The sequence below is a fragment of the Phacochoerus africanus genome, chromosome 8, assembly GCF_016906955.1.
Source record: "Phacochoerus africanus isolate WHEZ1 chromosome 8, ROS_Pafr_v1, whole genome shotgun sequence".
Taxonomy (NCBI): domain Eukaryota; kingdom Metazoa; phylum Chordata; class Mammalia; order Artiodactyla; family Suidae; genus Phacochoerus; species Phacochoerus africanus.
This window is the reverse complement of record NC_062551.1, coordinates 99,922,057-100,210,414: the sequence shown is the minus strand read 5'-3', so window position 1 is coordinate 100,210,414 and position 288,358 is coordinate 99,922,057. Positions and strand designations below refer to the sequence as shown.

The following is a 288,358-nucleotide window of genomic DNA, read 5'->3' as shown; positions in this document are numbered from 1 at the left end:
TAATCTTCTAACTTTCTATTTTATCTCCCCTCTGGTCTTATAGTTTTTTGTTCATCATCTTTAGTTATTACTCTGGAGTTTATTTACCGTATGCCACTTTATCTTATCTTGTCCCACTTTCAAATAATATTGGATTGCTTCATGTATAATGTAAGAACTTCAGGACTTTTTGCTTTCATTTTCTTCTTCCTGTCCTTTGTGATTTTGTTGTCGTACATTGTATTTATTACATATGGCAAAAACCTCACAATACTTGTTATTATTTTTGTTTTACAGAGTCAGTTTCATTTTAAAGAAATGAAAATATAAGGAAATAGCTTATTTTATATGTACCCACATATTTGCAAATTCCCACACTTTCAGTTCTTTCATGTACATCCAGGTTTCCTATCTTGTATTTTTTTTCTTCATGAAAAATATGCTCAAACATTTTTTGTAGTGCAGTTCTGCTGGCTGTGGAGTCTCTGTGCTTTTGTTTGTCTAAGAGTATTTATGTAGTCTTATTTTTTGAAGGATATTTTTACTGGATATAGAATTCTAGGTTAACCTTTCCTTTTTTTCTGTCTGGACTTAAAGAGGTCATTCTATTGCTTTTCTCATGTTTCTAAAGAGAAGTTTACAGTCATTCTTCTCATTGTTCTTCTATACACAGTGTGTCCGTTTTTTCCACTCTGCAACTTTGGATTTTTTTTTTTTAATCTCTTGTTTTCAGCAATTGCATTGTGATATGTCTGGTTCTGGTTTTCTTGTTACTATCTTTGTTGAGGTCCATTCAGTTTCCTGGATTTTTAGTTTGTAGTTTTCATCAAGTTTGGAAAATTTTCAGTCATCATTTCTTTTTATCATTTTTATCCCCAAACCCACATCCCAAGACTCTAATAACAAATGTGTTAGACTACTTTATTGTTCCGTAGGTCACTAAGGCTCTGTTCTTTTTTTCAAGCTTATTTTCCTGTTTGTATTTCCATTTGAGTATTTTCTACATTGTTTTGTCTTTGAGTTTACTGGTGTCTTTTGCAGTTGATTAATGTCCTGATAATCCCATCTAGTATATTTTTTTATTTCAATTTTTTTTCATTTCCACATCTGATTTTTTGTTAATTTTCCCTTTATATCCTCTTAACTTTGTTTTAAATCCTTAAGTGTATTAATCATATTTATAAGTTAGCTGTGCTGATTCCTCAGCTATGTCATTTCCCCATCTCTTTCTCTCCTTTTCCTGCATCTTTGCATGTATAGTACATTTTTTGTATAGAGTTAGATTTGGGGGAGGGGAGGTTGGTGGGTTTTTGTATTATTTTGATTCAGTGCAAAGTTTTGTTGTCTTTCTCTTAAAAGGTTTTTTAGGCCAGGTCTTTAGTAATTTTTACTGTAGGCCTGATTTAGCAATACTACTAAACAGGTTCTTGAGAGTATCTGACTACTAAAGAATCTTCTGAGGAGGTGACTTAAAGCCCCAGGTGCTCAACAGAGACTTTCTCTTCTAGCTGGTAAAACCTCAAATGTCTCCAGCCCTTCGCCAGATCTGAGAATGGTTTATCTCATAGATCCTCATTTGCTTTTGCCCAGTGTTATGAGGTTGACCTGGCATGTGTGCACCTTAATACTGAGCAACAAACTCAAGCAAAGCTCGTATGGCTTTCTTGAGCTCTTGTACAGATCCTTCGTGCCTGGTACTTTTCTTATAAAATTCCATCTGCCTCTGCCTCCATGGACTCTGTTCTTTGTCCCCTTTACTCAGTAAGACCCAGAGTTCTGGGGTTTCCTTTCACTGCACTGCCATCTGGAACAGGCAACCAGGCTATTGCCTGGGTTAACCATAGGACTCGCTTCAGTTGTTCCCCGTCTCAGGGATCTCACATCTCCTGCTTCCTTTAGTCTAGAATCTGTAAATAGTTTTCCACATATTTTAGCCAGCGCCCAGTTGTTTAGGCTGGAAAGATGGATCCAGTCCCATGTAATGCATCCTGACCAGAAACAAAATTTTCTGTTTTTGTGGATATTCTGGTTGTTTTCTTCTAGACTACAAAGATAGTCTATGAGACCATCCCTGTTCTGAGAGAGGAGCATTTGCGGGGGGTGGGGGAAGGTGGAGGAGAGAAGAGGCTGGATGGGTCGGCTGAGGTTGAGCACAGAACCGTGAGTGGGCATCCCTGGAAAGAGGAGGGCATGGTGTCTGGGAGATAAGGGGGCTGTGGCCCTTTTCTTTCCAAGTCGTTTTCCCCAGTCATCTTTCACACTGAAGGAATCTAAGTCAAGGACAGCCTGTACATTCAGACTATTTCGAGACAGCAGTTTCCTGGCTGCAAAATCCTCTATCTCTTATTTTATCCATGGATGGAATTTTCTTTTTCCTTTGAATGTCTTGGGCAATTTAAGTATTTCTTTTAATTATTTTTTTCTGCACCAGTGCTATTTATTGATAACTTCCAGAAGCCAGTCATTCTGTTAAGGGCATTCATAAATTCATTTAATTTTCATCAGGACCCTAGGAGGCAGGTACTAGTATGATCTCTATGTTATCCAAGAGGAAAGCAAGGCTTGGAGGGCTTAAGAAGTTTCTGGAAGATCGCACAGCTTGGAAGTGGCAAAGCCAGGGACCTTGTATGCTTCTCACTTCATGCCCTGTGCTCTTGACCTTAGGTTATTCTTTCTCTACTACACACTACCTGTACTTAGATATTTCTGTACCTGTCTTGCCAGGTCATGAACTGACTGAGGATAGGGACTCTGCACTTATATATTTTATGTCTTCCAAGTATTTAGCAGAGCCCTTGCCCACAGCCAGTTGAGGGGGAGGAAAGGAGGGAGAAATAGTATCTTCTTTGTTTCTCATTTTGGGGAAGAAATATCCCTAACCTTTTAGAATTAACTTGCCATAAAAATATATCCTTATCAACAAGATTAATCTTTCCATGTAACTTTGTTTTGCTTATTTGAATCAGCTGACAGGAAATCTGCTGTTCTATAAAACAACAGATGGCAAAAAGGAAATATTCATTATGGGTCTAGTGTCCAGTATACATACCTAGTCGTGATATACTTTGGGATAATGTGTTCTATGATGTTTGCTCCTTTTAGTCATACTGATGAATTATTTTCCCTTACAGGATTGATTTTTATGTTTTCTGCAGCATTAGGTAAATGTTTATGATACACAATATATAATCTCAAATAATGATAGAAATAGCATAACAGGACCCAGTAATCAGTAAGTTGAAGTTATTCTTATATTATTAACCAAATACATAGTGATGTCCTAGTGTTAGGAACTAGGGCCCTATAATGGTTCTACAGGAAATAGCTAGTGGGGTACATTAGCATCTGCAGGGGAGGATGTCAGAGCTTCTTGAGGAACTCTCCTAAAAGAGTCTTTCTTCATTAGCCGAAGAAGAAGCTCGACTACTGGATGGCAGTTTGCACAATTCATCCCCTTTTCGGGGGTCAAATGTGTATGTTCCAGGAGGTGTTTAAGCCACAGCTGATAACCCTCCAGTCCAACTCACAAGCTCCATGTAGGTGGATATTTGTCAGGAGGGAGGCTACAGGTAAGGTGAGAAAGCCTTGCTATTGGAAGCTGTCAAAAATCAAGTTGGAGACTTCTTTAAAATCTTTAATTAAAACTGCCTCTAGCACTGGGGGGTGGGGTGGGGGGCTATGTGAGAAAAGGAGGAAGAGGGGTACGACGAATAGTATCTTCAGTGCCTGAAACTCTGAGCTTAGAAACACAGAACAGATACCTGTTAAAGGCAATACATTCTGTTTTTATCTGACCATCACCCTCTGTTTCTCACAGATTCTTTTTTGTTGGCCAAAAGCTGTAGAACTTTCAGGTCCAGTGATTATGAGATGCTTCCTCATCGTTTGGAACTAAAATGACTTCATTCAATGCAAACGACTTTAAATTGTTATCATCCACCTTTAATGCTTGCAAAAAGATCTGTAATAGAATAGCTCTTACTGTATCTGTACAGCAGGAGCTGAGAGAGGGCAGAAAAGAAAGGAATGAGATGTGGAAGGAAAGTCTTATTTCTCAAGCAAAACAGGAGAAATCCTTAGAAGAGGGAATTATGTTTCCCATGATCTTTTTAAGATGCAGGATCTTTCCTCTCATGGTAATTTTATAAAATGAACGAATATCCACTAAAGTCGATTTCTCCTATACACAATAAGAGATTAATGAGCAGCCATCAAAGAATTGATTTTTAGTCTCTAGTGGACTGAACTGGCCTGAACTGGATTCAGGCAATAATGTGAAGGCTCAAAACTAAATCTATTGTTTTAGATCCCTGAGCTCCTCCTGTCTCCCAGCACATTGTTACGTTGTATTAAACATTAGTAGTCGGATCATAAGAGCCACAGGGGACCACCACTCGAAATGCTCTTTAAAAAAATCTATGAATCCTTATCAAATCCCGTTGCCCCCCAGCTAGGACTTAAAGGGTAACAGAGGAAAGAGAGTTTCCACTTTGAATAGAAGCAGTCCGGAGGTTGGAGTTTAGGTACCTTCTAAACTAGGCTAAACTTTTTCAGTGAATTAATTCATATTGGACATTGTACCTCATGCCAAGATGTAAGAATACATCTTGTACCATGACGTAAGAAGTTTGTACATTCACCATCTTCATAATATATTTGAACAAGGTGATCTAACAAAACATGGACATGTTTATCTCAGATATTTTTAAGAGCTCCCACTTGTCTTAAAATTCTATTACATTGCATTTTTCCTGGGATGTTTCTCCATAGAAAAAAGTTGCAGTACATATACTAATATAATAAGTATTTGTTACAGGCTTCCTGTGGGTAGAGCACTGGGCTTGATTTTGTCTGAAAGTATGCATTTCATTTATTTAATGGATATTTATTGCATGGTGATGTATGCCATGTGTTGTTCTTGATCCTGGGAGTATTGTTAAATCAGTATTACCAATGAGGTCTTTGGCCCTCTTGCAACCTCAGTGGGAAAGGCAGACAATGCACAAGCAAACAAATGCATACATAATATAATTTTGGGGAGAGGAGAGAAGATGTATTTGCTTTTTATCCAGCTTCTAAGTAGCAGCTACTGGAAAATTGTATACCATGGTGTAACAACAGCATGCTCTGACTTTTCTACAGAGCAAAGTATGGGGTCTTTTCCAGTCGTCCTGAGCAGTTTCACACATAGACATGTAAAATATGTGTTTTCAGTCCCGCTTATTCAGTCAAAGAAACCGAGGCCTAGAGAGAGCTTGGGTGCCTTTCTTTAGTTAAAGCTAGTAAATGGCATAAGGCTTTTTGAATCAGACCCTTGCTTTCTGACCATAAGTTGCATGGTTTTCTCTGCATTATTGCTTGATATATATATTGGATTAATCATCAAAAATTCTTTCCTTTTTAGATTTCAGGTTAAAAAATCTTTCAGGAGTTGAAAAACTTATATCAAGTCATGACAGATACAGTTTTTGCTTTTGACTTTAAAAGTACTTTTAATAAAGCCCATATCTACTTAATGGAGAGAAGAAGGAACAGGGGAAAACAGTTTCTAAAAATTGCCCTTGGACACTGCATGGGTTTTCATAAATCTTAGCCTTCTCAGGGCTGATTACACTTTGCAGTCTTCCTTAGGAAATGGATGAAAATTGGAGCTGGGACACAAACAGGAAGGCTCTGAGGCAGCATTTGTCCCCTCAGGCACCACCTCTTTAAATAGCTACTGTGCACTGGGAATTAGTTCTCAGTTTAGGCAAGAAGCTCTGTTGCCCTTTGTTTCTCTGGCCCCTCAGGGCTGGAGGCAGCCCGCAGGTCCTGCTCCGAGGTGAGGCTGAGCTCTGCATGTGGTGGGGTGCCTGTGGGCTGCGGGGCGGCCTCTCCGCCTCTGGGCCCTGAGGACTCAGGGCCAAAGGGATGTTTGGTGCTTCTCTCTTAAGAATATCAACTGTGAGACTTCTAACCTGTTCAGAGGTGAGTTTCAGAGCACTTCCTAAATCAATAACATGGGCTACAGCCTTCTTTCTGCAGTCTGGTTCTTCTACTTAGAAGCAGAGAGAAGGAAGCAAATCGTTGCTCCAGCTTTTTTGGGTGTTTTAAATCTATGTTTACGTGAATATATAGGTGGGGCTTATAGCTTTATTAGTAGTACATAATGTTAGGTGAGAGTAAACTGTAATTTTTTAACCTTTCAAACATTTTTGTTATGGCATGAATATGTTTCTGAAGCTCAAATACAGAAGGAAAGTAGATAAGCTTTGTTACTAATTTGGGAAAAACTAGTTAACATAAATACATAAAAATGAATGGCTTAGAGGTCTTGGGCTTCCAATTTCTGTTTTTGAGCAGGAGCCTTTAAACTATCTAATCTTTCCAGATGATTATCTAATTTTAGAAACATCTACGGAGGTGGACTCCATTACCCAAGGAAGGTCTTCCACTTCTCAATAGAATTAAAATATTTCGTCGGCAGGGCTACCAACCTTCCCCTTGTTTTTAGTTCTGGGACAAAGGGCGCCAACCAGAAATGGCTGTGTTCCTTGTCCTGGTCCCAGAGAAGACGTGTGAGTGAGACAGGAATCCTCCTTATGAGCCTGCAGAAAAGGCCTCTGCTTGGGCTGTGTAAGACATGCCTCTGTCCATTGCTTCTGACCCTTTCCTAGTCTCCGCCTGCTCTGCTTTTACGTGTACTTTCTTAGAGAAATTGGTGCCTGAGATACAGTGCACGCTGGAGCCGAAGGTCATCTGATGAATAATAGCAAGCAGAGGGTCTACTTCAAGCAACACATCCTTTTCCCAGGAAGGGTTCCATAGTATCTGTCCACCTCCTTTCACGTTTACTAGAGCCTTGTCATCCATCCAGCCACTTTGTCAAGGCTCTATATCTGTCTTTTATTTTCTTTTTATTCCTTTTCTTGTCCTTTGTCTTTTGGAGGGAAGGGGAAGTATCAGGAAGGGTGGTTTTGTTGTTTATTTGAATTTCATTTCCTTTAAATTAGATCAGAATCATTTGCTTCAGGGTATTCTGGGTTCTTTTTAGGTAAGTAGCATCATCTTTCTATTTTGAAGGTATGTTTGTAGTTTCTTTGTTGTTTTTAAGTTGTTTTACTAGTGTATTTTGTAATCAAAGGTGAAGTCTACTTTAGCGTCATTGAGCCGCTTTTTTAGATTAGAGTGTGATAAGAAAGCCTGCTTAGATGGAATTATTATTTATTCATTTTTTGGTATTAGGGGGATAGGGAAATTTTTTTAGTCTTATCTCAGATTTCAGGGGGTGGCAGTAAGCAAAATTAAGTTTTCATGGTAAGGGATAAAATTTCCAGCATGATGTCTAGGATTGTGGCAAGAGCTTGATGTGCTCATTTATTTGTGAAAATAATTTAGCACTTTTGTGCTTTGATGATTATTACTAAATAAAGAGTCTTTAAATCTTGTCATTAATAAGGAATTTGCATCATATTTAGAAACCGTTTTGAGTTTCACATTCTACAGTTTCCTTGTGATAGCCCTTGTGGTTCTGCCTGTAATCCCAGCACGCTGCCCTACCCTCCCACCCCAACCCTGTACGTGCCTTATCTTTTATACATTTAGTAAGGCCCTTGTTCACTCTTAAGCCCAGGGATTGATTGACTAGACCCTGTGCTAATCAAAGACAATTTTAAGATGTGATTTCTGTTTAGATTTGAAAATGTAAACAAAGGACTTGATTTTTATGATTCTAAGGTAAAGGAAAAAAAAATCAGATGGAAAACAGAACAACAACGCCTAGCTTATTACGAAAGCAAGCAGAATCTTTGCAGATAAGGAATTCTGAAGACAATGGGCATAATAATTCAAGGTTCTCATAGCCAGGGATCTGGCAGAAATTTTATGAAAAATAACAAAATAGCTTATGAGGTGAGCCGAAAGGAAATCAGTTGGCCCTCTGTAATAAGTAGAATGACAAAGTGAAGTCACAGATTTACTGGAAGGCCTCCTACTGACCCCAGTTGAGCTGAGTGCAGGAATGTGTTTCCAAGCCTGCTTAAAACCCCAGAGGTGGTGTTTTGAATCAGTCTTGCTGACGTAAACACAGACCCTGCCTGGAAGTTTTCCAAAAGCAGAGAGCAAAGGCAGCTCAGTCGAGATGTGCAGTATTATTGGAGTGAGGACATGGGGAAGCAATTTACCACCACCTTGGGAGGCTGTGCAAGAGCCTTTGCGCTTTCTGAAGGCGTGGCGCGAGCAGGCAGTCATGCCATCACAGAGAGAAGATTCCACCCACAATTGCCTCCAAGTGCTTGTCTAAACAGAAGGAAGGAATTGTTTCTTAGCGATAGAGAAGCCTGTGGAGTTTTTACGGGGAAAATCCTATTGAGTGGAGTGTTTGGACAGTGTGAGGGCTGATGAGATGGACATTCATTGCGCGGCGACTTTAGTGATGAATAAATGATAGGCTGACAAAGCTCAGGTCCCAGACAGACTCAGGCTTTATAAGTGAGCAGAGCAAACAGGTCTTGTCTCTGTTAGCTATGGACGTCTGTGTAAGTAACTCTCCATTTGTTAGATGTAGTTCATTAAAGGAACATGAAGACAATATTTTCTTTCTCTTATGAAAATACATAATAAAATTGGGGTCAGCTATGTAAAGGATACCTTGGGTGAAATGCAGAGTTCTGTTTTTAGACTTTCCAAGAATCCAGGTTGGTCCTTCACCGAAAGAGAAAAAAAAAAAAAAATCACTATTTGTTTGGGACCTGAAAGGTTCATTATGTTGCATAAAAAGACAGAAGGCGCAGTATTTCTGATAATAGCAGAGAGGTTTTCACCCTGTCTTTCTTCCTGTTCCACAAGTTGCAATGCTAATTCCAAATAGTGCTTCTGTAAACTTCGCCAAGAATGCTGGAGATAGGGACACAGGAACGCACGACAGTCTTGCCTGCTGACGCCAGTGAAGAGAGTCTGCTGGTTGACCAGCTACCTTCAATGCTGGTGGAGGGCATCCACAGGCACGGCAGGAATAGTCCAGGCAGGGTGCTTTGTAGCAATGTAATTATAATGCGGCCAACAGAGCATATACTTACTTCAAAAGTTCTTTTTATATAACAGTGTAGTATACACCCGTTGTCTTTCATTTCATTCTTTGACAACCTCAAGCTATTCAGTTGGTGGGAATATTTTAGTGTATTTTAGGTAAAACATTAGAGATTTTTATCACTTGACCATCTCAGGCTGCTGGTAACACCTCTGCTGCTCCTCCTCCTCCTGACAAAAACCCTAAAGCAGAGTCTCCTTTTGAATTAGGCAAGTCTGTGGAGAGGCCTCACTAATAAAAGGGTGCAATTTTTTTCAAGAACTGCTTTCTCATCTGTGAGATAAAAGAAGGCAGGCATCAGCGGTACACAAGTCCATCTGAAACATTTTCAAGAAATAGTATAAATTCCCAAGTATCAGAAGGGCCTGAACTATGAGAACGTCTACCACTAGAATCTGAGGTTTTGATGATCGTGGTGGGAGTGGGGTTATGGAGTGCGGGCAGGCATTTTACAAAGACTGTGTCGCTCATCATCACAAAGACTCCACGCAAAGGCGTTTATCCCCAGTTTACAGATAAGGAGACTGAGGCACAAGGAGGCTGTGTCTTCCCCATGTTTGTACAGATGATAAGAGGTAGGACAAGAATGTGAACCCAAGTTTGTTTAACTGCAAGTCCTAGGCATTTTCTCCCGCACAGTGATGAGTGAAGGACACAGTTTGTTCCCTGTTGTTTTTCAGTCTGGAGGTGGTAGAAAAATTTGTTGAGGTTTTGGTGGAAGAGCTGTAGGATTTGCACAATTCAGGGAGACCATTTCTCCTCATTAACGGGGCTCCCAAGTTCTCTATTCTGACCTCTCTCTTGAAGGAATAGATAGTAGCTACTCCTTTTCCACGGTAATATGTAAATCTTGTTGTCTCTCTGTGTGTGTATGTGTGTGTGTGTATGTGCTGTCATGCAAGAAAATGGGAAAGGAATCACATTACTTCTTATGAATTGCAAACATCTGAGAAAAAATGTGTCATAGAGAATTATTGTGTGTTCTTAAGCCCTAAGAGGACTCACTGAGCATTTTCAGTAATAATTTGTTTACAGTTGTGCTTACTGAAGATTTGGCATTTTGGCAGTTACTTGACCATTTTGGATTTATAAACTGATTCATTTGTCAAAGTCCGGCTCAAATTCCACACCCCCTTTCTCCTTAAAGCACTGCCTCACCACTGCCCTCACACTGTCACCTTCTGCAGATTCCTAAAGACTAGTCTATCAGTATCTTTCCTTTAATATTTATATACCATACTCAGCAAGGTAGGTATTCCTCTAAAAGCATCCTCTTGTCTCTGGCTAGTCTGTGGGCCTCTGTTGGATGCTGATTGCTTCTTCTACCTCAGAACATTCCTCCTTCCCCATTGTTAGTATGGAGCTGACCTTTTGTATTAGTTGATTTCTCGGTTAATTATCCTCCCATTGGTTCTGTTTTTGTATCATGCACCTATTTAGTTTGTTCTCCTCATGCAGTTCTTGAACTATTTGAAGACGGTGGTCACGCGTCCTTGGAGCCTTCTCAGTTTCTCCAGTGCTTCCAACATTTCCACACATGGTGCAGCTTCCCGTGGGCCCTCTTCATCCATCCTGCTCTGAATTCAGCCCTGGCCGTCAACATCCTTCTCTAATGTGGTACCCAGAGTAGAATTCCAGGTCTGCTGCATTTTGAAAGATCATTTCCCCTTTCTGTATGATGAACTTCTCTACATCTGTGCCACTTAAGACCTGATTACGTAGTCTTCTTGGCGCCCCGTAGCACTGTTGCCTTGCACTGCCCTTGCATTTGGTCCCCATCTCTTCATCTTTTTCTCATGAACTGTACTGCTGCCAGGCGGCAATCATCCTAAACATGTACAGCTGAAGTTTCAGAACTTCATTCTCATTCCTGTTGTGTTTCACCCTGTTAGCTTCAGTCCATTAGTCCTCCCAGTGGAGGATTTTTTTAATTTGGGGTTTATTATCCAAAATAGCTTATTAGACTAGTAAGGGAAATGATCTTCTGAGAATAAAATTCCTAAGGTGTCAAGAAGGTTTTAATAAATCTTTCCGAAGAAGGTCACTACCCATGTCACCTTGTTGGGGGAAAGCTTTAGAGGCTTTTCCTAGCCTTGTGGTTAAAGCCCTAAAGCATCTTTCTGTGGTATCTGAAGAGTCTTTCCAGCTATGCCTGCTGTTGCACCACCAGCCAAACCAGACTCCTTGACCTCTCACCCTGTTCCCTGCACCCTGCGCCCCCCCCCCCCCCGCCCCCGCCTCCGCCCCAGGCTGTGTGGCTTTGCTCACCCTGGGGCATAGAATGCAAAGTCCCGCCTCTTCCACGTCTGCCAGTCAGAAGCCTGCACCTCCTCCTCCTTGAGGTCTTCCCTGAACTTTAATAAGGAGTCGTTGCTCCTTCCTTTGAGTTCCCAAGTGTTGTTCAAAGCTCGCAGTGAGTACTGAATTCTGCTTTATGTTAGTTAGCAGCACAGATGGTGGTGAGAGCAGAGGCTCTGGGAATGGACCATCTCTGTGCCCATCCAGGCTGAACACCTTAGTAACGGCGTAACCAGGGGTGTGTGAAGTTTTCTCGCTAACCCTCTGTGGTCGCATCTGTAAAATCAAAGTAGTAGTACCTGCCTTATAGGGTTACCATGAGGCTTGAAACTGTTAGTACGGTTTTAAGCACTTTGAATGGTGCCTGGCACATAGTAACTGCTAAGAATTATTAGCTATATCTAGAGATAATGAATTTTACTGAAGAAGCTTAAAGTAACTTATGCGTGTGCTTTTTGAATTTTTAAAATATGGATATTAGAGGATATAGTTATGAACTTTTAAGCTATGAACTCTAAGTATTGGAGAGGTGCAACCTTTTCCCAAAGAGGTGAGATGATCTCCAGCTAGAGGCTAGAGGCACAAATTTTTCTCTATTTGCAAATACTCAGTCACCATTTTTATAAGTGCTGTGCATGTTTTTTGGGTCTCTAATGTGCAGGCAACCTGGAGAAATACGACCTCCATGTTATGAAGTGTGTTTATCAACATTGCAATTGAGCAACTTAATTGCTCAAAGCCTGAGTTTAGTTAGTGTGCCAGCAGGCGAATGCCTGTTTGCATTTCGCTTTGTATTGCATGACAAAAGAAATTGTAAAATATGTTTTCTTTATTCCCTTGAAAAAATGCATCCTGGTGGCAGAACATCAGAAACTTAGGCATCTAACTTTTGGTATCATTGGGGGCAGCAGTCTTTAGTCTGATAACTCGCTCTGACCTCAGAATTTACTGAAGGACCCCCAAAAATCTTATGTTGGACTAGGTAGTGTTGAGATGTTAAGAATTATAAGATGAACTTTCTGTACTCAGGTTTATCTGGAGATACAACACATAGTAAATAAAATACTAGTATAAAGCATATTATATGGAAATTCTATACTCGGTGAATTACTAAGTTAGTAGTGTAGAAAGTGGGTCTTTTAAGAGCTGCATTTGCTACAAATCTAGTTCAGGTTTTTTTTTTTTTTTCCCAACTGTCGCTTCAGGACTCTCTATAGACTAAAGAATACAAGGCTTGAGGATATCGTCAATTAACTAACAATAATGTATTTGTACAAAGTGTTTCTTCTTTGAAAATGTGCTGTATGTGAAATAGTAGACATGTCTGATGATGAGGACTGTAATAGCTAAAACCTTATCATCCTAATTAATTCTGATGATAACCGTATAATAGTCTCCCATTTTTTGAAATGAGGGGAAGATTGGGTCTCAGAATGGACACATAGGTTATTACATTAGTAAGAGGGAAATAAATCTGTGATTTGATTCACATCAGTCCAAATGAAAAGCCCTCATTCTTCTTTTTTTTTTTTTTTTGTCTTTTTAGGGCTGCACCCACAGCATATGGAGGTTCCCAGCCTACACTATAGCCACAGCAACTTGGGATCCAAGCCACAACTGTGACCTACACCACAGCTCATGGCAATGCTGGATCCTTAACCTACTGAGCAAGGCCACGGATCGGACCTGCACCCTTATGGACGCTAGTCAGATTTGTTTCAGCTGTGCCACGACGGGAACTCTGAAAAGCCCTCATTCCTAACCTCTATATTATCATGTCCCCATTGATGCTTGTTCAGGGGAATCCATAGTTAGATCATTATGGCCAAACTGTAGTGTATATGATTGGAGGAGGGCACAGAGATGAGTTTGAAAACTGAGCTAAGGCAGGTTGTAATGAAACTTTTTAGGGAGTTCCCATCGTGGCTCAGTGGTTAACCTATCTGACTAGGAACCATGAGGTTGCGGGTTTGATCCCTGGCCTTGCTCAGTGGGTTAAAGATCCAGCGTTACCATGAGCTGTGGTGTAAGTCACAGACACGGCTTGGATCTGGCGTTGCTGTGGCTCTGGCATAGGCTGGCGGCTACAGCTTGGATTCGACCCCTAGCCTGGGAACCTCCATATGCTGTGGGCATGGCCCTAGAAAGGGCAAAAAGACAAAAAGAAAAAAAAGAAAAAGAAAAGAAACTTTTTAAAAGCTACCGAGTTTGGAACATCCTGCCAACAGTTGGGGAAACCTCAACAACTGATGACTAACAAGAGAGTGGCCTTATGTGATTTTCATCTTAGCAACATAACTCTTGTAAGAGTAGGGGAAGGGTATTAAAATATAAGGAGACAAGATATTGGGAGACAAGTTAGGTGGTACCATAGCCTAGGCATATCATAAATTTGTCGCCCTGGATCTGCAACAAAATTGGAAAAGATGGATTGAGAGATGTGTCGAGGTGGGCCTGTCCAGGGTGGAGGGCAAAGGAGGAGAGTGGGAAATGGTGGGTGTGCACTGATGCCATTCCTCAGGTTGGGGCAAAGGCGTGATTACAGTTGGTGGGCATGAGGTGGGGGTGGCTGAGTTTTGAACTTCTCCTTTCAGGTGAAGGAGAACATAGTGAAGACAGTTTGACATCCTGAAAGATCAAGTTCAGAACAGTCAGACCAAAGAGTGAGAATCCTCAGCCTGTAAGTGTATCCATGGCAAGGTCATGGATAAGGTCATGGGGAAGGGCTGGGGAAGGTGCTGCAAGTAGAGGGATACTGAACAAGGACGAAGGACAAAACCCGGGAAAGCAGCCAGCATTGAAGGTATGGCCATCCTCAGCCATGTGCCAATCTGACGACTATACCATGGACTCAGATTAGATGTGGAATTTCCCAAGCCTCAGTCAGCATGATTACAAGCATAATTTAGAGTAGCTTCCTTAGCTATTGGCTAAGCCATTAGTCATTGGTCTGTACTAGCATCACTCTCAGAGAATTGACTCTGAACTTGGGAAACAGTTTGCTCTCTGTAAATTGACTAAGGATTGGTATCGTCTGGAGATGTGTGGGACTCACTCATATACTGCTTGTTAGATGTCCTAGCATTTCTTTAGGATTTTTAAAAATAAAATTTGTATGTTACACTTCTCGTTTTAAAATAAATTCATAAAATGATGGAATCCACATGAACCGATCCCTTAATGAACTTAATGAACTCCCTTAATGAACTCCAGGTTTCTTGTGAAATGTCCTGGAAACTTTACTGCTGGCTTCCAAGTCCTAAAAAAATGGAAGAATGCTCGAGTCTAATGTGGTGTGTGGTCTTTCAGTAATGAGCAGAAACCTTCACTAAAAATTGGTCATATTGTCCGTCCATAGCTATTTAGCAATGACCACTGCATGAGAAACAACAACACTGCAAGCGGCCTAAGGGAAAATACCTACGGTACAGGGCAGTGAGGTCCTACTGCCTGAGTTCAAATCTTGAATCTCAGAGCTTCCCTTTTCCTTCTGTGAGTCCTAGGCCAGTGACAAACTCTCTTGAGGCCTTTGGAAAGACATTGTAATAATACCTGTGGGATTTTTATAGGCTTGTTGAGGATGTTCAATAGATATTTTACCCATTTGGGGCACCAGGGAGTGTTGCATATAATTACTGAGTACTAATGCACACTGACTAGAGTCAATTTCTCTCTTTTATTCTGTTTTAATATGTTTGCGAGTGTCGTACTGTCTGGAAATGTTTTACTTGACTTTCCTGAATGTAATGCAGTTCCTAGCTACTGGTACTACGTGTAGGAGATTCTTTGATATTAAGGGATTTTGGATTGTCAAGCAGTTCATTCCGACGGGTGTGGAAGACTATACTTTTTCAGGGTATCCCTCCCTTCCTCTTACAGAACCGCCACTTCACATCTGTAAGCAGAGCGCTGGCCTAACTCTGCAGCTTAAGCAGGGCTCAGAACACCTGAGGCGATCTGCTGACATTCTGGTATGTTCATTTCCTTCCTTCTGCAGGTTAGGTCTCAAAGAATGCCTGCCTGAGTATCATTGTAGAAGTTTCTCCTTTACTGTCCATGACATAGAATCATTTAGACATGAATCCAGCCTTTTCGTGGGCTGTTATAAAAGTCAGATTTTGTTTGGATCCAGGTATTATTGAAGGGCACACTGTATACTGCATGTAAAAACAACCCTGCATCATGTTATCCAGGACATTCCCCCAAATTGCAGTGTTAAGGTAAACAGAGAAGCTCTGCAGAGTACCTAGAAGTGTCCTCCACGGGCTGCTGATCAGGATTGTGGAATTTACGCGATAGAAAATGAATAATAGTGCTGGCAAACTAGGCATTTTCAGGAATCAAAAACATTTATCACATTTCCTGGGGGAGAGCAGGATTGCAGGAGTCTATACCATTGAACTGAGCTGGTTTTCAGAAACTGCATATCAACACTGTGTTTATATTCTGAGCTCTCCATGCTGTTCTTATCAGAATTTCACAAAGTCTCAGCATGCAACTCCCAAGGTGCAGGTATACCGTGATCCCCAGACAGCTATCTTATGAGCCGTATCTGCCCTGGTTCTAAGGCAAAGGTTGCATTCACTTGTTTGCCAGTCCTTGTGGAGAGAAGAAACGTTTTCCTGATCTTGTATAGCACTTTAACCATCATCCTGCTTGTCAGGACAGATGTTTAGTTAATGGTGAAAATCATTTGTTAAGACTCAAACAGACCTCTGACAATTCTTTATTGCTTCACAATTACTCTTGCCAATGTGTGTCTTTGTAAGAACCCTCTGGCAGAAATGCAACCATCCTGCTACAGAAGTAAATCAAAGAGAACCTAAAATGTCACTGTTAGGGGACTCAAGAGTCTCTAGCTTATGGAAAAGAGATCTTGATGAATTATAATAGTTTGGGAAACTGCAGGGGGACTGTGAGGCTGAGGCCAGACATTGGAAAGGAGAGGTGAGCAGAGGTCAGGCCCTTCCAGCCCTGGGACCTGTTTAGCAGGAGCCGGCTGTGCATTTCACCTTGCAGGCAGGAGCAAGGACCTGGAGAGGTGGGGCTTCCAGGTAGGACTGTTCCTCACAGAGCATGGACTGGACCTCTGAGGCCATCCAGAGCTCTACATCAGAGCTCAGGTAAGATCAAGGTGCAGGCCAGATGGCCACCAAGAACCTGCTTCTGCATTGATGGCGCAAGTCAGACAGTGGAGATGCTTTCTCTGGTTGGAATTTACCTTCACTGAATATTCATATACAACATTTAAGCAATGGAGGCTGAGAAAAATCAATCACATGTAATGTGCACAAATTTCAGTTACAAAATATAATTTTCTTTATTTCTGGCAACAAAATTTTTCTTCTATCTCTAATCCTCCATTTCTGACAGATAGCAGAAAAAAATGAATCTAGTCACAGCCACAGCCAGTCTGCCCCATCCAATTTCGGACTACATTGCTTCTGGTTAAGGTTCAGGAATATTCAGTCCCTTTCCCCTCCATCCTCCTCCTCCGCCTCCCTGTTGGTGCTTTAAGGAGTGCCTGGCAGAGGCATCAAGGACCTGTGCTGTGAGCTCAGCCTACCCTCCCCTGATATCCTGGAGCCCAGAGCTGACTCGCTGGTCCCAGTGGAGTTGAATGCATGCTCCTGGGGTGCAGATGTCATCTGTGGGCATGGGCCTGGCTCCCACCTGGTTTCCTGTTATGAACTACCTGCATCAGGACCCTTATCTCAAGCCAGGAGTGTCTGTACACATAGAAATCAGTCTCCTTCTCTCTCTCAGCTAAAACCAGCACCCCTTAGGCAAGGCAGGGAACTGGTCCCCCCACCTGCCTTAGCCCACCAAGCTGTCTGTCCCAACATCTTGCCCTTATCCCATGGGATATCTCTCAGCTGCCTTTCTTCTTAAAGAAGGGGAGCAGGAAGCAAATGTCCTCCCAGAGCCCCCCCAAATCTGTGGGGAAACCTGTGGTGACCCCAATTTCCACCTGACACATCAGGGCTTTGTTCTGGGGATGGGACACTGAATGCATTGCCTCTAATTGCTTATCATGCTCCTTTTCCTCTCTAAATTTTCCCTTCTTCCCAGTTTGGAGTTGGGTGGTTAAAAACAAACAAACAAAAAACAAAAAAGAGGAGTTCCCTTCATGGCTCAATGGAAACGAATCAGACTAGGAATCGTGAGGTTGTGGGTTCAATCCCTGGCCTTGCTTAGTGGGTTAAGGATCCAGCGTTGCGGTGAGCTGTGGTGTAGGTCACAGACACAGCTCGGATCCCATGTTGCTGTGGCTGTGGTGTAGGCTGGCATCTGTAGCTCCAGTTGGACCCCTAGCCTTGGAACCTCCATATGCCACAGGTGCAGCAACATGAGATCCGAGAAAGACAAAAAAAAAAAAAAAAGACAGAAAGACCAAAAAAATCAAAAAAACAAAAAACAAACAAACAAACACAAAAGGAAAACCCCCAAAAACTTGTTCTGCCAGTTCATATCTCTTTTCAAAACTATTTTTGTCTCTCATTTGAACTAGAGCCAAGAATTTGGAATCTTTATTTTCTGGGCTTTCTTTTCTTTCTCTTTTTTTCCTTCTAACACTTCACCCCCCCCGTGGGGGGGCTAGTGGTGAACTGGCCACCTCATCTCTCTTGGCATATGGTCTTAGGGTGGGGAGGTGGTAAAGAGGGAACGCATCATTCAACATTGTATCACATCGTCCTGGCGGAGGCCAACCAACCACATCTGACTCATGAGTGGAGATCCAGACTGAGTTCACTTCCCTGAGATTCTGGCCGTGTTTGGTTGAGCTCCACACTCGGGAAGGACCGCTGAGCTTAGCACTGTCCCCACCATTATTGGCGAGGAGCATGGCACATCCTTCCCTCAGGTGGGGAGATGGCACTTGTCTTTCATGGTGAGAGACGCTGGTGTTTAGCATGTCAAAAATCCAAATATGAGGATGTTGCTTTTTCCATTTTTTAATGTTTTCCTAAGAGCCTTGATTAGAGCTCTAATGAGGAAATGCATGCGTATGTGTGTGTGTGTGTGTGTGTCTGTGTGTGTACATGTATATACACCTACACAGATATGATTATAGTCATATGTCTCTAGCCAGATTCTGGTTGAATGTTTTTTAGGCACTAGCATTTATGATGTGCACTGTTTCTAGTTTTCCTTGGGTCTGCCTTCTTTCCCAGATCTTAGAAGTCCACTAGTGATATTACATCCAGATTGTATTTACTTTTTTTTTTTTTTGGTCTTTTTTAGGCCCACACCCATGGCACATGGAGGTTCCCAGGCTAGGGGTCTAATTGGAGCTACAGCCACCAGCCTACGCCACAGCCACAGCAACGCTAGATCCTAGCAACGCCAGATCCTTAACCCACTGAGTGAGGCCAGGGATCGAACCCGTAACCTCATGGTTCCTAGTCGGATTCGTTTCCACTGCACCACAACGGGAACACCCTAGATTTTATTTACTTTTGCAATTAATTTTTATTTTATGTCAGAGGATAGTTGATCTACAATGTTATGTTAGTTTCAAGTGTACAGCAAAGTGATTCAGTTATACGTATAATCTATTTTTTTCATATTCTTTTCTCATTTAGATTATTACAAAATGTTGAGGAGAGTTCCCAGTGCTATACAGCAGGTCCTTATGATTATCTATTTTATATACAGTAGTATATACATATCTACAAATATATATCCCAAACTCTTTCTTAATTTATCCCTTCCCTCTACCTTTCTTTCCCCTTTGGTAACCAAAGCTGTGTTTACTAAGTCTGTGAGTCTGTTTCCAGTTTGTAAATAAGCTCATTTGTATCATTTTTTAGGTCCTGTGTATCAGTGATATCATATGATGCTTGTTTTTGTCTGAATTACCTCACTTAGCATGATAACCTTTAGGTTCATCCATGTTGCTGCAGATGGCATTATTTCATTCTTTTTATGGCTGATATTCTATTTTGTGTGTGTGTATGTGTGAGTGTATGTGTACATACATTTAGGTTGCTTTTATGTCTTGGGTGTTGTAAACGGTGCTGCTATGAATATTGGGGTAAATGTATCTTTTCACATTATGGTTTTTTCCAGATACATCCTAGGAGTGGGCTTGCTGGATCATATACTTGTGTTTTTAGTTTTTTAAGGAACCTCTATACTACTCTCCACAAGGGTTGTGCCAATTTACATTCCCACCAACAACATAGGGGGTTCTCTTTTCTCCACACTCTGTTCCATTTGCTGTTTGTAGACTTTCTGATGATAGCCATTCTGACCTGTGTAGGGTGTATACCTCATTGTAATTTTGATTGGTTTTTCTCTAATAATTAGAGAAGCTAAGCATCCTTTTTTGTGGTTTTTTGGCCATCTGTATGTCTTTGGAGAAATGTCTATTTAGATCTTCTGCCCAATTTTTGATTGGGTTGTTTGCTTTTTTGATAATAAGCTGCACAAGCTGTTTGTATATTTTGGAGATTAATCCCTTGTTGGTGGTATTGTTTGCAAATATTTTCTCCCAAGCTGAGGGTTGTCTTTTCGTTGCATCTAAATTTTAAGATTGAATTGGAGGGTTTTAAGCGCAGTGCCTCTGAGAGAAAAGTGAAGGCTGCCTGGCTTCCCTGCCTCCAGCCCTCCTTGTCCTGTTTCCCTGAGGTCCTGGGGGCGACTCTGTTAACTTCCTAGGTGGTCTCTTAATGCTTCACCGCACTTCCTTTCTGCCCTTTCTTCAGGCACTCCTCTTGTTTTTCTTTTATCTTTAAAGCTGCCTCTTCTTACCAAGCCTTTTGAGGGTCTTCTCCACCTAAAGATTTCCTAAGGAATCAGCAGAGCCTCATGCAGTCTTTTTTTCTGTAGCCCCATACACTAATGCAGGCTCTTTTTATCTTAAGGGTATTTCCTCTTAACCTCAGGAAATAGTAAGTTGCTAAACTGGTTGAAGTTCCCAGTTGGTGAGCTCCTTGTGTTGCCCAAGGCACTCTCTATCCTTCCCCAGCATTCTGTGCTGGGGGGCACTCATCAACAAGGCCCCCTTGCCTGTGAGTCCAGTTGTGTCTGGCCCATAGGACACAGAGGAGGGATCTGAAGTTGGGAAGGGAGTGAGATGGGGGGGAATTATTCACCCTCCCTCTTCCTAGGAAGTGCCTGTGTTGCTCTGCCCAAGATACCCAGGAACCCAGCTTTTTTCATGACCCTGTCCTACTGTTCCTGTTCCAGCTCCAGAGTTCTTGGTTCTGGTAACTTCTCCCTCCCTTTGCCCCTTTTGGTCTGGGGCTACTAATGGCTTATCCTCCCAGTTGTAAGTTTTAATTAAGGTTCTTCATTTTCTCTTGCAGGCATCCCATAATGCTCCCCACATCTTAGTCAAAGCTCATCAGTTAAGCTGTTTGATGTACTGTCTGCTTCCTCCCAGGACCCCAGTTGAAGCCATGAATCACAGACACTCAGAGCTTAGCCTTCGCTACTTGAGGTGTGTCTACACTGTAGACCAGAAGCATTTGTAACCCCTGTGAGACTTGATAGAAATTGAAATTCTTAGGTTCTGACTCAGATTTTCTGAGCCAGAAGCTTCCTTTTAATTAGATTCTCAGATGATTTATGTGCACCTTGAAGGCTGGGAAGCCTTGCTGTAGAGGTGAGCTTCCTTCTTAGGAAGTAAGTGGCTGGGAGCCCTGCTGGGTACGTACTGGCCTTCATTTCTGGGGACAGCCTACAACTCAGCTTGCTCCTCCTGCCCTGCTTGCAACACCCACCCCCCACCCCACTACAGGCCACCCTGGAGCAAAGCTCACATCCTCTTCCTATCTGTTCATGTGGTGGGTAGTGAACCCATTCTCAACTCCAGGTACTGTCTGGGTGTTAGGAAAACAAAAAGAGGAAGGTGACACATCTCTGCTCTCAGCTGTATTTAGTGAAGGGATGAGGGCTTGCTCATAGTCACTGTCAGGACAGCAAGAGGCACGTGCTGTAACAGAGACAGGGACACGATGAGGTGGAAACAAAGGCCACAGTATCACAATTAAAGTTGCTTAGCTTGCTGGACATGAGAAAGTCGCTCTGTAAAATGCTGGGAAAAGCCTTGTGTTTTCTAACTTTAGTCACATTTGAAAATCTTGAGTGAAGATATCTGATTGTAATCCCCTGTCCTCAAGCTTCATCCTATTGTGACATTTGACAAATAGCAGCGGCTCTCCCAGGAACAGCCAGCAGTCTGTGGAGTCAGGGTTGTTTGTTCTGAGGCAGCTGCTGAGCAGCACATGCCGCCAGGCGCCAGAGCCCTAAAGACATTGAGCTGATTTTGTTCCGAAAGGAAATTCACGGAGGAAAAACCAACTGATTACCTCATAAGCTGTCTTTGGAATTAATTTCAGTGCTTGTTCAAGAGTCTAAATCTCCCTTTTGTAAGATTCTCATAGGCGTTTCTAATTAGGCCCCATCTTTGTCACCTGTAAGCAACTCTCCCATTCAGGACTCAGCATAAATCATGTAAATAATACGTATTCCAAATTATCCAAGCAAAATGGGGGGGGGGGCAATTTTTATACCAAGATGAATTTTTTAAAAGGAAATATTGGCTTAGGACTATGAATATTGATCTAACTGTTCATTCATTCATTCAAGCAGACCAGGTGTGTCACCCAAAGCATATTCATTATCCACAGTTTTGCCCCCTCTTCCTGGAGCTAGCGCTGGGTGAGAGAAAAAAGGCATCTTCATCATCTTGGATTTTTTTTTTTAATTTTTTTTTTAATTTTCCCACTGTACAGCAAGGGGATCAAGTTATCCTTACATGTATACATTACATTTTTTCCCCCACCCTTTGTTCTGTTGCAACATGAGTATCTAGACATAGTTCTCAATGCCACTCAGCAGGATCTCCTTGTAAATCTATTCTAAGTTGTGTCTGATAAGCCCAAGCTCCCGATCCCTCCCACTCCCTCCCCCTCCCATCAGGCAGCCACAAGTCTCTTCTCCAAGTCCATGATTTTCTTTTCTGAGGAGATGTTCATTTGTGCTGGATATTAGATTCCAGTTATAAGTGATATCATATGGTATTTGTCTTTGTCTTTCTGGCTCATTTCACTCAGGATGAGATTCTCTAGTTCCATCCATGTGGCTGCAAATGGCATTATGTCATTCTTTTTTATGGCTGAGTAGTATTCCATTGTGTATATATACCACCTCTTCCGAATCCAATCCTCTGTGGATGGACACTTGGGTTGTTTCCATGTCCTGGCTATTGTGAATAGTGCTGCAATGAACATGCGGGTGCATGTGTCTCTTTTAAGTAGAGTTTTGTCCGGATAGATGCCCAAGAGTGGGATTGCGGGGTCATATGGAACTTCTATGTGTAGATTTCTAAGGTACCTCCATACTGTTCTCCGTACTGGTTGTACCAGTTTACATTCCCACCAGCAGTGCAGGAGGGTTCCCTTTTCTCCACAGCCCCTCCAGCACTTGTTATTTGTGGATTTATGAATGATGGCCATTCTGACTGGTGTGAGGTGATATCTCATGGTAGTTTTGATTTGCATTTCTCTTATAATCAACGATGTTGAGCATTTTTTCATGTGTTTGTTGGCCATCTGTATATCTTCCTTGGAGAAATGTCTATTCAGGTCTTTGGCCCATTTTTCCATTGATTGATTGGCTTTTTTGCTGCTGGGTTGTATAAGTTGTTTATATATTCTAGAGATTAAGCCCTTGTCGGTTGCATCATTTGAAACTCTTTTCTCCCATTCTGTAAGTTGTCTTTTTGTTTTCTTTTGGGTTTCCTTTGCTGTGCAAAAGCTTTTCAGTTTGATGAGGTCCCATGGGTTTATTTTTGCTCTAATTTCTATTGCTTTGGGAGACTGACCTGAGAAAATATTCATGATGTTGATGTCAGAGAGTGTTTTGCCTATGTTTTCTCCTAGGAGTTTGATGGTGTCCTGTCGTGTATTTAAGTCTTTTGAGTTTATTTTTGTGCATGGTATGAGGGTGTGTTCTAGTTTCATTGCTTTGCATGCAGCTGTCCAGGTTTCCCAGCAATACTTGCTGAATAGACTTTCTTTTTCCCATTTTATGTTCTTGCCTCCCTTGTCAAAGATTAATTGACCATAGGTGTCAGGGTTTATTTCTGGGTTCTCTATTCTGTTCCATTGGTCTGTCTGTCTGTTTTGATACCAGTACCACACTGTTTTGATGACTGTGGCTTTGTAGTATTTCTTGAAGTCTGGAAGAGTTATGCCTCCTGCTTGTTTTTTGTTTCTTAGGATTGCTTTGGCGATTCTGGGTCTTTTGTTGTTCCATAAAAATGTTTGGATTGTTTGTTCTAGTTCTGTGAAAAATGTCCTGGGTAATTTGATAGGGATTGCATTGAATCTGTAGATTGCTTTGGGTGTTTTTTTTTTTTTTTTTTTTTAAGGGCTGCACCCACGGCATGTGGAGGTTCCTAGGCTAGGGCTCAAATCGGAGCTACAGCTACCAGCCACAGCCACAGCCACAGCTCACTGCAACACCAGATCCCTAACCCACTGAGTGAGTCCAGGGAATTGAACTTGCAGTGTCATGGTTCCTAGCTGGATTCCCTTCCACTGCGCCATGATGGGAACTCCCATTCTGAATCCTGGAGCCCCAGCTCCTCTTCTTTGGCCCATACAATACCTCAGACCAGCAGATGTGGCTAAAGATTTTCTTCCTGTGGCTTTTGGCTGTATATGAATCTGGTCATTGATCATATACTTTCTGAATGCATGTTGTGTGCTGACCTTGTATCAGGGCTCAGGACAGAGGGATGACTGAGACGCAGTATTTTCCCAGGAAGAAGAACTCCTGTGGTCCTTTCTGTCTTACACCATGAGATAAGCACTGGTAGAGAGGATCCACAACAGTATTTGCAAAGAGGGTGTGAGCGGCTCCTGGCTTCGTCAGCAAAGGCTGTAATGGCATTTGAATGGGTCTTAAAGGATCAATGTGTTATTTGACCTGGCAGCAAAAGGGAAAAAGGACATTCTTGTCAAAGAAAACAGCCTTACAGAAAAATGCCACAGTCCCTGGCTCGTTCGAGCAAATCTTTTTGTGGGTGAGGAATTGCAGGGGATGAGGCTGAAAAAACACACTTGGGGAAGATGTTCTCCAGTCATTTTCTGACACACACATAAGGTTGTGCCTTGTTTTGCCCTGGGAGCCAGCAGAAAGCAAACTCCATGGACGGATGTACACTCTGAGCACATTCATGTCAAAGAAGAATGGAAGAGGGACTGGAGGGAAAAGATACAGGAAGCGAGGAAGGTATTAGAAGGCTGTTACTAGTGATGGAGCTGATACTGGCACTATTGACAAGACTTAAAAAGGACCTAAGTATTTATAGGAGAAACATGAGCATTGTGAAAAAAAATCACTAAGATAACAGAAAAAAACATTAAGAGGAAAATACAAATCATCTCTAATCCTTTCACCAGAGATAACGGCCCCTAATGATTCATTCCAGTCATTTTTCTCCTGCATAATTTATATGGTTAAGATAATTTTAGACGCTGATTTTTCATTCAGCACCGTGAGAAGCATTTCTTATTATAATAGAGACATTCCATTAGCCTGATTTTAATGGCCATGAAATCACGTTTGTGCAGAGGCACAATAAAGATACCAAACCATTCCCGTAGTTAGTCATTTCCAAATTTCATAAATACCCTTATATTTAACATCTTCGTGGGTAAAGTTGTGTAAAATTAATATATTATAGGCTATATAACTTACGTAAAATGAATGAGGGAAACCATGCTTAAGATAAAGACTTTAACGTCACTTACTGTATTTCAGAAAAAGCGCAAGAACTTGTGCTTTAGATTTTAAAAATATTCAAGATATAAAGTTTGGAGTTGGTGAACAGTTACTCTGGGGAAGTCAAAAATGATAAATTCGTCTACAATAATTCCAGTTTTCTAATTTGGCAAATTGTGTCATCACTAACCTGGAAAGACAAGAATATAGGAGGAGGAGCAGCTTTGCGGGAATGATAATGAGCTCTGTTTTGGACTTGCTGCATTTGAGATACCGCACAATAGAAAATCCAAGTAGCACACTGTGGACAAGTGAAAATGTGTGAGATTCAGCAGAAGAGGTGGGAAACTCAGGGTCTAGCTATTTGGCAAATAAGTGGTGTCAAAGTTGTCAGTAAGCAGGAGAGAGAAATCGGTACATGTAGAAAGTTGGGGCTAAAACTGGGGCCCACTGCAGCCTTTATGAGTCAAGTATAAGAGCAGCCAGTAACACAGACTAAGAAAGGGGTTCAGGAAAACCAGGAGATAGCATTGTCCCAGAAGCCGGGAATGAGAGCTCTTTTCCAGAAAAGAAAGATTGGCAGCAGCCCTGGCTTTCAACCATATCAGACACATTCTTCCATTTATCTTCTCAAGATGAAATTTACAGATAACATCCTCTAAGGGTGCGCATAATTTTAAACATCAACATAATGCGTGAACTGTGGTATTTAAAAAAGAGGAGTATGTTTTCTAAGTATTTCAATAGGTAGGCACTGGGACATGAGTGAACCATGTGACACTGAAGGCGTCAGGCAGTTGCTCGGATGTGCAGAACCACCACAGATGGGGACCTTGCACATGGAGACTGGCCTGCATGAGCTCATTGCCGTGTTGCTGCCCAGGACCTGAATTTCCAAAATACCAAATATTCAAACAAAACGAAAGACAGTTTTCCCTCAATTTACACTATAATTGTATTGCTGGAAATTTTTATATATATAAAAATACTTGGGAGTTCCCTTCATGGTGCAGCGGAGACGAATCCAACTAGGAACCATGAAGTTGCAGGTTCGATCCCTGGCCTCACACAGTGGGTTAAGGATCTGGCGTTGCGGTGAGCTGGGGTGTAGGTCGCAGATGTGGCTTAGATCCGGTGTTGCTGTGGCTGTGGTGTAGGCCGGCAGCTACAGGTCTGATTAGACCCCTATCCTGGGAACCTCCGTATGCTGTGGTTGTGGCCCCCCGCCAAAAAAAAATTACTTGGTACTGAATCTGGCTGTAGGTCCCAATGATTACAGACAGGTCTTTCACCTGGGGTGAGTGTCCAGCAGGGCATTTGAATGTCACATGTGACACTGGACGATTCTTTCTTGGTGCAGAATAGTCCACTGCATTGCAGGACTCCTAGCGTTCCTGGCCCTGCTACTGTCCAGTAATTTTGTTTTAGAGTGTGTTTTCATCCTTAACTTGTGATATTAAAATGTCACAGTTTTCACTTTTCTTGTACATTCTTTAGATTCACTTAAAGGACCTCAAGTCTTTATTCTAGATCTTGCTTTTTGTTCACTCAGCAGAAGAATTCAAGCCTCTGAATTCTAAAATCACTGGACCAATTGCATTTTTCAATTATGGGTTTTCCTAGATGTATGAAGGAAGATTAAACAGGTTTAAACAGGCTTTCTGGAGAAATCAAGTGAAGCATTGAAATTTTATTTTCATAAATTGCCATTAGAGTATTTCCCTGCATGTTTGGATTATTAAAAACTAATTTTCTAAATCCAGGAGTGGAACTTGGAACACTTTTCTCTCTAGATGAATGAGCCTTTATAAAAAAATTCAGACTCTGGGTCTGAAAAAAGCATAAGCAAGTTTTAATTCGGCCTCCGGTTCTTCCCAGGGGCCAGCAAGGAGAGCCACATTTTAGGGTTTCTCTGTTGTTCTGGCAGGACACAGCCTGTGCTGCTGGTGGGGGAAGGGGGCAGGTGTTGAACATCCTGGGCTTCTCAGGAAGCAGTCTCTTCTCTTGATCTGGAGGAGGGAAGGGAATCTCTAGAGATAGTCTATAGTGATACATTATATCTCGGAGCATCCCAAGGAAATTTATAAACAGCCAAGTAACAGTAACCATTACATTTCATGTGGAACATTGGAGTCTGAAGTCAAAGTCCAGCATGTGGCACAAGGCAGACTGTCCTATCTAAGGCCAGCAGGCTTTTCCTGTGTTTGGGGACAGTCTGGTAAATGGATGGATAGCAGTGCTTAACAAAATTGATGGAACATGCAAGGGCGATTGTCTCAGTATTTAATAACAGGGTGCCCTCATGGTAGACAGCAAGGATCTACTGGCAAGAACTCACTGAAAAACAGTTCTCCATTAATGGCAACACAGTCTGAACATGTGCACAGGCACACACACACACACATGCGTACCCATATCATGTATACACAGAGATACACACATGTGCATGCATGTTTTCAGGAATATCGAGACCGCATGGGCCTGCCTTTCTCTGTGCAGCTCTTCCTCTTCCCTCCCTCTCTTCCTAGCGGAGGAAAACGGGATCCTGCTAAGCTTGAACTGTGCCTTCCTGCCTCTCGGCAGCCTTGCCCAGTCCCCGCCGGCCCCTCCCTTGTTAGATCAGTCCCTCTTTTTCTAAAAGCTTCCCCGTCCCCCTCCTGCCTTCAATGATGCTCAGATCATCTCCATTCTAAATCAGCAGCCACTTATTTGAATACAACGTTTTCTATCCCACAACGTTGGTCATTTTCTTCAGGAAAGTTAGGTGGTCACGCAGGCTAAGAAATTCAGTAGCAACCAATTCACCAAACTTGTTTTAAAGTTAATCTGTCTCTCTCTCTTTTTCCACTCTGAATTCTGTTCAGTTCAGCTTCGTTGTCGCTTTCCAAAAACACCTCACTGTAACATCCTCTACGTCTCTTACATGAGATTGGTGAGTTAATCTATTTAACAAAGTCCCATCAGACCTTTGAAAAATTAAAGGAGCAAAGTCCTCTATCAATCTAAAAGGACCAATTAGTGCTTCTCCTTTTCATGTATATATTTATGATATATGATATATATATAAACATCCACACACATACTTCTGTGATTTTATTTCATTCAAAATTAATTTAAATGTTTAATTTACCAAATAACAAATGGAAAATGGGAAGCAAATATTAGCCAGGGTGGCTGGTTGGTGTGCAGCTCTGCAGATTGATGATGGCAATAAAATAAGGTTTATCTAGGCAGGCTTCAGAGCTTACCAGAGGGGGGATATTTTATGTGTCCATGTCTGATAAGCATTTATTGAAAGTAGATAGATTTGGGGGATCTATTTGGTCTCTGCCTGTCTGTTTGTCACCTTTCAGGTGTTATGAAGGCTGGCTTTCTGCAGTAGCTCTGTCCACTTTCAGATCTGTTCTGCTTGGTGGAAGGTGGCCTTTATCATTTCCTTTGGCATGGGTGTGCCACACCAGAAAAGCAAGACTTTAGAGATGGAAAAACCTAGATCACTTTGATGCTTTGTGGAGTTTGTTCCCTGTCCCTGTGAGACTGGAAAAGAAAAGATGGATGTCAGCTCACAGATCCCTGCCCTCCAGGGGCTCCTGGAGCTGAGGCATTGCCTTTCTTCAGCAAGTCATCTGAGGCTAGGATCATCCTGGCAGTGGTCTCTGGGACAATGCTTATAGCTCAGAGACTGGATCTCCATGAAAGTTTGTGTGATATTTCTTCCCTTCCCTCTCCCCAGTCTTCTGTTTCCTCTTTGCTTCCATGATAGCATAGCTTTGTTATCTTTTAGGAGCTGGCACTGCCTGGAACCAATTGCTACAACTTGGAGGGCTATGAGAGAAAGGAAATTAGAGAAAGTGATTAACTTCAGATAAAGGTTTTTAAAAACAAGGTTTTTTTTTTTTTTTTTTTTAATGCAACCTTGAGTTTAAAAGAAAAGCCATAAATTTGGAAAGGGGAAAAGATAGGTATTTATTTTCCTTAATAAAATTCAAAATTGTTCTAAAACACATAAAAAAGAAATTATAAAATGGTTAAACGTAATTTTCTGAAGCATGTGTCTTCAATAAAACATCCACTTAATAAAGGATTTCCATGCATACCTACAATTCATCCGTCTTTACGCACTTCAATATTTACGTGAATGAAGCAGACATCGTGCTAGGACCTGTGATAGACTGAGGGATGTCAAAATAAATCTGATATCATTTCTGATTTCAAGTTTAAAATCTAATAGTTGAAGTGAGTCATATCTTCAGGTCAGTGCAGTACAAGAAGGAAAGTGTCATGTGTTGGCAGAAAATTCTCCTCTGATAAGATCAGGGACAATATCAGAGACAGTGGTACTTCAATTTTGGTTTATATAACATCTCTATTTTTTCTGTGTACAGTTTTCTTCTTTGGTAAAGGGTTCAAATCTCTAGCCCATTTAAAAGACTGAGTTAAAAAAATAATGTATTGGGGAAATAAAAATTGCACACACAAAAAAAATAAAAGACTTGAGTTATTATTAGTATGATTGAATTTTGAAAGTTCTTTATTATTTTGATAAGTACCTTATCAGATATGTCATTTGCAAATATTTTCTTGTGTTTGGTTTATCTTTTTATTCTTTTAATAGTCTCTTTGAAGAGCAGGTTTTAAGTCTATTTTATAAATGTTTTATTTTATGAATCATGCTTTTTGTGACCTATCTTTGAAATCTTTACCAACCCAAAGTCACAAAGATTTTTCTTACATTGCCTTCTACAAACATAAAGGTTTCTAAAGGTTTTAAAAGGTTTTAGGTTTTCCATTAAACTCTTAAGACCCATTTTGAGTTAATTTTGTATATAATGTAGAGGTATAGATGAAAGCTGTTTTTATTTTATTTTTTTCTGTTTTGCTTATGGTTACTTGTTCCAGAAATATTTATTGAAAAGATTATTCTTTCCCGACTGAATTCCTCTGCACCTTTGTTGAAAATCAATTGACAACATGCTTGTAGGTGTATTTTTGGATTCCGCTCTGTTTCATTGATCTGTGTGTCTGTTTGCTGGCAATACTTCATTGCTTTCTATTGTAGCTTTATAAGTTGTGGAATTTAGGTATTGTAAGTGTTCTGACTTTCTTTTTTCCCCCCACAGTTGTTTCGGCTTTTCTAGGTTTGCTGTATTTCCATATGAATTTTAGAAAGCTTGTCAATTTCTACAGAGAAATCTGGCTGGAATTTTGATTGAGATTGCAGTAAGTCTATAGATTGATTTGGGGAGGATTGATATCTTTTTTTTTTTTTTTTGTCTTTTTGCTATTTCTTGGGCCGCTCCCGCGGCATATGGAGATTCCCAGGCTAGGGGTCCAATCGGAGCTGTAGCCATTGGCCTACACCAGAGCCACAGCAATGCGGGATCCGAGCCGCGTGTGCAACCTACACCACAGCTCAGGGCAACGCCGGATCCTTAACCCACTGAGTAAGGGCAGGGACCGAACCCGCAACCTCGTGGTTCCTAGTCGGATTCCTTAACCACTGCGCCACGACGGGAACTCCGGGAGGATTGATATCTTAAGGTATTCAATCTTCAAATCCATGTACAAGTCATATCTTTCCCTTTATTTGAGGCTTTAATTTCTCTCAGCAATGTTTGTAGTTTTCACTCTACAAGCACGCCCGTCTTTTCTGATTTATTCTCCTAAGTAGTTCACACTTTTTAATGCTATTATAAATGATATTGTTTTGAAATGTTGATTTCTAATTGCTCATTGTTAGTATGTAAAAAATACAGTTGCTTTTGGCATTTAATCTTGATTTGCTAAACTTATTTCTTAGTTTTAGTAGCTTTTTTCCATATTCTATAGGATTTTCTACGTGGACAATTATGATATCTGCATGTAAATAGAGTTTACCTCTTTCTTTCAAATCTAGATGCCTTTTCTGTCTTTTTCTTAACTGATTGCCCTGGTTGAGTCTCCAGTACAATCTTGAATAAAGATGGTGAGAGCAGTCACAAGCAGAGCTTGTTCTTGGTCTCACAGGGAAGGTATTCACAGTCTTTCACCAGGAAATGATATTAGCTGTTTTTCCTAGGGTAGATCTCTTCCATTCCTAATTGGCTGTTTTTTTGTTTGTTTGTTTGTTTTGTTTTGTTTTTTTTGCAAGAATGGATGCTGGATTTTGTCAGATACTTTTTCTGCATCTGTTACATGAACATATTATTATGTAAATATGGTGAATTAAATGAATTAACAGTTTTTAAGTGGCCATGAAGTATTACCCTTTTTACATATTCTTGGATTCGGTTTGGTAAAATTTTGTTAAGAATGTTTGCATCTGTGTACATGGTGGGTGTGCATTGGTCTGTTTTCTTTTCTTGTAGTGTTTGTCTTGTTTTGGGATTTGGCTCATGCCAGCTGCAAAGAATGAGTTAGTAAATGTTCCTCCTCTTTAATTTTCAGGAAGAGTTTGTGTAGAATTGGTATTGTTTCCTCCTTAAATAGTTAGTGGGATTCCTTGGTGAAGCCATATGAACCTGGAGTTCTCTTTGTGGAAAGATGTTAACTATAAATTCTATTTATTTAATAAATATAGGACCACTCAGGTTAGGTATTTCTTCGTGAATGAGTTTTGGTAGTTTGTATCTTTTCCAATATAGATGTTCAGTGCTATAAATTTCCCTCCAACCACTGCTTTAGCTGTATTCCAAAACTTTTGTGATACTGTGTTTTTAATATTTTCATACTTCCTGATTTCATCTTGCTTTCTGTTTTGACCCATTGATTACTGGGAAATGTGTTATTGAGTTTCAAAAAATTTCAGGGTTTTCCATATATATTTTTGCTATAGGATTTCAGTTTAATTCCATTGTAGTCAAAGCACATGTTTCTATGACTTGAAATCTTTTAAATATTGCATGGACCAAATATTACCCATTATTGATCAATGTTTTGTGTATACTTGAAAAGAATATGTATTTTGCTATTGGTGAGTGAAATCTTCTATAAATGTCAATTAAGTAGGTTGTTTTTTAATCTACTTACTGATTTACTCTCTACTTGTTCTATAAATTTTTGAAGGAGGGATTTTTTTTTTTTTTTTTAATCTCTTGTCCTTTTAGGGCCACATCCACGGCTTATTGGAGGTTCCCAGGCTGGGGGTCCAATCGGAGCTATAGCTGCCAGCCTACGCCAGAGCCACCGCAACATCAGATCCGAGATGCGTCTGCGACCTACACCACAGCTCATGGCAACGCCGGATCCTTTACCCACTGAGCAAGACCAGGGATCGAATCTGCAACCTCATGGTTCCTTGTCGGGTTTGTTTCTGCTGCGCCACGACGGGAACTCCTGAAAGAGGGATTTTGAGATCTCTTACTATAATTGTAATTAAGATTATGTCTTCTTGATTGAGCTTCCTGGAATTAGAAAATTATTCTAGTAATATTTTTGTCTGTAATCAAATTTTCTGATGTTAATACAGCTACCCTGCAGCTTTCATTCAACTTTTTTCTACCCTTTTACTTTTAAGCTATTTGTGTCTTTGCATTTAAAGTAGATTTCTTGACAACACAAGGTTTTTGTGTGTCTGTGTGTCATGTTATTAATCTCATCTGAGAATCTGCATTTAAAGGGAGGCTTTAACTATTTATACTTTCATGTGACATGATTGGGTGTATATCTACTATTTTTATATATTTTTTGTATTTGTCTTTTTTATCCTTTTTTCCTTTGGGGGGCTTCTTTTTTGGATAAATTAAGTTTTTTTACTTAATAGTAATTTGTGTTTTTGTGATTACTTTAATTATATATTTTAATCCTTAAGTTATAATCTACCTTTAATTAAGATATATTATCATTTTAGTATATATTAATATTTAGTTATTAATATGAAATGTTATATTAGTTTTATTTCCAATGATCAATTAGCCCTTAAGGAGAGCGTGATTAACTATGCATTTTAATCCTTAAGTTATAATCTGCTTTTAATTAAGGTATATTATTTTATTATATACTAATATTAATGTTATTAATATGAAATGTTATATTAGTTTTATTTTGATCAATTAGCTCTTAAGGAGACTTAAGTAATAAGAGAAATGGTTTTGTGTTTACCCCTGTAGCTACCATTCCTTATGTTCTTTATTCCTTTTTATAGATCCATATCTTCAGCTGGTATGATTTTCCTCCTGCTTAAATGATTTCTTTTTTGTTTTTTTTTCCCACAGTACAGCAAGGGAATCAAGTTATCCTTACATGTATACATTTTTCCCCCACCCTTTATTCTGTTACAATATGAGTATCTAGACATAGTTCTCAATGCCACTCAGCAGGATCTCCTTGTAAATCTATTCTAAGTTGTGTCTGATAACCCCAAGCTCCCGATCCCTCCCACTCCCTCCCCCTCCCATCAGGCAGCCACAAGTCTTTTTTCCAAGTCTATGATTTTCTTTTCTGAGGAGATGTTCATTTGTGCTGGATATTAGATTCCAGTTATAAGTGATATCATATGGTATTTGTCTTTGTCTTTCTGACTCATTTCACTCAGTATGAGAGTGTCTAGTTCCATCCATGTGGCTGCAAATGGCATGATGTCGTTCTTTTTTATGGCTGAGTAGTATTCCATTGTATATATATACCACATCTTACTAATCCAATCATCTGTTGATGGACATTTGGGTTGTTTCTATGTCCTGGCTATTTAAATGATTTCTTTTTGCATTTCTGGTAGGAAAGTTCTGCTAATGAATCTTTCAACTTTGTTACATCTGAAATAAAAACTTTGTTTCCCTTTCATTTTTGAAAGATTTTTACAGAGTATGTAATTGTAGGGTGATAGCTTTTTCTTCAAGTATTTATAAGATGTTTCTCTGCTGTCGATTGAATTATACTGTTTTTGACATGAAATCCGCTAATATCCTTTTCTTTGTTCTTCTTTACATTGGTATCTTTCAGTGTCTAATCTGTTACTTTTACCCAGTGAATGTTTCATTTCACATATTGTGTTATTACTTATGTACAGAAATTTCATCTTTTGTATCTTCTGTTTCTTTCTGCAGTATCTTCATTTTTAAGTCCCTTAAGTATTTTGAGTATTTTATTATAGCTGCTTTAACAATCTTTCTGCTAATTCCATCTCTGTCTTCCTGCTGACTGATTTTCTTCTGGTTATGAGTCACTTTTTCTTCCTTCTTTATGTATCTATTAGTTTTCATTAGGTACTTGAACTTGTGAATTTTAAGTTGCGTATTGGTATATTTTGTTGCATTTCTTCATTATTGTATTTCTTTAAAAGTTGTATGGTTTATTTTGACAGACACTTATTTGTAGTTTTTAGGAGGGGATGAATGCATGCTAGAGTAGCCTCTAGCCAGGGTAGATTTAATCTTACTAGTAAGACATGAGATGTCTAAGGTTTCTATGTCCGGTGTAGTCTACCATATCTCTTTACTCTGGTTGTTGTGAAGTCTAAAACATGGTTGAAAGCGAAAGTTCATCTGATAAATTTTTAGTATACATCAAGGTATGTACACACATTCCTGGCCTTGTTTGAACTTCGGAAATTTGGGGGGTGGGGTTTATAGCTCCCTGGTTCTCTTTCCAGGAGTTAATTTTTACCTGTTCTTGTGAAGTTGTTTAACCAGAGAGTCAAGGGGACCTCTGTGCTAATTCTTGGAGCAGTTTCACTTTGTAGACTCTGCCATTCTGGTGCTCTGACCATCGAATTCTGGTTTCTCCAAAACATTATTACTATGTTAACATAATAAACATTCATTGAATGAATCATCTTAAAATGAAAGATTCCAAGTATTATTAATAACTAAGCAGATTAGAGAGAAGAAAAAGCTTAGGGAAGAAAGAGGGCCAAGAAGCATCTTTGAACCAGCATTGAATTTACTGATTATCATCCATCCACTTCTCAAAACTGGGAAAGGATATGGCCTCCATTCCTTGGCAATGTCTATTCAGTAAACATTTTCCAAGGGTTGGATACATAGCAGTCTCTTCATATGTATCTGTTAAGTACATCCAAATATACTTCCAAGTACAACAGACCTCACCTGTTTGTGGATATTACCTTCATCAGTGCAGAGGTGTGGGAGAAGTTCAGGAAGCTTTTCATTTACTGTGCTCCTTGGGTCTTTTACACCACACATCTATTTTTTCTCTATTACAATGTATTTTTATACCTTTTCTTGAGAAATACATAGTGCTTCTTTTTCTTTTCTTTTTTTCACATCTAGGAAATAAAACTAACAAATCTTTCGTGAAAAAGCATATTTCTTAAAAGGTTACTCAAGTAACTATAACCAGTATTCACAAACTTTCTTCTAATTATTAATTTTCCCTAATGAATTATGTAAGTCCACATTTACCAAACATATATAATATTTTGTTGAACTTATGATTTTAAAAGTTTGTCTGGAGGAGTTTCAGTGGATTAGCATTTGAAGGAGCCAGTGTGGTCACTGCGGTGATACAGGTTTAATCCCTGGCCTGGGAATTTCTGCATGCTGTGGGTGCAGCCAAGAAAAAGAATTTTTTGACTGGAAACTGGCATTTTCCTAGAAGAATTCTATATTGAAAATAAATGGGAAACTATGATTCATTTAGTAGAATTCAGGGTCAGTAAATAGAGTTGTAGAGATTGTTTATTGAATAAGGATGCCACAGAGTCAATGGGTTGGAAATCCAACCTTGCGTTATTAGGTAAACCACATTTTCCCAGAGAGGAGAGCCTTTGCTGAATGCATACAAAGGTGCCATAATGGAGCCCTAGTAGACTTTCATTTTATAGGTCTACTGAAATACAGATATTCTGCTTATCAAAAACTGGGTAATTTTTGCTTTAAAGGAAGAACTTTTTGCATGGAAAAAATGGAAACAAAAATGACAACACGCTTGCCCACTCAACAAATTTTTAAAAAGCCAAAATATTAAGTGGCAGCTTCTATTTATTTATTTATTTATTTATTTATTTTGCTTTTCAGGGCTGTACCCACTGCATATGAAAGTTCCCAGGCTAAGGATCGAATCAGAGCTGCAGCTGCCAGCCTTTGCCACAGCCACAGCCACAGCAATGTCAGCTCCAAGCCACGTCTGCAACCTACACTACAGCTCATGGCAGTGCCGGATCCCCAACCCACTGAGAGAGGCCGGGGATCAAACCGGCATCCTCATGGATACTGGTCAGGTTCATAACCCGCTGAGCCACAATGGGAACTCCCACAACTTCTTTTTTAAATAAATGAAAGCAAATACTGTGAAATGTGAGACCTAATTCCTTTGTGTCATTTGTATTTTTTAAAAAAATGGTTGAAAGCTCAATAGATTTGCTTATAACAGAGTCTCTTGCTCAACATCACTGATTACTAGAGAAATGCAAATCTATAGTATGAGGTACCGCCTCACACCAGTCAGAATGGCCATCATTAATAAGTCCGCAAATAACAAATGCTGAAGAGAGTGTGGAGAAAAGGGAACCCTCCTGCACTCTTGGTGGGAATGTAAATTGGTACAACCACTATGGAAAACAGTATGGAGGTACCTTAGAAAAGTATACATAGAACTACCATATGACCCAGAAATACCACCCTTGGGCATATATCCAGACAAAGCTTTCCTTGAAAAAGACACATGCACACGCATGTTCATTGCAGCACTATTCACAATAGCCAAGACATGGAAACAACCTAAATGTCTATCAACAGATGATTGGATTAAGAAGAAGTGGTATATATACACAATGGAATACTACTCAGCCATAGAAAAGAAAAAATAATGCCATTTGCAGCAAGATGGATGGAACTAGAGACTCTCATACTAGGTGAGAGTATGGTGAAATAAGTCAGAAAGAGACAGATACCACATGATATCATTTATATTTGGAATCTAATATAGGGCACAAACGAACCCTTCCACAGAAAAGAAAATCATGGACATGGAGAACAGACTTGTGGTTGCCAAGGGGGAGGGGGAGGGAGTGGGATTGACTGGGAATTTGGGGTTGATAGATGCAGACTGTTGCCTTTGGAATAGATAAGCAATGAGATCCTGCTGTATAGCACTGGGAACTATATCTAGTCACTTATGATGGAACATGATAATGTGAGAAAAAAGAATGTATACATATGTGTGACTGGGTCACCTTGGTTACAGTAGAAAATTGACAAAACACTGTAAACCAGCTATAATGGAAAAAATAAAAATCATTATTAAAAAAAAACAGTCTATTCATGGGATTATTGACTATCATAATTAATCCCAGCCTGTGGTAAAGAAAGAAGGTGATTTTATTGGGAAATGAATGGACAGAAGCCTTAAGGAATGAAAACATCCTGGTTGGTTTATTGCTCTTAAGAAAGAAAAGGCTTCACCCAACTAAGATGATGAACAAGAAATCACTCTCCATCCCCTATGGCATAAACTATTGATCATGGGTCACAGCTGCCTGTCTGCTGTCAAGGATTAGATACTGAACTCCTAAAGCCATTCATCCTGAGTGAGATGGGAGCTTCAGAGGTAATGGCAATGAGAGCCCCACCACGTGAAGTGTCAGCAGGTATGAAGGTAGTTAGTGGATTCTCTTTTCATGAAACTTACAGCTCTGTCTTTCCAGAGTTCACACTTAACATGGGCCTTCAGGTTACCAGTCTGTGCTTCTCACAGTCATCCTGTGAGAGGGACTTTAAGGACAGTTGTTTTGTGGCATTTGGAGAGTGTGATATGCTCGGAATATTGACTCTTTGATTTGCTTGAGGAATTTATCTGATGATGAACAGTGTGTTGAGTAAATTGGAGAGGGTGAGGTGGAGAACCAATTTGAAATGCCTTCAGTTGGGTGATGGTGAGGATGATGATGATGACAGCAACAGTAATGAAAATGCAAATTTAGAATTTATTTTATTTTATCTTATTTATTTTATTTTATTTTTCTTGCTCTTCAGGGCCGCATCCATGGCATATGGGAGTTTCCAGGCTAGGGGTTGAATTGGAGCTGCAGTTGCCAGCTTACACAACAGCCACAGCAACATGGGATCCAAGCCGCATTTGTGACCTACACCTCAGCTCATGACAATCCCGATCCCTGACCCACTGAGTGGGGCCAGGGATCAAACCTGCATCCTCATGGATACTAGTCTGATTCTTTTCTGTAGCACCACAACAGGAACTCCTAGAATTAATTTTATTTTTACCTGGCTGTGTTACTTGGGCATTGTCTCTGCATACGACAAGGAAATATGAGTAAAATGGGAGGCTTGGATTCTGTTTCCTTGAATGGTTTTAAAGTAGGATGAATTATTGACACTATTTCAAGAAATTCGGATATATTCTCACATACCAATTAATGGATAAATTTTAAATGTGTTTTTTTTGTTCAGTAGTGCTAATATAGGAGTTCCTGTTGTGGCTCAGTGGTTAATGAATCTGACTAGGAACCATGAGGTTGCGGGTTTGATCCCTTGCCTTGCTCAGGGGGTTGAGGATCTGGCATTGCCGTAAGCTGTGGTGTAGGTCGCAGACACGGCTCGGATCCTGCATTGCTATGGCTCTGGTGTAGGCTGGTGACTACAGCTCCAATTCAACCCCTAGCCTGGGAACCTCCATATGCCGTGGGAGCAGCTCTAGAAAAGACCAAAAAAAAAAAATAGTGCTAATATATTCATTTTATATCAGATATACTGCAGTTGTTTTTAACCCTATATTTTGTATACATCTTTGTGTATTTGCTCAGCTATACTTGCCAGTTTTATTAATTTGTTTTCACTTAAAATTTTTTTGCATTATTTTCTTAAAGTGTAGTTGATTTACAGTGTTGTGCCAATTTCCACTGTACAACAAAGTGACCCAGTCATATATATATATGAATATATATAAGAATGTGTGTGTATATATATAAGAATGTGTGTGTGTGTGTACACTTTCTTTTTCTCATATCATCCCCCATCATGTTCTCTGTCAAGAGATTGGACCCAGTTCCCTGTGTTATACAGCAGGACCTTGTTGCTTATCCATTCTAAATGTAAGAGTTTGCACCTACTAATCCCAAAGTCCCAGTTCACCCCACTCCCTACCCTCTCCCTACCCTCTCCCCCTTGGCAACCACAAGTCTGTTACCCATGTCTCTGAATCTGGTTTTGTTCTGTAGATAGGTTTGTTTGTGCCATATTTTAGATTGCACATATAAGTGATGTCATATGGTATTTGTCTTTCTCTGACTTATGTCACTTAGTATAGGATCTCTAGTTGCATCCATGTTGCTGCAAATGACATTATTTTTTTTTTTTTTTAATGACTGAGTTGTATTCCATTGTGTATATGTACCACATTTAATCCATTCATCTGTCGATGGCCATTTACGTTGTTTCCATGTCTTGGCTATAGTGAATAGTGCTTCAGTGAACATAGGGGTGCATGCATCTTTTTGAATGAAAGTTTTGTCTGGATATATGCCCAGAAGTGGGATTGCTGGATCACATGGTAGTTCTATAATAGTTGTCTGAGGAACTTTCATCCTGTTTTCCATAGTGGTTGTACCAATTTACATTCCCACCAACAGTGAAGAAGTGTTCCCTTTTCTCCACACCCTCTCCAGCATTTGTTGTTTGTAGACTTTAGGATTTCTAGAGATCTTTGTTTATTTTTAAAAAATAATCTTTATTTTGTGGGACACTTTCACGTATAGCTATTGAATGAAAACTTTGACTAGGGACATAATTTCCCCCATATTGTATGGTAAAAGTATGATCTACCTGATTATTTTATCATGTGCCCTTTCAGAAATAGATAAAGGAGGAAAAGAGGATAATCTCTAACGTGAAAGTGTGAAGCATTATTTTTTGGTGAGTGAATAGAGAATAAATATAAGTGAACTAGGAGACTAGTGATCAGGGAGAAAAAGCATGGAATGAAGCCTCAGGAGGCCAGGTTTGTCGTTCTAGTCCTCAGTAATTGGCTGTGGTCTTGGATGAGTTACTTGAACTTGCTGAGCTTCATTTTTCTTATCTATAAAACATGCTGTTTTATTTGGCATTTCTCAAATTCCCTCTCAGCTCTTCAATGCTAAGGATCCTCTGTTGCATTGGAAACCAGAGTTATGACTCCAATGCAAAGCTGTTTATAGGAAAGTAAGGAAGCAGCCATCTTAAAGTTAGACAATGAAAACATGGAACACAAAAGAGCTATTATTCAAACGGACCCTATGGAATAATGCCATCATGGAGTTTGTCTGAGTATGAAAAGGTATAGTGTGAAAGAGAAATAAAGGAATATTGATAATTATCCAAATGGCCAACTCACTCTGGTATCATATAAGCGTGGAATCTAATAAATTGGATTTGTATTCTACTTTGGATTCTGTACCAAATAGTTTAAAACTAAGTTCATTTTAGTGCCCATGAGGAGCATGGTCAGTCCCACTTCAGGGGCAGTCTTGTCAGAATGGACCACAGTGCTCTTTAGTACCCATCCATGTGAGAACGACCATGGGGAACATTCTAACAGAGACTGCCTGATAATCCTGTAGATCTTGTTTGTGACTGTCTTTCTGTTACTGAATTTTTGGAGCTGAAGAGAGACAACAGACAAAAGAACTTGAAGAAATAGTACAAGGATGCAAGAGAAGAACGTTGTCACATTCCATAGCTGAGAGTTAATGGCTAGATAATAAGGACAATAAGTTGAGGCCAGAGATGTGGAGGAAACAGAGGTTGAGTGGTGCATTCCAGCAAATCGTCACAACGTCACAACACCGTAGAGGCATACAGGAAGCTTCTGGAAGACAAAGGCAGATCCTCAGAAGACACCGGGGTGGGGGGGGGGATCTTTTTAATTACTCCGAAAGTCATACATAGCAATAGCAGTGCAACAGGCTTCTCAAAACTACGTATTAAAAATACACGCTACAATTTGGAACTAAAAAGTAGAGGGACTACATAGCTTACTTTTGATTTAGAAGAAGATACCGTTTAAAACTTATTTATCCAGGTTATGTGGAGAAGAGTGCTTTCAGGAGCACAAAACATAGATCATCAAGACTCTTTCAGTGACATCTCACTGAATGTTTAAGAGATAAAATTCTATTAAAGAGCATGGGGAAGGTACTTTTTGCTTACATTCTGTTTTGTGAGTTCTTTCCCGGGTATCTCCTAATTTAATAAAAAATATGAGCCTCTGAGCAATGATTAGGTGTCACTAAACTAGTTTTTCACTCATAATTTACCTTGTCCTTGAGGATAATATGATAAGAGTCACTTGTGGAATTGACTGAGCTTCACCAGAATCAATATATACACCAAGCTCATAAACCGCATATTAGTTTTAAAACAGAGAGAAGCAAAGTGTTCACACTTCGTGATTTCCTTTGCCTGCATAGCAGACATTTGAGCCTGTCATTTGTTTAGATGATTATTAGTTGAGCAGATAAGACTCCTTCCCATCTGTACTGTTATCCTTTGCTCAAAGCAGCCAGTAGCTTTTCATAGAAGTATCTTTTCTTCTTTCAAATCACATAGCCCTTTTTGGAATTTTTTATTCTTTTTTGCCTTTTCCTAGGATTGCTTACACTTTGACATTCCCAAGCATTTTTTTTTAAAAAGACTTAATTTTTTTAGAGTAGTTTTAGGTTTACAGCAGAATTGAGGGGAAAGTCCAGGGATTTCACATACACCTCTTGCTCCCCCACATGCACAGCCTTCCCCATTACCAACATCCTCCACCAGGTGGTACATTTGTTACAATTGATAAACCTGTACTGACACATTATAGTCACCCGAACTCCACAGTTTACATTCTGTGGGTTTGGAGGAATGTATGGTATCATACAGAAGAGTTTCATTGCCCTAAAAATCCTTTCTGTTCCGTGGGTTCATTCCTCCTTTTTCCCTCCCAAGCCTTGCCAGTGATTGATCTTTTTACTGTCTCTATAGTTTTGCCTTTTACAAAATATCATATAGTTGGAATCATGAAGTATGTAGCCTTTTCAGATTGTCTTCTTTCACTCAGTAATATGCATTTAAGATTCACTCATGTTGGAGTTCCCATTGTAGCTCAGTGGTAACGAATGTGACTAGTATCTATGAGGATGCGGGTTACAATCCCTCACCTTGCTTAATGGGTTAAGGGTCTGGTGTTGCCGAGAGCGGTGGTGTAGGTCGCAGATGTGGCTCAGATCTGGCGTTGCTGTGGCTGTGGTGTAGGCTGGCAGCTGCAGCTCTGATTTGACCCCTAGCCTGGAAAATTCCATATGCCACAGGTGCAGTCCTTAAAAGTGTATTAAAAAAAAAAAGTTTTGCCCATGTCTTTACACAGCTTGCTAGCTCAGTTCTTTTTAGCACTGAATAATATTCCGTTCACTGGATATAGTACTGTTTATTAAGTTACTTATTAACTGACATCTTGGTTGCTTCTGAGTTTTGTCAGTTACAAATATAGAGGTGCTATAAATATCCCTGTGCAGGTTTTTGTCTGAATATAGGTTTTCGACTCCTTTGGGTAAATACTGGGGAGCAAGTGATGACTGGATCCTAAGAGTGTGGTTAGTTTTATAAGACACCACCAAACTGTCTTCCAAAGTGGCTGTACCATTGTACATTCCTACCAGCAGTGACTGAGAATTCTTCTTGCTCCACATCCTCACCAGTGTTTGGTACTATCGGTGTCAAAGCACTTTTAAGTAATTATCTGATTTCAAAAAAAAATTAAAGGGAATTTTCTTATATGATTTAAAAAAATAGAGATATAATTTATATAACATAAAAGTCACCCTTGTAAAGTGTACAATTCAGTGGTTTTTAGTATATTCACAAAGTTGTGATACCATCACCAATCAATTCCCAGAACGTGTTCATCATTCCAAAAAGAAGTCCCATACCCATCAGCAATCACTCTCTACTTCCCCCTCCCCTCCGCCAAAGTAGAGGACGTTTAAGAGCCATTGTATTTTGGTTTTGCCATGTCGGTGATGTATTGTAATTATGTGGCAACTGTACAAAGGTTGATTTTATTTAGTGGCCTTTTCTTGGTAGAACAGTATACAGAACATAGCAGATTATGTTCGTTCAGAATCAAGCTTGTGGGGTTGCTTTCCTTTCAATGGAAGACGTACAGAAAACTATGCCATTCTCCCCCCACCTCCACAAAACGGTTTTGTCGTTCTACCTTACAGAAGATCCAGTGGCCCCATTTGAGCCTCCTTCTTTGTAACTGCTGGGGTTCAGTGTTGGAAGACGTTATTTCCTCATCGTCACTTTTCCCATTTCTAGCCCAGTGCCTGCGCTCAGAAGTGATACATAGACTCAGAAGAATTTAATTGCAGTGGTGAACCTCAACTGGTTAAAATAAATTCCAGCTTTCAAAACCATTTCAAATATTCCCTGCTGAGTGACTGAGATTTGTTTGCTGTTTTAAGCCTCCCTCTAATCTACAAACACATTTTTCTGTATCTTTTTCTGCCAGCAGAGAGATTCAAGCAGACCTGTTTACCTTTTGAGGGAATAGCTTCATCAGCTTTCTCCTCGTTCCCCTATGAGGGGTGAGGAAGGCCAAGAAAGGAACAGAAAACTGGGCTGGCAGGATGAGGAGCAAAGGATGCCAGAATGTTAGAGAAAGACAGAGACAGGAGCCTGAGACGGAGCGGGAACCTCCTCTGAAACTATAGCTTCTTTTTATCGCCATTGCCTTTCAAGTGCTTTTTCCAGGACATCCAAGTCGAGCTTGTTTATAAGCATGTTAGAAAGATACTGAGAAGCCAGAGTCTGAAAACAAGGGATTTGTCCTCTTACTCTTGTCGTTCTGAGTGACCTCCCCAGGAAGCTAAGAGGGCAAACAGCTGCATTACTGGGATTGTGTCCAGGGTCTGTCATGGAGAGAGAGGTTTCTCTTGCAAGAACCCTGGTGCACAGGCCACTGCGGGCAGAATCCAGGATGGTTTCTCCGGAGGTCACACTGTGCTGCCTTCGATGTGGTGCAGTGACAGTGACAGCGGGGAGATTCAGTCCTCTTCTTCAGAAAGAGAAGGGGAAATCTTTGATTTTGATACATTCTTCCAAAAAGTCTTGGAACACATTTGATTTGAGGGCAATGTAATATATTCCCTGTGTATTCAGGCAGGGATCTCTTCAGCAGGAATGAAAATTAACTGGATAGTATACAGATCAAGACCAGAGCAGGACATGGTATTAGCTAATTATTTGGCAGCCCTTAAAATGGGAAGTCATTACACTTTCCTTAAGGAGGCAGGTTACTGACTGTCTAATGTCTTTGAATATTCCCCTTAGTGGAGTGGAGATGGTGTCTCATCTCACCCCACCCCAAGTGACTTATTAAAGTATTCCTTCTAGTTTCATCAGTTAGGAATCATTTAGACTGCAAGAATAACAACAATAATGATAACAACAACAAAGATTAGAGTGGCCTTTTTTTGAATAGGAGTTCATTTTTCTCACATTTTTACAAGTCTAGAGAATAGGTAGCATCTGATGTTATTTCTGAGACTCAGTAATATCATAGATGATCACTACAATTTTCCTGACTTTTCTCTTATGGTTGTAAGATGGCTGCCGAGGCACCAGTCATCTTGTCTACATTCCAGTAAGGGAGAAGTAGAAAGAGAAAGGGATGGCATCTGTAGCAGGAAAACCAAAGATAATATTGAAGGTGTGCAGAGGGACTTTTCTTCTGAGACTTGGCCGAATTGTGTTAGATGGCTAGTTCTGGCCCACAGGAGTTAGGGAGACAAGGCCTTGGAATGGGTTAGGTCAGAGATGCTTTCTGCTAAATGCAATTTTTATGTACCTCATTATATTCTTAGTGACATTTTAATGCCCTGGTGATATTTTAGCACCTGTTTTAGCCTGACCCTAAACCTAGCCATAGGCATGCTAACAAATTATTGTAATAACCCAGGGGATTACTAATTACGATGTACCATACAATTCACATATATTAACTCATTTAATCCTCAACATAATACATGGAATGTATATGTTAATATTTCCATTTTACAGATTCGGAAATGAAGGTGCAGTGGTTCAGTAGCTTGCTCAGGGTTGTAGATCTAGGACATGGCAGAGCCCACATTCATACCTGCTAGCTGGCTTCAGAGCTTTTCTCTAAATCACATTATATTCTTTATGTGGTATAAAAATATGTAGTGCTATGCACAGATACACAGATACCTGAGGAGACTTTTGAAATTAAGAAGGATTACTATAGGAAATCATTTGAACAGGATTGAAAAGGTGTGAATTCATATCCTGGCTTCACATTCTTAGCCATTCATTCAGTAAACATTTCTGAGTTCTTGCTATTGGCCAGATACTATATAAATAAGACAGACATGGTTCCTCTAAATTCTAGTGGCAAAAATAGTTCCAAAAAATGAAGCAGGTGAATAGTTGAAATGTGTAGTGCTGCTGAGAATAAGGAAATGCAGAAGGCTGAGATGATGGATAACTGGAGGAGAGCTGTGTTAGGGTGGCCAGGAAAATGTCCCCCGAGGAGGTGACATTAACATTAGGAGCTACATGATGAGAAGCATCTTGCCATGGAAATAGATAGAGGATGTTCCAGGCAGGAAAACAAACAAACAAACAAACAAACAAATTTCATAAGGGAAGGAAGAGCTTTTAGAGAAACAAAGAAAATATTAGTATGCCTGGTGCTACATCAGGGGAGAGTGATACAAGGTGAGACTGGATAAGACTTTTGAGGACAGAACATCCTGGGCCATGAAGTCATAGAAAAGAATTTACATTTTATTGTAATTGTGATGGTAAGTTAATGCATCTTCACTTTCAATAACTGTTTCCCTCATTGAATCATGAGACATATAATACTTGCTTTGGCTACCTCATGAGGTTAATACAAGGATCAAATGATGTAATGTGTGTGACAGTAAATTGTTACATATGAAATTCTTTACTAAATAAGAAATAATAAAGGCCATAAAATAAGTATTTCCTAGCAAGAGGCATGTCCTTTTATAATATTCTGTGGAATATACTCAGAACAATTGAACATTTGCTTAGACAGAGCAGGTGTTTCATTGGTAAATGTAATGTTTTTTAAAAAATTTGATGTGTTTACGGTGTTCTGTGGGAGTTATATTTCCAGTTAGAACATAGACTAGGTTGTGGCTAATTAACCTTCTCACTGTTGCAACTGGAGAAGAGAAGACAAACGTAAAAATCATTTTTTTTAAACTATAATGGAGAGTTCTGTACACAAAAAAGCCTAAAGTAACTAAGTTCCAGAGAGAGAAGAGCTCTTCCGAAGTGAGCTGAACCCAGCAGTGACTTCCTTCCCTGAGTGTATATCTCTCTCTGAATCTGTGCACTTCTGGGCAGAGGATCACACCCACCTTGACAGAGGGGAGTGGAGACAGCCATGGAGCAGTTAGTGTTTGCCTGCACTGGTGCAAAAGATTGGAATCTGTCGAAGCCCCAAATGCTAGTTTTCCACATCTGACAACTCTTCCCTTTGGGAATTTTACTGAGAGTCCAGCAACACAGGAGGCTGGGGGATAGGCTCAAAGGAAAGAGCATTTCCTGTAGTCCCATGGTGTTCATTCCAAAACCCTATTGAGGGAAAGACCTGTAATACACACAAGGCAGATCTCCCACTCAAAACATTTGGAAGCAGAGGTAACCTAAAACTAATTAAAGTTGCAACTCAGTGCACACTCACCTCAGCTTCTGACTGGATTGAAATCATCTGTATATCACTTCAACTACAAGACTACAAGACAGAGGAAAAGGCTTTCCATTCTTGGGGAAATTACTGTTTACTCCAGTTTTCTAAAGTTCTTTTAAAAACAATGTCTGCCATACACCAAAAAGAATTAAAGTGTTCATTAGAGGAACTTTTTAAGGATTAGACACATACAAGAAAGGAAAAGTGAACCTGAAGACAGGGTAGGGGAAATTCTCTAAACTGAAGCCCAAAGGGATGAGAGTTGGGGGGAAGCAAAGCATACATATTGTGAAGAACATTTGGGACAATATCAAATAGTTGCATTATTGGAATTCTAGAAGAAGAAGGGAAAGTGTTGGATAGAAGAAATACTTGAAGAGAAAATGGATAAGATTATCCCAAAATTTATGCAATACATTCACCCACAGATTCAAGAAGCTCAGTAAACTTTAAGCAGAATAAATACAAATAAAACCACAATCTAGGGTTTCATAATTGAACTTCTACAAACAAAAGATAAAGGGAAAAGTCTATTAAAAGCAGTTAGAGAGGAAAAACATTATATTTAGAAAAATGTCAGTAAGAATTATAATAGATTTTTCATCAGAATCAAGAATACAAAAGACAATGGCATATCTTTTAAAGATTATAGGAGTTCCCTTATGGCGCAGTGGGTTAAGGATTCAGCATTGTCACTGCTGTGGTCTGGGTCACTGCTGTGGCATGGGGTCAATCCTTGGCCCAGAACGTCTACATGCAGCAGGAACGACCAAAAAAAAATTAGAAAAACAATAAAAACTTCTGGCCTAGAGTCCTATGCCCAGTAAACACGTTCATCATAAATTAAAGGCATGTTCAGAAAGAAATATGAGGAAATTTGTTCCCAGCATATCCATAGCACAAGAAATGCTAAAGAAAAAGGGAAGGATACCAAAGGAAGTTTTCAAAACTGATTGGAAATGATCTGTTATGGGTATGTGGACATACAGGAAGGATGAAGAACACCAGAAAGGACAAATATAAAAGATTAATTAATTTTTTAAAAAAGTTATTGACTTTTTAAAAAACAAATATGATAACTATTGTGGTGGGTAAACATGTGAAAAAGCAACATAAGGCAATAATAGTAATATAATAAGAAGTGAAGGGAGAATTAAACACTTATAAGTGCATTATTCTGAAGCCGTAAAATACTACTTCGAGGCACACAGTTATATAAGTTATAGATTTCTGGTAATTCTTAAAGTATCATACAAAGAATTTCTAAAAATATAATAGAGGGGAAAGTAGAATAATAAAATCTTTTATTATTAATACTACTTTGAATTAATGGTAATTACCATCCACTTAAAATCTAATTTTAAACCTAATGGTGTTTTCTCAACAAAAGTTGCTGTATAATGCTCTGTAACTGCTGCATTCTGTTTTTCGTGTAATGTTTTCCTAGTATTGTTTTGGGAAGAAGATACAAACAGTTGATGTGGCTTAAGCTCTGTTTATCCTAATATGGTGAGTTATGAAGCTGTGAGGCTTGTCCCAGGATTGGAGCATCATGGTTATGTAATACTTCAAGACTGGAAGGTCATGGTCCCAGCTCCGCCCTGGGATGAAGGGGGAAATATTTGGACCCCTAATGAAAAAAGTGAGAACTCTTCCAAATGTGCTTTTCTCAAAAATGTTGTCTGACCTGATTGCCAAAAAAAATAGTTGACCACTGCAATTAAAGAATTCTTTGGGTGGATTCTCTCAGCAGAAACCAGTGTGTTGCGCAGACGGTCATGACCTGTGTTTCACATCGGATCCCCTTGTCCCAGCCGAGGTTGATGATGTTCTCTTCTCCCAGGTTCCACCAACATGACCTTCGCATGAGTGAGGAACTCAGCCATGACTAAGATAATTCTTATTAGCCCTAAAAATATATGCTCCTCATCTTCTAAGATTCACTTATTATTTCCCAAAGTTCTCACGTCTTAAAACATTTTCAGTGCTTCGTTACATCTGCATTTTTGCTTACTTTCTAAGATAAATTGCTCTGTGCAGCTATTGAGATGATATCTCTATATTGGCATGGAAAAGGTAGCTCTGACCTGTTTTTGAGTGGGGAAAAGCAAAACAGCTCATAGAACGATATCATGTGATACAGATGGGAGAAGACCTTCAGTTGCTGCTTTAAAAATTGTATATTTAAACTTTTATGCTTGTAATATACTATCTTATAATTTTTAAAAACTTACTCCATGTTTTCTGTTAAGACTGAATTGTTTACGAGTCAATCATATTCTTTATTAAGAGTAAACATTAAAAAAACTAGAACTAGAGGAGTTTAAGACATCTGTATGATTTTTCTGAATATGGCACATGGAGGGCAGTGGTAATTGGTTACACTTTTACAGAAGTCGATGTTGAGTTATTGTATTTTGCATCTCTTCTTGTTTAAGTTTTATATCTTGTATCTCTTTGGTCAGTGTTTCCTGTAAATTATCCATCTTTGCCTCCAGTTTATTTCCAATGCCTTACATCTTCTTCAGCATCAACAGTCTAAAGTCTTTTTCCTGGAGGCTGAGAATCTCCTCATGGCTTAGCTGTTTTTCTGGGGTTTTTTCTTTCTCCCTCATCTGAGTTATAGTTCTCTGTCTTTCCATTTTTATAGGTTTTTGGTGTGGTGACCTTCTTACAGATAATGAGTTGTAGCCTCTCTTACTTCTGATGTCTGCCCCCCTGTGGCTGAAGTCAGTATGGGGGCTTGGTGTAGGCTTCCTGATGGGAGGGGCTGATGCTTGCTCCCTGGTAGGAGGAGCTGATTCTAATCCCTCTGGTGGGTGGGGCTTAGTCTCTGGATGGGATTAGAGGCAACTGTGTGCCTCAGGGGTCTTTAGGGAGCCTGTTTACTGAGGGGTGGGGCTGTGATCCCACCTGGGTTGTTGTTTGCCCTGGGGCTTCTCAGAGGCTGGCTGACGGGTGGGGCCAGATTTTCCCAAAATGGCCACCTCCAGAGAAAGGCACTGCTGCTGAATATTCCCAAGAGCTTTGCTTTCAATGTCCTTCCCTCACAACAAGCCACATTCACCCCTGTTTTCCCAGGATGTCCTCCAAGAACTGCGGTCAGGCTTGACCCAGATTCCCTTGGAGACTTTGCTTTGCCCTGGGACTCAGTGCACGTGAAAGTCTGTGTGCGCCTTTTAAGAATGGGGTCTCCGTTTCCCCCAGTCCCATGGAGCTCTTGCCCACAAGCCCCACTGGCCTTCAATGCCAGATGCTCCGGGGCTCCTTCTCCCTGTGCCAGATCCCCACATGTGAGGGTTTGATGTGGGGCTCAGAACTCTCACTCCTGTAGGTGAGTCTCTGTGAACCAGTTAGTTTCCAGTCTGTGGAACTTCCCACCCATGAGATATGGGGTTGTTTATATTGTGAAATTGCCCCTCCTACCTCTTGATGTGGCCTCCTCTTTTTCTTCTGGAGTGGGGTATCTTTTTTAAGGTTTCTGGTCCATTTTGGTGAAGTGTAGTCAGTCTTTAGTTGTGAATTTTGTTGTTTTTAGGAGAGAAGTTGAGGTCCAGTCCTTCTATTCTGCCATCTTAATCCCGTCCTTCCCTTATTCCCAGAAATTGATGTTGATATTCTAGAATTCTATGAATTTTTTTTTTTTTGGTTTTCAGTATTGGGCTTGTTGCAAAAAAAGAAAAGGCTTAAAAGCCTAAAAATAATAAGAGGAGCAGTGACTGTCTTGATAACCTGTGTTGATTTCATATGTCTTGTCAAACTATAAAGAATTCAGGGAAGAACTCTTTATCACCCAGTTATCAAACACAGCTGCCTAAAATTATTTTTGTCACTCAGAAAAGTATAAAAAATAAAAGTAGATATTTCATACTCTCCCAAAATGCTTTTAGGGAGTTTTAAAAATAAATTGGTTATCTCACTGCAGAGCTAGAACTTACACAGTCTGGTCCAGTCTCAGGAGCAATGATCAAATTCCACAAATTTCTACTAAAAGTGATAGAGAAATTTAGGATTCCTAGAGGTGTAGACAATATGAGCACATAGAATTTTTGTTATTTTCCTCTTTTTTTTTTTGTATTTTCATGCACATCAGTGCACTTTACCTATGCCGTAGGACCTGGCTGAATTTGGTAGCAATCACTGGCTGCTCTGAATATCAAAATGTAATTGTCCGAAGCGAGTAAGAATGCCACCATTGGACATGACTGTGCCATTCATTACTCTTTCCATCAGGAGTCCCTCTTTTGGGTGGAACAGCTCTGACCACACATGGATTAAGGGGTTTTTGTTTAATTCCAGTGGATCCAAGGAGAAGAAGGTGAGCTTGGAGGAGTTCTCTGACTGGAGTTACATACGCATTCCAAATGGAAAATTAAAAAGCAAAAAGTCATGGAAGACTATGGACAGAAGCTTGTGCTATGTCAAGTAATTCAGTTGTTCTTCCTGGCTGGGGACTGAAGTGTTCCAGTTAATCAAACAGTCTGTTTCTAAGAAGTGTAGTATTTGTCAATCATGTATCATGGAAGTCAAACAGTTTTTAACTTTTGCAGCTTTATTGAGATGTAATTGATGTATGACAGTGGGTAAATTTAAGGTGTATGACCTGATGATTTGATACATATGTAGATTGCTAAATACATGTGTAATAAGGGTAGTGAACACATCCACCACCTCACATAAAAATATTTTATTTTTATGTAAATCTCCAGAATCTCTCAGAAGTCCAACATTTTGACATCTATCACCCCCACTGTGCCTTTTTTTTTTTTTTTTTTGCTTTTCTTAGGGCCACACCCACAGCATATGGAGGTTCCCAGGCTAGGGGTCTAATCAGAGCTGCAGCTGCCAGCCTACACCACAGCCACAGCAACGCAGGATCTGAGCCGCATCTGTGAACTACACCACAGCTCACGGCAACATTGGATCCTTAACCCACTGAGCAAGGCCAGGGATCAAACCTGAAATCTCATGGTTCCCAGTCAGATTCGTTTCTGCTCGCCACAGTGGGAACTCCTGTGCCTTTTTTTTAAAACTAGCATCCGTTGGATGTCTTTATGTCCTAAATGCTTTACATGTGCTGATTCATTTAGCCCTTGCAGCAACCCCAGAGGAAGTTACCCTTGGAGCTGCACCCTAACTTGTTCAGCTGTTGTCCTCAGGCAATTGTGCTGTTTGGTGATAACTGGAGCCTACACCACCTCCCTCAGCAGTTGGACCCTTCCCTTAGTGGCGATCCATTTCTCCCAGATTGAGTGAAGGTCTCTGGTCTGGGCCAGTGTCCCACCTCCCCATCCAAATATAGAGTTTTCCCATTTAATGTCATGGTTTATTTCCTCTCAGTAGCTCATTAACTTAAAAAAAACTTACCCTTAAATTTTAAAAATAGGAGTTCTTGTGACTCAGTGGTTAACGAACTGGACTAGTATCCATGAGGATGCCGGTTCGATCCCTGACCTCGCTCAGTGGGTTAAGGATCCAGCATTGCTGTGAGCTGTGGAGTAGGTCGCAGATGCGGCTCAGATCCTGAGTTGTTTCGGCTGTGGTGTAGGCCCACAGCTGTAGCTCTGATTCGACCCCTAGCCTGGGAACCTCCATGTGCCATGCGTGTGGCCCTAAAAAGACAAAAAAAGTTTTTAAAATTTATATTTATTTTTAAATTCTGGTAAAATACACAGATAAAATTTACCATATCAACAACTTTAATCTGCATTCTAGTAGTGTTAAGTGCATTCACACCATTGTGTAACCATTGTCACCATTCACCTCCAGAACTCTTTCATCTTGTAAATATGAAACTCTGTACCCATTAAACGGTAACTCTCCATGTCCTCTTCCCCACAGACCCTTAAAAACCAGCATTCTACTTTCTGTCTCTATGAATTTGATGACTTTAGGTACCTCATATAAGTGGATCATACAGCATTTATTTTTCTGTTTCACCTAGCATGATGTCCTCAAGGTTCACCCATGTTGTAGCATGTGTCAAGTTTTCCTTTCTTTTTAAGGCTAAATCATATTTTATTGTATGTATTTGCTACACTTTGGTTATCCATCTGTCTGTTAGTGGATGGACATTTAGGTTTCTGCTACCTTGTGGCTCTTGTGAGTCATAGTGTTATGAACACAAATGTTACATATTATCTCTTCAAGACCTTGCTTCACTTCTTTTGGGTATTTACCCAGAAGTCGGACTGAAGTGGAATTACTAGATTGTACGGTAGTTCTCTGTTCACTTTTTTTGAGGGACTTCCATGCTGTTTTCCACAGAGGCTGTACCATTTCACATTTGCACCAGCAATGAAGAAGGTTCCAGGTTTTCCACATCCTCGCCAATTCTTTGTTCCTTTTTTTTTTTTTTTGGCCAATATTAACTTCCTACTTTATGAGTGTGTGAAAATTATTTTTAAAAAACTATTTTTCTGTGGTAATCCCACATGGCCACAGAGTCATCATGAATTACAGAGAATGAAAAGGATGGGGCCACCACTGACTGGCAATTATTCCCTCAAACCCTTTCTGTCACACTCCATCTCTCCATTGATTTCACACTTGAATTTAATCACGTGATTGCTAACATGAGATAGTGATTGTCACTCACAGATACAATTCTTTCCTCAGAAAGTCCATCCCTCGCTGCCGAAGAATTAACAGGATGCTCTCCAATGAATCCCTACAACCCCCTGCGTTCAGCCGCTCCAATTCGCAGGCCTCTGTAGACAGCACCTCCCTGGAGGATTTCTGGCGGGAAACTGAAAGCATCAAAGAGAATAGCATGGGAGGTCAGGATGAGCATTCGCCGGCCGAGGTCAAGCCCCTGGATGGTAAGGTGCTAGATTTGCTTTCCTTTGTGCCATCTTTCCACGTATGCTCTGTCTTCTTCCATTGGAAAGGGAGAAATCATTCCACTGGTGGTTTACGAAATGAATCAGTAGAATTTGGCATCTAGCTCCTTGCTCCCACTGACTTCTGTCTGCTGGCCTGGCTCCGGGTGGCTCCCATCCAAGGTGACGTGACCTGAAGGAGGGCTGTCAGCACAGTCCAAAATGACTCCTCATCCATCACCACTTAGGGACGCTGGACCTGTTGATTCAGTTCACAGTCACCTGGCAGATTGAGTATTCTGACTGTAATGGCTTTTACATTTGTGCACAAAAGAGAGGGAGAGACAGCAAAAAAAATTGCCAGCATAATTCTGAAGGAAAAAATATTTGACTTTGAAGCATTTACTAGTAGATATTACATATTTAGAGAATGGATAATCTTATCCTTCACAAAATAAAAGCTATCATCAAGTATGTCAATGACTAATTTCCAGTGAAATTAAACAGAAGTTCAAAGACCACCCCCCCCAAAGTATAATTGTCCTTAATTTCAAAAAGAGCAAAATGACTCATCTGGGATTAAAAGCATAGGTTGTCTCCTCCAGGTGCTACCTACCAACAAGTAAATACATAGGAAAGTCTGAAGGGGGGTTAGTAGGTATCTACCTAAGATTGTTTTCTTTAGCCAATGATGAACCTCAGGACATCTATCAAGATAAACTGAAAGTTTAAAAACTTTTTCATTCTTCCTTCCCTTGGCTACAAGTCTATCTTTCTTAGGTTTCTGAAAAACTCTCTATCTTTTAGATCTATCACAATTAGGATTTTTCACTTAGCATTAGAAACAAAAAGTCCTACCACACATTTTATGAGAATCCATTCAAGGGAACCATCCTCTGTCAGTGAAGGGTGTTTTTATTCCTTTTACTTACATCCTTATATTTTGCCTTTTCGGATCTGGAAAGACACATAATGGAAAGTACCTCTTATTCTCCACTTCGTTTTTCTTGCTGTCTAGCCAGCTATCTGCATTCAAATCACGAGTTTGTGATGATAACCTCCAATTCCAATCCAACACCACAGAGTTCCTTGTTGGCATCCCTTTTTCTGTATTTGTAACTCCCTTCTCCAATAATGAGAAACCTAGTTCTTATTTTCCTCAGTATATTTTTTCATTTGCTCAAGCCTGGCGTATATAGACAATATTTTCAGGTTTGCCAACATAAACTTCGACAAAAGCATACCTACTAACTAGAGTTTGAAATTTGTTTTACTGATTTTTTTTTCCCTTGAAGCATATGCCCAGATCTTAACTGTGCAATTCAATGAGTTTTGACAAATGCTAATTTTGTAACCTCGCACTAATCAAGGTAGATAACATTTCAGTTATCAGATAACAACTCAGAAAATTTCCTCATGGTTTTCCCAGTCTCATCATGACTTGCTGTCCCTGGCCAGAGACAACCACAGTTGTGATGTTTTCGCAGCATAGATTACAGTTTGACTTCTTTCATGGAACATATTTTTGAGATTCATCTGGTGTAGTAATAGTGAATTCCTTTTCTTATTGGGTATATCTTGCTTTGTGAAATCTTTTGACTATTTTTAAAAATTATTATTGACCTGTATGAATTTTTCATACATTCTGGATATGTCTTTTGTCAGATATACATTTTGCAAATATTTTCTCACTGTCTGTGGCTTGCCTATTCATTTTCTTAGCGAGGTCTTTTGACTGGGTATCTTTCTCATTCCTTGAACTCTCTCGCGTTGCAGTTGTTTGCAACTGGCACATAGAAGTACAATTGATTTTTATAACTTTACCTTATATTCCATTACCTTTTTAAAATTCACTTACCAGAAGTTGTCTACCACTAGATTTCTTAGGATTCTCTACACAAATAGATCTTTTATGAATATGGACAGTTTTACTTTTTCCTTTCTGACTTTCCTGTTTTTATTTTTATTTTTATCTTTGTCTTGCTCTAGTGTACTGCTAAGGCCTCCAGTATAAGCTGTGTAAAAGTAAGTGGTGACAGTTCACATCCTTGCTATGTTCCTAGTTTTGCCAGGAAAGGGTGAGATGGGCATCGTTAAAAGTGATTGTAACTGTAAATTTTTTATAGATGCTTTTTATCAATGGCCTTCTAGTCCTAGTTTTGTGGGAATATTGTAAATGGATGTTGAACTTTTTCACATGTTTTACTTGCATTTTGATTTCTGTGTTTCCTGCATGTATGACTTTTGTGTCTAATTTGCTTGTTTTTTCTATCTTGTTAAGGTAGAATCCTAGACCGTTAGTTTTATTTTTTTTTTATCATTTTGATTATGAACAGTTCCTTGAAGCCCTGCTTTCCCTCTGTTCCACAAATTTCGCTGTTTTATTTTCATTAGTATTCAGTTTTAAATGTTTTCTCATTTTCTTGTTTATATTTAAAATTCTAAATAGTGGGGAATTTTCTAGACATCCCATCATTATTGGTTTCTAAATTAATTGTATTATGATTAAGTAATATAGTTTGTAAGTTTCAATCATTGAAATTTATTTAAACCTATTTTAAGGCCTATCATATGGTCTGTCTTGATCAAAGTTCCATGTACACTTAAAAAGGACATGCTCTATCTTTATTGAGTGGTATGGTGCTCTAAAAACACCCATTAGATCAAGGTGGTTAGTACATTTGATCAAAGTTAGTGTGATCTTCTTAATGTTTGATTTTTTTCTATCAATTACTGATGAAGGTTATTAAAAATCTCTAATTCTGTGTATTTTTCTACTTTTCTCTTTGATTCTTTCAGTTTTTGCTCCTTATATTTTGAAACTATGTGATTAGATACATATACATTTATGATTGTCATCCCTCCTTATTGAACCAGCCCATTTTATCATTATAAATGACATTTTTCAATATTTCTAGTAATAGTCCTTGTCTTGAAGTCTACTTTGTCTAATACTGATATAGTTACTCTGGGTTTCTTAAGGTCACTCTTTGTGTGGTATATCATTTTTTTTACTCTCTCTTTTTCATATTTTTTGTAATTTCTTTGTATCATTTCAGCTGTACTGCTTCGATTTTTAGTGACAGCTCAGGTATTATAATATTTATCTCTAATTTATTGCAGTATACTTGGAATAAATGTTAAACTTTGTCATACAAAATGCAGGAATTTTACAGCAGTACAATTCCTTCCTTTCCTGTCCAACACTTTATATTATTGTTATATGCATAGCATCTGCATATGTTATGCTACCATCAGTACAGCATTGTATATATAAGTCTCATATATTTTCACTGTGAAATAATTGCACACTTACAGAAGAATATCAAGTATAGTGCAAACAACCTTTTTTTCTGGACCCATTTGACCTTTTGAGAGTAACTTGCCAACCTAATGTCCTAACACTCCCAAGAACTTTAGGTCTTTAAGTATTTAATATGCATATATAAATATACATATTGTGAATACATATAAATGTACACTTTTTGTCTATTCTATCAATTACTGATAGATGACATAAAAATCTTCAACTTTGATAATTGCAGATTTGTCTAATTTTCCCCCTTTTTGGGGGGTCTCTCTTTTATATAAATATAAAGATATACATATATATATAGATATACATAAGCATATATATGGATCCATATAGAGAGAGTGAGCCATTGTCTAAATAGTAATGGTATATATATTAAAATCAAGAACTTATTTTGGAAGTTCCCATTGTGGCTCAGCAGAAACGAATCTGACTGGCATCTATGAGGACACAGGTTCGATCCCTGGCCTCACACAGTGGGTTAAGGATCCAGCATTGCTGGGAGCTGTGGTGTAGGTCATAGACGTGGCTTGAATCTGGCATTGCTGTGGCTGTGGTGTAGGTCAGCAGCTGTAGCTCTGATTTAACCCCTAGCCTGGGAACCTCCATATGCCACAGGTATGGCCCTAAAAAGACCAAAAAAAAAAAAGAAGAACTTATTTTGGATATATTATTATTATCTGGTCCAAATAATGCATTTAAATTCTGCCAGTTTTCCCCATAGTATCTTTTATAAGAAAAGAATCCAGTTCAGAATGGCATATATAATAGCTACATTTATTTTTAAAGATGATGCCTTATATTCATCATTTTCTGACTTAGAATAATTCCTTAAGTATATATTTTAACTGAAAGTTAATTAATTAAGGAATTAAACCAATATGTGTATATATTCTGCAAGTACTATGCAAGATTTTGGTGTTAGAGTTATTAATAAAGGCACATTTTTTTTTCTCTCATGGTATTTATAATCTAGTGGAAGAGAAAGTAATTTTTGAAATAATATAACTATATATTTTTAGGGGGGAATATTATTTGAAGGAGAAAGAAATACAGAAGTGTCGGGACAGACATCAGTAGGACTTGACCTTATCCAGAGTGTTCAGGGGAAAAAAGGAATGAATGTATATGTTGAGATCTGCAGCCCTAAATGGCCAATAATTAGGGGGGTCAAGGATTGGCATATCCAAAGGCCTTATTACAAACTAAAGCATAGTGCTTTTGAGGAACCAGAAGTAGACCAGTGTGGCTAAAGAAGTGAGGATGAGGAGAGCATGGTACAAGGTATGGCCAGAAAGGTGCGGCTACATACCCTGTGGGCCATGTTAAGGGTTTTAGTCTTAATCCTATGAGCAAGGGAAAATTTTGGCACTATTTTAGAAAGGGGTAATCGGTTCATGTCTGCATTGTGAAAGGAGGAATTTAGTTACAATATGGAAAAAGGATTGGAAAGGGAGCCAAGAATGGAAAGAACTGTTGGGAAGCTGTTGTAGCCATTTGGGTGAGAGATGGTGCTTGGACCAGGGTCACAAGCAGAGGAGACAGAGAAAGATGAGCACTTCTGAGACATAATTAGAAGGTAGTATCTAGGGAGTTAGTGATGTATTGATGTACAGAAGAGAAGGAGCTGTCAGTAATGTCTCCTGGGTTCCATGCTTTTGCTAAATTAGATGGATGGTGGAGTTCATGCATTTAGGGATGAGTGTGTGCAGGTTTGAACACGTCGAGGTTGCTATATGACTAGTAGAGCCAAGTAGATATTGAGGAGGCAATTGGACATATGGAGCTGGAAGTCACAGAGGTGTTTCCTGTGAGGTTACACATTTGGCAGCTGGGGTAATGAACACAGGCTTACCTTGTCCACAGTTCAGCAAAAAGGAGTAACACTCATCTCTCTGTAAGGCGTTTCTTTCCTACAGAAAATATACGTTCTAGGTATTCTGCGGTCTGAGTCCAAGGACTGAGACCATTTGCACCTTAGTGGATGTTAGCTGACCTTACAAAGTACTCCTTCTTCCCACTCTTTAATTATTGCTTACAGAGGGAGGGAGTAAATGGGGGAAAAATCCGGTTTTTTAAATTTCAGGATTAAATTACATTTATAAATTGTGTCTTTAAAAAGTGGAAATCTTATCTAATGCTTAAGTAAAGGAAGACTGCCAAGTCATAATTTAAAAGGTTTATTATTTTATTTTTTATTTTTATTTTTACTATCATAGCTGGTTTACAGTGTTCTGTCAATTTTCTACTGTACAGCAAGGTGACCCAGTCACAGAAACATATATACATTCTAAGAGGTTTATTATTTTAGATTCGGGCTACCAAAGCCAAGTTTACCTTTGCATTTTCTTTTAAAGGGACGACTTATAAAGCAAACGAGCAATAAAAACAAGGTAGCAAAAGGAATTGGAACTGTATATATAGACTTCAGAAGGCTTGGTAGCAAAAGGAATTGGAACTGTATATATAGACTTCAGAAGGCTTTTGTCCACCAACCAGTGATAGAATAATGCAGAGTCAAGTACCTCTGGAGTGATGATTTGACAGGTTATTTACAAATCAGTCTAATCTGCTCTTTAAATAAACCTTATTCAGGTAATGCTTGTTTAGTAGAATTCCCAGAAGGTAATATAGTGGATTTTCTGTCATGGGATGTTGTTACTGCCCAAACTTTTTATTGTTTTTGCACATCTGATTTTCAATAGCAATTTGTCATCATCATGATGTGTTTTTTTTTTTTTTTTGCTTTTCAGGGCCGCACTCACAACATTTGGAAAATTCCCAGGCTAGAGGTCGAATCGCAGCTGCAGCTGCTGGCCTACATCACAGCCACAGCAATGCAGGATTTGAGCCATGTCTTCGACCTACACCACAGCTCATGGCAATGCCGGATCCTTAACCCACTGAGCGAGACCAGGGATTGAACCTATATCCTCATGGGTACTAGTCAGATTGATTTCCTCTATGCCACAATGAGAACTCCTTCATCATGGTTAATTTTAAGGCTTTTAACTGCTTTCTGAAAAAAAGAAAGATTACCTAATGTTCAGAATAAGGGGAAAAGCAAGAGAACTCAAACCTATTGAATATATACTATCTTCCAGATTTTGCCATCTGTTATAAATTCCTTGACTAAATAATGCACCTAATATTTTGGTTATTATTGCTTCGATTTGCCAAGAGAACTCAAGACCTATGGATACGTAAGACTTTCCAACATTATTTATCCAGTTAAAACTGTGGTTGGGATTTAAACCTGCATTTGTGTGATTAAAAAATTCTCTGGCGTACCATTAAACTACTCATTTTCTGTTATGGTTTTAGTTTAAATATTCATGTTTTCTCATTGTTTTGAAATGGGCTGTTCAGATATGGCTTATGTGTAACTCTTCAGTAGGAAAAATTACCTTACCAATTCTGCCAAATAATTTTACTCTACTAGAAGATACTTTAATTTTGAATTATTTAAAACATACAATACAGACCTTTCATTCATTCTTAGAGGTCTTTTCCCACAATTACTCTGGAGAAAAAAAAAAGGATGGTCTTTTTAATTTTTTGAGGTTTAATTGACATACAACATTATGTTAGTTTTAGATGTACAACGTAATGACTAGATATTTGAATACATTGTGAAACGTTATCTAAAATGTAGTTAACATCCATTGTCACTCATAGTTACACATTTTTTAAAGTTACTGTTACTCTAAACAGTAGCATATTATTAACTATAGTCACCAAGATTAACTATAGTCCCAAGATGTATGTTACATCTCCATGACATTTATTTTACAACTGGAAGTGTGTATCTTTTAAACTCCTTTACCCATTTCACCCAGCCCCTTACCTGCTGTCTGTGGTAACAACCAATCTGTTTTCTGAATTCATGAGTTCAGACTTTTGTTTTTCTTCTAAATTGCACATATAATGAGATCACATGGTGTATGGTGTGTGTCTTTCTCCGTCTGACTTATTTCATTTGGCATAATGTCCTCAAAGTCCAGGATGGCCTTCCTTTATTATTTATTGATATTTCTTACTGATGTGTCCAAACTTACACACGTCATCCAGCCCAAGACCATGCTAACCTTCTCTTGGTTATGTCATTTTACAGAAGGAGAACTTGAAGCAGAGTGGTTGCAAGATGTAGGTTTATCCACCCTGATCTCAGGTGATGAGGAAGAGGATGGCAAAGCCTTGCTCTCCACTTTGACTCGGACCCAAGCAGCTGCAGTGAAGAAGAGATATAATACTTACACGCAAACCCTGAGAAAAAAGAACAAGCAGTCTGCCAGGGATGTCAGAGACATCTTTGGAGTCAGTGAATCCCCTGTGAGTAACAGACATGGCTCTGAACGTTTGTTCTGGTTGGGGTAGGGGAGGCGAACGTGGAAAAATGTACCAGAAAATGTTGGCTATGTTCTAGCTTTAAGAGGAAACTAAAACAATTTTATAAATTTGAAACATTAGTGATTATCGCTTATTCCCCGTAGAGCAGCCTCCCTCCACACAGAATGCATTCCCTCCTTTCGAAGATGGAGGATAACTTCTTTGGTACGGGAGCAGCTCTTGGTGGATGGGATACACGGAGCCTTTACCTAAATCTAAGCACTGAATGGAAACTTTGTGGACGGGCACAGGAGTCCCAGAGCAGTGGGTCCGAGAGTTATGAGCAAGTCTGGGTATTTGTTTTAATTGGGGGTGGGGATGGGAGCGTGGCCAGGGTAGCCTTTATGTTCAAAGAAATTCAAGTGGTAAAAAGCAAAAAATACGACATTAATTAAGTGGGCCAGAGAAGGATTCAAAAAACCATAAGGAAAGCATCACATGTTTTCTGAGAAATAGCCGTCTAAAATTCCAGCTTATCCCCTGGCAGTTCCCTGGCCACAATTTTACTTCTGGCGCTGCTGAGTCATGTCCTCCTGTTTCTGTGTTTGAGTTAGTGCTAACTCTGCCTTATAGTTCCTTCATTCACCCACTGATTGCAGCATTGCAGTGTTACATTGAAATAATCACATCACTGATGCATGAGATACTTATTGGCAGTTCTTTTTCTTTTCCTTTCTTTTTTTTGGCGTTTTAGGGCCACGTCCTCAGCATTTGAAGTTCCCAGGCTAGGGGTTGCATCCGAGCTGAAGCTGCTGGCCTACACCATAGCCACCACAATAACAACACAGGATCTGAGCCGCTGTCTGTGACCTACACTACAGCTCACAGCAATGCCAGATCCTTTAACTCACTGAGCAAGGCCAGGGATCAAATCTTCATACTCCTGGATACTAGTTGGATTCGTTATTGCTGAGCCACAACAGGAACTCTGGTGCAATTCTTCTGTCAGGGTCTGTGTAGATAGGATTGTTGGAACTTTGGGGTAGTTATTATCTAGGAAGAGGGGAACTTGATATTCTGCTGCACTCTCAGATCAAGTTGCCTGAGGCAAGTTAGTTAATCACTTTGATTTCGATTTCTCATGTTTCATTGTAATATCAATAATGACATAAATCAAAACTTCAAGGATGTTGGGTAGCAAGCGTGACTGAAGACAGTCTGCAGTTTGAGTTACGTTAGGTCATCTCTAAGTCAGCTCTTAGGTACAGTAATCATATGGGCAGCTCGCATGTACAGAGTTAACCTTTGCATTTGTGTTAACAATGTCCTGGAATAGCCCTGTCCTTTAGAACTTTCTACAGTGAAGAGAATGATCTGTTTCTGTGCTGTCCAGTACAGTAGTCCCCAGCCGCATGTGGCATTAGCACTTGAAATGTGGCTAGTAAGGAACTGAGATTTTACTTGTATTTAATCTTAATTGAGTGGAATCTAAAATGTCCCATGTGGCTTATAGCCAATGTATTGAACAACACAGTTCTAGATTCTTCTGTTGTATATAATGGTGTACATGAGGTAAGAGCATTTTGAGTTCTGTGCTGTTTGAATTTTCACCCTCCTGAAACCAGTGTCCTCCTGGAAGGTGAGATTGTCTAGAACTGCACCTGAGGAAAGGTGAGGCCCACAAATTCAGGCCAGGGCTCCAGCCACCTGAGTCCCAGACAAGATGCCTATCAAAGAAAAGGTTTACCCTTCTGGTTTAAATTCCCTGGGTCATTTTGCTGTTATCTTGAGAGAGTCCTGAGAACTTGGTCTATATGCATGCTTTCCCATTTCTGTTTCTCATTACTTCAGACTAAGATTTTTCTTTTTCCCTAGCAAACCTCAAAATACAGAAGGGTTTATAGCTTCTCCTGAATCCTCCAGTTATTCAAGAAAATGCATAACTAGCCTCTCAAGTTTTCCTTAAACTTTGCTCTTTAGTCTCACACACACACACACACACACACACACACACACACACACACCAAACAACAACAAAAAAGTGCTTCTCCCTCTTCTTTCACTTAGATCCCAAAGGAAAACTTCATGTGGGCACTTACTCATCAGGGCTTAAGTATAAAAAAAAATGAAGAATATTTTACTTTTCCGTAACATGCAAGTGGCAAGCGCAATAAAGCGTTGGTTGTCTAACTCCAGCCAAGGCAGAGAGAGGTCTGAGTTCAAGGTGGGCCGGGGGCTGGCCCCGGAGCTCTTCCTGCTGTGCACCTTCCTCTCCTCCCCTCCCAGTTGTGCTGCTGGAGCCCCAGTTCTAGGGAGACTGAGGAATGAGGCAGGGGGGTGGTTGCAGGTGAAAGGAGGATCATGTATCCAGAGAGTTGAGTCCTGTGCTGTCCTGAGAAGTGGGGCATTGGGAAGTCAGGGCAAGCCTGGCATTGCATTATGCTGCTTCCAAGTTCAGGTTGCTCTTTGTCAAAAATGTGAAAAGCCACACAAATCAAGCCTTTTAAAAATATGGTATATTTACAATATGTAAGGCCTAATAAACATCTCCACAGATTTTTTTTCTTTTTCCCAAAACATTCAGCATCTGCAAGTAAATGGACGTGGAAGTTCTTAGGAATATGCCTGAACTTTTACGTTTCCTACTTGAATTTGACAGCATGAACACTAATTCCTCCCCCCCGCCTTCTCTTGCTCCAAGTGTGTGTCTGTCCTGGTGTGTCTTTGAGTGGGGGTACCTCCACTTCCTCCCTACCCCACCCCCGTCATCCCCCACCCCCTTCTATTCTTTCATTCTTTCTTTCTCATTATTCGCCTGCATTAATAGAACAATTACTTACAGTTTCCATTTCACTTTCTTAATGAAGTTTTAACATTACAAGTGCAGAAGGTAATTTTGCATTAATTTTAGGCATGTGAATCCAAACCATTATACTTACCAAATGAAGATATAAGTAATTTAGAGGATAGATAGGTAGATTATACTAGTTCTTTTCTTAATTTTTGCACATAGAATCCCAGGCTCAAAACCATTTTTCTTTGGAATTTTGAGGATATTTGTCCCTTATCTTCTCTTGCGCACCGTTACTATGGGGAGGCACAATAGCAACCTCATTTCTTTACATAGAAATGTGGAAGCTTTTTGAATTTTATTTTTATTGTTGAAACCTTGAAATCTTAGCAGTTTTACCTTTTAAAAAAATCCAGCCTGGTTACTATTAAGTGAGCTTTTTCATCCTTCGGGCTCCACATATGTTCTCCCAACATTTAAAACAAGTATTTGTTCCCTTCTCCTATCTCCTTCTGGATCTTAGATGATAATGTTAGATGATTGTTGCATTGCTTGGATTGAATCTCAGTATCTCTTAAATGTTCTGTTCTATTTTCTAACCTTTGTTTGTACCTTTGTTCTGTGTTTCTGTCTATCCCATCAACTGTATTTAATTTAATTTAATTTTTTTTTTTTAGGGCCACGCTTGGGGCATATGGGTGTTCCCAGGCTAGGGGTCAAATTGGAGCTACAGCTGCTGACCCACACCACAGCCACAGCAATGCAGGATCCGAGCCATCTCTGTGACCTACACCACAGCTCACGGCAACACCAGATCCTTAACCCACAGAGCGAGGCCAGGGGTCAAACCCGCAACCTCATAATTTCCACTTGGATTCATTTCCACTGTGCCACAGTGGGAACTCCCTATCCCTTCAACTTTGTCTTTAAGTCATTAATTTGGCCTTTGTTGTATTAATACTTATGCTTTTCATTAATTTTTAAAAATTTAACAGTCATCTTGTGAATTTACTGAAGACTCTCCTTTCCTCCATATTTCCCTTTATTTTGTGATTTGTTCTGATTTCTTGGCGGCAGTAGCCTCTCAGCATTTTGAAGGTACTAAATTACACCTTAAATTCCAAGGTTCTCTTCTTTTCTTTGTATTATCTCTTGCCTTTAGGGTCATCTGTTTAATTTTTGGCATTATTACATTGCTGTTGTTCACTTGATTTTGATCCTTAGATATTGTGTTGGTTCATATTCATTAATGGAGAACTAGATAGATTGATGGATTGATTAGTAGAAGTAATACTTGTGTATTTGCTATGCAGTTATATAGATCTGTTTTCTTCCTAAAACTCTCCCCCCAAAAACAGGGGTCTGGGCCTGTGTGAGTGGTGAAGTGTGTCAGTGTCAACCGTCACACTTCACTTTAAGGTGTATATGTGTGTGTGTGTATGTATACATATATGGCATCATGACAAAATAACAAGAGTCCTGCAGAATCCTAATTTGTTTTTTTTTCTGGCAAACCTAGCTTTCCTTTTTATATTCCTGTCTGTGTCCTCTCAGAAGGCCCCAATACATTGCAATTCAACATTCTTTCTGTCCAGAACCACCACACCCATATTAGGACAACCACTGCCACTCCCACGGCGGGTGTTCACTCTGTTTCCAAAGGGAATTCCATTTAGCTGCTGCCTGCTGTCCTTCTGCACAGCTGTTGGTTGTCCCCTGAATTGGGCGATGCCTTCCTGCTCTTCATATTTTCATTATGGATGTGTGCTTTTTCTGGTTAGGCATTTACCTTCCACACACTTTTCTCTTACACCTTTTCTTCAGGCTGAGAGATTTCCCTCTACCCTTATGAAAACATCCCTTGATATCTTCCAGGCTTTTTATCTTCCAGGAACATCCAGCAATTTCTGTTCTGCTAATCGAAATGCCTAGTGGTTTCTAGATCTACTCTTTGAAAGAAGTATCTCTTTGACACTTTGAGTGATACACAGGGTTAGGATGTGCACTGCCCTATCTTGATCCAGTTTTTTCTTATGCTGCTTCTTCAATAGTATTTGCTCCCTCCCCAAAATGTGGGTGTTTTTTCCCCCCTGATTTTAAAAGTAATACGTAATGTTTATTGGAAACAGAAAATATGTACAAGCAAAATAAAACATGAGTATTCCTTTGGGCTCAAATAAAATTTTGTGATTTAATTAAATGTCCAACAAATACAATTTTCAGGGAAGTTCTAATCATAAAGGAATAAATTATTTAACCCTTGTTTTAGTGGTATTATACACCAAATCACAAATATTAAATCAGCCTCTGGATATATGTAACCCAAGGTCTATTGTCCATTTTATCATGGGCAGAAGTCGAGTTCCCAAACAGGTTTTCCTAATATCCAGAGGATGTAAGTCAGTTATTCCATTCACTAATACATTTAATTGAGCAAAAAATAGTCAATCTAATGTATTTTCAGTTTCATAATTGATTAACAGTTCAAGGTGGAACTAACTCATAATTAACTGTTTAAATATAGTCATACAGTCATTTTTAAAAACATAATTATATCACCTTTTTATACATTTGACTGCATGGCATGGAAAACCTAAGCAATCATGAGTTTTACAGATGTGGATTTGTTTTTTTCCCTCTCACAGAGGAAACTGAAGGTAGGTGTTCTTTTGCTTTAGCGTAGATCTAGCCTCCTTCTATCTAATTTATCTTTCATAAGTGGCCTTCATTCTTTTGCTTAGCAAGGTGACCAGGCCACTCCTGTCACCATGTCCATGTTCCTGGCAAGTCCTGGACCATGTACCAGCTGACTCTGTATCTCCGACTTTGGTTTCCCAGAAATCTTACTCGGGAGAATTCCAGTTACCTTTCATTGCCCAGAAATGTTATACAATTCTTCTTAGGTCCATGATAGTCTAGGAAATGGATATGTTTTCATTGTACACAAGAGTTCCTAAAAACAACAACAACAACAAAAAAAAAACCAACACTCAGGATCCTTCTAAGGAAGACTGGCAACTGGGTTTGGGGCAGGCAGTTGACACCATCTTCCACAGAGACCCATGTCTGTCATCCTGCCCGGGGTGTAGCGAGCCCTTGGTCGTGGCTGCTAAGTGACCAGGCACAGTGACCAGTGCACAGGCCATCATATCTACGGATGTCTCACCGAAGCTGTGTAAACACACACACTGTATGTGTGACACGTGATTGAATGCACAGCTCCTCCTGGGAGAACATGCCTGAATAAAAATGCACTTTCATTTTTCTCAATAGCCAGATGATTTTTGTTGTATCTCAACTCCTTTTTTGGATGGGACCCTGGATGAAGAAGGGATATCAGCAATTCCCTGCAGAAATGGTCAACTGGTAAGATCAAGCAAGGGGAAGCGAGAGCAAGGAGGTTAGGTGAAGGAATGGTTTCAAGGCAGCCAGGAAAATTTGGAGGAAAAAAAAAAAAAAAAGCCTACTTACTTGGTAACAATGAAGGAAAAAGGCTCAGACCCAGGAATGAATAATTAAGTACTTAAATCCACAAATAACTACGTGGCTTACCTCTACCTACAATAACAAAAACAAGCACAGCTGCAGCGATAGGCACAGCCAGAGCCAGGAGTCAGTACATGGGGGAGGTTGTCAGCTAAACCATTGTTCTCTTCGCTGAGGACATAATGGAAAAATTTAGGTGACCTCTATGTATTGTTCGGTATGAATTTAATTCTCACCATAAGAAGTATTTTGACATTTCAGTTATTTTCTAAATGTAAATATATTGTGGGAGCAGCACTGTAGCATCTTCAATGTGTAACAGTAAGTGGAAAAATATATTCTCTCCCACAGGAGGTAAACACATTTCATCCAAGTCCACTTTCTCCAGTTTAATACACAGTGTCAAAGGGTGCCGATCTGAGTTCAGAATTGCTAGTGAAATCATTTCAGTGAAAGAGATGGATCTCATAGTGTGATCTGTACCTCTTGCCAGGGGGCCCGGGTCCTCTCGTTGAAGTGGTGCACTCTGAGAAGGACAAGGTGTACTGACTTCTGCCTCCACTTGAACTTGTGGCGGGAGAACATTTGCAATGAGAGGCCTTCCTCTCTGTTCTGGGTCTCTTTCTCTTTAGCTCTTATTTCCCTTTTCCTAGCAGAGGAAGAGGGGTCCTTTGTTGTCCTATGAGTAACCCCTGTACCATTCTTCATCTGACGATGACGATGGTGATGATGGTTAGATTCTATACAGTTTACTTTCATCCTGCATCTATTTTCTCTGGGGCCCTCCATCTGCATCTTACAACTGTCAGCTTATACAAGCTCACCCTTGCCCCTTCCAAAATTCTGTTCAGGGCTTTGCATGTGGCCAGTTTGTGTTCTGGTTGCTTTTCTGTTGCTTGAAGAGCAAGGTAGGCCAAGGTCTGGAGGTGGAGGGTGGCCCCCTGGGGCTGTGAGCCATGCTGGTTTTTTTCTAATTTTATTGTATTTCTCATCAGAGTGTGAATTCCAACTAGTCAGAGGTCTTTATGTTTTCTGTTGCGTTGGTAGCAGGTCTCCCCAGGTTTTAGATTATTCCCTCGGTGCAGGGGGTCTTCTCCACCTTCCTTCCAGCCAGGGCACTTGGTTCTTCTCTGCCCGCCCCATCCCCCTTCACTGCAGCCACCGCCGCCTCTCCTCTCTGCCAGAGGAGGGGCAAGTCAGAGTAGACATGACTTGCTTTCAAATAAAGGAGTTTCTACGAGCTTTTTGTCCCTCCTGCCTCTCCACACTGTTTTGATAGCCTCCTCCTCACCCTCGGGCTATAGGGATGGCTCAGCCCATGACCCCAGACATTGGACAGATGGGACAGCAGCCATTCATTCATCACTTATTCGCACAGCCTAGGGGAGGAGGACTCCACAACCACACAGACCCACACATGGGGTACACTTGGGAACACAGTGAACAACCAGGGGTGCAGGAGGTAGGCTCTGTAGTACCGAGAAAGCGGGGTGCCCCCTGGTTCCTATGGGAGGAGGGGTTCAGCTGGTTTGAATGAGGGGACCAGGAATGAGCACTGGACTAAACGAGTAGACAGGGAACTGAAACCCACTGCTCAGGGATAAGCAGGAACTGTGACTGGTCCCCTACATAAGGGGCATTGTCTAGCTGGGGACCTTACCTGAGGTAGTGGGGGACAGCGGGGGGGGGGCACTTTGACTTAGGCCACTCGGCCTCCAGCTCCTATCAGATGTCAGAGCAGAACCTAAGAGTGAGCCTTGTCCTAGATCTTCTCTCTCCTTCACACTCAAACCCAGCCATGCACTCTCGGGATGAGTCTGGACCTCTTTTGTTTCTTTTCTCTTTTATCGCTATCCTTTTCATTTCAGATCTTTGAGGGTCTTGTCATCTTTTAAAGGTTAAAGGCAAATGTGGTGCCAGGCCCATGAAGAAATCTCCCCCTGAGGTGGAAGAGAACAATTACATTTTACTCCAGTCACGCCCCTGACTCACTCACAGGTTTATAAAATGAGAAAGCAGTGTTGCTTTTTATCAAGGAGGCGAATGAGGGCTAGCATGACAGAACAACTGTAGAGAGTAGTAGAAATATTAATTTGCATAATCACATATATTACAAAAATGTTACATCTTCTTAGCAGATTGCATCTTTTATCCTTTGAGCAAATCTGGCAAGAAATATCTCTGGATACTAAATTTTCATATCCAAAAAGCTTAAATCCTAAACTGGTGAGTATCATAGTGTTAGGCTTTAATCATTTTCTTTCAGAAATGTGTAAATATTAACCTGTTTGCTCTTTCATATAGTGTTAATGTTAAGTCTGATGCCTCTCTAAATCATTCTTATTTATATCCTGCTCTCGTTTTTGTATTTCTGGAAGCTTTTTAGGTTTATCTTTGTTGTTGGAGACCTGAACTATCATCAGGATAGAAAACACATTTTTTCATCGTGGTCAGCACTCAGCCTTTTGTTTCTGAAAAATATTTCCTTTTGGTTCTGAACATTCTTTTTCCATTATTCCTTTTATTTCATTACCTCCATTTTCTCTATTCATTTCTTGCATTCAACTCACATATCTCTTAAATTGTCCCATATTTTCCATGTTCTTTTTTCCTGTTTATTCTGTTTGCTAGCAGATTTTTGTCTACATCATTTTGTGGAAACGTAATTTTTGTCATGAGTGGTTATAATCGGGCCCTGTTGATTTCTGAATCCGCAGTCATACTGATAATTCAAAAGATCCTCCTCTTTCACTGATTTACTCTTTATTGTTATAGTTACTCCTAATTTGTGGTTAAAATAGTCTCTCAAATCTCTCTGAAATTATTGTATCATTCTAAGCTTTTTTCTCTTCCCTCAATTATCTCTTTCTTCCCAAATGTTTATCACTGTACTTCTTTTTAAAAATACTGATTTTCTCTATGGCTGACTTCTTTATAATGTTGATTTCCTCCAACGGCTGATGACCCTTGGAGATGGATTGAATTAACTAATGACTTTTAGGATATGTCATTGCTGTGATTTCCCTGCCATTATACAGATATTTGCCCAGAGGACAGCTTATCCAATAAGAGGGTTAGCTTTGGGTCCTGTGTTGTTTGTTTGCTTTTTGGGGCTTTGTCCTTTCTTTGCCAGCAATGTTGTCTTATGTTATTCCTAGGCTGTCTCTCTACAATTAGGAAATAAATTTTTTACTTTTTATTTTCCAGGAATTTCTAATAATTTTCCATGTATTATTAGAACACTTTGTTGGTTCTCAGTGCGCTTTGGGGCTGTTCTTATAGAAATACGGCCTTTCTGTAATTCTGAGGGAGGTGGTTGGGAGTGATGTGTCCTCTGTCCACCATCATGATCTAAGTTTTCTTCTGTTGCCTCTTTGGCATCATTTCCACTTCCAAACAGGTGTGCGTTCTTCTTATTCATGTAATACATACACATTGGGGAAAGTTAGAAAATGCAGAAAAGCAAAATGAAAAATAACAGTTTCTAAGGTCTGATATAAAAGTTAATTTCATTAATATCCAGTATGTTTAAATTTTGCAGAAAGTTGCTTTACTCATGGAATGGAATATTTGCAGCTTATTTTGGGAGAGGCTGTTGTATCACAAATGCTGCTAAAACTCTTAGAGTGTAAGCACAAGGGCTACAAGACAGTATATCACACCACACAATTGTCTCAAATATACTTACTGCATAATGAGAATCAGTTTGTCCAATGCTCAGTGAATGGGAATGAAATATTTGTGTCTGTGAGATAGTCAATCTAATGTATTTCCAGTTTCACAATTGAAAAAAAAAAACCTGACTACTCTTGCTTTTGATTTGTAAATTATCCCAACATACAGTCATAAAGTCTGATTTCTAAGTAGCATAGTTTTCTCAGTAAGCTGCATGGCTTAGACAATTAGAGGTTTATTTTTCTTACAAAAAAAGAAATCTGAGGCTAGTATGAGTGATATTAGTAGCATGGACCTACCAATTTTTTTTATCTTTCCCTTCTGCTCCTCTTACTACACAGGCAAGTATTTAATGCTTGTAGGATATCTGGCGTCACAGGTTCAGTGTCCATGTTCTGGAATATGCATCAGTCAGCTGATTTCATCCACTCCAACAAGAAAACATGAGCCTTCCTGGAAGCTTACCAAATAGGATTTCACTCATATCTCATTGGACACTAACCATCTTATGATCTCACTTAGTCCTTTTAGGTAGACATACAGCATCTTGAAGCAAAATCATGGTATTCATATGTTAAACAAGAAAAGTGGGATTTGGCCAGCAGGTAGAGACGTCTGCTTTTTAGACCTGTTTCTATTACAGTGTATGAATGTGCCAGGATCAGTATACTTACCAAGGATTGGGCAAGGCTCTTACCATGGTATTGTAGTCAGTAACTCAATGGATCGCCACGTGTGTAATGTGTAATTGAATAAACCATCACATTGGGAAGGATAAGCCTGGATAGAAATGACTTTGGTTTCTCTCATTAGCCAGGTGATGCCTGTGACGACCATCCTAGGCAGTTGGATGGCCCCCAGGAGGAAAAGGAGCTGCCAGGAGTTATCAAAACAAGTGGTTCTTTGGTAAGTTATAGATGGAGACCAGGGTGCAGGGATGGACAAAGAAGCCATTCCTTCAAGACAGTCATGCAAAACTTCAAAACAATGCAACCGAACTAAGATGGCTGGACAGCTGCAGCCCTCAACACACCTTTCTCCCTTGCATCAGTTTGGAGGAAGACATTCAGCAGGACATGAACCCAGGTTTAATAAAAGTCACAGATAACTACATAGGCTCTATTAAGACAGATACATACCTGGAAAACCTGTGATGGCAGGCATTTTTGACAGATTTAGTTCCTTTACATTTTTCTTTTATTTTAAAAAAGTTCTCATAAGAGTTTTGGTCCCATTGAGTCCCAGGTCCACCCGGTGTGGACATGGAGTCACAGGACAGCAGTAGGGGTCCCCACATTGTCTGTTGTTTCCCCCACCCAGGGCGAGCACCAGGCCCCTGACTTCTGAGCCCACTCTTCATCTCTTCATTGTGGGACTGCTGTGCCCCTCCCCATCCTCCTGCTTCTCCCCAGGCTTCTACTCCCCACTTACCCAGAGGAGGGCAAAGCCAGGCAAGCCTGGGAGGAAGATCAGGCATCTGTCAATTTACAACTGGAAAAGGTGGCTTTATTTAGAGTTTGGCCTGAGGCTTTTATCACATCTATTTTTACTTGCACATCTAAGTTATCTTTTCTCTGCTTTGTTGGAGCTTCTGTCCTCCATTTTCCCTTTAATTTTTTCATTGTCATGTTCCATCCCCTGCGTTCCTCTCAGGTAGAGAAAAGCAAAATGCATCCCAGTAGGTTCCCTCCTTCCTACTGAGATGGTGCTGGGGAGAGACTTAGTTTGAAGGGCTGTGCACACGAGAAACCCGGATGTGGTTACTCACACCTTTGGGTGTTTTCCCTCGTAATTTGGAGGAGATAGTAGCTGCCTGTTTCAAAAGTTTCTCTATTTGATGAGGGTAATAGATTTTGAGGAAGAATTTATGCTATTCCTAGACTATTTCTCTCTGACCACCACACGCCTGTGAACGCTGCTGTTTTAGTTATATTTTGTTGACCCAGCTTGGTGTTGGAAGAGAGAGGCTTGGTCATTTGACTTAACTCTCCCATTTTATCCCGGAATATAATCCCTATTGTTTACAGAAATAATGCAGAACTCCTTTTTATATTAAAATTTCCACAATCTGTTCCATACTAGTATGCCCAGCCTTTAGTTCCCTCAGTTGAAGGCTGAACCACACAAATCCTCTACTTTTGAAAAGAAATCAACTTTCTCTCTCATTTTTTTTTTGGTCTCTTTGTCTTTTTAGGGTCACACCCATGGCACTTGAAGGTTTCCAGGCTAGGGGTCCAATCAGAGCTGTGGCCTCTGGCCTACGCCACAGCCACAGCAACGCCAGATCTGAGCCACATCTGCTAATCTACACCACACCTCACGGCAATGCCGGATCCTTAACCCACTGAGTGAGGCCAGGGATCAAACCTGCATCTTCATGGATGCTAGTCGGGTTAGTTAATCACTGAGCCACGATGGGAACTCACAAATCAACTTTCTCTTTTAAGAATATACTTTGAGTTTTCTAGTGGTAAAATTCTGTTCAGTCTTTTCTTATCTTTTAAAATGGGCAAAAAAATGTGAATAGACACTTCACCAGGAAGGAGATGGGGATGACAAATCATCTCATGAAAAGCGCTCAGCATCCTTAATGGTTATAGAAATGCGTGTAAAGCCATGATGTCTCTGCATCCCTTGTCAAATGGCCAAAATGAAAAACACTGACCGTCTGGCCCAGGGCTAAGGATACAGAACATCTGGAACTCTCATATGTTGCTGGAAGGAATGTAAGATGGTCCATCCACTTTGGAAAATAGTTTGGTTGCTCCTTAAAATATTAAGCACATGCCTACCATATGGATAGGTAGATACCTACCATCTTGATAAAATATTAAGCATATACCTACCATTCTATCCATAGATAATGTATATTCACACAAAGACTTACCCACAAATGTGTATAACATAAAAGCCCCAAACTGGAAACAGCCCAGTTTTATCTGCAGGTAAATAGATGAACAAATGGTGATAGGTCCATACAGAGGAATAGTTCTCAGGAATAAAAAGTGATAAACTATTGATAATATACAAACATGGATGATCTCAAAATAATTATGCCATGTGAAAGAAGCCAGATAAAAAGGTTCTGTTTCTATGAAATTACAGAAATTGTAAACTAACCTATAGTAAGGGAAACAGCAGTACTTGCCAGGAGGTGGCCAAGGAGGAGAGGGAAGGAGGGACAGCAACTGTGCTGATGGTTTTCAAAACTCATCCAGATGTATAGCTTATAACCTTGAAATGCATATAGTTTACTATATGACAGTTTTACCTCAAGAAACCTTTAAAAACAAGTCCATATAACATATTATGATTTCATTAATATCCAGCATGTTTATTTTACAATACAGCTACTTAGAATAAAGGAATCATCTATTCACATATTATATGTGATTGAGTCTTGACTCTCAATCACAAATGCCACTAAATCTTGGCATTTACAAAAGGCTTACCACCCAATCTACAATCCTGACAAACTCCAAATCACCTAAAAGAAACTCCAAATCAGCTAAAAGAAAACATTTTCCTTATGTGTAGTCTACATAAATGAATTAGTCTTTTGAGTTGCTAGTTGATTCAAAAGGCAAAGTAGTCAATCTAATTTATTTTCAATGTCTTAAGTGAAAATCAAATAGGTATACTTGCTATTGATTCATAATTCACTGTAAAATACAATCATACCATCTGTTAAAATTATCAGTTACATCTGTGTTTGCTTTATAGGAAAGAAGATCTAAGGAACCATGATTTAAATAAGTAGGAGTTTGTTTTAGTCACAAATTAAGCAACTAATGATGGGTAAACCAAGGTTGGTATAGCTACAGTGCAATGCAGTACCAACCTTAGCATGAACTTGTAACTTTCTCCTTTCATGCTGCCACCATAGCATGTAGATTTAATCCTTACACTTACAAGATGGTTAGCAGATGCTGGATCCTATCTCAATATTCCCATTAGAAACATGTTCCAACTGACTATTTGTTATTAACAGAAAATCTGAGCTGTCCTGGAAATCTGTACAGTGGAATTGCTCATATTGTTCATTGACCTAATGTTGCACTCTTATATGACACTATTTGGGTTTCTTTTCTTTTCTTATTTTGGTTGCCTGAAACATTCCTTTACCAATATGCTTTTTGTTGTTGTTTGCCTCTCTGCAATTTTTCTGAATTTTTGCATTTTGAATTTATTGCTGGAGTTGGAAGGGGAATTAATGATTCTCAGTTTGCCATTTTGACTTAAATTTCATGTGCTACGCCTCGCCTTGTGTTTTATTTGTTCCTTTAAAAGAAAAAGAGTCCTCTGTTCATTTTATAAAGTGACCCTTACTGTGTATAGTGAATTTAGAAACTATGGTCAATCAAGATGAGGGACAGTTTTTTAAAAGATCAAAGGTTGCATATTTTTTATAAATATCAAATATATTCAATTTTGCAATGTTTCCTTCAGTAAAGAAGAGAATATTCATGTCTTAAATTTCAGTAGTGCTATTATACACTGAAACAAAAATCTCCTACTTTGTGCTTTATAAATGAAAAAACAATTTGATACTACTGCTAACTGAATTCTAACATTGCAAAAGATAGTCATAGGGTCTGTTAAAAAATGAGATCAGACAGAGTAGCTTTGTGTTTAGCTGCTTGTAATAGAAAAGTAGGAGCTGCTTTGTTCCACATATAGATGCTTCAGAGGTGTGGCCCAAGTCTGACAGGGCAATCGCGTGATGACCCATAGCACAAACCAAACCATTTTGGCCATCCACGTCCTCCTCTTTGGAGCAAGATGCCTGGCAACTCCATGCTGTCAGCCAGGGTGCCGCCATGAGCATGAAACAGTGGATAGACTATTTCTTTTGGTTTAGAAAGCCTTAACTTCTCTGGAGGCACTCTTGGTAAAATTACACTTATACCTCATTGACCATGCTTTTTTAGCTGCAAAGTGATTACTTTTAGCTGCAGAGAAGCCTGGAAATCAAGTTCTTTGGTTTAACCCCTAATTCCCTGGAACCAACCAAGAAATTGTTAAGGAGAAGGGAGTTTGTGGCAGGCAGTAGCAGTGGCTGCCACAGCGGCTAGGGTCTGGCTGAGGGCCAGGCATTTGGGTGGCTCATGGTGATGATCTCTAAAGGGCTGGGGCAGCTGCCCATTCCCCAGCCGTTGTGACTTGATACATTGCCACACATGGCTAAATAAGCACCCAGAGTGGAATGCACAGACACAAACAGGGTAGAGAGTATTTTCCTGAATAAGAATGGTACTTTCATGTCTCCATTTAGCCAGATGATGCTTCTCTCAACAGTACTACCCTGTCAGATGGGTCCCAGGATGAAGAAGGGGGTCTTGCCGTTCCCAGGAGTGGCTCCATGGTAAGTCATAGCATACCAGGATAATTGCATGTCAGGGCAAAATTGTAGGTTCAAGGCAAGAAGAAGCCATTTCTTCAAAACCAATGAGGAAAAACTTGAAGTAACATGGCAAGGAAACCACAGCTGCCAGTAGACCCACCAACCTCGTAACAGTTAGGATGAAGGAAACTTAAAACTGAAGAATGAACAGAGCTGAGTTTAAAAGAGGACTTGATAAATTAATACTGACATGGCCAGAAACCAAGGGCTGTGCTTTAGGAGCATCAGACGTGGAGGAATTTGTTAACTTGTTAACTGGTTAACTTCTCTTGGTGGCGTTCATACAGATGATCTGTCCTAACTCTGCCGTCTTAACTCATAGTCCTTCCTCCTGCAGGATAGGTTAAAGTGTCCTTATCCTGATAAGGAAGACTTTCCACTGTTGCCTCCCTATCCAGCCTTGGATCTCAGGACTCAGCCTTCCGGACCTTCCACTGCACTTGCCCTTGAGTAATAGAACTTCTGCTTTACTTTGCCTGAAACTCCGGTCTTGCCCCTCCCCGCACCTCCCCTGGGAATCCCCATTGGTGTCCCTGTACAGGAGCCCTGGTCGGGGTGATGGAATGGACCAGATAAAAATGAGAGAGAGAGAGAGAGAGACCCTGTTAGGTGAGGTAGTGGTTCTCCACTGGCAAGTTGATGGGAGGCAATAGACAGCAGTTCAGAGGGGCAGAGGGAGGGGGCCTGTTCAGCATTCCCCTGGACAGCAGTTTCTCATCTGTGGTCCAGTCTGATCCACAGGGTGTTTGACATTCACATGCCCAACACACTCCCAGGTACCCCCATTGTTCAGGGGATGATGTTAGCCCCATGTGAATGAGCTAATGTGAGTGCCTTTTGTCAACAGCACTGCAGGTTGTAACACAGATACTCTAAGGTTTACCTACAATTTCTGACCTACTAGCTTGGAATTCAGCTGTTTCTTTCCTATTTAAGGCCACCCATTAGAATGCAAATGAATGAGAACAGCTCCATTTTAGAACTAATCTCTTGTTCACCCCACTTATTGATGAAAACAAAGTAAGTCATTCACAAACTTTGGCACTCCTAGAAACTGACAGTAGACCTTACAGGGTCTCCTAGAAACTGACAGTAGATCTTATAGGGTCGTGTTGTACCTCAGTGACTGGGGCCTCTAGTTTTAAGTAAGGCCTTGCCCAGAATCTTTCATTTTCAGTCTCAGCCAGTGGTACCCAAGCACCAAAGACACAGCCCTATGTGTTAGCCTCAACTTTACCTGTCCTTTCCTGCTACATGATCTTGTACATCGTTCTCGAGTACCTCTACTCTCTTTTCCTGTAACCACATCTTTAGTACAGAAATTCATCATCTTTCAGTGTTACTGAAGCAGTCGCCCAAGTGAGCTCCTGGACTTGAGCTTCTGTCACCATCTCATTGTTCATGCAGATGTAAGTCATCCTCTGAGATGCAGGTCTTGCCTCCTGCCTACAGTGGTCCCCACGCTTTCTGGTTAATGTGAAAGCTGCTGAGGTAGCATGACCCCTCATCTGCTCCTCTCACTGGCTTCACCTTTTCTATAAGCCAACAAGAAAGTATCACAACTACGAGAAGTAAATTTCTTTTATTAAAAAAAAAAAAATTTTGTTAGGACTCCACTAAGCATTTCATGAATTTAAAGATTAAGCCTAGGGAGAGACTTCACATTATTTAAAGTACTGAATTTTCCCACTGGGAAACAGTAATTGTGTCTTCCCATTTATTTGTGTCTTCTATCCTTAATAAAATTTCACAATTTCCTTTCTTACATATTTTTTTCTTACACATTTTTTTTCATTGGTTAATTACTAGGAACTTAATAGTTTTCACTGGTATTTTAAATGATAAGGGTTTTTCATGATGTCTTCTGGTAGGTTTATGTGGCTATATAAGGAAAATATTTTTGTTTCTCACAAAATATCTGTTATACCTTCCTTTCTGAAAATTTCTTTTTTATTTTTGAGAATTTTTCATTTGATTTTATATTTTGTGCAGAAATCATCTGAGATGCTTTAAAATGTAGTTGGCTCTCCTTACCTGCAGGTTCTGCATCCATGGATTCAACCAACTGATTGAAAATACTCTGGAAAAAAAAAGAGTCCAGAAAGTTGCAAAAAGCAAAACTTGAATTTGTTGTGCACTACCAGCTATTTAAGTAACAATTTATATTGTATTAGCTATTTTAAGTAATCTAGAAATGATCTAAAATGTACAGAAGAAGGGGCATAGAGGGAGTTTCCTTCTCGGCTCAGTGGTTAACGAACCTGACTAGGATCCATGAGGATGCGGGTTCACTCCCTGGCCTTGCTCAGTGGGTTAAGGAACCAGCATTACCATGAGCTGTGGTGTAGGTTGCAGATGTGGCTCGGATTCCTTGTTGCTGTGGCTGCAGTGTAGGCCATCAGCTGTAGCCCTGATTCAGTCCCTAGCCTGGACACTTCCATATGCCAAGGGTGAGGCCCTAAAAAGACAAAAAGAAAAAAAAAGAAAAAAGAGAAAGGAAGAAAGTGCACAGGTTATATGCAAATACCACACCCTTTTTATAAGGGGAGCTTGAGCATTCATGGATTCTGGTATCCTTGGGGGTTCTGGAAACAATCCCTCATGAATAGCGAGGAATGACTATAGTTATTCATCTTATATACTTATTTTACTGGACTGACTATAATAACTTGTAACATTGAATAATAATTCTGGGGGGGCCTTTGATACATTTTTTATTTTCTCATGAATTCATCTAAATTCCTTTATTAAGTAGAATATTTGTTCTGGGTTTTTGAGCTTTGTAATTGCTTTTATCAGGAATAGAGGTTGAATTATATCAAATGATTGTTCATCATCTATTAAAATGAATATATTGGATTTCTTCTTTAAAAGGCAATTACTTTAGGAAATTACACTGATAGATTTTTCTAATGTTGAACTATAATTTCATTGCCTAGTTAAACCCTATTTGTGTTATATTATTATTCTTTTCATACACTACTGAATATGATTCAGTACTATTTTAGTATTTTTAACCACTTTTCTAATAAGTGGGGTTAACTTACATATAATTTTTGTTGTTACCAGAATTATGCTAATCTTAGTACAAGCATGTTGAGAATTTTGAATCTTTTTCAGTATTTTGGAGCTATTTATTAAACTTTGGTGTAAATATATAATCTAGAACAGCTGTTATATGTAGTTGATGCCAAGGCCTGGCATGATTGTGGACATAATGCTTTGATTAAATTTTTTTTTTTTTTTTGCCTTTTGTCTTTTCAGGGCCGCACCCGCAGCATATGGAGGTTCCCAGGCTAGGGGTCTAATTGGAGCTGTAGCCGCCAGCCTACGCCAGAGCCACAGCAACGCGGGATCCGAGCCACGTCCGCAGCCTACACCACAGCTCACGGCAACACCAGATCCTTAACCCACTGAGCAAGGTCAGGGATTGAATCCGCAACCTCATGGTTCCTAGTTGGATTTGTTTCCACTGCACCACGACGGGAACTCCCTGATTAATTTTTCAATGGATATAGTTTAAGGTTATATTTCTTTCAATCCCAACTTGTATGGATTTTGGCAATGTGTATTTATTTTAGTAAAACATTCAGTTCATGTAGTGTTTCAATATATGTTGATGGGTGTGTGTGTCTGTGTCCACACACACATACATATAAATAGATATATATATTTATCTCGTGTATAATTTTAAAATTTTCTCTGAAAGTAGTTATTACTCCTTTTTTGTTTTGGGGGCTTTTTATTTTGATTTTTTTTCTTTTTAGGGTGGCACCTGAGGCATATGGAAGTTCCCAGGCTAGGGGTCAAATTGGAGCTGAGGCTGCAGACTTACACCACAACCACAGCAACCCAGGATCTGAGCCACGCCTGAGATCTATGCTGCAGCTTGTAGCAATGTCAGATCCTTAACCCACTGAGCAGCGGATCCAACCTGCATCCTCACAGACACTATTTTGGGTTCTTAACCCACGGATCCACAACAGGAACTCCAAAATTAGTTCTTAACAGTGGATTGTCTTTGAATAATGTCCCATAAATGTTATGCTCGTCTCCTCATTATAAATATCTAAAGTACAAGGATCACAATTTAAATTTCTGCTTCCCCCAGAAAAGTCCCAGAGTAATTTACATTACAAAGAGCAGGCCCTCCTTCTATACTATAGGCTGTCTGGAGGCCAGACAGCAGATGGCACTTCTCCACTTTACAGATTACGAAATTGACATTTAGTTAAATTCAAGCTTCCTAAACCATCAGCTTCAAAGCCTATATGAATGTCTCTCAATTTTTAGGAGTATTCTCCACTATACCTGAGTTATTTCAAAGTTTGATAAAGCACTTAAGGAAACCACTGAGAAGTGTTCCACATTTTTTTAAGGATTTTAGTGTATGAGTAGTCTTTATTCTGTAGTGTTAATGAGGCACCAATTACATAGCTGGGCATCTGTGTTTTAGTAAATGGCTATATAGTCACATTCTGTTTACTCAATAAGATATGTCATCTCCTTTGGAATAAAATAGGAAAAAGCACAAAGCTCAGCACTCAAGATTCCCTTGTGCAATTTGTAGAAATGATAAAGGATCTCTCATGAATCGGGTGTTCAGTTCGTATTGCTAAATAAATATGAGACTAAAAGAAATAATATCAGGCTCTGGGGGAAGAAAAGAACAGACGTGTGAAAAGCATATAAAAGGTTCTGGATGGAATAGCAGATTTTCATCTTCACACATACTCACAGATGAGAACTTCCACATTAAACTTTATATCGGTAGAAATGGTAGGATTTGTGTGTCAAGTTTTCACTAGTACCCATCCAGCCTGAATAGTAACACCGAGCTCTACCAAGACAGACCCTCAGCTTCTGATTTCTGATCAGGCGGGTATAATGCTTTGGCGGGATTTCAGTGAAGAAAGCAGCAAATTAGTTAAGAGAAGGAACTGAACTAGAGAACATCCCTAACTTTTTGATAGTTATTATCACTCCGTATTCTGTAGTGAAGAAATTAGCATATTAGTGTATTCATAGCAGCTAATCTTCATGCGGTACTTCTGTGCACCTGATATTGTTCCATGTGATTTATAGTCATTTCAGATCCATAATAACTCATCAAAATACGTTCTGTTATCATCTTCATTTTACAGATCAAGAAACTAAGCATTAGGGAGTTCTGTAACTTGCTTGAAGTCACAAAGGGGTAGAGCCAGGTTGAGATTCCAGGCAGTCTCACTCCAGCATCCCTATTATTAATCATCCACCTAAGTCATGACCTAGAATTTGTGACCAAAACGTGTGCCCAGCTGCATCAAGAATAACAAATACTGTAATTGTCAAGCTATGTGACATCAAAGATTGTCATTTCTAGGGAGTTCCTACTGTGGCTCAGCAGTAACAAACCGGACTAGTTTTCATGAGGATTCGGGTTCGATCCCCGGACTCACTCAGTGGGTTAAGGATCTGGTGTTGCCGTGAGCTGCAATGTAGATCACAGATGTGACTCAGCTCTGGTGTTGCTGTGGCTGCGATGTAGGCTGGTAATTGCAGCTCCAATTTGGCCTCTAGCCTGAGAACCTCCATATACCTTGGGTGCAGCCCTGAAAAAACAAACAAACAAACAAACAAAACGGTTGTCATTTCTACTTGTTAGGAAATGTGTGACAACAAACACTTAAGAAGATATGGTTATTTTGATTTAATTAACTGTATGAGCTGTACAGGTCTGAACAGAGTGAGAAAACAAAGGAAATCAGATGCAAGCCCTTATGGAATCAAGACTTGCTTTATGTGAGAAGAATTCTAGTAAACTGCAGAAAATGCGTCAGGTCGAAACATAAGGTTGAATGTATCTATGGTAAAATGTTCTGTGCTCACCTTCCCTTGTTTCACAGTCTATCCTTGAGACTATTCCAGATATGCCGGTTCATTCCAATGGGTCAGCGGAACCTGGGCAGTCCGTGCAGAATGCGGTGAGCGGTGAGTGAGACACAGCCTACACGAGCTGTGGCTTCTTGCTTTTGTGCTGGTACTCAACTCAGTGAGCAGCGAATTTCTAAAAGCCAAATGTAAAGATATTTTCTCCTCTTTTTGATTATATTACCCCAGGCCTCTTCTCCCAGCCCTCTCCAGACACCCCATTCTGTCACAGAAGAAATTGATTGAGCCAAATTGGAAGCAGAATCATTCCCAACTTAACCACCGCCCTGTCATTTAGAAACCAGTCCCGTAGGTGGTGTCTTTGATTTGGGGCCTCTTTCACAAGTCAGCTGGGGCTGCTTCCCTGTGGCAGGCAGGCCAAGAAGCAGACCACTGCCAAGAACCTCTAACTGTGCTCAAGTGTGTGCAGCTTGTGATGCCCAAAGTCATCAGTGTTTAACTGGGCCTCTTCCACTTGAAAGTTGGGTGCTCTGCATGGGCTCAGAATGAAATCACAAATTCTCCTTGTAAGAAATAGGCCCCTTTAGGCCACACTTTTTTTTTCTTCGTCTTTTAGGGCCACACCCATGTCATTTGGAGGTTCCCAGGCTAGGGGTCTAATTGGAGCCATAGCTGCCAGCCTACGCCACAGTCACAGCAACGCAGGATCCGAGCCACGTTTGTGACATATGCCTACACCGCAGCTCCCAGCAATGCCAGATCCCTAATGCACTGAGCAAGGCCAGGGATCGAACCCGACTTCTCATGGTTCCCAGTTGGATTCATTAACCACTGAGCCATAACGGGAACTTCCAGGCCACACTTTTGTGATTCCTTGAAGTTTTCTCTAAACATGCACATCTCTCTCATGTACAGCAGAGCCTCATACTTTCAGCATTAGCTTCAAAATTCAAATAAGCTGGGGCGATGAAAATATTCTAAAATTGATTGACGGTTGCACGACTCTTGCAAAAAAGTGAAAAACTGTTGCAAAACGTGCATCATCTGAGATCAGATAATCACTATGAAACCGTAAGGATTAGGGTCAATTTACGTGAACAAACCTAATAGTGAAGTCCAAACTGAATTTGAACCAATCTTAAGAGGCACAGTTCCACAGTTTGGGAAGAAACCCAAGAGAAGTGAAAGTAGGCAGGAATTCATAGTGAGGCCCCTACCCTTTTCCCTCTGCCTTAAGCTGCTGCTCCCCAGTAGGAGCAGCATTGTGTCTGGAGGGCTTATGATGCTTTTAGTATCATAAGAATATATAGACGTATTCCATTTTGGATTCTCATCTGATAATCTTCAGTGCTTTTCATGAGACGCAAACACCAAAAATGAAAACCTTCAGACTAAATAGAAAGTTTGTTTGGATAATGATTATAGAAGTTTGTTCATCCGGAAGTCTGATGACACTACATTAATTGTTCAGCTGAAAGCAGCCTGGAAAAGTCTAATGCTTTTCCTGGGCTGTAAGCATTCTAATGTGCTTATGCATTAACGTCTAAGTATTTTTTGCTTATTTTACAGTAACTGATATTGATTGGTTCAATGGCATATTAACCATTCTACATCCTTCGTTCCTTAGATGATGACTATCTGGAGAAGAACATTCCATCCGAAGCTGAAGAGCTCTCCTTTGAAGTATCTTATTCAGAAATGATTACAGAGTCTCCAAAAAGAAATAAATTTAAGAAGTCAGATTTTAAGAAAGAGGACTATGTTTTACCTGTAAGTAAAACCCTTCATGATTATTCCACTAGCGTCCTCTGACTTCTCGGGGGAACAAACTAGAATTTTTAGAAAAAAAATTTCTCTGTGTGTGCACAGGCATGGGGCGAGGCCAGACATCAGTGCTGCATCACTTTGGGGACACCATTTGTTGTGCAGTGCATAGCCTGCCCAGCTGTACCTGGCAGCCCTGGGTTGAGGAAGCATTGCAAGGGTATATGCTTGAATGCTGTTTTATAGATGAAATAGGATTTCCACTTGGATTGTGTGCTTTCATGCACTTTATTTACAGGTTGATACCAGTTCTAACTATATACCTACTGGTGCCTTCAGAAGCCACCTTTCAGGATGGGGTACTGCAGAAAGTCACAGTCATAACACGAAGTGAGAGCGTTTAGGACAGACACTAAAATTTCCTCACAAATCCAATAATTTGTAATGGTATTATGAAATGGGAAAGTAGACTTGCATACTTCATTATCCTGAGAGCCTCATTCTATGCATCCAGGATATTATATCCTGAAAACCCAATACAATAAATGTGTCACACAGATCTGTTTGCTACTCATGAAGTGTGTTTGCGAAGAGCTTGTGATGTGGAGTCCTGAATATTCTGGGCTGATCAGGGCTGGAAGCATGATGAGCAGGGCTCAGGCAGTTTCGGAACTACAGGAATGAGTCATCTAGAGTCGGGCAGAGTCTTTGTCCCCAGGCATCCTGAACCATTCCTAGACAGACACCCCTGAAGAAGAGGAAGAGGACAGGGCAAGAAGTGTATGACTCACCAAGCCCCTTCCATGGGCCTGACATTGCATTTGCTATTCTAGCTGTCAGTGGCCTATTGATTGCTCCCATTTCACAGCTGAGGAAACTGACTCCCAAACAAGCTAAGTAACTTATCCAAATCCCTACAGCTAGTAGGAGACAGAACCAGTATTTAAACTTCCAGGGGTCTATTTTCAAAGCCCCTCCTGGTCCCTGCTTAGCCTCTATGTTGAAGGGCACAGTGGCATTCTGGGGCAAAAGAGAGAATCCCCTGGGACTCTGGTTTTGGGGGGAGGGGTCCCTCTGAATATTTGGAGGTAATTGCCCAAGAGAGGATGCTGGCCCCCTGTCTCTACATCCAGGCTGTCTGTCTCCTCCTAAGTTTGGGCTCGCCTGGGGCACAGGCAGCCTTCCATCCAAAACTCTCCTTAGGGTTTAGTATGTAGTAATTGCTCAATAGTGATTCCACTTCCTGTTTATATTGTTGCTATTATGTGTTATTGTCATTTGGGGCCTTGGTCTCAGAAAAAGATAAAATAGGAGTTCCCATCGTGGTTCAGTGGAAACGAATCTGACTAGCATCTATGGGGACACAGGTTAGATTTCTGGCCTTGCTCAGTGGGTTAAGGATCCAGCATTGCCATGAGCTGTGGTGTAGGTCACAGATGCAGCTCAGATCTGGCGTTACTGTGGTTGTGGCATTGGCCATCAGCTACAGCTCTGATTCGACCCCTCACCTGGGAACCTCCATATTCCATGGGTGCAGCACTAAAAAAAAAAAAAAAAAAAAAATTTTAAAAGATAAAATAACTAAGTGTTTGATAGCACAAGATATGCCCCAGACCACATCCTGTGTTTTGTTTTGCCTTTAAATACTTGGCATTTCAAAAAAACAGTTGTTGAATGGATGAAAGAATTGGTAGATGGTTAAAAAACCCCAAGGAAGCTCTGATTTAGGGAACTCCTGTGGAGAATGTCTACCTAAAACTTTGTAATTTAAATAACTATGGGATATTTCGACTTTAGCATATTTTTTCTTTTTACGGTTGCACCTGCGGCATATGAAAGTTACTGGGCTAGGGGTTGAATCAGAGCTGCAGCTGCCGGCCTCTGCCATGGCCACAGCAAAGCTGGATCCACGCCACATCTGCAGCCTACACAGCAGCTTGTGGCAATTCTGGATCCTTGACCCAGGGAGCGAGCAAGCAAGGCAAGGGATCGAACCCACATCCTCATGGACACTAGGTTGGGTTCTTAAGCTTCTGAGCCACAGCAGGAACTCCTAGCATATTTTTTCAATACCAGGTTTTCTGAGTGAAGTATTTGTTATATATTTTATATACCTACTTGTATATAAAACTTGTGTTACATTTATTATATAAATATACATTGTACTTATTGTATAGTACATTTTGTGATTATTATTTACATGTAATATTTCTTATTACTTATTTTTTACATAGGAACAATCTCTTGTTCTTCAAGGTCTTACTTCTTAGTGTTCACAATATTTTGGACTGTTGAAGAGTTTTTTGTTATTGTTTGAGTGTATTTTGTTTCCTAGCATGGAAATGGAGATTTTTAACAATATCATCATCTTCAAAATGATAGTAGGATTATTTGGTACTTTATATATTCTTTTTAAGAATATTTTCAATTCTCTCAATTTGATTTTTAAGTTATAATAGCTACTGTCTCAGCAAGCACATGCCATTAGTTTCAACTGGGAAATCACAGTCTTTTAAAGTATAAATGATGATTTAAAGGTTGATGATACAAGAAAAAAGTCAAAATCTCTCTTGGGGATCCTAGACTGGGTGCTCTGTGTGCATGTGTCATGTGCGCCCCGTGGTACACACATTCCATGCGATGCCTGAGATGTGAGCTGTTAACGACACAGGATGTTCCTTAGAAGAAAGTAGTTTTCACAGCTGTGATGGTGATGTTAGGGTATACATCACACCACTGTTTGTTCTAATTAGTGTAGCAGTGATCTGCCAATGTTCTAAAAGTCATATTCCTAATCTTTCTATGTATAGCATGCTCCTTAGAGTTGTTTTTTTTTTTTTTTCCACAAGTAGCACGTCTTGCCGTGCAGATTTAGATGGTCCGGGTGGCATTTGAGCAAAGGTATGATAATTTTCCTTTGCCATAAAAATAAAAATTCTCAATTTGGTTTTTAGAAATTCATTGTTCAGAAAACCAGATTTGGCCTCACTGAAGCAGGAGATCTGTCCGCTGAAGACATGAAGAAAATCCGCCATCTCTCTCTGATTGAATTGACGGCCTTTTTTGATGCCTTTCGAATTCAACTGAAAAGAAACAAAACAGAGAAAGTAAAAGGACGAGGTATTAAGACTTCTTTTGATTTTAGCACTTTGGCACGTTGGAATAAGAGTGCTTTTCTGATTCTTTTTTCTTTCTTGACTATTTTACAATGAAGACAGCGGGATTTTTGGAGTCCCTCTTACAGTCCTACTGGACAATGACCGAAGGAAAGACTCTGGAGTGAAAGTTCCTCTTGTGTTACAAAAAGTGAGTAGATTGTAAATGAAGGGGAGTTTAATAGAGGGCATACTTGCAGTTTGCTAGTTGTAAACCCACTGATGAATTTTCCTTTAGATTTCAAGACACTAAATCCCTATTAGGACTTGGGCCTTGGTGATTTCCAGCTTTCTTCTATGTGTCCACGTGACACCCACAAGTGCTTGGACCAGTTTGCTTTGCTCTGCAGTTCTGGAACCTGTCACTCTGCCCTACCATAAGGCATCAGGTGATAGGCACAGATGCTCTGTCACATGGCTTCCTTCACAGTTCTATTTCTTTGAATACTTTTAAAATGTTATTTGTGTGTGTGTATGTGTTTTGTGTGTGTATTTGATTATTCCATTTGGGATAAAAGATGACCGTTGATTATGGGCAGTCCATTTGCTAATCATACAAGTATTTGCTGAGATACATCACAGGTTGAGTGTTTAGAGATGTGTATGTGGAATTGTTGAAATGAGTTTTCCCAACAAAGCTAAATAAGGTCTAAAAAAATCACCTTATTCTTGTGGTGTTTCACATGACTGGGAGATATGATACATTTAGATAGAGAAGAATTTTGCTTTGGGAAGTTTTTGAAAATGATATTATCTGAACTACCATATGCTATTATCTCTGTGGCCATCATTGGTGAATGGCTCATTTGCTCTTAAATCGTGGGTTGTGTTTTTGTTTTTGCTTTTGTTTTGCCACAGCATGCAGCAGCTTGATATGGGATCTCAGTGCCCAGATCAGGGATCGAACCCAGGCCATGAGTGGTGAGAGCACTGAGTTCTAACCACTAGACCTCTAGACCACCAGGGAACTCCCTAAGCCATTAATTTACACTGGTTTACGTAACTGTGCATCGATTCAACAGTGACATCAGTGGCACAATTAAAATGCCAAGCCTTAGACACAGATCTTGTTGAATTTTAAACTGAGTGTTTTGAGGGTATTTTTGACTGTGCCTGCCATGTACAGAAGTTCCTGGGCCAGGGACCCAAACAGTGCCACAAGCAGTGAACAGAGCTACAGCAGTGACAGTGCTAGGTCCTTAACCCTCCAGGCCGCCAGGGAACTCCTAAACTTAGGGTTTTTCTGTTTTTGTTTTTGTTTTTTTTCCTATGCCACAGCCACGGCAACACTCGATCCGACTCACATCTGTGACCTATGTAGCAGCTCATGGGAACACCTTAACCCACTGAGTGAGGCCAGGAATCAGACCTGCATCCTCACTGATGCTATGTAGGTTCTTAACCTGCTGAGCCACAATGAGAACGCCTCTAAACTGAGTTTTTAAATGATATGTGAAAATACTGAGGAAGCATACTTTATTCACAGTAACATTTTGATATCCCTTTGCTGTCTTCCAAAATTTGCCACCAGTACCTCCAACTGATCTACTCCTCAAGTCAGGTGATGGATTGGCTGCCAGTGGGAGCAGGGGATGCCAGCAACAGTGGGCATGCAGGGCTGGGGGGGTGCCTCCCCTGCCCTGGGCCACGCCGGGACATCTGTCTCTGTCGTGTCTGGTCAGCACTGAGCAGCCCCGGGAGTAGGTGCTGTCATCTCCCCTCTCCTGGTGAGGCAGCTGAGGCATCGTAGGGGAGACACCTTACTCAGGAACACACAGCCAGTGAAAGGTGGATGCAGGAAGGATATGTGGGTCCAAGGCCAAGTCCATGGTGACTCTAAGATTTCCTTCCCTTCCTTGAATTGGAACCAGAATTATGCCCTTTGTCCTCTAGGGAAAGGACAGAGTTTGAAGAAAATGCATCCACAAAACTTAAGACTGAGAAGATTCAACACCTGACATTGTTATGCAGGTGCAGAAACCTAGCACAAGGCAGAGGCACAGTAGATGCCAGTGAGACTGCACCTGGCCTTGTCTCATATTAGTCCCCAGTAGGTGCCCGCTCGCCCCTGCTAAGCCCGAGCTCCTCTTTCAAGGCACCTGGAGCACTGCTCCTCTGGTCCTGCGGCAGAGGCTTCTCTTGTGCACATGCCTCTTCCTCCTGAGCACCTGTTTTCCTTCATCCCTGTAGGAACTGCCTTAGTTCCTGGCAGGGAAAGAGCAGAGACTCTGGATTGTGCCTTTGCTGTGTGAACGGGCAGGTCACTTATCCTTCCTGTGCTTCAGTCTCCTCCGCAGTGGAATGGGTAGCCGACTGGTACCCACCCTGTAGGATTCCTGTGGGTTAGTGTGTGTGAGTGCTGAGGACATCATCTGACACGCAGTCAGTGCACGGTCGATGCTAGTGTTTATTATTATTTAATACAAAACCACCATTGTTACCATGAGAGCACCTGAGAGCTCTGAGCCTTTCCAGTTTCTGATTCCTTGGTCGGATTTCCTAGAATCCCTACAGTTTCTTAGCCAGAGTAGTACAACCAATGGTAGTAGATTTGGGATCTTTTTGTCCTGGTCAACCTGCAGAGATACAGTAGTCAGATCATAAGACAGTTAAGTGGCAGCATACGTTGCTGGTTAATAGCACAAGCTTGAGAGAGCCAGTGCCATTACTTTTGAGGTCGATCCTGAGAAGGTGAAAAACAGCTCTAAGTCTCCATCTCCTTATTTGCAAATTGAGGCTAACTTTGACCTCGCGGGAGTGTGTGAACCTTTAACAAGGCGTTCGAGTCCCAGGCGTGTATATATGTTGGTAATTTATCAGTTGTCTTCATCGCCATTACTGTTTCAGATGTTTCTAATCATACGGAGATATTTATTTGTGTCATGTTTCTTTGCTTTCTAGTTCTTTGAGAAAGTTGAGGAATCGGGTCTGGAATCTGAAGGAATTTTTCGACTTTCAGGATGTACTGCCAAAGTCAAGGTACGGGACATTTTTCTCTCCTAGTGAGAGACCTCAGCAAGTTAGACCCGGTCCACACCAGCACCGGGTGTCTACTTGTTTGTTGTTACTATTGATACTATTGCCTGATCCTGTCAAGCATTCCTCAATGCTTATGATCAAATGTTCCATGATCCTGAGTTGTGTATCTCTTTAAATTAAAACAACAACAATAAAAAAAAACCAACAAAAACAATGAAACCACACATCAATGCACCATCAAAAACTGCTGCTTGTCTTTAATTTGGAAAAGTTGAAAGGTTCCATCTCTGGTTTGGGGGTAAATACTTGCGTTTTTTGCATCCCTCTCAGTCATGGAGTTCACTAAGCCAGTATTAGACGAGCTCTGATTTCCATTATCGATTGCTTAAACTTAGAAACATTCTTTGGCTTTCTTTGTAATGAAAGTCTTTATATAAGTGTTTGTAGGAATGGCTGTAACCACTAAAACACTCGCTCAGCAGTTCTAAAACCCAATTCCATTTAAGGCAATGTCAGTTTCTCCATGTAAAACCACCCGTGCAGTGTGAATTCTTTTCCTTTCTTACTTCTACATGATGGCAGACTCCAGTACAGCTAAGGAAAGGATCATTTGTAAAGAAAAGCTTGCCTCCTAAATTTCCAGTAAGATCCCCCACTTTGTCTGCCGGGGGTGGGTGGCCCACAGCATGAAGAGTCCGCCCCTGCCTGGGTCACTCCCTGCTGGGTGCACGTGGAGACATGAGCAGATTTAAGTAATAAATCCTTGAGAAGAAAACCTCAGGGGGAGGGAAGAGTGGACCTGGCTGTGTTTAGAACTGGGAAGCCATGGTGTAGGGGCCGAAAAGCACCTCTTCACTAATTCCTTTTGACACCTGTTCAGGAAATTCTATTCGTTTCAGAAGTCTCGGAGTTGTTACAGAGAAGTATGTTGAGATTTTTTTCAAAGCGGAATCTGAGAATAAACAGGCTGTGTCTATCGGAAGCTGCAGAAGCAGGTGCTGGGACAGAGTTAGGAGTGGAAAAGACTTACTGGAGGATGGAGGGGAGGAGGCGGGCTTGGGCAGGCTGAGCCTCATGGGGCCAAGTGCTGGCCAGCCCCCCATGCTGCGCTCATGGCCCGGGGGCTGCCTGAGGGGAGGGGCCCAAGGCCATCAGAAGGTGCAGAAGCTGGGGGGAAGGATGGTGAGCCGTCTAGATATTTTGCAGATACTTGGCTGATTCTTATTTGAAGGGAGACCTGACAGGGCCCACACTTGGCCAGTGACAGAGGTCAGCGCATCTGGGGGAGTTGTGACTTCCTGGGAGTAGAGATTGTTCAATTCCAGCACAAGTTCATTTGGAAGCCAGGAAAATTCCAAATTCCTAATGGCTCCGTGAAGTTTCTACTATCTAAATGGGATCTGCTTTTTGTGGCAGGTGCTCACAGGTATGGTTTTTACATATACTTCTAAACAAGTGTGTCCTGAATCCGAGGACGAAAGCTATCACTAGTTTAGGTTAAGTTTTTGGCTTTATCTATAGAGTCAGAGAACCAAAATGAAGTCAGAGAAATGACTTTCCCAAACAATTAGACTCTGTCCCTCTAAACCTCCCTCTGTAATGGGGAAGCTGCATTCATGCATATTCTTACTGACTCTTACTGTGTGGGGGTGTGTGTGTGAGAGAAAGAGAGAGAGACAGAGACAGAGGGGGCAGAAAGCATAGTGGATATGATTTAAAATTGTACTTTTGAAAATACTCAAAAGGAGAAAACATCACACAACATTTCTTGTGGGTATGAAGTTGAACATCATAGCACATGTTGCTTTTCTTTAGCTAATCATTGACTGAAAAATACTTACCAAAGGCCAATAATTCCTTTAACGTGTTCTCATAGGCACTTTCATTCCCGAAGCACATTTAGGTCAGAAGTCCCTCGTGGCCCTTCATCACTCTTATGTAGTTTCAGCCTATTTATTCCATCTCTTGTTTGTCCAAAAAATGTAATCCAGATGTTTTCTTGGTTTGAGCTCCAGGAAAGCTGATGTGAAAGACCTCTGAGCCAGTGAACAGAAACGGGGGAATATTGCAGTTGGAAAGGCACTGTAACTTGATATATTAAAGGGGTCTTTATTTTCCTCCTTTGTTCAGACTTCTAACTTGTAAAAAAAATTTTTTCATCTGTTAGGCTATTTTTTTTCCTAGGAATGTGCTTGGGAAGAGAACGTTAAAACTCCATTGTAATTACCCTCAAATTGTGCCCGATGGATGATGCCCACACTCAGGTGTCAACCTGGGTTGTGCTCTCAAGGCCCGGTTAGACCCCAGGGGAAGCAGCCTTGAGGGCACTGCCCATTTTACCACAGCAGGAACATGGCTGCCCAGCCCATTCCTCTAGTGAGGCTGCCTTGGCTCATTTGGAACCCATTTAATGCTACGGTGTGTCCAGTGATTTTCCTTTCTAAAAATGACAGAAATTTGAGCCAAACACTGGGGAATGTACTTTATGAAGAAGGCAGACTGGTTGGACACACAGGGTTTTCTCTTTCAACTTGTTGCAAGTACTCAGAGGTGGCTCTAAATGTTTACAATGATGCTACCTGGTCTGCTGCTCTCCTTCCCGAACTGGTTTTTAGCTGAAGGCAGGTCATTTGCATTTTTATAAAATTACCTCCAAAGTGGAAGCAGGTTGGATGTTCTCTGAGGCTTAAGGACCAGGTCCTGACCCTTGCCTAGTGTCTCACTGACCGTGGGTGAAGCCTGGCTTCTTTAACCTCTCCACGCTCCCCGGCTCTGGCAGGGAAAACCACCCCGGGTCAGGTGGCTTCATCTCTAGGGCATCTTTAGGGCACCATAGAAACATCAGCTTGCTCCTTCATCTACTGCCCTCCTGTCCAAACCAAGAAGGACACTCTTCCTCTCTGCTTTGTCTCACACTGGTCATCCAGATGGGACAGTGTGATGTCATTATCCAAATAGCCACAGCGCACATGAGAATCTCTCATAGTAATAACGTTGGAGGTGGTAACAGACCCAGAGGAGCGGAAGGTAACAGAGGTGCGGCGTTTACTGAGCTCTCTGTGTGGCAGGACCTGCCCCTGAGCTTCACATTATATTGTCCGATTCAGGCTCTAAAAGGTCCTTTTAATATTCCTATTGTGCAGTGAGAACCTTCCCAGGCCATACAACCCGGCAGATGTGGAACTGGGATAAATACCTGAAGAATCTGGTTGTAGAGCCTGCCCTGGTGCTGTGCTGCGTCTCAGATGACAGGGGAGCCTGGGCAGGTTAGAATGACAATCACCTAGTGTCTCAGAGAGCTTCCTGTGGCACAAGCCTGTGAGAAGTGGATTTGGATTATTCTGCTTCTGCCGGTGCTTCCTGCCCACTTGGAAAACAATTTCCCCTTTGCTTTATGGCAGGCAGGGTATCAGAGAGTAGGTGGAAATCATTTGCTCCTCCCCCTCTATTTCCTGTTAACAGCACCTCCACCTGCCCATTACTCCAGCTAGCAGTGGGATTTTTTGTCTCCCTCAGAGCCTCATATTCAGCCCTTCACTGATCCTTGAGAATTTTCCCTCCCAGGAGTTTCTTAAATGCCACCTCTTCTGTCCATCCCACAACTGCCTCTCCAGGATTAGTCCTCAATTGTCTGACACCAGAAATGGTGCCATAGCCAATAACTACTTTGGGTGCCTTTAGCCTGCTCCCCAACCACAGTTCCACTGGCTGTCAGAAAAGATGCCTTACCTTGTCCTTCTCTAGCTTGGAACTTTCCATGTTGCCTCTGTGCCCACAGTATGCAGTCCTGTCCACTTAGAATGGGCTCTGGTCTGGTCCCTAGGCTCATCTCCCTCTTTGGCCTCCCCCGGCGGTGATGCTGCAGCAACGCAGAACCACATCCTGGAGTTCCCCAGGCCTCCTGGGTCTCCTTGCATTTGTGTCCCTGCTGGAACAGTTTCTCTTTTCTTCCTCTGTACGCTCCTCACCAGTCCTCGAGACTTGGCCCAGTAGAGTTTGATTCTCCTTTCCATGGCTGCGTTGCACCCCATACCTGGCTTTCTCATGGCAGGGAGCACCCCGAGTTAGCGTTCTGAGTGCATGAAATCGCCCCACCCACAAGACACCAAAGGGCAGAGAATGGATCCCACACATCCTCCTCTTCCCTGAGCCCACTCTGGGCTCTTTTATTCTAGGAAGGGCTTTATATATATGTTTCCATGCTTTATAAAGTGTATTTATCAACAAAGGATTGTTTGATGGGCTGTATTATTCCTGTTAGATTGAGAGCTTCTCAAGATAAAAATCTTCTTTTGAGGTCATCAGTAGGGACTGAAGGATGAGCATGGACTCATGTCCCTGTCTCCATTTCTGTAGGAGACATATCCTGCAAGGGTGTGGCCTGTTTTGCAGGCTCTGGAGCCATGGGAGCATTTCTGTCTGGGCTGGTTAGTGAGCTGCTCCTTGGGAGGAAAAGGTCAGAGGTGCATACCAACTGGTTGGACAAGTTCAAGGCTGGGAGACTAGGCTTCCCATGAGAATAAAGCAGAGGACTTCAGGAAACTGAGGGTTTTCAGAGTTCTTTTTCTAAATATCCTTTTTGAAACAGTTATTGTCAGTTGGGGAACTGACTGTAACTGCCCGGTATTATTGGTGAACTCTGTAGTTCAAGAGAGCAATGGAATGGGTGACACTGGCCATCAAAAGAATTCATAATGTAAAATGTATAATCCAAGTAAAACCTAGACGTTTAATGATTTTTTTTCAAAGTATTTACATAGTGTTCCAAACCTTACGAAGGATTGGGCAGGCATGCAGACATTTGGAAGACATGTGTACATCTTGGCATAAGACTTTGCTTAATTGCTCCAGGAAGATGTCACTGGTCTGTGTGTTGCAGTGAGGTCAGAGCTCCTGGGTTGGGATTTCTCATTCCGTATGTGAACTAGCCAAGAGGCATATATTCTTATTCTAATTTAGAAATAAAAGACAAGATGGCAGAGGGAAGTGATCATGGGGAAAAAAAAGGGAATGAAAACTTTCTCAAAATCTAGCAGTGCATTTATGATGTGGGGATAGGCAGTATTCTGCCAAAACCATATAAATGAAACTGTGTTCTAAGTAAAGAAATTTTTGTACTTGTGTAGATGACAAATTACTTCAAGATTAACATTATTCCAAAAGGATTTTAGAAAACTGTTTTTTTAAAAATACATTCAGGAGTAGGTATTTCACTTCTTGAATCATGTCGCAAAAAAGATAAGCTTAGTAGATATTGGTTTTTCAATCTAATTATAAAAGTAATTTATGTAATAACTAAAGGGGAAGAGGGGCATCAAGTGGTAACACTCATCGAATGTTGACTTGTTGTCCTTGATTTTCAGCAATACCGTGAAGAACTGGATGCCAAGTTTAATGCCGATAAATTTAAATGGGACAAAATGTGCCATAGAGAAGCTGCAGTGATGTTGAAAGCATTTTTCAGAGAACTACCCACCTCTCTCTTCCCTGTGGAATATATACCTGCCTTCATCACTCTAATGGAAAGTAGGTGGAAGAAGTTAAGTGTGAATAGACTAAGATATGTCTTATCAATAAAATGACACAGAGCAGAGGAAAGATGCCTAATCATATATGATCTTAAATGTATAGACTTGCTATTTCCTGGTCATTCTTGGTGAAATACCACGTTTGATGGTAAATAATCATGTCTTTATATGTTTATATATCTAAGTCTCGTAGATTTGATTTAGAGGGTTTTATAATCATTAAGTGTCAGAGAGGGTTACAGACAGACCAAGGCTCTTGAAATGCAAATTCCCGCTCAACCATCTGTTACCCATGCAGTCACCCTTTCTGAGCTTCATTGCTGCACCTGTAAATTGCAGATAATAACTGCTTGTCAGGGTCGTTGTGGGTATTGAATGAAGACATCTAGGATACTGTCTGGTATAGAATAGTCCTTCAAAAATTCTGAGATTTCTCCCTTCCTTAAATCCGAGGTCCTGGGTCTGATAATGTAGCATGCAATACATGCTGCACAGAAGGTGTTTTGTCTTTGAAAATTGCAGTATCGAATAGTGTTTCTGAAAGTTACAAAGTCACATAGATGAGGCTTTAGGGGGGTCCTTGAATAAAAGCATAGAAACTGGACAGTGTATGTTGAATTTGGCAGTCAAGGAATAATTTGGCATGGCCTCAGCCTAAGGATTGAATATTGTAGAAGGTGTGACAGGAGAAATTTAGCAAAGTAGAATGGAGTACTCACCTGAGGAATGCAGGCATCACAAGCCTAAATATGTATAAGCACATTAAGTAATGGGTGGTTCTGTATGGACAGAAAAGGGACTGTGGCCAGACTAGGAGGCTGTATCTCGTATGAAGAGGCCGGCCACTGCTCAGCTGTAGGTGATGGTACCATGCAGAACGGGAGCCAAATCCAAGCTTTAGTGCAAAAGCTCTTAATTTGAAAATATCAGCCAGAAGTTCAAATTTGAAAACACTATATGAGCCTAATAGGCATTATCTGTATCTGCCAGTTTGCACTCTTCTGCAGGTTGACCAGAACTATTGAATCTTTAAAACCACAATGAAAGAAAATAATAGTCAGATCCTAAGTTGTATGTCAGAATTGGTCCTAAAAATTAGTAGGTTCTAAGTCTTTGAAATTTTTACTGAACAAGATCCGTAAAATAACCGTATGTGTCTTCAGAGAAGAGAATATGATAAGACAGAGTCCTTGTCTAAGTTTTAACTGACATGCTGTGACCTGTATCTCTTTTCTTTTTAATATGTACTATACCACAGGAGCGGCCCTAGAAAAGGCAAAAAGACAAAAAATAAAATAATAATAATAATAATATGTACTATAATATGTTTAAGAGAAACAATGAATTGTTTTCATTCTTTTTTTTGATTTCAGATATTGTATATTTTCAGTTACAGAATTTCCAGTTGCTACTTTTAAACTATTTTTTATTTACCTGCTGAGATTGCATTATCTTTTCATTTTTTTCATTTTTTTTTTTTTTGCCTGGGCGGAGCACACCTACAGCATATGGAGATTCCCAGGCTAGGGGTCGAATCGGTGCTACAGCTGACGGGCTACGCCACAGCAATGTGGGATCCAAGCCGCATCTGCAACCTACACCACAACTCACAGCAACACCGCATCCTGAAGCCACTGACCAAGGCCAGGGATCGAACCTGTGTCCTCATGCATACTGGTCAGGTTCATTACTGCTGAGCCATAACGGGAACTCCCATCATTCAATATAAGCATATTTTCCCTTCCATCATTGAGCACAGTTATGATAGCTGCTTCAGCATCCTTGTCTGCTAGTTGCAACATTTGAGTCATCTGAGGCTTGGTCTCTATTGATTGTCACTGTTTATGTCAAAGTAAGTTTAAGCTGAATCCAAAACATTGTGAATATTTTGGAGACTCTGCATTCTATGATATTTCTCCAAAGAGTAGGGTTTTTTGCTTGGTTTGTTTGGGTTTTTTTGTATTGAAGCAGATAATTTGCTGTTTAGTCCTTACCTGTGGTACTCCACAGAGGCATAGTTTATGGGGTGGGCCAAGATTTGGGTGGATTTTGTACTAGATTTAGGGCCTTCTATTTCTTGACCTTTCTTTTCCAGGACTCCCCATAAATTCCCAATGACTGTGGTCATCCTGACCCCTATCTGGTAGTTGTTCAGGCAAGAAAAACTAGGGTTTTCTTTCGGAATTTTTGGCACCTCGTGTAGCACCATCTATGGCATGACCACAAATTAAAAGCCAGAAACAGGAGTTCCCGTCATGGCTCAGTGGTTAATGAATCTGACTAGGAACCATGAGGTTGCAGGTTCGATCCCTGGCCTTGCGCAGCGGGTTAAGGATCCAGCGTTGCCGTGAGCTGTGGTGTAGGTCACAGACGAGGCTCGGATCCCACGTTGCTGTAGCTGCGGCGTAGGCCGGCGGCTACAGCTCCGATTCAATCCCTAGCCTGGGAACCTCCATATGCCGCGGGAGCAGCCCAAGAAATGGCAAAAAGACAAAAAAAAAAAAAAAGCGAAACTCTCCCTGTGCCATTCCCTAATTCCAAGTGTCCAATCCTTTCCTAAATCTGCCTGCTTTTGTTCATTCGCCAGTGCTTCAGGTGGTTGTCCTTTGAACTTGTCCAGAGTTTATCGTGGTCTTAAAGAGGATTGACTGGGGAGGAGCTTCCTCAGCCATATTAGAAGAAGAACGTCCTGCCTTTGTTTATAAAGTCAAAAAAACATAGCATCTTCTGTGAAGTTTGCTCTTCTAGAAAATGGGCTGTAGAAATTACCTTGATGTGCTAAACAACTCATCAAAACAGGTTGATGCCATAGAAGATGTTTTTTGTTTTTGTTTTTCTTTTTTCTTTTGATCTTATGGAATTATACAAGGAAAAGTCAAATCTCCCATGAAAGACCTATTCAGAAAATCCTATTCAAGAAGAAGACCATATTTAAATTAGTTTTTCTTAATATCATTATCCAGAGATTGAAGCCAGTACACTTCAATGAGAAGAGAAAATCTGGAATATATCCTGAAAAGGTTCATAGGAGAGTCCACATCCACATTTCTTTCTTTCTTTCTTTTTTTTTTTTTTTTGCCTTTTCTAGGGCCGCTCCTGCAGCATATGGAGGTTCCCAGGCTAGGGGTGTAATTAGAGCTGTAGCCACCAGCCTATACCAGAGCCACAGCAACTCGGGATCCAAGCCACGTTTGCAACCTACACCACAGCTCACAGCAACGCTGGATCCTTAACCCACTGAGCGAGGCCAGGGATTGAACCCGCCACTTCATGGTTCCTAGTCGGATTTGTTAACCACTGTGCCATGACGGTAACTCCCCACATTTCTTTTATGACTTTGAAAGTGAAAAAATACTATATTGCAGTGATTGATTTCATCCCAGCCAACCCCACAGGAAGCCCAAAGTTCTGGGCTCCTACCAGTGGGGAAGATGGCCTTTTTTGCCACCTGGAGTGAGCTCTCCTTGGAACAAGATTTTCTGAAAGGAAGAACCATGCACATGTGTGCATTTAAGCTGCCCCTATTTTTACTCTGAAACAGAGTTCAGGAATGTAGAGTCTTTTCCACTGGTATAATTACTTTCTCTTTTCAAACATGGTCCAAAAATTGCTCATAAAATTAAAAGACTAAGAGTTCATCAATCAAACCTGAGGTACTTTCATGAGAAGTTTAATAACTTTCTGGGAAAATAATGACCTCAGGGGGAATAAAAAAGACTCTTAACTAGGATGCAATAAATGAATTAACTGCAAAACTATTAACCACAAAACAGTGTAAAGCCAGGTTTCCTAAATAAAATGAAAATGGATTATTTGCCAGTTTAGATTTTTTGTCTTAAGGGAAATTTCACAGTTGATCTGAAACTAATGGAAGTACAGAGCCTGCCTCTGCATCTATTGTTCCCCCCAGAGGCTTTTTGGGGGCACCATTGAAAAATTATAGACAGCCCTTAGCCTGCGATTTATGCATTAAAATAATGTCTCATGTCTCCCCACATGCTTTGTACTGAGCTATGCTTCTGATAGCGCCTATTAATCAGGCAAACTCACGTCAGCATGCATTAGCCATTTTCAAAAACATCCTGGACCTGTGTCATTTTTGTTTACAAATTTGACATAAATGTTTAGAAATCCACTTGGGGATTGTGCTGAAAGTATACAATGTGAGCCTATAAATACTCCTCCCAGATGTTCCTTCATTACGTGGTGACATACGCCAGTCCTTTACGCCTCACTTGAGTGCACGTGACCTCCTGTGACCTAGTCACTTGTCACAGGAGTGTTTCCACTACTATAACTAAGGAGCTCTATAGGCAGCTGGCTGCCTTGATCCATTGACTGTAAATTGACAGGTTTTCCGTCAACTTGAGACCTCCCCAGAGATTGTGGAACATAACCCCTCCCTCCAGAAACTCCCCACCCTGAGACCATTTTGAAGAGAACACAGAGACCAGGCAAAGCCCCATGCTCAAATATACCCTACATTTTCAGCACAGCTGGTTGTGGATTATCCAGTTGCGGATGGAATTCCTAAGATCCTCTCCCTAAAAGAGGAAGAGCCACTATCAAGAACACACAGTAGCAGAAGGCCAACCCTCTGGCGCCATCTTCTGTCACTGCCAGGGAATAAACTACTCAAGAATCTCCTTAGCTCTAACTACTACGGTCACTTTCCCTTGATGTTCATTTTAGATCCAAAATAAGCGTCATTGATCATAATAACAAGAGCATACACATAGAGAGGGGACTATGTACAGGCACTTGTGGAAACACTCTAGACATTAACTCAGTCTTCCTAACAGTCCAGTGAGGTGGGTCTGGTGACTATTCCCATTTTACAGATCATAACATAGAAGCAACGAATGGTTAAATAGCCTGCCCCAGGTCACTCAGTGATGAAGTAGTAGACGCAGGATTTGAATCTGGTTCTAGAATCTGTGCTCGTAATAATTATGCTGCTGCTCCTTTGTATGGAAGCAAGATTTATTTTCTCCTGAATTGAACTTCATGCTCGCTGTTTGCAGCATAAAAGTAAAACAAGTACTTTGCAAGGAGAAGTGTTATGCAGATCCAGAGCTATTTTTAGGACCTCCTTGGCCACCAGCCTCTACATTGGCATCCTGAGGAGCTCAGGAGGAGTTGACAGACTGAAGCCCTTGTCCAAGTGAATGGATTTATGATGTTGGACATAAAACTTGAGTCTCTCCCACTGGAAGCTGTCAGAGCCCTCCTGTGCCACCAGATGCCAGCAAGAAGGGCTGTCCGGATGCATCAGCATTGTTCAAAATGTGTGGTTATTTCTGTTTTCTTGTTAGGAGGGCCACACATCAAAGTACAGTTTCAAGCCTTACACCTCATGGTCATGGCGCTGCCTGATGCCAACAGAGACACAGCCCAGGTAAGTGGTCTGGACCTGAGAGTCTGTCATCGACGCTTATGGGTCAGAGGAAGGGGCTCCAATGGCACAGTGACAACTGAGATGACAGCTTATCAACCTGCTGAGAATGCAGCCAACCTGTTGCCTTTCCGTGTTCCCACTGCTGTTCTCCTAGGATGCCAGGAAAGAAGATACAACCTGAATCTTCTTTAAACTTTTCTGTTTCATTCACTCCATCGATTAGAGATTTTGATCATCTACCACATGCCAGGCACAGGCTCGGGTTAAGAGTAGGAGGAAAAAGCAAAGATGGAGGACCTAAGCAGAATAACGTCAGGAGTAAATGAGACCGCTGTGGAAATTATAGAATATAACGTTGTTGGTCCTCAGCTGCCCACTTCAGTCCAGTGGCAAAAGATCTCACAAGTGTCCTTGGGAAGGAAATGTGAAACCCCTGATTTAAATGAAATTTCTAGACTGCTCATGTCTTACCCTTTATGAAGATAATTTAGTTTAAAGAATTATGGCTTCTCAGAATTTGAGATCTCCTCATGGGGTCTTCTTATGTTCCAGATGAAGAAAATTAAGCTCAGAAAAGCTATTTCTCCATGAATATATGATAGGACATTTGATGGAATTAGAGCCCATAGTGCTCCATTCCTCACTCCTTCCTTTTATTTCACATTCATTTCTTTGCTTTATGTTTATAAAAATCAAAGTTTCCATTTGCAGTTTTGATAATGATTCTGTATACAATAGAAAATCTGTTCTAAGGGCAGTGGATGCTTGGAAACTTCCAAATGAAATCAAGGTGAGGATGAGTTGGAAAGAATCCATAATTTTGAGACCCATAAACCTGCCAAAAACAGAGATGCTTCTTAAAGTCACCCCCTTGTGAGACATTTCAGTTTGGTGAGGACCTCTCCTCCCACACACAGAAACCATCTGTGTCAGTCATTATATTCTCTGCCCAAGGATGGAGATTGGCTAAGGGATGAGAATGTCTGTTTCTAATACCATTTAGTAACTTTCAAAAAGCTAGAAATTTATTAGCTTTGTTTCTTTGGCTTTGTCCAAACAATGTCTTTTAATCCACTTAAAAAAAAAAAAGAATTCAGTGTGTCAGGGGTTAAGATGTCATCTCCCCTTTCACATAACTGAGGATGTAGCATTATCAAAAAATTTGGTACCTTGCTAATAGAAGATCTTCCGTCTCTCTCACTCTGTCCCATCCTTAATTGTGACTGGAATGAAAAATCGAACCTAGTGTTCTGTAAAGATCAAGATTTCTGGCTCAAGAGTCAGGCTTTCTTGGATCCGGTTCTGGCTCTGCCACATAACTGGTGCTAGTCAAAGTTACTCAGTCCCTCTCCACTTTGGTTTTCTCATCTATAAAACAATATCAGCAATAGTACCTACCTCATAGGGTTTGTCAGGATGTTAAAATGAGTGCATATATTTATGTAAAGTAGTAAGAATAATGCCTAGCTCACAATAAACCTTGAAATAAATGTGAGGTGTTGCTACTAGTATGTGCTATTTTCTCATTACAGATACTGTAGCAGAATTCAAACTTGGGAAACCAAAGAGCATTGCTTTTTAGGATTTCAGTCCTCTTGGTGAATTTCAGGAAGTTCTGACAAGCCTTTATACTTTAAAGGCCCAGCTAAATTTTATTAAGCTTTTCCAGTTTTTTTAATGCTAAGCACAGCTGCATGTAATCATTTCCCTTTGGTCTGCTGAAGATTCCAGAATTGAAGTGCAGTAGCAAAATAACACCCAGAAAGTAAAAGTTTTCAACTTTTCAATTGAGATTACTTTTGGACTGAGGCATGAGATACTCATATTTTTGTGGCTTTTCTTTCATTTCTTTCTATCCACTTTACTTTAAAACTTTTTCTTGAGATATCATTGACACATAACAAATTAGTTTCAAGTATACAACATAGTGTTTTGATAGTTGTATACATTGCAAAATGATCTCCATAATAAGTCTGATTTCCTTTCATCACCATTACAAAAGTTTTTCTTTGATGAGAATTTTTAAGATTTACTTCAAATATGCAGTAGAATAACATTGCCTGTAGTCCTCATGCTGTGTATTATATCCCCATGACTTATTTGTCTTATAAATTACTTATTTTAAAACTCATGTTTTTTAAAATGGGTTTTCCTTTCCCAAGGAAACAAAAAGTAGATTTTAACAGTAATATCTGAAATTAAGAGTGATTTTTAGAATTACTTTTTTTCCTTCACAACAAAACTGCATTTGAAGTTTATTTGAGCAATAGTGTCTTCTCTTCCTTACTATTTAATTTTAATATGTGTCAAATTTGCTTAAGGTAAAAGAAAATTTTAAAATGTAAACTATTATTGGAGTTCCCATTGTGGCACAGTGGTTAACGAATCCAACTAGGAACCATGAGGTTGCGGGTTCCATCCCTGGCCTTGCTCAGTGGGTTAAGGATCTGTGAGCTGTGGTGTAGGTCGCAGATGCGGCTTGGATCCTGCGTTGCTGTGGCTCTGGCGCAGGTCGGTGGCTACAGCTCCAATTCCACCCCTAGCCTGGGAACCTCCATATGCTGCGGGAGCAGCTCAAGAAAAAAAGGCAAAAAGACACACACACACACAAAATACAAACTATTATTTATGGATATCATAATATAATAAATTACATAAAATGGAGCTGTATTTATGAAGCAGAAAATTAAATAAACCCTTCACATTCCTCACTAGCACTTTTAAGCAATTAAAGGGGAAACATGACAGATTTAACCATTCTGTAGCTCTGACAACTTTCCAGAGGTACCGTAGAATGATAGAAACAAATGATAGTGATCAGTGATACTTTTTCATGATATACAATCACTGGTGCCACACAATGCTGTTTCTTATTAGGCCCTCATGACATTCTTCAATAAAGTCATTGCCAACGAATCCAAAAACCGGATGAGTATATGGAACATATCTACTATAATGGCACCAAATCTTTTCTTCAGTAGAAGCAAACACTCCGACTGTGAGGAGTTACTCTTAGCAAACACTGCAGCCCACATCATCCGCCTGATGCTTAAGTACCAGGAAATCTTGTGGAAGGTGAGTAACAGTGTGGTACCTGCTTCTCCTGTGTCCACTAGCACCCAGGGAGCGTGAAAGCTCGTGAGCAGACCGCGCCCTGTCTGTGGCATCTTTATGTGTTCTTCAGGGCTTTCCATTGGAGTCCTGATAGAGTTTTCTAATCTTTACAAGGTCAGAACCACAGTTCCTGGTCCATGGTTCCAGGGTACTGAGTGGCCAGGAGTTACCACGACTGAAGACAGACTCCACCCCGGACGTGTAACGCAAGTGTTTGCCTTCTAGTCAAGCTCTCTTTCTCCTCCAGGTTCCATCTTTCTTAATCACTCAAGTCAGAAGGATGAATGAAGCGAGCATGCTGTTGAAGAAACAGCTCCCAAGTGTCAAAAAGCTGCTGAGGAGGAAGACCATAGAACGAGGGGTAATAACTAAAACTAAACAAATGCTCAGATATCATGACCACTCAGGCAGGCTCCTGTTTCTCAGGGATGCACAAAATACCTTGTAATGTAGACCCCAAATTGTTATATTTTCACACACTGTGAACATTATGGAAAATCTGTTCATGAGAGTACTGTGGTTGTTCCACCGTATTGAATTAACGTGCTTTTTGGTTGAAGTTTTTGTATTAATTCTAACAAAGTTATTTAATATTCTGTTAAGTACTTAAGGGTAAAATATTTCTTACAGATCCTGAAAGTCAACATTTTAGCCCCTGTGAACTGGATTTACGGGCAATCCAGTAGTCAGTATATCTGACCAGTAGAGGAGATTTCTTCTGTGATTGAATGTTAAAAGGATAGCTAATCCTGGGAGTTCCTGCTAGGCACAGCGGAAACAAATCCAACTAGTAACCATGAGGTTGTGGGTTTGATCCCTGGCCTTGCTCAGTGGCTTAAGGATCTGGTGTTGCCATGAGCTGTGGTGTAGGTCACAGATGTGGCTTGGATCTGGCATTTCTTTGGCTGTGACGTAGGCTGGCAGCTACAGCTCCAATTTGACCCTTAGCCTGGGAACCTCCACATGCCGTGGGTGCAGCCCTAAAAAGAATAGATAAATAAATAAATAAATAAATAGATAGATAGATAGATAGATAGCTAATCCTCAAGTCATTTTGTGTAATTCATTGCATTTCAAAGAATTTTTGCCTTAGCATAGGAAACAGGCATTAGAAGAATGATTTTTATCACTTTAATTTGAGGCTGATCATGAGGGTCAGGCATAGGAGGACACAAAGGTACATGAAACTCACTTTGCCCTTAAAGGAACATGCATCTAGTGTGACAGAGAAGTGTACACAAGAGCCATGGATGTGCCAGACGTATTGTAACAGCAAACAATGTGCCAGGGACCATGCAGAGGAGAAAGAAATTCTTCATCTCAATAGATGAAGAGAAAGTATTTAATGAAATTCCACACCCTTGCAGAATAAAAAGGCCTTAACACACTTAGAAGAGCGTTTTCTCAAACTGAAGAAGGGACTCTGAAAAACCCACAGCTAACATCTTGTAATATCCAGTTGTCTCAGCACCATTTGTTGAAAAGACTACTCTTTCCCCAGTGAATGGTCTTAGCACTGGTGTCAAAAGTTAATTGACCACCAGGTTTCTTTTTTCCTCATCCTCTTAATGCAGTATATATTGATTGGTGTTCATACGTTGAACTAATCCTTTTTTCTTGAGATAAATACTGGCTAGGATGTGCAATCTTTTTCTTGAGATAAATTGGCCAAGGTGTGCAGTCTTTTTAATATGCAGCTGGATAGGTTGCTAGTATTTTGTTGAGGATTTTTGCATCAACATGGTCTGTAGTTTTTCATTTCTTGTCATGTCTTTGTTTGGGTTTGGTATCAGGATAATACTTGCCTTATAGAATGAGTTAGGAAGTATTCTCTCCTCTTCTTTTTTTGGGAGAGTTTGAGAAAGATTAGCATTATTTCTGTAACACAAATGGAGTAGAATTCACCAGTGAAACCATATGGTCCTGGACATCTCTGTAGGATTTTTTTTTCTTTCTTCTTTCCTTCCTTCCTTTCTTTCTTTTATTACTGACTTAAGTTCTTTACTTGTAGCTCTCTTCAGGTTTTCCATTTTTCTTGAGTCAGGATTGATAGTTTGTATATTTCTAGGACTTTTGTCTGTTTCAACTTGGTTATCTGATTTCTTGAAAAAATTGTTCATATTATTATCTTAAAATCCTTTTTATTTGTTAAGTTTTGTAGTAATGTCCCCATTTATATTCCTGATTAATAATTTGAATCTTTTCTTGGTGAGTCTAACCGAAGGTTTGACCATTTCATTGGTGTTTTTGAAAAGCCCACCTTTGTTTCACTGATTTTCTGTATTTTTTGTTGTTGTCGTCGTCGTTATTCTCTAGTCCTCATTAAAACTTGAGTCTTTATTGTTTCTTTCCTTATGCTCGTTTTGAGCTTAGCTGCCCTTTTTCAGTTTCCTAAAGTGGAAGGTTAGGCTCTTAATTTGAGATCTTCCTTTTTAATGTAAGCATTTACATCTATAAATTTTCCTTTGGGCACTACCGTTGCTCCACCCAACAAGTTTTGGTGTGTTGTCGTTCACTTTGGTTCATTTCAAAATATTTTCTACTTCCTTTTGATCCATTGGTCATGTAAGCATATGTTGCTTAATTTCCATATTTGTAAATTTTCTAAATTTCCTTTTATTACCAATCTCAATTTTATTCCCTTGATTACAGAACATACCTTGTATTATTTTTATATTTTAAGCTTCATTTAGACTTGTTCTGTGGCCTAACCTACTATCTGCTCTGAACAATGTTTCATGTGTCCTTAAGAAGGGATTTTGCTAATGTTGGGTGGAGTGTCTGATAGATGTCTGTTCAGGTCTACTTGGTTCTAGTGTTGTTCGAGTCTTCTCTTTTCTTTGTGACCTTCTATCTATTCTGTCCGTTATTGAAAGTGAGCTATTGAAGGTTCCAGTTATTATAGAACTCTATTTCTCCCTTCAATTCTTTCTTTTTTCTTTTCTTTTTTTTTTTTTTTGCTATATGTCTTAATATGTTTTTGTTCCTCAGTTCCTCCATTATGGCCTTCATTTGTATAAGATAGGTATTTTCTTGTGTACCACTTTAATTATTTTGTTTTTGTTTTTTACTATATATCTTAGAATTATCTTTTTAGTAGTTACCCTGGGGATTATAGGTGACATCTTAATTTATAATAAACTAGTTCATAGTAATACAACCCTAAATTTAGTATATAAAAACTTTCTACTTATTTACCTCTGACTCCCCCCCACTTTATGCTGTTATTGGTACAAATCACAGCTTTGTAAATTGTGTGCCCATCAACATAGATTTATAATTATTAGGCACTTGTCTTTTAAGTTAGGGAAAAAGTGGAAGACATAAACAAAAAGTATATTAATATTGCCTTTTATGTTTTCCTAAGTAGTTCCCTTAACTGGTATGCTTTATTTTTTCATGTGGATTCCAGTTACTGTCTAGTGCCCTTTCACTTCAGTTTGAAGGACTCTCTTTAGCACTTTCTGTAGGGTCAGTCTGCTAGCATTGAACTCTCAGCTTTTACTTATCTGAGATTATCTGGGAATGTCTTAATTTCACCTTCATTTTTTAAGGACTGTTTTGCCAGATAAAATCTTGGTTATCAGTTTTGTTTTGTTTTGTTTTCTCTTACAATTTTAATATTATCACCCCACTGTCTTCTGGCTTCCATGGTTTCTGCCCGGAGATCAGCTGTTGTTATGGAGAATCTCTTATGCATGAGTTGATTTTTCTCTTGCTGCTTTTAAGTTTCTCTCTTCATGTCTGTCTTTTGATAGTGTAATTATGATGTTTCTCGGTGTGTATCTCCTCAATTTTATCCTGTTTGGAGTTCATTTTTAGATACATAGGTCAATGTCTTTCAGACATTGTTACTTCACATATCCTTTCTGTCCTTTTCACTCCTCGAATGCTTGTGTATACGTTGGTACCTTGATAATTGTCTCACAGTTTCTCTTATGTTCTGTGTGTTTTTCTTCATTCTTTTTTCCTCCTCTTACACAGCCTGGATAATCTCAATTGACTGCTCTTCAGATTTGCTGATTTTTTTTTCTTCTGGCTCCTTAAATCTGCTGTTGAACCCCTCTAGTGGACTTTTAGCTTCAATTGGACATTTCAGCTCCATAATTTCTTTTTGGCATCTTTTTGTAATTTATATCTTTATTCAATATTCTTTACTTGGTGAGTTATTATTCTCATGGTTTCAAGTTCTTTAGACATGATTTCTATTGGTTCTTTGGGAGAATTTAAAGTAGCTTTTTCTTAGTAAGTCCAACATATAGGCTTCCGTAAGGAATTTCTTTTGAAACTATTGACACTACTTTTTTTTTTTTTTTGGTTTTGTTTGTTTGTTTGTTTTGTTTTGTTTTTGCTGTGTATAGGCCATATTTTTCCTGGTACTTTTTGCCTGTCCCATAATTTTTGTTAGAGAATAGACATTTTGAATATTGTAATATGGCAACTTTGGATTTTCCCCCTGCCAGGATTTGTTGCTGCTTGTTGTAACTGTTGTTCATTTATTAATGACTTTTCTGCTGAACTAATTATGTTAAGTGTAGTCTTTGTTTTGTGTGGCTACTGAAGTCTCTGTTCCATCAGCCTGGTGGTCAGCTGATGTTTGTTCAGAGATTTTCTTAAATACCTGGAACCAAAAAAAATCTCCCCGTCTTTGCAGATGAGCTCTGTGTGCTCATGTGCTTGACACACCTTCAGCATTCAGCCAGGCAGTTTACAACTCTGCCTGAACCTTTGGTTCTTGCCTGGACAGAGCTTAAAGGTCAGCCAGAGGTGAAAGCTTAAATTCTTTTCAGGTCTTTCCTGAATATGTGCACAGCCCTGAGCCTGTACGTGACCTTCTAGAGTCTCAGGAATATGTTGGAGCTTTTCAGAGACCTCATTCCCCAAAGCAGCTCATTCTCTAGGCTTGCTTTCTCAGCTTTTTAGTTAGTTTATTGTTTTTCCCAGCTCTTATCCACTGCATCAGGCAGCAGTGACTAAAACATTTGCCTATAAATGTTTCCAGAGTTACACCACTCTGGCACTGGTCAGGTTCCAAGTCAGGCAAGCTAAAAGCAAGCCCTTGAGCCAGTCTTCCAGGGAACAAATAATTAGAATTCTTTGTGAATGAGGTTCATGAGCTCCTTCTGGTACCTTTAACAAGACTGCAGGCTGTTCTTTTCAAGGTTGTCATGGAGCTGTGGAGCCGAGCTGAGAAAGCGTAAGTTAAAATGCCACAGAGTTCACTGTTCTTATCAAAATTCAGCTGTTTTTCTCAAGCATTCCCCTGGTTGCCACTTTAGGGTTAGTGTCCAGGGTTCTGAAGAAGTTGACACTGACAGTTTTTGCCAGTTTAGTCATTGCTTTTATAAAGGGCCAGACTTTAGAAGTCAGTACTCTGCAATTTCATTCTGGAAAATTTTAATGGCGTAAGTATATGTGTGGAGCTGAAGCTGAGGTCAGGGCAGGCTTTGCAAGCTTGGGAAAATTATAGTCTTTCTCTGAACCTCAGTGTTCTCATATTTTCAATTTGGGAGGAAAAGTAATATATATTCACTGAGTTGTCATGAGCATCAGCTCACATAATGTGGGTGTTAAGCACTGTGTACACTGTATAATGCTATATGAATGTCAGTTACTTTAATGTTTTAATTGTAAGTAGAGTCAAGTAGATTTTAAGACTATGAGTAACGTGGAAGCAAGTACTTCAAGATGAGGAAATAGGGCCTTTCTTTAGTTCTGTTGTACTGTACCATGTTGTTACTTCTTCACTTTGATTAGAACAGATAGTTCCCTGACAGTTTACAAAATTCAAAAGGTTGGAAAAGGAGAAACCATAGAGTAAAAATTGGCCACCTCTGACTGCTCCTGAGCACAAGTAATGTCCCCAGTGATAGCCTCTGTGTGCACTGGAACACACAGGTACTAGTGTTCCAAAGAGGTGCTATGACACACAAGCAAATGCGAGCATACGGTCTTCCCCCTTTTAACATGAATGGTAACATATGTGATACACCATCCTGCATCTTCTCTAATGACTTCGGAAATCACAGTGATTATTCTATAAAGTCCACAAAGCCTTCTTCTTTGCTTCTTTTGCATGATATTCCATAGACACACCATAAGTTATTGAAGTGTCCCCATATGGTTGAACAGTTAGATTATATCCAATATTTTGTTATTGAAATGTATGCATCAGTGAATAAACTTGTACGTATGTCATGTCTCTCAAAGTCTATCTGTTGGATAAAGTTATAGATGTGGAATTGTTGAGTCAGAGGGCACATACATTTTGTAATTTGATAAATATTGCCAAAATGTTTTCCATGAAGATTGTACCAGTGTAAAGTCCCAAGAGCAGGACATACTTGTTCTTCTCAACATTAATCCTAAAGACTAAATGTGTTTTATTTAGGTTACAAGCCCCAAGACTTCAAAGGTACTACAGAAATCACCCTCTACAAGAAGAATGGTAAGAAAACAAATCATTTTCTCTTCCCCATAATTATTAACTCCCTACATAGTGTTCTTTGCCTACATCCACCTTCTCTGTGTATAATTTGAGTCATGATATACCTTCAAACTTGATGTTTTCAATGTAGCCCCTGAAGGGATGGTCTAGGGACGCAACTAACTGTTGACTCAAAATTCGTGCTTAGGCATCTGTTCACAAGTGTGAATAGCAAAGAAAGTTAGAGGGAAATGTGATCGTTATGGTAACAGGCTTAATAACATCAGGAGTGTGGAATTTACCTTAAGAGGCTCCCATGGAGCTGGAAGAAGGGATGAGAGAGAACAAAAGAGTGTTTTAAGTATACTCTTGGCTGCAGTGACCCACTGGCTGCCTGCCGTGCCGCCTGCCAGCCCCAAACTCCTTGTGCCCACTCCCTGACTCACTTTCCTGGTTCTTGCCAGTAACAGTAGAAAAGGACTATAAGAATGGAACCTTTCAAAAAAATTAGTCTCCTAGAGCTGCAGTAACAACGCCACAAACAGGGTGGATTCAAGCAATAGGAATTTACTCTTTCACAGTTCTGGAGACTAAAACTCTGCAATCCAAGTGTGATTTTGCTTGGTTCTTTCTGAAGGTTGTGAAAGAAGGATCTGTTTCGAACATCTTCCTTAGCTTTTGCTGATGCCAGGAAGCCTGAGCCTTCCTTAGCTTACAGATGCATCACTCCAGTCTCTGCCTCCATCTCTATATGGCATTTGCCCTCACCTGGAATTCAGGGCCCACTGTCCTCCAGTTTGGCCTCGTCTTAGCTAATTACATTTGCAATGATTCTCTTTCCTAAGAAATTCATATTCTGAGGTCCTGGCTTAAGAGGTCAACATATGTGGTGAAGGGGACACAGATTTCTTCTAGGGGATGTATTGAGTCACTTCACATAAACCCTTGACATCAACCAAACCAGCCTTTGAGAATGTACAAATTTAAAATCATTGCATGAGCAGTAGTAGCCAGATCCTCAAATGGAAATTTATTTCTGCTCCTCTCTAAATAGAGAACTAATTTTTAAAACACTCACAATTTCAAAACAAAAGAAATTTTCCATTGAATTCTAACACAACAGAATTCTTTTGTTAATGAGACAGCACTGTACTTTGGATGTTCCATTTGGATGAGCGCTCCAAGGTGCCCAGGCTAATCAGAGCACATGAAAGCAGAGACACCCTTTCTCAACAGCTGTCCACACTCTGCTCTTCACAGTCTTCTTATCACACTTGAAGGGGTCAAGTTTGGTGTTCATCTGGAATTCCAGTTGGGGATGGCCATTCATTGCTACTGACTAAAGAAAAAGGATATTTGCAAATCCACATTTTCAAAACCTGAAATGTTTCAGAAGGGTGATCGTCTTAAAATAAATTGAAATATAGAATTCTGCTTCAAGTAGGTTTATTTAGGGCATTGTTCAAGAAAATTCACCAAGAGAAATATTAGACTTTTGTCATAACCCAGTTTTACTTCCCTTATAACTTTAAGGCATTATGATGGGACCTAAGCATATACCAAAAGTATATCCCAGGTTAAGTTTAGTCATTAGTGAATTTCCTGTTTCATTCTGATTAAATCTGAGTCATGGTTCCATGGTTCTCTAGTTCAGAATGCCACTGATTTTCATATTTCTTAAGTGCAGTCATTGTGTGATATTCACCTGAGTTTGATAGAATGTGCTGCATTTTTTCTCATTGGCAGTCTGACGTGCCAGAGGGAGTCATAAGGGTCCACGCACCCCTTCTCTCCAAGGTGTCCATGGCCATTCAGCTCAACAGTCAAACCAAAGCCAAAGACATACTGGCAAAGTTTCAATACGAGAACAGGTGAGTAGAAGTGAATATGGGTCTCTGAACAGAAGGATGAACTTGCATCTGCTGGGCAGCTCCAGGCATGTGAAAACTTGACCTTTCTGAAAAATCAGAACCTGTTACTTTATAGGACTTCACTAGTAAATGAAGAATCAAAAGTAGAGAAAGAAGTTAGGTAGACCATAGAATTATCAGTAACAAATTTTTTTTTTCAAGGAATTTCTACAATTGGGATTCTTAATGGTTATCTTCTATATTGGTGGCTTCATTTACTCAATGCATTTTACTTTTTATTTGCATATAAAATATAGCAATTTACTTTTGTAGATGTCTTGATATATTTCCAGTTACTTCATTAATTTCAGGCTCCACTGGGCTTTAACATGGTTATATCAGGGAGAGTTTATGTAGTTGAATGAACATCATAACTGTTGGGTTTTTTTGCATATCTGCCTTAAGTCACCTTAAAGAGCATACATACATCATGAAAGTTTTTGTTCAGGCATGCAGCACTTAAGGATAAACATATGCCCTGAGATTTTTTTAAAAATCTAGCCATTGTAAAACAGGTATAAATTGGTGGTCTCTAGTAAAACTTATGGTTATCCCTTAAAAGAACCTTTCCTGGAGTTCCCATCATGGCACAGTGGTTAACGAATCCGACTAAGAACCATGAGGTTGCGAGTTTGATCCCTCGCCTTGCTCAGTGGGTTAAGGATCCAGCGTTGCCATGAGCTGTGGTGTAGGTCACAGACGTGGCTCGGATCCCGCGTTGCTCTGGCTCTGGCGTAGGCCGCGAATACAGCTCCAATTCGACCCCTAGCCTGGGAAACTCCATATGCCATGGGAGCGGCCCAAGAAATGGAAAAAAGACAAAAAAATAAAAAAATTAAAAAGATTCTTTCCAATCCTATTAAAAAGAAGTCGTCATGATGGCAAAAAAAGACAATTGCAAAATGTTATCTACTGCAAGCCTCCATTTATATAACAGTTTGGAAATGGAGGATATATGAGTGTTTGCCAGAGGTTGAGAAGGGTGATCCTGGAAATTCGAGTTGCCTTGATACCAAAACTAGACAAAGACAGTACAAAACAGTCAAACAAACAAACACTGTGGAACAATATCTCATGAGTCTAGATACAAAAGTCCTCAGCAAAATGTTAGCAAATGTAATACAATGTATATTAAAGAAATTATACAGCAAGACCAAGTGGGATTTTGTTCAGGTATGCCTTGCGAGATTAGTTCAACCTTCAAAAGTTAGTCACTGTAGTCCACTGTATCAATTGGGAAAAAAAAGCATATTATCATGTTAGTTGCTGCAGAAAAAGCATTTGACAAAATCCAACACTCATTCTTGATAAAATGTCTGAGCAAATTCAGAAAAAGAACTTCCGCAACTTGATGAGATCATCTATGAAAACCTACAGCTAACATCATACTTAATAATGAAAGACTGAATGCTTTCTCTCCAAGATCAGGAACTCCAGTCTGATTCAACATACTAGTGGAAGATTAAGGCACTGCAGTGAAGAGGAAAAAAGAGAAGGCACAGAGATTGTAAAGGAAGAAATAAAACTATTTGTATCTGCATATGACATGATTAGCTACATCAAATTGTTTAATCTTTAAAAAGAAAACACCTCCCAGAACCAACAAGTGAGTTCAGCAAGGTTTCAGGATATAAGATAAACACCCCAAAATCAGTAATATGTAGAAATCAAATTTAAAATCAAAATTATGCTACAGCTGCAGCAAAAAAAAAAAAAAAAAAAGGGGTGAAAGGACAAGCTAAAGACTTGAAGAAAATATTCATTAACTCATATCCAACAGAGGACTGGTATCTAGAATGTACAAAGAACACTCAAAACTCAATACCAAAAAAACCCCCAAACAATCTGGTTTGAAAATGGGCAGGAGACATGAACAGATATTTCATGAAGAAGATATGGAAGAAGATATGCAGATGACAAACATGAGGTAAAAGATGAGATCATCTATGGAAACCTGCAGCTGACATCATACCTAATGATGAAAGATCATCAGAGAAAAACAGTGATCATGGTTAAACATGAGAATGGCTAAAAAATAATGGCAACACCACTTACTAGTGAAGATACAGAGAAACGGGATCCCTCATGCGTTGGCGGTAGGCATGCAAACGAATACAGTCACTCTGGAAAACAGTTTGATCGTTTCTCGTAAAACTGAATATGCAACTACCTTGTGATCCAGCATTCCTGTTCCTGGCCATTTATCCCAAAGAAATGATGATTATGTTTACACAATCACCTGCACACAAATGCTTATAGCAGTTTTATTTATAATAGTTGAAAACTGGGGAAAAAAAAAAAAACCATATGTTCTTCAGCAGGTGAATGGCTGTACAGACCATGGTCCACCCGCACCATGGTATGCTGCTCAGCAGTACAGATCAAACCACCAGCGTGACTCTCCAGAGGCATGGTTTGAAATCATTCATCTTCTCTGCCTCTCTCCTGTGATGGGGGAAAAAAAAAGAAAAAAGAAAAAAAGTCAATACAGAAAAGTTCCATACTTTGTGTGTCCATTTATAGAACATTTCTATAAATGACAAGTTTATAGGATTGTAGACTCCAGGGATGAGGAATGGAGGATGAAGACAAGGAGAGGGCGTGGGTGTGGCTGTAAAAGGGAAACAGCCCTTGTGGGGAAGATTGAATCCATGTGGACCTTCTGGTTGTGCTATCGCAGTATTTATTTATTGCAGTGGTTATGGGGGAAACTAGGTAAAGACTACACAGAATGTGTCTCTATACTTCCCTTTAACCACATGCACATCTACAGTTGTCTCACATACGATGTTTAAACAAGCAAAGAGGGCACACATCCTTCTCCCCACAGTGGAGAGCTGAGGACAGTCTTTCTGAAGTAACCAGTCTGATCGTGCAAGGGGACTAGAGTTCAGCGCCAGTCTTTCCAGACCCTTCTGCCCGGCATCCTCGTTGGCAGTGGAAAATTTAAATGGGGCACTATCTTCCCTGACGTGCTTTCGTTATAGGAACATGTCATGAAGTCAGCTGTAGACAGTGTGCAAAGCACCGAGCAAGCTTAGGAATGTGACATGGGCCAAGGAGAGGCTTCGGTTCAGTGTTTGGCAAGTCCAGAAGTGAAACCTGGCTTCTTTCGAACGGAGAGTGATGGGGCCAGTGACACAGCAGTATTAAACATCCAGCAGCTCCTGGCCAGCCTCGATGTGTCAGTGAAGTTTTCCTCTCTTGAATGGAGCTGGCAGAAGTGGCTCTCGGGCTGGCAGCTTCAATCTTGGTTTGAAGTCATCCATCTTCTCTGCCTCAGATGCTTGTCTGGGTCAAAAAAAAGTTTTTATCATCACTTCAGTCATAATGATGGTTTATGTGCTATATTTCACTCTAGGCAGAATGAATTGTTTGTTGCCATGGTTATTTAATCCACAGATTTACCTCAGATCTTGGAAGAGGATTAAAATTCTATTGCTTTCTTTTTTCAGTCATGGTTCTTCGGGATGCATTAAAATTCAGAACCAAAGATTATATGAAATTGGAGGTAATATAGGTAAGCATTCTTGAATAAAGTTTTACTCAAGTCTCTGATAACTCTAAAAGAAATAAAATGCTATTACTACAAAAGTATATCTTACAAGTTTCTTAGGTATAAAATCAAAATCACTGTGTCTGATTTTTAAAATCTCATATAAGAACAGTATGACTCTCCTAAAATATTTGCAGAATTTACACATAAATATTTGGGTTGATATGGAGCAGACTTTTGAGTCTTTTAAACGTGACTCTGAAAGTTGGAGATTCCCTTTCTGGAGATTCATGCCCAACGAAAGGAGAACATCGTGGAAGGTTCAGGCCCACGAATCCCTTTTTGTTTAACTGCCCTGTTTCACGCGCAGTCCAAGTTCATTCTTGCGACTTCTTGCAGGGAAAACAAAAAGGAACCAAAGAACCTTCCCTCTCCGAGCATCTGTGTCCTTGTCTTCTCCTGGCCCCCCTCATGGTCAGCATGAAATGCACGTGCTCCTGTTTAGGCCAGAGCCTCCCTCCTGCCGGATGCGAGCTCCGGTCATTCTCCCCTTCTGTCCGCTGTCATCATTTCCCTCTGCGAACACATATTTGTAACTTCGCTCATTGGCACAAAACTCCCTCTTGACTCATGTCTACGCCCCTGCGTTTCTTGCACTTCTGGCAAAAGCTCCTTGAGCCGGTCATCTCTACTCCAGTGGCCTCCTCTCCTTCTCTCTTGAGGCCACTCCAGTCAAGCTTCACCCCTCCACACTTCTCCGGAATTGCTCTTTTGTCAAGGTCACTGGAGAACTCTTAGGCTGTGGAATCCAGTGCTTCTTTCTGTCTTTGGGCACTGCCTGAGTTGTTCTTTCCCTTCTTTGAAAAACATTCTCTTTCCTGGTTTCGAGCCCCCCTAAGCAGCTGGCTCCCCGCCCCCCTGCTTCACCAGCTGCTCCTTCTGAGCCTCAGGTGCCTGTTACTCCTCGTCCTCAGGACCTCTGAACACTGGGACACCTCTGCACTGCTCTGCATGCAGCTCGATGCTGCCACTTCTCGAGTTCACTCCCTGCAGACACCGACTCTCATGCCCAGTCACCCACACATTTGGCCCTGGGGCCCCCACACCTGCACTGACTTTGCCCAGATGCTTTCCGTCAAGTGGTTCACTCCTCACTCCCTCGCCTCTGCCAGGTGTTTGCTGCTGTATTAGCTTCTCAGCAAGATCTTCCGGCAGGGCACCCTCTCTCTGTGCCTCCTGGCTCTCCCATTCTCATGTGTTTTTATCACTGTCAGACTTAAGTTCTCCTTGCTTATTTGCTACTTGCCTTTTACCACTTTTAGGACATAAGCACCCAAGGACAAGTATTTTTGACTGTCTGATGCATGGCTGTAGCCTCAGCTAGCATGCAACTCAAGGAATATCTGAGAAATGAATGAATGCATCAGTCAAGCAGTTAAATCTTGACAGTTTTGTTTGAGACTTCAGTACCATTTCAAACACACTCTACATACAGATTTTTAAATATATGTGCAATATATATTCTATATTTTTTTCAAATATATATTCAAATATACTTGCCCCATGGAATGATCTTTCTCTTTTTTTTTTTTTTTTGTGGTTATTATTACCAGATCTCCTGCTTATAGGAAAACCTAAATAACCATTCCTAAAATGAACTTGATGTTACTGTCTAGGCCTGGTCATTCTATAAAGCCTTTAAAGGACATGTATTATATAAATCATCATTAAAGAGTATCATATAAATGAGTTGATAACTGGAACAAAATCTTGCCATATTTTTCTGAGTCTGGGGAACAGTTTGCCAGTGGTTGATATGTCTGTGTTTTGCACAGTGTCATCTGGGATTTATTTGAAGTACTTTACTGTCAGAAAGAAACAGAGAAGGAGGAAAGGCCTGCTCCACTAAGAAATTTTAAACCATGTCTGCTTTTCTCTGAGAGTTCTATATTGGCCTTATTTGAGCCATAAACACACGTGTACACACATGCACACACAGCAGGGTGCGCCCTCGGAAACATTCTCTGACTTTTCTTTCTTTTAGGACAGCACTGCTTGGATCCAGATGCTTATATATTGGATGTGTATCATGTAAATCCTCAAGCAGAATGGGTGATTAAACCCCAAGCGATTGTTTGAAATACCTTCCAAGATGGCAGCCATCGTGTCTACATGCCCAGAAGTCCTTCCTACATTGAGTAGGGAAAAAAACAAGACTGCTTTTGACATGTTAGTTCCTAGAACCCTCTTGGTGTTTCTCAGCCCAACTGGTGTCTCCGGCCCATGTCAACACAAACTGTGCAAGAGGAGCTGGTTGACCACTCAAGCTGAAGCTCTCTTGATGGTTCCTTGATAGCAGTGAAGGAAAGAGGATATGACCTTTCCAGATGAAAGGCCAATAGAGAATATGGAGCTCCAATGATTTCTAACACTCTGACTTCACAGCAGAGATGAACTTGGTCCTATTCCTGGGAATAAGAGACACTTCTCGGGGTAGCAGATGCTACCAAACACAAGAGATGGAAAAGACTTTTTTTATGCTTATGTTTTTTATATATGCATATTGACCTTTTTGAACAAGAATGTCAGAAAACCAAAACTCTCTGCTCTGAAAAATAATTCAGATCTACTTTCCAAAGAGAATCAATTTCCAAAGTCACTCATACAATATTTATGCTCTGAATTGGAGGAGGAGAAACTTCTGTTTCAAGACCCCTGTATTGTTGTGTGTTGTACTGTATAACGGCTGTTGGCATTCTGGTGCGAACGAACATTTTCCTGTCATGGACTCTTGAAAGTTGATATTTTCAAAGTGTATTCTCTTATGAGCACAAGTCCTCATAGTTAAGGTAGGTTGACAAAGGGTGTTCTTGTGCTTTTATAACCTCCGGTGTAGTCAACAGTCACAGAGCCTCTCTTTTCTCATCATCGTCATGGTGCTCCGTGAATAGCTTTTCGTGTGCCAGGCACAGATTTCCTTTCTTAATCAAACATATCATTTTTTTTTTATATTTCACAAGCATGGATAATCACTTCTGCAGCCCCAGTTTTAAAGAGCAGAACTGCCTGTGTCCAACTGTTCTTTATCCAAGAGTGCTGAAAAATCCTGTTATATCCAGATTTTACATGTGGTAAAAGCAGATTTTGTTTCTGTTCATCAATCATAGACTTGGCCAGGCCCTGTGGATTAGCATCCGGCTTTCAAATCAGATGCATGGTTGGTGAGCTGAAAACTGCCTCGCTATCAAGATCCATGGAGCCATTTTCCAGAGCTGCAATTGGTGAGAGAGAAAACACATTTCTCCAGGATTCTAATTGAGAGCGAATCTCAGATGTGCCAAGGGGTTGGACAGCCTTGCCTTTCTCCTGGAGACTGTGATACAGTCCATCTAGGGGTGGCCGGAAGTGGGGACAGAGGTCTCATTTATCCCACCTGTGGATTAGAATCTAAAGGTTGAGATTTTGATCAATTTATATCAGGTTTAATGAAACGTAATGCCCTAATGACTCTCTTGCAATTCAAGTAGACAAAGTTGCTCACAAATGCAGAAAACATTTCATCTGCTTACCAAGTCTCAAAACATAATGTGATAATAATTTAAGGCCATATTATAGAAGAAATCTTTTATATGCTCATTATGCCTTGGTATCTATTAAAAAAAAAAACATTACTTATATTCAACATGTAGATAATTGCATTTCTGGCCGCTAGAATTTTGTTGTATTTTTATAGAAAACTCAAATATCCATTCATTTCATTTATTTGAGAATTTTTATCTCCTTTGCCTGAAAATCCATTAGAAGATAAACATGTGTTCTGTTGGTTTATATTTATTCTTGCATTTCGTCCGTTTTCAGTAGACGGCATATGAGTCTGCATAACAAACTTTGAGGGTCTGAAAAAATAGTGTTGTCATTTTTGCAATTCAAACAACAAAAGTAAACATTATACTTCTGTAGTTGCTAAAGTCCAAAATATAAGATGGCAGTAATTTATGCCCCTATACATGGAGGAAATTCTTCAAATTAGCTGCCTTACACGTCTGTGTGTAAATTAAAACAGCAACTGATTTTTCTCTTTGAATTTCCTATCATTTAGAAAAAAACCCTGTTTTGTTTAGAAAAATTCACGGATCTATCAATTTAATTTTTTATTTGTGAATTTTTATTTATTTTCACTGAGAACACATTAGGACTGATTGCGTAAGTTCTGAATGTTTTAAGATTTACTCCAGTAGTCATTGGTTTTAAATAAATGGCTAATTGATGACAGGTTAAAAACAATTAATTCAAAAATTAATTCTGAATTTTCAGTGTTGTGTGGTTTTAGATGTCAAAGGCTTAGCCCAGTCAGTAACTTTAAATTATTCACTTTAGTGCATTCAAGGATGTGTGACGACTGTGTAAAAATGGGAGGCCATGTCAATGCCCGTATCATTGGACCTAAGTTGTATTCTTTTTGGGGTGGGGGGACGCATTTGCAGCATATGGAGGTTCCCAGGCTAGGGGTCAAATCGAGCTACAGCTGCCAGCCTATGCCACAGCCACAGTAACGCAGGATCCAGGCTTCCATCCGCAACCTACACCGCAGCTCAGAGCAATGCTGGATCCTTAACCCATTGATCGGGGATCGAACCTGCATCCTCATGGATCCTAGTCAGGTTTCTTAACCACTGAGCCACAAAGGGAACTCTCTTAAGTTGTATTTACTCATAAAAGTTACCTAAGGGATTACAGAAGAATTTCCAGTAGACACACAAACTTATCTTTGTGTGGTTAAAGAAGTTCTTTTTACTAATCTTAATCCTTTTTTTTTAATTACTTTTATTCTTAATGAATAAACAAACCACCCCTATGATTAAAGTTAAAAACGCTCATCACTTAAGTGTTGAAAAAACTATCTTTCCCTTAGGAGGAATTGTTTTTAAATAGTTATAGTAATCTGTAAAAATGAATGGTATAAAGGCAAACATGAGTGCTATATCTGCAAACAAAAGAAGAGTCAGATACTGGGCTTCTAAATTCTCTTCTTGATAGCTTCCCCCTCACCTTGTCCCAGGCGCTCTTGGTGTACAGTTAGGGAAATGGTAAAAGCATTAGAGAAAGTTAACGTTTTAGGAACACTTCTTCAGAAAAAAAAAAAAAAAACAGAACAGCTCATTCTTTCCTCCGTTCTGCAAAAGAAGATCCTTTTGCTGAACAGCTCACTTGGGGAAACAATTCTTGGAGTCAGTGATCTTTGAACAAACTGGAATATTAATCTTTTTACAATGTATATACAATATAAACTACCTCACTTGTATGTCTTGGGGAAGAAATTAACGGACGTTAACAATATTTGTTATAAACTGTCCCTGAATCATATTATTTAAGTCACTTCAGCTAGCTTTCAATGTACATTTAATAATATACATTTAATGATGTAAAATATTTTTAGGAAAAGCTTTAAAACCAAAAATACCCTGTAACTGTGATGTGTGCTGTAGACGCTGAGGGAATCTGTGTCCCTCTCTCAATGTCTTGTGTGTCCAGCCATGTGGAGACCAAGTTTGCAAACGTGGGAATTAACTCCTTCTCCTTTCATCCCTTTTCACGTGCTTTCCCCACATTGCAATTGACTAAAAGTACCGTGAGATTAAAGTGCCCCTTCTTTCTATCAGGCCTGTTTACCTGTTTTCCATAAATGTATTACATGTCTGAAAGGAATATAGAGTATGGGCTTGAATAGTTCCTATTTTCCGACAGGCACTCGCAACTGTTTTTTTATAAATATGTCATGTAATAAAAAATAATGTGACATGAGTTAAAATGTTTCTTTCAAACATTCTTAACAGTTTTACACACACATATCTTAATCTAAAAATATCGTCTTTTCTTTCAGGCATTCTCCAACTGTTTGCTAAAACTATGTGATTAGATTGAAAAAACCATATATTGTCACTAGGTCGCCAACTTTTTATGTTGTCTCCAATCTCGAACAGATTGATTCTTTTGTCCCATCAGTTTCATTGTTAAATATAATGTGTATGTTGCATTTTATCCATAAAAATAAAGGTAAAGAAATGCAAGGGTTATCATGAAAGTTATTCTATTCAACGAGTTTGAGGGCACCGTGTGCTGGTGAAGGAAGAGGAGCTTTAAAGTCAGGTTTGTGTCAGCATGGTCTCTGTCACCTGCTAGCCAGATGGTTGTCTTGTGTAAAAGTCACAAGACACTGGAGTAATTAATGGTGGCTGTGGCTGTTTGTGGGTAAGGTTCAGATTGCATAAGCAAAAACTATGTACAACTTGGTTTGAATAGGTCCTTCTTTTTTTTGTCTTTTTTTGTTTGTTTGTTTGGCTACACCCATTGTGGTGTAGCAGAAATGAATCTGACTCTGACTAGGAACCATGAAGATTCAGGTTTGATCCCTGGCCTTGCTCAGTGGGTTAAGGATCCGGTGTTGCCATGAGCTGTGGTGTAGGTCGCAGACATGGCTCAGATCTGGTGTTGCTGTGGCTGTGGCATAGGCCAGAGGCTACAGCTCTGATTCCACCCCTAGCCTGGGAACCTCCATATGCCGTGGGTGTAACCCTAGGAAGATAAAAGACAAAAAACAAAAACTCTTCAATAGATACAGAAAAGAAAGGAATTGGATGAATTAAATGCTCGTTCATGATTTTTTCACACTCAGTATTTTACTGTATATATTGTGTAAAGGGCATAATGATTAGAAAAGAAGAAATAGGGAGTTCCCATCGTGGCTCAGTGGTTAACGAATCTGACTAGGAACCATGAGGTTGTGGGTTCAATCTCTGGCCTCACTCAGTGGGTAAGGATCTGGCATTGCCATGACCTGTGGTGTAGGTCACAGACGTGGCTCGAATCTGGTGGTGTTGTGGCTGTGGCATAGGCCGGCGGCTACAGCTCTGATTAGACCCCTAGCCTGGGAACCTCCAGATGCCGCAGGAGCGGCCCTAGAAAAGATAAGAAAAAAAGGAAAAGAAGAAATAAAAATTTCCATTTGCAAATGACATGTTTATTTAATATGCAAAAGCTTAAGTAGTATCTTTAGCTATTAGCACATAATATGATTTAGCAAGGTCATGGCATACAAGATTATTCTATAAAAATCAACTCTTTTTTATACTAGCAGCAAGCAATTGGAAAATAAATTTTTAAAACTTCCATTGACAATAGCATCAAAAAACAAAAATACTTATGAATGCATTGAACAAAAAATATGTAAAATACGTACTAAATACTACCATACTGAAAACAAAATATTTCTGATAGAAATGAAAGAGTAGCTGCCTAAATATATAGATACATCATGTTTCTAAATGGGAAGAGATGGATGGGAGTGAATTGGCAAGATGCCAGTTCTTCACAAATAGATCTGTAGATTCAATGCAACCCCAGTTATAGCACCAGTCAGCGTTTTAGGCAGAAACTGCAGATTTATATGGAAATGCACAGGATCTGGGACATCTAAAGTGATCTTGCCAAAAAAAATAAATAAAATTGAAGGACTTATAATGAGACTGTCTCATGCAGAGTAAAGATCAACACATACATCAATGAAAACAAAATAGAGGGCACAGTAAAAGTTGCCCATTTATATGGTCCCTTGATTTTCAACACAGATACCAAAGCAACCCAATGGGGAAAGAACAGTTTCCACAGATATCTTTATGGAAAAAAAAGGAAGTTGACCCCTTCGCATAATACACTGAAATTCACCCAAAATCGATCCCGGACTTGATTATAAAAAATGAGACTTTTCAAACACAACAAAGGCAAATAGCTTTGTGACTTGGGAGTAGAGAAAAGTTTCTTCAGAACAGAAAGCAACAGAAACAAATGATTAATTGGACTTTGGCAAATTTTAAAACTGCTGCTTATCCCAAGAGGCCATTAACGAATCAAATAAGCAGACCACACGTTGGGAAAAATACATTCGTAAAGTATATTTTTGACAAAGGACTGATATTCTATTCAGGATAGTTAAAGAACTCATCAATAAAAAGACTACCCAGTTTTTTAAACAGGCAGAAGACGTGAACAGACGCTTCATGAAAGAAGACATGCAAGGAGCCAGTGAGCATGTGTTAAAATGTTCAACATCATACACCATCAGAGAAGTGCAAACTAAAACTACACTGAGATACTGCTTCACACCACCAGGGTGGCTCAAATTCAAAAGACTGGTCATTTGAAGTATGGAAGAATCGGAACTCTCATTTATTTTTGATGAGAATGTAAAATGGTCCAGCCATTGTGGGAAAAGGTTGAGCAGCGCCCTCTCAAACGAATCACAAACTACCCTATACCAGCAGTTCCAGATCTTCATCCCAAAGGAAACATTGTCCCCCAAAACACTTACATAAGGATGCTCATAGCAGCTTTTTTATAATATCCAAAACCTGAGACCGTCCCAGGCACTTTTCAATAGGAATGTAGGTAAACGGTGGTATATTCATACGAGGTCCCATCACTCAGCAATCAGAAGGAATAAATCTAGACAACAATGATATGAATAAATCTCAAACATTTTGCTGAGTGAAAGAAGCCAGGCACAAAAGATTGCATACCTTTCTTCCCAACATAGAGGTTCTCAGCTGGGGGTGCTTTGGTCCCTCAGGGATATTTAGCCATGTCTGGTGACATTTTTGGTGTCACCCTGAGTGATGCAGATGCCACTACACTCTAGTAGCCAAGAAGCCAGGGATACTGATGAACGTGATTTAACTTATAGGACACCCCACGCAACAAAGAACTGTCTTGCTCCAAATTTCTAGAGCCAAGATTGAGAAGCCCTGCCCTCCCGTGACAGACAAGGCAGGGGTGTCTGCTTCTGCCATTTCTGTTCGACACTAGACAGGAGATCCTAACTATTGTAGTAACTCAAGAAAAAAAAAGGAAAATATTTGGAAAGGAAGAAGTCACACTGTTTAATTTGAAGATATCACGACTGGATGATTATGTCAGCAAATGCTCAAAAGTCTATTGTTGAAAGTACTAGAATTAATAAGCATATTTAGCAAGGTCACAGGATTAAGGTTAATCACAAAATCAGTTGTGTTCCACATATCAGCCAAAGACACCAGGGCAATAAAATGATCAAAGCCATACCATTTGTAAGAGCGTCAACAAATATAAAATATCCAAAAGTAATTTTAATGAAAGATGCGCGGGGCCTGATTGCCGTATACCACAAACATTGTTGGGAGAAAGCAAATAAGAACTAAGGAAGACAGCCCATGCTCAGGTGTCAGAGGAGTCAACATTGTTAAGATGTGACTTCTCTCCAGATAGACCAATAGATGCAATGAAATCCCTGTCAAAATGCCGGAAGTATATTTTTTGTAGAAATCGAGCAGCTGATCTTTAAATACATTTGAATTTCAAAGGACTGAGAACAGTCAACTGTCCTGAGAAAGAAGTTACCTTGTTTCAAGAATTATGACTAAGTACAGTAATCCATTCAGTGTAGTATTGGTGAAAAACAAACAGAAAGACCAGTAGTAGGGAGTTCCCATCGTGGCGCAGTGGAAACAAACCTGACTAGTATCCATGAGGATGCAGGTTTGATCCCTGGCTTCGATAAGTGGGTCGGGGATCTGGCATTGCCGTGAGTTGTGGCCTAAGTCCCAGATGCAGCTCAGATCCCAAGTGGATGTGGCTGTGGTATAGGCCAGCCAGGGAACAAGTGTGGCCCTAAAAAGCAAAAAAAAAAAAAAAAAAAAAAAACCAACAGCAGACTAGAGTTCAGAAATAGATGTGCACTTATATAGTCGGTTGATTTGGGTTTTTTTTGTTTTTTTGTTTTTTTGGTTTTTTTTGGGGGGGGGAGTGCCACACCTGCAGCACATGTAATTTCCAGGCTAGGGGTCAAATCAGAGCTACAGCTGCCAGCCTACACCACAGCCACAGCAACATGAGATCTGAACAGCAACTGTGACCTACACCACAGCTCATGCCAGATCCTTAACCCACTGAGAAAGGCCAGGGATAGAACCTACATCCTCATGGATACTATTCAGGTTTGGTACCTCTGAGCCACAGCAGGAACTCTGTATAGTCAGTTGACTTTTGAACAACTGCCTAGCAACCTAGTGGGCAATGGAAAGTGTCTTTCGAGACACTATGCTTTGTTTGTCCCTCCCAGGTCAAAGGCCTGGTGGTCTTGATCACCTTACTCAAGCTAAGAGAACTAGGTGGTCTTTCTCTGGGTCTCACCTGCACCCCACACAAATATAGCCTCATTTCAGGTGGTTCACTGTTCCCTGGATGTAGCTCCTGGCCTTGGCACAGAGAGGGACACTGGTAACCATGCTGACATGCTTCCCCACCCTTTCTATTTCTTGGTGTATCCAGTTAATCCATTTGGGAGAGTAATGGAAATTGTCACCCCTGTACAGTTTCTTGCCCTGGTGCAGTGGGGAGCTTCTTCTGGTCCTTGGCTGGTGAAACTGTCATTCTCAGACCCCCATTTAGTCACTTGGAGGGCACATCTAGGTTAACTGTCCCCAGGCTCTTGACTAGGGAGTCCATGCCCTCCTCTGCCACCCATCTTCCCAGAGGGTTTTTGCCCTGTCTGAACCCAGTTGCAATCTCTTCCCCTTCCTCACTTTGGAATCCTGCTGTCACAGGTGACGAAGTACATTATCTCAGTTCCAAAGATCTCTGCCAAATGGGGTTTGACAGCAAAGCACATGAGCAGATGGAAAAGAATCCGCAGTTCAGGGATGCCGGGAGCTCCTGCAGACCTGCTTCTCTCATCTTCCCAGCAGTAAATGACACCTTGCCTGACAGTCCAGACAGAAGCTGGGAGGGGGTGGGGGGCACTCGTCAAAGGTTCATCTGGGTTTTATCAATTCACAATCACATGCGGACTCTTGCAGATTGTTGTCTTATTTATGAACTTTGATGTTGTAACAATTCATTCTCAGCAGTTGCCCTGCATTTGTGTAGCATTTTTATTACTGCACAGCAGTGGACTTTGCTGCAGTCCTAAGCTCCGTGTCCTTAGATGACCAATTGGAACAAGCTTTTCCAGCATGTAGCCCTCACTACATCACACTACGATGGGGCAGCAGAAACTGAGTCGTTGAAGGAAATAATTGATAAATTGGATCCATGAAACTTTCAGCCATTAGGAAAAAGAAAAGACAAGCCACAGATTGGGAGAGAAGTGTGGTGTCTGCGTACGTGCATGCGTGCATGGTGTGTGTGTATACATGTACATATTACACCCAGGATATGCAAAGAACAACTCAGTAGTAGAAAAAAAAAAAAGACAATTCATGTTTTTAAATGGGCAAAAGACTTGAACTAACATTCTGCCAAAGGATAGAAGTGATCGATAGACATGACATGATGCTCAACATCGTCAGCCCTCAGGGAAATGCCAATCAATAGCACTGCATGACCACAGGAATACTCCAATTTAATGATGGCCAAAAATGAAAAAGTGTTACAGTACCCAGGGTCGGCAAGGATGTGGAGCACCTGGCATTCTCATTGCTGGTGGGAGTGCGGGATGGGAGAACAGTCTGGAACTCTGGCTGAATACTATGATGTTAATCCTCTTCCTGCCCTACGTGGCCACGGACGCCACAAAGTGGTTGCCTCCTACAGCAGGGCTGGCTGAAAATGGGCATGAGGTCATTTTGTTCTCCATGACCAGGTCCAGCCCACTTTGCACTCCTCTGCATTGCTCTCAGTAGGTGACTTAGAGTAGCTATGTCCACGCACTGTCCCCCACCCTATCCCTGATTTCCCCTTATCGCACACTGGGCTTCATTCTACAAGTGCTTCCATTACAGACCCTGCAAAGCTGGTTGGAGCTAGTTTCTTAAAGACTTTCCAGCCCTTGTTTTTATGTTAAAAAAAGGTGTTAAGACCCTTGCTTTGTAAAAATCTTATTGGAATATAGTCAACTTACAAAGTTGTGTTAATTTCAGGCATACAGCAAAGTAAATCAGTAATATGCGTACATATATCCATCCCTTATCAGACTCTCTCCCCACATAGGTTATTACACAGTTTTGAGTAAATGTCCCTGTACTGTAAGTGAGCCTGTTACCTATTTTATATATAGCAGTGTGTATACATAAATCCCAACCCCAGATTTATCCCTCCCCCCCCCCCCCCGCCTACGTTTGCCTTTTGGGAAACATGTTTGATTTCAAAATCTTTTGATTCTGTTTCTGTTTTGTAAGCTCTATTGTATCATTTCTATTAGACTCCACATGAAGGTACACATATGTTTTTTGATCCTAGCAATTTTTTTTTTTTTTGGTCTTTTTGCCATTTCTTGGACCGCTCCCACAGCATATGGAGGTTCCCAGGCTAGGGGTGGAATCGGAGCTGTAGCTGCCGGCCTACAACAGAGCCATAGCAACGCTGGATCTGAGCCTCGTCTGCAACCTACACCACAGCTCACGGCAATGCCAGGTCCTCAACCCACTGAGCAAGGCCAGGGATCGAACCCACAACCTCATGTTTCCTATTCAGATTCGTTAACCACTGAGCCACGACAGGAACTCCTGATCCTAGTAATTTTAATAGAGCGTTTTCTCCATTTACATCTCAACAAACTGTTCAAGTGCTAAGTTAGCACTTGATATTTGCTGATAGATCTTCAACATTTAGTTATCATTCCTAAGTACCATGAATGGTGTTAGATACAGCTGTATAGATTGAGCAAATGGAAAATTAATGCCTTATCATTGAAGCTCTAATTGTTGGGCCAGATCCTCTAGATCAAGCAGCAGCTTTTGTTTTTAGGAGCTTAGACACAAAGGGAAGGGATACCAGGCCCTCCAGTGGTTATTTCACAGGACCCACTCAAGAGATTGATAAGCAATGAAAGGGCCTAAGAAAACGGTCATTGAATCCAACATCCCTCAATCTCCGCTCCTTTTGTTCTGAAATGTGGGTGGTTGCCACCTACTGACATCCTTTCTTCCTCTAGGACACACTTGCCCTCCAGGAGCTTGTAAGAAAACAGCCAACCTGCTTTGTAATGTAGGGTAAAATGAGAGTATCAACCAAAATTACTGCCTCAGGGAAATTGGAAGAAAAACTGGAAAATGAACAAAGATTTAGTGAAAAATGTAACACACAGGAGAATAAGAAAGGGAGTCTGAAGTACAATTGTAATTGATCATAGTTTGTTTTGTTTTCTTTTGTTTTTACAAAATTGGTGAATTCAACTAATTAGTATTTTATTGAGAATTTTCATATCTAGGTCCAAAAATGAAATTGGCCTGTAATTGTCTTACATTTCTCTTACCTTGCTTTGGAGCTAAGTTTATACCAGACTTGTTGAAGAGGTTAGAGCAGCTTTCCTATTTTGTCTTCAACATTGCAACCTTGTGAAGTGTTCCAGGGAAGGTTGGGAGGGAGGGGTTGCAAAGGGGCACCAGGGAGGTTTTGGGGGTGATGGAGACGGTCATTTGCCCTGACGTGAGATGGATGCAGGGATGGATACATACCCTAAAAGTTGTCAACCACAACACTTAAAATGTGATGACAAGTTTATTGCATGTCAGTTACACCTCAGTAAAGCTGTTAAAAAAAACCCAACCTCACACTTAGGCCTGGGCTCTGTGCTTGGGCTCTGAAACATGGGGGCTGTGCCCTGGATTCCCCATGACTGGACCTGGGGATGCGGCCAATGCCATTGCCTGGAGAACAGCACCAGGCAGGGCGACCCTGACACTGTCCAGAAGGACAATCAAGGACATCTCCTCTGCAAAGTGATGATTTCCACTGGAATAGTTTCTGGAGAGAGACTGAATCTTCACGTGCTTCTTCATGGGCTCCTTCCTGGGAGTCCTGAGGGTCTAAGGTTCTACCCACCAATGACTTCAGGGTTGGTTTGAAGGGGGGCGCATTGCCTCCAGGTCTCCTCAGCAGGTTCTGCTGTGGTTGTAGGGACCCCAGCAGCCCCATCACGGCTAACACTGGACAGTAGTGACAGCAGAAATGATGGTGCAATGCTTTCAGGATCCTTGGACACTCAGCCTGTAGGGACATATGGGGAAAGAGAAGAGGTTTTATTTCCTTCAGCTTTCCCTGTGGCTCCAGATGAATGTGCCACTCCAGGACACTTAATGATCTGAAGTCACAACCCTGAACTTCTTTAAGACGGACATCCCAAGCCAGGCTTCAACAATTTAAAGTGGGAATGGAGCAAGAGACAGAAAGAACGCTTCTCTGGTCTGACTGCGATGACAGAGGCATTAGAGATGAAATTTGTATTTGATGCCCAGAGAGGGGTTAGGCTATTGCTACAAGTACAATGCTTGAGATACTGCCTAGGTGGGTAATGTCACTTGACAGGTGTCTTACAACCATCAGAAAATAATAGCAAAAGCACATCCCTGCAGAGTGACTCAATGTTCCACCTGGTCTCCGGAGAAAACTGCTCTCAGTTGGCAGGACAGCAGTCAGGAAAGCAGGTGAGCTTGAGCTGCCGAGAATTTCTCAAAAACATTTCCCTGATAAAAAATCAGCATTCATGCTTTTTAAAATAAGGCCTAAAAATAGGGGAAAAAAAGGAGTCTTCCTGTTTTGTGTTTTCCTCCATCTCAGCTTAGGAAGAGCTGCTGGCCAAGCCCTGGCCTTTAACTGGGAGAGGATGGCATTGCCAAGTCCAGCAAGGCAGGGATGCCTGCGGCCCACCCTGGAACTGGCAGGGATGGTCCTGTGCTCACCTGGTCAGAGCAGATCCCATGGTGGACCTGTGACAGCCGGAACAGCAGGCCACATGCATCCACGTGGCCCACGGTCTTCAAGCTGGACTGTCCCCAAATTCCTCCACTGAGGGGGCGTGGCTGCTGCCTCCTCCGGTGGGGAACGTAGCCTGTCCACCTTCCTTCCGTGAGTCACACGTCCTCAAGATGAAACGACAAAAATCAATCAGCCAAAGGAGACGCATCAAGAGACGCAGTGCCCATGATATTCCCAGAAACCCCGACCCTAGATGACAGAGCACTCCCCACCAGATGCAGGAGTAGTCGTCTGGAGAGGAAATGATGTGCCTGCCTGCAAAAGGGCAGGTTAACTCTTCCACCTGGAGAAATGCCATCCACTCTTACCTTTCCTATAGGAATCCTTTCCAGCCTGTGTCAGCTATGCCAAGCTTATCACCAGTTCCGAAAAAACTGCCAGTGAGGTCACCCAAGGACAGTTACCTGAGGTCAGTCAAACCCACACACAGAGAACTGAAGGTCCCGGTCACCACTTGGACTTGACCTCAGAACAAGGACACGGTCACCCCAGCATGTTGGTCTGTGGATAGAGAAAGGCACCTTGGGAAGAAGGCGGTCCCCAGACTCCAGCCCTCCTGGAAGAGCTCTTGGGTGGATGGGGAACTCTTGAAGGTTCTTGAGGGGCTAATGTGATCATGAAATTCATGAGAGTGACGCTAAGGCCAGCATGAAGCTGGTCCCCCACATCAAGAGCCTTGACAACCAACATATGTCGTGTCCTTCCTTCTTGATTTAAAAGTGAGTGTGGTGCCCTAAGAAATGTTTTTTTCAGCAGAAGGCTCCCCTGAAAATTAAGATTGATGTTAAAAATCTAGTTCTCTTGGAGTTCCCGTAGTGGCTCATGAAACTGACTAGTGTCCATAAAGACTCAGGTTCGATTCCTGGCCTTGCCCAGGGGGTTAAGGATCCCGAGTTGCCATGAGCTGTGGTGTAGGTCACAGACGTGGCTCAGATCCCCCATTTCTGTGGCTGTGGTGTAGGCTGGCGGCTACAGCTCCAATTCAACCCCTGGGCTTGGGAACCTGCATATGCCATGGGTGCAGCCCTAAAAAGAAACACACACAAAAATCTACTCCTCTAAAAGCTTCTGAAGTATGAGTATGAGCATGTATGTTCAAATCAGTAGTTCTACATATCTTTTGAATTTTTTAAAATTGTAGAGTTGACAAATATACTTAATTTACAAAATTGGAAGTTTTCTTGATTTTGGTAAAAACATATAGAACAGGGAAACCCCAAGACCAAAATATCAGGGGTGAGCAATTTCTAGAAATAAATCTACAAAAATATTACCTTAGAAGAAGTTGTAACTAAGTCCTGTTTTCTCAGCCAGAAACTAATGTATTTGGGGCCAGATAGTTCTTTGTCGAGGGGGCTCTTCTCGGCATGGCAGGATGTTAGTGCCACCCTTGACCTCTGCCCCATAGATGCCAGGAGCCCTTCCCCTTCCTCCTTGGCTGTGACAACTAAAAATATTTCCAAACAAATGTCCCCTAGGGGGCAAAACTGTCACTGGATGAGAAGTACTAAATTAGACATATCTTCTCTTTCATGCACATTCTATCTGTGTGGTGCTATAATGCTCCAGTCATGTTCTATTTGTTTCCAGAAAGGGAATAGCCATATAAATTACTTCCCATGCTGTTATTAATTTACATCCTTTTAAAAAAGCTGATAAGCTTTGGGAGGGGAAAAAAAAAAGAAAGGGAAACTTAGGTCTGGCCAACTTCAGAGTCTCTGATACGAGGCTGGGAAATCTAAAGGCAAGTCATTCTACCCTGTTTCTGGAAAGGCTAAAGGGGAAAAAACATTTGCAATGTATTTTTCACAAGAGGATTTGTGAGCAGCTGTAACAATGAAAGCCCCAGATGCTATTAGATGAAGGGCAGGTCTTACAGTTCAATCCTGTGCAACTCAAAGGGAAAGATGCAGCTTCTATTTTAGAAAAATAAAGGGTAACTTTAGTGTCTGGAGACTTCACGGGTTTGATGCCTGGCCCACAGGGCACTCAGGAGCTTGGGGTCCTAAACATGGGCTACAGTTGTGCCCACCTGTCTTTGGTGCCCCACCTTCCTCTGCAGACAGATGTGTGTTTCTGACACGCAGCTGACATGTGACTTGAGATTCTCCTTCCACGTCCCCCGAGTGGGTGCCTGGGCTGGGAGCAGGGGAAGGACACTGCCTCCGAACTGTCAGGGGTCACGTTATCAGCTCTGTAACAGTGACAAGACCTTCCCATTCCATCAGTGAGTGACTGGGAGGTGGCAGGAGGCATTTCTACTGCTTCTCCACTGCTCTGTCTCTGACACTGGGATGGTGCCAGGGGACCCCACTGAGTTTAAGCACCCACCTTGCCATTTACAGTCTCTAAGCCAACAGCATCCACTTTGGGGCTGCTGATCCCCAGGAGGACACTTCTCTCTTAGGAGGTCACACTTGATGGCACCTGGCAGTCTTTTCTGATTGAAAAACACAAGGAGGACCTGCAATGAGGGGGAACAGCTGCATGTTCTTATCTATGTTTTAGGAAAGAGGAAGCACAGGCTTGGAAAATTAAATGGCCAACTCAGAACCTCAAGCAGGGAAACGTCTCATTTCCAAAGCCCCATGCTTTCCACCATCAAGCTCTGTCTTCCTGGCAGATAGTGGCCCAGTGCCAGGAATGGGAGTTCACCATTGTTCTGGCAGCTGCATGCTTACCTTCAATCAGGTCTAAACTGGCCTCCTTGTAGTCTTTTTATTCTCTTGCTTCAGAGAGCACAGTTCCATCTCTTGGGCCTGGCCATGCTCCCTGAAACAAGAGAATAAAAAAGTCAGATGAAAGCCTCTGGTCCAGAAGAGGGCCTGCCCCCCAAACCCCCTGAACCCGCAGGCCAACCCAGGACCCCCACCAGCCTCAACTGCCCTCATTTGAAGATCACAAACAGGGCTTCCCTTTGCTGCTGGCAGCATCTCTCCCCTTCCTGGGTCCAGAGGACCTCAGGTTGGAGGAGACCACCACGGGGCTCCCATCAACTGTCCCAGATGAGCTGGGCCCATTCACTGGCTGCCTCACTAACAGCACACACTCCCTTCCCCTCTTGAGGGGCTTCCGGCCCCAAGTCCACGCTGGATAAACAGAGTAATTTTGTGCTGCTCTCCAATTTACTGAAAGAAACATCATGAAATCAGGATGCCCCGCTTCACTGGGAATACCTGCTGGCTCCTGAGAGAGCCCTTAACCTCTGAGCATCTTTAGGTGACCACTCACAGCTCCCAGCTTCTTCCCCCACCTCTCAGGCCTCGCAGGGCCCTGGGCTCTCAGAGCAGATGCTCCTGGCAGCCTGGGGTGGCCGCGGGATTGTGCTTTCTACAGAGCTGGACAGTCTGGATAGGATTGAACCGCGCCCCCAGCGTCGAGACCACACCACGTGACCAAACCTAACTGCCACACCAACGGCCACCAACCACCCTACCAAAGTCATAAAAAGCCTGACTCTCACCTCTGGGCCCCCTCACAGCTGTCCTTCGCGGCAGGTCGACTCCGCCCACCACCCGCCGCCACGCCCACCGTCTGCCGCCACGCCCACCGCCAGACTGCCCTCAGCCCCGCCCCTCCTTTCAGGATTCTCGGGCCCCGCCCCCTGACGCCCCAGCTAAGCCCCGCCCCCAGCTCAGCTGGGCCCTCAGCCTCTTGCTCTACATCCCTGCAGCGCTGGCAGGCCAGACCCGCCTGTCTTAGGGCATTGCAAGCGCTTCATCACGTTGAACCCAGGACGAGGACGCGGCTCAGACGCACTTAGCCCAGTGTTTTCCCTTCTTGTCAGTTTGAGGGAAGGGACGGGCAGAGAGAACAGGGAAACTGCCCACCTGGCGGGTGCTCAGTGTTCCATCACGAGAAACGGAGGCCCCTGTGATCCCCAGAGGCCCGTGGCCGGTAGCAGCTCGTCCGAGGGGGGCCCTGGTCGGAGGGGAACCTCAGCCCGGCCACGCCGCCCCCGTGCCCACCGCGTTCCTCTTCCCATTTGTTCGCCCACGTCCCCACGTGACAAGGACTGGGAATCATGCAGTGCTGACACCCAGACTGGGCGAGGCTTCAGATGCCAGAGGCAGCCCTGCCCGAGGCAGGAGGCTTTGAGGGGAGATCAGGGAACCAGGCCTGGGTGGAGGGCGCTCCAGGGTTAAAAGCACATGGAAGTACCCAGTGTGAAGGTGGGAGCTGCAGGCTGGGTGTGAACCGGCCAGTGCCCTGGGGGCAGGGGCGTCACCAGAGGCTGTCCTGGGTGGATCCTGATTGCTGCTGAGTGGAGAAAGAGTCCCCAGGAGGTTAGAGTCACATCTTGGCCTTTCCTGGTGACATCACTAGAGACAGTGAACCGGGCAGGGACCCTCGAATGAGGTAAGGAGAAAGGGAGGTGGGCGTGGAGACAGCCCCCAAAGTGCACGTTTCCAGGACCTGCTCCTCCCCTCTCCCATCTCAGAACCTCTGGGCCATCTCTTTCTCCTGCCTGACAGCCTTTAAGAACCGTCCCCCGCCCCAATGCCTCCAGCCTGAATGCCTTTGCTTGCAGCTCACATTACTCTTACTGAAGAATGAAAACACGTTTCTTTGCTATCCTCCCTTCTGAAAGGTTTCCTCATAAAGTTACTTACAGCTGCAAGTAATCCTTTATTGTCTATCCAGGAGCTAAGTTCTCTTATATTTTATTTGCATCCTATAGTAAATGTGATACAAACACATTTTCTAGTTGCTGCTCAATGGCCAGAAAACATTTTGTTTGTGGCTAGGAATCTTTAGGTATAAAATGTGCCATTCTTGACTGTAGTATCTAAAAGCACATGAAACTGGAAGTGTCTTTGCAGAACATAGACTAACACGCACCCGAAAAGACCCATCTAATCAGGCATAAAAATTGCATAGTCTCGTTTACATGATATATGCAGTATCTATATTTTTAACAAGCCACACAGAAAAATCCACTTCATTACTTTATAATCTTCCTGAATCACTATAATCATACTTAGTGTGGTAATTAAGAGCAAGGGAGTGAGGAGAGGTATACGGGTAGAAAAACCTCTATTCACATTTCCCTCTGCTACCCACCAGCTATATAAGTAAGTGCAAATTAGTTCACTTCTGTAAACGTCTCAATCCAAGGCCGGAAAGATGAAGGCTGGCCAGGTGGAAAGTGCTGCTGATGGCCCAGAGGAAAGAGGGGTGGGGGTGTGGGATGGACATCACCTAAGCAAGTTAGGATGGGAGTTTGCTTGTGCTGGTGTAGCGGAGAGTGAACGGGGTAAGGGAAAAGTTGAAAGAAGAGTCGTTTTTGGCCAACCATTCCGTGGGTGGGAGAAACTGGAAGCAATGAGAATGAGACTGAGGCCTGGGTAAAACAGGTGACAATTTTTTGTGTGTGTATCTTTTTTTGCTAATTCTTCGGCCGCTCCCTCGGCCTACGGAGATTCCCAGGCTAGGGGTCTAATCGGAGCTAGAGATGCCGGCCTACACCACAGTCACAGGATCCTAGCCGCATTTGTGACCTACATCACAGCTCACAGCAACGCTGGATCCTTAACCCACCGAACGAGGCCAGGGATCAAATCTGCAACATTATGGTTCCTAGTCAGATTTGTTTCCACTGCACCATGACGGGAACTCCTAATTTGCTTTTAACAAAGCAGTGTTTTGTTTGCATGGCCAGTTATCATTTATATACTTCATAGCCTTATTTTAATATCCCTTTGACAGGTCCTGAGCTTTTGTTGCCCAGGGAATAAGAGCTGCAGCCCTGCAGACTTCCTTCCACAGCCACTCCCGCTGCACCCAAACGTGAAGCAGATGGAAGGACGACTGCAGCACAAATGGAAATGCTAAGTAAGGTCCATCACTCAACGCAGTTCAGGACACTGTCTTTAGAATTCAGTTGAAAAGGGGGAAAATATCTCCTAAAAAGAGCGCCATTTTTCTTTCTCCCTATTTCTAACATTAGTGGTTTTAATCCACATTTTTTGGCGACTTCTGTCAGGGCACGACACATCACAGAAGTGAGTACCACTGAGCATTGTGCAAACAGCTCCTTCGAGCTAAAAGAGACGGACACCAGTGTGGTAGGACAGATGAAGTCAGGAGAGCCTGACTTGGTCTGTTTCATTCACTGTCCTATCCCCAGAATAGTGCCTCTTATATAGTGATTTCTCTGTATTTATTTATTAAATGAATGGAAACAGACATGAACTAGGAGTTTCTGCTGTGGCACAGTGGCCTAAGAATCCCACTGCAGTGGCCCTGGTCCCTGCAGAGGTGCAGGTTCCATAGAATAGAATGGAATATGGTATAAGTATATTTAACTTTTGGGGGGGTTTTTTGCTTTTTTTTTTTTTTTTTTTTTTTAGGGCCACATCTGGGGCATATGGTGGTTCCCAGGCTAGGGGTCGAATCAGAGCTATAGCTGCCAGCCTATGGCACAGCCACAGCAACACAGGATCCAACGCACGTTTGCGACCTACACCACAGCTCACAGCAACACTGGATCCTTAAGCCACTGAGCAGGCCAGGGATCGAACCCGCAACCTCATGGTTCCTAGTCGGATTTATTAACCACTGAGCCACGACGAGAACTCCGATATTTAACTTTTTAAAGAAATCACTGAACTGGTTTCCAGTTGTACCACAGTACCTCCCCACCAGCAGTGTAGAAGAGTTCCAGCTGTGAAACGTCCCTGCCAACACCTCTCTTCATTTTAGATGTTATAGAGTTGGCTCTCATTGTGGTTTTAATTTATTTGCACTTTCTTAATGACTACTGATGGTGAGCATCTTTTATTCTGCGTTTTGGCCATTCATATTTCTTGTGAAATATCAGTTCATCTCTTTTGCTCATTTTAATTGAGTTGTTTGTACTATTTTTGAGTTGAAAGAGCTCTTTATGTGTTCTGGATACAAGAGCAGGACTGCTCTTGATGAATTATCTTTGTTTTCTTTCATCTGAGAATGTCTTCATTTTACTTTTATCCCTGAAAGATATTTTCATATTTTCACTGGATGTAGAATTCTGGGTTGACAAGCTCTTTTCTTTTGTATTTTATTTTATTTTTTGTCTTTTGTCTTTTCAGGGCCCCACCAGTGGCCTATGGAGGTTCCCAAGCTAGGGGTCCCATTGGAGCTACAGCTGCCGGCCTACGCCAGAGCCACAGCAATGCCAGATCCAAGCCGCGTCTGCGACCTTACACCACAGCTCACAGCAACGCCGGATCCTTCACCCACTGAGTGAGGCCAGGGATCAAACCTGCCACCTCATGGTTCCTAGTCGGATTCGTTTCCACTGCACCACGACAGGAACTTCCTCCTTTTGTATTTTAAAGCTGTAGTTCTGCTGTCTTCTGGCCTTCTACGTTTCTCCTGGGAAATTCATGGATATTAGAATCATTGTTTCCCTGTATGTAATTTGTGCTTTTTATCCCCCGGCTGCTTTCAGTGATTCTTTCATTATTTTTGGATTTTAGAGGTTTAATTATTTGTTGAGGCATTCATTGCTGACTTTGAAATTTTTCTATGTGGAGTTTGCTGAGTGACTTGAATCAGTAAATTTATGTCTTTCGCTAAATTTGGGAGGTTTTTTTTGCCACGCTTGCTGAAAAATATATTTTTCCAATTTCTCTCCTTTCCCCATGGGATTCCAGTTTTACTGTGTTAGATATTTAGCAGTTACCTACCTGAAACTCTGGAATTTTTTTTTTTTTTCCTGAATCTTTTATCTCTCTATTTGGTGTGTCACGTAACTTTTATTGTTCTATCTTCAAGTTTACTGACCCCTTCCCTTATTATCTACATTTTGATATTGAGTTGATCTAGTTGATTTTGTTCACTTTAGATATTATATTTTTCAGTTCAGTAATTTTTTTTTGTCTTTTGTGTTTTTTGTTGTTGTTGTTGTTGTTGTTGTTGTTGTTGTTGCTATTTCTTGGGCCGCTCCCGCGGCATATGGAGGTTCCCAGGCCAGGGGTTGAATCGGAGCTGTAGCCACCGGCCTAGGCCAGAGCCACAGCAACACGGGAGCCGAGCCGCGTCTGCAACCTACACCACAGCTCACGGCAACGCCGGATCGTTAACCCACTGAGCAAGGGCAGGGACCGAACCCGAAACCTCATGGTTCCTAGTCGGATTCGTTAACCACTGCACCACGACGGGAACTCCTCAGTAATTTTTAATTGGTTCCTTTTTCTATTTTATATTTTTCTGTTGAGAATTTGTATCATTGCATTCATTTCAAATATGTTTACCCTGACCTTATGTAGCATAGATATAATCAACACTTTAAGGTCCTTCTCTGATAATTCCGTTTTGAGGTTGGCATTTTTCCCCTTGAAAATTGGTCCTATTTTCCTGCTTGTATGTATGTCAAAATATTTTTGCACTGTGTCCTCTTATGTATGGAAGACTCAGGGTCTTATATAAGTCACTGAAGGATTGTTGATGTTTTGTGTTTTAGTAAGAAATCTATTTGGTTATGTTCAGACCATAAATTCTGTCTATTTTCTGTGGGTGATATCAATTAGAAAACATACACACGTGCATACCTTTCACTTGACTTTGAGAATGGCTAGAGGAATCAGCAATAATCCATTGATTTGTCTAGTCACTTCATCAATTTAAGATTCCTCTTCTTTATTCCCCCAACTCTACTCAATTGCAGTATTACAATGAAAGGAGGAAAAAAATGTTCTCTTTTAGGTTAGCCTACTAAGAAATGCTTTCTTCAGTTCATTTCTGATCTCACCTGAAAGATTTAAAGATTTCCAGAGTCTTGAACACTTTTTTTCCAGCCAGGCTTAATGAGTTTATCCTGACAGATGATTTTATTTTTCTTTTGCCCTTCTCACTCATATATTTTTTTTTTTTAAACTCTGTGCTGAATGTAATCAAACCTCAAGGGTACAGAATTACAATCACACAGTATTAGTCAGAATCACTAACTTCCTAGCCACATTTCCATCCTGCTTGCCTTTTTAGTCTAGTTGCAAAGGCCCAAATGTAACCTCTGGCATGTCTGTTCCTTACAAGTGCCCACCTGCTCTCTTGACTGATGGTCTTTCCCTCATTGTTCTCTCCTGACCACCTATGAGGACACAACTCGGTGCTTTTCCAAGTTTATCAAAGCTGTTACTATTTTTAAATTCATAACAGACAAGCACAATTGGATTTTGAACACATTCTAAAAATTAAATTATTGATGAAATGCTTGATGCTTACAAATGGTTCTTGCTAAACCAAACTGCCATAAACTTTACTCTTTCATAGCTATGAAATTCTTCTAATTATGTAAAAAGAGACCACAACTTTTCAATATCCAAGCTTGAGTTTGTGATTTAACACTTTATTACACACTGCGTATACTCTGAGAAGAAAACACTGTATTTAAATTGTGTTACTCAGAGAGAGAAAAATAATTTCCATTGTGTTCTCCCCCAGGTCCCTGTTTCAGACAGCTTCATGGGTCCCATTGCTGGACTCAGAGAGTTTGAAAGGAACATGAGCTATGTCATTGTCACCTTTTGAAAAAAATCTTGATAGTTTTGACATTTCAGAATATACTAAGCTGGAATTTCTTTGCGTATTATGAAAATCGTTAAGCCTATAGAACTTCTCTTGGGAGTATCTGGCAAAAGAGGCTTATCCTAACGTTTGTTTTATGCTTATTAAATGGCTCGGAGGAATTACATTGGCAAAAAAACTTTTAAAATTCATAGAAAGGACTACACTGCTGAAGTATTTTTAGAAAAAAATCATAAACTCAAAAAAATGATAAATTCAACTCAACAATTATCTACTAATAATCTCCCATAGGTTCTAATTATGTTAGCTCTAGGATAAATGCCCAAGCACTAGCCAACACAATATAGACCTTCCAGGATCTAGGAACCAATTAACAGATCATTGAGGAGTACATATGATTTGAGGGGAAAACCGAGCATAAATAAGAGCCATTAAAAAAACCCTACTAATTTGGAAAGATGCATGCATTCCACTGTAGCATTGCAATACAACAATGTAGCAGCATTATTTACAATATCCAAGATATGGAAGCAACATAAGTGTCCATCAACAGACAGATGGATAAAGAAGATGTGAGACACACACACACATTCTCTCTCTCATACACACACACCCTGGAATACTATTTAGTCATTAAAAATAATGCAATTTTGTCATTTTGCAACAATATAAGTGGAAATGGAAAGTAGTATGCTTAGTGAAATAACTGACAAAAGACAAATACTGTTTGATCACACTTATGTGTGGAATCTTAAAAAAATAAAACCAACTAGTGAATATAACAAAAAAGAAACAGTCGCAGATAGAATGAACTAGTGGTTGCCAGTGGGGAGAGGAAAGCAGGAGGGGCAAAATAGAGTTAGCGGAGTAAGAGGTACAAACTCCTAGGTATAAAATAATTAAACTAAAAAGATATATTGCACAGTGCAGGGAGTATAGCTAATATTTTGTAATTACTATAAATGGAGTATAAGCTTTAAAAATTGTGAACCACTATGTTATACACTTGAAGCATATAATATTGTACTTCAACTGTACCTCAATACATTAAAAAAAAGAAAAAGCAATGATAGATCCCTAACCAGAGTAGTCAGTGCTGCACTAGGCTGTCCAGGAAGACATAAATGATATTGCAAGATTAAAATGTAACTGCACACATTACAACAGAGACATAAACTATACAGACTTCCAGTTTATGTGATACTTTTGGCATTTTGGAAATTATGTGAAATTTTAATTTGATAAAGAAATCATTTTAAAAGTATTTTATTGAAGTGTGGTTGATTTATAGTGTTGTGCTAATTTCTGCTATACAGCTAAGAGATTCATTTATACCTGTATATTCATTTTCATATTCTTTTTTATTTTGCTTTATTATAGGATATTGAATATAGTCCCCTTTGCTATACAGTAGAACCTTGTTGTTTATCCTTTCTATATGTAGTAGTTAGCAGCTGCTAATCCCAAACTCCCAATCCATCCCTCCCCAACCCTCCTCCCCATTGGCAACCACAAGTCTGTTCTGATAGAGAAATCTTAAGGCTCCAAAATACATCCAAGAAAAATCAGTTAACACAAGATGCTGGACATACACACATTCACTCTGCTTTTCAACGCAGTCCAAGCTAAGAAAAAGACCTGATACTTTCTACTCAGGCTGTCACTTTCTTTTATTTTTTTATAATGACTTTTATTTTTTCCATTATAGCTGGTTTACAGTGTTCTGTCAATTTTCTATTGTACAGCAAGGTGACCCAGATACACATACATGTATACATTCTTTTCTTTCACATTGTCATGCTTAATCACAAGTGACTAGACAGCAGGATCTCACTGTCAATTTTCTATTGTACAACAAGGTGACCCAGCTACACATACATGTATACATTCTTTTCTTTCGCATTATCATGCTCAATCACAAGTGACTAGACAGCAGGATCTCACTGCTTATCCATTCCAAAGGCAATAGTTTGCATCTATTAACCCCAGATTCCCAGTCCATCCCACTCCCTCACCCTCTCCCTTGGCAACCATGAGTCTGTTCTCCATGTCCATGAGTTTCTTTTCTGTGGAAAGTTTCATTTGTGCTATATATTAGATTCCAGATATAAGTGATATCATATGGTATTTGTCTTTCTCTTTCTGACTTACTTCACTTAGTATGAGAGTCTCTAGTTCCATCCATGTTTCTTTTTTATGGCTAAGTAGTATTCCATTGTGTATCTGTACACCACATCTTCTTAATCCAATCATCTATCAATGGACATTTAGGTTGTTTACATGTCTTGGCTATTGTTTTTTCCTTTTTTTTTTTAAATAATGACTGTCACCTTCTTTTAGACACTTGGAACCCCACTGAAGATACTGTGCTATGAGGAACATGTGATTCTGAGGCTAATGTGCACGTAACCAAGCTTGCAATTGTGAGAAGGGTCACAGGCCAGTCCTTAGTCCAGCTAGCCAGCCAAGATGCCTCCCTTCAAATATTCTCACTATCCTCTCAGATGCAATGCATTCAACGCTTAAGTTCATAATTTTTCTCAGTTTACCTCCTGTCTGTGGAACCACCATTTTCCCTGTCCAAACTCCCTGCTGAGCCTCATCACATTTTACCACGTAAAGCTAACAACATATTGTTGGAGCTTCTAACTTTCCTATACAACTCTTGTGTCCTTTAGCACAGCCCTGGTGTCAGTCACCTCTCAATCAGTCTAGATCAACAGGCTGACTCTCCAGCTAGCATATGATCGTAAATGCACCATTTCATCAGAAGCCTCAGAAAGCCCTGATACTTCATGAGACACAGTATTCTCCCTACCTGCTACCTTCCTACCTGCTTGACTTTTGGACTCTGCATGATGAGGTCCCATCCACTCAGTTATCCCTCCACCTGCCCCCCATTATTCATAGCAGTCCCCTTTCTTTCAGCTGTGTGGCTTAGACCCATGTGTCATGCTCCCACACCCCTTTTTCCAGGCCCAAACACCACCGTGCATAAGAAAGCACTTTGTAAAATTGTTTGCAGCCCACAAATGCTGCTACTGAGTATTCTTTTTTTTTTTTTTTTTTTAAGGGCCATACCCGAGGCATATAGAGGTTCCCGGGCTAGGGGTTGAATCAGAGCTGCAGTTGCCAGCCTAAGGCAACATTGGTTCCTTAGCCCCCTGAACGAGTCTAGGGATGGAACCCATGTCCTCATGGATACTAGTTGGGTTTGTACCACTGAGCCACAACAGGAACTGAGCATTCTGCGAAGCCTAGTTACGGCCACGTCTTTAAACCTTCCCAGACCTGTCTTTCTCATGGCATCACAATTTAGACCTTGATTTATAGTGTTCTAAGGTATACCTTCTGCCCCAGCAATTCTAACAGAGCATTTTATCTATTTTCATCTCAGTTTCTGGTTTGGACACTAAATTGGCATTTAATTCATAAGCCAGTATTGATATATGGTTGTTCCATATTAAGCTATGTGTGCATATCATTCCTAATTATAATGCTTCATTTTAGAGATGATTGTACAGACAGACAATATGGGAAAATCAGTAATCTATTACGTAAATCAGGCCTCATAAAGGTCATATCAGCTGTGCTAGTTTTCTTTTCCTTGTTTCTTTTCTTTCCTTCCTGCTGATATTTAATAAAGCTTGTCTTTAAACCAACTGGTTGGTGGACTTTTTTGCTGTCAGTTGTGACTGAGGATTAAACTTCACACCTCAATGTTATTGACTTATCTGGGTGTTCTCTTTCTTTTTTGAGTCAATTGTAATAATATTTCCTAAATACATACCATTTGCTGGCTTGTATCAGACTTCTACTTTACAGAGGGAAAATTGGGGCTCAACAAAAAGCATGGTGGTTCCTCAAAAAAAAATTAAAAATAACATACCATATCATCCATAATCCTACTTCTGGGTATATACTCCCAAATATTGAAAGTAAGGACTTGAAGAAATGTTAGTATACCCATATTCATAGCAGCATTATTCACAAGAGCTAATAGGCAAAAGCAACCCCAGTGCCCACTGATGGATGAACGGATAAACAAAATTGTTGTATATACACACAACGGAATATTACTCAGCCTTAAAAAAGAAGGAAACTCTCATAAATGCTACATCAAGGATGATCCCACAGGGCATTATGCTGAGTGAAATAAGCCCATCATAGAAGGACAAATACCAAATGATCCCACTTATATGAGGCAACTAGACTAATCAAACTCATACAGACAAAAAGTAGAATGGCGGTTGCCAGGAGCTGGGGAGAGAGGGGAGTTGGGAATTAATGTTTATTGGGAATAGGGTTTGTTTTGCAAGATTAATTGAGTCTTGGAGCTTAATGGCGGTGATGGTTGCATAATAGTGTGAATGCACCTGATACCAGAGAAGTGTACACTTAAAAATGTTAAGTTTTATGTTATCTATTTTACCACAATTAAGAAAACAGTGATGGATTAATAGGCAAACTAAGCAAATGCCTGGGCCACCAAAAATAGGTTTCGAAAAAATCTGATGTTTCCATTAAAGCATCATGGGAAAAAAATAGGATCGTCAATGAATTGTGTTGCATCTCTTTTAAAATGTAGATTTTTGTAATATGTTGAATTATTTGATAGTGACGGAAGGGGTATGAATTTTTTTAGGCCCTTGGGGCTTGAAAAGTGGGGTTACCAGATTTACCAAATAGAAAATACAGGATGCCATGCCATAGTTAAAAACATGCTCATGGTTTACCTGAAATTCAAGTTTAACTTGGTGTCCTGCACTTTATCTGGCGGCCTCACTCTTAAGACCCAAATCCTGCCCTGCTGAGGGAGGTGAAGAAGCCAGCCTGTGGGCCCCCGCCCCCCCCACCCCATCCCCCCCCCCCCCGGTGAGTCACAGCTGGGTGTCTTCACAGGACAGGAGCCAGGCTCATCCCCATCGCGGGCAGACATCTAAATCAGGCTGGCTCTACTTGTACTTGAACGGCCAAAGGGGAGAGAGCTGGATGCTCCCTGGAGGGGATCTTCTAGAGCTGGAGTGGCCTTCCAGTTATAACCATGAAAGGCCCAAACTGTGTTTTAGCTTCATTAATAAGTGGGAAGTGGTAGCGGGAAGAAGGAGGGGGGAGAGGGGCACAAAGCCCGCGGCAGCCCTACAACCTGCTCTCTGTCCTGGTTTGGATCTTCTCCCCCCCAACATGAGGACAAGGGTCTGGAATGCCTGGGCTGTCACCTCCCGCTGCACATCGTGAACAGAAAGGCACAGTGAGGGCGTCCCCATGCATTGTCGCTGCTGAGACGGCAAATGCTACTTTCCGGATCCAGCTGCCCAAGTGAGCTGCCTTCGGATTGCAGCTGTCTGCATTCCTCACACTGCCGTCTGCCACTGCACAACCTGCACGCCACAAGTGGCTGCTGCCTTTTTCTAATATCTTCGTGCAGTTATTTTTTGGGAGGGAATTACAAATTTCAGAGACATCAGCCAGGAGGTACAGATTGTCACAGGGGTTCCGAAACATGAGCAAATCACAGAAGGACAGGGCCCAGGATCCCAACTGTCTTCCCTCTTTATCACATTAAAATCTCTCCCAGAAATGGACATCGAATCTGTCATCTTCCATATGGTAAAAGTAGGTCATTACTAAGAGTGGTGGAGGGAGTTCCCATTCTGGCACAGCGGAAACAAATCTGACTAGTATCTATGAGGATGCGGGTTCGATCCCTGGCTTTGCTCAGTAGGTGAAGGATCTGGCATTACCATGATCTGTGGTACAGGTCACAGACATGTCTCGGATCCCACGTTGCTGTGGCTGTGGTGTAGGCTGGCAGCTACAGCTTCAATTCAACCCCTAGCCTGGGAACTTCCATATGCCACAGGTGCTGCCCTAAAAGAAGAAGAAGAAGAAAAAAAAAAAAAGTGGCGGAGACCTCTCTACAGTTAAGCATCGACAAAGTGACAGCATTCGTCTGAACATGTGGACCCCAGCCAGGGCCCAGAGCAGAACTGAAATGTATTTGGACGGAACGAAATGATTCTTCAGAAAGCTTAGTTTAAAACTGCGAAGTTCATTAAAGGGATATATATTTATGGCTTTTAAATTTTCCTTGTTTTGAATTTCCACACATTCTCCCAGAAAAAATAGCTGATCAAGGAAAATGATCTCATCCCAAGGAGTGAAAATATAATTAACAATAAAAGAAGAGTTAACTATTTATGATGCCCCATTTTTTTTTCTTTTTTTCTTTTCTTTTTCTTTCTTTTTTGGTCTTGCAAAATGCTGTTAGATCAGGTGCCAATAAACAGGGGTATGTCTAGGGGAACTTCTGTCTCCTTCCTATGTCCCCTGTGACAGTTTAAAGTACTTATGTGGCAAACAGCTGGTGCCCTCTGGAATTTAACCAACAGTATTGCTTGTTCACTGTAGAAACTGGAGTTTAAAATCTTGGTAAAGAAATGAAAGTATTCGGGACTTCCCATTGTGGTTCAGAGGGTTAAGAACCCGACTAGTATCCATGAGGAAGTGGGTTGGATCCCTGACCTCACTCAGAGGGATTAGGATCCGGCATTGCTGTGAGCTGGGGTGTAGGTCACAGACATGCCTCGGATCCTGCCTTGCTGTGGCTGAGGCATAGGCTTGCAGCTGTAGCTCCAATTCAGCCCCTAGCCTGGGAACTTCCATATGCCGTGGGTATGGCCCTAAAAGGACAAAAAAGAAAAAAAAAAGGAAATGAAAGTATTCATACTCTGTGCTAATCTATTATAGTCTCTTGTGATTTTTTATTTTTAAAAAACTCAAAATGCAAAGCATGAAATACGGCCAAGTATTCAACAGAATGTTCAACATTTTAAATGTTTCACAAAAGAAAAGCTCTTTTAAAAAAAGGGCCAATGCAGTTCCTGTCGTGGCTCAGCAGTTAACGAATCTGACTAGGAACCATGAGGTTGCAGGTTCAATCCCTGGCCTCGCTTGTTAAGGATCCAGCGTAGCTGTGAGCTGTGGTGTAGGCCAGTGGCTACAGCTCCGGTTAGACCCCTAGCCTGGGGACCTCCATATGCTGCGGGTGTGGCCCTGGAAAAGACAAAAAAATTAAAAAAAAGAGCCAATGGATTCAATTTACATTTTAAACTATTTAATAGAGGTATCTGTTGTACACATGGTTTTAGTTTAACATAAACACAACATTTCTCTCTGGAGACACTTAACCTGAGTTGGCAATGAACTCCGAACTGCAAAGATTTTGATTCACAAAATAATTCTCCTCAAAATAGAGATGACAATTCCCAACTGAGGAGCTCCCCCAAAGTTCAGGACTCAATCCCAGGACAGGAGTGAGGGGAGACTCCTTGGAGATCGAAAGCTGTGCTGAAGTCATAGGATTGCACTTGGGGACCCTTAATCAGAGTGAGCTTCCGCAGACAGCCCCGGAAGGAGGTCTGGCTGCTCAGGCAGTTTTGCTTTACATCAGCTGTTTGGGAAGGAAGAGAAGATAAATCTTGTTTAGTTTCGTTAAATGATATGGCTAGCACAACAAATAAAAACAAGCTCATGTGGTTTCTACATTAAAATGAGAAGAGTGTATTTCTACAGAAGTGGCTCCGGTAAGAGGCGAATGCATAGAAAACTATTAATGTACAATACTTTTAAGGCATAGCCGTGACTTAAAATGGCATAAAGGGGATTTTTATTTTATTATCACTTGTAACAATTCCTTGGAACACCAAACATGCATAATTTGAATCCAAAATCCGTGTGAGAGGATAAGATGCAGGTTTGTCCTCTAAAATGAGTCCTGACCCCCAAGATGATTCCCAGCGCTGGGCATTACTGAGATGATTCACCTCAGTGCAGTCATCCAGCTTAGTGTACATCACATCCAGTGTCCTCAGAGTCTAAACTAATGATCAATTTGTATGTCGATTAGTTTAATTTTCCAAGAATTCCTAGGTATCTGAAACTGACTTTCTAAAATGGTAAAGGGGAGTTCCCGTTGTGGCTCAGTGGTAACGAGCCTGACTAGTATTCACACAGGTGCGGGTTCGATCCCTGGCCTTGCTCAGTGGGTTAAGGATCTGGCCTTGCTATAACCTGTGGTGTAGGTCACAGACATGGCTCAGATCCCGTGTTGCTGTGGCTGTGGCATAGGCCGGCAGCTGTGGCTCCAATTCGACCTCCAGCCTGGGAACTTGCATATGCCATGGGTGTAGCCCTAAAAAAGAAAAAAAAAAAAGGGGACTTCCCGTTGTGGCTCAGTGGTTGCAAATCCAACTAGGAACCATGAGGTTGCAGGTTCGATCCCTGGCCTCTCTCAGTGGATTATGGATCCAGTGTTGCTGTGAGCTGTGGTGTCGGTCACAGACGAGGCTCAGATCCTGCGTTGCTGTGGCTTTGGCTTAGGCCGGTGGCTACAGCTCCAATTAGACCCCTAGCCTGGGAACCTCCATATGCCACGGGTGTGGCCCTGGAAAAGACAAAAAGACCAAAAAAAAAAAAAAGGTATAAAATATACTTTTCTCCATCACTGTTCTATGATCATATGAACTCAGACTCCCCCCTTGGCAATACCCCTCAAATGTGAATGAGCAGAGCAGACGTCATACGCACCAGGATAGCCACCCACATAAATGGGATTGTTGGTGTCAGCAGAGGTGGACTGGGTGTGTGGACTTTCAGCTCGAACTGCGTTCCCATCGACCATCAGAAGCACGCGGTGTTTGCTTTTGTTTGCCTGAAGCCTGTGCCACTTTCCATCACAGAGAGTATGGGGAGCTTTGGGCTCGTATGTGGCTGTTATCCTACCAGCACCGTTGTTGACGTGAAACAAGAGCTGAACAACAGACACAGGCAAATATTCTTGGTGAGTTTTTCCCCACTTAAGGAGCACAATCCACTCATATAATGTTCTTGGAGTGGATCAAATCACAGCATCCTGTTAAAGAGGAGGACTGCCTATGGAAAACAAACAATGTTTTTTTTTGTCTTTTTTTGCCTTTTCTAGGGCAGCTCCCACAGCATATGGAGGTTCCCAGGCTAGAAGTCTAATCAGAGCTGTAGCCACCGGTCTACGCCAGGGCCACAGCAATAAGGGATCCGAGCTGCGTCTGCAACCTACACCATAGCTCACTGCAACACCAGATCCTTAACCCACTGAGCAAGGCCAGGGATCGAACCCGCAACCTCCTGGTTCCTAGTCGGATTTGTTGACCACTGTGCCACTACAGGAACTCCCAAACAATGGTTTTGAAACTAATATAATAAACCTAGTTAATTCGACCAGGCTCTGCCCTCGAGAAGATCAACTATATAGACATGGTAGACATGGAAACTTGGTGAACACTATAAGGGTTTGGGTCCTTAAATCATGATCAATAAAATAGGAGAGCTCCTGGGGAAAAAAAAAAAAAAAAGCCACATAGAGACTCTGATGCTATCCTATCAGAGTTCCAAAATTTCAGAACAGGCAAATGGCCACCTCTGTTGGGACAAGCTTGAGGCACAGTTTTAGCCCTGCATCCTTAAATCAGTGCCTCGTTTTCAGGACCTCAGGAGCCTGTGGGTTTACTGAGGGCATTAGTTCATAGCAGTTGAAACAGCACCTGTGAAGGAACTTGACTACGTCCCTGCTGACAAACCACAGTTGTTTAGGCCAGTGGTTGCACAGAGAATCTGAGACCCACAGAAGACGGGAGGGAAGAGTTGTGAACGTCCTGTTGTAAGGTTCTTCTGCTACGTGTGAAGCTATTTAACATTCTTCCAAGGCAGACTGGGACAAACTAAAGAAGTATCTTCTAAAGCCTTGGACATCCACTAAAAATATTTTTAAAAGAACAATAATATGCCGATAATAGAGGTAAAATATACATCAAAAATCACAGTTTTTGCAATTATGACACCTCTGATACCATTTCTCAGATGTCACACCATGTGCAAATGGACACAAAAAATTCTCAAGGAGTTCCCATCGTGGTGCAGCGGAAATGAATCCGACTAGGAACCATGAGGTTGTGGGTTCGATCCCTGGCCTCGCTTGGTGGGTGAAGGATCTGGCATTGCCCTGAGCTGTGGTGTACATCACAGACGTGGCTCGGATCCCACATGGCTGTGACTGTGGCTGGCAGCTGTAGCTCCCATTGGACCCTTAGCCTGGGAACCTCCATATGCCATAGGTGCGGCCCTAAAAGCAACAAAACAAAACATTTTCAAAATTCTTTCAAAATACAGGTAAGGAAAAAAGTTGGCTATAAGCCACAGGGCAGAGCGGCGGAAGTGTGGTGTAGAAAAGTTTTGTTTCAACATGAAGATGACATGCAGGGGGAGAAGGGATGAAGGGCAAGAGATCCGATGTGACTTTCTTCTCTCCTCCCCACCCCGAGTCTAGCATATCCTGGGGGCCCAAGTCCCAGTGGAGAGCAAGGGGGGGGCGATGCAAGAAACAAGTGAATACATTTGGGGAAATCAAGAGCCGTGTTCCTGGCCCTCCAAGAGGCAGGAGCTCAGAAAGAGTCAGGCATCGTTGCCCCACAGCAAAGTGAGTTGGTCCCAGTGCAGTGAAAGTGGTGGCAAAGCACATTAGGTAAAGACAGGACCCAAGTGACCACCACCCTGGCTCCCCATGGCCAATGAGGGGTAGAGCAGACCATACAAGCCCTCCCGTGCCCCTCTGGGGTTACAGAAGGTGGCTGAAGATGAGGAGGCACAGTTGGGACAGGAAGCCAGATCTACAGGGACACCTGCCGTGTCCAGGAGCAGTGTCCACGAACTGACGGTGCTGAGACCTCAGACTCCTCGCCACAACAACCAGGGACAACTGGCCGAGCGCACAGAGGACAGAGGTTGCATCTGAAGACCCAGGAGTCGGGTGATGCCTCAGCACTGTCAGGGGAGAGCCCAGAACCCACAGAAAAGGACAAGGGCAATTAACATTCCCTCCTGCCTTCTTGACCAAGGGGAGCGGACTGAAATGAGAACCAGGAGAGTCTCTGACGGAGCCAATTTTAAGGCAGAAGACGCTAAACTGCTACAAATTATTGAATTCATTTTGTTCCCAACATGCGAAGGCAGAAAAACAAGAGCAGAAGAATTAGAGGAACAAAAATATGGCTTTTGCACACACACGCACATATACACACACACAAATTGGACTGTGGTACATCCATCCTGGCGAATACTCTGCAATAAAAGAAATGAATTGTTATCACAACACACGTGGGTGAAATGCCAGGAAATGAGACTCAGTGGAAAAAGCCAATCTTGAGAGGACCCATACTAATGGTTTAATTCATATAACAGTTGTGGAATAACAATTAGAGAGATTAGTTGTTGCCAGGAGCGAGGGGTACGGGGGAAGGAGTTGGTATGGATGCGAAGGTGTGCCATTTATGGGACAGCTGTCCTGATTGTGGTGCTTCTGTGAGATGACCTACGTGATTAAAATTGTGTAGAGCCACATGTGCATGCACACACACGGACATGTATAACTAGCATAATGGAATAACCTCTGTGGTGAAGCCAATGTCGGCTTCGGAGATTTGACGTTGTACCAGTTATGCAGGATGTGCCCCCTGAAGGGACTGGGGACGCCCTGTACCCGGTGTGGCAACTGTCAGTCTCTAGTGATTTCCAATAAAATGTTGACAGATATTAGGGAGGACAGGGCATCAGGTCAGCAACTTCCACTCAGTTTAAGGAAAAAAAAATTCTTTGTATTGTAGTTGCAGTTTTGCTTTAAATTTAATTTTTATCTTTAAAAAGCTTTGGAGGGTTCTCTCTTTTGAAAGAGTAACTGAACTTTTTCTCCATCCCATTAAAGGAGATGATTAGAAATTTTGATCTCGATAGTTCTACTGTTTCTCAGGGGCTCTGTCTCTGACACTGGGGTGAGGCGGGGACCCCACAGATGCGACGCACCCACCTTGCCATTTACGATCTCTAAGCCAATGGCATCCACCTTGGCGCTGCTGATCCCCAGGAGGACCCCGTTCTCGGAGGAGGTACGGAACTCCAGCGTGATGTTCACATCGGATCGCACTTTGTAGCCTTCTTTGACTACAAAACACAAGGAAGACCTAAGTCAGGGTGAGGCCTGCCCCAGCCCAGAGCGGCCATGGACCGGCTGGCTGGCTGGCTGGCTGGCTGCGCAGCTGGGCCCTCCCGACGTCCCAGAGACCTGACTCCAGCTCCACTTCCACCAGCAAGTCACCACCATCCGCCGAACCTCAGCCTGCACATCTGTAAGGGGAAGCAATGCTTTTAGGGCAGACACACACCATCAGCTGGGCTGAGCCTGCCTTGAGCTGAGGCAGGCACATCCCCTCATCCAGAGCCACAGAGGGAAGGAATCAAAAGAGTTTTTTTTTTAGTCTTTTTAGAGCTGCACCTGCAGCATATGGAGCTTCCCAGGCTAGGGGTCCAACTGGAGCTGTAGCTGCTGGCCTACGCCCCAGCCACAGCAACGCCAGATCTGAGCCATGTCTGCAACCTACACCACAGCTCACGGCAACGCCGGATCCTTAACCCACTGAGCGAGGCCAGGGATCAAACCCTTGTCCTCATGGATACGAGTCAGATTTGTTTCTGCTGAGCCGCAATGGGAACTTCAACAGCAATTTGATCTACATAATCCCCTGATCATCCACCCAGCAGAGGGACATTTTATTTTCCCAACATCTGCTCTTGAGTATGTCCCCATCTGCTGAGTATATTAGAGTCCACACTAGGTTTTCTTAAAGTGGGGCTTTAATTGAATAACTTTTTCATTCAGGTGATTTAAAAAAAAAAAAAAGGCTGAGATAAATTAGGGATATTAGCAATACCAGGCAGGTGTTGCCATGCCCAGGGCTGAGGGAAAAATGGGAAAAGGTGGTGTTGCTGGAGCTTAGAAGCAGAGAGTGAAGGAGAGCAGCCAGCTAGCGTTCCCCCGCCTCCCTGCCACCCCAACCCCACCCCCACCAAGCCCCCTCGGAAGCTCAGGGCAAAGGAGCCCAGAAATGAGTTCCCTGTGATGGACAGCAGAAAAGGGGCCAGAGGAGCAGGGTTCTGAGTGCCCACAGGAAGTTAACCAGCAAACCAAGCATCCAAACTGCGGAGAGAACATAAGATATTATGACAAGGGCTAGTTCTAAGCCTTGAAGAATTTGCATTCCAAGGCATTTTAGAGATTTAAATTCCTCTACTTATAACTGATTAATAGTTCAACGATCTAAATAGAGTTAATTTCTTTATTAAATCTGACTTGCATTTTGTGTTGCTGATTTTTAATTCCAAGGTCTTGATTAACTTGGGCATAAAGCATGCCTTACATAAATGTGGGGAAAGTACAGATGCCACCAGCACCTCATATTGCCCTCTGCCTGGTCGGCACCCTCCTGGTAGAAGAACATCTGGACAGCACGAGAGGTGCTTTTACACTGGAAGCAGAGTGGCCAGAATCCTCTGGAACAGGTAATGAAACGTGGTCTGGCTGCAGCTTATCCAGTGGGTCCTGTCCTATCATGTAACCATTGGATCCATATCATCTTAGAGTACAGGTGAATTCCAAAGTTTTCTTTCAAGGTTCTTGGTGATACATACCAAAGGCTGCATATCCACTTCCTTCGAAGAAAGTTCCTTCCTCGGCAGCTGCATAGCACCTGCTTACCGCAGATGCAGACTCCGGGCTGTCCTTGTCCAGCTGATTACTGTTTACTGCCACCTCCCCAATGCAAGCAGGAATGCTGTGGGTGATCTACGCCAAATGATGTAGGGTAGATGCTGCTTAGTACAGGAAGGGCAAGAGCAGTTTTTCCTACACTTCAGCAAGACACATTAAAATGCTATCTTTCGGTTTTAAAAATCTCTTTGCGGAGTTCCCATCGTGGCGCAGTGGTTAACGAATCCGACTAGGAACCATGAGGTTGCGGGTTCGGTCCCTGCCCTTGCTCAGTGGGTTAACGATCCGGTGTTGCCGTGAGCTGTGGTGTAGGTTGCAGACATGGCTCGGCTCCCGCGTTGCTTTGGCTCTGGCCTAGGCCGGTGGCTACAGCTCCGATTCAACGCCTAGCCTGGGAACCTCCATATGCCGCGGGAGCGGCCCAAGAAATAGCAACAACAACAACAACAACAATAACAAAAAAAAAAAAAAATCTCTTTGCCACAAGACTTCACATGAAGGGCTCACATAAGGCTATTGTAATGTGGCAAAGGGGTTTCCTATTCTTCTGAGTGAATATCATGGACATCAAGACAGGAGTTTTTGGGAGTTCCCATCATGGCTCAGCAGAAACAAATCTGACTAGTACCCATGAGGATGCAGGTTCGATCCCTGGCTCTGCTCAGTGGGTTAAAGATCCGGCGTTGCCATGAGCTGGGGTGTAGGTCGCAGATACAGTTTGGATCCCGCATTGCTGTGGCTGTGGCATAGGCCACCAGCTGCAGCTCTACTTCGACCCCTAGCCTGGGAACTTCCATATGCTTCAGGTGCAGCCCAAAAAAACAATAAATAAACAAACAAATAAATAAAATAAAATAAATAAAAAAGACTGAGGAGTTTTCTAATATTTTGCTGGACTTTTCCTGAGTTGTGTTGGGGCTGAATCAGCTGTGCAAAGGGACATGTTCATAAACCAACAGGCAGGATGGCTGGTTGGGCTTCAGGAAGAAGCCCCAATACACTATTAAGGGACGTGGTTTAAGAGGTTTGCATCTTGCAGCCAAGCCCTGGGCCTAAACAAGATAATTTAAACATAAACGTATTCCTGCACAAAACAAGCAGCCACAGGAAAGGCATGAGGGCTCACAGAGAAGACGCTACTTACATTTCCAATGTTCCTGGCCCTGTACTCGGAGGGCAGGCCTCCCAGGTACAACTTTCCTTCCACATCCAGGGTGGTGGCATCTCCCACTGTGGTCACCATGGGGGAATCCTGGCCGTCGACCGTCAGGAAGCCCTTCCTTTTGAAGTACTCAGTCTTGACCTAGAGCAGAAAGAACACAGGCCTCATTTCACAACTTTAGCAGATGTCTGTTTGCAGCATCTGTTCACTCCAGCAGTCATAGCCTGAAAGAAATCCTGAAGGATGGGAGTTCCTGTCGTGGCTCAGTGGGAACGAATCTGACTAGGATCCACGAGGACATAGGTTCAATCCATGGCTTTGCTCAGTGGGTTAAGGATCCGGCATTGCCTGTGGTGTAGGTCACAGACCCGGCTCAGATCCCGTGTCACTGTGGCTGTGGCGTGGGCTAGTGGCTACAGCTCAGATTAGACCCCTAGCCTGGGGACTTCTGTATGCCCCTGGTGTGGCCCTAAAACAAACAAACAAACAAACAAACAAACAAACAAAAACCTAAAGGATGGCTCAAGTTTTCACATAGTCGCTGTTGAGAGGAGGCTGAGCCTGGAGCAGGTTAGAACAGAACACGTGCCAGGGTCCGAATCCCAAGAACACAAATGCCATGAGGTCACATAGGGCTCATTCATGCCATGCCTGAGCTCGATTTACCTCTCATCAAATGGAGAATATTTTGGGTACCCTTGTTCATTCCAGTGTTTGCTGAGTGTCTGTTAGGTGTCAGACACAGAGGGAGGCCCCGGGCATATTTCAGGAAACAGAAAAGGTCCCCGCCCACAAGGAGCTTACGTTCTATGGGCGCAGATACCAGAATCAAAGCAGGCTGGAAATCAGGGTATAATTCCAGCCGTGACATGGAGCAGACCCTAGGGCCGGGTGGAATGGAACCCTGAAGAGTGATCACAAGCTTCCTGGGAGCATACCGTGTGCCACTGGCCATCGCTGAGGAGCGCAGGGTGCCAGACCTTTGTCCTGCCCTTCCCAAGGTCGAACATAAAGTGGAGACGGCCCTCTTGCAGCTGGAGCGCAGCGTAATCGACCTGGTTCTGATGGGCCATGTAGTAAATCAGGCCGCTGGAGGCGAACGTTCGGATGCTCAGCTGCACCGAGAGCCTGGAGGGAAGCAAGTGCTCAGCCCTCGGCAAGGAATAGGGTTTCACGTCTACTCTTTCAAATAACAGCAGCAAGAGAACCCAGTCCGTGCCTCTGCTTTTACATTCAACATCTCGGGCCATTCCCCACTCCTTCGTGTATCCATCCATCCACTTGACTCATGGCTACTGCGGGTACCTCGCTCTGCCAAGAATGGTTCTAGGAGCAGAGGACCAGGCAGGGAATGGAGGAAGGTCCTGTCCCTGGGAAACTAATACCAGAATCATATCAGAGAGTTCAAGTCGGGTCACATGGAGGCCAACAGTGATCACATTAAGTTGTCAGGACAGCAGCTCTGAAAGATGGCATTGCTGAACTCTGCGTGGAAGGTGGGAGAGAGCCCGGCGGAGCTCCGCGGGAGAGGCCACATCGTGTTTCAAGATGGTAAGAGTCAGTGAAAAGAATGGCTTGACCATGGTGGTCAGCCAGCAATCCCCAAGGGGCCCCGCAGGGGTGGCGGAAGGCTCCGTCTGAGTGTCCTCCCGCAGAAGGAAGCACAGCGTCACTGAGACACACCCTGAGGGATGGGGACAGGGACAGGAGGGCAGGGGGCTCTGAGAGGCAGTGTTTGGATTTTATAAGTGCAGCTGGAAGTCACAGGAGGGCTTTAAGAAGGAAGATGGGCGTGGATGGATTTATATCTTAAAAGGAACCCTGATGTGAACAACAAATTAGGTAGGGCCAAGGTGACAGCAGGTGTCAGAGTGACAGCAGGTGCCAGGGTGACAGAAGGTGTCAGGTGGGCAGCTGTTACAAGAGTCCACAGAACCAGATGGTGGCCCGGCCCAGGGTGGTGGGGGGATGTGGAGGACCCGGACCAAGGAGCAGCAGGACTTGCTAAGGGACTGAATTTGGAGGAAGGGGAGAGCACAGGCGCTGGGTTTGGCCTTGGGCAGCCAGGTGAAGGGCGATGACACCTACAGAAATGCGGGTTTGGGGGAGACAGTGAATTCTCGTTGGCACCTGCCCCACCCCTTGTGGAGGAGTCCAAGGGCCATCTGGGTGCCCGACCCCTGAGTTCTAAGTGGAGCTCAGCACCAGGTTGTGGACATTAATGCACAGAGATGGTATTTCCAAGCTGCTGGAGTTCACCAGCCACCATGGAGAGTACTTGGACGAGGCTGGGCCTCCCTGATAGAGGTGGAGCCTGCAGAGGGACCCTCTGGTGGGCTTGGAGAGGGGGGAGACATGAGGCCAGGAGGCCTGATGGTCAAGGAAGCAGAGGGGCCAAGTGCACCAGTGCTGTGGAAGGCCTGGAAACAGCAAAAAGGACGTGGCCATGGCGGGTCTCAAATGACCCTGGTGAGGAGGGAGGAGGTGGGGAGGGGGATTAATGTGGGACGGGCGGTACCTGGTGTGGGGGGAAGGGGTGGGGGCGGCATCTCCTGGAGAGTTTCTGTTTTAAAAGATAGCAACTTGGGAGTTCCTATCGTGGCTCAATGGTTAACGAATCCGACTAGGAACCATGACGTTTTGGGTTCGATCCTTGGCCTCACTCAGTGGGTTAAGGATCTGGCATTGCTGTGAGCTGTGGTGTATGTCACAGATGCAGCTCAGATTTGGCGTTGCTGTGGCTGTGGGGTAGGCTGGCGGCTACAGCTCTGATTAGACCCCTAGCCTGGGAACCTCCATGCGCCGCGGGTGCGACCCTGAAAAGACAAAAAGACCAAATAAAAATAAAAAATTAAAAAAATAAAAGGTAGCAACTACCAGATAGGAAGCAGGCACAGGGGTCACAGGCTCAGACTCTGGGGCCAGAGCACCTGGACCTGAATCCCAGCTCTGCCTTGTGAGCCGGAGCAGGTGTCCACCTTCCCTGGGCCTCAGATTCTTTGTCTATAAAATGAAGGCGTGAAGTCACTGCTTCCTCAGAGGATAATTATGATAATTGTGGGGTGTGTGTGAAATACGGAGATGGTCTCTGGCACAAGAGTCTGTTCCTCTGACGCTCACTGATGGTGACCGGGTGATGGTCCTGATGCTGCCTGTGTGTTGACAGGACCCAGGTTTGAAAGAGGGAGAAATGGGGGGAGGGGGGAGGGGATACTCCAGGGGACAGTTCCCTGTGGCCGGGGACGGGAGAGTGGGGATGAAGGGGGGGCTCTTTCTGGTGGCGGGCAGACCTCTGAGGGAGGGAAGTCAGCAGCTGGGGGTTGAAGAGAGGCCGTGGGGACACAGAGAGTCTTGAGATAGCGAAGAATCGATGAAGAATCTAAAACGTGAAGATATTAGCCACGCATACTGGGTCCCCGTAAACTTAGAGTTTGGAAGTTCCATCTGAGATCTGTGGCCACAGCTTAAAGTCAAACCAGGCAAGAAAGAGCGACATGTTTCTGCAGCCCTGACCACCAGCTCGGGCTCTGGTGGGACCAGGCCCAGCATGGGCTCCACCTGGGGTCACCCTGGCAGAGATGAGTGGGTGAAGGGGCCTTGCTAAGGAACCCGCTATTATCATGGCACCAAACCCATTTGGGGCAGGGGACAGACTGTGCTGCAGGAGCTAGGGAGGGGGTGAAGGTGGAGAGAAGCACGAGGGCTTAGGGGTCTCCTTGCAGGGGAGGAGCTGCTGGAGGGGACCTGCCAGAGTAGGGCCGAGGAGGACGAGGTCCTGACTGGGATGCCTAGAGACGGCGGAGGTGGGGTGGACCCTTGTGAAGTGCTCAAGGGTGTGACCACGGGGTTGCGGGGGGTGGCTGGGAGAAGGAGGGAAGGAGCCCTGACAGATCGGAGCTGGAGGACCTCAAGATCAGGTGTTGGGGGCTCCGATCTCAGGGGCAGATGGCGGGAGCTGCAGGGAAAAGATAGAACCAAGGTCTGGGTGGGGCGGTGACCTCAGATGACAACGACCCGAGTGCAGAGCAAGGCTCGGCTATAGGCATGTACTTTAGAGGCTGAAGTTCACAGAAGATGTGAGAGCACAGTGGGGTCCTGAGGAGCCTCGGCCATGAGAACCCTGGATGTGAGCCCCCTTCACAGAAAGGAGGAGGGAACGTGGGACAGGTGGGTGTGAGGGTGGGGGGACGGCAGAAGGGCGTGGCTGTGGGGGTGGTACCAAGGAGCTGGGGGCCCAGTGAAAGAGTGTGGATAGACAGTTTCATCAAAGCAGTGACCGCTGACTGCAGCATGCGGTTCCAAGTCTAGATGGTGGATCCAGAGGACTTGGGATTTTTGATAGAAGAGTGATTCCCATGCCTTCGTGCAGACACGCGGAGGCAGCGACCAGCCCTCCTCCAGACAGGGCTCAAACCACAGGAACCCCTGAGTTCCACGCACAGACACGGCCTTCCTCCCTAGGCCTTCTCACTGCCACCCCTGGTGGCTAGTTGAACCCTCCATGATGAAACAGGAGAAGCTTCTGGAAAAGACTCATCCTGCATTCACCCAGCCGTGAGACGCCTCATGAGGACTTCAAGGCAATGCCTACCTCCTTCGGACAACCAGTTGATTAAAGGGCAGCACGAGGTGGCTGCTCTGTGTGAGGCCAAACTGGTGGGCGTTGGAAATGAACTCTGGGGCTCTGTCCACGGCACACACTCCCTGTAAGAGATGCACAGGCTCTCAGCCATGCCCGACCAGGACCCACGCCAACACGGACATGTTTTTGCATGAAGGACCCATCTCAGATGCTCTGAGAAGATCCTGAGGGTGCCAGTGACCACAGGAGTAGCCCAAGCACCGGGAATTCGTAAGTGTCCACCCACAGGCGACAGGCTGGGCTTGTTCCTCCCCAAAGGAGCAAGGGGCACCCAGGATGAGGCTGGCTGGAGGGAGGTGTCCTGACTCCAGACCCAGCGAGGCCTCAGAATCACTTTTCCAAGACAAGGTTCTGAACTCAGAGATAAGCCTCGCTTGGAAGATACCGCTTTTGCATGACAGAGTGCAAACTTTCAACCAAGGAAAAAGAAATCAGAAAAAGGAAAAAAAAAAGTGAAAATCAACCAGGGCTACTGTGAAAAATATTTGGTCAAAGCTAGCTGTTCCTAAGTGAATCAAATCTTTTTTTTTTTTTTTTTCAAACCAATAGTGATATGTCCAGTGGCTTACATAAATCCTTATTTTCATGTTTCGGACTACATCCCAGGTGATAATGAGTCCTTAGAGACTCTGCCCCAAAGTCTGGGGTAGGGCAGCCCAAGGAGGTGCTCACAGCCTGGATGCCAGGCCCTGGCAGGTTGTAGCGAGCACTACCCGACCCCTTCCACCTTCACCACAGGGATAACCCTAACCCCCCAGCCTCCTTCAGACAGTGGCTTCCAGCTGGTTCTTCCCGCCAGTAGAAGTCAGTGTGGGGAGGCTGCAGAGGGAGTGGGAGAAGCCAGGCATTTCTCCTCCTGCCCACCTCCCTGGCAGGGCTGCTCCTCGGTGCTGTGGGGCCCCTCAAGACCCTCTCTGTTCAGACCCGCTCCCTGGGCACCCCCTCTCCCCCATGAGTCACTGCTCCAGCATCACTGTGCAGCTTTCCTAACTCCTTTCTCGCCAGGTCCCCCTTCTAATTTCCCCTGGTTGGTGCGCTTGCTTTCAGGCTGGATCTGAATGATGGAATTAAAGCAGCCCCCTTACTGGACTCGGTAGAGGCTGGGGTTCCGGCAGGAGTTCGCCATCCTCTCCAGGGAGAGCCAGCTTGGGTCTTTCTGAGGGCGAGCAGGAGTCCAAGTCCACGTGCTCATAGCCAATGGCACCGGTGAAATCCAAAAGTCTAGATACAAACCAAGTGTGTTCAGGATTAATGAAGACAGTACGAGCCGACACGTGAGCCAGGGTCATTTGATTCCTGGGCACTTGAAATCCATTCAAAAACATTCATATAATACTGTTAGAGTTACCAAATTGACCACCCCCCTCAGGGGCTACAAGTCCGTATCCTACTTAAATATCCTCTTGTTCGGCTCTTCTGCCTGAAATGCAAGCCCGCTGACCTCCCCCTGCCCCTGAGCCCATCCCCATATGTCCATCTGGCCATTGCCGAGCCGCCCTCAGGAGGTGGCTCCAAGGCCATCATCTCCCCCTGCAGCCTTGGCTGGGCTGCCTCAGGGCCAGCGTCTGGCTCTAACTCACACCACGCTGCACAGCGGCCCCAGTGAAACCCTCGTCTCTTTCTCACAGGTTTCCCTTTACATGTCTCCTATCTGCGTGTCCCTGTCAGGACTTTCCGAGGACTCAGTTATGAACAGTACTTAGACATTTCTGCCCTATTGGATTCCCAGCCTCACAGTTTCCAGGAGGAAGAAGATGCCTAATTGATTAATTATAAACAGACAATTGGGTGAATAAATAAATCGACTGCAGTGAGTTTCCTGGTGGTGCAGCAGGTTGAGGATCTGCTGTTATCACTGCAGTGGTTCAGGTCACTGCTGTGTTGCAGGCTTGTTCCTTCTTGGCCTGGAAACTTCCACATGCTGTGGGTGTGGACCCAAAAATACATATATACCTGCACACATTTGTATATACTGTACAAATAACGGAGGCAAGGCTCTGATGTCATCATTGTGTTGCTACCCACTCCAGCCCATTAGTCTTTTCAGTTTCAAGAACTCCTAAGAGGTTTCCTCACAAAAGACAGTGTGACCATGAAAGAGCCACGTCCTTGCTTAAGGTCACAGGGCAGGTCACGCACATCTCCTTTCTCCTGTGTGGATTCTGCCTCCGAACACCCCCCACCCAGGTCAGAGCACAGGTCCTGTCCCCCGCACGCAGACCACAGGCAGAGGGGGAGTGAGGAGAAAATAAACGCCCATGGGTGCAGGTAATTCCCTCCTTCATCCTCATCAGCTCCATGGGAACAGAGACTTCCGGTTCTCAATCAGACCGTAATTGTTTTAGGAGGAACCATTCATAACATTCATAATCTGAAACTGCCAATAGCCCAGTTGTAAAGCCTCCTTTAAAGCAATGAGCTCAAGAAACTTTTGGAGTGCCCGTTGTGGCTCAGTGGGTTAAGAACCTGACTAGCATGCCTGAGGATGCAGATTTGACCCCTGCGCAGTGGTTGAAGGATCTGGTGTTGCAGTGAGCTGCGGGGTGGGTTGCAGCTTTGCTGTGGCCGTGGTGGAGGCCAGCAGCTGCAGCTCCGATTAGACTCCCAGCCTGGAACTTCCATATGCCGCAGGTGCTGCCCTAAAAAGAAAAAAGAAAAAAAAAAAAGACAGCAAGAAAGTCTTTGCTTCACAAAGTCTCTACATTCTCAAAACACATGCCAAAATGTATTTGACCTTGGCTGCCTGTTGACAATCCTGTGCATCTACTGTTTAGCGGTTCCTTTTTCCTCACCCGTGATGCCTGGATCTAGCCATCCTTCTAGGCCAATAAAATCCATTTGAGGGACACTCATGGTAGAACATGGGAGTCACTTATTTTTTGGGAACTTGTAGCATCCTGGGCCATCTCAAACAGCAACATGAGGTTGTGGGCCAGTGTTAGCACTCAGCAGTAAAGGTCAGAAAGTGCAGCAGCACGCTGAGAGCAGCCACACTTACTCCATGTTGAAGATCAGGTTTCGAATACAGCCCTGGAAGGAGCTTCTCATCTTGAGCACAGGTGCCTCCACGCCCTCTGGAACTCCCCCTATGTACAGGTTGGACACGTTTATTGTCCTGCTTTCTGTGGAGGGGCCCAACTTCATGTCCACAGGAGTCGTCTCATCCAGCTGGACAGTGATAATTCTAAAAGGTTAGAGAAGAAAATAAAGGTTTTCACATATAATGAAATGCAACTGTCCATTTTAATATCTCATTCTGGCAAGTTCTTACCCAATCATAAAAGTTCCCTGAGGATAAATTTTAACATGACATTTAACGTGCATGTGAATAAACAGGTGAATCCTGAAAATTAAACGTCAAAGCTGAAGAAGCTCCCAAAATGAACGGAATGTGATTATGTATTATTCGATTCAATTGATTTTTGGAGAGTTGTCTTTTACTTCTCTACCTGTGACAAAACGTGCAGCATGTTTTTAAAACATTTGGTCTAACGTTTTGCAGGGAGATTATACAGGAATACTGATATAACATCATTTCCCATGTCACGGTTTATGTTTTGCTATTTACTGTGTTACTATTTACCATTTTACCATTCCCCATTAGTATTTACTAATAATATAACACGATGTGACAGAATGATTCCAACATAAAGACAGTAAGTTGGGCCCCAGAAAAGGTCAGGGCTAAGGCTGTTCACTTATGAAAATGCGGTCAATATCTTCTTACAAAATATACAAAACTGATTTCCAAGGAGGTATCCTAGAAAGTGTCTAGACCCTTTTTGGAACTATAACTCTAGACGTTAATGAAATCATATGAATTATCTCAATCACTTCACAGCACCATAAAGCTTCCTACTGGGGAAACTTGGGAAGGTTAGGCAAATACCTCCCACAAACTCTAGACGTTAATGAAATCATATGAATTATCTCAATCACTTCACAGCACCATAAAGCTTCCTACTGGGGAAACTTGGGAAGGTTACGCAAATACCTCCCACTCCTTATCAAGGAAATGGAGTGCTCCTGGCCATCGCTGTAGGTGCCCGTGGGAGCACGCGGGAGAGCCCTCTTCAGGCTGGTTCCATCCCCGGGATTGACGTGCACTTCAATGAGGCCTTCGATGAGCACGATGGAAAAGAAGGGCTGGGAAGACTGCACAGAGAATTCCCATAGGAAAGACATTACTCCATGATTGAAAGAATTGTCATCTTACTACGTAATGCAGGAGTATTAGCACCAAGGAAGCAGCCCCATAAGAATATCACCATCTAACACAACTATTTTCGATGTGGCATATGACTTTCTAATCTCTGCTTAAATAGTTCACATTCTGATTATGCTGCCATCACTAACCATGTCAAGGATTTCCATTTCTACACATTCTTCACACTTATTACGTATTGATGCATTATGTTCTAACACATAGTAATACCCTAAGTCCCTGTGTTCAAACATATAGTTACATTGTAAGTCACGGATCTATTTCTCTTTTCCCCCAGTTTTATTAAGATATAATTGACTCATGCCATTGTATTAGTTTTAGATATATAACACAACCATTGGATATTTGTATATACTGCAAAACGACCACCCCAATAAGTTTAGTTAGCATCCATCACCTCACATAGCTACAAACTGTTTTTGTTGTGGTGAGAAATTTCAAGATCTACTCTCTCAGGAGTTCCGGTCGAGGCTTAGTGGAAACGAATCTGATTAGCATCCATAAAGACGCAGGTTCGATCCCTGGCCTCGCTCAGTTGGTTAAGGATCCAGCATCGCAGTGAGCTGTGGTGTAGGTCTCAGAGAAGGCTCAGATGTGGCGTTGCTGTAGCTGTGGTGTGGGTCAGCAGCTACAGCTCTGAATCCACCCCTAGCCTGGGAACTTCCATATGCCATGAGTGTGGCCGTTAAAAAACAAAAAAACAAAAAAACCAAAAAACCTACTCTCTTACTTACTTTCCAATCTGTTCTGTTTCTGTGAGTTTGTTTCTTTAGATTCCACATATAAATGAAATCATAGAATATTTGTCTTTGTCTGTTTGACTTCTAATGCCCTCAAGGTTCATACATGTTGTTTTATAGGATTTCCTCCTATTTTACGGTTGAATAATATCCCAGTGCACATTTACACCACATCTAATTTATCCATTCGTCTACTGATAGACACTAACCCTAACTCTAACCCTGTGATGTCTTGACTACTGTAAATAATGTTGCATTGAACAAGAGGGTGAAGCTATCTCTTCCAGACAGTGATTTCATTGCCTTCCAATATATACCTGGAAGTGGAATTGCTGGATTGTATGGGAGTCCTATGAACTTTTTGAGGACACTCCATACTGTTCTCCATAGTGGCTGCACCAATGTACATTCCCACCAACAGTGCACCCGGGGTCCCTTTTCTCCTCATTCTCACCAGCACGTGTTATTTCATATCTTTTTGATGGTAGCCATTCTCAGGGGTGTGAGGTGAGAGCTCCTTGCAGAATCTATTCCTTTGTTTAAAAAAACTTTTAAAAATACAGCAAATACTTGCATGAGGATGTTCTAATTTTTTATTATCACACATAATGAAAATTTAACCTTCCCCACCCTTGTGAAATTTTAAAGATTTTTAAACATGGGATTAAAGAGTTGAAGCTTTGAAAATATTGAAGGCTTTTCATCCTTTTTTTTTGCCACTCTGAGAGAGGGTCACCAGTAGAACTGGCTTCTCACAAGGCCTCACCAGCCCTGGGTGACGTGGTCTCTTTTGTGCTGACTTAGTAGCACATTTTGATTTACTAGAGGCCGTATTAAGATTGGTGGAGGAAAACAGTTTGATGGTGCCTCAGAAAGTTAACCCTAGAATTTTCATACGACCCCAGCAATTCTATCCCTGGGTATATACCCCAAAGAATTGAAAACAGGTTCTCCAGCAAATACTTGTATGAGGATGTTCATAGCAGCAGTATTCAGACTAGTCAAATGGTAGATTCAACCCTCAACAATAACCAAATTATGCTCTGTAGACAGTGGGATATCATTTAGCCATGGAAAAGGATGTACTGATAAGTCCTGCAGTATGGATGAACCATGAAAACACGCTAAGAAAAAGACACAAAGGAGTTCCCATTGTGGCTCAGAGGGTTATGAACCCGACTAGTATCCATGAGGATGTGAGTTTGATCCCCGGCTTCAATCAGTGGGTTAAGGATCCAGCAGACGAGGCTCAGATCCGGGGTTGCTGTGGCTGTGGCGTAGGCTGGCAGCTGTAGCTCCTATTCGACGACCCCTAGCCTGGGAACTTCCATAGGCTGCATGTGTGGCCCTAAAAAGCAAAAAAAAGAGAAAAAAAGAAAAAGACCAAAAAGATCACATGTATGAGTTCAATTATATGAAATATTCAGAAAAGGTAAATTCATTCACAGATACAGAAAGATGACTGGTGGTTTGCAGATTTAGAGAAAGAGGGACAATGGATCGGGCGAACTGTTTACCAGGCAGAGGCTTTTATTTGGGTGATGAAAATGTGTTGGAACTGGATAGAGAAGGTAGCCTCACGAGAGTGTGGAAGCACTAAATGCCACTGAATATTTCTCCTAAAAATAGTCACTTTTATCTCAACTTAAAAAGGCTGTTGGAGACCACGAGCTATTCTGTCCTTGTTAGACCCGCACCACGTGGCTTGTGAGGTGTGTGGGGTCTAAGACCGGGCTCTGAAATAACAGCTGTGTATCTTGGGCAGCTTAACCAGGCTCTCTGAATCCCGTTGTTTCCTCCACAAAAGAAGGGAGGCAGCATTCACGCTGAAGTGTGGCTGAGATAATTACACAGCACTGTCTGTACAAGATCTTGCACAGCAGACAACGGTACCCTCAATTGTAGCTGCATGGCTTCCACTTCAGATAGACAACACACTAGCATTCTGTGAACCTCTTCCAAGTCCATGATGTATGAAGTTTGAGCAGAGGAAAGGGTAATTATTACCTCTGCCATTGAAACTAATGATAGGCAGCAAGTATCTCTCTTCTTAGTGGCGGGACCAGGAAGATGGATCATGCAGAACAAAGAAATCACTGATTCAAATGGGAGAGGCATTCAGCAATGATCCCTTCTATTATAAAAAATGCACCACCCCTAACCACCCAGGCGCACTGCTGGAATAAATGTTACCACTAACTCATCTTCCATCCAGGGTTTCCAGAAATCGTTTCCTTCCTTAGCTCCTAGCTCGAGGGCCACTCACCTCATAAGCCTGCTGGTGACCCTGCTTCTCGCTGTCCTGGCCCAGGGCAGCCAGGATGATGCCGCTGCTGTTCTTGGTGGCAAAGGTTGCCAACAATTCCGATTCTGGTGACAGAGACCTGGGTGGCAGTTCCACGTAGCCGCCTCTCAAGAAGCTAACACTTCGAATGGGCTGGTCACAAAGAGGATGAGAAGGCACAGTCAGGCCAGCCCCGGGCTGGAGCTCCCATGACAGAGGCTGCCACCCTTTCCTTCCACCCTCGGGTCTGTTCAGCCCCCTGGTTTAGACCTGTTATCTTCCAATGTCAGTATGTCGGGGGCATTCATAGAAACTTATCCCCATATGAATAAAACACTCCCCACCTCCAGTACACAGCCTTTTCTCACTCCGTAGGAATTTCTGAGTAAGTCAAAGGTTGATCTGGATATTTCCAGGTTTTTGATGCAGCCCAGGTAGCTTTTGCTGGAAACACCTTTCCTGTGGGGAAGGAGGGAGAACCACCACAACAGTATTAGGATTTTATGTCCTCCCAGTGCTGAAGGAAGAAGTCAAAACGGACCTCCACGTAAGGAAGACCTCTTGTCATTCTGCAGAAATGCCTAGGCTTCCCTCTAAGAAGGATGCTGATGGCGAGAACTTCAGGTCAAACAAGGACTCCCCTTAGGACTAAAGAAAGTGAGCCTCACCACCTAGATGGCCACCTAGACCAAGGCAGGTTTAATATGCTAAGGGAAACTATTAAAGTCATTGCAATTTAAACATACGCACTAGAACACAGGCCGGTTGGAAGAAAGTGCTTCACCACAAGGACATTAAAGCACCGAGATGACAACCCAGTCTCCGTGTACAGCAAACATGCAGGTTTGGGCAATGCTATTTCCCAGGATCACGTGGCTAGGAGGGACTGGCCTTGGTCCATAGGTGTTTGTGAACTCTGTCTTGCAGGAAATAACTGCATTTGGAAAGGTCTGGGGTTATCCAAAACCCTGTTTCTTTGCTTCGAAGTCAATCCCTTATTTTTATTACAGAAATTGCCAGACTGCTGCAGTGTGAACAGGCTGTCATTTCCAAATCATGGAGACCCCTGGACATCGCCAATTACACCCTGAAGCACCAGCCAGTGACAAGAGAACTTTGCGGGAACATGGTTTCCTGCCAGAGTCATCATATTTTTTTCTCCATGCTGAGCAGTGAGCTGTGGACCATTAAGAAACCACATGATTTAGGGCAAATTTCAACCTTTCTTTCTGCCTTTTTTTTTTGGCTGCACCCATGCATATGGAGGTTCCCAGGGTAGGGGGTGAATCAGAGATGTAGCTGCCAGCCTACATCACAGCCACAGCAATGCCAGATCCAAGCCATGCCTGCGACCTATACCACAGCTCACAGCGACACCAAGTCCTTAACCCTCTGAGCAGGGCCAGGGATTGAACGTGAATCTGCATGGATACTAGTTGGACTCATTACTGCTGAGCCACAATGGGAACTCCAAGTTTCAACCTTTCTGAATCTCAATTTCTTCCCCTGCGAGTGAGGAGGCCAGCCTCAGTGAAATTCAAGATCCTTTTAGCACAAACATCTGTGACTTGAGATGTCTCCCTAGAAAAGGGACCCTGCCATTTTCTCAAGGTCTACACTATGCACCATTTAGGCAAAGAACAAGTAAATTACAACTCTTGTAACTTCAGGAACATCCCTGATGCCACCAGGTCAGGGAATGACGTCTGAAGGATTGGGAGACAGGCTTCCAGTCCTGGCCCAACCTTGGCAGAGGGGTAAGGACCGAGGGCAAGTGACCAACCCCCTGGAAGCTTAGGAGTGTTCACTTCCAAGACCGGGGTTGGGAAGGGGGTGGCTGTGGCTGTAAACTATGTTTCTTGAACCTTCAGATGTTTCCAGCTGAGAAGGGGGTGTGTCAGGAAGTGGATTCTGGGCTGCTCCACCCACAGTAACTGCATCAGCTGCATTTCTGGATAAGAACTCAGCTTGAAGATGAGGTATTGCAACAAATACACACTGGAAAACTACCAGGTTGTAACTCAATTTGGACATTTCGTGATCCCACTCCCTGCAAACTACACTTCTGGGCCAATACACTTCTGGCCCAAACTACTGGCCCAATACGTCCTTTTATTTAAAAAAAAAAAAAAAAAAAAGAAAAGAAAAAGGAGTTCCCATTGTGGCTCAGTGGTTAACGAATCCCACTAGGAAACCTGAGGTTGTGGGTTCAATCCCTTGCCTTGCTCAGTGGGTTAAGAATCCGACGTTGCTGTGAGCTGGGGTGTAGGTTGCAGATGTGGCTTGGATCCCGTATTGCTGTGGCTCTGGTGTAGGCTGGTGGCTACAGCTCCGATTAGACCCCTAGCCTGGGAACCTCCTTATGCCACAGGAGCAGCCCTAGAAAAGGCAAAAAGACAAAAAGACCAGAAAAAAAAAAAAAAGACATGCACAGCATGATTTGTTCCCAATCCAAAGTGAGGACAACAAACCATGAACCATGGAAAGTTTACGTAAATTATTAAAGTTGCAAAGCTAAACAAGAATGAACGCATCTCTCTTCTGCTATCATTCGTCCAACTTGCTGATGCTGGTCTTTCAACTTTCATGTACATTATTCATTCTAATCACACAAAGGGGGAGTCCAGATAAGTCTGCAGAAAGCATGATCCTTTTTTTTTTTTTTTTTTTTTGCTGACAGAGAGATTCTACTACTCTTAGAATGTCTGGACAGGAGAATGACATGTGATGATGGGGTATCCAAATGGCACATGTAACAATTTTTTAGATATTTTAAAGGCAAGAAGTAGAAAAATCATAAATTCTACTGCAGGAAGCTTTCTTGACTTACTAATTAGTGGTATATTAATCAAATCAGAATGTTAATGTTAACGATGCATTAAATTATGTCCCATCAGCAAAGATGTTGACGTCCTAACCCCCATTGGAAACAGGGTCTTTGCCATTGTCATCAAGGCAAGGTGAGGTCATTAGGGCAGGTTCTAATCCAGTATGACAGCTGTTTTAGGAAAAGGGAAAATTGGACGCAGAGACACACATAGAGGGGAGCTGGCGTGTCCACACAGACAGAATGCCGTCTACAAGCTCAGGAGTGCCCAAAGCTACCAGAAGCCCAGAGACAAGCATGGAATTGGGTCTTCAGGAGGCAGCAGCTCTGCCAACAGCTGATTTTGGACTGTAGCCTCTAGAACTGTGAGAGACCGCATTCCTGTCCTTAAGCTGCCCAGTTGGTGGAACCTTGTTATGGAAACTAAGACAGTTGGTAATTTGAGACATGAAAATTCTGCCCGTGGCTTCATACCTCACCACTCTCGACCTAGGTACTCCACCCACATAAATCGGATCCTTGTCTAGACGATTGAGGTCAGAAGATGCTCCCGGAGTTTCGCCTTGCTGGGTTTCTTTGTAGCTGGTGTCATGTGCATCGATAACCGCTAGGAGCCCTAGAGGAGATAAAAAGGAATAAATAAGAAAATGAACCTCATTTTCTACAGAAAGGTAAAACACAGACTTCCAGCAAAGTTCCTTTACAAAGATACAGTCATTCTGCAAATCTGATCAGGGAATGTTCTTGACTGATACATGACCACTGAAAATCCTCTTTACCAATGTCAATAATAAATCCAGAAAACACACGGTAAATGGTGAAAGTACGTGTGTGGAAGAAAACAGAATCAATTCGCTCCTTGATTCCAGTTTAGCATTTCGGGTTAAATAATGCACTTAGAAACGGGAGTCGCACAGAATTATAATACTCCTCCAGCAAACTGTGAATCCTGGTGCTTAGTATTCCCAAGAAAACAATGACTTTTGAGGAGACTATCATTCAAGAATACCCAGAAATCTAAAGCAAAACAAAAAACTGCTGACTTTGGAGAGATTTTAATTCCGAGGCAGGTGATGGACATTCTGTCCATCTTCTGTGCCCTTACCTTGTTTTTTGTTTCGTTGGAAGGCGATTTTATACCAGGTTCCATTATTATAACGTCTGTCTGTAATAAGTGCAAGAGGCCCAGAGCCCAGGTCAACAGTAACCTTCACTCTGCCGTGGACCAGCTCGATGGATAAAAAGTCTTTCTGTAAACAAAAGAGTGACTCATAGCTACTTTGTTAGCACAAGATTTCTTTTCTCTTCAAGTCAGGGATGGCGGAAACCTCCTACAGTTAAATTGAGAAAAGGAAATCTGGCCCAACAGTCAGAAGTCAATGTTCCCAAAATAAAAATGTCCACAGAGGCTTATTGGAATAATATGCAGACATACAGGAGACAAACTCATGGTCATCAAAATCTACAATATAGTAAGAGAAGTGGAATCTCTGTGTCTGTTTTCATTTAGATTGACAAATGGGCCGGTCCTAAAAATAAAAACAGAAGATTGAGAAAAATCACCAGCCCAAAAGCTAAAACTAAGATCACGAACTTCCCGTAAGGGACCTCAGATAAGGCCATGTGGTCAGAGTGAATAAAATAAGACAGCTCATTTAAGCTCTGAATTTAATAAGAAATGTTTAATTGGTCTCTATAATGATGGGAGGCTATTTTCTACTTGACGTTCTCCTATATTTTCCAAACATTCTTCAGTGAAGTTGTACGGATAAAATTAAACATTTAAAATGGGGAAGGAGTTCCCATTGTGGCTCAGCGGGAATGAATCTGACTAGGAACCGTGAGGATGCAGCTTCAATTCCTGGCCTTGCTCAGTGGGTTAAGGATCCGGCGTTGCCGTGAGCTGTGGTGTAGGTCGCAGATGCAGCTCAGATCCCTTGTTACTATGGTTGTGGGATAGGCCGACAGCTACAGCTCTGATTAAACCCCTAGCCTGGAAACCTCCATATGCTGTGGGTATGGCCCTAAAAAGGCAAAAATAAAAAAATAACCTAAAATGGGGAAATAACATGGCATATATCTGTGCATATTATACAAGTATAAGCTCATAGAAGAATCATTAAACATAGACGTCCTCATAGCAATCCAACTGCATACACGCAGTGGGGCCCAGTGCCCCATGAAGACTCTTACGGTGCCATTGGACGCCAGGTAGAGAAGCAGCCCATTCGGTGAGAAGGTGCTAAAAAGCATGATTATCTGAGTGACAGTAGCCCGGAGGGTCTTCTCCACAACAGAATACCCGCTCCCATCAAAATGGAAAGACGCGTCTTCATTCTGGGGGCTGCAAAGAGAGAAGGTGAAACATAAGCTATTATCAGGAAGGTAGTTAAAGATAACACACATTACTTGTGCTGAGTCCTCCCTCACAAAAACAGCAATAGCGTGTTTATTCCTATAGTTTGATAACAAGTGTCGGTCCAAATATATTCAAATACACTCCCCATAAGATTATGCAAAATGAGCACCCAGTTGCTTTAGGAGGGAACGAAAGTTAATGTAGGCACTGTCCACAGTACTGAAAAGAAATCCCCCCAAAGGATGGATTCCCGCTGTAAATATTTCTACTTTATGACTAGATTTTCATTTGTTCTCATTTCCTTTAACGTGACTTTGACGGCCCCTGATGTTAGTCCTTTAATGTCCTTCCTTAATTCCAGTGCTTTGAGAATAATTTTTGTGTGGGCATTTATCACCTTTGGCTGGTTTTAACTAACACATCAGCTAAACAGGACTGATGATGGAAAACAAATATGAAAAAAAAAAAAAAGAAAACAAATATGTACAATGTACCAGGAGTTCCTGCTGTGGCTCAGCGGTTAATGAATCTGACTAGGAACCATGAGGTGGTGGGTTCGATCCCTGCCCTTGCTCAGTGGGTTAACGATCCGGCATTGCCGTGAGCTGTGGTGTAGGTTGCAGACGCGGCTTGGATCCTGCGTTGCTGTGGCTCTGGTGTAGGTTGACGACTGCAGCTCTGATTCGATCCCTAGCCTGGGAACCTCCATATGCCTCGGGAGTGGTCCTAGAAAAGGCAAAAAAAAAAAAAGACGACAACAACAACAAAAATACAATGTACCAGAAGGATCGGTTTACCGGTTTACAAAAATGTCATTGACAAAAAAGGATCTCAAAAATCTGCAGGATAAGCCTACAGCAGTTATATACATGGACCCCAGCACTTCTTAGATAAGTGTTTTGTACTTTTCCACATGCCTCGAAAAGCTCAAAAAGTACAAGGTAACTTCATCTGGAACATATCTTTATTATGTTCAAAAAGTATTTTTCTGGAATGTCACAGGGCTTGAGAGTGAAACAGATTAGGGAGTTTGGGGGAGGGTATGGATTTGTACTTTTCCTAGTTGAAGGCGTAGTAACCAAACTCAGGGCCACATCACCAAGCAGGGACAGAATAACTTAGCAGTGAAATTGTTTCCAATAACAAAACAAAATGTAGTGGAGCTTGATAAAACCTGAACTTTCAAATCTATAGCTTCCTGTAATCCTGACTTCTCTAAAAATTTCTGTCTTGAGATCTCCTATAAGGAAGTGTAAGGAAATGTGTTCTGCATAAACAGACTGTGGCCTAATTCTCAATCACTTAATTCTCAAACTTTTGGCCTCTTATATGCATGTCCATTGCTCTGGCTGACATGTTTCATGTGGCTAAGGACACAGACTCTGGAACCAGAATGCTGAGGTTCAAATCTCAGCTGTCTAACTTACTAGCTGTGTGACCTTGGAAAAGTTACCTAACCTTTCGGTGTTTCCTCTCCTTTATAAAATGGGGTAATGATAGAACCTCTCTGGAAGGGTTAGACATGACTTAATACTTGTAAAGTTTTTGAAACAGTGTCTGGTACATGACAAATCTTGGCTCCCTTTTAGCTCAGATTATTCTGTGTTCAGAGGTCCTCAATGAGTCCCACTTTGCCTCAGAGTTTAGGCTTCTTGCCCAAGGTCACACCAAGGTCACACCCAAGAAAATGGGGAAGCCAGTTTCCAGTGAAATCGCAGAAATCCACCTGGTAGGACCCTGCATGCCCTCTCCCTCCCCAGAGCTCATGAGACCTCTGTTTTCAGGAAGGTGGAATCTTTGCTTCTGGCTTTTCTCTGTCAGCAGGTCCTGCCTGAGTGCGGGGCCACTGAGTGGAAAGAATGCACAGGAAAGGATGGATGAATGCGGTTCTCCTGAGACGACTCACATCCCTGGGGTCAGCGGCACTTTTCTGGGGCTTGTCCCCTTGTGGGTTAGGCTTTCCTTCTATCACTACAAGGCCCATGTGCCTCTCTAGTCAGCCCTGGCACCTGTTCCCAGCTGGGCCACAGGAAGGCAGTGCCAGGCCCCTGCTGGCTAAGCTCCTGGGACAAATGACCAATGGGATCCGCCACCGCACTTCCTGGCTGAGTCCCTCCTGACGCCCCGTGGTTATTGCGAGAGCACAGCAGTCAGCAGGCCCGGGCAGACGCCTCCTCCCAAGTCTCAGCTCTGTGACCCTGGAAGAATGACTAGACCTCTCTGATCCAAGCTCTTAATCATGAGATGGGATGCACCGAAGCACCCGTGAGACTCCGCACAGCTTTATGCGAGTGACAGGATGTTGCTTGGGCTCCCAGCCTAAGGTGCCACCCACCTACTGCTGCCCCTACTGCCCTGTTCATGTTTCCACAAAAAAGCATCTTAGGAATTTTTCCCTAGGGCATGGGACACTGGAGGGGATGAGCTCTGCGCCTAAAGCTGACAACGTCAGTATCTAGCAGAGGGCCCGGAAACAGATGGCCGTCCCATCCCAAAGGCCTATCACACTCTATTGCAATAGCCACTTAGAACCAAAACAAGCATAAAGGCCTGTTAATTCAACAAAAGGGGATTCTTCCATATTTAGATGTGAACTGTTAAAAATCAATGGTTGATTTTCCATCATCCTTAAAGAATTTAAGAGATTGTTCATAATTATGTACATGCTGATACCATGCAAAGAGGTGTAAGTATATTCAAAGAGGGAAAAAAAAAACAAAAAAATTCAGTATGTCTACTTCCTAATATAAATCAAAGTTAACGGTAAATGATCATATTGAGAAAAAAACTTTTTTAAAGCTAAAGAACACTGCTAATGATGGACCATGCTAATGATTTAACAATGGCCAAAGTATGCACAAAGGTAAAAGGACAATGAATTCTGATTACTGGCCTGTTAAAATGGATCCAGTTACTAGAAGTCATTTATTAACTCCTCGAGCTAAAGTTTGTCTAAGAGGGGAGGGCATTTATCTAAAGTGAAGACAGTTTAATCCATTGACAAACGTAGACATAGGGACGCGTTTGTGTCTCTATCAGCACTTACAAAGCACATTCTATGGAACACAGCTGCGTTGGAGGACTCCTTTTTAAAAAGAGTTCAGGGTCAACGGAGTGTTGGAAATGCTGCCTCTAACCTCTTCCCAGGACAGGGCCACAGTGCATGTTAGCGTCTCATATGTTGCTCGCGGGGCATATTACCTTCCAAAGCAGCCGTGGCACTTCCCTTCCCTTTCCATGTAGTTCCATAGGCCGATGGACTGTCCATTCAGGAAGGCCTCTCCCATGCAGCCTTTAAAATGAGTGACCTTCACAGCTGGAGACTTCTAATGCAAACGAACACACACACACACACACAGGCCATGTATATTAGGGGCAGAAGAATACCTTCTTGTTTCTTTTTCTTTTTATGGCTGCACCTATAGCATATGAAGGTTCCCAGGCTAGGAGTCGAATCAGAGCTGCATCTGCAACCTACACCACAGCTCACGGCAATGCCAGATCCTTAACCCACTGAGCGAGGCCAGAGATCGAATTTGCATCCTCATGGATACTCGTCAGATTCTTAACCCACTGAGCCACAACGGGAACTCCAGGACTATATTCTTTAAGGGCATGAATATACCTATCTTATTCTAGATATATTCCTTAAGAACATGAAACTCCTCCTTGGGAACTCAAATCTAATGGATCCAAATTTTGAGAAAACAACAGCCAGAAAAATGACCAGTCTGGGAACAACGGGCTTCCTTCCAATCATGAACTGGAATCCCGAGTGACAGCAAGACAAGATCCCAAAGGTCACCTCGGTTACTAAAGTCACTAGAGAAAAGGTCCTTTAACAAAGGAGAAAAGAGACCCAGAGAATGTAGTTGGCCATGAGGGCCTGGTGGGAGTGGAGACCCCTACTCTCATTTCAGCACTGAACCAAATCCAGGCGGCTCAACTTTACTGGGTGAGAGCATAACTGATATAATAAAATACATGATGGGCTCTTTTGCTAAACACTACTTGGTATTTGCCTACCACTAGAGTTAAAATAAACACAGAGGAAGTCCACAGAAATTAATGTGTAATATTGAATTTCCTCTTCTATTATTGGGGAGAAAATGAATAGTGAAATGAACCATTGCCTTCTTTTCCACTTATTCTATTTATTAAGCATGATCCTTTATAAAACCAACCCAAGGCTGCAGATGAACTGTCATTAAGCACAATAATAGAAGCTGGACCATCTTCACCTGCCTAGAATATTTTCAAAAATTTAAACACATTCATTAAAAAAATAAATTTTCTTAGAGTAGAGTTGACTTAGAAAGTTGTGTTACTTTCATGTGTATAACAAAGTAAGTCAGTTTTACATATACATATTTATTTTAGATTTTGGTAAAACCAGCCAATGTGCCGCTCAGACGGACGTTCTGAAGGTTACCTTGATCTGTCCTCCAAGCCCTCCAACAAACATCAATGTTGAATTGTTTACGTCCAGAACATTAGCCGTGCCAGGGGATTTGCTTGTTCTTGGTGGTGGCTTTTGGGACGCGCTCATTTCCTTTACACTCAATGAACCAGTGTTTCCAAATCTAAGGATCACAAAGAATTGCAAAAAGAGCACTTTCAGGATTGCAAGCCAATGCACAGACATGCACACTTGTGTCACCTGCAGCCTCCCTCTGCTTCTCCCCATGTCCCCAGCGGGTCTCTCTGCTTCTGGTCTTGCCAAGCCCACCTCAAGTTTGCACTGCAAAGTCACGTGGAGCATTTCTTCTAAAACATGAATTCAATCACATTACCTCCTTGCTTAAAATAGTTACGGATAATGGACTAGATATACTGGGAGCAGTCTTCTGCCTTTATTATTATCTGATTTGTTCAAATGGAAAAGCAGAAATCAGAAATTCCCAACAACACACCATCAACAACAAACTGTAATATTACCGAAAGGGAAAAGAAAGATACACCTACAGCTGCTTAACAGCAGTTGGCCCTGGAGAGGGGCTTTAAAAGGAAGAATTTTGCTAAAACGCATCCCCACTTGTATCCTGATCTCAGCGCTCTGCTTGTACCCCGCCAGCCACATGGCGTTTCCGCCACCTTGGGCTTTACTCCCCGTTGCTGGGGCGAACACACTTTACTGGGTTGGCTGCCTCAGGTTAAGACTTACATTCTTTTTTTTTTTTTTGCTTTTTAGGGCTGCACCTGCAGCACATGAAGGTTCCCAGGCTAAGGGTCCAATTGGAGCTACAGCTGCCGACCTATACCATAGCCACAGCAACGCCAGATCCGAGCTGTGTCTGTGACCTATACCACTGCTCACAGCAACACCGGATCCTTAACCCACTGAGCGAGGCCAGGGATCAAACCTGTAACCTCATGGCTCCTAGTTGGATTCTTTTCCACTGCACCACAATGGGAACTCTGAGACCTTACATTCTAAAGGTAACATAAGCTTTTAACTTTTTCCTTCTTTTCATTATCGGTTTTGGTAACCAAGTTTATTTCTTCTGCAGTAATGAAAAAAAAAAAACACAAAACCTTATTTCTATAATTAATCCAAACCAAGTATTCTGGTTTCACTATAATCTGACTTCCCAGAAATTTCAGACTGTTATCTGATATTACAGACATGCAATGACTTAGACCGAGAGAACTTTCGCTGCTACCTGGTTACATAGATGCTGTGCCATCTGCTGTCATCAATCGGGAAGTCTGGAAATTCCACACGTGCTGACCCGGAGCCCAAATCCCAGAGGAAGGCCACTTTCCCTCTCCGCATCTCCACTGCCAGAAAATCGGACTGGGGTGCGGGGCAGGAGTGGGGATGAGGTCACATACCAGACAATTCACGTGACAACCAAAACACTTTAAAGAGCCAGTTCTTATAGCACTTTCTGTATTCTTAAGGAATAGAAAAGTGAAAAATAATAAATGAACTCTTGTCTTTCTAGCTCCCCCTCCTGGAGCTGGAGCCTGACCTAGAGTTTTGGAGGTGGCGGCCACCATCAGCCACCTGTGCCCCTCCACCCTCGCCCAGCATGGCCTTTACGAAGCCTCCTATGAGGGTCTCCAGGAAGACTTGCTGGTGGTGTCCAGCCTCTATGGGGTCATGAGCAAAGGCACCACACATGTTTGTTTGCCCAGCCTGAGAATGCACAAACGTGAGGCGCACAACAAGGTGGAAGCCATGGTATCTGACGTCATGGACTGACCTGTGTTTTGCACTGTGCATTTTAAGGAGACACAGCAGATGGCATTTGGGCTTCCTCATGTTTTCTGCCCTAACATACCCAAGGGCTCTGACTCATTCCTACTGACACAGCCCAAGGAATCAATAGTCTTCACCTCTGGGAGCCAGGAGGGTCTCGGTGAGTGGAAGGTCCCGGGGGACACCTGACCACCTGATGTGCCTGTTGCGGTGCACACCTCCACCCCTGGTGACAGCCACCAAGATGGACTCCACAGTCCCAAAGAGAAACTTGGTGGCTTCAGAAGTACATTATGAAAAGTTTGGTCCCCATGGTTCACAGTTAGGATGTGGGGGCGGAGGGTGGGGGGCATCTTTCATCAAAGCCACCCTCCTCCTCACAGTCATTCAGTTCCATAGTTTGCTTGCTTTCTAGGGCCACACTTGAGGCACATGGACATTCCCAGGCTAGAGCTCGAATCAGAGCTGCAGCTGCTGGCCTACGCCACAGCCACAGCAATGCTGGATCCCCAACCCACTGAGTGAGGCCAGCAACAAAGCCACATCCTCATGGATACTAGTCTGATTCACTAAGTATCTAAACTGTATTACTAAGATTCACTACCACTGAGCCATAATGGGAACTTCCTAGTTCATTTTTAATCTAGTATTACCAGGTTAGCAAAAGATTAGCTCCCTTATAAGAATTAGTGATTTCCCAAGGGCCCTATTTTTTTTTCCCCCAAATAAGTACCAATTCAGAAAATACACCCTGTCCCTAAGGGACTTGGTGGCATTGCTTTGGCAGGTCACACTCACACTGGTGCTGCTCCCCAGGTAGAAGAGAAGGTTGTCAGGCTCATCTGTCTTCACGTTTAGGGTCAGGCTGTTATAGTTGGTAGAGGAAATCTGAGGCTGGTAGGCCCGGATGCAGTCTCTGTCTGCAGACACAGCGACTTTGATCTGCAGGAGGAAAAGGGAAGTGTCCTTGAGTGCCCAAAAGTCCTTTAGGGACACACACTGGCAGCTCGCCTGCAGCTTGAAAGTGCTCTTCTATTCCCCACTTGCCCCTGCTGCCAGCTTTCCCCTCTAGATAATACAGAGCAATCTGGGTCTCATAAAGTCAAAAAGCAGATGGGTGCGAAAACTTGTTGTATTTGGTAAAGTAGCTTAACATGGAAAACTTGGACTTGGATTTTAACAGGGTATTTCCTGGAGGGAACCTCTCTCATGTGAGACATGGACCAAAACCAACAATCAAAAGAAGGAAAAAGTTAAGACAAGGAGCTGATCCGGTTCACCTTGGAATCTTGCCTCTGGCACAGAGAAGGTACTGGTGGGTCATTTACAGAATCAGCGGAAGGCTGATCTACTTATTCATCCAGCAAATATCTATAGAACGATGATTCCACTTATATATTTCTCTGATAAAGAATTACTCTCATGGATTCTGTACAGTAACCTTCAAGATTGTGAGTTTACATTAAGCAGAATGCTTGGAGCCATCCATCAGGTTTACATTTATTTGGTGACTGGAACTAAAACAGATGGAAACCAGAGCCCTTGTAAACCCACAGCCCTTTTCCAGTGAGGTCACTCGGGGACCAAAGAATCCAGAGCCCCTTTCTCTGGGCCAGAAGTTCATAGTCTATAGGTCCCCAGGAACATGACAAATGATAATCTCTCAAGCCTTATTTCCCTGAAGCTCCTCTCCTTTAAAGCACAGCCAAAGCCATGTGCCAAGGACCGCGGGGAAACAAGCCCTCAAGTTGTGCTTCTCTGGTGTTTTATGCAATCAGTGGCCTGGATTTGTGCAGCATCCATGCTGCTTCGTCAGAATCCTGGAGTTGAGGCCCACACTGCATGAACATTCTGAAGAGTACGTGGAAGGTGAAAACCAAGGTGGGAAACCTTGTGTGGAAATAACACCACATGCAATGAGACTTACAGCAATGGTGACACTTAGCCATTGAGCTAATTGGTGCGGATCCATAAATCTAGACCACAAAGATAAATCTCCCTAAAGACACAGAGGTTCTTTGCAACCGTATGAAACACACTGAATGAAAGCAGAAATCAAAGAAAAGGAGACTAACGAAACATACTTAAGTAAATATCTATCCGACAAGGTTTGAAATACGCTTGGTGACAGGCTGGGAGGATTCTGGGGTGGCTGAGAGCTTGTCGGGGCAGGTGTGACAGAGCCCTTTGCACAGGTGGCCCCTGGGACTTGGCTAGTGGACCCTCAGCTTCGGGAGTGCTGGGCAGCACTGGGAGGCCCTGGGGAGCACCCACTCACAGACGCTGCCTGTTTCCGGGCCTGGCTGATCAGCAGTTTGATTTCTGATACGTTTCTGCTCAGGGTCTCTTCCAGGGTCTTCAAAGGCTTCAGTCGATCAAATAAAAGGCTGGCTTGTGTCTCCACATCTCTGACTTTTCTTCCAGCTAACAAAGCTAAAGCATGAAGGTGGCAGGAAAGTTGGAGGGAGGGGGAAAACAAGAGAAATGAATTGGTCACATCACTAAGGCAATGAAAGAAACCCGAATATCCTAATAATCAAACCCATGATATTTTTGGTAACTACATGGAAAACGCAACCACATTAGCCGTTACCCCAGGCCCTTTTCTTTCTAGGTGCAAATCCAGAGGTAGGTGCCTTTTTAGTGTTTAGGAATGCATGCTGGGCACAAGGCACCTCTGTGCCCCAGGCATGCTCAGATGATGCGAATCACAGACTTTCCTGGCGGGGAGGGGACCGCCACGTACTGGTCATCGACGAGTCGCGGAGAAGTTGGTCTGTCTCCTGCAGCGTGGCATTGACCCTGGACAGGTCCGAAGAGGTATTCCGCAGCTTCTGACTCAGCCCCAGGACATTCCTGAACGTGCTCGTCGCGCTCTGGTTTGCAGACGCGGCCAGCTCTTGGATTCTGGTCCCCCTGTCACTGACACCTGCAGTAAGGTTACAGGCTAGCACGCACTCCAGGGGGTACACACAGAGAAAACCATAAAACCACACATGTCATTTTTACCCAGAACCATGTTACGGAATTTCTCATTGGCTGTTGAACACAAAGGGAGGCTGCTGTTTTTAATGGCAACACAAAGGCTGTGGGTCACATGCTCTAGGGCTTCCTTTTAGGGATGAATGAAACATTTAGGGTGAAGATCTTCTGTATTGAAATATGATTTCAATACACAATGAGATCATAAAACAACTGCTAATTGCCATGGGCCCAGTGTCTTATGTGTTAATAATCTAAACCCTTTACTTGGGCCCTTTTCCTGTCATGCTCTTCTCATAGTCATTCATACCTCCGTCAGACCGCTCTGTGTCTGGATAAGAAGTTTGGGAATTTAACTCTGTGGGGGAGAGAGATTCCTTGGCTAGAGGAAGTATATTTGCCCACCACATCAACCGGCTGCTAGAAATAACAGCACAATAACAACTCAATGGTCACTGAAGATAAATTAGAATTCAGTTATTCTAGGCAATCTGGGAGATTTTTTTTTTTAAGGCACCGCATTCATTTTTAAAGTGTTTAATATAAAGTGGGGCAAGATTAACACTAGAAGAAGCTGGATGAAGGTCTTACAGGTTCCTTTTACTTTTCTTGCAACATTTCAGCAAGTTTGAAACTGCTGAAAATAAAAAGTTATTTTTCCGTGTTTGATCAACATATATCATGTATCTTTAAAAAGAAGAAGGAGGAGGAGAAGGAGAAGAAGAAATTTCCAGATCAGAAAATGTTCCTTTAAGATAAGAAGTCAGTCCAGGAGTTCTCGTCATGGCTCAGCAGGAATGAATCCGACTAGCATCCATGAGGATGGAGGTTTGATCCCTGGCCTTGCTCAGTGGGTTAAGGTTCCGGCGTTGCCATGAGCTGTGGTGTAGGTCACAGACGTGGCTCAGATGCAGCGTTGCTGTGGCTGTGGCTTGGGCCAGCAGCTACAGCTCCAATTTGACCCCTAGCCTGGGAACCTCCATATGCCGCAAGTGCAGCCCTAAAAAAAAAAAAAAAAAAAAGTTATCCTATTTCAATCTTCATGAACAATGCATTTCCAAACTATCCAAACCATCAATATTAAAGTGATCTATTTTAGAATGCTTATAGCTCACGAAGAAAAATTTAATTTCCAAGCAAGAATTCTCTAGCTTCCCAGATTTATAATGAATCTAGTATTTCCCTCTAAAGCAGGAACATTCCAGCTTCTCTACTTGCTGGCATCTTTGGATGACCCTCTTTCATCTCAGGGATGTGTCTAGCCCACTGTAAAAGGAAGCAATAGGGCAGCATAAAGAATCAAAAGCTTTTGTTTTTCAGAGTGTAATTCTATTCCAATGCAGGTGCTCTGATGTTATAAAACAAACAAACAAACAAAAAAACCAAAATACACACACACACACACACACACACAAAATGGAGTCATCTTCTCTTACAAACCATCTTCCTCTGAAAATGAAAACTATCTCAATCTTGGTCTCATCTGGGGAGAGGGGTCTGCACCAGACTCGGGGCAGGCCTTCCTCATGCTCACATCTAAGGGTTTTGCGATAGAAGATATTAATGAAATCACGACCCCCCTTTCCACTTACCTTCAGGAATTGCTCTAAGTAGCAAGAGTGATTCGTTGATCTGCCTCGTAATTTGATTAGCATTCTCTTGAAATCTGCTTGTAGTATTTTTCAGTTCCTTCAGTTCTGACGTGATACCTATCAAAGGGGGAAAAGTGTTCCCTTTAAGGCTAGCCCTACAAATTACCTAGGCAACGGTTTTCTTGATCATTCCTGACCCACCTGTAAAATCGGCAGCTTTCTCCAGAGACCCCAGATATTGAAAGTTTTGCCAGCAAGACTTAGCACCACTCAGTATACAAATTGTGTGTTTTTAGTTTGCTAAGCAGATCATTTTTTTCCCTTCTCACTAATATTTCCTTTTGAATTTCATGTCCAAATTAATGAGAGCTCCAGGGTGGAGAACCGTCTTTAAATCACTGTCTTAATCAGACTCATGAAGTTCCCATCCACACCTCAATCTTGGCCACCTTTCTCCTCTGGGTTGTAAAACCCCAAACGTGGACTCCTGCTTAGGAATCTCCCCACAAAGTCTCCCAGCCAGGCCCTTCCCCGGCTTTCCTGCTCCTTCTGACCACCCAGTTGTGGAAGTTCCTGAGCCAGGGATCGAACCCGCACCACAGCAGGGACAACCCAGATCCTTAACCTCTAGGCCACCAGGAAACTCCAGCCTCCTTCAAGTTGGATCAAAGCTCTTGGTTCAAAGCTTTTAATTTGAAAATTTCTGTTCATAATATATAATCATATTTAGATTCTGAACAGTTGGTTAAAAAATAAATCATTGATAGCATCCTCGATGGACATGATGGCACTGTCTAAAGTTTTAGTTGTCAGAAAACTCACTATTTTGTGGTCTATGAAATACCTTTAGTTATGGAGACTAAAACCACAGCCCATCAACGGTGATGCTAGGGTTTGTGTTTCATGCTTTATGATGGAGAATAATGGACGTTTTATGCTGTGAGATGACACAGAAATTCTAAATGGTGCCACTCACAAAGAAACAAAAATATTTTTGATGTATTGTGAGTACATTACAGTACATAGAGTGTATTACGGTAATTAGAGTATATTACGGTAATAGGTACACTACATTTTATAAAATTTATTTCTCTTACACAACAGATTCCTCTGCCATTTTGTGTTACACGTATTGGATAGCTCTTATATGTGCCAAAAAAATATTTTCCGAAACCCTTAGGGAAAACAGAACTGCATAGGTGTATTTTTAAATAGATAAATCATAATAAATTATGATGGATTTCAATAATTATTTAATGAGAACCTGCCATGAGTCTAGCATTATATTAGCCCTGTGAAGAAGGCCAAAGCAGTATCAAATGTGATATGACTCTTCAAGAAACTGTCAGACACTGAGAGATGAATGGAGAAGCACTTGAAATCACAGAAAACCTGACAAACACCATGAAGAACAGCAAGAGCTCAGGAGCTAAGGCCGTGAGTGGCGGGTTGGTTCTCAGGGAAGCTTTCATGAGTCTATGGAAGATTAGCGGGGATGGCCCCTGACAGCGAAATAGCAGTAAACATTACATGATGTTTCTATGGTGGAAAATGCGCTATTATTATGACAAAGACGTGTTAAGCTTCAGGATGCTCCAGGAAAGGAGAACGTTCTGGAAGTCTGTTCAGAGACATGTCCACTCTCACTCTGCTGATCAGCAGAGTCTAGGCTGGAAACTGACCTCCATGCTTTCTGCTCAGGCTGCTGCTTTCTCTTAGAAACTCAGAACTGCGCTGCACAGCTGCTTTCACATCAGCAACAAGAGATTCCGAGACCTGTAAGACAGACCAATTTAAACACGGCTCCTGGAGGGCAGGATGGAGCCCTGCTGGAGGGGAGAAATATCAGAAGAGGCTCCAGTGCAGTTCCAAAGAAGGAAGTCCAGGTAAGGACAATTTAAACTGTTCTCTCTTATGTTTAATATATGTTCTAGTTTATGGCTGAAGAGAAAGAACAGAGCCATCAAAAAATATATAACCCCCCAAACCAGCCATTAAATGAAGAGCTTCACCAGGGGGAGGAAATGATGTCTCAAGGGGATATCAAGGAGCATCATCTTTGTCCTAAGAAATTGTGACACTTTCCTCATCTTTACATCACTAGTCCCTCGTCTTTTTTTTTTTTTTTTTCCCTTTTTGAGGCCGCACCCTTGGCATATGGAGGTTCCCAGGCCACTGGTCCAATCAGAGCTGTAGCCACCGGCCTACAACAGAGCCATAGCAACGTGGGTTCTGAGCCTCGTCTGTGACCTACACCACAGCTCATGGCAATGCCAGATCCTTAATCCACTGAGTGAGGCCAGGGATCGAACCCTCGTCCTCATGGATACTAGTCGGATTCATTAACTGCTGAGCCATGACCGAAACTCCCTCCCTTGTCTTAATAAAGATTTATTAATGGAGTTCCTACTGTGGCTCAACAGTAACAAACCCAACTGTATATCCATGAGGATGCAGGTTCAATCCCTGACCTCGATCAGTGGGTTCAGGATCTGGCATTGCCAGGAGCTATGGTGTAGGCTGGAGATGCAGCTTGGATCCCCCATTGCTCTGGCTGTGATGTAGGCCAGCAGCTGCGACTCTGATTTGACCCCTAGCCCGGGAACTTCCACATGCCATGGGTGCAGCCCTTAAAAAAATAAAAAGAATTATTTATGACTGCAAATGAAAACTTAACGTCACATGATGACAGATGCTTTAAACAGATCCCACCAGAAAAGAATGCTGACCAGCATAAACTGAAGCCACTGCATCCTTGCCCAAGTACCTCGGTGAAGGACCACTCTCCCAGAGGAGGAAAACACACATAAAGCCCACAGGGCACTTCTTACCGCACTCACATTGCTCACAGTTTCAAGAGCATCTTCTGCCAACTTCTCTGACTCTTCGATCAGGCTCCAGATGTCGGAATGGATGTGGGTTGCACTAGTCGCATTCAGGGACACATTTCTAACATCTCCAAGGCCACTACGAAATCAGCATAGGGAGAGATGTTATGATCCCCTAAACTGAACTTGCCCACTGATCTTAAAAGCTCCCAGTTTCTCTCTGCTTAGAGAAGCATCGTCAGTGAGGACCATGGGATTCCATGGCAACATAAGGGGTCCCCTCTAACTCCAAACATAATCTCAGGAAGCAGCAGCCACACTGTCACAGTGACCCTAAGAACTACTATTTAATTAATACCCAGAGAAGAGACGATGGCTGTGTGCCATCTTTTTAACCATCCATCGGTTTCCACCCGTTGCCCTCAACATCTTTTGATCTCCGTTCAACCTCCTGTACATGCTGAGACCATTGCATGTCTGCATTGGTGGTGCTCTCTCCTACAATGCACATGCTAATTTTAAAAAAGCTTTCCTCAGCATATATAAGGATGCTGAATGTTATTCCTCAAAGAGCATGTATCGATTTGATGGAATTCTCTAGAGGTCTGGGAGGAGGATTGTACAATATTTCAATCATCTGAACTTCACTCTTCCACATGGGCAAATTACCAGTGGGAACGTGCCAGCAGGTAATGCTGCAATGTCACCCAGCTTGCTCGAGCTTCAGACTGAAATCTGACCATTGACACATCTGTGCCTGCTGAGTAACCCACTTCGTGTCCTTCCCAAGGTTCCTGAGTTGGGTGATTCCCAAACCAGACATCCGCAGTTATGACTTGCTGCTACTTGAATGGCAAAATTCAGTGAATTATAAATAAAAGATAATCATGCTGTTTAATGTTATGCATCAGACCAAACGGCTCTTACTCCGCATGCCGCGTAACGAAGATTTCGCAGTAGCTGTGTGTGCAGTCGGAACATCCTTTTCTCTTTCGGGAAGTGATGAAAGATGAGGAAAGGAGAAGAACAGGGTATCTGATTCCACTTCCTGTTACTGATTCCAATGGTGGACGTGACCAGTAACGCTCAAGGCCACTGGTAGCTTCCGCCACAGTCTGTGTTATGTTTTTAACTGCGTTCATTGCATGAACTAATCTTCTATGGCAGTATTTCTCAAATTGGAAAAAGATTTCTCTCTTTCCACCAAACACACCCTACACACAGGAACACACATATATCTTCCCAGTGTGTCCAGGCTTTTTCCACTCATAATTTAGAACAGATTCTAAAGAAATAAATTCACTGACTAACTCAGCATAGTGTGTTTATTATTAATAAAGCGTAAAACCCCAATTCCCTCATTCGCTGCACACTGGATCCCCTGGGGACTTAAAAAAATTAAAAGCACAGGCCACATCCCACAGTCTTCGTGGATGGGGAGGGAGCATCAGTATTTTGAAGTTCCCTGGGCTATTCCTGCAGACAGTTTGGGAACCACTGGCCAAAAGTGGTGCTGCTCATTTCAGGCACTGAACAAGCCGAGGGCCTGACAAATATCAATAAAATATCTGCCAAAATAATTAGAGTACAATGACCTTCAGGCAGTAGAAAATAATGGAGATGACATCATTCAGGAGTTGGAAATTTATTCTCAACACTCTCCTAGTCTAGGGTGGGCCACCCTCCACCCATGCCTAAAGCCAGCCATGTCACAAGAAGTCAAGATATGGAAAGGAATTAGTACCTGGTTCTGTCCACAGGCAACCTAATAAGGAGGTCCCGAGCACCAAGTACAAACTTATGGCCTTGAGGGCTTGACATGGTAGCATAATATTTTTTTTCTTCCTCACCTGGCTCTGTTGGCATTTTTCCATCATGACATTCATGCTGATGGTCAACTATGTACCAAATGTGGGGGGAAATCCTCCTTGCCATGGACATAAAAGAGGAGTCTTCATTTGTAGACAAAAGAAGAATGACTTGGAGTTCCCTGGTGGCCTAGTGGTTAAGGATCTGGCATTGTCACTGTTGCAGCTTGGGTTACTGCTGTGGCGCTAGTTTGATCCCTGGCCCGGGAACTTCCACATACTGCAAGTGTGGCCCAAAACTACAAAAACAAAACAAAACAAAAACCCAGCCATGCCTCTTCTCTCCTGTCCACGGGTCAGCACCTGTGGAATTCCACCAGGTGTGGTCTCACCTGTCCAGAGCCCCTGCCAGTCTCTGGAGCTCAGCTGCATGATCCTCTGCTCTGTAGACCAGGTCCAGAGCTCCCCTTTGGGACATCTGCATGACCAGGTCATCCACGTGGTGCCGGATCTTAGCAGCCCAGAGAAGTAGCTCGTCCCGGTGATGCTCCAACTGCTGTGGGGAGAAATGAACCTTGTGAATACATGAGCATCTGTTCACGTGGGAGTGGGGTGCCTGAATCTTAGGTGGGGGAGGGTCCTCTGCAAGTCCTGGGGGTGGGGGCTGTGCCGAGGTGGCACTTACCGCCAGAGCCTTTCCTGCTGCATCTGCCTGCGCAGTGGCCGCCACCAGCAGTCCTTTTCCCTCGGCAATGAGCGCTGAAGTCAGGTTCTGGTCCTCCTGAACACGCAGATTTTGGTCCTGCAGCAAAAATCACCTCTGAGGATGCTTCGTAAAGCAAGTCAGCTTCCCACCCTTGGTGCCTGACATGATGTGAGCTCTCGGGGCTCATTTTCTAAGAAGCTGAGAATGGGACCATGTACACAGGACCATTTGGGGCCAGAGCTGGTGAGACTCACGTGAAATTCTCTCAGGTTGGCCCCGAGGATGAGCAGCAGGCGAGTGCTCTCCTGGGCCTTCGCCTCTGCTGCCCTCAGGAGTCCTTCTGCAGCCTGCATTTCATGGCTGTGTTTTGAAAGGAGGTTGCTGACTGCTTCTTTTAACATCTCCAACGCTTCCTGTGGCTTCTGGTAGTTTTCGTGAACTCTTGACAATAAATCTTCAGCAGCCCTGGGAGAATAACCGATGGTTTGCAAGGTTAGAAACGAACAATCAAGTTCGTATCCTAGACAGGATCGTGGAAGGAACTTTTACACAGCTGTCCTGAGTGTCTGCTCCAAGTCCTAAGTGATACAGGGTAATCGCTTAAAGAGGGAAACAACTGTTCAACTTACACATATGCTAGATTTACACTTTATCCTTAAACTCACAAACTTCCTAACATTTTTTAGCAACAGAATTAAAAGAAACCTTCTCACTTCTTAACACTGACCCTGATAAGCTAATGGGAAATACAGAACAAAATGTGTATCTAAGTTGTTCATTAGAACCTTATTTAAAATAGCAAAATACATTTAAAAAATAGTTTAAATAGCTCTCTATAGAGACTAGAGTTTTGACAGGATCGTGTGACTCTTTCAACCAGTACTTAAGGCATTGGTCACCACCTAGAAAGACAGCCTGGCTATGACATCAAGAAATAACTGTGTGAAAATGCTAAGAAAAAAAGCCTGAAAGCAAATTGCAAGCTTCCAGCGACTATGCATCACAATTCTTTGTGATCTGTCCTCTCACATCATGGGTTTCGATGACAGTTTGCATCACTGAGCTAAATTACTCTGGCACGATGTCCATTCCGTGGTAGCCACTGCCTACGTTTGCTTCCACGAGAGTCCATGGCATTACACTTGACCTTGTGTGTAGCCAGTGTCAGGAGACGCTTTGGTTCATGCTAGATGGAGAAGCTGTTTCAAGGTCACAGAGAAAAACCAAACCTATGACATAATAGCACAGTGAGATGGTGACATGGATTGCATTTCTCTCTACGTGGAGGGGCTGGCATCCATCTCTTCTTGCAGACATTCTGCCACCACAGGGAGCATGTGGTTCCCCCCTACCCTGCCACGGACCTCCACCCCGCTCAGCCCTCAAGTTCCCACCACTAACTGGCTGGGTCATGGAGGGTATTCAGGACCTTACTTAAGTTCAAGGGTGGCATTCTGGTGGATCTGCAGGAAATGCCTTTTCTGTATGGTTTCCAGCAAAGATGTGAGGTCATTCTGCATATTCTGAAGAGTAGAATTGGGGAGCAGGACATCTTCATCCAAGGTCTGATTAAGAGTTGTTGCCTTTTCAATAATTTCTATGGAAAAAAAATCCATCGAACATCGAATAGGTCTCTCAAAAGTGGACAGTACTAAAATGGAAAGACTTAGAACCTCCTTCAGCGAGGCCTGCTTTGTTCACCTACACTGAGTTGAACCGCCAGCCAGGCCAGGCCACCTATATATCCCAGTGGACTCTGGATGTCCCCCGTCAAAACACTCATGGAATAGGGGTTCCTGGTTTATTTCATGTCCGCTTCCCCAGTACCTATAAACCCTGTAAGGGCAGGACTATGGCCTCCATGCTAACCTCGGCCTTCTCTGCCCTTGGCACCAACTAGTGCACGTAGAAGCATTCTACATACTTATGGCATGATGAACCATCAAGACTTGAGAATGATCTTTTTTTTCTTTTCCTTTGTACGGCCACACCTGCAGCATGAGGAACTTCTCAGGCTAGGGGTCGAATCACAGCTGTAGCTGCCAGCCTATGCCACAGCCACAGAAACAGTGGATCGGAGCTGCCTCTGTATCCTAGCTGTAGCTCGTGGCAACGCTGGATCCTTAACCCATTGAACGAGGCCAGGTTTTGAACCCGAATCCTCATAGAGATTATGTCAGGTTCTTAACCTGCTGAGCCACAATGGGAACACCTTAATACCACTCTTTTTAAAAACATGTTATTTGTTCTAATGATTTCCTTACCTTTTGCCCTATAAAGTCTGATTTGTATTGGAGTCTGTATACTTTTTTGCCCTTATCCTAGAATCTAATAAGAAAAGCAGGAATTTCCAATGGCTGAAAGACTGAGCATTTTAACAGCCAGATCAGAGGTGACAGCCCAACTGAGTTGTGACCCAATCACTCTGGTATTAGGATAGACTTTGGGGCCACACTGAAGCTCCAAAGCCCATCAGCTCCTTCTGTGGGCAAAGGGTGTGGAGAATGTAGCTAAGCTACTCTGTGGTACTGCTGCCCCAGCATCCCTTTTGTTTGGCTAAGGAACCTGCAGGGACCATCAGCTGACACTGGCCCCTCGCACAAGCACACGCCCAGACAGCAGCAGAGGAAAAGCAAATGTAAGTCCTGGCTCTGACTCCCCAGGGGCCCCTGTGATGGATGATCTTTCTGCCCCCCAGCACCTTCTCCTGTGCACCTGTTACATCAGGCCTGAGGCTGACAGAGCCCTGCTCTCTTGGCTTTGGACGGAGCGATCTGACCTTTAGCCCGGGAACCCCAAAGCCCTCCGCCCACGAACCATAATAAAGCCTGCTCTCCTGGTCCCATCTCTTTCTGCCTGCACCTGGCCTTGACCACCTGGTGTGGCTCCTCAAGATGTGCACGCTGCCTCCTCCTGCACCCGTGAGTGATCAGCAACTCTACTTCACCCTGTCCTGCGGTCACTGTTGGACCTGGCTTACCACCTGAATGTGGTCTGCTTGATAAGTGTTAATTTGACAAATTCATAATAGATGAGAGGCATCATATCTACTTGATACTAGGATCTAAGTGTAAGGCATCATGTCGAAAATAAACTTTAAAAAAAGATCGGCGTTCCCGTCGTGGCTCAGTGGTTAACGAATCCAACTAGGAACCATGAGGTTTCGGGTTCGCTCAGTGAGTTAAGGATCTGTGGTGCTGTGAGCTGTGGTGTAGGTTGCAGACGTGGCTCGGATCTGATATTGCTGTGGCTCTAGCATAGGCCAGCAGCTACAGCTGATTAGACCCCTAGCCTGGGAACCTCCATATGCTGCAGGTGCGGCCCTAAAAAGACAAAAATACAATACAATACAATAAAAAAAGATCCATTCTTTACAAGATAAAACTCTCAATGAAAGACAACGATGTGGACATCAGGATAACTCCAGGCGTCCACTGTAAGTCACACATGTCTATTCACGTATTGAATAAAGTGAAGAGGTTTTGTTTCTCCCACATAAGCGTCTCCGATCACCAGATGAGACACTGAGGCCCCTACCTTCGATGTCTGTCTGCAGCTTCTGGGTAAACGTCACGAGGTCCCGACTCTTATTGAAGATTCCTTTGGTGGCCCTGGCCACATGCTGGCTATGTGCTAATACCCTGTTGAGCTGACGGAAAATACGGGCCTCAGGTTAGTCTGGCTTTGAATAAAATGCAAGCTTTGGTAGTTCAACAGAACAGGTTCTAGAACACAGAGAGAAGGTATACACCCTCATGTCAGCCAAGGCTGACAGATGCAGCAGGGGTGGAGATGGACGAGGTGGTTAAAGGAATGATTTACTACTGCTCACTCAGGGTGAGACAGGATAATCTATTTTTTAAAATAATTCAATGAATTTTGTTATATTTATAGTTGGACAACATCATCACAAGCTAATTTTAGAACATTTCCATCCCAAATCTCTGGTCCACACCTTAAGATGCTCTATTTTTTATTTATTAATTATTATTAATATTTTTTTGTCTTTTGTCTTTTTAGGGCCGCACCCTCGGCATATGAAGGTTCCCAGGTTGGGGGTCGAATCAGAGCTACAGCTGCCGGCCTACGCCACAGCCACAGCCACGCCAGATCTGAGCTGCATCTGCGACCTACACCACAGCTCATGGCAACGCCAGAACCTTAACCCACTGAGCGAGACCAGAGGTCGAACCCTCAACCTCATGGTTCCTAGCCAGATTCGTTTCTGCTGCGCCACAATGGGAACTCTCTTCCTTCCTTCCTTCCTTCCTTTCTTTTTTTCTCTCGTCTAAGATGCTCTATTTTTTTTTTTCTTTCTGCTATTTCTTGGGCTGCTCCCGTGGCATATGGAGGTTCCCAGGCTAGGGGTCTAATTGGAGCTGTAGCTGCCGGCCTACGCCAGAGCCACAGCATCGCGGGATCCGAGCCACGTCTGCGACCTACACCACAGCTCACGGCAACGCCGGATCCTTAACCCACTGAGCAAGGCCAGGGATCGAATCTGCCACCTCATGGTTCCTAGTCGGATTCGTTAACCACTGCGCCATGACGGGAATTCCAGATGCTCTGTTTTTTTAAAAGCCGCTGAATTTCCTATGAAACCACAGACTCTCCCAGTGTCTGCACTGTGAAGATCCCATCTCCGCTTCAGCACCCAAATATGCAGCAACCAGAAAGTAAAATCTTATGTACTCATATTGATCATGAGGACTCAGTGAAGGAGTTAAGGACACAGAATTGGGCAAAGGGCTTTACTCTGCGAAGCTGGAGACCTGGGACTCAACGCCTCCTAGCTCCTCAACAACTTAGAGTAATAATAACACTCGCCTCACAGGACACTAAGAGGATAATATGTGACAATGTCTGTTAGGCCCCAGGGCACTGGTATCACATAGAAGTTCCCAAGCCAGGGATCAAACCTGAGCCACAGTAGTGACAACGCCAGGTCCTTAACCCCCCACACCACCAGGGAACTCCACAGCTGTTGCTTTTATTAGGAATGTTCTAATTTGTAAAAAGAAAAGTTGTTTATAATTTCTAAGAATGTGAAGTTACTCAGACTGGTTCTAAGAGTGTTTTCTAGTCAAAATGCAAAGAAAGTCTTCTTTAATAGATAGAATTTATTTTAATTGGCTTATCACTTCCTACCAAATGTTGGCTTGCTGAGCTACTTTAAAGCCTACACGTAAATCCTTAAACTTTTCCCGAATCATCATCAATTCTACATTAACAGGAGCCACACTGACACATTTCAGGGCGCATGATTGTATGTGTGTGGAAGTTGAGAGACAGGCAAGATTCATAGATACACTGCCATACACATCTGTGTACATACATGGGAATCTATGTGCATGCACACACACACTTGAAATTTACGAGTAAAAATTATAAATTTGACAATAGGCCTCCCCTTTCATCAGCAAATGAGTTTTTTTTTTTTTTTTTGGTCTCTAGAAACCATTCATCTGGTGTGGGCTAAATAATAATAAAGAACCCACTAACATCAAAGCCAAGTCTCCTGTCATTCAAAGTCCAGCATCAGAACCACACAGCTGTAGCCTGAGCATTGCCCATATGGAGCAGGAGTTGCGCTGCCCTGGGGCTGGGCCTGGAGGAGGGAGCTGAGGAAGGACCCCGGCCGTCTTCTCACCCCGCCCATCCCTGTTTCACAGCAGAAACTGAGAGATGATGGAAGTGAGGGCCCAGCTCCACTCTCAGCAGAAAGACCACAGGATGAAGTCCAGAACCTCTTCCCACAGAAGCATGGAAACTGGCAGCATCAGAACCAACCGATGTGACCAGAAAGTGGCCGAAGCCCAGCTGCTGGGAGGAAGCGGCTGCCCTGATCCAATGAGAACCTTCTAGGCGCCCCAGGACCACAGCTCCTGAAGTCCGGGTGGGGAGAGGGCCCTTCACATGAGGAACTTACCTCCCTTTGCAGGTCCTGTGTTTGTTCTGAGACACTTTCAAGTCGAATTTTTGCCAGTTCCTTCTGTGTACCTCCTTGTAATAAAGAGTCCTAAAAGAATGAGGAAAACAACTTATAATGCTTCAAAAGAAAATTTCTGGTTCTTAACTAAGAATCACCTGTGATTACCCAAAGTCTCCTTTCTCTGAAGTTGCATTAAAAAAGAAAATGAGGAGTTCCCATCATGGCTCAGTGGAAACGAATCTGACTAGCATCCATGAGGACGCAGGTTCAAGCCCTGACCTCGCTCAGTGGATTAAGGATCTAGCATTGCTGTCAGCTGTGGTGTAGGTCGCAGATGTAGCTCAGATCCCATGTTGCTGTGGTTGTGGCGTAGGCCAGGGGCTACATCTCTGATTCCACCCCTAGCCTGGGAATCTCCATATGCCACGGGTGCAGCCCTAAAGAGACAAAAATAAATTAAAAAATTGCAAAGAAAGTGAGTCACATTGACTTAAATTTTGATCACAGCAACATGTTTCCATCCATATTTTGCATTGCACTTCCGACACAGATATGGATTTAAAGTCTAGTACGTTATACAGAACCCGACTGCCGTAATTCTTGGACGAGCCTGGTTTAATTTCAATAGCAGAACTACATCTGTTTTAAATAATTGCTAACACCTCAAAAAATGCTCAATAAGCTAAAACACAAAAGTACTAAGTAAAGAAAAGCCTTTATAATTACTAACAATTAAGCACTTAATTTATGACCACGCTCTTCTAATGTCTTGTATGCCTTTATTTAAACCTTATAATGACCCTTGAAAGGGGCCAGATTATTGTTCACGGTCAGGACAGTCATGAATTTGCCCAAGCCACCGTGTAGCTCAGCAGCGAAAACCAGACAACAGTTGAGAGATCACAAGTTTAACCTCCCGCATACTTTACATAGATGTCATTCGAAGGAATTGACAAAGTGGTTTAAATGAGAGCAAATCACTCAAAAAGAGATAAAATTGAAATCGTTTATCTCCCTTGGTGAAAAAAAATATATATATCATTGTACTGGCTAGAGCCCAAATTGACAGAAGTGGTGTTTTTTTTCTTTTTGCTTTTTTTTTAGGGTGGCACCAGGCTAGGTATTGAATTGGAGCTACAGCTGCCAACCTACACCACAGCCATAGCAACGCCAGATCCTTAACCCACTGAACTGAATGAGGCCAGGGATGGAAAGTGCATCTTCATGGATACTAGTTGGCGTCATTTCTGCTGAAGCACAACGGAAACTCCGCAGACAGAAGGTAGTATTTTATTGATTGTGTCTACAGGGAGGGGAAAAGGAGTTTACACGTTTCTTTCCTTCCTTTTTTCCTTATCTTTCAAAAACGTTTTGTTCCATTCGAGGAAACATAATACAAAACATGTCTTAGAGTTTCCCAACCTTTCTTAACTCCATTATATCTGCAGAGAAAGACCGAGATTAACAAGAGAATTAATCCACTGAAGCAACTGGAGTCCAGTGCACACAGGCACACACACACATACACATACACCTAAGGCAACCTTAAGTCTAAGAAAAGCTCTTATCTAAAAGAGGCATTCAGGAATAACTATCCTTTTCATTACTATGTGACACAGTGAATTAAATATCTCAAACTCTAATGCATAGGCTCTAAATAAAATTAAGAGTCCCATTTTTCCCATTTCGAAAAAAAAAAATGCTGTCTGGTAAGTCAGTTTCTGACCTTCCCACCTTCTTTTGGACCCAGATCAAAACATAGGTTTTACCAAATCATCAAACTATGATTTACTCCCAGAGATTTTTATGATAGTGTTCCAGGGAGGAAGAACTTTGTGCTCTGCACCTCTAGTTACATATAACACATTGACATGGAGTTCCCGTCCCGGCTCGGAGGAAATGAATCTATGGGTGTCTGTGAGGACACAGGTTCAATCCCTGGCCTTGCTCGGTGGGTTAAGGATCCAGCATTGCTGTGGCTGTGGTGGAGGTCGGTGGCTATAGCTCCGATTGGACCCCTAGCCTGGGAGCCTCCATATGCTGCGGGTATGGCCCTGAAAAGACAAAAATAAAAAATAAAAAAGAAGAATGCATTGACAGAAAATGTTTCCTCCCCAGCATATTACAGAAGATGAGTTCCCATTCCTTTCTGTCTGGATGAGGACAGCCGTGATACACAGGGGTGAGTGGGCTTTGTCTTATTCCAGGAGGCAGAAGGGGCACAGGGAGGTGTGTATGGACGGACCCCTGAACAACTGGAGTTGCCCCACAGCAAAAGGAGCTGGCACGTGGGTGAGGAAGACCCTGGTCACATTGAAGGGAAGGCTGGACGCGTACCAGGCTGGACACTGGGAATGAGGCTCCGGCCCTGGCGGGAGGACAGACAGCAGGACTCCTGTGGCCCGACCGACCTCTCCCCCGACCCCCCATGCCCCGACTCGGGCCTGTCTACCTCTGCGTGCCCAGTACCTACCCGCAGGGACTTCGTTGTATTTTCCACGTTGGACAAAATTCCATACGGGAGAGGGAAGACGCCGGTGAGGTTCACAGAGAGAATTGCAGCACCCACGTGGTCCAAGTCGGTCAGCAGCACGCCGACACAGTCATCATCACAGGCTGCAAGAAAGGGGACGTTCAGGTTCACACACAGCAGCCTGAATGTCTTCCTGAGGTGCTCACCGCGTCCTGTCACGGCATCTACAAGACTTTGAGAACACAGCCCATCTCATCCTCAAGACGTTAGCAGGGTCCACGCCTAGATGCGGTCACATCAGTGACTCCCTGGAGCCACAGAGAAACCCCCCTCCAACATTTACAGCATGTGTGCCCATCTTTGACTTGGACCAATGGCCGTGAATGCCAAGTGCATTTCCTGGCGGGCCCTGCTCTGTCATTTCCTCAGACAGTCTGTAGACCCCTTCAGCCAGGACAATGAAGGAAACTGGGGAAGTGATGGGCGTACACTGCTTATACCAAACGCACACACATAAAAGCCAAAGAGTTCTGGAAGCCATGATCTTGACCTTGCTCCCTGCCCACCTTCCCCAGGAACCACAGGGGAGACATGCCAAGGTCACCACCTCACATACTTGCTCTTCAAATCAGAAGTATGGAAGAAAACACTGTCCACAGCAGCTGAGCGCTGAGGCCATACATGGAGTTTGGTGACACAGATGACCAGCCACAGAGGTGATTCCTCTGCCCTGGCTGACCCTGGGCTCCACCAAAGGAAACAACAACCAGCTGAACTACGAAGCTGGCATCTCTGGGCTGCTTATAGTGCTGCAGAGGTCAATGCTGTTAGCCTAGAAGCTCCTGCCTCCATGCCAAAGGCACCAAGCTCAGGTGGGCAGATGCAAAAGGAATCTATGAGTAAAGTAAAATAGGACCTTCTCCATCCTGGTGACACCACAGGGCACCGCCACAGGGGGACATCTGAGGGCAAGATGGTCTTTAATCCCCCAGGGGAGTGATACCCACACATGCAATCGCCTTCCAGCAGAATGTGCCTCGGTTCACAGGCCTCACAGCGGAGCCCAGTGGCCCCTGGCCGGCAGACGCACTGCCCAGACTCACGGTCACAGTCACTATGAACAGAGCCATGTGGGCTGCAGTCACACCTCTGGCAAGTGCCACCTGGCCTTAGGGGGTTGCCATGGTAACCTGGGGAGCACCTGGAGGAGACACACAGGGATGGGGTGGGGGTGGGGTGTTAAGAGCAGGAAGTAAACACCAGAACAGCCTTCACAGCCCACACTTCTGCCCATTCAGCTCCTTCCAAATCTTGGTTCCTAAAAAGAGGACGAGCCAGTCACAAGGACGTGCGCTGACTTAATTCCCAGGAGGTTGTGTTTTGCAATGCCCACCAGCTGATACCGACTCCTAGTCACCTTTGCAAATACGTCCTATACATCTATCGGGGGCAGATGTGCCCAGAGATTTCCACAGGCTGATGCCCGGCATACCTTTCGCAGTATCGCCCTTCGTAGCCTGGGAAACAGGCATCGCAGCGGAAATCGCCATCACCTTCCAGGACACAGGTGGGGCTAAAACTGGAAGAAAGGAATATTTGGGGACGTTTCAGATATGCTAGTTCAAATCTTTCTTAGGATAGCCATTCATTACCCTTGAGGGCACAGGGGAGTTCTAGAAGGCACAGGGGAGTTCTAGAAGGCAAGTGATAACACTGCACAGTTGGATGGCTTTGTAGGGTTTAAACCCTATTGGGTCAAAAAAAGGAAAAGAAATATGCAATCAATACAAGTGGGTGCATCACTTGTACCCAGAAAATAGTCATCGATGGACACCGGTCCAGTGACAACCATGTGAGTGCTGGAGGGTGACTGATTTACAGAGGACAGCTAATTAGTGGCCAAATAAGAAAGGGGCTTATTTTGAGAATTAAGTGACTATTTGACTTGCCAGACGAAAAGGTGGGTGGAGCGAGCTCACGTGATGAAGACCAAACATGGGAAGCAGCGGCGAGAAGCGAGCTAGGAGGTAACCTCAACGATGAAAGTCAAGGGTGCAAATCAGGGGAAAGAAGAGTCAAGAGTGAAGGTGGAGTTGGAAAGGTGGGGAGTCACGTGATGAGGGTGGAGTCGGAAAGGTGGGGAGTCACGTGATGGGTTAGAGCAGCAGAAGGACAGAGCCACTAAGAAGCATCCGCCCAGATGCCACCTCCTTGCTCAGGGACCTCAGCTTTGAGCGTCTTCCTTTTTCTTCAACAAGCTCTTCCTCCATATTTTATTTTATTTTTTGGCTGCACCCACGGCAGGAGGAATTTCCCAGGCCAGGGATCAAACTTGCGCCACAACAGCAACCTGAGCCACAGCAGTGACAACACCAGATCCTTAACCTGCTGAGCCTCCAGGGAACTCCTGCTTCTACATTTTAAATCACCAACTAGAGGCTCAGCTGGGTACTTGCAAACCACTAAAATACCAATGGGACATCTGGCCAGTAAGGGATGTTTCCAGCCTGAGTTACAGGGTTTGCAGTTGGCCCCACTTAACTTCGGACTTTTTTCCTCCTTAAATACGAAAGGGATGGACTTCAGTGGAAACACAAAATAAGCAGAAGGCAAAGCCCATCTTTTAGGGCCTGTCAGATGTCAGCATACACAGAACGTTCACACCCTCACAGTCGCTTCCAAACAGTGTAAGCCCTAATTTATGATCATGGGCCGTGGGGGTGCCATGGACCTTCTTTGACTGAAGACATGAAACATGCACGCAGTATAGAACTGTGCAAAGTAGAAGAGTGGGTGAATATCCATCCAAACCTCTCTCTGGGCTCGTGCAGTCTCTGAGCTGTGGATATGCACATACACAGGATATGAAGGTTTCCCCAAATGGCAGCAGGTCCTGTATTCCATTTCAGAATTCCCCTGGCCATTTCCCCCATTCTGTACGTACAGATGTGCCTTGTTCTGTTCCCAGGGTTGGTACACTATTCCACTTAAGCATATACCCCAGGACACTCTAGGTATGTCATCAATCCTCTGCAGGTAGGTACTTCAGTACCCTGCCCGCTTTTTGTGAATATAAGCAATGCCCATCTTCACACGCATATGCAAGCATTTCCATAGGCTAGATTACAAGAGTGGAATTGATGATTCAAATTTTATATACAGATTTGTTGGGAGGGGGCTTTTTAGGGCCATCCCTGAGGCCTATGGAAATTCCTAGGCGAGGGGTCGAATCGGAGCTACAGCTGCTGGCCTACACTGCAGCCACAGCAACGCCAGATCCAAGCCTCGTCTTCGACCTACACTGCAGCCTGTGGCAACCCCAGATCCTTAACCCACGGTGCAAGGCCAGGGATCGAACCTGCATCCTCATGGATACTAGCTGGGTTCATTACCACTGAGCCACAATGGGAACTCACTTTATATACAGATTTAACACAAAAAAATTAAATAAAAGTAACAAAAAGTTTTAGGATGCTTGATAATTTACAAGGAAAGTTTACACCGTGCCTCTCATTAGGGACTTACCATTAAGTGACACTTACTTGAAGACAATAAAGATAGAAGATTTAAATAAATATGAAAAAGAAAACTTCGCTTTAGCAAACCCAAAGTTGGTATTTAATATATATATATGTTCAATGTCTTGTCAAGTACTTTAAACAATAAAAGACATGTTACTTATTATCATTTTCTCCAAACCAAAGAGGACCCACGGATACTCCAATCCTCACTTAAAATTCCTGGTTCTTTTTTTGTGTAGTGATAATTCCCTTCAAGCACCTTGAGTACAAGGTGGAACCTGACCCCAGTTTCCTCACTGAGCAGCAGCATTTCTGCACATCACCAGCCATTGACATATATAATTTTAACCCCATTTCCTTACATTACATAGGGACTGAATTCTTCATGTCATTATTCATAAAATTAATACGAATTCCTCTCTAGGCACACTGGATGTATAGGTTGGAGCTTAAATTAGTCTTCAAAAAAAATAAAAGCCTGAAAGTCCTTTCTTTAATTGGTTCCATTCTTTTTTTCGCATACCTTCAATGATTTTTTTCTTCTTCTTTTTACAGCCATACCCATGGCATATGGAAGTTCCCAGGCTAGGGGTCAAATCGGAGCTGCAGCTGCCCGCCTATGGCACAGCCACAACAACACCGGATCCAAGCCACATCTTCGACCTACACCACAGCTCATGGCAACACCGGATCCTTAACCCACCGAGTGAGGCCAGGGACTGAACCTGCATCCTCATGGACATTAGTTGGGTTCATAACCCACTGAGCCACAATGGGCACTCCCTAATTGGTTCCATGCTAACACTCAAAACCAACCCACATGAACTTTGCTTTTGAAAAGATTCAAATACTGGGAGAATGAATGATTTTTCTTAAAGTTAGCCCTTCTCAACACATGAAGAATATTCATTGAGATAGAGCATGCAGAGACCCTGGAAAACAAGGCTGACAGTGAAAGCAGTCCTCTGGTGGCGCGGGCACCAGCCCACCCGTGAGCTCACCTGGCAGGGAGGCCGTGAGGACAGGTGCACGGAGAGCAGTCGCTGGCCAAGCCTGTCACCTTCCCGTAGTACCCAGGGGCACACACGTCGCAGTGGTCACCAGTGGTGTTGTGGCTGCAGTTCTGGGGCCCGAGTTTCAAAGGGGGAGGAAAGCAAGGGGAAACTTAGACCTTATTCTCATCTGGCAATAGCCAAAAGCACTAACATGTTCATGTCAGTTGATGTTTTTTTGTTGTTGTTGTTGTTGTTTTTTTTTAATTTTCAAGGAAGGGTGACCTTTTTTCTTCACATTTTAAAAATCCTGGAAACATGGCCAGCTCTAATGGCTTTCATTCATTACAAGACTGCAGCATCCTGGAGTTCCCATTGTGGCTCAGTGGGACCAAACTCGACTTATATACATGAGGATGTGGGTTTGATGCCTGGCCTTGCTCAAGGGGTTAAGGATCTGACATTGCCATGAGCTTGGGTGCAGGCTGCAGATGAGGCTTGGATCCCGAGTTACTATGGCTGTGGTGTAGGCCAGCAGCTACAGCTACAATTTGACCCCTAGCCTGGGAACTTCCATGTGCCGCTGGTGTGGCCCTAAAAAGACGGGGGAGGGGGGAAGACCACAGCATCCAATACAGCCTAGAAATGACTGATACATTCTTCTTATAGAGAATTCATGCAGGACAGCCAGCTTTCAGAGCCTTAAAATGTGGATCTAAAATATATAGGGACCAAACAAGAATGTGTGCACCGTGGGAGCTCAATGATCACACATGGCCAAGTGGGCAGAGGATTCAGGAAATGGTCAGTGGGTTAAATGGGCTGTGTTCTTTCCTGGGTATCAACTGACAGGTCAGCTGCTGATCTGAGAACTTTGTCCTGTTGGATCGGGATCGGGAAAGGTTGGGGATTATGCAATGTTCCAGGAGCACCTAATCTTGTTAAAATAACTGCACCAAGGAACAACGCTGGCTGGCCGCACGAAAGAACTGATGAATGTCTTCAGCCACCCGTGTGACCTTTGTCCCTGTGATTGGCCAAGGGACCATCCCAGCTAACTGCATCTCACTGCCTGAAATCAGCTCTCCTTAAATCCCTAAATGAGCTTTTCTCATTTTCTGTATTACTTTTGCCTGGAGCATGAGCTGATTAGAAAGAATGATTTCTTTTTTTTTTTTTTTAATCGTGTTGGAGCTATTTGCATCGTCACTAAGTCCATTTTACCGTGAATGACTGGAATCATTTTTTTTTTTTAATTCCAGATATCTAATGGAGACACCAAAGGTTAATACATATCTTTTTAATTGAGAAAAACCATGCAGTGCTTCTGTTTCTAAATTCACTGGTGCACTGCTGTGGCTTAATGGTTTCCCAGTGGAAACTGCTTTTAAATTCCACATATGACAGGTGCTTCTGAATAGAAGAAAAGGAAGACAGCTCTAATGTTGGTTGGAGGGAAGTGAGGAGCCCTGGAGCCTGTGATCAGGCCACAGCCAGGATCTCTAAGGCTTCAGGTGTATCTTCCATGGTGGGCAGCTCAAAGAGTGATCTACCTTTTCCTTTTCCTAGTTTTCCTTCAGTGAATTATTCTACTTGAGGCAAGTTGGTTTTGGCACAATTTAGACAAGGAATCAATGTTCCCATATGAGTTATATTAAAGAACGAGGTTTCAGGAGTAGGGAGAAAATATCAGATTATTCTATGTGATCAATAAGGCCTCGTCAGCTTAAGGAAAATACTGGGCACAAGAGTTTGTCCCCAATCAAGGCCACAAGACTTACGTCTGGGTCACTTGGCCCTTTTTGGTGATCAGAGCTCTGCTTATGTCCCCAAAGGTCTCGGGGAAGGTGGCCAGGAAGCAGGTGCACACCAAGACCTCCGGGAGAACATGCACTTTTTAACAAGTGCCAAGAAAGGGCAATACTTCACACGGAGAGATGTATTTTCATCACTAGCATTAACTCGTTGTAAAAGCTTGGAGTGGAGTTCCCGTCATGGCTCAGGCGAGACGAATCTGACTAGTATCCATGGAGATGCAGGTTTGATCCCTGGCCCTACTCTGTGGGTTAACAATCCAGCGTTGCCGTGAGCTGTGGTATATGTTGCAGATGCGGCTTGGATCCAGTGTTGCTGTGGCTGTGGCATAGGCTAGAGGCTACAGCTCAGATTGGACTCCTAGCCTGGGAACCTCCATAAGCCATGGGTGTGGCCCTAAAAAGACAAAAAAATAAAAATAAAAGCTCCAAGTGGCCCTTGACATTCTCTGACATAGAGTCCTCATTTGCTTTGCCTGCAAACACTAGCACCGCAAGTAAAAACAAGTGACACTTAACTAAACCCCAAATTAATGTCCATAAACAAGTTCAAAGGAGTAACTTTTCATAAACAAATTGCCACCAACAATATGAGACTTAGCCAGCTAGGCCTTGCTGAAGGAAACATATGTATAACTTACTCTGAGTTAAATTTAAACTCTCAAAAGAAATATACATGCAAATAAAGAAAGAAAGAAAGAAAGAAATTTAAACTCTCTAAACCAAGGAACTGGTAGGACCTTGAGCCAGAAATGCAAACTCTCAGAGCTTGATCAGGAGCACCCCCACAGCAAGCATACCAGACATTTCCCAGTTTCCGGGTCACAGGCGTCACTGTGGTTGTTGCAGCTGCAGGGCACACAGGGAGCAAGCAGAGGGCGGGGTCTCTTGCCATCACCTTCTGGAAGCTTCCCTCTGTGGTAACCAGGTGCGCAGTCCTGAGGGGACGTAAAAGGGGAGGAGATGAACACAAAGCCTGATTAGAAAATGGGCCAAGGACTTGAACACTCATTTCCCCAAAGACGATACACAAATGACTACACAAGCATGTGAAAAGATGCTCGGTATCAATAATCATCAGGGAAATGCAAATCAAAACCACAATGAGATACCTGCTCACACCCATTAGGACAGCTACCATCAAAAACAGAAAAAAGAAACAGAAACAGAAAACAGCAAGTGTTGGTGAAGATGTGGAGAAACTGGAAGCCTGGTGCTTTGCTGGTGGGAGTGTAGGAAGGTGTGGTGCTTTGGAGAGCAGTACGGAGGTGCATCAAATAGTTACCTCAGGATCCAGCAATTCTACTTCTGGGTATAAACCCCAAAGAGCTGAATGCTAGCATGTTCCAAACCCAAGACCCTGCGTTCAGCTCTTTGGGGTTTACACCCAGAAGCAAGATTTACACCCATGTTTGCAGCAGCATGATTCACAGCAGCCAAAGGCGGAAGCAACCCGAGTGTCCCCTGCTGAATGGCTGGATAAACACAATGTGGTCCATCCATCCAGTGGCATATCATTCAGCCCCGAGCAGGAAGGGCCATTCTGACACCTGCTGCAGGATGGGCGAACCTTGAAGACATCATGCTCAGTGAAATTAGCCAGCCACAAAAAGACAAATACTGCACAATTCTACTGCAACGAGTGGCCCAGCGTCGTAGATTTAGAAAGACAGAAAGTAGAAGAGTGAGCCTGGGGGAGCGGCATGGGGACGAGTATTTAACGAACACAGACTTTCATTTTCACAAGATGAGGAATTCAGGAGATTGGCGGTACAGCAGCGTGAGGATGCTTAAGGCTGGACACCTTAGAAAAATGGTCAGGATGGTGCCTATTTTCCTGCATGTAATCTTTTAAAAGGGAGACACGATGTAATAGATACACACAGTTCTGTTCATCACTTGGAGCAGCTGCCACAAGCATGTTCCCAACCCAAGCCAGGAAATGGGCTTTAACCAGAGTGTCCCTACCTGACATGAGAATCCGGCTGTGCCAGGAGGACAGATACACTTCTCTAAAAGAGAAGCTGCCTCCCACCCTGGGTGCAGTTCTTCAGCCTTTGTGCCCACCTCCAACGAGATATTTGAGATTCTGTGAAACCGTTAAGAAGTGTGAGAGGAAAGGCACATTACAGAATAAAATTTGCTCACACCAGAGCTTTCCTGCCTGTTTGAAAGCAGTTCCTACTCATTGTTATAAAGGAAATGGGTAGAAAAAGACTAAATGCACAGTAGTCAACACAGAGTAGAACCTCAGCTAACATTATAGACCTTAAAAATCATGTTAGGGGAAGCACAGTGGAAACTCTTGAAGTCCTAGTTTAGCCATAACTTAGGTGGCTTTCTTTATAGAATAAGTACTAGATGAGCAGGTGACAGCATTCTTTTTTTTTTTTTCTTTTTAAGGCTGCACCTGCTACATATGGAAGTTCCCAGGCTAGGGGTCGATGCTAGATCTGAGCCGCAGCTTGCAGCAATGCCAGATCCTTAACCCACTAAGCAAGGCCAGGGCTTGAACCTGCATCCTCACAGATGCTATGTTGGGTCCTTAACCCGCTGAGCCACAATGGGAACTCCCAAGTGACAGCATTCTTGATGCATTGTTACAAAGAAATGGCTATTGCAGTTTAAGTGCAGAAAATAGCAGAGTTTGTTGTTGATATTTTATCCTCATAAAAGATATCAACATCATGTATGTATATATTATATGCACATGAACATGGGAGATGGCTAATTTATGTTGTGTTCACATATTTCATAAAACAATAATACGTAATAAGGTTTTGGTGAGGAACAGAAATATATATATTATTGAAGATAAATCTCTTCCACTTGCTTTTTTATAAGAAACATATTTTTAAAAATTCTAGAAGTTTCCACGTACCTGCTTTGCTGTAACCCTTGACCATAAGATGCTTTGATGAAGATGTATTCAACGTTGCTAAGAACCGACATAAAATCTGAGCGTGTGACAGGTTCTTCAGAAACAGAGTTAAAATATTTCCAAAAATTCTGTGGAGGAGAAGCCCAGTCAATTAAATTTAGGGTACAGCTTCTCAGAGGCATACAGACTTAATTCTTACAAAAATTTCTCCAGCAGTGAGCCCAGTCCTGGGCGGGACACTAAATTTAACTAAGGAAGCTCTCCTGCTGCCTCCTGAGGGCAGCATCAGCGCCATCTCACTTATCAACCACCCCAAGTCACCCTGGGAGGTGCCAGCCCCACAGGGAAGCATCGGGAAATACCTGCTGGAGGAAGGAACACATGCTTTCCAAGTTCAAGGAGTCCCTTATAACCGTAAAGGTTGAAACTCCGAGACCCTGATAAAAGCTTTAAGGTGCAACTTGCATGAAATTACCATAAACCTAATCTACATTTCTTGAGATTATGAAATTTGAATCTTTTCAGGAATTTTGCTAAAAATTTTGACCCAAGGCCTTCTTGCTCACTGTCTTTTTACAGCGATTTCATGATTGGAAAATTTCAGGCAAAGTTCCCAGCGGGAGGGGTTATGTGAAAAGAGCGCTCGGTCACCTCTTTCATCCCTATTTCCTGCTCTTCTCTCACTCCGTTCTCTGGGGCCCGCGCATCCACGTAGATGACGTGCTTTCTGGTCCTGCCTCCTTTCATGAGCACCTGAGGCTCCAGGTTGAAGGTACCGAGGCCATTGGAAGAATAGAAGGCCACGCCGTACCGCAGTTTCCCGCCGTAAGCCATGAGCTGTGGGAAAGCACAGGTATTCACCTCTCTGATATGGCAGGGGTTAAAGATATTTTATTCTGGAGTTCCCATAGGGGCTCAGCGGAAACGAATTCGACTAGGATCCATGAGGTTTCGGGCTGGATCTCTAGCCTCACTCAGTGGGTCGAGGATCCAGTGTTGCCGTGAGCTGTGGTGTAGGTCGCAGACACAGCTCAGATCCCACATTGCTGTGGCTGTGGTGTAGGCCTGTAGCTGCAGCTCTGATTCGACCCCTAGCCTGGGAACTTCCATAAGCTGCAGGTGCAGCCCTAAAAAGGAAAAAAAAATTATTCTAAGTTTGCTCCCCTTTGAAGGAAATCTTGTACCTTAAATATACATCACCTATGGAGTGTATTGTTTGAAATGTGTTTCCTTCTAATTCTACTTAATCATGGATTATTAAATTGACCCAAGCCAAAGAAAAGATGCTTTGTCATCTTTAAAACGTTTTAAAAAGCAGTTTGTTAAAGTCAGATTGGCCGGGAAAAGCTTTGCTTCTGTGCTGTATACGACTCAGTGGGTTTGGAGAGATGTGTAAACCCATGAAACCACCACAACCACGGAGGCCACAGGTCCTTTCATTACCTCTCACCACGTCCTCTTGATGATGCCAACCACGTAAGCTCCAGTGTAACACATCTGTGTCACAGTCATTCTAATTATCCTCAAACTCCTTTGAATTAAACATAGGCTATAGCCATAGGAGCACTGGAGTTATATTCGCCAATTTCAAAGGTTAGGGTGAATTCACGGACAGACTCCTATGTATATGTAAACACAAATACACAAGAGACGTCCCGTCTCTTTTTTCCCTCCAAAAAATATGTACCAACTTCTTGAGAAGACCCTCCCAGACCTTCTAGGCTATATTGAGCCTATATTAATGAAAAACAAAAAATGTTTGTTGAATGACTGCTTTAAGAAAGAGAAAAAGGAGTTCCCATGGTGGCTCAGGGGGTTAAGGACCCGACAATGTCTCTGTGAGGGTACAGGTTTGATCCCTGGCCGCACTCAGTGGGTTAAGGACCTGGCATTGCTGTGGCTGAGTCGCAGGCTGGCAGCTGCAATTCTGATTCTACCCCTGGCCCAGGAACTTCTCTATGCCGTAGGTGCGGCCGTAAAAGGAAAGAAAAAACAGGAGAAAAAGGATATGACATTAACTTTAAAAGACATCCAAAATTAATGGAACTATTTAAAGAACCCTCCATCTGGAGGGATTTTATAAGCATTAACCTTCTCCACTCCCACTTAGAAGAGGAAATGAATAACCACTCCAGTTAGCCACAGGCCAACCCCGGTCACCGTCATTGCAAATCGCTCCCGTTCCCCCAGGAACCCTGGGCGGGCTCTAGGCATGGGTGCCTCTCACCTGGTCCCCCAGAAACTGCCTGGGTAGCCGCCAGTAAAAGGGCTCCGCGTGGACATGCCGCCGGACGGTCTCGGCGTCTAGGAGGACATCAGGGGCCTGGTAATACACCCCCTCGGCGGTCCCTTTGAGGTTACTCTGCGAAACCACCCGCAGAAGAGGCTGACCAGAGCCCAGTGTTACCTAGACATAGAAGGAGGACAAATCCACTTTAGAGTGTCAATCAACCCCGCACCGCTGGCATATTCTCCCACTGCCTCCGATGAGACAGCTTCGTATTAAAACAGGACTAATGTAAACATCTGGATGTAAATGAACTGAAAACCACTTAAACCACTGCATTCAGGGTCAACTGCTGCTCTACTAGGCAACATCCACGAAGGAGACGGCTGGTGGGTGTGGTTTTCTCCAACTCAAGCCACAGACTGACCAGCGCAGAGCCACCCTGATTCCCGCCCCATTTACTGGAAGTAGAGGAGGATTTCTGACTCTTTACTCACCTAAAGCAGCTTCCTAGAATTCCTGATTCAGTAAGAGCAAAATTTAATGTAAGTACGTGACTGGCTTTCCCACCCTCCCCAACTGCCAAGAGCAGAGGGTTCAGACAGAGCGTTCGGTTCGGCGGCGTGTGTAACTCACCCGGGTCCTCACGTGTCCCTCGGCCTCCGAGCAGAGCTGGGACAGCCCAAAGCAGAAGCAAGGGGTGCACCCCCGAGGGTCTGCGGCGTCCAGGGCAAAGGTGCCAGCTCGACACTCGCTGCACTGAGGGCCGACGACATTTTCCTACAGGGACAGAGGGACAGACTCATTTTACACGATTTCTGAACCCACAGGAAGGAAATACAACACAGCCATAATTTGGGGTGAACAAACATCGCAGAACTAGCTGCTCCTTAGGCTGGTTCCATAACCCCTCTGAGCCTCAGGTCTCTAGGACCCACTGATTCCGCAATGTGGCTCATCGTCAGAATTGCCTTGGAAGCTTTTGGAAAATGCAGGTTCCCTGGTGAGTCTCCTGGAGCGGCCCCGGAATCCTCCTGGAGTCCCCAGGGGACCGATGGATCAGTCAGAATGCAGGGACGGGGACCAGAGGGCTACTAGGGCAGGTCCTCCTGTGCTGCTCGCCTGTCATGAGAACTGCTAGCATACGTGTGGCAAACCAGGCACACGTCCACTGATGTCCCCACCCGCTGCCATCGGAGCCCCATGAGTCCTCCCCACCCCCAACCCCCCACTAAGCAACCCAGACGAGGCTTCCATCTCACCAGCCCCTGGAAAGGAACAGAGAAGGTGGCCAAAGATTCTTGTAACAACAAAACACAATGGGAAAACACATGGAAATACACAGAATTAAGCATGACTGACATCTGACGTCCTGGGAAAGTGAGAACCTCCAGTTCTTTATATTCCTTCTTTCATATTCCCTCCAGTCTGGCCAGCACACACAAGAGAATAATTACCTACCAGCTATGAAATCACAAATCTTCCTGAAGCCCCAAGTTATCTATTTTACCTGTAGAGTCAAGACAGATTGGCTACTCAGCCAACTGGAACACAAGCTAGAAAGCGCAGCGTGTTTTTCAAATCAGCTCCATCATCTGACACTTGTAATAAACAGTACAAATTCCATCTAAAGAAGCATCCATCATTCTTGGGGGCGGGGCACACACAGAATTTAAACTCAGACCCAAAAGGTGATGTCAATTCATTATGAGAATGAGAACTGTCTTAGACTCAGGCACTTATTTAAAGAGGTAAAGCCCCCCAAGTCCGAATGCCAGTGAGAGGGAGGAAGAGAGTGGAGGCAATACCTTGCAAGAGCAGGTCCCGGTTTCTGAAGCACAGCTGCAAAGACCCTGCTCCGGGTCACAGGTGTCAGCCAGTGTCCCTCTGAGGTTGCAGTCACAGGCCACACAGTCTGGAAAGTCTCTGTACCCCAGGGAGCACTGGGCACAGGTCCGGCCACCGAACCCAGGCTTACACTGGCAATGGCCAGTGAGCACATCACATTGATGACTGATGGACCCCACGCTACTGCAATTGCAGGCCTGGAAGGGAAAGGCTCAATAAATCAAAGGCAGCTTTTACATGTTCATAACGCACACATCCGGGGCTCCTGGAAGACTGAACGCATGGGTCCCTCCCGCTCCCGCACACGGGCTCACTGCCACGTGCCAGTGAGAGGCCGGGACCACATGGCTGGACAGGAGCAAACCTTTGAGACACATGCAGGCTGGGCTGAAACCACGGCCTGAAATTCAACTTACTTAACAGGTCAGAGCAGTCAGTAAACTTACTTTAGAAGTCAAGTAATTGTCCCTCTGTGTCCAAAACACAAACTCTAAGTTTAACTGATAAGAGTCAACATAGAAAAAATAGACACACAGTGAAGACTGGACATTCTACACACACCCACCCCCAAAGTGGTTTCTGTTCTCCTGGAAGAGAGCATATACCGTAGAACACACTTGAAGGGCACTCCAACAAAACTTTGATCTTCTAATCTTCAGTTCCACTGCTAAGCCCTTGAAGAAAACTTTGGATATTGTATCTTAAGGGTGCTGTTTTCATTTTTATTCCTACAATCCGGACTGAGATAGATTTATTTATCTATTTATATTTTAGCACCATACCCTCAGCATATGGGTGTTCCCAGGCTAGGAGTCTAATCAGAGTGTATCTGCCAGTCTACGACACAGTCACAGCAACGTGGGATCTGAGCCATGTCTGTGACATACACTGCAGCTCATGGCAACGCCGGATCGTTAACCCAATGAAGGAGGCCAAGGGTCGAACTCATGTCCTCATGGATACTAGTCAGGTTCATTACCGCTGGGCCATGACGGGAACTCCTATTTATTATTATTATTATTATTATTATTAGGGCCACACCTGCAGCGTATGGAAATTCCCAGGCTAGGGGTGGAATCAAAGCTATAGCTGCTGGCCTACGCCGCAGCCATGGCAACAACAGATCCTTAACTCAGTGACTGGAACTAAAGATTGAACCCACATCTGCATGGATACTAGTTGGATTCTTATCCTGCTGAGCCACAACGAGAACTCCCAGACTGAGTTTTAAGTAGGAACCACAAAGCTGGTCCACAGGTTAAAATCAAGCACATGGGTCGAAGCAAAAGAGGGAGGGAATTCTCCATAAAGAAGACCTCCGTGCATACCTGGCATCCGAGCTCCAGGTTGTGGCCCCAGTGTCCGTCCACACACTCCTCACACGCCATGCCCTGAGTGTGAGGCGGGCACACACACTCCCCCGAGTCCGGGTCGCAGGTGTTCTGGGTGTGCGCACAGTCACAGGCTGCGGGAAAGACAGAAAGTGTCCTTAGGGACCAGGATGCTCAGGTCAACCAAAGGGGTCAAAGTGGATGCTGCAAGCTGTTGCCCTCCAACTAGTAATCTCCATCACTCCTTCCCTTCCTGAAAGAGACCCAATGTCCCCAAGACCCCGCCGTGCTGCTCGTGCTTGTGGAGAGATGCTGCTGGAAGAGAGAATCGGGGCATAGCGGGGGGAAACAGAGAAAAGATGGGAAAGGTGGGGAAAACAGAGCCAACACTCACTGAGCACTTCTCTGCTAACAGCCAAGGACTTTCAGGACAACCGTGACTGCAGCTCCTGGATGGAGTCTATCATTAGCTTCTCCATTTTCTCACAGTGAGTCCAGCCCCACTGAGGCTTACAGACTCACCCAGAATAGAGATCAAGGAGAAAAAAGATATGAAAGCCTAGAGGTTAAGGAAAAAAACCATAAAGGAACTTAACAGAATCAGTCCAAGGAGAGCTCAAAGAAAAGTCTGGGAATTACAGTAAAGTCTCAAAGGCTGAACTCAAGAGCTTACGTGTACAGCCGCCATCCTGGTAGGCATAGAAGCCACGTGCACACCTGTCGCATCTCTCCCCAGCCACGCCTGGGACGCAGGGACACTGGCCTTCCTCTGAGCAGTCATCGGACAGGGAGCCGGACGCGTTGCAGTTACAGGGCAGGCACCCAAGCCCCGAGTCCAACCCGAAGTAGCCGTGCTGTTTCCCGGGGCGGAGCCAGGAAGACAAAATATGTTTTTGTAAGCGACTGGTACCCACTGAAACATTTCCCAAGTCAACCACGGCACCTTTCATAGCCGCTCAAGGTGCTCAGAACATCATGCAGCTGCTCTGTGAGCCCAATACCTACTCTCTAGATATGGACACACGGCACTCGCTGGCTGCCCAGGAACCTGCTCTTCCTGGAGAGCATTTCATTTGAGCCAGTTAAAGCATCAGTCATGGACATCACTGAGGAACGTGTTAACGGCAGGCAAAGAGCTGGCATCTTACCAAGCACTGGTCACACTGCTGTCCGGTCACGTGTGGTTTGCAGTCACAGAGTCCGGTCTCAGGATGGCAGACAGCAGACAGGGAGCCTTGTTCATGGCATTCGCAGGCTGACACACACACACAAGACATGTTCGTACGCATTTCTATGTAGAGTTATTATAAATTGATCCCCAAAGAAAAAATTGCCTCAAATGGTAAAACTGAAACAAAATTGTTATTTTTTGGGGTCTATTTTTTTATCAAGGGTTAGTTGATTTACAATGTTGCTCCCGTTTCTGGTGTACAGCAAAGTGACCCAGTCACACATATATATATATACACATTCTTGAAACAAAATTATTGCTTTGTCCTAACTTAAAAAAATTAGTATTTCTCTGAGGAGTAAGCCAAGATAAGGTTGGTGCAAGGAAGCAGCATGCAGAGAAAAAAATTACTGAGGCTATTAAGAGAATAATCCACAAACTTAACACACTTGAAATTTTTAAAAAAAATTTTTAAAGATTTTAATTTTTCCCATTATAGTTGGTTTACAGTGTTCTGCCAATTTTCTGTCCTTGGAATTTTTTAAGTGACCACCCACGTATATCAACAAATCTGCATAGAAAATAAGCAAAGAAGATTTCAAAATCAATTTAGTGACTTGCTCATTCCAATCACATATATATTTACTATTTTAAAGCTCACAACGATCCTGGACATAGTTCATAATTTAACGCAGTATTTCCCTGCTCTAAGTCATGAATCCTTTGAGATTCTTATCTTCAGCCCAGATGCTTCAATTTTATCTACAGCCAGAATATTGATGTTTAAAGCTGCAAACTCCCCCACCTTTTCAAAGCCATGCAATTTAACAGGTCCAAGAAATGTTTCATGTTCACCGGGAGCTGTCAATATATACTTTGTTTAAATTATGTAACTTTTTTTTTTGTCTTTTTGCTATTTCTTGGGCCGCCCCCGCAGCATATGGAGGTTCCCAGGCTAGGGGTCGAATTGGAGCCACAGCCACCGGCCTACGCCAGAGCCACAGCAACGCAGGATCCGAGCTGCATCTGCAACCTACACCACAGCTCACGGCAACGCCGGATCGTTAACCCACTGAGCAAGGGCAGGGACCGAACCCACAACCTCATGGTTCCTAGTCGGATTCGTTAACCACTGCGCCACGACGGGAACTCCTAACATGTTCACCAACGAAGCTCTCCCAGGACATGTACTATTTTTGGATGCTTGGGCTCAGAAAATGGATACTCTCTGACATATGGCATAACTGTGTAAGAAAAACTTCACAAGTTACCTCAAGCCCAAACACACTCTGGGTGGCAGCAAAGGGCAGTGGGACAGGGCAGGGGTGGGACACTGGCAATGGGAGGGCTGATGGTCAGAGGAAAGGGGGTGGGGTTCTGCCTCCTTAGTTGCCTTTCAGAGGCAAACCAACCAATCCAGAGACCACATCCCATTGCCTTCCACACTGGGCTCTCATCTGCCACTGTCCACCTGTCCTTGTCACCCCAGGACCGTGCATCAGACAACAGGGACAGCCCTTAGGCCCCAAACCTGCTGAATGATTCAAACCAGCCAATCCTAAACCTGCTTACCCCGCCTGCCCCTTTTCCCTGCAGATAAAGGCTCCTGCCCACACTTCCCCTCTGGACCAACCTGGCTGCTTTCGTGCTTGGCCACGACTATGCTGTGTCCCCACCCACCTGGCACCCAGCTTGGTCATGCCCACGCTGTGTCCCTGCCCAGCTGGCACCTTCTTGGCCATGCCATGCTGTGTCCCCACCCATCTGGCATCCACAGTAACAAACTCTTTGCAATGATAGTTCTCCCCTGGTTTGCTGGCCCTGCTGTACAGAAATCAACATAATACCTGTATTTAAAACAGTCCTCAGCCTCCAACCACTCTCACCTGTGGCCCATGGAAACATCATATGCATACAACACACTCACATCCTCATTCACACATCCCACCCCCCTTAACCTTTCATTCTTGCTGAGGTTCCATCTAGACTCTCCCCGTTGGCTCCCTCTGCTCCTCCCTCACCCTCAGCACCATAGTTCAATCCATCATTTGCATCCCGCCCTCCCAATCCCTTGGCTGCTAAAATTGCTCCTCCTAAAATGTCCAGGATGCCCAGGTGCAGATTCTAAGAGCAGATCCTGTGACCATCTTGTTGCATCTTTCTATGGATCAGCCCCTGACCCCTCTCTCCCTTTTTGAGGGGAAGGACACACCCACGGCATGTAGAAGTTCCAGGCCAGGGATCGAACATATACCACAGTGATCTAAGGTGCTGTAGTGACTACTGCAGATCCTTAACCCACTGTGCCACAGGAGAACTCCACAGCCCTCCCTCCCTTTTGAGCCTGTCTCTCACCAAGCTCTCAGGACACACACTGGGCCCAGGCAGCTGCCCCCAGAACCAAATGCTATCTGTTCTGACCAATCGTCCACCCTACCCCCCACTACTCATCACTAAGACCTTTGATTTTCTGTCTTCACTTCTATCCAGTGGTAAAATCCTGAAGCAGCTTTTTCAATGTGGGATGGATGCACAGAACAGAAAGGAAAATTTTTTTTTGGCACATGCTAGAAAATTCTGCAGTGTGACTGAACAACTTGAGTATCTGAATCCACTCCTTTCATGTTGAATTTAAGTAATCTAAATACAGATCAAGTATTTTGGGTGAAACTATAGCATTCTAATGGAGATAAGCTATAAAAAACACACTGAATTTTGAAGACTTAGTATTAAAAATAATAATCTCATTAATACTTTGAAAATGATTACACAATAAAATGATAACACTTTATATTGGGCTAAATAAAATGCATTGTTAAAATGTATGTCACCTATTTCTTGATACTCAGCAAAAGGTGGTTACTCAAAAATTTTAAAAGACACGTGTGGCTTACATTTCTGTTGGACAGCATTGATAGAAAGTGATAATATTTTTTATTATTGTGATTTTTATTTTCCTGTTGTGGCTTAGCAATGACAAACCCAAGTAGTATCCATGAGGATATGGGTTCAATCCCTGGCCTCTCTCAGTGGGTTAAAGGATCCAGCGTTGCCATGAGCTGTGGTGTAGGTCGCAAATGCAGCTTGGATCCCACGTTGCTGTGGCTGTAGCATAGGCTGGCAGCTGCAACTCCGATTGGACCCCTAGCCTGGGAACTTCCATGTGCTGTGAGTACAGCCCTAAAAAACAAATAAATAAGAATCACTGCCCTTATTACTAGAGATGATTGTAGCTACCATTTATTTACTATTTAGAGCTTTAAATTTGTTATCCTATTGACTTCTCCAAAAGGCCTCAGTGTATACATAGAATTATGTCCATTTTATGTACAAGGACACAGTGAGTAGGAGAAGTTCATACATTTGCCTAACGTCACACAGCTGCTCGGTGACCAACCACGGGTCCTCCCCAACATGGGTCAGACTCCAGGGACCTGGATCCACACGCGTGCTTCTCCTCCACACCATCATGCGTGGCTCCCAGACAGATTTGGGGTTTCCAAGCCTCATAAATACATTTCCAGCTCCTATCACAGTACTTAGTATATAGCGCCTGGGATGTCACAGAAACTCTTCATGAATGACAAATGAATTAGGAAATGAGTCATCAAGGTTTGCAGTAAGGATGAAAAAAATGACAGGATTGTGAAAGCATCCCATAAACTTTGAAGCTTTATATAAACACCAGTTATCATAATTATCTTCCTATGATAACCAATCAAGGTGCTGAAGATGGGATTGATAGGCCCAGGGCGGCGAAACTCTCCATCTCCTGTGCCTCAGAAAGCATCTTTTCTGTGTCTCTAGCACCCTCTTGTGTCTCCACACTGTAACAGCATAACAGGACTTCTGCATTGCTGGGAAATTAGCAAAGTATTTTACAATGGTCGTTTTCACTCTTTCACTCCTTCACTCCTTCAAGAACTGTGCAAAAAAAAATCTAAGAGCTGTTATCAGTCCCAAGGCTATAAGTCTGTCATATGGGAATTTGAAAATCAACTTTTCTCAGTGAGTCTATTCTACATAATTCAAGAATCTGAGCAGAGAGAGCCCTGCAGACGTGGGATCCGATGGTTCAGGCACAGACCACGGACATGGGACAGTTTCTGGGGCTAGGGGATCCCTGTTTCTGAGTCCATGTCTTGAAATCCCATCTGCCTCAGGAAGCCCTTCGCATGTCCCTCACAGATGGGACAGGTGTCCTTTACCTCGAACACTACTCAGTGAGGTACCACTTCTTCCTCAAAGGGAAGGGTGCTTCGTGCTGTCTTGACCAATTGACCTACATTTAGAATAACTGATCAAGCTGATCAGGACAGAGAGGGAAGACTTAGCATCACTCAAGGTCAAGGGACCGCGTGACCTGAGCACCTTTTGGCCCAAGTAGATGGACAGAGATTTCCCAGAGTGATAAGCAATGGACTTGACCGCACAGCCCACACACTCACCGCTGCAATTTTTGGCTGTCACGGCATCCCCGTAGAAGCCGTGAGCACACCTCTCGCAGTGGCGGCCGTCCGTATTCCCAATGCATTTCAGGCATTCTCCGGTGACCGAATCACAGCTCCCGGCCTCCAAGGGGTCAACGTTGCCACTGCAGTTACACAGGAGGCAGGAATCCCCAGGCACTGTTGGGTTTCCATAGTAACCGTCTGCGCATCTGCACGAAAGATTGAAAAGACAGATGCAAACCAAGGCAATTCCTGCAGACATGACCCCACTGTCCAGGAACTCTGAGTGGTTTATCAATCAGACTGAGTCTTTACCGAAGATTAACTGTGAGAAGATCTGGCTCCAAGTTCAGGCAGCCACAGACTCTTCACTCATTGTGCAGAATGGGGAGTGCGCCCGAAAAGAGCCAGGCATCCCAGAGGGACGCGCTTGGGTCCCAGGCAATTCAACCCACGTCCCACCCCTGGGGGATGTCACCCTCCTATGGGCTCCAGCTGGACTTGGCACCAAGACTTACATGTGGGGAAGACACCCCCGGCTTTCAGGCACCAGAAGACACTATTATATTAAACACCCCCTCACTTTCAGAATCACCCCAAGTAACAGGAGATTCCAAGGTGTGAATAGAAGTGCTGTTTCCTATTGTGACTGATGAGAACTCGTTAGGGCAAGGAGATCAGAAACTTCCCAGGGACTGAAAAACATTCATTTTTTTCATCCATCTACTGGCTTTTTTCTAGGATTATAAGAAATAATAATCACACACCCCAAACTCTAAAACCACACCTAACGGCACACTGAAAAATAACCATAGAAGGTAGAGCACACATTTTAATGCAACTTTTGGAAGCGGTTGAATGAAGCCAAGTACCTCTCGCACCAATCCCCTGCATATCCCGGCGCGCACTGGTCACAGACCACTTCGTCACCCTCGTCCAGGTGACAGGTGGGGCTGAAACTGACAACACAGTAGAGACAAATGCAACTTTCCAATGAACGGTGCACACGTCCCAAAGGTTAAAAGGCTTAGTTTCTACCACTTCTTTCCTTACAAACTTTCACAGGATCCTCACTCCTTAGCCCAGAACCCAAGGCCCGCTGGCCACGCAGCCCAGCCCTGGGGGCAGTGGGAACTCCCTGCTCTCTGTGGCTGCTGGTCCCTCGGCCTAGACCGCGCTTCTCCCCAGATGCCTGGGTTCACCAGCTCATCCCCAACCACCGGCTCAGAGGCTGCCTCCTCCAGGAGGGTGGCTCTTCTCTGGCTCCTCCTGGGCTCCCCGCCTCTGAGCCCTGCCCACACTGGGCATGCTGAGCTCCATTACAGGCCAGAGCCAAGGGGCTCCGTGTATCAGTGAGTGATCAGCATCCCCTAAAGGGCCCCCTCTGTGGACCGAGGTCCTTTCACACCCTCTACTGTTGAGGGAGGGCTTGGGAGCTGTTGAGGAGCCTCTGCGATTTCATCAGAGCAGTCCTGATTCCTGGGTTGGACACTGGAGTTTCAAGCAAAAACCAGGGAATCCTCTAGGTGTTGGGGAGGGGAAGGGTAAACAGTGGGGAGGAAGGGGCGGCCTGGGACGAACTAGCCCCTCAGGACACACCAGCCCCAGTGGACTTACAAGGCCATGAATATAACTGCCCTTCACTTCCCCTCACACTCTGCACCCAGGGCCCACCTGCAACTCCCCAAACAGGATGTGCCTCTTCACTGCCAGCCCAGTGGCGGGCACACAACACATCCACGAGAAAGAACTCATGGTGGACATTAGACCAAGAGGGTAAAAGCACATCCATGCCCTTGCCATCACCCAGCTTTCCTTACATAGTTTTACACATCAAGTGTTTTAAAAAAAACAGAATCAGGAGTTCCCATCATGGCTCAGCAGACACGAACCTGACTAGCATCCATGAGGATGCAGGTTCAATCCCTGGCCTTGCTCAGTTGGTTAAGGATCTGGCGTTGCTGTGAGCTGTGGTGTGGATCACAGACTCAGCTTGGATCTGGCATTGCTGTGGCTGTGGTGTAGGCCGGGGGCTACAGCTCCAATTTGACCCCTAGCCTGGGAACCTCCATATGCTGCAGGTGCAGCCCTAAAGAGACAAAAAAACAACAAACAAAAAAACAGAATCAGGAGTTTCCTGGCCTAGCAATTAGGTATCTGGCATTGTCACTGCTATGTCCCAGGTCACTGCTGGGTTCAGGTTTGATCCTTGGCCGGGGAATTTCCACACACTGTGGGCATGGCCAAAAAATTAATAAATAAGTAAGTAAGAGAATCTCTTCCTCCATCTCTAATCCCACCTAATCACCACATGGCAAAATTCACACCCTCATCACAATAGGTCATGCTCTGGATGGAGACCTGGCCATGGGCAGGGTCGGCTGGTGGAGGCGCCAGGCTTACTTGTTGGAGGCGGTGGAGAGGGGGCAGGCACACGGCTGGCAGTCCCTGGGGGTCCCTTGGGAAGGCCTCCCATAGAAGCCAGGCAGACACTGCTCACAGTGGTCCCCGGTGGTGTTGTGCTGGCACGCCTAGGACACAGGAGAAGATGGGCTCAGGTCCCCTTAAGGATTCTCAGAGTCGCAGAGTTCCCATCATGGCTCAGTGGTTAATGAATCCAACTAGGAACCATGAGGTTGTGGGTTCTATCCCTGGCCTCACTCAGTGGGTTAAGGATCTAGTGCTGCCGTGAGCTGTGGTGTAGGTTGCAGATACGGCTCGGATCCCACGTTGCTGTGGCTCTGCCGTAGGCTGGCAGCTACAGCTCCGATTCGACCCCTAGCCTGGGAACCTCCATATGCCGTGGGTGCAGTCCTAAAAGGACAAAAGACCAAAAAAAATTTTTTTAATTAAAAAAATAAAAAGCAAGGACCATCCACATTGCTGCAAATGGCATGAATTCATTCTTTTTATGGCTGAGTAAGAAATATTCCATTGCATGTACCATCATCCTAAGTGATGTAAGTCATACAAGGACAACTATCATATGATATCAGTTCTGTGTAGAATCCAATAAAAATGATGCAAAGTAACTTATTTACAAAAACAGAAACAGACTCATAGATTCTGAAATCAAACTTGTGGTTACCTAAGGGGAAAGGTGAGGATGGGAGGGATAAATGAGGAGTTTGGGATTAACACATATGCACTTCTATATATAAAACACATCATCAACAAGGACCTACTGCATAGCATAAGGAAACCAACTCAATATTCTATAATAAATTATATGGGAAAATAATCTGAAAAGGGATGGGTAGGTGTACATGTCTAACTGATTCACTTTGCTCTTCATCTGAAATTAACACAACATTGTAAATCAGCTACACTCCAATACAATTTTTCAAAAGACCAGAGAGAACTTTATCCAACGGTGGGGAAACTTCATCCAAGGAACTTATTCTAGAAAGCCAGGGTCTGCGTGCAAACTGTCATTCCATACCACCTTACAGATGCTGCCCTCTCAGACCAAAGACTCGGACAGAAGACAAAGGGAAAGCTGTACTCATAGAATAAAGAAAAACCAGGCTCTAGAGAGAATAAGCGATTGGCGACATCACACCAGGATCTTCCCCATGGGTCTGTAATTAACATCCCTTGGCCCCGTTACTCGGTCAGTCTCTTCGGGAAAAGGCATGAGCCTTTCTCTGTATCGTGAATAGGGTTCAGCTGAGCACCAGGCACAGCGCCCTCATCTATGAGCAGGGGATCCATCCGAAACCAGGAGCGTGGCCTGGCTCCCAGGCGTAAGAGCTGCAAAGAATTCCTGACTGAAGGTAAAAAGCAAGTCTTGCCCTGTATCTGCCCTAAAGTTCATTCTCAAGATTAACTACATATTGGATGAGCCCCGTTTCAACTCCTACTGCATGAAAGAGGTGCTTGTTTGCAGAGTTTCTCCGAGCTAACTAGGAAGCATTGTGTATTATACAAATGAGTGGATTGTTATAAGGTGTATTACCTCTCTTATGCTCCAAGATGTGAGAGAATGTTCAAATCTACTAGCACTTGTGTTTAAAAGAGCCGATCCTTTTTTATTTAATCCTGGGACAACGTTTTCCACTTTTATATTGCTCTATAATCTTACCAGGTAACTCATTGCTTATGTTCTAATAAAAAGCCAGCAGTGAAATTCCACTTCCCTTTTCGACTCTGACCAAAGACACTTTTCTTCAAAAAAAAGGAGAAAAAAAAAGCAGGAAATATTTTATAACTTGAACTTGCATCTGTAGATTTCCTTAAGGGGTCTACAAGGGCAGGGAGGTTCCCTGGGGAGGACGCATTTTTTTTTTTTTTAAATCATCTCTGCACAGCAAGGGCTTCAGGGTGGGGGGAGGGGGAGGTCTTGACTCACAAAGCAAACGCCGTGAATGTCACACTCAGCTGCGTGGCCATGGCATTCGCAGGGCTGACAGATTCCTCCAAAGAGTATTCCGTCCACGCGGTAATAGCCAGGGAGACAGGACTGCAAAACAAGGACAGGTGACTGTGTGGGTGAAGGCAACTGAACGCATAACGCGAAGATCATCTTCTTCCCAAGAAACTGCTCAATTGTCCATGAATGGAAACAGATTTTTTTCCTTCAAACATGCCATAAAACGCACCCATATGAAGCACAGACTCAATGACTTTTTTTTTTCTTTTACGGCTAAATCCGCGTCATATGAAAGCTCCCGGGCTAGGGGTCGAATCAGAGCTGCAGCAATGCAGGATCCGAGCCACATCTACGACCTACGCTACAGCTTGTGGCAAAGCCAGATCCTTAACCCACTAAGCCAGGCCAGGGATTGGACCCATATCTTCAGAGACACCATGTCAGGTACTTAACATGCTGAGCCACAATGATTTTTTTTTTTTTTTGAGTAAATTTACTGAGTTGTGTAACCATCACCATAGTCCATTTCCTTGTATCTTTTTAAAGGTAAAAACATGCACACAAAATCATGGTCACACAGTGAGCCAGCGTACATTACAGTGGTTCTCCACCGCATCACTCTTAAAATCATGTAGCAGCCATTTAACCGGTGTTTCAATCAACAGGACTGGCCTCTCTCAACTTTCTTTTTCTTCTGCTGAAAATTTCTTAAATGCTGCCATACATGGGTTAAATGCAGTTCTGGGTCAATCTGCATTGGGTTTAACTGAGCAAGTATTACAGGTGAGCCTTCTGGGAGTTAGGAGCTGGGCAGGCAACGTGGGCCTTCAGGGGCAGGGAACCACCCCAGATGCTGTAATTCACACCATCATGGTGACAATTCTGAGAAACGGGCTTTCTACGTGAGAGACCTGCAATCCGGAACACAGAGCGTTAACCACAGCCCCCTGGGCGAGCACTGTGATCCAAGGCCAGATTGCACACCTCCACGACCTGTGTCCATGGCGTCCCAGGGGGTGACAGCAGACACAAAACGTGTCCAGACTGCAGACCCTGGAAGGATTCACAGGGAGGCTGGCACGCTCCCTTGGGGCGTGGGAGGAGGCGGGGGTGGGGGGGGAGAGGGGGGAGGGTGGATTTGGTTTTTATTGTTATAAGAATTCTTAAAAAGCATTTCATTATACTAATAATGCATAATGCCTTCATTCACACTGACCTTGGGAAAGTCCCCTAACTCCTCCTGGAAGCCAGGCTATCCCAGGGACAGGAGGCTTGTCTACAGATGAGCATTGAGCAGGCAGCTGCCTGGGGGTCTGGGCTGCAAATTTCATGCTTCCCCAAATTCCTTTCCTAACCAAGAGCTGCCTGATCCTTCGAGTCAGCTTCTAGGTAAGAGTTTGACTAAAGAATGACTTCTGCTAAAAAAAACACTTGCAAACTGTAGCACAGGTGCGATCCCTGGCCCAAGAACTTCCATAAACTAAACTAAACTGAACTAAACAAAAAACACACTTGCAAAGTGTTTTCTTTTTTTCTTTTTTTTTTTTTTTGATCTTTTTGCCTTTTCCAGGGCTGCACCCGTGGCATGTGGACGTTCCCAGGCTAGGGGTCTAATTGGAGCTGTAGCTGCCAGCCTACACCACAGCAATGCAGGATCGGAGCTGTATCTGCCACCTACACCACAGCTCACGCCAATGCCAGATCCTTAATCCAGTGAGCGAGGCCAGGAATCGAACCCATAACCTCATAGTTACTAGTTGGATTCGTTAGCCATTGCGCCACAATGGGAACTCTGCAAAGTGTTTTTCTTGCATGTTGGAACTTGTGAATGTTCAAACACAGTCAAGGTCAATCCTTAGAAAAGCAAAATATGGCACAGGGATTGCAATCCTGTTGCCTAAGCATGAGAGTGACACCTACTCAGGGGATTCCCAGGTACCACAGAGGAATCGGATTTCTTTAAACAATGTGGGCTTCCAACATCCCTTTAGCCCCCAAAGTCTGAAGTTCAGAAACACCGGGTTTCCAAAGTTAACATTCAAACAAGTATCATGACAACACTTTCAATGCGTTTCCCCCTCCCCACCCCAGGAAAGAGAAAGGAAGATGGGAAGCTGAGGGGGGGCACCCTTACCTCACAGGAGATGCCTGCATAGCCTTGGGGACACTCGCAGTGCTCCACCTGGGTGGCCAAGGCCAGGTCAATGGCATTCGGGCTGGCTGTGTCCAGAGAGACAGACCCCAACCTGCAGACAGAAGGGCCATTACCTAACTCGCACCCTTGCACATGGCCCTTCACTTCTCGAAGAAGACAAATTCCCCCACAAAAGACTTAATTCTGACCAAATGGCAATGTGATTTTCATAAGGAACTAAAGATTTTCACAACAGTCCACTTGCTGGGAGCTGTCATTATTCCCTGGAAACACCGTTGTCACTTGGTACAAAGACAGGCTGCCGCCCACACACATCCGGGAAGCCTCTGTGGGGCCTGTTCTGAGGAGTGAACCTGAGAAGGAGGAATCCACTCAGCTGAACTATGTCTAGTGCAGAGAGACTGCCTCTGAACAGGCAGCTCTGGGCTTGCGTTAGCCGCGTCCAGTGTGCATGCTTAGCCTGGCCCTGCCAGAAAGTGACTTTCTTGAACTAACAAAACGAGGTTGGCTGGGCTCTTGCACTTAAATAGTCTGTGAGAATCCAAGACTGTTAACGTAGGGACAGTGGAATCAGATGCAACACAGTTAACAACCATGCCCTTCTCAGGCGTTTCTCAGAAAAACACCCTGAAAGTTTCTGATCCTGAGGTCAGGTCCCTCTCCTGCTAGACATGTATATCGTGGACAACTGTTCCTAGGTTTTTGCTAAAATTGGAGGAATAAAAAAATAATTTCAAGACAGACAGTTCCATGAACTTATTTACAAAACAGAAACAGACGCACCGATTTCGAAATCAAAACTGATGGTTACCAAAGGGGAAAGGCTGAGGCGGGATAAATTAGGAGTTTGGGATTAACATATATAACTACTATATATAAAAATAGATAACTAACAAGGCCCTACTACATAGCACAGGGAAAGCTACTCAATATTCTGTAATAACCGACAAGGGAAAAGAATCTGAAAAAGAATGGATATATGCATATGTATAACTGACTCATTTTGCTGGACACCTGAAACTAATACAACATTGTAAGTCAACTATAAAACCTTTTTTAATTTTAAAAGTTTAAAAATAAAATGACATAAAAGACAGTTCCATTAGCTGTGTCCTTCAAACAATCAAGTAAAGAATATTGCGCTTAAAATATACAATAATATCTCAAGACCGATGTGTCCTCGACATAAGTTTCCTCTCCTTCTAAGGACGCACCTGTAAAGAGCCATCTCTGCAGAATTGTAGTTGGCTCTGATCAAGAGATGTGTCACGTTGGCAAGGACGGTCATGAGCCGGTCACGATCTACCTCCTTTTTACTATTAAAATCTCGGAAGTTCTCCGGCACAAGTCTCACCACGTTCAGGTATTCTTCATAAGGCTGCAACGACAGGCCCTCGGCCTGCGTGCTTAAAGTGAGTCCATTTCCCTAGCATTTAAAAATAGGAGGAACAGATTCATTATTCAATTTCATGGTCAAAAAACAGAAGCCAATTTCGTCTTCAGCCACAAGGCTTTTCCATTTGTGTGCAGGTTTCGGGGCAAACACATTAATGAGGGCTGCAGCCCTTGGTCCAGAACCATCCGAGAAAAGATGCTTCTCCATATTCTCAAAGGGATTCCGATAATGAGTGTAGCGACCGTGCTTTTGCTGGGATCGCAGAAAAGAAGCAAAATTGTCGTGCACTAGCCCACAGTCTTCCTCAAAGCACACAGTCTGACACCCCTAATCTTTTTTTTTTTTTTTAATTGAAGGATAGCTGCTTTATGAAGCTTCATTTGCACAGCAAAGGCCAAGGCTTTGCTGGGTGTTTCTGTACAGGAACAGGGACAGAAATGGCAACGTGTCTTCTGTCCCCAACAGCCCCAATTGCTACCTGATCATTCATGTGGGGCAGATGTGGCTGGAGCGGGGAGGGACCCAAGGGGCCAAAAGAGAAGCTCCAATGTCAAGGAAACACTCTCTCCCTTTAAAATGTGCAAAAAAAGGGGGGGGGCAGCTACAGGGTCAAGGGAAGAGCTATACATGCTGCCCTGAGGCAGTTCTGGAACTTTCCAGTCTCAGCTTTGTTCAGAAGACACAAAGCATTGCTCAATGGCCACCATGCCATGAGCTCTGTGTTCCCACAGACTTGCTCAGCTGCTTTCAGTCATAAAACTGCTGCCCCACGAAGCCCTCGGCTCCAGCAAAGACACAGGAAAGCAGTCACCTTAATGATGACGTTGGCGTGGGACAGGAGGTCACCATCCACCGTCTCCATGGGGACTTCGTAGGACACCGTGTACTTCAGGAATCCACCGAACGCCATCAGCTGGAATGTTTAAAGGACAGTGAGCACCGAGGGGAGGGTACGAGGAGACAGTCGCTCTCGGATCCACTGGAAACAACTAGGTGCAAGGTGTCCCGGAGGCCACAGTAAGTAAAGATGTCACGGAAAAGGCAGTGGAAAGGAAGAACCTTATATGAATATTCTGTTTAATCGATATGACAAAATACAATATCATATTGTATTTATGCATAGAAAAAAAAGTGCTCCTTCCTAGAGACCCCAGGGTAAATTACTAGGAACTTTCCCAGGCCCACAACAGAATTGACTAAGCACTACAGGTGGTGGGGAGTTTGACCCATGGCTTCAATCCCCACATTTGGTTCTGTTTTCCTGCTTGCAGGAGGGTGACAGGAACATGTTTGGTCAGCCTGAGCAAGGTCTAAAGTTTTTCTTCCTGATCAGAGACCCTTGAAAGGAAAAGAGCTATGCCACACGTGCAGCCCTAAAAAGAAACAACAATAAAACAAGGCATTCTCATTGTGGCTCAGCGGGTTAAGAACCCGACACAGTGTCCATGAGGATGCAGGTTTGATCCCTGGCCTCACTCACTGCATTAAGGATCTAGCATTGCTGTGCTGTGGGGAAGGTCCCAGCTGCAGCTTCTATTTGACCTCTAGCCTGGCAACTTCTCTATGCCACAGGCGCGGCTCTAAAGAGAAAAATAATAATAATAATAATAAAGGAAAATAGAGATTTTCTTTCTGCTGGGTGTCCTACAATAATCAGAAAGCAATCTTTGCACCATAAAATCAGAGCGGTTATCTCAACACAAAAAAAATACCAAACAAAACTAATGATTTTTAGCAAGACGATCACGTTCTAAATAGAAAACCTCTTCTAAGATTGTAATCTATCGGGAAAAGCAATTTGCAAAAATGAAAGTATTTGATATGTAAACATATGCAGAACAAGCTATAAAACTAAAATATAACCATCAACTTAACCATTTACCCAGGTAAAAGACCTACAGTAACTACTTATACCATTAGTTTAAAACAAACCAAAGGTATGGTGAAGGTGAGCAGGGAGCTACCGTCACTGAGAGAGATTCCACTGAATCGGATCAATCAGGATCCAGAGAGAGGCTGCGTATCCGGTGAGGAGGGGGTGGGACCGTGGCATTGAAGGGCAAAGGTTAAATCCTATCCCCCAACTTGCCACTTGGTAGAATCACCATTCAGTGTTTTGTTAAAATGCGAAGGATTCTATCTGTTCTTAAATGTGAACTTCAGATGAACAATGGTCACGGTAAGGAAGCTGGGGATGGGGCAGAGGTCACCTGCACGACCTCCCAGGCTGTTCTCTATGTCAGGCTAAGGACAGGTACACAGCTACACTGAGCAGGGATGTGACAGATACATCACAAAGACCCAAAGGACCCAGGAACCCAGAACAAAGCAGAAAGTTTGTCAGGGGAGGAGGAGGGGGCCAGGAAGAACCAAAGTCCATATTTTAGTGATGTCATTAAGTCAAAGAAGGATGAAAAGACTGTGGGGGGTCAGATGTAAGTAAACACTTTATAATAGTCACCCCAAAATCCAAGAGACCAGTGAGACTACTTGAAAGGCCAAGAGAGGTTCTTCTTCACGTGCTCTGAGAGCTTTGCCCGAGACGGACATACCTTGTTGCCCAGGTAGGCCTCCGGGGCTGCCCAGTAATACGTGGAAGTCAGCCTCTGTGCCACGGCTGTGTTGTTGATGCTGATCCGGTGACGCCCGCCTAGCGAGTCCTGCTGAGATGGGATCTGATGGGAACTGGCCAAGTCGGTGGTCAGCCACCCAGACATATCCTTCACCTTTAAAAAAGATCCAAGAATTTTCGCATGTGAAATAGAAGTCACCTTTGGTTTCACCCAGCCCAGCCCTGGTATCTCTAAGATGATGGAGCAGGGCCAGAAGGGGTGGGGTCCTAAGGGTGGGTCCAGAGAGCTTGACCAGGATGGGGTGGATACAGGTGGCCCTTCCCCTCATCAAAGGACCTGGAGAACTTGGGAACGAGTCATAATAGCCACCAAACCCAGATCAATGATCAGCAAATAGACAGGCTTAAAAGAAACAACAAAGAACTCAACAAACGCGTTGAATAAAATGTCTAAGGCTCACTATGGCTTCTCCTTCCTTGTTGTCCCCTGCTTTTTAGCCAAATGTAGAAAAGTGTATAAAAGGACCTCCAGATCCCATGCTCCCCATCTGTCATCTATGTAGGGGGAAGAGGAGCTCCCATAGGAGCAGATTCCCATTCTCAAGTACTGATTGGAACCCTCCCCCCCCACCAGGGAGAAGGGAGGGGAGGGAGGGTCAGGGAAGAGGTGTATCCTCCAGCCATCACACTGCCACCCACCACCGGTCCTCCTTTATCACCCACCCTTGAACGCTTCCCCCTAGAACTCTCTGCTCCCCAAAGAACTGGGGTTCCCTGCCTGCCTTCAAAATCCCCGGGCCACCTGCTGCTGTTCTCATCCTTTGGCCAGCTTCTTTGAGCTAGAAAATCCTGCAGGTCCGCACATCCTGCTGTGCTTCCTGAGGCTGGTATAGGGCTGGTGGGGTGAGATCTCCATGCCCTTCCCCATAGAAGAAATTTAAACACGATGCATCCTACAGGACCATAGTAGCCTACGGCTTTGCTAGAGAAATGTATGTGGGGACCAAGACGTGATCTAGGAAGAAACCTTAGAGACACTTTGGTAGCGGGCAGCCTTTGATCCGTGCTGCGGATCCACTCATTGTTTCCCAACACAGCTCCGCCAGAGCTCATCCGACCTGGCACACTTATTAAATCCCTGCTCTCCTGGAAGGTGCCCTCACCTGACTGACGGGCCAGGAGAGGCTGTCACAAACGTCCGAAACGCCAAAGCAGAAGCACTCAGAGCAGCCCTGGGGGTTTCTTTGGTCCAAGTTATAGAAGCCCGGCTTACAGCGATCACAGTGTTTCCCCTCAACATTTTCCTGCAATTGGAGTAAAAGATTCACTTTGAAGCCAACAGGGAGACACAGGATAAAATGACATTTACATGACTTTAACATGAAAGCTGCCTGGCCATCGACAGACACAAGTAAGTAAGAAGATGCTCCAGATCAATGTGAAGCCTTGTGGTGTCAAGATTTCCAGATACTTGGAAACACTGCTCGTTTGATTTTGTCTTCGAGATTGAGGCTAGGGATCCTAGAGCTTGGATTTTTCTGTTCCGTTGGCTTTTTTTGTTTTACTTTGATTTAAATCTTCTATGTTTGCTGAGCTTTCAAGTATTTTAAAAGCCAAAGCAGACTATGTAATTAGTTTGTCTTAATAAACACACAAGATTATTTTCCGTCACGTGAAACATCTTGAGACTCTGCTTGCACAGGAATGAGCATGAGGCAACAACTAGAAATCTGCTGAGTTACTGGGGGAGATGGTTATTATATTAGAGAGCAAAAGCACTTCCTGGGCAGCAGATTAATGTATTTCTTATCACTGTTCGATTCCTTTAAAAGAGAAATCCAAAGTCATCTATCTGCCTTTAACTAATGTCCTTAGAAATTTAGTATTTACCTGGCTTTCCTCTCAACATAAAGCTGAAAAAGGATGTCACAGAAGAGGCAATAGCCCAAGGCCTAAGAAATGCAGTATTTGGTTTCATCCAGGAAGTCACAGAAATCCCTCTGGAACATCTGGCCATCTCCCAGGAGGACCCCCCAAAAGAAACCAGGTACCCATCTGAGTGCAAGGACAGGAGTTCTGTTGTGGCACAGTGGGATCAGTGGGGTCTCTGGAGTACTGGGACTCAGGTTCCGTCCCAGCCCAGCACAGTGGGTTCAGGATCCAGCATTACCATGTAGGCTGCAATTGTAGCTCAGAGCTGATCCCTGGCCTGGGAGCCCCTTATGTATCTTGACACCACGAGCTGCAGGGCAGCCATAAAACAAAAAAGTCCAAGGACATATTTTGTGGTCAGTTTGCTGTGACATCAAGTCATGCTTCTCAGGAAGACGTTGGGGGAGGGATAGTTCTGGTTAAACCTGGATGCTTTGCTCAGGAACCAATCATCTGAGCCAATGGGATGCCTTCCATTTTCAAGAAACCGCAAAGGAAACTGAGGGACGGTTGAACCCCCACACGTACCTTACAGAGACAAGCCTCTGAGCAGGGCTCCTCATTCATGCTGCCTGCTGGATTACAGTCGCACGGGACACAACTGGGGTAACCCTTATAGCCAAATTGGCAGCGGTCACATTTTTCTCCCGCGTAACCTTCCCTGCACGGACACTGACCTGGCCACTTCCCTGCCAAGACAAATGGCAACGACTCAACAGGAAGGTAAGAGAGTTGCAAAGCAGGGGTCGGTCAGCTATTTCTGAAAAGGGCCAAAGTAAATAGTTTAGGCTTTTTGGATAGCATCTCTGCTGCCACTATTCGACCCTGCTGTATTGCTTGAAAGCAGTCCCAGATACTATATAAACAGATGGGCATAGCTCTGTTCTAACAAAACTTTACTTACAAAACGGTGGTGGCAGAATAGGGCCCAGAGACCATAGTTTGACAATCCCTGGTTTAGAGAAAGAAATGAGAGATGGAAAGAACAGAGGCTGGCAGAATGCAAAATGGTGCAGCAGCTCCGGAGAGCCATGTGGTACTTCTTCAAAATGCTAGGGACAGAGTCATGATAAGATCCAGAAATATCACTCCCAAGTATTTAGCCAGGAATCATGGAGACATCCGCCCCCCAACCTTTGTCCATGAAGGTCTGCAGCAGCATTATTCACCATAGCCACAAAGTCAAAACGACCCAACTACTCATCAACTGATGAATGGACACATTAAATATGCATACAATGGAGTATTATTCAGCGATAAAAAGGATGGAAATACTGACACAGGTTGCGGTGTGGATGAACCTTGAAAACGTCATGGTCAGTAAGAGAAGCCAGTCACAAAGACCCCATGTTGTATGGTTCCATTTAAATGAAAAGTCCAGAAAAAGCAAATCTCTAGAGAGAAAGTAGATCTGTGGTTGGAAGCAGATTAGTGACTAGTGGTAGATTAGGGCGGGGGTGGGAGGAAGGGAGGAAAAGAGGCCATGACTGTGAATGGAGATGGGTTTTCTTTATGGGGTGGTGAAAAAGAACCAATATCAGATTGTGGTGAGCATCGTATCCATGAATATGCCGGAAAACAATGAAGTCACTGTGTACATTTTAAATGGCTATACTGTGTGACAATCATATTATAAAAGAAAGCCTTTTTTTTTTTCTTTAAAGCACAGAAGCAAATGGTGGAGGGCTACGAACACTGTCTGCTTTTAATGCCAGCTTTGAAACCTTCTGGACGTGTAACCATTGGCCAAGTTTCTGAAGTGCTCTGGACTACAGTTTCCTTGCCTATAAAGTGGGCAAAATCATTTTTTATTTGCTATGATTGAAAGTTACAATGAGATATAGTTTTAAGTGAATCAAGGGGAGCTGTCATCATCATCAACACCACGAGTGGCATGTCAGAGTCGATTCCATCGTGTCACTGACCTTCCACCTTGCCAGTGGGTCCGCAGTTAGCACACCCTTCCCTGCCAGCCCATGTCCCTTTAACTGCTGGGGATGGAGTGTTGCAAGGGGTCACAGAGGTCCCTGAACAGATGCAACCTGCTCAGGAGGCACTGGTCTTTGCAAGTGCAGGTGCCGGTTTTTGGAATGGAAAGAACACTGACATTTACAAAGCCAACCGGAGGACGTGCTTGCTTTGTGAGATGACACACGCTGAAGCCTCTGAGTGTCTTCTAAGAGCTAAAGGGAGCCACTGCTATTTACTGTTCCACATCTGACTTGAAACAGGGCCTCCTTTCCTCTGCCATCCAATGCTCAATTAACCTCTCAAATGTCATTTCATCACCCCAGCACTGCCATCTCCACCCCCTACCTCCCTCCCACCACGGTTCCGAATTCTGCTTAATCCCTACCTGGCTTTACATGATGGCACATGAGCCTGTTCCTTTAGGGTCTGCCTATGAGCAGGGACCTTGGTCATCTTGTGATAGCGTATGTTTCCAAGTCCTAGAAAACTGCCTGACACATAGTAGGCACTCAATAAATATTTGGCGAGCAAAGGAATCAGTAGAAAATCTTATCACCAAATTGCCACACAATGGTACTAGTCTCAGCTGGCACAAGTCTTCCACACACACACACACAAACCATTCACGACAAGCACAACAGTGAATCAAGTACTCACCTCCGTGTAAGTCGGAATGATGGTCATCCTTAATACATACGGAACTCAGGGACCCCAGAGGGTCACAGTCACAAGGGTGACAAGGGTTGTCTTCACTAGGAGACACCTGGAAGGCAGAGGTTGCCCTGGATTATCTTATAGAAATAATGGCAGTATCGCTGTTAACATCAACCGTAATACCCATGACCAGATATTGACTTTTGATGTTAAATGTGAGCATCACGATGACTTTGCATAGCCAGGGGGTGCAGGTCAAGCCAGAAAACTCCAAATATCCTTTTGGTGGTGACAGCAGTTGGCACCCTTTTCTGTTATCACTGTGACCCGGCCCCTCCCTCTGCTGTCTCTCAGAGCCATAGAGAAGCATCTCCTGGGACCTGGCCATCATGGGATTCCTGTGACAGCTACACATGGCAAGTCACCCGAGGACTGGGCACTTCCTATGGGCAAGATCCAGCTGCTTTGGTTATTGGCTGACTCTGCACATGGAGAGTTAGTTTCACAAAACTCTCGGATGACAGGACCGGGGGTCCCCATTCAAGTTAAGTAGCAATGAATGAACATCCTCCTCTGAGCAAGAAAACAGGACAGATAGAGCAGGAAATGGATATGTAAAGGACACCCGCAGTGCGTTATAAGAATGTAGATGAGATGCCACAAAACGAAGGAGGTGTCTAATACTGAGGCTGACACTTGGCTGAGTGGTTCTCTTGGCCACCTTGGGAGGATGGGAAGTTGAGCCGCAGCAGAGGGACGCTCTTACCCCATGTGGTCTGTAATACCCATCGATGCAGGCTTCACAGTTGATGCCCATGGTGTTCTGCAGGCAGTCGATGCAAACTCCGCCTCCTTGGAACTGCCCCACAGTATTCAGACTCCTCTTCTGATTTGCCACATTTTCATCATAGTAACAGTCTTTGGCTTTATTGTGGCAATTGCATTCTAGTGGAATGTGTTACCATCTCAGTTAATATAGATATACTATGTCTTAGATAAAGAAAAGCCTTCCTTCCCTAAGTGAGTTTTGATGACTATAAATTAAATTAAAATTATAGAAGTCATCGTAGCAGACCATAAGCATGGAGGAACAGCTATTCGAATTTTAACTGTGTGCCCATGTGACCCACCAAGCTGTCTTCTGGGATCCTAGATTGCAGAAGTACCTGTTCTCTTGTCAGGAGCAAGGGTGAATTATTGCACCTTTGCTTGTGTTAACAAAAGCCTGGTAACACGTAAAATATTCATGTTTTGATTATGTTCCATCCACATAATGGAGTTTAGTTCGATTGTTTATAAAACAGCATTGCACAGTGTTCATATGGAAAGATTTTTCTTGAAGATATATTGTTAAAAATAAAAGCAATGCATAGAATGTTACACGGAGCACGTCGGGTTCTGTGTATGAACTGTGCAAGCTGTCAGAATGTGTTAATATATGCTTTACGTGCACAAACACTTCAGGAAGAACCTACTAGGAAATAAAAAAAAGTGGGAAGGCGGGAGATAGGACAGAAGTAATGCTTTTCACTATATACTTTATATATTGTAGGTACTGAAATCTTATAAATATACTGCCTATTTAAAATTTAAATCCAAATTAATCAAAATAAATGAATATATGGGAAGGAGAACCCTAGAGAAAGAGCAATTTCATAATGATACATTTAAGTCTCACTGTCCAGACTGTAAGGTAGTCTGCAGCTTTGGGAATGGCTTGACTAAGAAAACCTTTGTTTACTAATTACAAATAATAAGTCACTGCAAACTTCAGCATATGAAGCAGGGGAAGTTTTACATTCTTGCAATTCTTAATGGACGTACCTTCACACTTGTTACCAGAAGAAATGGTTCCTGGCCTCCAGGGCTGCTGGTGGTACCCAGGACAACATCTGTTGCAGCTGTCACCGCAGGTGTTATGTTCACACTGACACTGGTATTTCTAGACAATGAGGAATACAAAACTACATCTGAAAACTGACCTGAATGATTTTCGCAATTTTGTTTTAAGAGATATTCAAGGGCACAGCAAGAGTACTACGATTGAGATTATATGAAGATATAAAAGTGAAACTGGCATTTAATTCTTAAAGAAAAAAAATAAACTTATGATCTGGTTATAACCCAAAGTGAGAAAGAATAAAGCAAAACTAACCTAGGAGTTAATTCACAAAACCTTTTCGAAAGAGACAGTTAACTGTAGAGGTGTGGAAACTCTTATTAATAACTTTTTGGATATTCATCTTTATGCTTTCTAGCATTAATAACAGATAAATCCTATTCAAGAATTAAATCAGGAATTTCCATCGTGGTTCAGCAGAAATGAACCTGACTAGCATCCATGAGGACCTGGGTTTGAACCCTGGCCTCACTCAGTGGGTTAAGGATTCGGCATTACTGTGGCCAGCAGTTGCAGCTCTGACTCAACCCCTAGCCTGGGAACTTCCATATGGTGCAGGCGCTGCCCTAAAAAAGCCAAAAAAAAAAAAATTAAATCAAATGTTGGGGAAAAGTAAGAAGTGACTATGTAAATTATTTAAAAGAAGAAAAGAGGGTGTCATCTTATTCACTTACTTCTATGCTAAAATAGGTGAACATTATTCTACCTTGATTTCTTGATTTAGTGCCATGAAAAGGAAAGAGGAAGAAATTGGAAGGAGGAGAGAGCCTTCATTTAAAAAATATAAACAGGGAGTTCCCCTCATGACTCAGCAGTAACAAGCCTGACTAGTATCCATGAGGTTGTGGGTTCAATCCCTGGCTTCACTCAGTGGGTTAAGGATTTGGTGTTGCTGTGAGCTGTGGTGTAGGTCTCAGGCTCATATCCAGCGTTGATGTGGCGTAGGCCAGCAGCTACAGCTCCGATTCCACCCCTAGCCTGGGAACCTCCATATGCCACAGGCCCAAAAAAGCAAAAAAATAAAAATAAAAATAAAAAATATGAACATAATTTCTAATCACACAAGGCTTTTACTTGACTGTCTTACAGAGAAGATCTTCAGAATTTAGAAAGCCACTGAACTGCACACTTTCAAATGGTTAAAATGGTAAGTTTTATGTGATGTTTATTTTCTGCAAAATGTTCATGGAAAGGATTTAATTAGAAATATTCTCCAACCAAAGCAAAATTAAGTTGTTTTTAAAAAGTAAACTAGTTAAATTACCTAAAAATCATTTTTGTGGCATGATTTTATAACTTTCAATACATGCCATGAATAAAAAAGTGCAATGCTAAAAACATTATAGCTACAACCTGTATTTGGAGGTTTTAGCAATTGTGAAATGCTATAACTCACCTTGGTAGTTTTATCCCATGGACAGCTACTGGCGTGGCCATAACAAATACACATCCCTCCAATGGAAATGTCTTTTATTGAATAGTAGTACTAAGGAAAAAGAAAGTTACACACAAAAATGAAAACCTCTTTTGTTTCAGTGAGAAGAAAATGTTGGCACTCCAACAAATATCTCAGTTATTATCATTAATCTAAAAGATAGATATACATTTCAAGTTATATTTCATGCCCAATAACATGTAAATAAAATATCTATGTTTAGTTCAAATAAATAATGTCCAAATTAACTCCTCAACAGAAACCAAATTCATTTAAAAAGAATTTCTCAACTTGGCTGCATCTTAAACTGAGGCATATTCAAACCCATGCTACTGAAAACCCTAAAAAATATTCCTCAATTGAATACAGCCCTATAAGAAAAGGATAATAACTCATGACCAGGTAGGATTTATCCCAGGGAACCAGAGTTAATTTAACAGAAAAATCAATAAATGTGAATCACCACATTAACAGAATAAAGGAGAAAAAGCGTATGATTATTTCGTTAGATGCACAAAAAGCAACACCATCATTAAAGAAATCTCAACAAAGTAGAAGAGAACTTCCTCAGGCTAATGAAGGGGCATCTCTGGAAAATCGGGAGCTAACAGTGAACGATGAAGTGTTTTCCTCTTAAAATCTGCTCTCACCATTTCTGGTCAACGTGTTCATGGGAGGTGTGAGCCAGTTCAGTAATGCAAGAAAAAAATAAATTAAAAGCAAGCAGAGTGTACAGTAAAACTAAACAGTTCTTATTTTTAGATAATGTGATTGTGAACCTAGAAAATTTTTCACAAACTACTGGAGTATGTGAATTTAGCAATGTCTCCATATACAAAATCAATACACAAAAATGAATTGCACTTCTATACACTAGCACTGAACAAATGGAAAGTAAATTTTAGAAGGCAAACTATTAACACTAACTTTCAAAACCGTAAAATAGTTAAAAATAAACTGAACAAAAGATAAACAGATAATAGATCTTTGCCAAGAAGAGTTAAAGAAGATGGAGATAAGTGGGGAGATATGTCTGTGGATTGGATAATCCAATACTGTCAAAATGTCTTCCAAAATTCTTCTTGAATTGATCTACAGAATCAGTGGAATCCCAGGGAAAATCTTAGCAAGATTTCTTTTTTCTTGGCAGAAAGTAATAAACTGATTCTAAAATTTACAAGGAAACACAATAACCTTGGAATAGCCACTCCGTCCTTGAAAAAGACCTGAGCTGGACTATTACAGTCCCTGACTTCAAGACTCATTACCATCATCGAAAAAATCTGTTATTGGCATAAGGCTAGAGAAATAGAACACTGGAAGAGTAGAGTCCTGAAATGCACCCACAATAATGAGGTCAAGTAATTTTCAAAAGGGCACTAAAACAATTTAAACGGAAAAAGGAAAAATATTTTCAACAAACGGTGCTGGAACAATTGTACAAGCACATGAGGGAAAAAGAATTTTGGCCTCTACCTTACACCAAAGGCAAAAATTAACTAGAAGTGGATAATAGCTGCAAAAGCTAAAACTATAAAGCTACTATAAGAAGATGTCCCGTAGTAATTTTGTAAACTTGGGATAAGCAAATATTTTTCAAAGACATAGAAAGCATTAACTCTAAGAGGAAAAAATAAATTGATAAATTGGACTTTATCGAAATGAAAACCTCTACACATCAAAAGTCATAATTAGGAAAGTGGATAATCAAGAGATAAACCAGGGCAGAGAAAAAAAAGCATTTGCAGTATTTGTGACAAAGGACTTGTACACACCATATATAAAGATCTTTACAGAGTTCCCTGGTGGCTCAGTGGGTTAAGGATCCAGCATTGTCATAGCTATGGCTCACTTAGGTCACTGCTGTGGTGTGGGTTCGATCCCTGGCCAGGGAACTTCCACACACTTTGGGGGCAGCCAAAAAAAAAAAAAGTCATTATAACCCAGAATAAGAAGACAAGACAGATAATCCAACTTAAAAAGGGATAAAAATGTAATCAGATACAAATAGGCACACGCTCCACATTAGTCATCAGGAAATTAAAATTCAAACCCTGAGGATGGGCCACTGTATGCACAGCAGCAAGGCTGAGATGACAATGACCAACACCCCAGTATGTCAGTGTGTGGCACATAGGGAGCCCTCACCCACTGCTGATTTATAAAATGCACAACTGCCTTTAAAAGGGCTTAGCAGAATCCTAAAAACTAAACATGCTCCATCCTGTAACTCATAACCCCACTCCAACTTTACCCAAGGGATTTGAAAATGTCTGCCCCCACTAGCTTTGTACATTTGGTGTACAATGAACATAAACATACATTTTCCTAGCTATAGCTTGTATCTCAAAGTTGGACATTTTTCTTTTAAGTGAAAAAAAACCCAGCATCACTCACTTGCTCAGTCAGATGTAGAGCCAGATTAGGAGGAAGAAATGGTCACTACATCCACTGTGTGACCATGTTATAGGGTTGGTGGGGACCCGGGGACCTGAGGGTGCCAAGTCAGAACCATCACCTCCTTTACAGGTGGCATTTTTAACAAGGCGTATCTAAAGACTGTCAATAAAATAAAGGAAGAGGCCAACCAGGGAGAGAGTATTTCTCATAAACAACATAAAGTTTTCTCAGCAGTCAGGAGCCCCCCCGCCAGATTTACCCGTCTTGTGACAATAGGGTCGAGGTCTTTAGGGTCCCGGTGGCTAAGGGTCATAAGATCGGCATTGAGGGTTCGGATGCGCTGTAAGCGCAGGCGGATATACCGTGCTGAGGTAAATTCCAACAGCTTGGGCGAAAGATCATCAGAGCTTGGTCTGCCATTGATTAGTGATGTATGAATCTAAAAATAAAGACACCAAAAGGAAGAAATATCTATTTTAAGCCTGCAAAAAAAAAAAAATAGCCCTGATTGTTGAAATTCTGGGCACAATCTTTAAAGATCTTAACTAAAACCAAACCAAACGACCAGGTTCCAGCAGAAATCTGTCTAATATTCCTTGACAATTGTGAATTCCATGACCAAAATCCGCATTCAGCTTATTGAAGTTATTCATTTCAGCGGCTCAGAGATTGCCAGAAATCTTTAAACAGGACCACTTTTCCCCGTGTGATAAGGACATTTTAATACATATTGGTAGCTTCTCTTACACAAATTCTAAATGTCAAGAACAGACTGGGGAAACTATTACACTTAGAATGGATAAACGGGAGTTCCCATTGTGGCTCAGTGAGTTAAGAACCCAACTAGTATCCATGAGGATTTGGGTTCGATCCCTGGCCTCACTCAGAGGGTTATGGATTCTGCATTGCTGCAAGCTATGGTGTAGGTTGTAGATGTGGCTCAGATTCCACGCTGCTGTGGCTGTGGCAGCAGCTGCAGCTCTGACGTGACCCCATCCTGGGAACTTCCATATGCCATATGTGCGGCCATAAAAAGAAAAATAAAAGCACAGAAAGTTCCTACTGCGTAGCACAGGGAACTATACCCAATCTCATAAGATAGACCACGATGGAAAATAATATAAAAAAAGGATGTGTGTACAGATATATTTACATATGTACATATAGATATATACATGTATATGTATGTAAACTAAGTCACAGCTGTACCACAGAAATTAGTACAACACTGTAAATCAATTCCACTTTAATAATAACAATAACAATAGACTGGGGGGAGTGCCAGAAAGTCTGTAACTCCCACTCTCTCTTTCTCTCACTGAATGTCTGCTCTTGAAATTATGCAGGGCTTGCTGCAGAGATCCTGCTGTGAAAAGCACTTGCAGGGTTTTTGTAGTTTGATCTCATCAAAGCCTGCTCCTAAGGCATGGCTTGTTTTTGATTACACTCTGCCTGTGTGATGTGTGCACAGCCCGGCGTGTGCAGCACAGAGCTGGAATACCTCACAGCTGTTTCCTGCCCTCAGCACCTCCAGGGAGAAAACTGGGAGCTCTGTCTTTGAGAGGCATTTTCGTGCCCTCTTTTATACTGCAACAAATAGTGTTACCCTGGTGTTATGGGAAAGATGCTCAAGGAGGATCTGATGGAGCTATTAAATCACAGCAGAGTGAAGGCTGAGGGATCTCCTCGAAGGGAAGAAAGCAATAAAGTAAAATGGGCTAGGGGACATTCATCAAGCTTAGGCACCAGCCAGTGACAGCTTAACTACAGCGGCTGGACGGTTAGACGAGTGTTCTCTGTGGTCTGTTCCAGAGCTACGTTGTGAGTGTTCCATGCTGGCTCTAGGGATGGCTATGTTGTCACTGGGGGGGTGGGGGCCCTGATGAAGAAAGGGACCTCCCCACGGGGGTGCAGTACCTCTCCGTGCTCAAGGGGCACCAGCCTGGAGTAATACGAGGTGCAGATCACTTCATCATCGGCCCTGTAAGTGGGTGGCCCCCGTCTCGGAGTGATATTGTAGTGAGTCAAACATTCCGTGTCACTGATGGCGTAATACTGCCAGGGGCTGAACTCGATGCCATCCAGAGAGCGCTCCAAAATCCAGTTTCCAGGACGAGGGGAGTTGGCAGCTTTGATGATGACATAAGCAACTCGGAAGACCTGGAACGAAGACACTAAAAAGTCTCAATCAAGAATCAGCAGCAAGCGCTCAAAAACCAAAGTGCCTCTTGAGAACCTTGATGTATGATGGCCAATGTCTCTTAATGCTGTCTAAGATAACTGCTTCTTAAGTATTAATCAGAATTATATCTTGTGGCGTTCCCGTGGTGGCTCAGGGGAAATGAATCTGATTAGTATCCATGAGGACGCAGGTTCGACCCCTGGTCTCCCTCAGTGGGTTAAGGATCTGGCGTTGCCGTGAGCAATGGTGTGTGTAGGTCACAGAAGTGGCTCAGATCTGGGGTTGCTGTGGCTGTGGTGTAGGCTGGCCTGGTGGCTACAGCTCTGATTCGATGCCTAGCCTGGGAACTTCTACATGCCTTGGGTATAGCCCTTAAAAAAAAAGAAAGAAAGAAAGAAAGAAAAAAGAAAAGGAACGTATCTTGCGAATGTTTTCCTGGTGGCATTTGTTTTCAAAATAAACTAACAAAATACTCACAAGTAAATGTGCATTATTATTTCTATTATTAACAGTATTAATATTAACATAAGTGCTTGTTTTCCTTTCCAAGGTCTTTTTTTTTCTCGATCACGTTTATGAATGATAATAGTTGTATTTGTTTAATTAGTAGTGGTGTTAAATGCATTTCTCACATAGTGACTTGGAGATAACAAATCTGAATAGGAGAAAAAGTCGGACCACTGCACAACTATCACAATGGTTAAAACACCAAACACTGACAACACCAAATGCCGGTGAGGATATGGAGCAACTGGAACTCCTGATCAGTGCTGGTGGGAATGCAAAATGGTCTAGCTGCTTTGGAAGACAATGTGGCAGTTTTTCGCAAAACAAAGTACACTCTTACCATGCAATCCAACAATCCTGCCCCTTGGAATTCACCCAGAGGAGCTGAAAACTTGTGTAGGTGAATGGATGAGTGAAGTTGATACATCCCTACAATGGAATATCATTCAGTAAAATTCTTAAAAATGAGCTCTCATGCCACAAAAAGACATGGAGGAAGCTTAAATACCTATCACTAGGTGAAAGAAACCAGTCGGAAAAGGCTACATGCTGGATGATTCCAACTCTATTGACTCTGGGCTTGTTGGGTTTTTGTTTGCTTGAAGCTCCTACCCATCTTAGTCCTCACCCATTCCAGGAACACAAGAGCTCCTGAAAATTAACCCATCATAAATCAAAATGTTTTACATTCATCTACTGAATTATTCCCTGGGAAGGATAATTTTAGAGGTAAAATTATAAATTAATATTAAGAAATTATAAAATTATAAATTATAAAAATTCTCTTCACCAACAAGAAATGTCCCGCCCCAAAATTTAGTCTGCAAGTGACCTAAGTGTGATATGTAGACACTCCATGTCCCAATGCAATCTTCCTCTAGAACATTCACTGTTTCTAAAACACATGAAAAGCAAAATAATGTTCTCAGATTTCAATAATGAGGAAAATCAGAAACTGTGTACCTGTTATGAATGCTTGTATCTGGAACTTAATGTCCAATGTTTAAAAACTGACAATCATCTTTATCAACTTAACTACTTTTAAAAATTAAAATAGGCAAAGGCTATTTTGGCCCTACATAAACATCTCCAGAAAATTATCCTTTGAACATAATTACATGGATTTTTTTTTCCTTTTTGGAAATTTATTTTTTTAAAACTTTCCCCTGATTTTTAATTCATATATTCCATAATTCTTATATTCCATGATTTATATTTTTTAATTTGCTATATTTTTTGCTTTTTTTAGGGCCATATCCAGCATATGGAAGTTCCCAGGCCAGGGTTTGAATTGGAGGTGCAGCTGCCAGCCTACACCATAGCCACAGTGACTAGGGATCCGAGCCACATCTGCAACCTACACCACAGTTCACAGCAATGCCAGATCCTTAACCCACTGAGTGAGGCCAGGAATTGAACCCTCGTCCTCATGGATAGTAGTTGGGTTCATTACTGCTTAGTCATGACAGGAACTCCAATTTACTATATTGAAAAGCCAAACACTTCTCAGAACTACCTGGAAACTCATATTGCTATGTCTCCTCTAGAACTAGTCCTGAAGAACACCAGAGTCTTTATACAGCATGTTTTTACAGCTTGGGGGAGGTCAGTCACCTTCGCAAAGATCCAGCAATGTCCCAGAACCACATGATAGAACAGGTTCTAAAGAGTTTTCCATTTGGTTTTCATACTGATGCCCAAGCCAGCTGGCGGGGGGGGGGGGGAGGGGGCACCCTGATTTTGACTCATCATTGTCCAACTGCTTGAAAATATTTTCATCATACATGGAGAACTCTGTGAGCACGTGGACCACTGTGGAACACGCTTATAAACAAATTTTATGACATGTAGGTGCCAAGTGAGATGGTGTGTAGGTGCCAAGGGCACTTGAGAAGGAGGCAAGTCAGGGTCATTTACCAAGGGAATGACTGCCTTACTTTCTGTTTTCCAGTTTCACATTTGAAAATGGAAGCAACCAACAGGTTTACCTCAGGTGTGTTTAGAGTTTCATGTATATCATCTCATTTAACCCCAAACAACCCCATGAGTTTCAAGTTCCTGTGTTCCCGTTTTACATATTTGGAAATGGATGCTGGAGTTCCCACCTTGGCTCAGTGGAAACAAATCTGACTAGCATCCATGAGGTCTCAGGTCGATCCCTGGCCTCACTCAGTGCGTTAAGGATCCGGCGTTGCTGTGAGCTGTGGTGTAGGTCACAGATGCAGCTTGGATCCTACGTGTTGCCATGGTTGTGGTGTAGGTCAGCAGCTATAGCTCCGATTTGACCCCTAGCCTGGGAAGCTCCATGTGCCTTGGGAGTGGCCCTAAAAAGACAAAAAGAAAGAAAGAAAGGAAGGAAACTGATGCTTAAAGAGGTTATAAGACCAACAACCGAGATTCAGGTCCCAATGAAAAAATAGGGGTCCCCCTCCAGAGTCCTTAGTACTCACCATACTCCCCCCAGATGTCCACGCACACAAAGGTCACGGACATTTGTTTTTGTAAACCCAGAGGAAGCCCCTCCATCCACTTGGGCACTGGGTTCAGGTTTAAACAGGCACAGTGGCAAGTGTTTCAGTCAACTGTGCAGCTTCTGTTGTGACAGCTTAGGATGTGCAGAGGGGGGGATGGAGAAGGTGTAAGAAAGAAAAACTAACGCTATAGGTATGCCTGGGTCACGCTGCTGTATGGCAGGAATTGGCACAACATTGTAAATCAACCATGCTTTCATAAACAATTAAAAATAAAAACTGGAGTTCCCGTCATGGCTCAATACTTAACTAATCTGACTAGGAACCATGAGGTTGCGGGTTTGATCCCTGGCCTTGCTCAGTGGGTTAAGGGTCCAGCGTTGCTGTGAGCTGTGGTGTAGGTCACAGACGCGGCTCGGATCCCACGTTGCTGTGGCTCTGGTGTAGGCCCGTGGCTACAGCTCCAATTAGACCCCTCGCCTGGGAACCTCCAAATGCCTCGGGAGCGGCCCAAGAAATGGCAAAAAGACAAAAAAAAAAAAGAATAAATAAATAAATAAATAAATAAAATAAAAAATGAGGCTATGCAGCACTCGCTGAGGCAGGGACAATGCTAAGTGTTTTATTAGAATCATGAGCTCAGCAAACTCTTCCAACTACGTTCTTCTTATGAAATAGTCATCGTTTCTTTCCGTACTTTACAGATGAGGAAACCACAGCAAAGAAAGATTACATAACCTTCCCAGGACCCCAAAGTACCAATATGTAAATCACACTTCTACAGATGGCAAGGAAAGAGAATGAAACCCTCAGCCGAGCACGTGGTGGTACCAACCCAGTCTGAACCAGCAGCAATTATGTCAATACCATCTTCTTGCACTTCCATCAAAAACCCCGGTCAGCTTTGAGATGGAAAACGTAGTCACGGGTGACAAAAAGATCCCAGCAGAAAAACAACCACAGTGGGGAACACTTCAGAATGAGCTCTTCTGGGAGAAATTGTTTATCGTGATCAAGGCCCTCAGCCTGAAGCTGGGCACTGTTCTCCTAACCTCTCAGTTCACTGGGTCCCCAGATTAGAGACTAGGAAACAAATTAAGGAAGGGACTGTGAGATGTAATACGCAAAAGAGGAAGAGGATGCCGTGAAGCCTTGAATTGCAATTTGTTTTCACCTAAGTCTCGTTATTGGCTGCACTGTGTGTCCCCAAGTTCATATGCTCCAATCCTAACCCCTTGGTACCCCAGAATGGGACTATATCTGGAAATAGGGTCTGTAAGGAGATAATCAAGATCAAGTGAGGCATAGGGGTGGGCCCTAATCCCATCTGACTGGTGTCTTTTTAAGAAGAGGAGATTAGGACAGAGACATATACGGACCAAGCCTGAGAGGTCAAAGGCAGAAGATGGCCATTTGCCAGCCAGACAGAGAGGCCTCAGAAGCAGTCAGCACTGCCAGTGCCTGCATCTTGGATTCCAGCTTCCAGAACTGTTTGCTAATAAATCTCTGGGGTTTAAGTTCCCAGGTCTTAGGTATATGCCATGGCATCCCCAGCAAATGAACACAAGCTGGTCCAATTCACCAGCTGTGTGTTAACAAACAGGCCTGGGTATCTTGACAAACAGGTGTGTTGACAAACCTTCAATATAGGAAAAGTGAGGGATTCTCTGCTACTGTATAAAATTTAAAATCTTCCCCCCAGTGAAATCCCTCATATTTCTTTTGCCTTTTTGGTTTTTTTTGTCTTTGTTTTTGTTTTTTTGTCTTTTTAGTGCCACACCCATGGCATATGGAGGTTCCCAGGCTAAGGGTCTAATCATATAGCCACTGGCCTACGCCACAGCCACAGCAACACAGGATCCGAGCCACATCTGCGACCTACACCACAGCTCACAGCAACACGGGATCCTTAATCCACTGAGAGAGGCCAGGGATCAAACCTGCGTCCTCATGGATGCTAGTCAGATTCGTTTCCGCTGCACGATGATGGGAACTCCTCTTTTGCCCTTTTCTGCATGGTTGACTAAGCTGCCTTTTCTCTCCATATAAGGTTGGCTGAACACAAATTGATGACACAGGGCTTTCACTAAATGCAGAGTCCCTGAGGTCTGGCTAAACCTGCAGCTGATACGGCCACTTTCAAATCCACTTTCATGGGGGTTTTCCACCCAGAGGCCTTTGTTAGTGATCCCTGGAATGCGCATAAACAGCACCACATAAACAAAGCACACATACACTAAACGCCACTTTCTACCCAGGAATCCAGGCAGGAATTTTCCTGAGGGCCTCAAACTTTAATATATTGAATCCACCTTAGGCCCAGAGATAAGAAAACCACACGGAGCCTCATTTTTCCAGTATCAGGGGTCAGTTTCGGATGTGCTCCCGGAAGCCTAGGGTCCCCTCTCCACAGGAAGCTCAGGGGCTCTCTGTACATAACCTGCCAGGGCCTGGATTTCACACAGGATCCCCGGCTGGGAATTCACACACTTACCTGCCCCCATGGCCGTGACTAAACAGAGAAGGGAGGAATACTTTTTCTTACCTGCTAGGAGTGACCTTTTCACAGGAAAAAGAGAATTAACAGCCAAGTTACATTTTAAAAAAGAGTTAAGTCTATTTGATAAGGAATATTGCTCAATTATCCCTAGAAAGCAGGTCAATCTGTGCTGTGTAAGCTTTATTTCTTAGGACATCATTAGAAAATAAAATTCAAAATCTCATTGGAACCAACCTTTATTACTCAAGAATAAAGAGGGAATTCCTGCTGTGGCGCAGTGGTTAAGGACCTGACTTCAGTGACTCTGATCACAGCTGTGGCTCAGATTTGATTCCTGGCCTGGAACTTGCAAATGCAACAGACCAAAAAAGAAAAAAAAAAAAAAAGAGTTCCCATTGTGGCTTACCGGGTTAAGAACCCAACGAAGTGTCGGTGAAGATGTGGGTTCGATCCCTGGCCTCCCTCAGTGGGTTAAGTATCTGGTGTCGCTATGGTTGCAGCATAGGCCTCACCTGCACCTCTGATTTGACCCCTAGCCCTGGAAATTCCACATGCCACAGGTGCACAGGTTGTAAAAAGAAAAAAGAAAGAATACGGAAGTGATTATTTGCCAAAAGGCTCATTACTAACTCAGAGATGTTACTTTCAGAGACCTACCATCAGGGACAAAGGAGCCTGGGAGCGAGGGACGCCCCTTAACACTTTTTTACTTAAGGTTCATGCAGTAAACACTGAGTGAGTGTCTGCAGCGATAAAGTGGAGCACACGGATGGCGCGGACTGGATGCCCTAAGGGGAGGACAGGTGGATCAGATCTCTCAGGAGAAGGATAGCAGAGGGAACTACAGGTGTTCACGGTGACTGGGGAGGCCAGCAGAGTCTGGGGGGGTGGGGTGCAGGGGACAGGTTTCTCTGAAGTGTTTTTGGAAAGCGGGGGAGAGTAAGCGGGAGACCAAGTGGGTGAGGTTTAGGTAAGGGGAGGAAAGATGCCGAGGGACAGAGCGATGGGACCCTGCAGGGTCACAGCACAGAGCGTGTGACACGGCAGGAGGCCTGGTTGGCTTGAGTGTGGAGATGGGAGGGGACTGGACAGGGCGCGGCTCTTTAGGCCGTGTTAACTTACAGACCATTAGAGGACCCTCAACCAGTGAGTCACGGTCACCAGGGATGAAGAATCATGAAATTAGAAGCCAGTGGCAGGAGATCAGAAGGGATGGTGGTGCTGACACAGTAAAGACCAAGACTAAAGTAGAGAAAAAGCCAGTGGGTCTCAAGGAGTTTTCCAAAAGGTCCAGTGTGAGCGAGAAAGAAAATGCAGAGGCCCAGCAGGACCTTCCGGCTTTGGCCAGACCCCCTCTCCACCCCAGGAAAGCTAGACCCCCCTCCTCTCTCCCATGGGGCCCACCCCCCCCTTCTTTCCTCCGCACGGAGAATGTTTGGCTGATGACTTTGAAAACTCAGCTTCTTTTCACGACCACCCCTCATCCCCATGGCGCCCAGCAGGTCCAGCAATAATTAGGAGCGAACATCCTTACACCCCTCTTCTCACCCCTCATGGGGAGAAAATCCTGCCTCGCACCCTAGGAAAGTAAAAGGGGTTCGTAGTCATGAAGCCTCACAAATCCAACTGGAAACACTGCCTAGAAAAGCTGTGCACATCTGTACTTGACTAACCCTATCAAATATTAACCTGTTAGTTACACATTTACAACACCTAGACACAGCGATTATGTGTTTCTTTCCTCCGGTCACCAAATCTAGCTAAATCGCTTATAGCTTGAACCCTAGAGAGACTGGAAAGCATCTCTTGTTTTGTTTTTGCGAGATATCACTCAGTGTGGGAAGACTTGGTCTATATCCTGTCTGACATCAGTACCTCTAACCTCATTGAGCATCTTACCATTTGTCAGACACCTAACTAGCAAATCATCATGTTTAAAGACTTTTTTTAGGAGTTCCTGTTGTGGCGCAGTGGAAATGGATCTGACTAAGGTCCATGAGGCCTTGCTCAGTGGGTTAAGGATCTGGCGTTGCCGTAAGCTACAGTGTGGGGCAGAAGCTACAGCTCCAATTCGACCCCTAGCCTGGGAACCTCCATATGCCATGGGTGCAGCCCTAAAAAAAAAAGCTTAAAAAAAAAAAAAACACATGCACCTGCATGTTCATTGCAGCACTATTCACAATAGCCAAGACATGGAAACAACCCAAATGTCCATCGACAGATGATTGGATTAGGAAGAAGTGGTATATATACACAATGGAATACTACTCAGCCATAAAAAAGAACGACATAATGCCATTTGCAACAACATGGATGGAACTAGAAACTCTCATCCTGAGTGAAGTAAGTCAGAAAGAGAAAGACAAATACCATATGATATCACTTATATCTGGAATCTAATATATGGCACAAAGAAACCTTTCCAAAGAAAAGAAAATCATGGACTTGGAGACTAGACTTGTGGTTGACAAGGGGGAAGGGGAGGGAGTGGGAGGGACTGGGAGCCTGGGGTAAATAGATGCAGAATGTAGCCTTCAGGATGGATTAACAATGGGATCCTGCTGTGTAGCCCTGGGAACTCTGTCTAGTCACTTATGATGGAACATGTAATGTGAGAAAAAAGAAAGTATACATGTATGTGTAACTGGCTCACCATGCTGTACAGTAGAAAAAAATATATAAATAAATGATTTAAAAATTAAAAAAAATTAAAAAAGAATCTCTAAATAAGAGTCTTATGCAGGGAGACTTTTGTTTATTTTAAAAGGTGTGGTGGGAATTTAAAATGGTGCAGTCACTATGAAAAACAAGATGGTGGTTTCTCAAAAAATGAAACAGAGAATTACAATATGATCCAGCAACTCCACTTCTGGGTATATACCTACAAGCATTGAAAAAAAAACAAAAAAACAAAAAAAACAGGGACTCAAACAAATGGCTATAAACCAATGTCTATTGTAGCACAAGTCCAGTGGCCCAAAAGATGTGAACAAACCAAATATCTATCAGTGATAACTGGATAAACAAACTCTGGAATACAATGAAATATTATTCAACCTTAAAAAGGAATTAAGTTCTGATACATCCTACAACATGGAGAAACCTGGAGGACATTAAGCTGCATAAAATAAGCCAGATACAAAAAGACAAAATTACTGTATGATTCCACTTATACATGTCATCTAGAACAGTCAAATTTATAGAGACCAAAATTAGATTTGTGGACAGCTAGGACTGGGGAGGGGAGGGAGGATGGGGAGTGGGTGTCTAATGGGTACCAAGTTCAGTTGGGATGATGAAAGTTCAGGAGATGATTAGTGGTGATGGGTGCACAGCAATGCCAGTGTACTTAATGTCACTGAGCTGTACACCTAGAAACGGTTCACACGGTACACTTTATGTTATGTATATTTACTACAATAACAAAAAAGACATGCAAATAGGGAGACAAACACGCATGGTACAAAGTCTCAACTTCCTGTGGGGGATGAAGATTTCTCAACTGAAGGTGAGTAGGGACCAACTCTGGGGAAGCCTTCTGGAGGGCAAGCCAGCAGCTCGAAAAGCATGTATGAAATCCTACCCTTCAAATGTAAATTGGTACAACCACTATGGAAAACAGTATGGAGGTACCTTACAAAACTAAATATAGAACAATCATATGACCCAGCAATCCCCTCTTGGGCATATATCTGGACAAAATTTTCCTTGAAAAAGACACATGCACCTGCATGTTCATTGCAGCACTATTCACAATAGCCAAGACATGGAAACAACCTAAATGTCCACTGACTGATGAACGGACCAAGAAGATGTGGTATATATACACAATGGATACTACTCAGCCATAAAAAGAACAGAATAATGCCATTTGCTGCAACATGGATGGAACTAGAGACTCTCATACTAAGTGAAGTAAGTCAGAAAGAGAAAGAAAAATACTATATGATATCACTTATATCTGGAATCTAATATACAGCACAAATGAGCCTTTCCATAGAAAAGAAACTCATGGACTTGGAGAACAGACTTGTGGTTGCTGAGGGGGAGGGAGTGGGATGGACTGGGCATCTGTGGTTAATAGATGCAAACTCTTGCCTTTGGAATGGATAAGCAATGAGATCCTGCTGTAGAGCACTGGGAACTACATCTAGTCACCTGTGATGGAGCATGATAATATGAGAAAAAGAATGTATGCATGCTTGTGTGACTGGGTCACCATGCTGTGCAGTAGAAAACTGGCAAAACACTATAAACCAGCTATAATGGAAAAAAGAAAAAAAAAAAAAAGAAATCCCATCTTCCCATGATCCTACTTCTGCCAGGTTCACAGCAGGCCCAGGTAAGGCATGATGATCCTTCACAAAATGCAAAGTCAGAGCCCCAGACTGTTAGGGTTTGAGAATGAAAGGAGGCCCAGGTGGTGACATGACTGAAGATACTTCTGAGGTAGAGCAGAAGTATTCAGGAGCTGCTTTTTAAAAATTTGTAACAGCTTCCTTCTTAAAGATGAAGATGTTAGATGTCATAATCTGAATACATGGCTAAATAAAAAGCAAAAAAATAAAAATTAAAAATAAAAAAGCAAACACTAGAATGGACTCCAAAATGTATTTTTCAAAGAAATATTTCTTCAGAAATTAAAACATCTTCTTTTAGCTTTCATATAACAGGAAGAAATAATAATTCCAGAACAGACCTCTCTTTCTTTCCATAAATATACAAAAAGCTTTATTTTGCAGCCAAAACAGTTGGAGATATAAAAAGTATATTTTGACAGAGTCCTGCAAAACTCTTTCTTCACTCATTTCCCAGAATCCTCCCAAGGCCAATCTAAGAAGCCCTGGAAAGTAAGCGACATGAACAGCACAGCCAATACTTTGCCTATTAAAACGGAAAGAGAAGGAAGGGGGATGGTTCGGTAAAACCAGCTGGAAAAACGGTTATGCTTGACTCTTTGGCAAATCACCACTGATGATACACTCAGGCTAGAGCTTGAAAATGAACCCTGTCAGGAAAGGAAGCTCCACTCATGGCCTGATTACCTTCACGTATTCAGCTCACTCATCATTAACGTGGAGCAACTTCAGGCACAGCACTTGACTCTCCACTTGGCCCTCTAGCTCTTTACATCACCTGAGGATAAAGGCTGCTGAAAGGTACACTCTGGGGGGACCAGCAGCGAGAAGCCTCTTCCCAGAAGTGTCAGGCGGTGAGGGTTTCAGCCAAGTCCCAAAGTCTTTATCCCAGTTCCCAACTGGCTGGGGTTGCCTCACGTTTCCTCCTCTTGATTCTCTGCCAAGGTCAGAGACTGAGGTCCACAGAGCACAGAGGACGATGCCGAGTGACGCTGGGGGCCAGGTCTTGAAGGGAATGCGGCCTCCGCCTCTCTCTGTGGGACATTGGTGCCTGAGTCCTGAACAGCCCTGTGTGCTGCCAGGCCAAGAGGAGGCTACTAGCCCCCAAGGACAGGCCACAGAGAGACGCCCCGAGACCACATGTAGGGAGAGCCTTGGCCAGCCCCCAGCTGCCCCAGTGCCCCTGGCCCAGCTGTCCAGACCCCTCCCCAGCTGCCCAGACCCCCTCCCCCAGCTGCCCAGACCCCCTCCCCAGCTGCCCAGACCCCCTCCTTCAGCTCTTCAGACCCCCTCCCCAGCTGCCCAGACCCCCTCCCCAGCTGCCCAGACCCCCTTCCCAGCTGCCCAGATCCCCTCCCCAGCTGCCCAGAGTCCTCCCCCAGCCATTCTCCTCCATGGGCTGTAGCCACTCACATTCAAGCCCTTCCTGAAATCTTGACCCACAGAAACAAACCCAGAAAGATATAAAATAAGTGTTGTTCTAAGCGGTAAAGTTGCAGTGGTTTCTTACACAGCAATAGATAACTGGAAGAGAAAGTGTGTGGAAGAAAACAAAATGAGATAATAGAAATGTAAAAACAGAAGACAGACATATCTCTGAGAATAGCAGCTTCAAGGAGAACAGAATGGAAAAGATAAAAATTGTCTGAAGGACAAGAATTTGTGTGGCTGGCTTATTAAGCCCTTACTTAATGAAAGGCTTAAGATTTCTTCCAATCTATTCATTTTGCCAAATAAATTAAAGAAAATTAATATTTGAAATCGGTTGAGGCCAGTATGAGCTAATTGAAAACTGAAACAAAGTCATTTTGAAAAAATGCAAGAACAGAGTCATGGTCATTTCTACAGGGTTTCCAGGAAAAATTTCTGCCTGACCTCTTTTAGCAAATAGCCAAGACATTTGTAAGGAGAAGCTCCAATTTACATGCAACCCTTGTTCTAAAAACCTTTCAAGATTTTCTGCCTTAAGAATGTGAAATCTGCCTTTTCTTTTCTCATTTATCCTGTCAATATGTCTAGCAAACATTTCACATTGGATGATACAATCATAAACCTCAATCCGGCTCTTCAGAAATTTTTTGCGGAAAAAAAAAAAAACAGCAGAAGACTAAATTAATGAGGTTTTATAAAACCCAGCAAACAAGCAGCTCTTGTCTCGAGGTTTGCACAAAACAAAGGCCCTTCTGTGATTATGTTCCCACAACAAAGTGCTACTTCCTAATTAAACCTACACAGAGTATAAAAGACTGCTTCAGAAAGCAGCCTTGATTTTCTACACCATAGAAAACGTTTCTGTTTTTACAAAACCTAGTTTGTCTTCTCAAGGAACATAACACATTGCTACTCACAAACCTGACCACGCCCAGTGAAAACTTTGCCCCGGTGTAAACATTTGCTAAAGGAGACTATGAAACCCTGATTCACGGTCCTGCTTCTTGGCCAAAAAAACATCTGTTAGGGAGCATCCAGATCCCGCTGAGTGGAAAGAAGAACAGGGGTCGAGGGAGAACCCAGACACTCTCGAATCAGAGGGAGATGGTAAGACACCCTGTTGGTCTCCCTGTGAAATCATCACAGAAAGGGAAACGATGATAGGAGACCAGGAACAAAGGAGATGAGACAGTGTGGAGGGTGTGGAAGGCACCAGAAGCTGGGGCGTCCAGCCCCAGACGCAGCACATAAGCCACATGACTCAGGGCAAGCCAGTGGACCACTCTGCGCTGTCTCCTTACCTCCAAAGAGGGGACCACGCCTACTCCACGCTGCTGGGATGAAGCAGTATGGGTGAGAAAAATTACTAAAGAGCCTAAAACCTATACCTATGTAGATATATATATTATATATATATATATATGTTACATATATATAACGTATTATATTATACAACATATGTTATACATAATATACAACACATATAACAGAAAATATATAACATTATTATATAATATTATAACAGTGTTCTACAACATATATATTACATATATATAATATAATATATAATAGTATATCAACATAAAATTTAATTACATAATTATGTTTAACATTAAATTAAATTAAATTAACATTAAATATAATAATGTTATGTATAATATAATATACATATTATATATGTATCTACATAGGTATAGGTTTATATACATACACATATACGTAGTATATGATATATAGGTTGAGTATTCATATACATATGTAGATTCTGTATGCTATATAGATAATTTGTTTTGTTTTGTTTTGTTTTTGCCTTTTTCTTGGGCCACTCCTGCAGCATATGGAGGTTCCCAGGCTAGGGGTCTAATCGGAGCTGTTGCTGCCAGTCTATGCCAGAGCCACAGCAATTCCAGATCCAAGTGGCATCTGCGACCTACACCACAGCTCACGGCAACGCTGGCTCCTTAACCCAGTGGGCGAGGCCAGGGATCAAACCTGAAACCCCATGGTTCCTAGTTGGATTCATTAACCACTGAGCCACGACGGGAACTCCCTATATAGATAATTTATATTCTACATACTATATTACTAAATTTTATATTCTTCTAAATTCTATAATACTAAATTCTATATACTATATAGGTTATATACCACACATAGATAACTATATAGGTTATATACCACACATAGATAATTTATATTCTACATACTATATTACTAAATTTTATATTCTTCTAAATTCTATAATACTAAATTCTATATACTATATAGGTTATATACCACACATACTATAAATAATCTATATCTCTATATAGATTCCTATAGGAACTGCGTCCACTTTTCCTCCACCACTGCCCTTCTTAAAGTCACAAAGTGACACCTATGGCAGCCTCTCAGCTGAGCTCCCAGGACACGCAGTCTGTCCACGGATTAAATGGTAGTCCACGACTTCACTTGAGGATTCCGAATCTTGCATTTGAAAGTTTATCTAAAGTTGGATATAAGCATATTGAGGATCTGGCGGAGCACCGCATAACACAGTTCTGACCCAGGAGTCCAAGGCTGCACATCTGTGTGCATGTCACTGCCTGGGCACAAGTGATCACCTATTGAGACCGTGGTATCACTGCCGGTTGCAAAGCAACTGCAAATTGACCTGCTATACTTTGCTTCTCCAGGTCTGCAGGCACTACTGGGAGGCAGGGAGGCTGGGGAGGGAGGCAGGGAGGCTGAGGAGGGAGGCTGAGAAGGGAGGCAGGGAGGCTGGAGAGGGAGGCTGAGAAGGGAGGCAGGGAGGCTGGAGAGGGAGGCAGGGAGGATGGAGGAGGGAGGTGAGGAAGCTGAGGAGGGAGTGCTCCCTTCTGTCTACTTTTCATTCCTGTCAGTGCCCTTGGCCCAGCAGCAGCTGACCCCAGTCTCTGGCTTTCCAGAACTCCCCAAGTAAGCTTCCTCACCCGGCTCGGAGACAGGGGGCCCTCCTCTCTCCCCCCATGGGTTCCTCCTAGGTGGTCATTGCTCTGCATTAGCCAGGCACTCTCTCTCCAGTTCTCCAACACTGTTTAACCAGTACTAGATATGGCCCTTTAAAACTGGTGTGGTTTTGGTTATAACCATGTATATGTCACCAGTACTAGATATGGCCCTTTAAAATTGGTGTGGTTTTGGTAACAGCCATGTTAACAGGTGGGAAGTGGTACCTCATTATTGGATTTTCTTTTCTATGATGATGAAAGACATTGAGCATCTTTTAATCTGCCTGGCCTCTTAAAGCAGAGTCTCTCAAACTGGAAATCCTTGAGTTCTTTAATTGAGAAACTCTACCATAGGAAATTTTAATGTATTTAATAGAATTACATACAGCTTAATAAAGTTAACAACTGAAAGAATGTTGACAAACATAAAATTCAAGATCTATCAAGTGTACGTGCTCACTCCTTCAGAATAATTACTTTAAATTTTTAACTTATCGCAAGAGATCCCCGGCTCGTGTCAGTGATTTAACACTAGAGAATAAACTCTTCAGTCACTTGAGAGTGAGCAATAGTTTATGACTGACACTACCCAGGTATATGTTAGTTTTATATTTGTTATGGTGACTCTTCAGAGTCACTTTTCTTGAAACAAAAGTACCACCTTCATTCAATTCCCACATACGGTTTTCTTTTTAAGCTAAATATCTAACAGTATAAATTCTAAAATATTTTGAATCAATGTTAGAAATGAATAGCAGGCATTATTTTAAAGAAGTAAAGAAATAAATCTAATCACTCTTCTTGTAATATGTTACCAAAGCAAACACTTTGTGGTTAAATCTTACTGCAAATCACACAACACTTGTGGACTTTCTGATAACACTGCTTTTTATCTTTTCTCGAGTTTATCTTTCAGGTAACCAAACATTATACAGAGAGGCTAAAAATGCCATAATTTCTATAGCTGTCATTAACCAGAGAATCAAGAATGGGATCAATATCTTTGGCATTTGCAAACACAGAATGAAGCTGTGTGATTAGGTCAGAAAACCCCGGGATCTGGCATATTCATTAGGGAACATATTTATAATATGAAGGTAGGACTCCTGCTCTCATTAAGGTCTGTCTAATTTTACTTTAGAAATTGGTACTCCAGAGTTTACATTTTTACAGGAGTGAAACAAAGCAGTTGAAGGGTTATTAGTTGATTGTCATTTTTTAATCAGGTTGTGAACCAAAAAAAAAAAAAAAAGGAAGAAGAAGGCAAGTGTGAAGATAAAAGCACTGATTCCCAGTGTGATCATTCACCCAGGGCCTCAACTCAGCCGATGTTTGGGCAAAAGACAAGTTTCCATCAACGTTAACAGGGAAGGAAGAAGAAGCAGCAGACCCCACGGGGGTACCATCTAGAAGGTAGCTGGCAGCTGGTGAATGGCTGGCCTGACAGGAAAACACACAGACTTGGATGACAGAAAAGTCATCAGAAGGTGGGACCACATTCTAGAGCTGAGTGTCGGTGCAACCCAGGACACAGGATGCGATGTGGGAGGCCCAGGAGGCAGGGAGCGATCCGGCCTTCAATACCTTAGCAGGATCCAAATACAGCCTCATTCCTAATGGAACGGCCAGCCCCCCATGCGACAGAGCGGCCAGGATCACCACCGGTGTTCTGGCCAAAAACACCTAACAGGAATGTAATCAAGTCTTCAGAGCTGAGTTTAGTTTATGGGAAATAGAGGGCATAAAGGAACATGTTAACAAAACCATGATGACACCACCTGACAAATCCAGAGTATGGGATGTTCTATAAGACAACAGGCCTCAGCTATTCAAAAGTGGAATATCAGGAGTTCCCAATGTTGCACAAAGATATCAGCTGTGTCTCTGCAGCCCCAGGATGCAGGTTCGATCCTCTGCCCCACACAGTGGGTTAAGGATCCGGCTTTGCAGCTGAGGCGTAGGTTGCAACTGAGGCTTGGATCTGACCCCTGGCCAGGGGAACTCTGTACTCCTTGGGGCAGCCAAAACAGAAAATAAATAGATAAAATAAACCTCAAAGAAATCAAAGGTAGTCAAACTAAAACAAACAAAAAAATGCTTTGACTTTTTTTTTTTGCTTTTTTTAGGGACACACCCATGGCACATGGATTTTCCCAGGCTAGGGATCGAATTGAAACTATAGCCGCTGGCCTATGTCACAGCCACAGCAATGCCAGATCCAAGCCAAGTCTGTGACCTACACCATAGCTTACGGCAACACAGATCTTTAACCCACTGAGCGAGGCCAGGGATAGAACCTGAAACCCAATAATCACTAGTCAGATTCATTTCCACTGTGCCACAATGGGAACTCCCTATATATATATATATATATATATATATATATATATATATATATTTAAATGGAATATCATTTTAAAAACAGTAAGTAGAGGACAATTCAAATGAGAAGAGATTTAAAAAGCGCAGTCATCAAATGCAATGAGTGTTCATTATTGATCCCAGGTTGAAAAAGAAAAAGAAAAGCTATAAAAGGCATTGCTGGCTAAATTGGGACCTCTGGATATGGATGGAGAAAGTGTTACTGGGAAATTACTGTTGGTTTTGTCAGCTAATGGCATGGTGCCTATTTAGAACAAATGCCCTATTTTCTGAAGATACAAAAAATACTGTATTGGTACAATGTCACCATGACTACAATTCACCTAGAAAGGCTTTGCAAGATGAAACAAAGGTGGCAAATATTTAAAAAATCCCTGAATCTCTGGGATGGGTATATGTACTTTTCATAACAAAAAGTCTCCATAAATAAATATATCTGAAAAAAGTTTGCTTAGACGTGACCCTATTTCACTTTTTTAAAACTGAAATCACAGTAGAAAATTTCCATTGTGCAAAAGGTAAAGAAAATTCTGAGTATTTTGTTATTTAAAATCATCTTAATTTAGAAACTTATCTAAAAACACAAGAAATTAGCTAAAACTCTGTGTTTGTGCCTGTGTTTGATTATGCCTGAAAGACCTAAAACTGAGGCCTTGGAATTCCTCAGGCTGACTCAGTCCAATTTAAGGCAAAAGCTGTCCTGTTTGGAAAAGTCAGGATTACAAAATGCAAGATAAACAACAATCAAACACGGGTTTGAAGTCTCTGCATAAAATGTCCAGCTATCAGTTTGGACAGGCTCACGTAGGACCACGTTTCTTTCTTTTTTTTTTTTGTCTTTTTCTAGGGCCGCTCCCATAGCATACGGAAGTTCCCAGGCTAGGGGTCTAATGGGAGCTATAGCTGCTGGCCTACACCACAGCCACAGCAACGTGGGATCCAAGCCGTATCTTGGACCTACATCACAGCTCACAGTAATGCTGGATCCTTAACCCAACCTCATTGTTCCTAGTCAGATGCGTTAACCAGTGTGCCACAATGGGAACCCCCAGGACCACATTTCTAATGATGAAAAAGTACTTTTTCCCTTAAAGAAGGACAATACGTTGACAAGGTGATGAGAAAACCAACATCTCCTTCAGAAGCATCCTTACATCGAAACAAAAACGAAAACTCCAGGGCAGGAGTTCCCGCTGTAGTGCAGCAGGTTAGGAATCCAGTGTTGTCTCTGAGGCAGCGTGGGTTCAATCCTAGGAACTTCCAGATGCCGTGAGTGCAGCCAAAAAAGAAAGGAAAAAAAACAAAACAAGAGCCAGGGCAAAAGGGGTTTTTTCTCTTCTCCTTTAGGTGGATTTGAAAATATGAAGGCGTGACATATAAATTCAGGAGGTGTGGCTGAAAATGCCTGGAAGTATAATTTGACTTAATGATACTATGAACCTAAGCTTGGAAAAGGTCTCCTGAGCTTCACGTTTTACCACTTTCATCACTGTCACGATTAGAGATCAAAAGTTCCTATTACGTGAAGACACACAGCGTTGTCTTGTTTTCAACTTAAAATCCTGCATATTTTTAAAGGTCGCTTATTCAAAGAATTGTGATTATTTATCATTAAATCTCCAAGATTCCTACTTCAACCTTACAGTGCACACTTAAACTACCTCTCTCTTTTAACCAATACTTCACATGATATTGATGCGTTCGAATCCGAGAGAATTGGAATGAACACAAGAACGTCACAAGACAGATTTTCTGGAAAGCTGAAATCAGAAATTTGACAATAAAATTAATTAATTAATTAAAAGGAGTTCCCGTTGTGGCTCGGCAGAAACGAATCTGACTAGAAACCATGAGGTTGAGGGTTCGTGGGTCAGGGATCCGACATTGCCATGAGCTGTGGTGTAGGTCGTAGACACACCTTGGATCCTGCATTGCTGTGGCTGTGGTGTAGGCCGGCAGCTGTAGCTCTGATTAGACCCCCTAGCCTGGGACCCTCATGTGCCACTGCTATGGCCCTAAAAAGCAAAAAAAAATAAAAATAAAAAAATAAAAAAAATAAAAAAAAGACAATAGCTGCTATCTCTGTTTTTCATTCCTTCTACTCAGATTTCTTTCCTTTTGCTGCCCTTTTCCAGACAGGTTGGGGGAACCAGGACCCATCTCTTGTTTCTCTTCATTCTCCTACATGGTCTTGAAGCAAAGAAAGTGGGGTCTGAGCCAGGTAAACCCTACCTTTCCCAGCTCGTGCTGAAAGCTTGCTCACATGCTGGACAACCCAGCTACGCGGGCCCCTCCAAGACCACAGGAGGGGATGGAGCAAGGTCGAGTGGTTTAACACTATCTCCTTTTGTTTCCAAAATTTATTGTTTATGTAGAGCCCTTTTGTCATAACTGCACAGTGATAACAGCATGATAATAACCTTGAAAGGCAGGGAATGCAGGTTTCTTGTGCCCCCACCCCACCCGCAGTTGTGTGTGTGGACACCTGGGTACTGCCTGACATGGTGTCCTGGACGGATGGGTGACCACAGCTTCTAAGAACATCAAACCACGTGGAAACAATTCTGCTCATCTTCCCAAGGATGCCTGGGTGCGATAAACGTGACAAGAAACGGTACCATACACAACTTCCATGTATCACTTAAATTCACCAGGTGGAAAAACAGTGAGATGAGAAAATAAACATTTTAAGAAACAAGCAGATTTCCTGAAGCTCAAGAGACTGCAACGTAGCAGCCCACAGGCACCCTGCAGTGGTTCTGGCCTCACTCACCTGTCTCAGGTCCAGAGTGATCGTGACCCAGTGGTATTCTCTTCCATTCTGAATACTGGGACTTTGCCACCAGTTATTGGTGCCATCGATGGCATTTGATATTGGATGGCGCTCTGTTGAAAGAAAACAAAAACGCAATCCTCTTAGCTTCTGCTTTAAGGTTTTTTTGTTTTTGTTTTTTTTAACTTCTAAACTGTAATGCTAGTGGAATTGAATAGCAATGAGGAGAACACAGGGTTATGGCTTCCTAACAATTTTCCAGCAATCGTTTCAGAGGGTGTACATTCCCACAATGGCTTCCGAAAAGTGGGGGGTGGGGGGAGCACTTGCCTTTGAGGTTGGGGCTGTGGCCGTCGCAGACCCGGCACTGGGCGTTGCGCATGGCCCGCCCAGGTACGTGCTCCACCAGCTTGCAGAAGGTCTCTGGCCCCTTCTCCCCACAGGTGGCATTGGTGCTGATGTGAGCATTGCTGGCAAGGTTGAGAATGGCAGGGAACAGCCCTGAAAGTCAGAAGTCACCAGATCAGCTCAGCCACTTGAAACTTAAAGGTCAGATTTCTTCTTACTTCCCAGGTGAATCAGAAAGAGATAGCAAACTTAGGGTTACCAAAGGGGAAATGGGGGAATAAATCAAGAGTTTGGGGGTAACGGATACACACTACTATATATAAAAGAGATAAACAACAAGGACCCACTATATAGCATAGAGAACTCTACTCAATATCTTATAATAACCTATAATGGAAAAGAATCTGAAAAAGAATATATAGGTATGTATGTGTGTGTATATATGTGTGTGTGTATGTATATATAAGTGAATCACTTTGCTATACACCTGAAATACTGTAAATCAACTATACTTCAATGAAAAAAAAGAGAGACGTTAAGTCCACGTGCTGAGTAGAGGGAGCCTACAGAAAAGCAGTCTGTGAGTTTCATTTCACATGAATTCTAGGACAAGCAAAACTCATCTACAGGAAGAACCATGAACAGCAGCTGCATGGGGTGGGGACTGACTGTGAAGGAACATGAAAGGCCTTTCAGGGGTTGGGCACTGTTCTAGGTCTTGATAAAGCTTTGGATTCACAGGCACATGCAGATGTGGAAAAATCACAGAATGCATAAAGTTTGGGTAGATGTGTGTGTTCCACTCCATGTAGATCTGACCTCAGAAAATTATAAAAGGGTCATAAAATATTGATGTAAATGCTGAACAGTTTAGGAGCCAAGTGTACTTAGGTCTTTAACTCCCTTGGAAATGCATCAAACAAGAAGCTGGATTGACAGGTAGAGACAGGCATGCGGAAAGACAGGTGAGGAAGAGAGCAGAGTACATGTTCATTGCAGAATCTAGTGAGGGGCCTAGATGTTCACTGTACAATTCTTTCCACGTTCCTGATGGAAAATTTCCATAATAGAATTTTTGAGGAAATACGTTTTAAGACAAAGTTTAGAGGATCCTAAGTACATATGTGCCAATGAAATTCACACACCTTTCAAGGAGGATATCCTTCCTGTGCCTACCTGTTCCAGGTGCCTCTGCTAGTACCCACCAGGTCTTTCCTACTTATCTAGAATTTTTTTCTTTCTCTTTGCTTTTCTTATTGTCTGTTTTCCTTGGTGAATAAAACTTCAGAACACAAAGATCCCATTTTCCAAATTCTCCTCAACCCAGTATTAATCTTTGCCTTTCTATAGTCTCTTTGTCTCCAGTGATTTTTATCTTTAAGCAGCTGGTCCAAACTCTTCAGAAAGCAATTTTTGGATGAGAGGGAGAACAATAACTCTCGTAGCTTCTTTAGAGGTTTGACTTTATCTTGGTAAAAGAGGATAATAGCAGTGAAAAGTCTATAAAATTCTAGAAAGCATGATGCACACAATGCAGAAGGGTTTTCTGCATGAATGGATATTGTGAACTGAGTGTTGGGAGGAAGGGTCCCAGCTAAGCAGGTTCCTCTAATTTACCAAAACTCGAGTCAAAGACCACAGAAGATCAACTTTTCTTTAAAATAAACATAGAGTCAATATTATGTCTGAAATACATCTTTTCCAGTGAAATTAAAAAAGCACAATGTAATTTTAGTAGCCTAGAAGGAATTCATGTCTTTAATTTTTATTTTTTAGGTACTGCTTAATAGTTTCAAGGGCCGTTTCTATTATAAATATTTGAATAATTAAATTATAAAATAAAAAAAATTTTGGCTGTGCCCACAGCATGCAGAAGTTCCAGGGCCCAGTATCAAACCCATACCACAGCAGCAATCAAGCCACAGCAATGACAATTTGGGATCCTTAACCCACTACACCACTGGAGAACTCCCCAAAGTGATTATTTTTAGAATAGTTGTTATATTAAAAAAAAAAACTCAACAGGCATCTATTAAAAATATGACTTACTTTGTAGTCTTCCAAAGACTTTCCACATTTAGTAGTAGCTACCTATTAATATTCTATCCTATTAGTCTTCTATCCTAATGACCCTATTCAAACCAATAGACCCTCAGGCTCTCAATAGAAAACAGTTATCGCGTATTGTATTCTAGACTATTACTCTTAATTTTGAAACACAGACTCACATCATATTCTAGGTTTAGTATAATATATATATTTTCATTTTTAACTTAAAGTTGGTCATTTTTTATCATATCTGTGTAAAGAGATTTTTTTTTTTAATTAAATAGACTTTATGGAAAAACAGATGCATGTCTATGGTCAATTGTGCAGTTCCCCAAATCATTATCTTTATCCACCAGTAGATAGATACTTACCTGTTATGCAACAGTCTAGTTCATGAAGTGACATGTAATTCTTGGGAGTGGTACTTACATGGGAGAGTGAGCTGATACTTACTCTCTATGGCACTGAGGTAAATATTAATTTTCTCCGTCTTTATGATCATAATATTCTAGTAATCCGGTTTGAATGTATCTTATGAGCTAATGATTTAAAATACGATGTGGCTGTAAACCGGGGTGTTACATCCAAATAGCTGACCCTGTGTTTTTCTGGCTCGGCTCACGTATATGCATTTAGATTTACAGTACAATCAACTTTATCCATTTCCCTTCCCACAGACTGATTAGCCAAGCGAGGAGAAGGAAAAAGGTCACAGGAACTAATTTAACAATGCATTTCTCTATCAGCAAATACCTTACTGGTTAACTTTCAAAATGTTCCCACTTTCTCTTTTTTTCTCCCCCTTCAGCTGCTGGACATCAAGAGAAATGCCCACTTCCTGCCCAGAGCTCCCCCCATCCTGACCTGCAAGGGCCTTGTGGGGGGGGCTCGGGTGGAGGGAGCGGGGATGGAGGGGGCGGAGGTCAGGAGCCTAGGCTCTGAGTCACTGAGAAAAAGAAGCTTAAACCTTGTGAGCATCAACATAGCATAATTTTGATGAATAATGTCCCAATTGTAGCAATCCATATCACATAGTTCTTTCACTAGACAGATTTTAAAGAACTTCCCCACTTCCTCGCCTTGCTGGTATTCTCAAGAGATTTTCAATTAAAAAAAAAAAAAAGACAAATTCCTTCATTAGCATGGCTACGTAGAAACACCTCGAGCTAATAAATGTCAAATATATATACCCGTTGCCTTTCACGAAGTCTTTCCTCTCACATAAGCTCATGTGCGAAGGAAAAACCCATTTCCTAACACTGATCCCTTACCTATTACATCTGCTCTCACGTCACAGTTACAGAGTCATTATTATTCTCGGTTGCCTAGCACCACATCTGCTAAAAGATGAAAGAAAGCTGGAAAGAGGTACCCGAGGAAGCAGGTCTGAAAAAGAATTTTCAAAAATTCCTCGGGGTGCGGAATCATTTCAAAGGCCACTGCACTATTTCCGACAAAGGGCAACGAACGGGAGCTTCAGGCAGGAGAAGAAATAGGGAATCAGAGGGTGCGAAAGGGTGGTGGGATCACACACCTGCCAGGAACAAAAGTTTGATCTTACGCATAAAAAGCAAAGGTGGAACGAGGAACAAGGACAACAGGCCTAGGTGACACGGTTTCCCATCATTGAGCCATGCCCTTCGTATATGAGACAATGAGACAATGGTAGGTTTTTGTTGAGAGACTATATATATATATATATAAAATTTTTTTTTTGTCTTTTTAGGGGCGAACTCACAGCATATGGAAGTTCCCAGGCTAGGGGTCAAATCGGAGCTGTAGCCACTGGCCTACACCACAGCCTGGTCTGCGACCCAACCACAGCTCACGGCAAACCCGGATCCTTATCCCACTGATCGAGGCCAGGGCTCAAACCCGAGTCCTCACGGATGCTAGTCAAATTCATTTCCACTGAGCCACGGCAGTAACTCCGAGAGACATTATTGACTTTAGCTGGTGTTGCTGTGATATGAACCTCTTTCCCCATTCAGGACACACAATGGAATCATTTTTCCATCCCTGTATTTAACCAATAGCTAAAGACTTCATGATTCTGAACTCATTTGAGCATGAAATAAATTCCTTCTCACTCACCAATAGTTTCTCTTTTTTTTTTTTAAATCCCCTTTCTTCACAGTCTCGGTCCACTGGGCCTTCCCAAATGCATTTCAGGACCACTTTCATCTGCTGGAAACTCCCTTATGACTATTAAATGACATTTGCCATGAAGCTGAGGACAAACAAAGCTACTATATGCGGGCAGCACAGCTTGCAGCTGAGAGACTTCCCATGGCGGAATAATTCCTTTTGAGAGATCTCTGGGGTTTCCCCCAGGGGAAAAAAAATTCACTTAAAATATTGTGTCTAATATGCTAACAAGCCCCAAGACCCAAGGCTCACCACGACAACTTATCAATATTTCTCAAATGATTTGAGCCCAACGGTTTGTGGCCTGAAGGCATTTTGTATATAAGAGAAGTATGAGTTTTTTCTAAAGAGTGTTTTTTCCTTTTTTGGGGGGAAAAAAAAACATGTTGGGGTTCTAGAAAATGTGACATTTGCCTAATCTCTACTCAGAGTCATTGTGATATTCTGAAAAGAAAATGATTTGCAATTCTAAGTTAAAGGATCTGGGAAAATGTGTTCAGATCATTTTTTTTTCCCAACATGAAATAAAAGATTGTGAAAATTTCATATTATTGAATAAAGAAAGGGGCTTCTTGTGTTGGAGGTTTTGTTTGGAAAAATTGACAAAGCGACTTATTCAATCTATGGAGAAAACTGGAAAAACTGGAAATTAAGTTTCTGAGTTGAGAAATGTGTGATTTTTTTTTTTAAAGATTCAAATCCAATTTGTTCTTCAGATATCCAGCTCTCATTCCTGTACCGTCACCCATTTAGCCACATAAACATCTATATATTGATAAGAGAAGGCTGGCATTAGATATAAACTACCCTGAAAGACAAACATCATGTGCTATCACTTATATGTGGAATCTAAAAAAAGAATACAGGAGTTCCCATTGTGGCACAGCAGAAACAAATCCGACTAGGAACCATGAGATTTCGGGTTTGATCCCTGGCCTCACTCAGTGGGTTAAGGATCCAGCATTGTTGTGAGCCGTGGTGTAGGCCGGCAGCTACATCTCCGACTGGACCCCTAGCCTGGGAACCTCCATATGCCGTGGGTGTGGCCCTAAAAAGCAAATAATAATAATAATAATTATTATTATTAAATAAATAAATAAAATAAATGAAGGATACAAATGAAAGTATTTGCGGAACAGAAAGAGACTCACAGACTTTGAAAAACTTATGGTTACCAAAGGGGACAGGTAGGGGGTGGGGGGGACTGGGGGTTTGGGATTGGCATGTGCACACTGGGTACATTGAATGATTGGCCAACAGGGTCCTGTGTATAGCACAAGGAACTCTACCCAATATTCTGTGATAAGCTATGTGGGAAAAGAATCTCAGAAAAAAAAAAGGACGTGTGTACATGTATAACTAAATCACTTTGTTGCACAGCAGAAATTATCACAACCTTGTAAATCAACTGTGCTTCAATAAAACTTTTTTAAAAATGAAAAAAAAAAAGAAATAAGCTATTCTGTTTGCCAGCACACTCTTTGAAACACAATAGCTGCCTAATTGAACAATAAAAACAGTGCCAAAAACAGTTACAAACATTTGTGAAGTCTTATTCAGTGAAATATTATTCGGCATTATTCAGTGAAAAATCCTGGAAGCATTTAATACTATTCCAGGACAATACTATCCAAGGATTGCAATCAGAGAATATCTCATTAAAAACATTAGTTCATGCATGTGCTAATGACATGAATTTTAGAAGGATGTGTGAATTCATATTTAGTAACCTATGCATATGAATCAGAAAAAGCAAGTGAAACTGTTTAAGTCTAATAAATGTATAATGAGAATCTCTTAGGTGCAAGGTACTAGACCTGGCACTTCCCTAGAACAGCAAAATAAATAAGTCGGGCTGTTCTTGACCCTGAGACCCTCACAATCTGGAGGGAGAGACACATCTGCTCACAGATTCTGATAAGTAAAATACTAAAAATCCAGCAATATTGTGAATAGATCAGAGGAGAGAATCTGGAAAGAGGGTATTCAGTTAGGCGAAACCCAGATACCTGAGGGCATTTTGCTGGAGGAGAACAGGTCTGAAACCCCTGAAGAGCTCCCCTCTCTGCACCTTTTACATATGCGCTCATGCCCAACTCATCCTTCAAGCTGAGCCCAGATCTTTCCTGAACTCAGCTGGATGGAAATGGTCTCCCTGTCCCCCCCCAGTTCCTCTCTCTCACTCTCATTCTCCAAAAATATAAACAACTCTTGATAAATACTCAAGTTCCTCCAGGGCAGAACCATATCCTGCTGGCTCTAAGTCAGCATCTGGCCCACGTATGCCTGCCCCATAAAGCCTGAATGAGAGAACGAATAAAGGCTTGAAAGAATGTTCTCTCCAACTCCTGAGTTACCAGCAAGTGCACAGAACTGGGAGCCTAAGTCTAGACCCTCATCCTGGTTCCACCACTAACTATATCTTTGGGCAAGTCAATCACTCAGAGCACCCATTTCCTCAACTTTTTTTTTTTTTTGCTTTTTTTTGGGCAGGGGGTACACATGAGTTATATGGAAGTTCTCAGGCTAGGAGTCAAATTGGAGCTGCAGCTGCTGGCCTACACCATAGCCACAGCGACTCAGGATCCGAGCCACATCTGAGACCTACACCACAGTTCACAGCTATGCCAGATCCTTAACCCACTGAGTGAGGCCAGGGATCGAACCCATATTCTCATGGATACTAGTCAGATTCATTTCCCCTGGGCCACAACGGGAACTCCACTCCCCAACTTTTAAATGGGCATCTCTTTGAGTCCTTCCCAAGATACTGTAATTCTAGAATTTTCTTTAACAGACTATCAGGTAAATTTGTCCACCATTCTTTGTCTCATTATTTAGAAAATAAGAAAAGCTTTTCACCATTTAATGCACAGAACAGTAAAGAGAATTCATTGGGAAATTCTTTGACATTCTTGGATAAAAGAATCAACTAGAAATAGAAAGTGGCCTTCTTTTCTTTGCTTATTCAGAACTTCTACTCCTCCAAAGAGGAGTGAAAGAGAGACAAATGATGTTTCGTACAAACTTGATCATAAGCCAAGCCTCAGAAGTTAGCCTTGCTTCCCATCCCCGACCTTTATACGTTGTATCTGGTCCTTTAGCCACATAATCACATTTAATGATCATAAAAAATTCCTTGACTCTTGCCTACTCCCCAGTGTGAAAAGCAAGACAACCAGCCCCAAATGGAGTTGCCCATGCCAAGCCCCTCATCAGCAAACCAAGTCTTATTATTATAATTTTTTTTGTCTTTTTGCCTTTTCTAGGGCTGCTCCCATGGCAAATGGAGGTTCCCAGGCTAGGGGTCTAATTGGAGCTGTAGCCATCAGCCTATGCCACAGCAATGTGGGATCCGAGCCACATCTGCCACCCACACCACAGCTCACGGCAATGCCGGATCCTTAACCCACTAAGCAAGGCCAGGGATCAAACCCGCAACCTCGAGGTTCCTAGTCAGATTCATTAACCACTGAGCCACGACGGGAACTCTGCAAACCAAGTCTTAACTACAGTTTTTGTCGGCTCTCAGAAACGAAATTTTAAATTTAGCATCTCCTGATCAGCATCAATTGGGTAATCTGTCAGATAGGCCCCTCCCATTCCCAACAAGGAAAGCGACCTTGCAATAATCAATCTGTCCTTTGTCCCAGCATTGTTCCTTGTTCCCGTTCCCTCGTGCCTGTAAGTCTTCCTTTTGTGCAGCTCTTCAGAGCTCCTTTCTATCTGCCGGATGGGATGCTGCCCTATGCATGAATCACTGAATAAAGCTACTAAAATCTTGAAAATTTCCTAAGTCGAATTTTGTGTTGTAACACCAGCAAGGGCATGCATCTACATCTCGTGAAATTCTTTCAAAACAGTAAGTCCTGTTTCATGTGGCCTTATTAGTATCTAACCTGGAGGAATCTGGCTTAAAATGGAACCATCCATTCTAGACACATGCTTTGCATCAACTCTAATAGCATCACTAGTGTCTGTTTAAGAGAGGCTTCGGGTAAGAAGTAAGAGCACAAGATTCTGAGACAGGAGTTCCCGTCGTGGTTCAGTGGAAACCAAATCTGACCAGTATCCATAAGGATGCAGGTTTGATCCCTGGCCTCGATCAGTGGGTTAAGGATCCAGCATTGCCATGAACTGTGGTGTAGGTCACAGACACGGCTCAGATCCCGCATTGCTGTGGTGTACGCCAGAAGCTACAGCTCTGATTCAACCCCTAGTCTGGGAACCTCCATATGCCACAGGTTCGACCCTAAAAAAAGAAAAGAAGAAAGAAAGAAAGAAAGAAAGAAAGAAAGAAAGAAAGAAAGAAAGAAAGAAAGAAAGAAAGAAAGAAAGAAAGAAAGAAAGACAGAAAGATTGATTCTGAGACAGAAAGCCCTCAGTTTGAATTCCGGGTCTACCAGTTGTCCACTAAGGGCTTCACCTTTGTCTGTGTAATGAGAAACATAATGCCTGAAATTTTTGAGCATTAAATGAGATGATGTGGCTAAAGGGCCAAATACAATGTATAAAGAGCTCAACAAATAATTTTCATATTATTTTCATATTAACAGTGGATATCATTAATACAAATTTTCTCCAACAGAGCTAGACTTTCATGGTTATATTGTCATATATTTAAATGGCTGTGTCCCTGATTAAATTTTAGATGAAGTGGTTGGTTTACACTTAAGAGCCACCAAGGATGACAAGGATCTACCTCTAAAGAGAAGAACCACACGGCCCAGTGGGCTGTGGATCCTGAAAGAGGTGGGAGGAGCCAGGGAGCCCGAGCTCACCTCCAGCTCCTCCAAGGGAGGGGCTCCCTGCACGGGAGGCTGGACCAGACAGCTCCCCCAACTCAGCCCTCCCTTCCCTCCCAGCCTCTCCCTCCCTCCCTTCTTCTCTTTTTCTCTCTTACTATTCTTTCTGCCACACTGTGTAGTTGGATCCTTGTGAGTTAAATGCACTTTTGCAAACCACCATCTTCCCGTCATTGTTCTGCAAGCTGACGGGAAGCCATCTCTGAGGAGGTGATGTTTGAGCAGCTGCCTCAAAAATGAGAAGGGACCAGCCATGCAGGAGTAGCATTATAGTATAATATATTCAGTTTCCTTCATAACCTATTTCTAATGCATTTAAAAACATGCTGAGAATAGGTCTGTGAGCTTTGTTGAAGGGGTCCACTGGCACCAAAAGATCAAGAACCCAGGCCAAGAAGGAGTTTGGGCAAAGTGCTAGGAGCCGGAGCTCAGGATATCAGTAACTCTGTCCCCACCTCCTCTGCCAGGTACCTCACCCCTCCCTGGACAAAGGCAGTCGGGAGGTCCCCAGCTGTTTGATCTGGGTGGACTATGACGTGAATGAGAGGGGCTCAGACAATGACAAGAGTGAATGTCCTGCTCAGGCGAAGTCCTAAGTGACCTGAGCGGTGGCCTGGAGCAGCGGCTGTCTCCAGCCAAGGGGCCTTCAGTGGAAGATGAGTCCTCAATGTCATCCAGGTGGCAGGATCAGAAGACAGGATGCCTTGAGAAAACCAGTGAAAACATCCCCTCTTTCCCACGGGACACAATCACCCTCCTGAGATGCAAGTTATCATCTCATTCCCCACATTTGGCACCTGAGCATGTTTTTAGGGACACATTCTCTGTGAATACTTAGGGCCATACTTGAAAGCAGAGGGGGAAAAACAGAGGAAAGCTTAAACTGAAATTATTTACAGTAATCACATCCCAACCCCTAAGATATGTTCAGGTGGCTATTCACAAGCTGGGGCAAAATTCATCTTAACTCAATTTTTTTTTTCCCAGAAAACAATACCTATCTGGGGAGTTCCTGGTCGTGGCTCAGAGGAAACAAATCCGACTAGCATCCATGAGGACACAGGTTCAATCCCTGGCCCCGATCAGTGGGTTAAGGATCCGGTGTTGCCATGAGCTGTGATATAGGTCTCAGATGTGGCTCAGATCCTCCATTGCTGTGGCTGTGGTGTAAGCTGATAGCTACAGCTCCAATTCAGCCCCTAGCCTGGGAACTTCTATATGTCACGAGTGCAGCCTTAAAAAAGACACACCAAAAAAAAAAAAAAAAAACCCACAAAACACAAATATACCTGTCTGTTATGAAATCAGTGTATTCGAAAAATAAGCATAAATGAAACTGTTTTCCCACTTTTACATCTGAGTGATTAGCAATTGACAGTAGCTCCTTATAGTAAGTGGTTCTTTATTCTTCTGACTCTTCCCCCAAAAGAAACCCACGACTAACATTTTGCCAACCAGGACCACACCATTTAAAGACATTCTACTGCATGTTATTTACTATAAATTAAAATCATTTCAATTGGTACTAAATGATCTTATTTGTGCATCAAATAACAGTATTCTCAGAATGTTTAAACAATAAAACACCGAAGCTCAAGTTGAAATATACGAACATTTTGCCAGTTTGGTGTCAACCCGGACTTCTGTTTCCAATGACAATGAAGCAAAATTTACCAGTTCGTTATTTTATGTCACAAATCTACCATTTGGGACTCCTTGCAAATAAAGGTGATGTGAGTCCCCCCACCCCCCACCCCACCCCCGCCCCGGTCTGGAGTCTGAGACACACAGGCTAACACCCCGGGCCTTCTCCCCAAAAGCAAATTCTTGGTTTGGGGACTAAACCAACTTAATCATTGATGGCTTGCTATTAAAAGAAAAACTTTAAAATATACTAGAGATTTTAAGGCCCTTTCCAGCACAGTGGAAAACAAAGGTTGGCTAGAGAGAGAAAGATCCCACAGGACATTGAAATAAAAGTCAAATCTCAGCTCCTGCGGGTTTGGCATTTACCACTCTTGATTTTTTCCTCACGTGGGACGATCAAGAGAAATTTAATTCTGGCAAACCCAGAGGGGATGGTGGGTGAAAGGCCTTGGAAGGGTTTTGCCAGAGTCCCATTTCCATGGCAATGGGCTCTAGGTGTCCTTGACAAAGACAGAGCTTTCCACTGTAAGATAAACAAGCCATGAAGAGCTAAGCCCGAAATTGTCTGCAGAAAATAAAAGTTTATCAGGACCGCCTCCCCCTCCCACAAAAGCCCCTTAATGCTTAGCTCTGACGACACTGAGGGTTTTGATCGCACACCCAAATTTAGTTGCAGAGATCCCGGCTGCAATTCATCTGCCATCAAGAGGTTTTCTCTTTTGTTGCCACAAAATTGAAATGAAAGGGCAACAGTTAAAAAGATTCTACAAGGGATGGAAATCACTACTGCACAGAGGCAAAGCACCATAGCCACTCAACATTGACAATTATTTTAAAATTTCCTGGAAACCCCATTGCCCTAAAAAGGCATGGCACCTGCTCCCTCCTTCCAAATTCTTCCAGGAGTGACTCCACTTAAAGGGAAATCAAAAAGCAAGTGCGGGGATTTCCTGTTTTGGCTCAGTGGGTTGGGAACCCAACTAGTATCCATAAGAATGCAGGTTCGATCCCTGGCCTCACTCAGTGGGTCAGGGATCTTGTGTTGCTGTGAGCTGTGGTGTAGATCACAGATGCAGCTCGGATCCGGCATTGCTGTGGCTGTGGTCTCTATAGCTCTGATTCAACCCCTAGCCTGGGAATTTCCATAAGCCGTGGGTTCGGCCCTAAAAAGACAAAAAAAAAAAAAAAGAAGAAGAAGAAAAAAAAGCAAGTGCAACCTCTGAGTGGAATATTGGCAGCCCTGTTGAATGAAAATGCCAATTTATTGTATTTTGCTTCTATCATTTATCATGTCTTCAATATTATTTGTTTAAATACCTTAAAAACATCAGTTAATTCAACATTTGCTAACCAGAGCCAAAACTTCTAAAAACCATCAACTTTTCTGCAAACTCTTCAAGATTTTAGTTATTTCTTCTCCCTTCTTCTGCCACTCCTGTGCTCAGTGACACAGATTTTACTTCAGAGCTTCGGCATCCCCTAGGAGAATGTGTCCAGGACCACCCCATGGGTGTGTGATGGGTGCCGTCAGCCTTGGTTTAAGGCTTGATTGACACTGTCTTGCATCTTTTCATCCTTTAAACAAGGGGCTCCACACTGGCATTTTGCACTAGCTCTTAAAATTCTTGGACTGGTTCTGGGAGTGCCCCATGAAAGCTTTGATTGAGGGCTGTCCTCAGAAGCATCCGTTATCTCTGATCAACTCACTTGGCATCTGAGACGCCCAGTGAGTCACCACCTCCAACACCAGAACAATGACCCCCAAGGTGGCTTCATCCAACAGACTTCAGCTTACAAACAGGGAAAGCATTTGTGTTATCTTCCAGTTCAGGGACCAACAACAGACCAATACATCTGACAAAGAGAATAAACACCCTAATCAAAAGTGCTCAGAGCCACGTTATCTGGGTATCATTGTCACTGGGGTTGATAACACCGTACTCTCTGAGTTTTAGTACCATTTTTTTTTTTTCTTCTGAGATTGGGCTGCTTCTTTATATAGCCCTGTATACTTAAGGTGATATGTTTTCTATTTTTTTCTAAAGCTGTTACTAAATCCAGGATGTATATAAGAAATGTGGTCCCTGCCTCGCACTTGCTCTTCATTCGACTTCTTCTGGGATTCTGCTCCTTTAAAACTTTAAAAATGTCCTTGACATAGTTCCCACTGTGGTGCAGCAGAAACGAGTCCCGCTAGTAACCATGAGGTTGAGGGTTCCCTCCCTGGTCTCGCTCAGTGGGTAAGGAGCCAGCATTGCCATGGGCTGTGGCGTAGGTCACATGTGCAATCTGCATTGCTATGGCTGGGGTGCAGGCTGGCAGCTGTGGCTCTGATTTGACCCCCTAACCTGGGAACCTCCGTATGTCACAGGTGCGGCCCTAAACAGCAATGAATAAATAAATATTTTATTTTATTTTATTTTTTTAATATTAAATCATCTTTGCACTTTTTTTTTGTCTTTTTGCCATTTCTTGGGCCGCTCCCACGGCATATGGAGGTTTCCAGGCTAGGGGTGGAATCGGAGCTGTAGCCGCCAGCCTACGCCAGAGCCACAGCAACGCGGGATCCGAGCCGCGTCTGCAACCTACACCACAGCTCACGGCAACGCCGGATCGTTAACCCACTGAGCAAGGGCAGGGATCGAACCTGCAACCTCATGGTTCCTAGTTGGATTCGTTAACCACTGCGCCACGACGGGAACTCCAATAAATATTTTTAAAAATAAAAATGTCCTTGTCAAGGTCAGCATCTGCCTCCGTCTTTGCCAAACCAGTACACCTTCAGTTCATTTGACCCCACAGTAGCTTTAAAAAAAAAAAAAAAAAAAGTGGAGTTCCCATCATGGCGCAGTGGGAACGAATCTGACTAGGAACCATGGGGTTTCGGGTTCGATCCCTGGCCTTGCTCGGTGGGTTAAGGATCCAGCGTTGCCGTGAGCTGTGGTGTAGGTTGTAGACTCCACTTGGATCTGGCGTTGCTGTGGCTGTGGCTGGCAGCTGCAGCTCAGATTTGACCCCTAGCCTGGGAACCTCCATGTGCTGCAGGTGTGGCCCTAAAAAGACAAAAGACAAAATAATAATAATAATACAAATAAATAAATAATGTTATTGGAGTCTAGTTGCCTGACAATGTTGTGTTAGTTTCAGGTGTACAGCAAAGTGAATCAGTTATACATATACATCTACTCACTTCTTTTCAGATTCTTTTCCCATCTGGGTCACTATAGAGTATTGAGTAGATTTCCCTGTGCTATACAGGAGGTCCTTGTTGATTCTATTTGATATATAGTAAAGTGCCTATGTTAATCCCAACCTCCCAATCTATCCCACAGTAGTTTTTGTAGACAATGACCTTTCTCTTTTGCTTAAACCTCTCTCTTTCAGCCCCTGTCATAACGCAGATGCCTCGTTTTTCCCTCTGTCACAACACCCTGCTGTCCGCCTCTGCCAGTTATCCCAGACTTTCCAGATGAACCAATTTCCCGAGGAAAGCAGAAGAGGCTCATTCCCCACACAGGTATGTTCTCAGGGGGAAAGTCGGAAGGTGTGTACTTTTCCCCAAAAGCTACTTCCAAACACAAGAGACTCGACATAAAGTATATTGGGTTGAGGGCAGATTCTTGGGTTTTCCATGTGCTCAGCACTTCCCTGCTAATTAATAATATTATATAATAATTATATTATTATATAAAATTATAGATTATATATTCTATTGTATTATAGTATATACAAGTATATATTATTATATCATAATATTATTAACCCCCACATCGATAATGATAGAACAGGAGATCCCAAGTGTGGGAAGTGAACACGCTAGGTTGTGGAGTTAGTGGAATCTCAGCAGTGGTGAAAATAAAACCAGCACAAGCTTCACAGGGATAGATCAGGACCTCCTGTATGTCTCCCAATCCACCTGCAAGCCCAGCATAAATAATCTGGGTGGACTTGGAAAAGGTGCTCCAGTTCCTGGTGATGGGTACACACAGCATGGACACAGAGAAAAGTTAACATGACCTATGGCTGAATGAATAAAAGATGACCGGTAGCAGCCACATATTTGATCATTACAATTTAACTAGGCAGGAGATATTCGAAAGTCATTCTATAGTCAAAGGGGCAAGTGGATGGGGATTTGAACAGAGCTTCTCAAACTTGCATCAAACCCCCCGGAGATCTCATTGCAAAAATGCAGATCCTGATTCTGCAGGGCTGGGCTGGGCTCCTGCATGGTTAAGACCTCCCCAGGGCTGCTGCTTTGAGGTCAACAGATGAAAAGACCTCTTGGGTTTCCACCAGCTTTAACACTCTGGGAGGGCCAAGGCAGCCGAGCCCTGGCACAAAGTTCATCAGACCAATCAGTAAGATCCTGCTTCCTCCAGTTTCCTGTCACTATTTAACCCAGACCCCAGGCTCCCCGTCCTGCATTCATGTCTTAGAGACCTTTGGTAACTGTTTAGAGGGAATATGGGGCTTCAGTTAAAACAGAGGTTTTGGAGCAGAGCGTGGAAACGCATGCCCAGTGATGTCCACGAAGGTGTAAATTCAGTAGATGAAAGTCCGCAGCCCTCATCCTAGAAAGGCTTAGACCTCTGGACCAGCCAAGCTCTTAACAGGAGATCCAGGATAAATGCACATCAAAGAAGGGCCGGGTCTGTTCTTCATACGTATACTCAGCCTTCTTTATGAAAAAGGAATTTAAAATACTTAGGAAAAAAATTAACAACTGAAAACTATGGAACTTTTCCAAGAGAAATTAAATAATATCTAAGTGAATGAAGACATATTTCTTATTCATAGACAGGAAGATTCAATATGATTAGACAGCACTTCTCCCCACAGTGATCTACAGAGTCAATCTAATTCCTATCAAAATCCCAGCTGGCTCTTTTGTACAAATTGACAAGCTGATACAAATGGAAATACAAAGGACCTAGAACTGTCAAAACAATTTAGAGAAAACGAACAGTGCGGAATGGCTCACACCACCTAATTCCAAATTTATCACAAAGCCAAAGGAATCCAAACAGTGTGATGTTGGCATAGGGCCAGACATGGATCCATGAAACCAAGGAGAATCCAGTAACAGAGACTGAAAATCTAGCTGGTTCCTTCAAATATTATTTTGGAATTATTTGAATAAGGAATTCAAAATCATTTCATTTACAGAAAACTGTCTTACGCACATGTTTTCAGGAACATTTGACCACAGAAAATGAGGCACTTCTTAACTTAGTCAATTATAAGAATTAAAACTGGGGAATTTCCGTAGTGGTGTAGTGGAAATGAATCCGACTAGGAACCACAAGGTTGCGGGTTCGATCCCTGGCCTCACTCAGTGGGTTGAGGATCTGGTGTTTCCATGAGCTGTGGTGTAGGCTGAAGACACAGCTCGGATCTGGAGTTGTTGTGGCTCTGGCATAGGCCAGCAGCTGTAGCTCTGATTTGACCCCTAGCCTGGGAAACTCCACATTCTGTGGGTGTGGCCCTAAAAAGACAAAAAAAAATAAATAAATAAAAAATAAATAAACTGTTGGAATTCCCGTCATGGCACAGCGGAAACGAATCCGACTAATAACCATGAGGTTGTGGGTTTAATCCCTGGCATCACTCAGTGGGTTAAAGATCTGGTGTTGCAGTGACCCGTGGCGTAGGCCAGCAGCTACAGCTCTGATTAGACCCCTAGCCTGGGAACCTCCATATGACAAGGGTGCGGCCCTAAAAAGACAAAAATAAATAAATTAATTAATTAAATAAACTGTTTAAAAAAAAGAGAGAGAATTAAAACTGGGAGTTCCCGCTGTGGTGTGGTGGGTTAAGAATCTGACTGCAGCAGTTCGGGTTCAATTTCCCACCTGGTGCAGTTAATTAAAGGATCATAGCATAGGTCTCAGCTGTGGTTCAGATTCAATCCCTGGCCCAGGAACTTCCATATGCCATGGGTGTGGTCATAAAAAGAAGAAGAATTAAAATTAAACCAACAAAGTTGGAAACTACTAAAAACATGTTAGATGTTATATTTCTGCAGAGAACAGGCCATTCTTTCATTCAGTCATAAGTGATTTTTATCAAACAAAAATCCATCTGTGACATAAATTCTGTCTGTCTTTGTTCTGTTCCTGAGAAGGCCAGGCTGGCTTAGCCCAAAATGCCTGTGAGAGGACTGCTCTTCCCCCACATAGACAAAGGCTGGCAGGTAGAGTTCCTTTCAATAAAAACTCTATTTAGGGAAAAATATAACTCCAAGAGCTGGTCAACATATGCCAATAAGACCGAAGTCAAGGAACGATAGAATTTCAAAGTCACAGTCTTCAAATTACTAAATGAAGACCAAATGCCATAGAAATGTAGTGTTTGATTAGAGTTCTTTTTCTGTTTCTAGTGATGCTATTTTATGGTAACAAGTGGAGAGAGGTTGGTGATCGAGGCATTCAGAAACAAAAACCCCTCCCAAATTTAAACTGATGGACACACACAGGGGGACTGATTCCTCAGACATGTGTCACGTCTGCTTGATGACAGCTTTGGGGGCTCAAGGACCACTGGTCACCGGTGTGTGGAACATTCTAGAAACACCACAAATACTTGCTGAATATGTAAGCTAAGGGGTTGCTGGTTTGAGATGCCTTTAAGTCAGTGGCTCCAAATCTAGAAATAAGATCTTGTTCAATATACTCTGGGTTTTAAGCCTTATTCATCATCAGTCAATATTACATCAATGACAGAAACATAATCCTTTTAAAAAATTTCTGCTGAATTGGTGGATGGAAGAAAAGAACAGATAAATAATCTTTTCAAGCCAACAAACCCGTCCTGATTCCTGGACTCTGCAGCTCTTCTCACTCCACATTTGGGCCCCTGTCTGTGAGCACAGAAAGTATCTGGAGTTCACGTTTCTGCTACTAGGTGGTTCCTGGTCATGTGTTTTGGTTTAGAATGTGAACTAAGGCCTTGGTCCCCAAAACGTCTGTCTCCCCCGCTACCACAGCTTGCTTCTACATTCTTCCCCCAGAACCTGCCCCACCTAAGCAGAAGGTCCAGGTCCAGATTCTGGTTCTGTCAGTCTGGGGTTAGTCACATACAATACCTCTCTAGTACCTGGAGCCCTTTAGCTGGGAGCTGGTCTGCAAGGTCAGTGTAAGTGGGATGTGTAGTATGTGTGTGTGAGTGTGTGTGTGTGTGTGTGTGTGTGTGGTGTATGTATGGTGCGTGTGGTTTTGTGTGTGTAGTTGTGTGTATGGTGTGTGTGTTGGTGTGTGTATATGGTGTGTGTGTGTGAGTGTGTTGTGTGTGTGGTGACTGTATGGTGTGTGTGTGGTATGTGTGGTTGTGTGTTGGTGTGCATGTGTGGTGTGTGTGTGTGTGGTTGTGTGTATAGTGTGTATGTGGTGTGAGTGTGGTGTGTGTGTGTGTGGTTGTGTGTTGGAAGTGGGTGTTGGGGATGTATATAAGGGAGAATTGCTCTTCCTTTGCTGGTGGAGCTAGAATGGAAACCAAAAACCAAACACTGAAAAAAAACAAAAACAAAAACCTCGTGATGGAGGCCGGGTAGAGCAGGTGCACAGTGGATCGTCAATTAGGGACCAGATCAGGGAAGGTCGGGAGCAGTGGGTGGAAAGGAGCTGGACTTCATCTTCGCAGGACCTGAGAAGGTGCAGGTTGGCTCAGGAGGGGAGGAGGCGGCTCAGAGAACCCCAGAGAAGAAGGCACATCCATTAAAAGCAGTTGGAAAAGGAGGGCACATCATGCCTGCACATGAAGTATATTTCAACGATTTGGGATGAATTAACTAAAGAATGAAAGACTAATTCTTTTTTTTTTGTCTTTTTGCCTTTTAGGAGGAGGTTCCCAGGCTAGGGGTCGAATTGGAGCTGTAGCCGCCAGCCTACACCAGAGCCATAGCAACTCAGGATCCGAGCCACATCTGCAACCTACACCACAGCTCACGGCAACGCCCGATCCTTAACCCACTGAGCAAGGCCAGGGAACGAACCCACAACCTCATGGTTCCTAGTCGGATTCGTCAACCACTGCGCCACAACGGGAACTCCATGAAAGACTAATTCATTCAAGCAACTACTCAAGGCTACATCTTATCCCAAAATATGAAGGACTCTAATGGTCCTGCTTGCTCAGGAGTATTTTTCAAAGAGGGGTCTTCTTAAGTGACCATGTCAGCAAAGCAAGGCAGAAACTCTGCTCATTGCAACAGGGGCTCAGTAATGCAGACTGTCAGTGATCATTTGCAGGGTAGTAAAGAGGAACAAAGGCAAACTATCCAGGACATTTTTAAAGGAAGAAACAAAAATGCAAAGGGACAATCTGGATAAGAGGAATGCAGAAAAAGAAAATAGAGAAAAGGAAGAGGAAACCAACGCATCCAAGAGGATGCCATATACTGGGAGAAACAGGGACAGAAGTCTTTGGAGCAGCAAAGAGTTTGCGTGTTGGGCCTCAGATAACCAGATCATCGCTTTTTGTGTGTAAATCCTGCCCTGACAGAAAGGCTGGAGGACCTGTCAATGTGAGGTGTGCAATGATCAGCATCGCAGTGCGAGGTTTTCTCCTTTCTCAACGTCCTCTTCTAAACTAAAAATGATCTTCTGAATGTAAGCATCTTCTTTATTGTTGCAGATGGTTTCCTGAGGTTCTGGCAGGAAATTACAGGGCAATGGAACAAACTGCAGGAAATACTTCAGGGAATGGGAAAAGATGGCACTTTCCATAAATACGCATGGATCTAAATCCGACGTTCCCACCACCAGCAGCGCTGGAGGTTCTCTGGCACCAGAACTGGAGTCACACGGCCGGCCGGGCCAGCAGATCAGACTTCAAAGATAAGTTCAGGAATGAAGAGATTCAGACATCAAATGGCTGAATCAAAAAAGGAGAAACATGCACGCTCACTCTCGCTGACATCCGGATCTGATGTATTTCCACCGCAGCGCTTCTGGATTAACCTCTGAGGTAAACGCTTACCGAGGCAAAAATGCTCTCCACCAGGCTGATTCGTAATTTCACTGCCTCCATTGATTGTCTGCTGCCCCCAAGCAAGACACACAACCCCTGGGAACAAGTTACCCCAAAGAAGGCGCTCCTGCTCCAGCCTTGAGGAAACAAAGACTCCCCAGTGGACAGGTTCTGTGCTGTGTAAAATGGTCACCCTGGGCATGGAGGGTCACCCTCCGTACACAGGACATGAAAATGCAATGAACCCAGCTATCATATGGCATTGTATGCTGAAATAGCTTCCTGGCAGGCATGTTCCAACAGAACCCAAGTTCATGAACTTACCTCAATTACTTCTACAAAGGAGGTGGTTTTTTTTTTTCCCCTTCTCCTTAATTTTGAAATGCATTTATTTCCTCAACTGTCTGTGGATACATGTTCGTATTTTAGAAATAAAATAGGTAAGAGTTATTTGCAAGCATGAATAAACTGCCTACATCCACCTAAGGAGACTAGAGTTTATCTGGTTCATCCAATCATGCCTGAGAAATACCACTGGCAACTTCAGCTAAGGTCTCAGAACAAGACCTCTCAGGTTGTCTCCACTTAACCTCGTATTCATGACGCAGACTTTATTTTACTCATCAGGAACTGTTTTTTGAAATTAAGTTTTTCTGTGTCTGCCACAGGCATTCCACTAATACTTTTTGGGTAAAATAAATAACACATTATCTTTAACTGCTAATACAACTATTCTCAAACTTAACCTCTCACATCATAAATTGCCTAAATATATTTTTTGAAATTATTTACGGCTTTGGGAATAGCTTATTAACTCTACAGTAAATAAGACTTTCAGAAGGAGGACCGTGTTAGGAAATCCTTGATCTAGTTTTCAAATTGCAAAAGATCTAGCACACACGGCTCTAAGGCCTTTCTGTCAAAAGCCATGTTGAAAGGGACAAATGGGAAGGTGAAAAGTTGACAAATATATATACTCATTAAATGATGCCCTTAAAACCGGCAGCAGGGACAATGAAGAAGTGGGGAGGGAAAGAGAGTTTCCTGTTTTGTCAGGAAATAACTGGCACTTCCTTTCTACCATCAGGAAGCAGTACAGAGGAAGTTCGTTTTATGAGTAGCTTGCTTTTAGGAGTTACATGAAGAAAAACATGGAAGGAAAGATACTCAAGAAACTAAAAATACAAGTGGCCTCCAAAGCAGGTGACTTAACCTTTTTCTATAGATTCTTTGGTATCTTTTGAACTTTGTACCATGGAGATGGACTACCTCTTCAAAAAAAAAAATACATATATATATATATATATATATAGTATTTTTGTCTTTTTAGGGCCGCACCTGCGCATATGGAAGTTCCCAGGCTAGGGGCCTAATGGGAGCTGTAGCCGTCAGCCTACACCAGAGCCACAGCAACACCAGATCCGAGCCACATCTGCCACCTACACCACAACTCACAGCAATGCCGGATACTTAACTCACTGAGTGAGGCCAGGGATTGAACCTGCAACTTCATGCTTCCTAGTCGGATTCGTTTCTGCTGCACTACAACAGGAACTTCCAAAAATATTTTTTAAAGTTACATGATTCAACGTGGCTCAATCAAGATAGGTGGCTGTTAACCACCAGGAACATTGAAAAGCCATGGACACCAGATGAAAATAAAATAGCCCTTGCCCCCAGGAAACCCAGGCCAGTGAATGAGACAGATCAGCAAGCCGCTTGCTCAGGTCACCAGGATACAGACAATGATGGCTCTAAATGGAGAGTCCCAGGTGTCCATGAAAGGGGACCTAATAGATACTTTAGCACTGACCAGATGGGAAGGTTTCTGAGGGTTTTGGACCCCACGTGAGACTTGTCCAGCTTGGAACAGCCCATGTGCCCAGCCAAACTGGTCAGCAAAGAATAGGAGCACATATGTCCTCAGCTAAGAGCCCTGAGCTCTGGGCCAGCAGGCCAGCTGGGTCCCAGCCTGACTTTTAGCACCGACACGATGCCCCAGGGTCATTTTGGGTGTGCCTGTCATGAAGTGAGAACTTAGAGAGGCATTGGTCCAAGCCCATAGGGTGGTGTTTCTAGAAATTTCTCGGTGGTGGTGGTGCTGGGGGGGGGGGGAGGAGGGAGGCCCAGTGAGGGAATTGTCACAATATTTCATGGGAAATACAAACAGTTCCTGAGCCTAGTCAGCAGTGGGGACAAAAAAATGGGAGACAGATTGCACAGATTTTCAGGAGGTAAAATCAACATGCCTTAATGCCCCAATGAATGTGGCCACTGAAAGGGGGGGGGGTGTCCAGGACCCCACAGGCGCCACCGTCAGACCATCACTGTGGATGACATGCCTATGATGCTGGCATACCCAGTGCTGGACCCAAACTCTCCCGGGTGTTACAGAATCACAGCAATCTTCTCCATTTCATGTTCCACAGACCGGAGGACTAGCATCCAGAGATGCCGAGCGACTTCACCAAGGTCACGGCTTCTCAAAGCGACAGGGCTGACATCTAAGCCTGAGACTGCTCACTCAATCCAAACCCAGATTCCAAGTTCCAGAGAAGGCAGCTGGGACGAGAGCCCCCCAAGAGTTCTGCACAAAACAGTCGTAATGCTGCATGGATAATGCTTATTGAGGGCTGACCCAGGACGAGGCACAGTTCTAAGCACTATCCTGGCCTTCCTTTATTTGGTCATGAGCAGCCTCACCAGGCAGGTACCACTATTTAACTCCCATTTACAGATGGTTAAACAAAAGCACAGAGCGGTTAAGTAACTTGCCTGGTTTGATACAGCTAGTAAAGCCGAAGAATAAAGCATCTAAAGCTTAAAGATACACCTTCTCATTTCCCCATACAAACCGATTATAGATGGTCATGAATAGTCATAGAACCTTATGAATGAATTATACTAAAATAGCAGGGTTCTCAAAGACAATGACCTTGAAATAAGAAGTCATATAAACAGTTTATGGCTCATCAAACAGTGTGATTCTCAGAATGGCAACAAGAGGCAAGGTAGAGCATGTGTTTATTTCAGATCCTTGCTCCATTTGAATTCTCCATCTAGCTCTGTTAACTACAGACGTAGGTTTTATATTTAATGTCTGGAAAAAGAGAAGCGAAAAAAGGAGTGGGCCAAAGTCTGGGATATGTAGGAGGTGGGCAGTGATGTTTTCATGACACAATCCTTGTTTCCAACTGCTAAAATCAGTAATTCTTTTTTTTCTTGTCCCTTACTTGGGGAATTCAGCTACAGAAAAGAAAAATGCACCTGTGAAAGCTATTCAGGCCCACACCACACTGTGGAGCACATACTCAGTTTTGAATGCTATGTCATTTAAGAGAATGAAGTAAATTTCTTCTAGTCATAGAATAGATTTTTTTTTTCCTCTCTACTTGAAATTGTCTGTTTTTACTTAGGAGAAAAAACAAAAACAAAAAAAAACACAACAGCTTAAAACCAAAGGGTTGATGAGCTGACCTGTGAAACAACTATAATTCCACGTGGTTGCCAGCTGCATTCTTAATACAACATTATTGTTAGAAAGATACCACCTAGTAATTTATACTCAGGAATAGCTCAATTTACACAGGTCATACCTCAAGGGATCGGAGACATTGAGTCACACACGGTGAGATGTAATCCAGAGAGACTTGAAATAATAGAGAATTCCTAATAATCTGAGTGCCGTTGGATAATAATGGTTTTCAAAAATGTAAGCACCATAGAGCTAACTCACTGATGATGCAGGCCAGGGTTATTTTATTATTATATTATGATCAAAATATACCATTTCACTGATCATTCACACTATCTACATAGGGCCCCAAACTTTATTTTATTTTCATTTTTGGCAGACCCGTGGCATATGGAGCTCCCAAGCCAGGGCTAAGACCCAAAGAAGCAGTCACGACTTAAGCCAGGACTTAAGCCGCAGCTGTGGCAATGCAGGATCCTTAACCCACTGTGCCAGGCGGGGGATGGAACCCGTGTCCCAACACTCACAATCCCGTTGTGCCACAGCGGAAGCTCCTCAAAACAATTTTAAAAAGTCAAAGCTCCCTCCAAGAAGCTTGTTAGGAAGGGTGATGGTTGATGGGGTGGGGACTGCAAATTTGGAAGGCAGTGTGAAAGATTCAAAGGCCCTCCCACTGCGGGTGGTTTTCCTCAGCATCTTAAAGCAGGAAAGCCCCATGTGGTCGCACTTTCTCCAAACATCATTCATAACCCGTCGGGCCAAGTGCTGAGCCCAGAGGGGCGCGGAAAACACTCAGGGCATCTCCTCAGTCTAGGACTTTCCATTTCTTAGAACAACAAAGCCCACTCCAGCTGCTCTCCCTCCACCCTGTGGGAAACCAGGCTTTTCACTGTCAGCAACCCCAGAGAAAGGCGTTCAGCTCTCCGAACTGAACTGCTAGCCTCTCCCGCAAGGCGGGCTCCTTTCTTTCTGGGAGAACTATGTAAATTCCCTGCACCCCAGCCCCCGCCCCGCGCAGAGCGGACGCCCAGCCTTTCAAAGCTGTGTTGCCAGCTCCGGTCCAGCGCTTCCACAGCGAACGCTCCAATGAATGGGACGGTCTCCTGGCTGCAGAGTCCACAGCTCAGCACGACTCCCAAACGCCCATCTTTCCTACGGGGGTAATGCTCATTCCGTCTACCTGCTTTTGACCTGTACCCTCCTTGGTTTCTTAATGAAACCTGTCTTTGTGGGAGCATGCCCGCGGTCACGTATTGCATACATTAAGGCGTTTTCAGCAAGTATTTGTGACCGCCTAGCCTAGGAACTGCGGCGCTGGGAAGACAGCCTCGGGGAGAGCGGGACACGGAGTTAGTTGTTGGCAGAAAGGAGGGTTTCTCTCTCCCTGTGGCATTGACAGAAGCTTTGAAACTTCCCTTGAGGGTTTCTGTTCCCTGCCTTCCTTGTCAACCTTACTCCGCGAGCCAGCGTGCGCGTGCAAACAGCCAGCATCCCAGTTCCCCTTCGCCCCCGCTCCCTCACTTCGAAGTCTACACTGCGCGGGAAACCGTCGGTTTGGCCACTAAGGGGCCTGAACTCAGAGCGACTGAGAAGCGCGACCGAGCCCCGCACTCCACCCGCCGACCGGTCCCCCTGCCCGCTCCTCCCCTCGAGCTCCCAGCCCGCCAGTGGCCCAGGGACCGCCCTTTTCAGCCGTGGATGACCGGCTTTCAGCCGCAGGACAGCGAGGGTAACTCAGCAGGCGCCTTTTCCATTCATTCCCCAACCTCCCGCCAGAGCCGGACCGAGAGCCAGGCCCGCGCTGCTCTCCATCGGCGCTCCCGGGTCGCCAAGCTAGACACCTAGACCCAGAGCTCGGAGGAGGGTGAAGCCCGAGGCGCGAATGAGGGGGCCGCGCGGGTCAGGGGTGCGCCCCCAGCTCTCGCGGACCGGGTGACCTTTCCAGGGGCCGCGTGGGAGACCCACGTGTCCAATCTCCGGTCCGGGGTGAACGCTGTTGTACGCACTGACCTGGGACGTGGCCAGGCGTGGGGCTTTGTCCCGCAGCCTCCCCGCCCGGGGGGTGGGGACCAGGACGCGCTCCGGGCTCACCTCTCTGCTGGTCCTGCGCGGCGACCCAGAACAGCGAGGCCAGGAGCGTCAGCCCGGTGCCGCAGCCACGCATCTCGCCGCCGCCTCTGGTGTGGCTCCGGGTAGAAAGCGGCGACCGTGCGCGGGCACTCGGAGGAGTGCAAGTGTGCGGCTGCCCGCCGGCCCCTGGACACACCTCCGCCGACCTCCACGGAGCCCGGCCCCGCCCCCCGCCCGGCCGCTGGAGACCCCTCCCCCTGGCGACCTCCCCCCAAGACCCTGCCTCCCCCAAGGAGACTCCTCCCCACGGAGACCTCTTTCCCCGCCCCGGCAGATCCAGCGCGGAGAGACCCTGGGCTCCGCCGGCAGGCACCGCCGAAGCCCTCTGCCCACTCTGGGGTGGCGGGCGGGAGAGGGGTCGCTCCTCTGCAGCAGCGGGCTGCGAGCTGGGGAGCGGTGGGGGATAGGGGGCGGGCAAGCGGAGAAAGTGGGCTGGGAGGGGAGGAAAAGGAGATCAACCGAAGTTGGCCCCGCCGGGTGGATTCCGAGAAAATATTTGCCCTGTTGACCTTCCCGCCCCACCGCGGCCCTGCAGCCGAGCCCGGACCACGCGCCGCCGCCGCTACAGAGGCCGCCGCATCTCCGGGGCCCTAAGGGCCCCGGCCAGGCCACCAGCCTCGTCCCCCCAGGATGTGACACAGGGCTCACTGACTGGCGTCCCTGTCCCCCGCCTCGGGGGTTGCGGAGGCCTGGCCGAGAGCCTCTCTTCCCGGGAAGGGACTTGGGGCTTTTAGCTGCCAGCCTGTTGGCAGAGGATTTTGTGAAGGTTTTTATGAAAATGTGTTAATTCGTTGCCTGCTTTGTGTAAGAAAAGCAAGAAGGGTCACTCGGATTTATTATTTTTAGCATACTCTTACTGTTCCAGAAAGAGGTCTTACTCGGGTGGGAGAGAGTTTAGTCTTAACAAGAGATTTCAACTGCTTTGTTCTTTAAAAAAAAAAAAAAAAACTACATCTGGTCCCCGTTAAAGAATTTTTAGTTTCCTCTGATTTTTTTTCTATTGAAAGTATTCATAACACTAGGCAAATTTCACTTTCTCACAGTAGAAACATTGGAGAGAACATAAGTTACTTCTTATGGTCTCACACTATTTTTGTCTTTTTTTGTGCCTAAGTAAGAACTTTTTTTTTTAGTTGTGTCAGTCAATTTGATGACTACCAATTTCCAGCTTTTCTAAAGCCCTTTGCTGAAGTACTTCGAATGATATATAAATATCATTATAAGAGCAATTATTATTGTTAATCAAAGAAGTGCAGAACAAAATGGTAGGATTTGACCCTTTAAAAAGGATGCAGGGCCATTGGGTAAGAAGGTACTTGTCCCAGTATCAAACTTAAAATACAGACTTCTCAACTTTTAAAATATCTGGGTATTATAAGTATTAAATATTTAATTAACAAATAAGTGATCAAGTTTAGGATTTAATAAGTAATCAAGTATTAAGCATTTGATATTAAAAGACAGGATTATAAGTATTCTTGCACTGAACTCACTTTGCATATATCACAAATTTCAATCCACAATCCTTTAACCCACTGTGCCTGGTCAGGATTAACCCTGCATCTTGACACTGTCGAGATGCCGCTGATGCCCTTTCACCATAGCAGGAACTCCCAGATATATCTTCTTTTTTTTTTTTTTTTTGTCTTTTTAGGGCCACACCTGCAGCACATGGAGGTTCCTAGGCTAGGGGTCCAGTTGGAGCTACAGCTGCTGGCCTACGCCAGAGCCACAGCAATACCAGATCCTTAACCCACTGAGCAAGGCCAGGGAGCGAACCCTCAACCCCAGGATTCCTAGTCAGATTCGTTTCCACTGCACCATGATGGGAACTCCCCAGATATATCTTTTTGAGTGTTGAGAGTATTCATGTAGATTAGCTCCTGTGATCTTCCCAATTCTATAAGGTGGCAGATAGTTATCCTTCCATGAGAGAGGAGGAAAATGAGTTCAGGGGGTTAAGGTCCCAATGTCAGGGTTAACCAAGTCTGATTTCTGGTCCAGAGACCATGGAGGATGAGCTCAATGGCAATAGGAGGTGTCACCTATCCCCCCAGATCCTGGGTTCCTAGGAAGTCTGTCCAGACTTCAGTCTGATCTTGTCTTTGACCTGCAGATGGGGAACTCACTCCAGCTCATGGGAGACGAAGATTCAGCACATCCGAGGAGTGAATAGGAAGCCTCCAAAGTTGCCACGTTGTTTGTCACTGCTCAATATGAAGCAGAAAGATTTCAGTGAAAAGATTTCGGAAGCCACCTTAATGAGCAAGCTTGGGAAAGCTGGAAGAGTAAAAATGTCACGATTCTACATGACTTATAAAACCCTGCAGTACATTATCCTTTAGCAGGCTTTGGAATGGCTAAATGAGCTACAGCACCAAGAAAGATCAGGGGTGGCCTGTTCAAGGTGAAAATGATACAAGAATATTCTTGTTTTGTGAAAAAGTAGAAATGCAGCTCAACCAGGCCCATGGAGATGATTGCTTCAACATCCCCTCTAAGTGAACAACAAAAATGCCAAAATGCTAGTGAAGAGTTAAATGTTAATAATTTACAGTAAATCAAGTCATAAGCTATGATGTATCAATTTTTAAAGAGTGAGACTTTTGACATTAACCAAAAACATTGTATGTTACGTAAGAAAAGCACAATTCCAGGTAACATGGGCATCCTGGTTATAATTATATAAAATAAGCGCATGTATAAACAAGACCCTGGGAAGGCAGGATACAAAAGAAAGCAGTTGTGTTCAGCTGATAAGGGGGGGTGGGGACGGGTGTTGCAGGCGGTGATACAGAACTTGGGCCAGGCTCAGAGAAGGCTCCCATTGTCCCCCTTCATTTACTAGGAACATTGTCTTGGGCAAGTTGCCTCATTTGTAAAATAGAAATTATAATGCCAGCTTCATTCATTCAACAGATTTTTTTTTTTTTGAGTCCCTGTTAAGTACCAGGTGCTAAGAACCTACCACTAAACCAGACAGTTCTGTGGAACATTTAGCCTGGCAGTTAAGACAGAAAAAACAAAAAACAAACAAACAAAAAAAACAAAACCTAAAATCGTAAATGTACTAAGTTCTTAAAAACAAAAACAAAAAGCAGCAGATTAGGGAATTCCCTTCGTGGCTCATCGGTTAATGAACCTGACTAGGATCCATGAGGATGCAGGTTTGATCCCTGGCCTCACTCAGTGGGTTAAGGATCTGGGGTTGCCATGAGCTGTGGTGTAGGTCGCAGATGCAGCTAGGATCCCCTTTTGCTGTGGCTGTGGTGTAGGCCAGCAGCTAC

The 288,358-nt window shown here is 43.0% G+C and overlaps 2 protein-coding genes across 5 annotated transcripts in view; one reads left to right on the top strand and one right to left on the bottom strand.

The window, feature by feature from the left end:
• Positions 1-118,434, top strand: part of ARHGAP28 (Rho GTPase activating protein 28) — a 155,625-nt gene extending 37,191 nt beyond the window's left edge. Inside the window, exons 2-18 of one of the 3 annotated variants that reach the window (XM_047793752.1) lie at positions 53,363-53,565; positions 60,993-61,210; positions 71,973-72,065; positions 76,435-76,524; positions 82,452-82,536; positions 84,065-84,207; positions 87,156-87,321; positions 87,416-87,507; positions 90,258-90,335; positions 95,699-95,861; positions 101,179-101,261; positions 104,139-104,336; positions 104,623-104,736; positions 110,767-110,823; positions 112,549-112,673; positions 116,168-116,232; positions 118,258-118,434. In XM_047793752.1, coding sequence (XP_047649708.1) covers positions 53,363-53,565; positions 60,993-61,210; positions 71,973-72,065; positions 76,435-76,524; positions 82,452-82,536; positions 84,065-84,207; positions 87,156-87,321; positions 87,416-87,507; positions 90,258-90,335; positions 95,699-95,861; positions 101,179-101,261; positions 104,139-104,336; positions 104,623-104,736; positions 110,767-110,823; positions 112,549-112,673; positions 116,168-116,232; positions 118,258-118,328 — 2,044 coding nt within the window. In that variant the 3' untranslated portion in view covers positions 118,329-118,434. Of the gene's footprint in view, positions 1-53,362; positions 53,566-60,992; positions 61,211-71,972; positions 72,066-76,434; positions 76,525-82,451; positions 82,537-84,064; positions 84,208-87,155; positions 87,322-87,415; positions 87,508-90,257; positions 90,336-95,698; positions 95,862-101,178; positions 101,262-104,138; positions 104,337-104,622; positions 104,737-110,766; positions 110,824-112,548; positions 112,674-116,167; positions 116,233-118,252 lie in introns of all 3 variants that reach the window. The other 2 variants (XM_047793751.1, XM_047793753.1) reach the window with 2 other exon arrangements.
• A 29,171-nt stretch (positions 118,435-147,605) lies between these two features.
• On the bottom strand, positions 147,606-285,136 carry LAMA1 (laminin subunit alpha 1). 2 transcript variants are annotated; one of them, XM_047793750.1, is made up of 63 exons: positions 285,033-285,136; positions 259,830-260,000; positions 259,500-259,612; positions 239,844-240,086; positions 238,186-238,365; positions 235,488-235,577; positions 234,016-234,133; positions 232,958-233,136; positions 232,195-232,300; positions 230,095-230,255; positions 228,798-228,938; positions 227,615-227,788; positions 225,874-225,975; positions 224,881-225,092; positions 223,646-223,757; positions 221,491-221,601; positions 219,543-219,670; positions 218,012-218,098; positions 217,137-217,348; positions 212,666-212,772; positions 212,191-212,371; positions 211,515-211,651; positions 210,147-210,383; positions 208,975-209,118; positions 208,339-208,518; positions 206,763-206,948; positions 206,112-206,239; positions 205,199-205,319; positions 204,031-204,168; positions 201,426-201,547; positions 198,396-198,482; positions 197,911-198,104; positions 196,904-197,046; positions 194,428-194,517; positions 192,036-192,147; positions 189,933-190,095; positions 188,753-188,963; positions 188,478-188,594; positions 188,185-188,348; positions 185,997-186,123; positions 184,839-184,932; positions 183,157-183,273; positions 181,329-181,511; positions 180,861-181,015; positions 179,381-179,524; positions 178,041-178,174; positions 176,810-176,960; positions 175,579-175,703; positions 172,212-172,362; positions 171,124-171,268; positions 170,493-170,634; positions 167,536-167,650; positions 167,174-167,344; positions 163,937-164,097; positions 162,941-163,126; positions 161,028-161,163; positions 159,892-160,004; positions 156,239-156,428; positions 155,283-155,441; positions 154,060-154,213; positions 152,402-152,535; positions 149,095-149,317; positions 147,606-147,958 (listed from the first exon to the last, which is right to left on the bottom strand). In XM_047793750.1, the coding sequence occupies exons 1-63, from the start codon at positions 285,103-285,105 to the stop codon at positions 147,798-147,800; spliced, it is 9,246 nt and encodes a 3,081-aa protein (XP_047649706.1). In that variant the 5' UTR covers positions 285,106-285,136; the 3' UTR covers positions 147,606-147,797. The 2 variants fall into 2 exon arrangements, with proteins under 2 accessions (XP_047649706.1, XP_047649705.1); XM_047793749.1 differs by lacking the exons at positions 239,844-240,086; positions 259,500-259,612; positions 259,830-260,000; positions 285,033-285,136 and having other exon boundaries at positions 188,185-188,345; positions 238,186-238,312.
• Between the last annotated feature and the right edge of the window lie 3,222 nt (positions 285,137-288,358).

Bases quoted from the DNA above. Each gene is read 5' to 3' on its own strand.
- LAMA1 (XM_047793750.1), bottom strand. From the start codon at position 285,105: ATGCGTGGCTGCGGCACCGGGCTGACGCTCCTGGCCTCGCTGTTCTGG. The intron at 181,016-181,328 runs GTACGTGGCGGT...TTCATGCTTTAG, and splicing joins CCGCGACTCGTCGATGACCA to CTTTGTTAGCTGGAAGAAAA. The intron at 172,363-175,578 runs GTAATATGCCCC...CTCTCTTTGCAG, and splicing joins TGCCACGGCTGCTTTGGAAG to CCCCCAGAATGAAGACGCGT.